Source organism: Notothenia rossii (genome assembly GCF_949606895.1).
Source record: "Notothenia rossii genome assembly, chromosome: 5".
NCBI classification, from domain to species: domain Eukaryota; kingdom Metazoa; phylum Chordata; class Actinopteri; order Perciformes; family Nototheniidae; genus Notothenia; species Notothenia rossii.
The window spans coordinates 60,988,239-61,263,858 of NC_136903.1; the positions used below are offsets into that span (position 1 = coordinate 60,988,239).

Consider the following 275,620-nt stretch of genomic DNA (forward strand, 5'->3'; position numbering starts at 1 on the left):
GAATAATGCGTATTGAACTGGTTTCATTAATTAGTGAGTTTATTTAACACTAGAACCGCCAATCGGGTCAATTTGTGTGCAATGTAACTTTTTTTCAATAACATATTAATGTCTCCCAGTCCGTGACTTTTCCTGAAAGTGTGTTATGTAGCACCCTATGTTGTTAAAAATTGCATTCTAATAGCGGGATTTGAAGGGTTTAGGTAGGCCTATACAAAAACCTGTGGCGGTTCTAGTGTTAAGGTAATTAGGTACAGTAGAAGCCCTTTTTTATCAGTAACGAATTTAGCAGTTGAACATAAACGTCAACTAACTGAGGGTCACTTGCAATGACAGCGTTGTGTCTAACTGTAAGCTTGTCACTCAGAGTAACCTACTGTTAATTTAGCTGCTGGAGAAGAAAGATCAAGGGGGGAGGGGGGGAGAGAGCTGTGGTTGATGGGCCATTAGTTGTGTAAATACACAGCTGAGAGCTGCCGTTTCATTCAGACTGTTTAAAAAACTGTAACAACGGACTATTTTTCTTAGCGGATGCATGTCAATTTAAATCAATATATACAACTATTTTTTAATCAATACAACTATTTTTTAAATCAATAAAAACATTTTCTAAATCCATAAAAGCATTTAAATTAATATTGGGAGTCATGTCGTTACTTTGTTGAGAATGTGGCCGTGTAATAAGCGGGATAATTTGCAGCGACTTGTTCCTTATGGGGAAAATAACACCCGTCATGTGTGTGTAGAGGTGTGTGTGGTTAAAACACTTTCATGAAGTGAAGGAATTTCCTTCTATAAAACAGCTGTGGGCAGCAGTGAGTGTCACGGACATGAATTCATAGATCAAGGCAGACTGGTGCACACAGTCTCCTGTCCGGCCAGGCGACACGCCCGTTCTAAGCCGTGTCCCTCACTCACATCCCAAGCATCCCCGAAAAGTGTATTATGTTGTTACATCTCAGATTTTATGTTTCAGTTTAACTTGTGCTCTATGTTCAGTGATGCAAACTTGTCACCTTTCGGCGAAATTCGCCGTTTTGAATCCAAAATAAGTCGTTTGTGTGATTCATGTAGATCTGCAATACAAATATTTTTGGGGTATGGAGGGGGCTGGGACCCGGAGTAATCTGCGGCCGTGAGCTGTTATGTGCCATCATGACACGCATGGTGTTCTTTTTTTATATATTATAATGAAGTACGAGCTGTGTGTTCGAGTCTTCCTGCCTGTCGGCTCTGCTCATGGATGTATAATAAGGCTCTGCTGCTCCGAGATGATGGTCTAGCTTCAGCAGCTACATTACCTACGGGTGCGTTCGTTAATATTAACTGTGCGTCCGGAGTCACTGTGGCACAGACTGGACCGCTGGTGAACAGCTGTTAGAACGGGCCGTTCAGGTGTTCAGAGCAGAGCTCCCTGTCGGAGCGGCAGAGCGTGATGTGAACTGAAACGTTTTTATGTGGCAATATTATTTAAGGAATCGTTGAGCTAGCTAGCTAGCTAGCATACATTGTCACTATCTGCTAACGTTAGCTTTAGCCTTCTATTTCTAATATTTTTTTTCATAGGCTATAAACAGAGGTGGTATAAGTTTATATGTATTGTAGGCCTACTTGAGTAAAAGTAGAAGTAGCCTACTCAGATCTTGTAGCTTGAGTAAAAGTAGAAGTACTCAGGTCTTGTACTTGAGTAAAAGTAGAAGTAGTCAGATCTTGTACTTGAGTAAAAGTAGAAGCACACAGATCTTGTACTAGAGTAAAAGTAGAAGTACTCAAATCTTGTATTTGAGTAAAAGTAGAAGCACACAGATCTTGTACTTGAGTAAAAGTAATAGTCCCAGAGTGTAGGAATACTCTGTGGTTGATGGGCCATTAGTTGTGTAAATACACAGCTGAGAGCTGCCGTTTCATTCAGACTGTTTAAAAAACGGTAACAACGGACTATTTTTCTTAGCGGATGCATGTCAATTTAAATCAATAGGCCTACATACAACTATTTTTTAAATCAATACATTTTTTTTCTAAATCCATAAAAGCATTTCAATTAATATTGGGAGTCATGTCGTTACTTTGTTGAGAATGTGGCCATGTAATAAGCGGGATAATTTGCAGCGACTTGTTCCTTATGGGGAAAATAACACCCTTCATCCAGATGAGGATCCCTCCGCTACACTTTGGGATCCTGATCGACCGACGAAGCTCCATTAAAATATACATATTTTTGGTGAATTACTGAGTTTAGGCACGTTAATAACGTTTTAATGAAGTTGAATACAGTATATTCATATGTGTCAGTGATTTCATGTCAATTCGGCGAACATAAACATAAATGATCGTGGTGAAAATGATGATTAAATTAGGATTAAAAATCGAGAGCCGGGCTGCATTTCCTCCCGTTCGTTTTTTTCAAATAACACAATTATTTTGTTAAATAACAACATGGTGATGTTTTGTAAATGATTACATGTCTCTTATTTAGCACAGTAGTATGATATCCGTGACATATGGATCTTAACAAAGCTCCGCTGTACATCCAGCATACTGTATCTCACTTTATTTCAAATGAGCTCCAGTGTGGAACCCCACTGCACCCCCTGGTGGATCAATGATCCATTGCAGCTGGCTTCATTATAATTACATTTATCTATCACGGGGGCGGTCTCAAGTCAAGCTGGAGGTTTTCCCTTGAGCGAGGGCAGATCACGTACCAATCACGGCCCTCGCGTTTCAAACTGTCTGAAATGAATCGCTACATCTGTATGCAAACAGAAGCATCAATCTCATTACGCCAATCCTGATTGGCTGGTGATCTTGACGTCTACGTCAGGGAATCCACCCACCCTTTAAGTAGCTTGCGCTACGTCGCAGTGTCATTCAAACACCTCTTCTCGCTTCAGAGCACATCTCGAATATCAGTAGCCGGGCTAGCTTAACGGTCCACAGACTGAACCCAAGCTAATATTCGGTCGACGGGCACTTGCCGGTTACTTTTTTGCTATGCAGAAGAATTTAACAAATATTAACACACCAGTTAATATTGTAATCTGCCCCGCCGTTTTTTCTTTCGAAATAACAGTCAGGTTTGATTTTTTTCTTCAAACAGTAACATACCTGTTGCTAGTTTATCCCTCCGCGCCGACACCACGGCGAGCGAGGACGGACTCTTCTCTCCCTCACACCAGAGGAGACGGAGATAAGAAAGATATTAACACACCAGTTAATATTTTTTAAAGAAAAATCTACCCCGTCGTTTTTTCCTTTCGGAATAACGATAAGGTTGGATTTTTTTCAGTAACATACCTGTTGATAGCTTGTCCCTCCGCGCCGACACCCTGGCAAACGAGCATGGACCCTTCTCTCTCACACCAGAGGAGTCGGAGGCTCGGAGGCTCGGCTCTGCGGCTGCGGGTTTAAGATCTCGGGCACGGACTCACACCAGGTCTGCTCGTCCTGCCTTGGGCTGGAACACGCCCAGGAAGCTATCGATACCCCCGGTTCATGCGGGCATTGTGCCCGCTTCACCATCAAGAGCGGAGATTGAGCCCCGCGCAGTGTAAGGCTGGGGCTCAACAACGGCGGTAGCCGCGGAATCGGAGCCCCGCGCCGTGTCAGGCTGGGGCCCAGTGGCGGCAAGAGCCGCGAGAGCGGAGCCCCGCGCTGTGTCAAGCTGGGGCTCCCAACTGGACCTCACCGTGGTTCCACCCGCGGAGGATGTCCTAGAGCTGGATTATATGGAGGAGGATGAAGAGGATGCCTCTGAGTTCCTCTTATCGGACTCGGATGAGCACGAAGATGACATCTTCGTTTCATCTGCCCAGGCTGCCAAGCCGGAGGCGATGTCCGCTCCCCCGGGCGAAAGCACACCAGCTTCGCCCTGCCTCAGTATGGACTTGCAGGCCGTGTGCCAACGCGCTGCGTCCAGGCTGGACATCCCCTGGCCTGAAGTGGCCAAGGAGACCTCCAGATCTCGCTATGAGGGGAAGAACTTGCCCCAAGCAGCGAGGATGAAGAGGCAGCTTCTCCTTGTCTTTCCAGAGATGCTGGACGAGGTGTCGGTCTCGTGGAGAGACCGCCCTTTCAGCAACAAGGCCCCAATCCAGGGTGCCTCCTCTTTGTACTGTGACGGCATGGCACAGGAGAGAGCCAGGTGGCTTAACCCGAAGAACCTTCCAGACCGGGAAAAAGAGGACGTCTTGGACATGCCTATTGTTCCCGAGGGCATTTTTGGCTCCGCTCTAGCTTCGATGCAGCAGCGGTGTGAATCCAAAAAGAAGGAGGATGAGCCTCTCCAGCTTTGTCTTCCCTGAAGGGTCCAGCCGCCGTCTTCAACGGCCCCGCGGCAGTCCTTCGCTCAGGCTGCCTCACGTCCTGCCCGTTTCAAGATCCCGAAACAGCAGGCCCGCCCCGGGTCTCCAGCCCAGACATGAGGCGAGGACGAGCTGGCCAAGAAAGTCCCGGTTTCGGCAGCAGCCGCTCAGGCACAGCTGGTCCAGACTTTCAGCCACCAGACAAAGAAGAAGAAAAGGGTGGCCTGACAGCCTCCTCTCCTCTCCTTGATAAAAGAGCTGGAAGTTCCCTGTTCTCCAGCTCCAGAACACGTTCCAGTGTTAGATGCTCATGTGTTTCCGGGGTGCAACCATGCCCCCATCTTCCCGCCGCCTCGAGGGAAATGGACTTAACATCAAAGACAGCAAGCTCCGCTGCTCGTTTAAGTCACACAAACACATGTCATCACTATTGTTTCTTAATAAATCATTTTCCACTGTCGTTTCCAGGCTTAAAGCCAAGGGCGCAGTCAATAAAAATGAAAAGAAAAACAATAAAAACAATAAACAGTCTGACGTCTACCCCCCTTCTAAGAGTGGCTGATGCCTCTCTCAGAAGGCGGACGATGGAAGGGGCTGTGAAGGCATCACCGCCACGCGCATGCGCAGTGTCGACCGGGGTTGTCAACCTGGGTTACCACCATGTTCAGACACTAGAGGGCCCCATAACACAACAAATAAAGACACAGAGGGCAGACGACAGGGATGTGACATCTCCACTCACTTTGAGAAGCGAAAAGTGGGGGATGCTCACAGATTCTGCTTGGGTTTTCAAGACAATAGCACGGGTTTACAGACTCCAATTCGCTGTCACCCCCCCTCACTTTTCGGGCATTCTGCATTCGCAAGCCCGGGGAGAGTCGGCTCATATTCTGGAGCAAGAGATTCTCTCGCTACTAGAAAAGAAGGCTATATCTATAATACAATCCGAACAGAGTCAGAGCGGCTTTTATTCCAAGTATTTCCTCGTTCCGTGCGTAATGGCACTGCGCCACTGGCTGCACCCGACTTTTCTAGTACGGGGCATGCCTATGGGTGCTGTCCTATCGCGGAAGGTGGTCACCACAGACGCATGTCTGACGGGCTGGGGGGGTATATACGAAGGTCGACCTGTGAGGGGTCTCTGGAGCAGAGACCTCCAACGGTCACACATAAATTATCTGGAGCTTTTAGCAGTGTTCCTCACCCTGAAACGCTTTCTGCCTTTTCTCAGAGGACTTCATGTCCTCGTGAGGACAGACAACACGACCACAATATCGTATATAAACCTCCAAGGGGGTTTGCTTTCTCTTCAGTTACACATGCTGGCACGCAAACTGATCTTATGGAGCTGCGGACGTCTCCTCTCTCTGAGAGCGACGCACGTACCAGGAGTGATGAACCTCGGGGCAGATCTGCTGTCCAGAGGTGCACCACTATATGCAGACTGGACTCTACATCCAATAATTGTGAGTCAGCCATGGGTGCGTTACGGCCGGGCCGCGGTGGATCTGTTCGCATCAAAAGAAAACGCTCAATGTCAGCTGTTCTTTGCAATGCGCGATTTAAACGCACCGTTAGGCGTGGACGCGCTCGCGCACGTTTGGCCTCCGGTCCTTCTGTACACATTCCCACCCCTGGCTCTGATACCTCCAACTATGGCCAAAGTGAGAGAACAACGCCACACACTGATCCTAATAGCTCCACACTGGCCTGCAATGTACTGGCTGGCAGAGATATATCAGCTGCTGTGCGGGCAGCCGTGGCAGCTCCCGCTACGCAGGGACATACTGTCTCAGGCGGGGGGGACGATTTTTCACCCAAACCCAGAGCGCTTGGCACTATGGGCCTGGCCCATGAGTGGTATAACCTGAATACAGTGGGACTCCCTCAGAAGGTGATAAACACTATTCAGAGGGCAAGAGCTTCCTCCACCAGGTCCCTCTATGACTGTAAGTGGAGGGTGTTTCAGGAGTGGTGCCTTCAAAAGGGACACATCTCTTTTCAATGTCCTGTCGGGGTGATTCTATCATTTCTACAGGACCTGATTGATAAACAAAGAGCTTTCTCTTCGATCAAAGTGTACCTGGCTGCTATTGCAGCATGCCATGTGGGCTTTGAGGGAAAGACGGCTAGCCACCATCCCTTGGTCTGCCGTTTTATGAAAGGGGCTCGCAGGCTCCTCCCTGTTTCCAGGTCATTGGTGCCCTTATGGGACTTGGCAGTGGTTTTAGATGGGCTAACTCGACCTCCATTTGAACCCCTGGAAGAAGCTGACATGAAACACCTGTCACTGAAGACAGTGTTGTTACTGGCTCTGGCATCTGCCAAGCGAGTCAGTGACATTCATGCGCTCTCTGTACATCCTTCATTCACTCAGTTTGCCCCGGGGCAAACGAGAGTGTTGCTGAAGCCCAACCCTGCCTTTGTACCTAAGGTGGTTGGCTCATGTACCCCCATTGACATTGAGGCATTTCCTCTGCCACATTTCCTCTGAGGAACAGCGGCCGAATTTGCTGTGCCCAGTCCGTGCTTTACGCACTTATATGGACAGGTCAAAAGAGTTTCGATGCAATGACCAACTCTTTGTATCCTGGGCTAACCCTCATAAGGGCAAGCCCGTTACCAGGCAACGGCTCTCCCACTGGATTGTGGAAGCGATTGCTCTGGCTTATACGAGTCAGGGTTTGCAGGCACCAACGGGCCTGCGTGCTCATTCTACTCGTGGACTGGCTACATCCTGGGCTTTGTTCAAGGATGTTTCCATCCAAGACATTTGTGCAGCAGCGGGCTGGTCCTCACCGCTCACTTTTGTCCGCTTTTAGAGGCTAGATGTCTCTGCTCCAAGTGTGGCCCGCGCAGTGCTGGGCCGCGTGTTGAGACAGGTTTCTACCTGTTAAGTTCTGGTTGTTTTGGTGATTTTCGAGATAAGTATGTCTAGCAATACGGGAGTCTCAATATCCAATAGGGAGACATTGAACGGAGTGTTATGAATGAGAACTACAGGTTACTTACGTAACCCCAGTTCTCAGAGTAACATGAAGTGAGATGTCTCACCAGACGGCCCTTCTTGCTAAGGCGAAGCTAGAAGAGGTGCTTATTTTGAATGACGCTGCGACGTAACGCAAGCTACTTAAAGGGTGGGTGGATTCCCTGACGTAGACGTCAAGATGACCAGGATCAGGATTGGCGTAATGAGATTGATGCTTCTGTTTGCATACGCGTTGAGGCGCATCCCATAGTGAAACATCGAACGGAGTGTTACTCTGAGAACTGGGGTTACGTAAGTAACCTATAGTTTTTTGGTCATCTGTTGTTTTCCTTTCAAATTTGGGTTTTCTTGACCTTTGTGCTGACCCCCACCAGATCCATTGGCCCTTCAGCATTGAAGTCTTGGATTGGCCAGACTAATACATTTCTGATGTTAAATAAATGAAAACCTTTCACAGTTAAGAATTAGATATTAATTATTAATGCTGTAAATTACCTTTAATATGTTTAACTATATTTAAAATGTGTTAACTTTTTATAGAAGTGATTATGGTTTTATGCCAATATTTGACTATGGTAAAGTTTCGTTTTGCACTTTTATTTTGGTAGTAATAAGATCGGGACTCTTATTTTGAAGGAACTTTTACCGGAAGTGAATGGACAACGGAGCAGAATGTTTCGCCTCCGAAGACTTTACGCATTTCCTCTTTGCTTTTCGTTCGGGTTTACCTTACGCTTTATCAGTTGCAGCTCCGCTGTCACAAGGACAGATACAGGAAAACATTCCTGCCCACTGCAATAACTCTGTACAATAAATCACCTCTGGCTGGAAGAGAACTCGGTCCATGTACGTTTTGTCAGTTAGATTTTTCGTTTAAACCAAAAGCCAAAACACGAAAATACCAGCCTTTTTCCGTTTTTTCGTTTTTGATTTAAAACGAAAAAACGGAAAACCAAAGCCAATTTCCCGTTTGTGTTGTCTGAATCAAAAGACGGATAACGAGAAAACCTAAGAAAAAAAAGTCTGTACGTTTTGTTAGTTTGATTTTTCGTTTGAACCAAAAAAAAGAAAATACCAGCCTTTTTTCGTTTTAAATCAAAAACGAAAAAACGGGAAATCAAAGCCGTTTTCTGAATAAAAAAACTGATAAAAAGAAGACCTAATTAAAAAAACGGTCCGGTTTTGGTTTTTGATAACAACTTCTTTCAATTTTCCGTTTTGGGGAATGAAGAAAAAAAGTCAGGTGGACCGGAAGTTAAAGAACATATTTCAAAATACAGTAAAAGACACGAGGCTATAATGGCAATGCTGTAAAAGTTCAATCCTGGAACCCAGAAGTCTGACGACCCTTGGCCTCCCTGCTTCCGGCACCTATGCTGACAAGGATACCTTTATTTCTGCATTCACATGCAGATATGCGTTTATAGAGAATACACGTAATCTTTGCATAACTTTATTTAGCTTACTTCTGGTTTGTACTGGTTGAAGAACCAGCACCTTACCGTGGTAGAGAGGTTTGTGTGCCCTGATGAACCTGGGGGCTGTGTTGTCTGGAACCTTATGTTCCTGGTAGGGTCTCCCATGGCAAATTGGTCTCAGGCAAGGGGCCAGACTAAGATTGGTTCACAAGACCTCATGAAAGACGACACACGAAGTGAGGATACCCGGCCCGGAGGAAGCCCGGGGTCCCCTTCTGGAGCCAGGCCCAGAAGGAGGACTCGTCGGCGAGCGTCTGGTGGCCGGGCTTGCCACGGAGCCCGGCCGGGCACAGCCCGAAAAGGCGACGTGGGCAACACCTCTGCTTCTCCGTCCCGCGGGCCCACCACCTACGGGAAACAGCGATGGGGTCGGGTGCGCTGCCAGAAGGGTGGCAGTGAAGGCAGAGGGTCTCGACGGACCAGACCCGGGCGACAGAAGCTGGCTTTGGGGACGTGGAACGTCACCTCTCTGGGGGGGAAGGAGTCGGAGCTTGTGCGGGAGGTGGAGCGTTACCAGTTGGATCTGGTTGGGCTCACCTCTACGCACAGCGTCGGCTCTGGAACCTTACTTCTGGATAGGTGTTGGACTCTATTCTTCTCCGGAGTTTCTCAATGTGTGAGGCGCCGGGCGGGTGTGGGGATACTCACAAGTCCCCGGTTGGGTGCTTCGTTGTTGGAGTCTACCCCAGTGGACGAGAGGGTTGCCTCCCTACGCCTGCGGGTTATGGGGGGGGAAACTCTGACTGTTGTGTCTGCTTATGCACCCAACAGCAGTTCGGAGTATACGGCCTTCTTGGAGACCCTGGAAAGAGTCCTGTATGGGGCTCCTGAAGGGGACTCTTTAATCTTGCTGGGAGACTTCAACGCACATGTGGGCAATGATGGAGACACTTGAAGGGGAGTGATTGGGAGGAACGGCCCCCCTGATCTGAACCGGAGTGGTGGTTTGTTACTGGACTTCTGTGCTAGTCATGGATTGGCCATAACAAACACCATGTTCGAACATAAGGATGCTCATAAGTGTACGTGGTACCAGAGCACCCTAGGCAGAAGGTCCATGATCGATTTCGTTATCGTATCATCGGACCTGAGGCCGTATGTTTTGGACACTCGGGTAAAGAGAGGGGCGGAGTTGTCAACTGATCACCATCTGGTGGTGAGTTGGGTCGAGTGGCGGGGGAAGCCTCTGGATAGACATGGTAAGCCCAAACGTGTAGTTCGGGTGAACTGGGAACGTCTGGAGGAGGCCCAAGTTCAGGAGGCCTTCAACTCACACCTCCGGCGGACCTTTTGGGCATTCCTGTGGAGGCTGCCTGTTTCTACACGGACCACTATTGCGGTAAGCATGTTGTAACTTCCGGTTGTTGTTGTCATCTCCGGGTATCCCGTGTGCCTGTTCTGTTGCTGATAGCTTATTATCTTAACTTAATCGATCGTTTTAAAACTCTTGATCACGGCAACTGCCTGACGTTGTAATCACACGTTACTACAGCTTAAGCACTCACAAACTCTCCTTCTCTTAGCGACTGTAACTCCACAGTTGCCTACACTCTTTTCGGGTTTGCTAACGGTAGCTACTTTAGCTTGATAGCTAGCCATGGCTCTTTCCCCACCCTCGGGTGCTATTTCCTGCTCTAACTGTCTCATGTTTGGTTACTCCCCTACCTCCTTTACTGGTACCGATACATGTGTTAAATGTAGTATAGTTGTTAGGTTGGAGGCGGGAATCATAGCCATAGAAGCCCGGCTCCGCATCTTAGAAAATAACTCAGCTACAGTAACGCCCATGTTAGCCGGTGCGGACCGGCAAAAGGTAGCAACTCTTAGCCGTCCCCCGGCAACTCCCGAGCAGCAGGGAGAATGGGTGACTGTTCAGAAGGGGCATAACGTGAAACCCGCAGGTCCCCACCAACCCGTTCACGTATCTAACAGATATTCCCCACTCAGCGAGACACCCGCTGAGAAGCCAACTCTGGTTATTGGTAGCTCTATTATGAGACACGTGAATTTAGAGACCGAAGCGTCCACAGTCACATGCATTCCGGGGGCCAGAGCGGGCGACGTTGAGGCGCATCTTAGACTGCTGGCTAAAAATAAACGTAAATACAGTAGGATTGTTATTCACGTCGGTGGTAATGATGTTCGTTTACGCCAATCAGAATGCACCAAACTTAATGTGGCGTCGGTGTGTAGTTATGCTAAAACAATGTCGGACACCGTAATCTTCTCTGGTCCCCTCCCCAATCTGATCAATGATGACATGTATAGCCGCATGTCATCATTTCAGCGCTGGTTGTCTTGGTGGTGCCCAGCAAACAATGTGGGCTTCGTGAATAATTGGACAGCCTTCTGGGGAAAACCTGGTCTGATTAAGAGAGACGGCATTCATCCTACTTTGGAAGGTGCGAATCTCATTTCGGCAAACATTTCAGGGCTCTGTGGACTTAATCCATGACAAACTGGAGTTGAGACCAGGAGGCAGAGTCGCAGTCTTACACGCTTCTCTGCGCTCTCTCCTAGGCAGTCATCCATAGGAATTCCGACCCCAATAAAATACCCAATATTAACGGTGTGTGTGTCTGCCCAAGGACAATTTAAGGTAAAACCTAATAGAGGTGTCATACATAATAACCTAATAAAAGTAAATGTAACAACTACTACAGTGCAACAAAACAGGAAGATTAAATGTGGTCTCTTAAACATAAGATCTCTAGCATCTAAAGCAATACTGGTAAATGATTTAATATCAGATTATAATATTGATATATGCTGTCTCACTGAAACTTGGTTGAGACATGAAGAATATGTCAGCATAAATGAGGTCACTCCACCCAGCCATATCAATACTCATATTGCAGAGGCACGGGCCGAGGAGGTGGAGTTGCAGCAATCTTTGACTCAAGTTTACTTATCAATACTAAACAAAAATTAAATTATACCTCCTTTGAAAGCCTCATTTTCAGTCTTACGCATCCGACCTGGAAAACTTTGCAGCCAATTTTATTTGTTACAGTGTACCGTGCACCAGGTCCTTATTCAGAATTCTTATCAGAATTCTCTGAGTTTTTATCAGCTTTGGTTCTTAAAACAGATAAAGTAATTATCGTAGGTGACTTTAATATTCATGTTGACAATGATAAAAATAGCCTTACTGTTGCATTTAACTCTATATTAGATTATGTTGGTTTCTTTCAGAGTGTAAATAAACCAACCCACTGCTATAATCACACTCTTGACCTTGTTCTGACTTATGGTATTGAAATTGAGCAACTATTAGTCGAACCGCATAATCCTGCTTTATCCGACCATTTCTTAGTAACTTTTGAAGTACTGTTACTAGACTACAAAGCATTAATCAAAAGCTCCTGCAGCAGAAACCTATCTGTTAGTGCTATAGCCAAATTTAAGGAAGAGATTCCACCAATACTTAACTCGATAGCATGTCTGCATGTAGGGGAGGAAACTTATACAAAATGTACACCACCCCAAATTGATCATGTTGTTGATAGTGCTACAGATGCGCTGCGAATAAAATTAGACTCTGTTGCTCCTTTGAAAAAGAAGAAAATAAAACAACATAGATTAGCTCCATGGCATAATGCCGAAACCTGCAAAATAAAGCAAAAGTCGAGACAACTTGAAAGGATATGGCGTTCCACTAAACTTGAAGAATCTCGTTTAATTTGGCATATTACTCTCAATGAATATAAGAAAGCACTGCGTAAAGCGAGAGCAGCCTACTACTCTTCATTAATAGATGAGAATAAGAATAATGCAAGATTTCTTTTCAGCACTGTAGCCAGGCTGACAGAGAGCCACAGCTCGACTGAGCCTTCTATTCCCATAGCACTCAGTAGTAATGATTTTATGTGCTTTTTTAACGATACAATTGTTACTCTTAGAAACAAAATCAATGACCTCTTGCCTTTGACCAGTATAGTGTTATCAACAGCTCCAGGAAACGTAACTTCTAATATTACACTAGATAGTAAACTAGAATGCTTTTCAGCCATAACCCTTGAACAATTAAATTCAATGATTCTCTCTTCTAAACCATCAACGTGTATCTTAGACCCAATTCCAACTAAGCTGTTAAAAGAAGTTTTTCCATTAATTAGCACTTCTTTATTAAATATTATGAATCTGTCTTTATTATCAGGCTATGTTCCACAATCATTCAAAGTAGCAGTGATAAAAACGCTTCTTAAAAAGCACAACCTCGATCCAGAGGTTTTAGCCAACTATGGACCTATTTCTAATCTTCCGTTCCTTTCAAAAATTCTTGAGAAAGCAGTCGCAAAACAACTGTGTGATTACTTAAAAAACTATGATTTATTTGAAGATTTTCAGTCTGGCTTTAGAACACAACATAGCACAGAGACAGCTCTGGTTAAAGTCACAAATGACATTCTAATAGCCTCTGACAAGGGACTTGTCTCTATTCTTGTCTTGCTCGATCTTAGTGCTGCATTTGATACTATCGACCATGATATCCTATTGCAAAGACTAGAGCACTTAGTTGGCATACAGGGAACTGCTTTAGGCTGGTTTAGGTCCTATCTACCTGAACGCTCTCAGTTTGTACGTGTCAACGATGAATCTTCCATGCAAACCAAAGTTAGCCATGGAGTGCCACAGGGCTCAGTGCTTGGACCTATTTTGTTCACACTATATATGCTTCCGTTAGGCAATATTATAAGGAATCATTCTGTAAACTTTCATTGTTATGCGGATGATACTCAACTATATTTATCAATCAAGCCTGATGAAATTAATCATCTAAATAAAATTCAAGACTGCCTCAAGGACTTAAAAACGTGGATGACCTTACATTTTTTGATGTTAAACATGACCAAAACTGAAGTTATTGTACTTGGCCCGAAGAATCTACGAAACAAATTATCTAAAGATATATTAACTATGGATGGCATTAATTTGGCCTCCAGTGAGACTGTAAGGAATCTTGGTGTTATATTTGATCAGGATTTATCCTTTAACACCCACATAAAATCAATTTCAAGGACCGCCCACTTCCATCTACGTAACATTGCAAAAATCAAGCATATCTTGCCTCAAAACGATGCAGAGAAACTAGTCAATGCATTTGTTACTTCAAGGCTGGATTATTGTAACTCCTTATTATCAGGGTGTACCAAGAAGTCAGTCAAGTCGCTTCAGCTGATTCAAAATGCTGCAACTCGTGTACTAACCAGAGTTAGGAAAAGGGACCACATTACTTCTGGCTGCCTTACACTGGCTCCCTATAGAACACAGGATAGAATTTAAAATTCTTCTTCTCGCCTACAAAGCCCTTAATGGGCAGGCGTCATCTTACCTTAAAGAACTCATTATACCCTATTGTCCTACTAGGGCATTGCGTTCCAAGAATGCAGGGTTGTTGGTTGTTCCTAGAGTCTCTAAAAGTACAATGGGAGCCAGAGCCTTTTCTTATCAAGCTCCACTTTTGTGGAATCAGCTTCCAGTTTGTGTTCGGACGGCAGACACCTTATCCGTTTTTAAGAGTGCGCTTAGGACCTTCCTTTTTGATAAAGCTTATAGTTAGGGCTGATTAGATTCAGCCCCTAGTTTTGCTGATATAGGCTTAGTTTGTCGGGGGACATCTTACATCTTCCTTCTCTCTGTCTATACCTGTGTACTCTCATGTTCCGATTAACTCAGCTTCCCCAAATTTCTTTCTTTTTGGTGTCTATATACGCCGGGATCCGGAGTCATGGATGATCCTGCGGTCCTGTGTCATGGATCGCGAGTCCTGGATCTTGAGTCGTGGCTGTGGTCCTGGATCATAAGTCCTGGATGGATATCCTCGTGGATTCATCTTCCTATTATACACACATGCATTTCCAAACATTTGGACTACCTATGTTGCAAATGTATTATCTTTTCAATTTACACACGGTATCTATTGCACGTCTGTCCGTCCTGGGAGAGGGATCCCTCCTCTGTTGCTCTCCCTGAGGTTTCTCCCATTTTTCCCTTTAAACTGTGGGTTTTCTCTGGAAGTTTTTCCTTGTACGATGTGAGGGTCTAAGGACAGAGGGTGTCGTATTGTCATACTGATATTCTGTACAAACTGTGAAATCCACTGAGACAAATGTAACATTTGTGATATTGGGCTATATAAATAAAAATTGATTGATTGATTGATTGATTGATTGATTGACAGATGATGGACTTTTTTTTTTGTTGAAGATATGTTTTCTTTAATCTGGGTGCGTTCCCACCTGCCTTGTATAGTCCGGTTGAATCGAACCCTGGTGAGTTTAGCCGCTTGGTGCGGTTCATTTGGGTCGGTGTGAACCATGGTGTGAACACAATCCGTGACCTCTTAAGTGAATTAAACAACCGGACTCTGGTCCGCTAAAATAGGTGGTCTCGGAGTATGGGCTCAGAACAGTCTCATAATACACACATGCACACAGAAGGATTCACACTTGTATTTCATGATCCGCAAAAGGATTCACACTTGTATTTCATGATCCGCAAAAGGATTCACACTTGTATTTCCAGATCCACACTTCTGTTTTTCAATGCACACACAAATGTGTTCCGTTTCATATACATGTAAATAAAATCCAAACACAGAAAAAAGTTTTACATATGTATTTTTGATCCACACATACTTGTTTTCCGTTTAAAACCTCTGAACCTGCAAACACAAACCGCTTTCTGTGCACGGATCGCTGTACATTCGTGTGTGGGTTTTTTGAGACTCCCCTGACGGTCAGCCGATTCGTACTTGTACGTTTTTTGTAACTTGTAACTATAGCCAATCAGATGTCTCCTCAATTCTAAGCCAATCACATGAGCGCGCCCCCACGAGGGGTAGATTTCTTGCGTTCACGACATAGCGCTTCATGTCGGCCGCATTTTGCGCAGTCCGGAGCTGACAGGTCAATGGAGCCTGCCTGCAGGCACTAATCTCAGGACACCTCCACTCTCAGTACATTGCCACTTTCCGAGCAGGAAATGCTTGTGTGTACACAAAATCGGCAGGCAAAACCGTTTAAAATGTGTGTTTCCTGTATGGCGAATACAGCTGCTTTATTTATGTCTGTATGAAGTTGTTGTGAGTGTGGAGGGAGCAGCTACAGGTTAGCTTATCCTAATCGATCAGTGCATTACAAAGCCAGTGCTAGACAGTGAACTGCCAACGGGGGGAGCCCCGTCGGTCATTATCGGCCGATATTCACTCTTAATAGTTTGATCGGTGCTCTCTATAAAGGCCGATCAGGAGAGCTGGATCTGATCGATATGGACATAAACGCGAGTGAAGTATAACCGGACGCGAGAGAGAGATCAGATCAGCTGCTGAGTCTGACGGAGACACGCAGCTCTGCATGATCACCTGAAGTAGTCACATCTCTAGACATATGAAAAAGATAAACAAAAAAATATAAAGGCAAGTTAAGCTTCATTCTCATCAATGTTAATAAAAAGCTAGGAAAGGGAGTCAGTCTTGGACCGGCTTTCACAAACCCAGACAGGAAACCAAAAACAACCATCATTTTAGCATAGCTTGGTAGGCCTGTTAGTTCCTGTACCATCTCATCATTGCCTTTGAAGGCTTCTTCATTGAAAGACAGCACATTAACTTTGTCCTTAAGACAATTAACCTCAGCTCTTAATCGTGCACACTCGTTTGTCAATGCCTTGACTGTAGCTTGGCAGGCTGCATTTGAGCATGGTTCCACAATACCTGAGCTAAGAATGGCTTGAGAGTAATTGTGGTAATCTTTCACACATTCTGACTGTTCAACTAAGGTGATGTCACGCCCAGTGGCATCACTGGTGCTGGAAGGTGCCACAGTTTCATGGTCACTATCAGGAACCAACGTCTCAGTCCATTTCCTTTTCATCTGCTGAGTATGCTCAAATCTGCTGGTGGCATAGATGCTTCTCTGCCGCTGTCCAGCTGACGTGTGTGCAAACAGGCTGGGGATGTAGTCAGGGCTCATGGGGTTGTCATTTTTCCTTCCTAAGCAGACAGACGCAAACATGGTAGAATATTAATGTGTGTATAGGCCTCCTAATAAGATAATGTCAGGGGTTGAAGAAGCATTACGATCCTTAACTTAAGAAAAAGTAGAAATAATACATGTACTATAAATAACTAATGCAGTCCTTTCAAAGCTGGGAATATTTTTGATAGTGCTAAGTTACCATTACACTGCTAATGGTAATTATTATTCGGCAACTGAATTATCTATGTTGAAGTATTTTGAAAACGTTTTTCTGACAAAAGAAGCTAAAAGATAACAATAAGCGAAGAGCTTACCGGAAACAAAGTGTTGACTGCACAATCTGGAGTTAAACGTCGGCTGCCAGTGGTCCCTTCTGATGGCGGCCAGCCATTTATTACGACGGTCTAAGCAAGCGGCAAACTCTGGGGAAGAGCCGGGACGCCAATAGGGAAATGCTACACACTGCAGTTCATATATTGGCCGATAGGCGATGGCTGCAGAAAGGAGCAATTTCCATAGACCCCCATGTTAAATTGCCCAATTTTACAGAAAAAAACATGTTTCTACCCCTGGTTCCATACATTTTATTATCGATATAGTGAGATTCCACCTTCATGATTATGGATCTGTGAGTGAATTGTTTTCTAACACAACCTTTTTATTTATATTAGGTCTTAAAGTTTTTGCATAAATTAGGGCGTGGTCACATTGAGTGATGGCTCTGTCAAGTGACTGCTGCTGTTAGCTTCTTGTCTCTCTGCTAGCTGCTCCGTGAAGCTACAGGCACTCTGCCTGTTCAGCTCATCCAGGAAACACAACTTGAAGCCGGCCGTGGTTGTTTGTTCTTCATGCTTATATATCGGGCTATTGTGACTCGCTCTGCGGTTAAATCAGACGGTGCATGAATGCGGTTTTGCGGTAAGTGAAATTCGAGTGCTTTATTTATGTGTTAATGATTTTAATCTACATAATGAATGTTAAGGCTTGGGTTAGTGTGTAAGCGAGTGGTAGCTACATCGGTGCTAACGATGCTAATCGTAGCCTCCAAGTTAAAATCATAGACTGTTGTTGGGGCAGAATCTCTGCTCCGCGCCGTTCTTATATGAGCGGGTTCTCAAAAGAAGGAAAAATTCAAAGCAGCCAGGATAAGGGTTAAACAATAATCTGCTTTAATGGTGCAAACATACAAATACATCACCGAATCACGAAGCACTCTGCAGAGTAGTCCGGGCTCAGGTTCTACCACCGTGTGAGACACGTCTCAGGAACGGCAAGTCAAAAACAAGAGCCCCGATCTTCAAAATGATCACAACATTTATACACAGAGTTCCCTTCTGAGCGAGCTAGACAGTGAGTTGGCAGTGTTCCATTGGTCGGTTTCACTTCTGGGCGGGACCCCAAGTAGTAAGTCCACAGTTGTTGATTCCATGTTGCTTCTGTGCGTGTGTGTGTGTGTGTGTGTGTGTGTGTGTGTGTGTGTGTGTGTGTGTGTGTGTGTGTGTGTGTGTGTGTGTGTGTGTGTGTGTGTTTCTGTCCCTCTGCCCTTAGGCAGATCCCCCAATCAATGATTCAGAGTCAACTCAATGTAAATCTCTCCCCCAGCGGGTTAGAAAATAAAACAGCTGAGTGTCTATATGGTCAGGAATGCTGAAACATGTGAATGTTAAACCCATTAATGGTAACAGTCTTCCTATTCTTCATTACTTCAGTTCTCAGTTAATAGGCAAAACAAAAAACTTTTCTTAACCACTATAGATTCATCTTTTATCTTCTTGCTTATTCTATTCTTTTCAAATTGTTTATCTAAGTTGTGTGTTACAAGCATGGTTAGATTTGTAACAGAATACAAAACTAACTGTATCCAGCGCTATATATTTAAAACAAGTAATCTGACTACAGTTAATGAATATATTTTTGGAACACTTAAAGGAATTATTACAAAATGTAATCTTCATTATTACTAAAGCTGAAACCTAAATAAATCATCACGGAACATTTTTCTGTCCTTATTACTTAATTGTTTCAATAAAAACTAAAAGCATTGTGAAAACTCCCATTTTTGAGAACATCTCTCAACACTCTTATTCCATCTAAGCACGAATGTTTATGACAAACTCGTCCTATTAATTCCAAACGGTCTTTAATGGTATCGATTGTGAACTTTCTTAATATTAATTGTAAATGCAACGTATGTTCTCCCCAGAACAAAGATAGGATAGTTGCATTTGAAACTGGTTAATAGCAATTTTCTGTTAACCTAGATAAGCCTGTTGTTCTCATATCTAGTAAATATATTCGTATCTTATGTTACTCATAAAACAATATGACATTTTCCAGAATAGTAGTAACTCTATATAACCTGTACTCTCTCTACTCTTTCAAACCGTCTCATTTCTCCTGTCTTTCTGTCTCACTGCGCCTTGCAGCTGCCTCCGCTCCAGCCCCTCACAAATCACCCCTTTGTGAAACTGTGTGAGATGGCTGGAGCAAAACCTCGTGCAGGACCTCTGTCATGCTTAAACATTAACAGATTCCCTCTGACAAATTTACAAAAACCTTCTTTTTACTTTCTACTCCTTCTTCATAAACTAAAAAACACCATTGTGGTGGATCGTTCACGTTTTCAGTTTCCTATCTACTTTAAACAACCATCAAATGAAGCTCAGCGCAAGTTCAGGCAGGAAGACCTATCACTTCGTATTGCGCGTCATGGCAATACTCGCTCCCTTCACTAAAGGATAGGGAGCGCCACTCCCCACTCCTCAGCTAACCTATCACTTCCCTCCATTCACAAGCCTAATCATCGCACCTGTTAATCCCTCTATATATGCTCTCCCCTTTTCCATCAGCTGTCTTCCAGGTGTCAACGCGCAAGCAGCAGCAGGGCTTCGTCCCAGCTCCGGGTATTAATCCATCAGCTCCGCAGTCTTGCGGATTGAGCTACAGGGGGCGTTCCCCAGTTGGCTAGCGGTTCTAGCCGGCCACCCCGCAAACCCGGATGCGGAAGAAAAAGACAAGGATACTGAGCTCCACGGAAGTTCCTCCGGCTTAATGGAAATGGGCTACTTCAGGCAAACAATTGACACACGCCTTCAGTCTCTCGAGAGGGCATCACTGGCATCAGGGCCGCTCAAATGCGGCGCTTCCGGCCTTCACGCGGAACGGGCCCTCATCCCTTGCGAAGCTTCACCCACTTCCGGCTTCAACCACAACCCCTCTTGCAGGCAGGCAGGGCTCAAGCTACATCTAATCGAAGCTACTTCTCCTCCCGGCTCAGTAGCAGTACTGGTCTCTAAGTGCGTCTTAGGTGGCAAGCAGGTAGTGATGGCGAGATGAAGCCTTACGAAGCTTTGAAGCTTTCCAGCAATTGGTTCGCAAAGGGTTCATGTCATGAGGCTTCATCATGGGCTTCATTTGAACATAAACCCCTGTTGGTCAAAGCGTGTAAAACAGGCAAATTGGAAATCTCAACAGTTGCGCTCTATCTCATACCGAGTTCCCAATGAGTAAAGCCTTAGAATAACTCTAAACAACGGACATAAAATCCTATTTTCATGTTAACAATATTGTTTTCATTCCAGTTGAACGATTGTGATTGAAAAGCCTATAGGAGGCTGGTAAACATTGCAAAGAGGGATTCGTATTCCTTAATATTATTCATAAACTTAACCACGTTGTAGCCTGAGAAGGCTAAACCATATCAGGAATACATTTATTAACTGCATTATCTCATTTAGCTGTAGCTTCTATAAGCAAACCCTGCGGTCGTGGGTCGGCTGCTTTCCAGCGAGCCACAGCCCACACGCTGAATCTACCCCCAAAAAAAACACTGGATATATCTTATCTGCATTTATTCATTTATTTATTCATGTTTTATTCCTACATTTATTTATGCTTGTATCTATTTATACTTATGACATTTTCCGACCTCTATATAAGTGAGGGTCTGAGCTCTTTTAATTCCATCATGTCACCAGCGGACCCGGGTACAGGAGGGGTAATATGGTTTTGTTATACATCCATGGGTATTATGAGCGTTGTGGCTCAACGGTTCAAATGAATCGCTTCCCGAAGCAGTCACGTGGTATCGACAGGCAGCGAGGTTCGCTTGTCATCGATGACGTCACTGGCCCAAAATGATACAAGCCTCGATACATGCTTCACAAAAAGATTGGGGATTACTCGACACACGCTCCGAAGCCTCGGCGCAATACGTAACATCACTACTAGCAGGTTCAGCGCACAGCAGGCTCGCCTCCTTTCCCTGTGCCTCACCGCTAAAACAGGTAAGAAAAGAGAAGAAAGAAAAGAGAGAAAGGAAAGAAGGAGAAAAGAAGAAGAAAGAGAAAAGCAAAAGAAGAGAAGAACGAAGAAGAAGAGAGAGAAAGAGAAGAAGAAAAAGGAGAGAGGAAAAAAGAGAGAATATCGTTGCTTTAGTTTAGGGTTAAGGTGAGTTCCAGGCAGTGTCGGGTGTAACGCGTTACAGCATGGAGTTATGCAGTTCGGGTAACTACTACCCGTCACAATGCTCAGTAAGTACCGCAGTTTCAAGCTTCACACAGCCACGGATGCTGCCCATCCGTGGTTTTTGGGGGTTTCTTTCAGGGAGAAAGAGATGTTCATGTAAGTTGATAGAAGACAGTCTAATCACCCAACCACCACATCAGCATCTACGTCTCACCGTGGCGTAATTAAACTGCTAATTAAGCTAGTCCTATACCAGGGCTCGATAGTAATGGTTGCCATTGGCAACCATTTGGAAATGTCAACCACTTCTTGGACTTTGGTTGCCATCAGTGGCAGCCAGTTTTTAACATAAGAAATAAGGACAGCAAACGTGCACCCCAAAATAGATAAATGTTCATATTCGTTTTTAAGAGTGATATTTAATTGTTGTGACCAGTCGGAACCTGATACTTAAATTGCACGTGCATTGGCGTGATTACAGAGCCAGAAGCGATGCACGTTTACTCGCGTGCGCGGTGCGCCGTGTGTTTGTTTTACAACAAAATGGCGAAGCAAAAATAAGTTGCTTGACTGTGATAAAAGTTCAGCCAACACCTCAACTTCTCCAATGAATGTTCAAAGTGATTCAACTGATGGAGCGTAAGGTAAAACCCTAACGAAAAACAAAGAGGAATGTTTTCTATTCACTTCCGGTAAAAGTTCCTTCAAAATAAGAGTCCCGATCTTATTACTACAAAATAAAAGTGCAAAACGAAACTTTACCATAGAAAATGGTTGCATTAAATTATAATCACTCTATAAAAAGGTAACACATTTTAAATATAGTTAGACATATTAAAGGTAATTTACAGCATCAATAATTAATATCAAATGTTTAACTATGAATGGTTTTCATTTATTTAACATGAGAAATGTATTAGTCTGGCCAATCCAAGACTTCATGCTGAAGGGCCAATTGGTCTATGGTGGGGGTCAGCACAAAGGTCAAGAAAACCCACATTTGAAAGGGAGACAACGGATGATCAAGAAACTGGTGACTTGCTCAATTCATTTGTGAGGGATCTATGAAGACAGGACAACAGCAGCACTACTGGTATTTTGTATACCAGCAATTGAGGGTGGACAAGTTTACTACCACTTAGGTTCAAATAAGTGCGTTAATTACTTATTGTAAAGCATTTGAACATTCTCGTGTCACATGTTCATTATTAAGTGGATGTATAACTGTATAGCATCTTAATTATTTAAAATATAAGGTATCAAAAAGGGCAACCGTATTTTCAGTTGGCAACCACCGGATGCCTGGTTGCCAGCCTGGCAACCACTTTTAAAAGTTAGCGTTGAGCCCTGCCTATATCATGGGTCATGTCTCAGCATTTACCTAAGCAAATATTATTTCATGCTGCTCATATTGCACTCATATATTTGGTTCATGCTCACATGGCTTATGTTAAGCAGGGTATGATATTCATGCATCATTGTACTCAATCTAACAGCCGCATTACATTGTCTACATCTCCCTCTTCGCCGGGCATCGGCTCGTGCCGGCTATCCAAGATCTCTCCAGTTTACCTCTGGTAAACATGCATATAACTGGTGGTGGTGTCTTAAGAGCATTTCAGGGCTCGTTCAGGATAGGTGCAGCAAACCTGCCGCAATCAAGGTAATTGTTCCTCTTCCCTACAACAACCGCTTTTCATCCTACATTCGTCCGAACGCCAGTGCCGTGCTGGCTATCCAAAGGTCTCTCCAACCTTCAAATTGGTACGTATCCATATAACTGGTGGTGGTTCTTAGCATGTCAGCACGTATATTCGCCCCGCGGCTCATGTTTATCCTTGCATGTCTAACCCTGTACGTCCAGGTTGTAACCTTCGGGTCTGTATAAAATGTGTCCCTGCGAAGTCAGGTTGCCCTGTACGTCCGGGATGCCCCGTACGTCCAGGATGCCCCGTTCGTCCGGGATGCCCCGTATGTCCGGGATGCCCCGTATGTCCGGGAAGCCCCGTATGTCCGGGATGCCCCGTATGTCCGGGATGCCCCGTACGTCCGGGATGCCCCGTACGTCCGGGATGCCCCGTACGTCCGGGATGCCCTGTACGTCCGGGAAGCCCTGTACGTCCAGGGAGGATGCCTAAATCCCCACATGTACTAACCTCTCTTTTCATCCATAGATTTCCACTGCATCCCACAAGGTAAGATTTCATCACGTTCAGTACTTCATACCTTCACTTCTTTTGGGGGTTCATCGGAAACGGTTCTTCCCTTCCCGAATGACATCCTACAAAACCTGGGCCTAATCGCCAAACACCATTTCATTAACTTGTTATAAACTGTCATCATTATGTTTCATTTATATAATGTGACCCGATAATAAACATGTATTCCATACATCACGTCTCTCCTGATTGAAATGAAGCTCAGCGCAAGTTGAGGCAGGAAGACCTATCACTTCGTATTGCGCGTCATGGCAATACTCGCTCCCTTCACTAAAGGATAGGGAGCGCCACTCCCCACTCCTCAGCTAACCTATCACTTCCCTCCATTCACAAGCCTAATCATCGCACCTGTTAATCCCTCTATATATGCTCTCCCCTTTTCCATCAGCTGTCTTCCAGGTGTCAACGCGCAACCCTCCTCCCCCCCCTTCGCCTCCTGCTTCCAACTCAGGGCCAAGCTCAACCTTCTCCCTTCCAACCGGACCTAACCACTTATCACCACCACCAGTGTCTAGACCCAGGGGGGTTCATCGGAAACGGTTCTTCCCTTCCCGAATGACATCCTACAAAACCTGGGCCTAATCGCCAAACACCATTTCATTAACTTGTTATAAACTGTCATCATTATGTTTCATTTATATAATGTGACCCGATAATAAACATGTATTCCATACATCACGTCTCTCCTGATTGAACTGAGAGTAACTGTATATGATAACAACTCCTAAATAACCTCACAATATATATTTCTTCCAATGAGTTCGTTATTTCATGTCTAACAAATTCTCCTCTTTCCATGTCGTATTCTAGATGGAAACATCCACCTATCATATTTAATTTGAATAAAACCTTAACTTTAATGTACTTCATATACTCAGTAAATCTCTTTTTACTTTCCCCTAAGGTTACTGTATGTAATATAATTTTCCTTGAAGTATAATTAAGTACAATCCTTAGTTAATGACAAATACCATGAAATTCACAACGCAATGCAACGGTATCAATCAGTTCTCAAAGACTATGTTTAATTAGCAGCAAATCATTGTTTCTTATTTATTTCAATATATCTACCACTTCAAATCACACCTTGATCTGTTAATTTTCTACGTATTTCACTCCAACTTCAGATCACTAGAGAAAAAAGCAAGTAGACACACTCCGGGCTGCTGCTGCTGCTCTCGAGAGGAAAAAGGGGGGCTTTCTTCAACAATTAACACTTCTGCTATCCTTTTATTCAATTGTTCTGCTTAAACCCACTGTTCTCGTAAGCTCTTAACTCACGCTCCTCTCGTTCAAATTCTCCCTTCATTATGACTTTGTATCTATTGATCTGACTTACTGTCTTTGTTACCAGTACATATTCACAGACTTCGTATCTATTGATCTGACTTATACTGTCTTTGTTACCAGTAAATATTCACAGACTTCGTATTGATCTGACTTACTGTCTTTGTTACCAGTAAATATTCACAGACTTCGTATCTATTGATCTGACTTACTGTCTTTGTTACCAGTAAATATTCACAGAAAAAATACCCCGTACAGTCTATTCAGCTTTTATTGTCCGATGTTTATTCCAACAAGTTTAGCGAGCCTCTCAGCGCGCTTCAACACCGTCTTTCAACGATGTGACGCTGACATGGAGTCGTAACCCAGGCTTACAGAACTCTTTATCGTGACGTTTGGCTTTATAGATTCAACCCCCACAGAACAAAGGATTAATGAGGTCCGGTCACTTCAAAATTGCTTTTTGAAGGTTGCGTTACTCTCCTTTGGATTTCCTTATAACTCAACTTCGATTCCTATGAACCTAAGAATTATTATTCAGATTTGTTCCGGATGCCGTCTGAAAACGGGCACTGAACATGCCCCAACGAGTCTTCAGCCGTCTCCTTTCTGAAAAAAGTACGGGGCCTTTCACCTTCGTCTTACATACCTCGTTGATTCACTTTTATGTTATATAACTTTCCTACCTATCTAAAATATGTATTTGTATATTCCACCGCAACAACTATGACACCGGAATATGTCTCTGACAACTCTAAAATTTAGTTTAGCCAATTACAGACCTTCGATAGAAACAGGCTTGTCTGCTCACCTTTCAATTGTAGGATCCTCGTTTTAGTTGTCAGAGATTATTCTAGGCCTCTTCTCCGGACAATTCGTCCGCTGGCTGCTGATTTTCCTCTCAAAAACCCTACTCATGACGTCACCACGTCATGACGTCGGGGAAACACCATTTGTTGGGGCAGAATCTCTGCTCCGCGCCGTTCTTATATGAGCGGGATCTCAAAAGAAGGAAAAATTCAAAGCAGCCAGGATAAGGGTTAAACAATCATCTGCTTTAATGGCAAAATCATACAAATACTTCACCTAATCACGAAGCACTCTGCAGAGTACTCCGGGCTCAGGTTCTACCACCGTGTGAGACACGTCTCAGGAACGGCCAGTCAAAAACAAGAGCCCCGATCTTCAAAATGATCACAACATTTATACACAGAGTTCCCTTCTGAGCGAGCTAGACAGTGAGTTGGCAGTGTTCCATTGGTCGGTTTCACTTCTGGGCGGGACCCCAAGTAGTAAGTCCACAGTTGTTGATTCCATGTTGCTTCTGTGCGCGTGTGTGTGTGTTTCTGTCCCTCTGCCCTTAGGCAGATCCCCCAATCAATGATTCGGAGTCATGACAGAGGACTCTTTGACAGGACACATACTCATTCCCCCTAAACATCTTCAACACACACATCCTATCATGTATCTTTAACAGAAGTTAATTGTTCTTATCGCTTAATGGCTTCCCTGAACTTCCCTTCACCCCAAAGTCAACTTACTAGGAATGAATACATTTTATTGATAAGCTCAAAAGGACCTTTATCTCATTTACTGCTGGGTGACCCAAGTCTCAAGGCCTGCAGGATGTGTAGGAGATAAACATTAATTCTACAAGACTTGAACTGCCTTGTATCTGAGGCACATCTCCCTTTGGGCTAATCAATACGGGTTTTAGCAATTAGCAGAGGAAGCTAGAGACTCAGGGCCCCTTCCTTGCTGGGAACTGCAAAGCAGATGTCAAAGGTCATAAAACCACCCTTTTGACTACACATGAAAAGTGGAAGAAAAGACTATTGCTTTAATTTATTATTACTAAGTAGTGGGACATTGTTTCAGGAATATATGAAAAGCCTCTCTATTATTTAAACAGTAAAAACATACTTTCAAATTTAACACCCACGAATATATAAGGTGACATTAAAATGAATATACCAGATTGAACTTTCCTGCCATAACACGTTACTTTAATACTTCAAATAATTCAAATAATACTTCACTGTATATATAACGGTTAAAACAAAATAGAGAAGTGTTAAGCGTAAAGTGGGATAATACTCTTGAACAAACAGCTTCTGTTTGAGGTTGATAAAATAAGGTCATCCTTGTAACTTAGAGAGATATTTTATTATGTAGGTAGGAACTGTATGCATCGCTAAGGTTAATTTAAATTGGCTATGCTCAAGTATGTAGACAAGCTAATGTCGAAGTAGTAGTGTATGTGAAATCAACATCACAATAAGATGTGTGTATATTACAATTATGAATGTCAAATTTCAAGATTATTACTTAGATATTACAATATGGTTGGTTGAGCTGGAGTTCATTATTGAGCTTACACGTTAACATCACAGTCATCTGAAGAACGAACCCAAACCTTGTTGTTTTTATTAATTGCATTACCAAATGGGTATCAAATAAACAGTAAGCATTGGTAACACAACTTCCAAAGTTACAGTAAAATAAAAAGGACCCTGACTCGGACAATACACAATCCAACATGTTCAACAGAAGAGAATCAGTTATATTGTTTGTACACATGGTACTATATATCTGTTTGTTTAAGGTGTCCAGGTGATGAAGACAGGCTGGACCAGAGAGTGAGAGACAGAACTGGACTCCTCACAGCAGTGAACTTCAGCTCAGGTACAAATACTCTTTTTTTTATACTGTACAAAGAATCAAGAAAGATATTGGTTTAAATGAATGAAGTATTGACTTTAATACACTGATATACATTCCATTAAACAATACTAGATCACCTACACACCAGTGAAGTTGAGGGATTTTTTCTGTGCAAAAAGTTACATTTAGATGTTAACAAGCAATATGATTTTGTCAGCTTTCTAATGTAATGTATTAAAGGCAAAGATATTTAACACATAGTGAGAACTGCTACTATATATCTCTGAATATTGTTTAAAAAAGTGGTAAAAGTTATTCTTTCAGTGAGACAACAGAGCAAGCTTCTACAGTTGCAGTACATTTTGATAACAGTTACATTTTATTTTGATAATAACATATATTTCAATGTTGATGAACTTCATACTGTTCATTCATAATCTGATTGTCTTTGTAGCTCACTGTTGAAATAAAAAAAAAACATTACAATTACAAAATAATTATATCTACAGCCCCTAAACACACAAACACACCGCTTTCATAAATAACACACTTGTTCTGCAATAATATGTTTTATGTTTCCTGTAATCTTTGTTAGGAAAGGACATGCCTGAAAGACACAACATTTTCTCCTTCTCTGTGGGTCAAGAAGAACATCCAAGAGGAAAATTAAAAGCTGATGCTATGAGATTTTAAGACCAGTACACTAAGAAACTACTTTTATTGTAAAAACAGTCAGCTGATCGAATGCACCTATTTCCACATCTACACTCCATCAGCTAATTATTTCTATTTGCCTCGCTTTATGAGCTTCACATCACTTTTGCCTTGTACCGCAGAGTTTGCAACGTCACAAATAAGTGGGGCCAATCTTCAGTCAGATGTGAATGTGTAATCTAACATTTTCAGTAAGAATAATGGACAAAAGGAGTGCAAATACAAATACAATTTATTTAAATGTGAACCAAAAGTTAATCAAACATGTTTTAAATAAAAAGCACATATGGACAGAAGGTGTAAACCAATTAAATGTATAAGTAAACACATTTAGTCAAATAAAGTGACAGGCCTGTGCAGTTGGTATCAGCTTTGCCCATTGCCCAGCATGGGCTCCTCCATCAGACCTGGACCTCCTCGCAGAGGAAAGACCCTCAGTCCTCTCCAAACCAACAGACAGGACGTCCATCACACGGAGGTTTCTCCCTGAAGTCTCTGCATTTTTCTGGACACCACGCTGTCTCAATCCGTGCACACTGAATATGTGCTTTAGACAATAAGAAACATAAAGTTGACTGTTGAGTTGCTCAATTTTTTTAGATTGTCAATACTATTACTGTATAACTAATATATCAGGTTAAGAGGCACATTCAAATAAAGATTGGTCTTTAAATACATGTTGTTTTTGAATTGTTTGTCAAGGATCTAGAACTGGTACTTAGTTTTAATGATACAGTCTGGTTATTATGCTGTTTGGAGGAGGCCTCACAGGTAAGAACACTAACAAGCTACCATCACATGTACCTTAGCTTGACTTAAATGTATTAAACGTATAATTAAGTGGTATCAAAATATAAATAACTAATGTCATGCAAACATATTAATATTGAAGGATTATTTGAATTATTTGAAGGATTAAAGTAGCGTGTTATGGCAGGAAAGTTAAATCTGGTATATTCATTTTAATGTCACCTTATATATATTCATGTGTGTTAAATTTGAAGGGACAAAGTATCTTTTTCCTCCCCCAATATATTGAGGTGAAGTCCTTGTGTATAGAGAGAGAGGTGAGAAGGGGACACCCTTATTTGGGAATAGGGCCAGACGCTGGAATGTTCCCCTCGTAAAAGAAGGGGGTGCTTACACAGGCTTGAAGCAGATGTGTGTGTGTGTGTTTTCATTGCAGTAAATAGATCTGCTACATGATTACTTTTCAACTATACCTCTGTTCTTATTCTTTCATGTGTGGGTACTAAATGGCTACAAACATTGTGGAGAAATTAGCTTAAACATCTTTTATTACTCTATATGAAATGGAAGCAGTTTTTATGACAGGGACGAGAGAGGTGGGGGAGGGACACATTCCGAAGAGGTTCAGCAGGTCAATTGTCAGGGGAATCGACTTGTTTTCAATAGAGGTGTGTGGTTAGTTACTTTGTGTTAATAATAGCAGTATGTGTAAAGGAAGCTGGAAATATACAATGTGAAACCTTTTATTTGAAGTAAAGATGTGAACAATAGCTCAAACAAATGGAGGGGCTATAGGTAAGCCTGTGAGAAGTTTGACTATTTGAAAAGCATCTCTAATACTGCTTAAGAGCATAGGTAATGTGTTCCTCGTTGTTATTGATATGAAAGTAATTAACATGTATTACGTATATTTAGCCAACTATAACAACTATATCTTAAAACATACTTTTAACTTGTGTGTGGCAGTCAGGAGGCGGGAAGATGGACTCAGGGACAAAGGGCCATAAAGGAGATGTGTGTGTGCTGGCTACAAGCTGCTGTGTCGCACTGATTGGGTGCGACAGGCCATGTGTTGGTCTCTGCCAATAAGATGACCTCTGGGGGAAAGCACGTACACACCTCCTCCTGTGTTTTAGTATGAAAGCCTGTGTTTTCCTTTGGTTCGCGCTCTTGTTTTTCACCGGCCGTTCCTGAGACCTGTCTCACACGGGGGGTAGAACCTGAGCCCGGAGTACTCTGCAGAGTGCTTCGTGATTAGGAGATTGGGTGATGTATTTGTATTGTTACCTTGTATCATTAAAGCCGGATTATTGTTTCACTTGCATTCTGGTGTTTCTTAATCCCTCCTTTTTAACGAATTTACCCAGTTTAGCAAACGACACGCGGAGACGAGGTTGGTTTTCAACATCCTCCAAATCTCCAACAATATTTGCTTGATTCCAGTGTTGAATTTAGTACAATTGCATACAAACGTTAAGGGATTTTAAGATTCTGAAGTATTATGCTAAAAACTCAATAACTTAGATTATTATTTATAGTTTTGCTGAATAGTTTCATGTCCGCTTACCTTAGAAATGTAAAATGCCATGGCAGTGTGCAGATGGGGAGCATGTTAGCTTAGCTTAATAGCTTCAGCTAGCTCTGGAACTTTCAGCTCGGTGGCAGCAGGTCCCGCCTCGGCTCCGCCTCTTTGCCCTTATTTGGAGAAGGCGGGAGTTGAACTCTGACGTCACTGTCGAGCCGTTAGTGGCCGACTCCGCCTTATAAGGGCTTCTCTGCAACTCTGCAGAATCCTATGGGTGACGTCACGGACCCTACGTCCATTTATATATACAGTCTATAGGCGCTTTCACACCGCAGTACTTTTCCCACAAAGGTTCATGAGAACTTAGTTCATCAGAACTCTTTAGTTCGCGTTCACACCGGAATCAGTTCCTGGGGGAAGGATTAGGCAAATGAGCCGCTGACGTCACTTCTTCTTCTTCTGCTTTGGGTTTACTGGCAGGCCGCAAACAACTTCACGCCGTATACTGCTACCCCAAGTCCCCGGCCGGAAGTCCCCGGAGCTGCTGGGACTCCCAGCTGCTTCTACTGAAGCCTTCCGAGTAAATCGCCAGAACGCTCACACCTCCTCCTCACTCCACCGCTCCCATGTTTTCTTTTGTGTTGGAATAAGTTAGTCTCTCTGTGTTTCTGCGCTGGGCTAATGCTAATGCTAATAATGCTAATGCGAGGATAATAAAATGGCGGCTTCACAAAACCTTTTGGGAGTTTTACGGTGCGTGGTTTGCATTCCGCCCAGCCAATCAGACATAGGACCCTTTTTCTCCCACGAAAGTCCGTGCTCTCTAGCAGGGACGGAAAAGGGGGTAAAAAAGGTCCTGATGAACTCATTTTAGTTCCGGCTCTTTTTGGTGTGAACGCGACATTTTGGAACTATATCAGAACTAAAGTGGGAAAAGTACTGCGGTGTGAACGCGCCTTATGGGTCTAAGTCAGGGGTGCCCAACCTTTTTTGAACCGAGAGCTACTTTTAAAGTTGCCAGTCTGCCGAGATCTACCAGTCCAAATAGAGAGGCATAGCCATTACTGACAGCCTACTACCGGGTAAATACACACTTCTACTTGTATAAAACTGAGCTTTGTACGATTAATACTTCATAAAATACTGCAGATCCTTTATCTTACCTCTTTCTAATCTACACACATACAAGTATTTAACTGAAGTCACAACAGTGTTGTTGATACAGAGTTGGAGTTTATCCACACGTCACATACTACAGTGGGTAATGTTTTCAAGAAACATTGAACAGTGCTGCCACATATGACACAGGAAAAAAAGAAAAGACTCTGAACCCTTTCTTTGCCATTATATAAAAATAGTGTTGCTACAAAAGTATAAATTAGGCTTACTAATAAGACAACTCAGATCTGAAGCTACACAGGAATCTGCTGCCAAAGTGCAATAAAAAAGACAAAATTAACAGAATCAAACACTTTTTGTTGTTGCATTTTAGTAGAGTATAAAAACAAATGCGTTTAAAATAGGATGCAAGCAACACTAGTTTCTTAACCTGAATTGAGACTATAATCAATTTAAACAGAACAGATCTTAATGTTTGCATTCTTATACCATTTTGTACAATAATTATAATGAATAAGTTCAAACAAACTAAAACTTACAGCTGATTAATAACGGTATCTAACTTGAGTTTTTATTATATCAAAAACCTGTTGAAATGCTACTATTATTTTTACTGTCCCCCAAAAGCGCATCGGCAGCCTCCAGGAATTCTTCCTTCACAACTTCGCCGTCTTTGAAAGACTTCATGTGTTTCTCAAGAACGACACGATGAGATGCTATGGTAGCAGCCTTGCTCTTGTTGTTGGGCCTGGTGAAAATGGGCTGCTGTGCATTTAGCTGTCCTTTCAGGTCCCTCCCCTTTTGGGAGCGTAGGGCAGAATTAGAAGGGAATTCCGTCTCGAAGCATTTGTGCACTGTTTTGAAATGCCGCTCCTAAATTACCCTTCTTCGATAAAGCCACACTCACATTGCAAATGAGACAGATGGACTTTGAATTGGAATAGATAAAAAAATAATCATCCTCGGAGTGAAAATTATATATTTTGGGCTTTTTTGCTTCTGCCATAATTGCGGTCTTGTGTGTACGGACTGCCACTCCTGTTGACACCCACAATGTTAGCGAACTAGTGCCCATTTCCCACCAGCCGCGCCCCGACACATGGGGTCACGCCGGCCAATCACAAAACTTTGATGCGTTCAAGTGCATTATTTTGGCACAGGAAGATTAGGTTACAGGACATTAAAGATAAAACAGAATATTGTTGTTCTATTTTTAGACACAACTCACGATCGACAAGGTTGGGCACCCCTGGTCTAAGTCTTTGGGGATCGATACAAACTGCAGTCCGGGGTTCCTCTGGCGACCGTCACAGCCCACAGCACAACAACTCCCAGGCATATACACAAACTTTATTATTCATGATGTATCTTCGTCTGCTGCTTCCTCCGTGTTCTCTGTTGTTGTAATGACTTGCTGTGACTGGACACAAAAATGGCGGCGCTAGAACACAGTGATATCACGTGGTACCCATGAATTTGCTGCCCTAGGCAAGTCTTTAGCTGGAGATTTAAAAAGACAAACATTTTAATGTAAAATGCTTCAATCTGGTTTATTTTATTTGTGTTGTTCATTTATATTGGTGAGCGTGCAGGTCCTCTACAACCGGTCTTAAAGCCTCCCCCCGTATATGTTACCTATACATTTTTATTTTTAGTCATACATATTTGACTAATCAGTCCCCTTTTCAACTGATTTTTTTTAACTGTCCTATAGTATGAATTGGAATGATTTCACGTCAGATTTTTTACAACTATATTAAATAGATAGACGTGTCCCTTGGAAATACTTGTTTACTTTAATGGTGACCAAAAGGTTTGAGATCCACTGAGATAACTTAGACTAAATGTAACTATCTAAACACTCAGTCCTTTACCTCACTGAGCTGTAGTTATCAGAGTCTCTCAGTCTGAAAGGAGAGAGCTCTATGTCCACCTTCCTGTAGAAAAAGCTTCTTATAATGTATCTGTTAGCGCAGCTACCTAGCAGCACCAGATGCTAACAACAATTCCTGTAACCAGTGCACTCTCTCTCTCTTTCTCCTGCTCTCCTACTGCCTATACCACAGTCCAGTAATCAGGGCCTTTCCGGGGACATCAATCTCTGACCTACTATTTAGAATATCAATTTATCAATATCTGTGTGCAAACATACATATATTTTATCCATAACAAAATTAATTTAAAAAATGCGACTGTGATGTGCCAGTTCTGAATTGGTCATTTAATTTTTCCAAAGCTCAATCTTCTTTTTCTTTATTATTGTGTCACGATTGGCATTCCATACATCATGACAGCACAGTGTCCTTGGAAGTCTTTTTATTTTTTTCCGCTCTGGAAGTTTCCCCCGCCTCCTTCTCCTCTGACCCGCTGTGATTGGCCCTTTGTTATTGCAAATCCCTCCCAACACGTAACCTGCAGTTCTGATTGGCCGAAACCTCCTGACCTACGTAGAGTCCCCGCCTTGTCTGCGACAGAGGACAGGTTCAACATGGCGGCTTCAGTGAGATGCTTTCTCCGCTCAGGAAAGGTATGAAATAACTACCAAAATACTGTTCTATGTGTTTTAATGATGTGTGACAGTAACGGCGTCTCTTTGTTTTCTCTTCTCCAGAATGCCGTGTCGGCTCTGGGACAGCGAGGGTTCCATAAAAGCGCTCCGGCCGCCGTACAGGTCAGTGTTAGCAGCTAGCATGCTAACTGTAGCTACAGCTAATACTCCAGCTGTTGTCAGGTTTTATTTGTTTTAAAGGCACAATTGTAATGACAAACTACAGTTGTCATTGTTAGTGGTAGCAAGTCGGACCATGTTCCACCTCTTCCTACTATAAATGTAATGGTTTCTGCCGTTGTCCGGTCACTGAGCAGAGATGTCACATCATGTCAAACAAAAATAGCTTTCATCTTGAATTCATCATCAATACGCAATATTTGGAATATATCCATCTAAATGATATTGTGTTGTACGACATTTTATTATAGTATATAATGCTGTTTTCCTATTCGATTGTCGTGTATTTACGATCCTATGTCATATTGCTGTACTATGCTATATGTTATAATATATCGCTACTTATGCCACACAGCACATCATACAGACTTTGACCTTGCGATGTTTTAATCCATATGCTCTTGAATATTCTAAATATATTTTTACTATATTCTTATACACTACTCATTTATTTATTTTACTCCCTCTGTTTATCTTAATTTGTGTCATTATGCTGCAGGAGCAACAAATACATTTATTTTATGGTGATCAATAAAGGTAAAGGTATACAAATTGTATACACATAGAATGGAATATGTGTTGCTGTAGTGGTTAAAAATACAAAATTGGAAGTAACTACTTCTACTTTTCTTACTTTGATTGCATTTCCTTAGAATTTTCTTTTCAGAGGGTTTAAATGCATCTTCTAGACTAGAAGAATAAATATTGCTGAAAACTGAAAAACAGCGTAGGCCTCATTTACTTGATGGCTTGGCATTTGAGAGACACGAGAATAAACGCTGTCCTCTGGCTTACGGTGTTGTTGTTGTTTCATCTAATTTCAGATGATGGTCCGTGATGCGCTTAACCAGGCGATGGACGAGGAGCTGGAGAGGGACGAACGGGTGTTCCTGTTGGGTGAGGAGGTGGCGCAGTACGATGGAGCCTACAAGGTAATTGATGCAGGAATCAGAGGATGAGTTTTATAAAGCAGGGCTTGTGCAGAATGTTAAAAGTTTGAAACGTTATTTTTACCATAATCTGGTGTTTCATCCACTCAGTCAATCGAAAACAAAAAATATTTTAATATTTGAAAATTCAAATGTTGTTACAGGTTGTTGTTATGTCCATCATTTTTGATTAATAATACAATTTTACTCACTTAGTAATTGTAAGGGTAATACTATGTGTTTGTGTGCGTGTGTGTAGGTGAGCAGGGGTTTGTGGAAGAAGTACGGAGACAAACGTATCATCGACACTCCGATCACAGAGGTGAGACTCTTTAACATTTGCCCTTCACAAATGTTCTCCTTTGTGCACTAAATGGAATCAGCTCTTGGAGTCATTTAAACAGTCCTTCCTAAAGACATTTCTTCGCTGGCTGACATCCCTCTCTCTCTCTCTATTGCAGATGGGGTTTGCCGGCATTGCAGTAGGAGCTGCTTTTGTGAGTTTCCTTTTTGTTTTTATCCATGGAAAGACTTCACTTAACATACACAACTCTCTGACAGTACAATAGCATTATTCCACTAGGTGTATTTATAACAATTTTAACTTAACTTTGAATGGTCTCTCACAACTACTTTACGTCTTGTTTTGTGTGAATCACACAACTCCGAAATCTGGTTATTGCCTATTGGGTCTAGCAAAGGAAGACCTGCTCCCACAGTGCTGGGCTCCGGCTCCACATATTATCATTTTGGTGAGGCAATTAAAGTAACATTTCTTTACTCCAATCACAACCGTCTTGTGAGGCGCAGCATGCAGTGACTTTGCCCTTGCAAAAATAAATAATGGAGGTAGAAGAAGTGGAAGAGGTTGGCTGGTTTTATCCAGCACTGTACATCCTGTTGTCAAGTAAATTGTCTTTTTTGAAGGGATCATTCAGACTTCATGAAGTGGGGATGTGTGTGGTACTTATATTGTAGCCTTTATTTATCCAGGTGAAATCCCATTGAGATCAACGATCTCTTTTCCAAGGGAGACCTGCACTCCGACTATACAGTATATAGTCGGAGTTTGACCTAGAGTATTCTAAGCACCAGCACAGAAGTAAATACATGTACTGCTGTGGATGGAGGCAGCAGCAAATACATCTAAGCTACCTGGATAAATCAACATCAGTTTAAATGTATGTCATATTTAGATTTTCTTTTTTACTGCGTTAACGTTAAGGGAACTGAAGCCATTATCAGTTAACCATCAAATTCACCAGACTGTTTTGACAAAAGAAATCAACAAAATAATTCAGATGCTGTATAGAGTAGTTCAGATTCACCACACAGTGTAGACCTGATCCTGTAGTATATCATTGTATGATCACAGCAAGATATACATTATCATAAAACAAATCAAATGCAAAATATGATACATTGTTACATTTGAAATATTTTACATTTGAATGAAGGTCGACAACAACATCATGCCTGATTATCTTCAGGAACTCTAACAATTACTACTTTTCTTTACTCTTTAACTAATATTCAACCTCTATCCCCTGCAGGCTGGCCTGAGACCGATCTGTGAGTTCATGACCTTCAACTTCTCTATGCAAGCCATCGACCAGGTCATCAACTCTGCAGCCAAGACGTACTACATGTCAGCCGGGCAGCAGTCGGTGCCCATCGTGTTCAGAGGCCCCAACGGAGCGTCCGCCGGCGTCGCTGCGCAGCACTCGCAGTGCTTCGCTGCATGGTGCGTTCACTTACACCCAGTACTGAAATGCAAAAAAGGACATTTTCTTAAGTATTGTTCTTCAGTACTATTTTGACTTGCCCTTCACTTGTGTTCTTTTTATCTCTACTCCACTCAAATTCATACAACGCTATTGCACTTTTACTCCACAACTCTACCTGCAACTACGATTTTACACTCATAGTTGCAAGGTACTTTTTTACAAATGACAGCAAATGATATGCTTAATAACATGATGATGTACTGTAATACTTATGTACGCAGTATTTTTCAAGTATTAACAATAATCGAAACATGACAAACTACAAGATTAAAATACTCTTTAATGTATTAGTTGGTGATAAATACAGAAAATACTTTCTCTATAAAGGGAACTTTTCATTCTGATACTTGTACATTTCAATGATAACATGTCTCTACTTCCACTTAATTATCATTTTGAATTCAGGACTTCTCATTGAGTATTTTTAGACTCTAGCATTTTGACTTTTACATAAGTAAGGAATTTGAGCACTTTTTCCACAACTGCTTGCACCTGATACTATTTTCGTTTGGCTTTTAATACTGTGTCCGTAGTTATTTATAGCTTTACTAAAACCTTCTAATACCTATTGTATCATTGTTAATACATTTTACTCACCCCCAAATTAATTGCTGAAAAACATGGGGAAAGAACTCTAGCAGTCAAATTTATGGAAAGGTGAATGTAATTCCCAAAGGATTATTTATCTTTTGCCGGTAGTAGAAGCATTTTAAGTAACAGTAGGCGTTCTGGGTCAGTATTTTTAAATATGAAAGCTTCTGTTGGGGTTTTTAAATCAATATATTTTTTTTCATGACATCTCCCCAAATAATCCTCATAACAGTTCCACTATTTAAATTAAATAAATGTATTATTTTCTTATCAAACTAACTTTTTTAAAAGTATATAACTAGTACCAGTGTGTTGGTGTATATTTGTTATTTCTATAACGTTATTAATATCCCCGGGTCAACACAAAGGACGCATGAATCTAAACGAAGCATCCATCACTGGAATCTAAATCTGTAAATACTCTTATACTAATATTCATTTTGTAGCCATGTCCTTTACTGTAACCGTCCAGAAATACCAGCTTTAAACCGAATCAATTGACAATAAAAAAAAAACGTGCAGAGCGTTCAAACTTGTATTCAGCCATAAAATGTGTCGATTAAGAATGAATCTTCAAACTTGTAGTCAGTGTGGTTGTTTTGATCATCTTGCAGGTATGGCCACTGTCCCGGTCTGAAGGTCGTGAGTCCCTGGAGCGCAGAAGATGCTAAAGGCCTCCTGAAGTCTGCCATCAGAGACAACAACCCTGGTGAGACAACAGAGAGAATCACCACTAATTTGAAGTAATGGGGGTTCATGTTTGTTTACTGAAGTAAGTGTGTGTGTGTGTGTGTGTGTGTGTGTGTGTGTGTGTGTGTGTGTGTGTGTGTGTGTGTGTGTGTGTGTGTGTGTGTGTGTGTGTGTGTGTGTGTGTGTGTGTGTGTGTGTGTGTGTGTGTGTGTTGCAGTTGTGTTCTTGGAGAACGAGCTGATGTACGGCGTTCCCTTCGAGATGTCAGAGGAGTCGCAGTCCAAAGATTTCACCATTCCTTTCGGCAAGGCCAAGGTCGAGAGACAAGGTGAGACTCGATGTTAAACCAAACTGGCAACCTCACTGTGATGAATCATCATAATGGCTCATCATGACAAATATCTCCAGCATGTAGATCAATATCGACCTCTTTGTTTTGTGTTTTAGTATCTTGTACGGTGACCTTGAGAGCCTTGAAATCATTATCATTATTATACTTTATTAGGATCACGATAAGGTATTCTTTCTGGGGACGACACACATACAGTAGAACACACTTTAGCCAAATAAACATCCTTACAACCAATAAACCGCTCACTTCAAAAAATGTAAATATACTGATTTATAAAACATAATTATAAGTAAGTTCGATGCGAGCTGGTCGTGAGAGATCTGTCGGAAAGAGCTGTGTTTCTAAATCCTCTTTTTTTTCTCCTCCTTCCTGTGTTTCAGGCACTAGTATCACTCTGGTCACTCACTCTCGGTATGTCAGTCACTGCCTGGACGCTGCTGCTGTCCTCGCCAAGGAGGGAATCGACTGTGAGGTAGAAGAAAGAGACACATCTGATGTTACCTGACTCCGGTGAGCTTTTGCGCAGCGGCCTGATAACTACTTCCTGTCTGTCTGTGTGTCAGGTGATCAACCTGCGGTCAATCCGCCCTCTGGATGTGGAGTGTATCGAGACCAGCGTGATGAAGACCAACCACCTAGTGACGGTGGAGGGAGGCTGGCCTCAGTTTGGGGTCGGGGCCGAGATCTGCGCCAGGGTCATGGAAGGTAATGGATGGATCGATAGATGAAATGTATTTATCCCAAATTGAGAAAATTAAATTAAAACAGCACGGCAGGATTTCAGGCATTGCATATGATTTCAAAATAGAAATAATATGTATAAATATGAACACTAGAAAGATGTATGTATACACAGTATAAAATACAAAGAAGTAAGCTGGATTACTGTTGAATCGATCGAACTACAACAACTAAAATATACATACATAGTATCATAAGACGATATCATTATACATTTGACAAGTGTCCAACGTAGTAGCTTTCCTTTTAATATTTTAAATGCAATCAGTATGATTTTATTACATACACATATTCACAGCTGTTGCACTTCATTGGACCCATTTAAAGATTGAGTATGTTAGGTGTCTCATAATTTAAAACTAAATTGTAAAAGGATCGAAGTCGAAAGCAGGCTTAGCGATTCCCCATAATCTTTTTTCCACTTAACTGTTAAGCTAACAACACGAAATAGTGTGGGCAGCTTTTGGTTTCCTACTGTTGAAAGTACTTTTTTCAGTTAAATGATGCTGAAAACAGTCTCCCTTTAAACGCTATTACTTAACTTAAAATCCTAAAGCGCCCTCCGCTGATGATGTGAAATATCAACAGTGAGTGTGGAGAACATTTAAGGGCAAAGGATAATATAACATATTTTAACCTCCTATGTGTGTTTTTAAGGTCCCGCCTTCAACTTCCTGGACTCTCCGGCCACCAGGGTGACGGGCGTCGACATCCCCATGCCGTACGCCAAAATCCTGGAGGACAACAGTCTGCCGCAGATCAAAGACATCATATTCTCTGTCAAAAAGACCCTCAATGTCTGAAACACACACACAAGACAAACCCACCTGAACCCTCTATGTCTTGTTCACACAGACGATGGAAACATCGCCTGGTAAAACGTTTGAACCATGTGTAAATATAGCCAAACGGTCCCCTTTTAAAAACGCTCCAGATTGTAATGTTTTTTTCGCCAGGTGTTGGTCAATGAAGCGCACAATTCTCTTTCTGCAGCTGCAGCAGCGGACACACAGGGTCGATCAAATATTCGTCTGTTAGTCGCTCACACATTTGACAGAACTCTGTGTGGCACTGGCTGCTCTCTCCACTTCTCCTTCAAAATAAAAGTTGCTATATCCTGTAGGGTTTCTGTGTTTCTAAGGAAGTTTGGTAACAACAACACTGCTGAATTTGATCCTGCAAGCTTTCAAAATGTAGACTTGCAGACTGATGAAAACTTCCTTCTCTTGTAGTTCTGTTGTTATTAAACTCCATTATATTTCTAACTACCAAAAAATGTCATATTCAGTCTATTAACTGAACTTCCTCACACTGACTCGAGTTTGTCTCTAAAGAATCAAAGTGCAGAAAGAGAATAGTAGAGAATATTTATTGTAGCTGCAGCAGCTCTGTGGATGTTTTTGTTGCTGTAAATGAATCTGTTACAGAAATAAAAACCTTTCAACCCTTCATGCTGCTTCATTCTTTCTGGTTTTCATGCATTCATCTTTAGATTGCATAAAGCGTTTTAGAGCAGTAGTTTTATTTTTAGCAACGTACAATTGTTCAAAAATCTATTGTATTAACTAGGCAACATTTATTATAACTGACAGATAGTATGATGTCAATTACAGAAAATAAGACTCAAAAGGGAAATAAACTATTTTTTTCTAGAAACCGCACAAGAGTTTGGTGTTGGGAATATCTGAAGTTGTTTCCCTGATAACTAAAGATCTAAAAAAAATAAGTGGATAAAAAATACATGCAGAGCTGCCAACATTGTGTTATAGAAAGTAGTAGCATGCCGAGCGGAGGAAGGCAATTTTTTTTCCGGCGGGGGGTCCGAGGTCCGCCGAAGCCCCCAGAATGCCCCCTTATTTCATTTTTACTTTACTTATTTCTATTTATCTTTTGTATTCAACTGTTTCTATTTTACTGTAAATTGTATGTATATATAGTTCCCTATTCCTTTTCCTATCACCCTGCTGCTATAACATGTGCAATTCCCTTACAGGATTAATAAAAGTTATCTTATCTTATCTTATCAGAAGCCAGAGACTTTACATGCTCTGAGATGCAATCTAGGTCATATTAGGACATGTTTTTCTGCAAAGTAAATTTTTTGTGTATAATTTCTCCTTTTCCCTGTACTGTTGCACACAATTAAACACCAACATACACAAAAAAATATTTTTATTAACCGAACAGAATTCATCATGAAACAATACTGAACAATAACACATGAAAAACCTGTACACAGCCTTTTTTAGAACAGAGTTCAACTCAAGGGAACCTTTGGCTGTGACATGACCATCTGATCAACCTCTCACTTTAGATGGTCATAGGTTGCTGACTTGGCCTTGGCAAGAGTTGTCTTGGAGTACGCCTGCTTGTAGCAGACAGACCCCTTTGCCACCATGAATTGTTTGTGGGTAATGAGGTTACTCAGGGTCTCCATTCCCATACTAGGTCTGAACTCCGTTCTGTTTTTTGTGACAAGACTGAAGATGCGTTCGCAGTCTGCATTGGAATGGAAGATGCAGAGGATAGCCAGCATTACCTTGCAGAGTAAAGGGTACTTGAGATGGCCATTTCCATCCTTCAGCTGACTCATCAGGTGCCACTGTGTGTCTGGTCTGTCACAGCTGGTGATGCTTTCTGGCAGAGCATCGGTTTGGTAGGTCATGAATTGACCCTCAAGCTTGTCCATCTCCTCAGCATTCATCTTCAAGCAGGGGAATCTGCCTGTGAAGTACCTCACAGAATTGAACTCTGCGCTGTCCCGTGCAGACATGTCAGCCACAGAAGCATTCCGTAACACTGGGTCATCATAGGGAAACTTCTTCACCATGTACTCAACAGCCTTCATGTAGAATGCCCGCACAGCGCTGAAGACCTGGGCCAGCTGCAGCTCCTCAAGCTCAGGGTGATCTGCTATGAAGTCTCTGGTGTTTTGCCCAATGAACAAGGTCTCATTGCTCTTCTGGTTGCTTGGTTCCCTAAATGGTACCTGGTGAACCTTAGCAGCTGCATTAATCACCTGAGGCTTCACAAATCGGTTCAAGAGATTCTTCAGCTGTGTGGTCAAAGTCCTGTGTAGTACTTGTATGCAGGGTTTGTCTAGCTGCAGCAGAGTGTTGGCCTCATCAAATATCGGCAGGACCGCACTCAGAAAGTAGCAGTAAAGATGGAATGTTGGGTCCTGCAGATGTTGACATGCCCTCTGCACTCTCTGTTGTGCCCCTGTCTTGGGCTGAGTGGGTGCAGTGCTAGATGTCTTGGGCTGAGTGGGTGCAGTGCTAGATGTCTTGGGCTGAGTGGGTGCAGTGCTAGATGTCTTGGGCTGAGTGGGTGCAGTGCTAGATGTCTTGGGCTGAGTGGGTGCAGTGCTAGATGTCTTGGGCCGAGTGGGTGCAGCGCTAGATGTGTTGGGCTTTGCCGTTGCAGTCTTGGGCTGTGTGGTTGCAGCTGCTGGTGTTTTCTTTCCCTGACTGAATTTGGCTAGGTTTTGTTGGCGAAAGAGATAGCCTGCCAAATCAAACTGAGAATTGTCCTTGCTGCCGTTACTGTGGGTTGATGTGTCCTTGCTAACACTGTGGGTGGACTTGTCCTTGCTGCTGCTCTGCGTGGACTTGTCCTTGCTAACACTGTGAGTGGTCTTGTCCTTGCTGCTGCTCTGCGTGGTCTTGTCCTTGCTGCTGCTCTGCGTGGATTTGTTCTTGCTGCTGTGCCCAGACTGTTCTGACTCAAAGTATTGCAGCAATGCAGGCCACTGCTGCAACAACCTGGCGATGCATTTATCTAAAGAGAGCCACCTCGTACTTACATGTTTAACAATCTTTCTCATTTCCACTCCACACAGATCCTGAAATTTCTTCAGTCCCTGTTTCCTCTTGCTGGATTTGTCTAGGTAGAAGTATATGTCCACCAGCAGCTCTTCAATGGACACTGGAAGCTGAGCAGCAGCTTTTTCTGCAGCTAGATGAATTAGATGGCACGGGCATCCCAGCACATATACTGCACTGTTTTTTTTGTTGATGTAGCCTGCCGTGCCAGCTTTGAGTCCCTGCATCACCATGGCATTATCTGCCCCAAAACTCATGCAGTTGTCCCAGGATATGCTACGTTTCTCAAGTTCATTGTCAATGAGTTTGAATATGTTCTGCCCAGTAGATGCCTCATGACACTCTGGCAAAGATAGCAGTACTGTCAGAACACGCCCAAGTCCTCGATCAAAGTACTTCACAACAAGAGGATACAGCTTACAGTCTCCATAGTCAGTGCTCCCATCCGTGGCTAGGGAGTATGGAGCTGTCCTCATTGCCTCCGTGATCACAGACGCATCCTCCTTGGCAAGGGCTCCAACAATGGCGCTGCTCTTTGTGCGACCAGACCCATACTTTCCTGCAATTGCAATCACAAAAATATTGAATTGTATTATCATGATTATACTCTAGATTACACAGAATTGCAGAATTACAATCATGATATTAATCCTCTGTAGAGTAAGTTGGCCTAGGCTATTTTTTTTTCACCTTTACATAAAATGAAAAATGTTTATCAGAATGATACAGTATCAGTATAAATTAGCAATCATTAATTTGCAAGATTTAAATCAGATTATCAACCAGGGCAGTACTGTAACTGTTTTATATAGGCTAGTCTGTACAGATTGTAGAGTGTATTGTGACAGTATACAGATATAAATCTATGCCTATGAATGCTTGAGATGAATTGAGGCTATTTGTCATTTGAGCCTTACCAGCGATTTTCGAGTCCGGAAACATCTTTTTCACCAGTGGCCCGATGTGGTCGGCCACCGCGATCGGGATGTTGTGTTCCACCAGAAAGTCCACAGCGAGCACTTCGGCATTTATGACACTGGTGTCACTGTCAACCGTAAAGAAGCCCGCGATGGGCCTTGTAGCTTCCACTGCCGCCTTGTATGACGTGTGTTTAGCAGTCCTGGTGTGCTTTTCAACGTCGTGTCGGCCCCCATGCCTCACGCTAAAATCTGCCTTACACAACATACAGTAAGCGTGGAAGTCGTCCAGCTTCGACCGGGTGATGGTCGGCCATTCTGCGTTATATTCTAGCTTGAAGCGCTGTTCAGAAATTCGCCGCTTTTTCGGCGGAGGACAAGTACGTTCACCATCCATTTTTGATAGACTTCAACTGACAGCTCGCTCCGCGATTTCGCGGGCATAGTGTATTCACGAATTATCATTGGTCCATTAGAAATTAAGATAATAAAAACACAACACATATGTTAAATTATATAATGAAATAAAACAGATATTAATATTTTCTACTTATCTGTGCTATAAATGTAATTTTTGTATGATTCCAATTATCTTAAATAATTTTATAACCAAAATAGCTGAATTTGCTCGTGACCTGTTCAAACCAGTCTATGGTTCAAACAGAGAGGAGACAAGCGGGGTAAGGCAGCAAAGAGCGGCGCCTCACGTCAGATTGAGCAATCCCTCACAAACTGGATTAAACGCATGCCTTTTTCTCTCATTGTCTGTGAAATGTTTGTAGACACTCGTATTATGTCCTTTCTATCCATTGAGTAGGTAATGTATTTTAGGTAGGCCTATGTGTTGTAGTCTTGCTGATCTGACATAAACCCGCGGTGAAAAAGCAGAGGGGAGGCAAACAGTAGGCTATCTCTGTCTCAATGAGGAGGGCGTGCGAAAGCCTGGACACTAGACTCCATTAATCACTTCACGTCCCGATTTACTGAGATCATTGCTTGAGCTAAAATGCTTGTTTCATACGACGGGACAGAAGATAACTCGATCGACCAGTCACAGTGTGATTGTCTATGTTAGACGGCACGCGCCGTTGAATTTAAGAGAAAGGCTAGCGGAGCTAGTGAGAAATTAGCACCTCCTGTATAATGCCTCCCTGCTCTGTAACAAAGATGCTAGTGAGGAAATATCCCCTCCTGTATAATGCCTCCCTGCTCTGTTACAAAGATGCTTGATGGTTTTACCCCGATATATATATGTAACAGTATGTAACCATAATGATTTACCCCGATGAATCTGCCGCAGGTGTTTTAATGTTTAATTACCATATGTAAGGGTTCGTGCACAGAGGGGATTGTCGGGAAAGAGATGGCTGTTTGAGGAAGCTCCCATTTATTAACATTTCAACAAACAAGTTGCATATTTGCATAACGTATTCAAGTGTTAGCATTTATTGCAATAGTAGCTACAGAACATGTACTGTGCTGTGTAAACTGTACTGTATCACATAGTGTTTCAGACACACAAACTTTTCAACTTTCAAAATTAAACGGTGCGCTCCCAGCGCACGTACCGGCAGTGATCTAGAGCAGCGGTTTTCAACCAGTGGTACGGGGACAAACTGTCTCGCTCTCGTAATGTCTGTCTGTCTTGCTCTCGTTCTGTCTCTCGTACCACTCTCGGTTCCACTTTTACTTTTGCGCGCTACCTGTCTCACTCTTTTCCGACCTCCAGCTTTTCCTGCTGGAACCCGCCGCTTAAAGGTGGGGGTCCGCGGACCGGCCATAGAGCCCATAGAGTTAAAGGTGTTGGCCGTTAGCTGTAAAAATCCATAGATTAGCCGCACCGTTACATAAGCCGCAGCGTCGAAAAATGGGAAAAAAGGCGCGGCTTATAGTCCAAAAAGTACGGGTATGTTTTAATATACTCTATTGACTTCACATATTTTTCACATAGGCCTATCTGACTCTGAAAGCCAGCTACGAACCTCACCGCACGGCACTGGTCTACATGAATAGAATTCTTCATCAACAGCGGGAGCCAAAACAGCATAGCATCCTGGTAACAGTAGTGAGGGCATTACAAAAAAGAAGTACAGCCGATCCTATTGGCTCTTTGCCAACGCAAGGGACGAATCATAAAACGGCTTATATGTGAGCTTTAGTGCTGGTTGGATGTCAACACATGCACGAGGCTGCCAGCTCACCGATTCATTTTTCGATTTGTTAGGTAATGCGTAGGATATTCAAGTCAAGCGTAGCGGCGTAATTAGGGCCTGGAAATCGTATCTGCTACGCCAAAATCGTGTATGTTGGCAGCTCTGTACATGTTACACTAACGTATTAACTGCTGCAGAAACCCTCCTCTCTACTCTCTCATCCTCTCTGGACTCTCTGTCGTCTCACATCTCGGCAGGCTCGTCAGTCCCCTCCTGCTCCCTGGCTAAATGACGCACTGCGTGCTAATAGAACCATCCTTCGGGCAGCAGAGCGGAAACGGTGGGAATCCAAGCACCATGACGACCTCCTAACCTATCAGGCTCTCCTCTCCTCTTTCTCTGGTTCAATCTCTCAGGCAAAAAGCACTTTCTTTCAAGATAAGATCCAATGTTCCTATTCCAATCCCCAAAAACTATTTTCTATCTCCTCGAACCCCCCAGAGCCCCTTCCCCCTCCTCCCTTCTTCCAAGCGACTTTGTTAACTACTTTGAAAAAGAGGTTGATGATATTCGCTCTTCTTTTACCGCCCTACCACCTGTCCTCTGGACCCAATCCCCTCAAAAAACCTTCTTCAGACTATCGCTCCTGATATTCCGATATAGTCCGATGTTATAAACTACAGGCCTGTCTGTCTCTCTCCTCCCGTTCCTGTCTAAAACACTTGAACACGCTGTCTTTAAACAACTCTCCTGTTATCTCCATCAGAACAACCTTCTGGATCCGCACCAGTCTGGTTTCAAGGCAGGTCACTCAACAGAAACTGCTCTGCTTGCTATTCACTGAGGAACTGCACACTGCTAAAGCAGCCTCCCTCTCCTCTGTCATCATCCTTCTGGACCTGTCTGCTGCATTCGACACGGACACGGTGAACCATCAGATCCTCCTTCGCACTCTCCACGAACTTGGAGTTTCAGGCTCTGCACTTTCCCTCCTCACCTCATACCTCAAGACCGCACCTACAGGGTAACTTGGAGAGGGTCCGACCCTTGTCAATTATCAACAGGGGTCCCTCAGGGCTCTGTCCTCGGTCCCCTCCTCTTCTCTCTGTACACAAACTCGCTCGGATCTGTCATTAGCTCACATGGTTTTTCATACCACTGCTACGCTGACGACTCCCAATTAATTCTGTCCTTTCCCCGCTCAGAGACCCAGGTCGTCGCACGCATCTCTGCTTGTCTAACTGACATCTCTCAGTGGATGTCTGCTCACCACCTCAAGCTCAAGACGGAACTGCTTTTTCTTCCGGGAAAAGATTGTCCTACTCTTGACCTAACAATCAACATCGGCCCCTCTGTTGTTTCCCCGACTCAGACTGCAAGGAATCTGGGTGTGACCCTAGATAACAAACTGCCCTTCACTGCAAACATCACTACAACAACCCGCTGCTGCAGATACACTCTTTACAACATCAGGAGGATATGTCCCCTCCTGACGCAGAAAGCAGCGCTGGTTCTGGTCCAGGCTCCCGTAATTTCACGCCTAGACTACTTCAACTCCCTCCTGGCTGGTCTACCTGTATGTGCCATCCGACCTCTGCCGCTGATTACATTACCTTTCCCTTGTTAGACGCTTTTATCCAAAGCGACTTACATACATGCAGTACTGTGGGCAATCCCCACAAGAGCAATTTGGGGTGAAGTGTCTTGCCCAGGGACACAACGACATGCCGACTGCAGTGGGACTCGAACTTGCTATCCTCTGATTCAGAGATCAGCGCACTAACCCACTGAGCCACAGCTACTCCAGAATGCAGCAGCTCGCCTGGTCTTCAACCTTCCTAAATTCTCCCACACCACACCGCTCCTCCGCTCCCTTCACTGGCTTCCAATAACGGCTAGAATCCACTTCAAGACACTGGTGCTTGCGTACCATGCTGCGAATGGATCTGGCCCTTCCTACATCCAGGACATGGTTAAACCATACACCCCAGCACGTGCACTCCGTTCTGCATCAGCCAAACGGCAAAACAGGTTGGATTGCAATCCTGGCTCCAAAATGGTGGAATGAGCTCCACATGGACATCAGGACAGCAGATAGCTTACACATCTTCCGGCGCAGACTAAAAACTCATCTCTTTCGACTCCACTTCGAGCAATACAATGAAAAAAATATATTTGAAAGAACATATTCAGTTTTCAGAGAAGTCATTTTAATATCAGCTTCTTCTGTCCCTCTCCACCCTGAATGCTCCATGGTTCTTCCTCTTTAATGTGCAGGGGGAGAAGTATGTTGAGAATTATGAAATTACGACTGGGCGATATAAAAAAAATTCTAATATCATCATATTTTGGTCCAAATACACAAGTTATTGAGCCGTTTCCGCTCTACATCCTGAACTCCTCCCTTCGATGCAATGCACTTCCGTTTTGGCGGACTGGGTTTGTTTTGCTAGCTAGCTCCGTTGTGCCGACAAAGCACTGATATCGCAGAGACAAAGAGGATATAACAATTACAACATGAAGAAAAGTGGTTCGGGAACTACGTGTGCGGTAGTTGGTTGCAATCACTCGAGAAAGCACCTGAACGAGTGGTTAGATAGAGAGTGCTACGACCACAAACCAGCAGCCAGCACCCAGCCATGTTGTTCATTAAATACAGATAAACACAACAAATACTGCATGCATTGTATTTTTTAATATTATATATGAATATTTTCATAGTGATGTAATTGTGTGGGCTGCTTTTATATTTTAATTTGTAATACCTGTTAGGATTAAACATGTGATCTTTCTTGTTGAAGCCATTTCTTTAGTTTCCTCTAAACAATTAATTAATTCAGTGTTATTTATGTACAGTATGAGCTTAATATGAATGATGAACTGTGTTAAAAGAAATTGTAGCACTCTAAGGAACATATGAAATGCAATAATGCAATAACAGTGCAATAATGAAATTAAATTACATCAAACTTTATTTTCACTCAAACAGTACAGGCACATATGATATATTGCACAGCATAAAGAGATCATGTAAATTGTGCATTATGTAAACAACAGACAACTGTTGGCTCCTGTGGGCATGACCTAAATAAGGCAGTTTATTTTGGTTTTAAAATGCTGAGATATTTACTGCAGAACTGTAACCTTCCCTCAACAAAATCGTCAACAATTTTCGGGAGCATGTGGGCAAAGTAGAATGTGCGCAGTCTTATGATATGCCTTCAGACTGTCCATTGCTTTTCCATCTATTGCCATGGATTGAACGAAGTAGGAGCAAATTTTGCTGTACGTTATGCTGGGCCACGTCGTCATGTTATCCTCCCAGTTTTGCACTGAATTCGGGTGGGGGAGAGTAACGCCATCTCCAGTCAAAGAAGTAGAATCGTGTTCCCAAGCTAGCATCACTGTTAGCATCGAAATCGCTGTGTTTACACCAGTGCCCGTCTGACTGTTTACACCGGTTTACACCGACAGACGCTGTGCAAAAGACTTCCGGCGGAAATGAAGTGCATTTGTGTAGGGTTATGGCGCTACCCGTGGTTTGGCGCGTAAACTTGTCTATACCTTGCTATCGATATTGTGAGGATGTTGCATACGTGTGTGTATATTGTCTAGGCCTGGGCAATATATCAAAACTATATTTATGTGACTAAATCATTTCTTAGATTATGGATATCAGAATATCCTATAGTGTTGTCTCCTGGTTTTAAAGGCTGCATTATTAAATGTATGTCATTCTCTGAATTGATCAGACTATTTGTCATGACCCTAGTTTTTAGTTTAACTGTTTCCTTTTTTATTTTGAAGTTTTCCCAGTCTGTGTCATGTCTGTTTTTACTTTCTATGTTTTCCCGCCTGTTAGGATTGTCCTTTTCTGGCCTCATAAATTCCACCTTGTTTCCCATTAGTCCTGAAACCACCTGACCTCCCGTGTTCCTGCACTATTCCTGCTTTTCTGTTTAGTCATTGTTGAATGCTTGCATGTTGTGTACCGTAAATTCTGTTCTGTTTCTCTTGCCTGGAAACTAATGAATTATGTTAAAAGCTCTCGTTCCCTGCACAGCCATGCATTCAGGTCCACCTTGCTTCCCTTCACGTGACAGAAGACTTTATCCAAGATATGAAAACAGCAGATGATCATTGAGGACTTTCCGGGCTATACTGTATATACTGGCTATACTGGGCTTCTTAAAGGAACAGGAGTAGAAGTGAAAAGTAGAAATACAATGAAAGTAGGCTACTCAAGGTACAAGTAAATCTAGATTATATATGTACTGTAGGGGAGAAGGGGGTAAGTTGAGCCGGTGGGTAAATTGAACCACCACCTGTAACCAGGCAACGCCTTATAGTTGTAATCAAGTGACCTATAATTATGCAAGCTCCTCCCATTTCTCATTGCCTGTGAAAGAGAGATGCTCATTGTGGTCTGGTAAGTAAACATTTTTACAAAAAAACGTTTTTTGCTTGTCAAATTTAATTTTCTAGATGTCGGCTGTCATGTAAAAAAAAAAGTATCCAGGTTTAAACACATATATTGTATATGTTGATGTGTTGGCAGCATATTAAACCATGTGAATCATTAAGCTAAAGATGACTCTGAATTGTAATGCTAGGCTATTTTTTCTAAAATGGTGGCTATGGGGTAAACTGAACCATGGGCCTTGGGGTAAATTGAGCCAGTTTTTCAATGGAGAAGTGAATGAAAGTAGGCCAAGTTGATAATAAGAGCTCATTGTAGGCTACATTTAAAGTTGAATTTACCCTGTGTTTGATTGGTAAGATGTATGCAATTGTATCACCATTTGTATGATTACTTTTCCTTTTAACATGTTAAAAGAAAATCTATCAATTCAATCGAAATGTATATAAAAATTATTTGAAAAACTAAGCTTGTATTTGGTTTGTTATTTATTGTTTATAGTTACCTTTAAGATGTGTTGTAGGCAGTGTCGGTAACTAATAGCGTTACTAGTTACCTATTACCATTAAGGCCCCGGCCCCACGAGGACGCATACGGCTAAACGCATAGGATTAACGCAAACGCAAAAAAGCTTCTGTCCACACCAGGGGCCGTATTCACAAAGCATTTTATCTTACCGCTAGGAGTGCTCCTAACTCGCGCTAAAACATTTTACGTAGGAGTTTTTTCTTAAAAGTTATTCACAAAGCCGCTGAGACCTACTCATACTAAGGATACATCACTAAGAGTGAACTAAGAGTGACGCGCCGTTGCTATGGATTACGTTGATTCTCGTGCATGAGTTTAGAAGCGGTCAGTACGGTGATTGATTGTTCAGAGCAGGCGGTCTCGGTGAAACTCATCCGCAACATCCCACAAACGAGCCCACTAAATCACCGAAAAACAAGGAAATAGCCTAGGCTAGAAATGTATTCCTATCAAATAGGAATACACGCATGATGACAAGTTTGTGCAGACCACGATAATGACGTTGTATATGCACGTTAAAGAGAGAGAGCAAACAATAAAATACGTAAATTGCATTAAATCAAGGAGGCAATTAAAAGCACCCTGCAAACTATTATCCAATGAGCATATTTCCAGCACTTAAACACTTTCAATAACAGCCCATACCGCCGTTCAAGTCCCCCTATCATGATGAATGAAAGTGAAGACAAAGTTAAACGCAAGTGACACCCAACTGGTACATGGTGCCTCTCAAAAAGCTGCCTCAGACCGCTCTCCATTAAAATACGCGAATCATGGGTAGATCCAGGCCACTTTGCAACAACATCAAGAATGTTAAAAGTTGCATCAAACACAATCTGCGTGTTGATGGAATGTACTTTCTTTCCATTGACGAACACGTCCTCATCTTTTGATGGCGCAATTATTTTTATGTGCGTCCCGTCAATAGCATAGTTGGCTTTGATCCTGTGTAGTTGTTGATTGTCCAAAGGAAACCGGATAAACTGTTGAATGATATGTGGTCTAGAGAGCGCGTTGATGGTTTGGTTTATGGCACGGCTGACTGATGGTTGCGATATTCCTAAATCGTCGGCATTGCAAAGTTGCATTTTCCCTGTTGCTAAATATCGTAGTGTTGCCAAACATTTTATTTCCGGACTAATCGGGTTATTGCTGTTAGTCGGGGATGTTATTGCATCCCGCACTAATTCCACAACAAGTTTCATACCCTCACGATTTAGCCTATATCTCTTGATCAATTCACAGTCTTCCATTGTCTCCAAAACATTTCGTCTAGCAGCCATTTTCAGATTCTTTGTGAATAGGTCTTACTGAGTTAGGAGTCCTCTCGAGGACTTTTAAGCTCTCCTAAACTTAGGTGCTACTTTTAGGCCTAAAATACTTTGTGAATTGCTCTTAGTGAATAAAATTAGGAGTCCTAAATGTAAGACTGACACGCCCATTATGTTTAGGAGTTTCTCCTAAATTCGCCAGTTAGAAGCTACTTTTAGCCCTAAGATCCTTTGTGAATACGGCCCCAGGGGCGGATCTAGAAAAATATTCATGGGGTGGCAAGAGGGTGGCAGGAGAATTTGAGGGGTGGCATCCCCTGGCAGAAGTATATGCTGATTTAATCGCAGTCATATCAATCAATGTTAACTTGGAAAGCCACAATATTTATTTTAACTGAATAACATTTGGTGACATTATTGTGGCACATCACTAAAGCCTTAAATATAAATAAATAAGGTGGCAGACTTAATTTAATGAATTTTAACTGAACAATAACTGAATGAGTTGTTTTCACTCTTCGACCAGCAGGAGTACCAATGTATGCAGACTGCTGCAATAAGTACATTAATTAACTGTCTCATCGATGTTTGTCTGAATGAATATGATACTATTAACAGGGGTGCACATAACTGGTACGCAGGTACGCATGAGCGGCAACAATCCGACATGCGTACCGTCTCTTGTGTCACAAAGCGCATTTGCGTACCGACGTACTTGTGAAGCTTTTCCAGAAGGCGGTTAGATCACCGGACGACAGAGTCGGTCTCCGTGTGCACAGACAGAGCTGCTGTTAACGTTGGTCTGTACAACGGAATTGTGCCAAAACTACGCCAACCGGCTGTGGAGGGAGACTCCCCCCCTTCACTGGAGAACTGCGCTAAAACAGCTGATCACAACGGTCACACTCTGTGGTCACAGAGTACTAGCCCCCCCGTCCCCGTCGACTTTCCTGAAGTACTCCACAACCACCGCCCCCCCCCCCCCCCCCCCGTTGACGTTCGTGATACAGAGGGCTTCATCAAATAACTTTGAGTGGAGCCAGAAGTTGGAGTACCAAACACTGACTCCAGGTACTCATCTGAGTACCTCACTGAGAAAGTTATGAGCACCCCTGACTATTAACAATCATATTATTCCTATCAGCTGTCAATCACTGTTATCATTCACATATTCAGTGTTATTATTAAATAAACTATATTTGTTGGAGGAGTTAATGATGAATGTTCCTCAAGATGCTTGCTCACCCTCCTTAGTAAGTAATTACTATCATATATCAAAAGATTCAAAGGAACAGTTCAGCGCCCCACAACTTCATTGCAAACAGTTACAACCTGGACTTTACATCAGAAAGAACAAACATTAAAGAAGCGACTAACTGCATCAGTTAGGGTTAAAATAAAAAACGTGTATTCAGCTAAAACATATACATCGCTGCAGTAAGTTATTATCCAGTGGAAAGCCCTTACCTACTGGCCTAGTTCAATCAAAGTGGTTACTTTTTTTTTGCAGGGCAGTGACGTTTTATTTGACTTTCTCAGGACTTAAAACTGTTTTTTGGGGGCAGACCCCCGCAAAGAAAAACATATATGAACACACGTAAAGTCATCATCTTAACAGTTTGTTATGCTCATTGAGTCATCCGTGAGCAGAGCATCACATTGCCATGCCTATAACAGCTGAATGTGGCGATTACCATCTTGTTCAGCAAAACGCCTCACAAACTTATTAAGATTTAAAGCTATGGTGCGTTTTGATTCAATGCTGAGTACAGCCTGAAGAACATAGAGGATAAAAAAATAATAATGTCACAACAGGACTTAGAAAAGCTTGTCCATGCTTTTATCTTTAATAGACTCGACTACTGCAATATAGTGTATTCACAGGGCTGACACAAAAATCCATCAGAAAACTGCAGCTGATTCAGAACGCTGCTGCACGTGTCCTCAATTACATTAAAAGAGTGGATCACATCAGTCCGGTTCTGAAATCTTTACATTGGCTTCGAGTCGGCCAAATAATTGATTTTAAAGTACTATTGCTAGTTTTTAAATCATTACATGGTTTAGGACCAAAGTATATTGTTGAACTCCTACATAATTACGAGCCATCAAGGTGCCTCAGGTCTTCTGGGACGCGTCTGCTATCGGTTCCGAAAGTAAAAACAAAACATGGAGAGGCAGCATTTAGCTATTATGCCCCGACAATCTGGAACAAACTACCCAAATCATGCACGTCCGCAGAAACGCTTACTATTTTTCAAACCGAGACTAAAAACATATCTCTTTGGCTGCTTTTCATTGAGCTGCTCATATTCACACTACAGTATGCCTTTTAAACATGTATTGTATACCTGTGGTGTTTATTTGTATTATTTTATTATCTTTGCTTTGTAATGCCTGTTGTAAAATTCCATTATATAGGCCAATGGGTTTTTACTGTATGTATTCCTAAAAAGTATTTTCAATTGTTTTGAAAAGCACTTTGAATTGTCGCGTACAGAAAAGTGCTATATAAATAAACTTGCCTTGCCTTGCCTTACAGCCAAACTTGACAGGCTCTTCTCTGTCATTGTAGACCGCAAATACCTCATTCCTTCCGTCTACTTGGATCCAAAATGCTTCTGGTTTTGCGCTGTCCCCCGTTCAAATGAAATCGCCGCCAATCATATTTCCAGGCTCGTGCCAGGGCCAGGGGAGGGGTTACAAGGCTCGCGTCTTGTGCTGCATTCACTTGCACTCGGACATCAGAGATTTTCTCTCATAAATGTCCGATGAGCCACAACTTTTCTTTCAAAACGAAGCTGCCAACTGGGGTGTCAGCCATACTTGTCAACCCTCCCGATTTTGGCGGGAGACTCCCGATTTCATTGCCCTCTCCCGGTTTCCTCCCGGGGTCATATTTCTCCCACATTTCTCCCGATTTCTGACAAAATCATATTTACTCAGGACTGTTTCCGCTCGGACTTTAATACAGCTACACCATTGTTTGGTTTCCATGGTAACATGTCTCTTTAGTAGCGCGCGCAACTCAAAGTCTGAGAGAGTGAGGAAGATAGTCACAAAAAACAGAACAAGAATCGACAACTACTCTACTCTCTGCTCACTCCTTTCCTGTAAAATAGGTCCAGCCCACACATATGCTCCATCCAGGATGGTGCTACAGGCCGCAAGGCATTGCACTTAGAACTACAATAAGCATGTTAATGTTAATCGAACAGCTCCGGCGATCCACTAGCACCCACCCCCCCCCCCCCCATTTTGCAATGCTCCCGATTTCTGAGGTCTGAAGGTTGGCAAGTATGGTGGCAGCCGCCACCCCGTGCCACCCCGTAGAACCGCCACTGGTCCAAATGCAATATTCACCGGATGGTGTCTGTCCACACAACCCAGTCTCACGGCATTTCGTGTTCACCAACACGATTTTTAATCTATTGATTCGTGTTCACCAACACTATTTTCCCCTTTTTTTCGTGTTGCACAGCACGATTTTAAAAGCAATGTATTTCTATTGGTAGTCTCACGACATTACGTGTTATAGGAAGACCGGAAGCTGTGTGGTTCATAAAAGCATGTTCTTACTCAATATCAAGCCACAATTATTGCTTTTATTTTAAATCGTATAATTTCAGACTTTTGTTGCCGTCTGTGAGGAAAATAAATGGGGCTGAGAGCCTCAGGATACTGAAATCTGTATATATGTAAATCTTTTTTTCCTTCTAATTTGTTATTCTTTTCAAAATAACACACTGTTATTTACTCACCAATAACACACAATTATCCTTGTTTTTATTTATTTGTTTAATTCCATAATCTCTGGTTTTTTTGGCGTCCGTCAGGAACTGAATTTCAAAATAAAAATAACCGGAAACAGATGTACGCATTTCGAGTTCAGGATGGCCGAAGACACTACACTACCCATAATACCCAGCTATCGTTTAGGACTACAGTCCCCGTGATTAATCTTCAAGCTCTGGGATTGGATGTTGGAATGGCAGTGCGCCAAGGTTACGCCGAGCGTCAAACAACTGTTTGAAATGGAACGAAACCACGGCAGACTATCCAAAACTGGAATCGAACGCCCCCCCAGGACTACACATGCTATGGGACGTCTCTACTGAACGTTTTCGTTTTCCCCACAATTAGAAGTTGCCAGTATTAAACACATTGGTGTTATCAAATGTAAAACATATAATTAATAAATGGGTGAAAATCGCTTGTGTCCATAATGCGCAGCATTAATATATACCCACATGACAGCTCATTGTTACTTTGTAATTCTACTCCACTACAATTCAGAGGTTAACCTGGTATTTTTACTCCACTACATTTATTTGAGTTACTTTGCAGATTCTGATTAATGATGTGAAATATAAACAACCCTTAAAGCAATCTTTAGTTACACCTGAGTAAAATTCAGGGAAGGTGATTGTCAAGTGCCAACAATCAGGAGAGATATTTGATAGTTGGTGCTTGAGAAGACTAAACATTTATCTGCAATTGACATGAATGGAAACGAGTAATAAAGTATATTCATTACTCGTTATTCTCTACTAATAGTTCATTAAAGACTGTATAATGGCTATTTTGCACATCCCTTTCAAGATTTCAAGATTTTCAAAGGTTTATTGACATATCATAATACACAACTGTGTATGAAATGAATGAAAGACTTGGGTCACAGGTTCCTCAACAGCACATTACAAGACATCTATCAATATGTGTGTACCACCATGGTAACACCACCATTAAACTGTAGTATTCTGCACATTTCTTATACTATCTACATACATAAGAGTATAATTCATATGTATGATATCAGTTAAAATAAGTGCTTCAACATAGTCAACATTGCAGGAAAGCAATATATTAGACGTTAAGTAGTTTGTCAGGCTTAATATTTATCTGTAGATACCCCCAAAGCTTTTTTCTTATTTAAAAGAAGACCTTAATCTAAAGTATTATTTAATGTTTGAATAAATGTTAATTCGTTTTTCTGTTTTGCACATCCTCATATTAATATCTTTGTACATCCAGCACTAAACTGTTTTATTGTAGAGATCACTTACAGTATCTTCTTGATTTTTTATATTCTATATTTCTATCACAGACCTTCTACTTTCCCCCGATGAAAGTATGTACTCTTAATATTTTTTTTAATCAAATATAACACATAAAAACAATAATTCAATAACATGCTTTAACCACTAGGCGGTGCACACAGCCATAATAACTTTTTATTATTAGTGTAGGACACTTATGTATGTACAACATCTGAAGATGTGTAGTTTTATTCATGCTTTCACATAATTTTACAGCATATTGCTATACTATTTCAGACTCAGTATTTACATTCTTATATTCAAAGAAAATCAGTAATATCTTAAAAAACTACAAGTCCTTTTATATCAGCTGTGCACCGTTATGGTGTAAATATAACCTATCTACCAATTGGATCAAATGTAAAAGTCAGCCGAATTAGTGTTGATACTGCAAGGAGACGAATTGTGTGAAGAAAAATGTAAGATGTTGTTTAATTGTTGATATATATATATATGATCCACGTCAAGTCTTCAGTTTCGGCGGCATTTCTTCCAGTTTTTCCAAAGGTCTTCTCATCAGGGCTCTATAAATAAAGAACTACGGCAGATCTGTTATATTTAATGCAGCCGAACCGTGTATTACAATGCCGTTATGTGATGACTTTCAAAGAGAAAAGCAAGAACACACGGAATTAAGTATTATTTTATTCTTTTAAAATGTTTTCCGGATTTCATATCATATAAACACCAAATCCCAGCATGCACTGCGGCTAAAACATCCAATCGGCGAGCTTAAACCATAGCTGAGGATCTTGGGTAATCGCTCGAAATGCATACGTCTGTTTCCGGTTATTTTTATTTTGAAATTCAGTTCCTGACGGACGCCAAAAAAGTCAGAGATTATGGATTTAAACAAATAAATAAAAACAAGGATAATTGTGTGTTATTGGTGAGTAAATAACAGTGTGTTATTTTGAAAAGAATAACAACTTAGAAGGAAAAAAAGTTTTTCAAATATACAGATTTCAGTATCCTGAGGCTCTCAGCCCCATTTATTTTCCTCACAGACGGCAACAAAAGTCAGAAATTATACAATTTAAAAAAAAAGCAATAATTGTGGCTTGATATTGAGTAAGAACATGCTTTTATGAACCACACAGCTTCCGGTCTTCCTATAACACGTAATGTCGTGAGACTAGCAATAGAAATACATTGCTTTTAAAATCGTGCTGTGCAACACGACAAAAAGGGGGAAATCGTGTTGGTGAACACGAATCAATAGATTAAAAATCGTGTTGGTGAACACGAAATGCCATGAGACTGGGTTGGTCCACACGGGACAGCTCCGTTTAGCTCCAACCGCTGGAGAAGCTGCTGTCCATATGCAGGAACCAGCCTGTACGTGGCGCTGTAACTTCCTCCACAAAAGCAGCGAAGAAGCATGGCTGTCATGGTCACCCTTCTGTTTATTCTCCGCGGTGGCATGGGTGGGGGCCGAGGGAACCGGGCAGTTTTTCGCCAGTCAACGTGTATTAAAGTTTAAATCTTCAAAATTATAAAAGTGCAGGTCAAAGGTCTTCTTTGCTATTTATTGAGCTTTAAAACAAATGAATAACGACTCTATATAATAATAAAATACATGGAGCCTCTCTTTTTCCTCTTCTGACAGCGTCAGTGTCTGTCTCATGCCGCAGCTGATCCAGTAATGTGAGTGACCCGACAGTAAAAATAATCATATTTATAACTAGTTTAGGTAGTTTGTTTGAGAGGTAATTAAAATAGCTAAGGGTGATGATCTGACTTGAAGTGTGTGTTTTGCTCCGTTCACCGCTGCATCACAGCGGGAGGAGCTGCAGGGTGAGCAGAGCTGCGTGTCTCCGTCCTGTCAGATTAGACTTCCCTCGCGTTTATGTCCATATCGAGGGGAAGATAAATAATCTGAATTCAGTGTGCAGTTTACTTTGCCGCGGGGGTGAGCAGCAGGGGTTGGGAACACTTGTTTTCACACACACACACACACACACACACACACACACACACACACACACACACACACACACACACACACACACACACACACACACACACACACACACACACACACACACACACACACACACACACACACACACACACACACACACACACACACACACACACACACACACACACACACACACACACACACACACACACACACACACACACACACACACACACACACACACACACACACACACACACACACACACACACACACACACACACACACACACACACACACACACACACACACCAGCGAGAGCAGCAGCGCGATAAAGCGATAAAGGACGCAAAAAATATTACGGTAAAATGTAAACTGTGTGCTGGACAGAAAGCATTGTCCACATCGAAAAACAGCAATGCCAATCTCCTGAAGCACAAGTAATGTACATGGGGCTATAAAACTAGTCGCCAAAGACCCCACCGTTTCAACCACCGGCAGTGACCCAAATGGAGAAACACCATCTAAACAGCCAAAAAACGATTTTTTAAAATCGCCACATGTCACCCAGTCCACTAAATAGATTGATTGTCAGGTATGTTGTTGAGGACATGCTGCCCATCGCAATGGTCGAGTCTGTTGCCTTCAGAGAACTAGTCAGCAAAATACCAGTGAAAGCATTTCATTTTCAATTTTATTGTTACTATTTTTAAAGTAACTTGTTACAAGTTACTTTTTAAAAGTAATTTGCCCAACACTGGTTGTAGGCAGGGGCGCCGACAGGGATTTTGGGCCCCATGAAAATATATCACATTGGGCCCCACCACCAGGCACAGGCCACTTTGTTACCTTATAAATGACCTCGAGGGCCGTACCAAATGGTCTAGTGGTCCGTATACGGCCCGGGGGCCGGAGGTTCCCCACCGCTGCTTTAATATAATAACATTAGTATTAATATCATAACCAAAGTGTCGGTGATTAACATTTAATTTACCTAATACAGACTGATCACTGAACGCTTCAAACTTTCCATCATCCAAATAGACTAAAAGCAGTTTTTTGTTTTATATAGATCATTGGCTATGTGGGAAAATACTGTGTTTGAAATGTATAATTAAAATTAGATGTTAGCATTTTGTTTTGATATATATATATATATATATATATATATATATATATATATATTGTCTTCCAGTCTCCCTTCAAATATGTTAAGTGGCATGTCATTCAACACAATGCTGCTCACCTCCTTCAGTTGGGAGAAAAGCTGGTTCCGGTTCAGCATTATGGGGGGACAGGGCTGCTGAGCTTAGAGATGGATCTGTTGGTCCTGGCACCAGGGGGAAGGACAACTGATTTAGTATGAATAGGCGCTAAAAATGTGCCTGCATTTATTAAAGGTAGGTAGGTAAGAATGGAAAAAACCAGCTCGAGTGCGCTAGAATCTGAAAGTTCACAACTAAAAAAAATCTGCCCCTTCCTTCAGACTTCCTTACAGAGCCCCTCCTCCAAGACACACAAACGTGCACATGACCAATGAGGGCACGAGATACGTTTGTGCACAGGTGGAAGGCTGACAGGCAGGTAGGCCATCCAGTTATTTTAGCCGGGCCGGCTCAGATGATTGGTCGTGCTTTTTACAGTACTACGGCTTCCACAGATGAAATGTTTGTATGTATTTATTTTCAAAGCATTTAATATATTCATTGCTATCGGGATGTTAAGAGCATTCCATGACATATAACAAAAAGTGTTTCTGAAGTGAATTACCTACCCTACCTTTAAATGTCAGCTAAAAGAGCAGTGAAATGAAAAACCTCTGAATTTTCTGTAAATATATTAACAGTAGTCTACTTAATGTCAGCTTAGTAAAAACAAAACATTAGCTAACAGAATAATTTCCACCACTCATGGACCACAGCTTTTCTTGTGAAAAACTGGGTGACATACTGTCGCCCTTAAGTCCCTCTCTCTTGTCTTTCTCTCCTTTCTCTTCTTTTCTTAGAGCCTGACTTTTTGAGTCGTTGAGACATGGTACAACACAAGTGTAGGCTAAGTACTAGCATCCCTCCTCACATGTTTTCACTCTCTACAAGTGCCGGTGCTGCACCGCGTTTGGAGGCAGGAACAAACCATTGCACGTAAATAGAAGGGGGTGTACAGAGGCTTTGGATAATTAACTTTTGGAAGAAAATAAGTTAAATTAATCGTACATTTAGTGAGTACTTTATCAATATAACGTTCTATTAATGTTAATTATTGAGGATTGATGAAAGGTTACTTACATTTTTTTCCCTTAAAGAGCATCTTGCAGGTTTTTATTTTTTCTACATTTATGCTTAAACTTGCTTGAAAATTACAATTAAAAAAGTGAATGCAGGATTTGATATGTTTTACGAGACATAAGGGCAGGAATTCAGAGGGAAAGGAGCAATTTTGAGCTCTGCTCTTAAAACGGCTTTTTTTTAAGGTCATACGTCAAACGCGTCATATTACATCAAACAGGGGACACATCTCCGCTCTCTGACCGCGGGTATAGTAGAGTTGCGTTGAGTAGAGCGGTTGTGTTTTAAGGAGCTGGTATTTTTCGGTAGTTTTACATTGTATTTCACCATTTGTAATCATGGTGCAGTATTGTGTTTGTGCAGGTTGCACAAATATCAGCCTGTCAGGACATCGAGTCCACAGTAAAAAGGACCGGAGCTAGCGTTCGTTCCTGGGTGCGTTGTGCATCCACCTCCCTGCAGCACATACCGTATTACTTCTCTCTCCCCCCCCTTCGCTGCTCTCTCTCTCTCTCCCCTCGGGTACACGGCACCGTAAGACATAGTGTGGAGTTGCATTAGGTAACGCTGTGGTGACTGTACTGCTCCAGCCGTCTCCTTTGTGTTTGTTTGTTTTCCCCTGTCTGTGTTGTTTGTGTGTGCGTGGTGGCTGTCACTCCTGGCTCCCGGCTCAACCTCCACTCACCTGCTGCAATCAGCTGTGCACCCTCCCCGACTACACACCTGCTTTCCATCAAGCCATTTACAACGACATATCAACGGAGGCTCCACAACCTTTCTTCGCCAGATCGTCAAGTATCAGCCGTATCTCGCGTCTCTCCTCCGGTACACAGCACCGTAGTGTGGAGTTGCATTAGGTAACGCGAGATACGGCTGATACTTGCGCATTAGTTTCTGTTATGGATCAGTATCAACAGTCCTGCCAGTAACGTTACTATATTATCAATGCTACTTTAGTTATAGCCTGATATATGATAGCTAACTTTACAATGTTGTGATGTGACGTTAGCTAACATTCTGTAGCTAACGCAGGTCACTCACCAAGATAGCTGCCCAGTTCTCCACTGGTTCTCCTCACACCACAGCTCAATTTCTCTCCGATGGCCGTTATTTCTTCTAATCCTTGGCTGCTCCCGGTCTCTTGGATGCCTAGCAGGCTCATAATTATAAGGTTGTGGTCCGTCATATGCATTCGAATATTCATGTTCAACTTCTTCTGTGTCTCCTGTGTCGAAACTAGCATTGGGATCCATGTTTATTAATAGACAAGTTTACGCGCCAAAACACGGGTAGCGCCATGACACTACACAAATGCACTTCATTTCCGCCGGAAGTCTTTTGCACAGCGTCTGTCGGTGTAAACCGATGTAAACAGTCAGACGGGCACTGGTGTAAACACAGCGATTTCGATGCTAACAGTGATGCTAGCTTGGGAACACGATTCTACTTCTTTGACTGGAGATGGCGTTACTCTCCCCCACCCGAATTCAGTGCAAAACTGGGAGGATAACATGACGACGTGGCCCAGCATAAAACCAAAATAAACTGCCTTATTTAGGTCATGCCCACAGGAGCCAACAGTTGTCTGTTGTTTACATAATGCACAATTTACATGATCTCTTTATGCTGTGCAATATATCATATGTGCCTGTACTGTTTGAGTGAAAATAAAGTTTGATGTAATTTAATTTCATTATTGCACTGTTATTGCATTATTGCATTTCATATGTTCCTTAGAGTGCTACAATTTCTTTTAACACAGTTCATCATTCATATTAAGCTCATACTGTACATAAATAACACTGAATGAATTAATTGTTGAGAGGAAACTAAAGAAATGGCTTCAACAAGAAAGATCACATGTTTAATCCTAACAGGTATTACAAATTAAAATATAAAAGCAGCCCACACAATTACATCACTATGAAAATATTCATATATAATATTAAAAAATACAATGCATGCAGTATTTGTTGTGTTTATCTGTATTTAATGAACAACATGGCTGGGTGCTGGTTTGTGGTCGTAGCACTCTCTATCTAACCACTCGTTCAGGTGCTTTCTCGAGTGATTGCAACCAACTACCGCGCACGTAGTTCCCGAACCACTTTTCTTCATGTTGTAATTGTTATATCCTCTTTGTCTCTGCGATATCAGTGCTTTGTCGGCACAACGGAGCTAGCTAGCAAAACAAACCCAGTCCGCCAAAACGGAAGTGCATTGCATCGAAGGGAGGAGTTCAGGATGTAGAGCGGAAACGGCTCAATAACTTGTGTATACGTTACACCGGCCGCTCTCCCCCTTGTGTCCCCCGTGTTACGTCACACGCGGGAGGTCACGTGCCGAGGCTTTTTTATGCGGAAGTGAACATTTCTTACAAAAACGACGCCAGATGTCACTGTAGTGTATATTTCTGTATATTTTTTTGAAAATCTAGTGTATTCATCATTTTCCTACACATTTATTCACAGGTGTCTTTAACCTGGAAGTTGCTCTTTAATGTTCTAAACATTTTGGGGCCCCCGTCAGTCACGGGCCCTTAGAATCGTCCTAACTTTTCACCTCCTTACGGCGCCCCTGGTTGTAGGTTGCCCAGGTTTGAACAGTGGTTCAACTTACCCCTACACTGGGGCAAGTTGAGCAACAAGACTTTTTTCTTTTAAGAAGTAATATTTTCATTGCCCTTGATCAAATATGAATTATTATCATAGCCATTGATAGGAGACATCCTGAATTATAGGTGTGTGCTTTAATTTTTACTATATCATTTCTCCTTGCTTAAAGGACAGCATAATTAAAAAATGGCTCAACTTACCCCACTCTCCCCTATACGATCAGTCTAGTATTAATATGTTTACTAAAGTAAAGGAATTTCATATTTAAAGTGATAATAGAGAAATATACCTGCTCTGTGTATCTGGATATAAACAGCGTAAAGGAGCGCTCCGTTGTCACTGGTTTTCACCTTTTTTTAGTCGAGAAAGATCCTCCTCGTACTCGGCTATCGTTTGTCAAACTGTTATTTCTTCGTCAGCAGCAGCCCCTCAACATTGGGGCTTTATTCAATTTCAATTAATGGCTAGAACTCGTCCTGCATAAAGATGACATTTCAGAGGCTCAACAAAAATAAAATACTGCTTAATACTAAATAATTAGGTAAAATCAATTTAGATAAGATATACTTAATTGATCCCAAATTAGCATTTTGTTATAACAGTAACAATTTACATTTTAACAAAAGATATACATACTGTATCTATAGAGTACACAATATAAAATACACAATATTAAAACAAACAGAATAAGTTAAAAAACACTGTAGAAGACTAACCTGCTACTACTAAACAAATACACACACAGGATAAATACATCATTATACATATAATTATTCAACTTCAGGACTTTGACATTTATTTTGCTTCCATTTCACACACACAATACTACACTGGAAACTGACACACCTCTTATTGAATTGTAGTCTATTATATCAATATTTGTATGTTAATTAAGCAATTTTCCCTAGGAAATATTTACTAAAAATATTAGAAATATAACATCAATAGTAATTTAAAAAACAATAACATTATTTGTTCAATAAAAGCTGCAAATCTGCAGCAATAATTCAGTAACAAAAAGAGACAAGACAAGCGTTTATCATTTTTATTGACAAACTTACAGTCCTGCATCAGACTCGCTGAACATCATACCCAGTCAGAAAACACATTCATCAGTCCTCTTCGACTCAAACATAACAAATAAATGGTTTTTAGAAGCTATAAGAAACTCAAAAACCAAACCATTTGTTTTAAATCAAACTATAAAACGGTAGTGATTTACAGAAACTTCAACTCAATCAGATTCTAACCAGGAGAGAAATGTCCAGCTGCGCTTTTTTGCTTTATGGTGGAATTATTCACTGAACTCCACAGAAAACTTACATTTTACTTTATTGTATGGGTCCCTTAATGAGTTACTATATAATAAGGTATTAATCATATGAAAATAACGCAATCATTTGAAATTCCCCAGTTTCCGCTTTAACTTTAACCTTATTACATAGAACTTTCTTTAAAATGATGACAAAATCAAAGACCATGAAATAAAGTTTAAAAGGAAAATGTTCGTTTTTTTATCCTGACTAACGTCCAAACTTTAAGTTAAAGAAAAAAATATTAGGAGAAAATGAATATTCTTTGATTTCTTACCATGATTTCGAACTCGTTGTGTGCTCATGTAATAATCGATTTTCCAACAGCATTCTGTTGAACATCAAAATAATCTTTTGTCTGAGAATCAAACATATGGACAAGTCTGTTTTTATAGTAATGTAATGTTAATATTGTCAATGAACAGTATTTGTAACCCTCACATGACCGGCTGTAACGTAGGACTGCAACAAATTGTTCTCTTATCGACAACAGGAAAATAATAGCCACCTTTTTTGATCAGAAGTTGAGCAGTTTCATGGAGAAATGTCAGGAAATGCTGTTTTTTCTCAAAAATTCAGATTTTCTATGTTTTATGTCATATAAAGTCAAATGTGATTTGAAATTAAAAAAAGATATACATTTAACGACCACGGACTAAAAAATTCACTTATCTAGAAACCACCAGCAGAATACATTTTTAATAAAAAGTAATCTCGTTGCAGCCTTTGTAATCATACAACTACCTTTGATTGTGAGAAATAAGGAACATGATGTGAAGCCTGAGCGTGCTTCAAACAAGAAACTGAAGCCATGATTCTGTTCTGATGGGTTTATACCGTTTAACAAACGCATAGCTTGATCCTATACACAGAAACAGCCTGCCAGTTCAGAATATTGACAGGTGACAAACAGACTTCTGCTGCGGGTCGGTAATCTGCAGCATACCGGTCAGACAGTAAAACATTCAGAGATATGTTGGTGGCTGGTGGCTTTCTTTCAAGGCTTGTTAGGGGTTGCTCAGCTCACCTGAAGAAAAAATGTGGGGCTTATTCTTCGCATCATGCGCTCTAAATGAACCATTCTTTCCCGGAGGAGTTTTACCAAAGGTTAAATAAAAAAACTGGCATTTTTGTACTAAATATTATGGAAATACTCACGTACACCTTTTTCAAGAAAGTCAGCCTCTTATTAGTAGTGTAATATGTTGTTGAGTGTGAAGTTAACAGACAATTTAAAGAACTTCTAATATCTTAAAATAATCTAAACTTTGTTCTCAAAATGTAACTATGTTTTCTTTGAGCTTTCTTTGACTTCATTATCTCAATATTGAAGTTTTTAATCAGAGCTGCAACGAATTATCGATCAACAGGGAAAAAAAGGCAACTTTACATGGCAGAACATGTTTTTTTCAGCTTCTCAAATATGGATATCTCTCTTTATTTTATTTTAAAGTCAATATCTGTGGATTCTAGGCTGACAGAACAAGATATTTAAAGTGTATGATAATGATTGATTGAATTGTCTAGAGCAATAATTGTTAGTTGCAGCCCTATGATCGATTTTGAATTGTGAGGCTGTTTCTTCTGAAATGACTAAATCCTCTTGTAACATGCCTTTTTAAAATTGTTCCCCAGTGGACCTAGTACTCCATCATATGTCCCGACGTTTAGGGCCAAACTGGGTAGCTATGTCCAGAAACCTTTCTAAGATTTGAAAATGTACTGTTTTAGTATATTAGGAGACAAAGTAAACAAAATGTTAGAGAGGAAATGTATTTCAGTTGGCTACCATCATGGAACAAATAAGAACGTTTGTGGATTTTCAGATCCAGCCAACCCAAGACTTTAAACCGGCAGCAGGAACTCTTGTGATTAATCAGCTGTGGCTCTGTTATTGTTAGACCTTTTTTCAGTGGAGCAGTTTTGTGTTTCAGGGGCTTTTCTGAGATCAAATTAACTCCTTTCTGCCTTAAATTGATTTAACGTCAAAATAACAATATAAAGTAAAGTCTCGCTAGTTTCCATCCACAGTTTCTGCCCTCTTTCAATTCCCAGAATCCCTTTCAACACCCCCCGGAGAAGAGGGAGGGACTTTTCTGTCCTGCTCTCTGATTAGAGTTGGGGTCTATTTAGTTCTTGGGCGGAGCCTGCAGAGTCTCAGGGAGCTGATAGGTCGGATCGTCCGACCTCTGAGTGTCCCTTCAGCAGGCCGAGCCTCACCACCACCACCCGCCTCTTCTTCTGCTCCGACTCTTCATCATCCGACTCTTCCTCCGTGTCCCTGTCTTTCCCTCTTCGTTTCCCCCTCTCCTTCCTCTTCTCCTCCTTTCTCTGCTTCTTCGCCTTCTTCTTCCTCCGCTTCTTTTCCATCTCTACCTTTTCCTCCACTGCTTGCTCCTCCTCCTCTTCATCCTCTTGGAGTCCCACTTGCACTTCTTCAACTTCCACCTCCTCCACTGCCATCTCCATTTCTTCCTCCTCTTCTTCTTCTTCTTCTTCCTCCTCGTCGTCTTCTTCCTCATTCTCTTCCTCCTCCTCCTCCTCCTCCTCGATGTCATCTTCCTCCTCCTCATCCATCATATGTTCTCCCTTCATCTGCTCTAGTTTCATCTTCATCCTCTGTCGTCCGTTCTGTGTCGGCTGACAGGACCACAACACAAAGTTAAAAAAAGAACTCTAGTACTTCCCAACAAAAAAAGCTTAAACAAATAATCTTTATGCAACCTTTTAAGTTAAAATAGTTAAAAATAAAGTTATATTTATCAGGGTTTCCTTTAGCCGGTAATTACTGGTTTTTAGCTGGTAGAATTTATTAAATTTATTATTATTAAAAAACGGTAAATTCAAAACCTGCCGGTCAAAATGTCCGGTAATAATTAGGGATGCTCCGATCGATCGGCCGGTATTCTCTCGTAATAGTTTGATCGGTGCTCTCTATAAAGGCCGATCAGGAGAGCTGGATCTGATCGATATGGACATAAACGCGGGTGAAGTGTAACCAGACGCGAGAGAGAGGTCTGATCACCTGCAGCTCCGCCGCTGTGACGGACCGGTGAGCAGAACACACACCTCAAGATAGACCTAACAGTACAAACTTAACTATTTGATCTACCAGTGGAACTAGCTAAACTAGTTATAAATATGTTTATTCTTCACTGTCAGGTCACTCATTACTGGATCGGCGAGCTGCATGAGTCTGATACAGAAGAGGGAGAGAGGAAAAGAGAGGCTCCGTTTATTTCTCCGTTGTTAATATCCAAAGTTAATGTAAACTTTTGAATAATGTACTATATCTACTATAAGTAGTTTGTTTGAATGTAATAATGATGTTGTTTGTGGAAGCGCATCACTTATTGAATGAATCTGAACTTTTCCATCTGTTATGATTATAAAGTGAAGCAATATAAAAAGGAGCCCCATTAACTGAGTTTTAAACATCAGCATATCCGTTCATAGTCCGGTAATTACCTGCTAACTAGGGGTGTAACGGTATACGTATTCGTACCGAAATTATTCGGTACGGGCCCTTCGGTTCGGTACACGACACGTGTGTACCGAAGTGTACCGAAAGAATATAACGTTAAACGTAAAATATTGAGAACGTGAACAACTTCTTGGAAGTAATCTCAGGTGCTGCGTCGCAGCATTCAGAGTAATTTGCTCACATTGAGTTCAACGCGTCATAGAGCGACCAAGTCATTTCATTGGACGAGAGGCATATTATGAGAGCTGGTCACAGGGATGCGTTCAAATGTAGTCAGTAATTTGAGGAACTGTCGAAATGGCGAACGCAGATAAAGTTGAGCTCGAAAACTTCCAGCATCATTGAAGTCTCCGGTTTGGGAACATTTTGGTTTCGCAGTTACGTACAAGGATGACGGACAAAGACAGGTGGACCGAACCAACAGGGGCGGCGCCAGGGGGTAGCTTGGAGTTGCTATAGCAACTCCAACAATTGGCCTAGCAACGGCTTAGCAACCCCATTGTTTTGTTATGAAAATGTATCTATATTTATACATATTCTCGTGAGATCTATCAGGGGTCGTTGTAATGCTGCGTTCACACCGGACGCGATGCGAACATTCGCTTCGCTCTAAACGCTCGAGTTTCACCGCGGCTGCCAGCTGTGTTTACTCGCATCATTCAAACAAGACGCGCTGGCTCGGGAGCTACAACTACAACAAAAAAACTGTATAAAACAGTATTTTGGTTGTGCTTACCTTGCAAAATAATGTTATAAGTGTCAAAGGAATGTTTTTAATGTAAATATTAAGGATAATATTGTAGCGTGTCCAAGTTAATAGTTATTTCAGTTATCAGATGTGCACAGTTTTAGTATTTGTAAAGTTATTTAGGCAATATTGTTGGTGGGAGTTAGGGAGAGACCGCCCCTTCCAGGTGTGTGTGTGCGTTTTCCGGTGTGTGTGGAGGGAGTACGAGACGGTAGGAGTTGTGTTCGAGTGTGGGGAAAAGTCATGATGAGTGTTATACTATTGATTGGTTCTGTAAGGCGTGGCTGTGGCCGTCAATACCAGAAAATAAAGAGAACGTTTTCGACATTGAAGGCTCGAGTGATCTGTGATCTTGAATAGCGGTGAACGCTACAATATGAACAGGCTCGTGCTTGGCCCACTGGTATTGTTTGTTTATTTATTTTGAAAATGAACTAGCAACGCCGTGCTGTCATATAGCAACTGCTAAGCTACTGCAGCAAAAAAATCCTGGCTCCGCCCATGCGAACCAAAGCTGTTTGTCGGCATTGTTCAACTAAAATTGGTTACGCGGCTGGCAATACATCAAACTTGCACACTCATTTGAAAAGGCATCATCCGAACGTGAATATCACCGGTACCAAAAGAAAAAAGACTGAAGTGCAAACCCAACTCCCGCTAGCATTAAGCCTCCACCACTCGCAAAAAAAGTTCAGACCGAGCCAAAGCTATTACAAACGCCAAATATCCTTATGTTGCCATGTTAGCAAAGCGCTACCTGGCTTTATCGGCTACCTCTGTCCCTAGCGAGAGGGTGTTCTCCACAGCAGATCTGCCCTTTCGGCAAGCGAAATGTGGACAAGGTAATTTTTATTAAAAAAAACTTTAAAATACAATGACAAGCAAGTCATAATGTCAAACTGGCTGCTTAGGTACTACAGGGTTCTTACACCTTTTCCAAATTCAAATTCAAGCACTTTTTAAGGTGCATTTTCAAGGTGCATTTTCCAGCTTTTCAAGCATCTTACAGCTGTTGTAAATTACATATTTATATACACATACTCAAATGATTATTTCCCTACCTCACATTAAATCAGATGTTCTTTATGCTATAAACAACCAAATGTGTGTTTCGTGATAGCCTTCTACACGAGGATGAAAAATTAAAGAAAAGAAAACTAAGTTTAATATTTCCAAATTAGTGATCTGTACGTAGACTGGGCCTCCCATATAACCTGGCTGAGCCAATATAAAACAATCAGATAAATAACTTTTCAATACATTATTGATTACTATTTTTGAGGTACTTTTAGGTTGGCAGTAAACATAAGTCAGAGGTAAATGGTGTACTTTTGCTCCACTACATGTATTTAATACCTTTAGTTACTTCACAGATGTGGATGAATGATGTGAAATATGATCAAGTGTTAAATCAGACTTTAGTTCGACCTGGAGTAAATCCACAAGCTACCCTGCAGTATTCAAAGTCATTCAAACTAGCTGCACCTTTACCAGCTTTGAGAACACTTTCATGATCAATCATTATAAAACATATCATATATATTATTCCGAAATGGATCAATCTGCACAATGACTACTGTTACTGTCGCTACTTTCACTATATTTTGATGAGAATACTTTTCTACTTTTACTTGAGGAACATTTTGAATGCAGGACTTTTACTGTGACAGAGTATTCCTACACTCTGGTACTTCTACTTTTACTAAGTATAAGATCTGAGTACTTATCATTTCACTACAAGATCTGAGTACTTGTACTTTTACTCAAGTACAATATCTGAGTACTTATTCCACCTCTGGTAGCGTATTAGCCTGAATTGTAGCCACAAAATCCAGCAGAGCTGCATAAAAATAGACTCACAATGGTAACAAGTCGAAAATAATATTTAAAAATGTGTACAATGATTTGTAGGTAATTTTGACTACTCAAGACACCTGACTTATACATCTTCAAAGGAAGACTGTTCATTCTACAATTACATGGGATTAAAGCAAAATGTAGTTTTACTTGTATAATACTTCAATTTTATATAAAAGACAGTTTGTTTTCATCTGTTTTCAAATAAACAAAGTATTGGCTTTCACAATATTAAACTTGTTTCGGCAAATTCAGATGATAAATACAACTTTGAAGCTTGTAACGGCATAATTACAAGCAGAGAACGGACTGATGTAACATCACAGCAAGCATAACAACAGCCGATGTTTCTTGTAAGTGTTTCCCCGGTACACAAATGCAAAAATACACAAACACACTCGCGAGCTTCCCCCAGACCAGTAATGCAAACGAAAATGTGTCTTCGGGTCAATGTGACTGATTTCGATAGAGCAAGTCACATTTGGTTTAGGCAAGAAACATACTACCAGTAGAAATACATTGCTTTGCTCTGTGTCGAATCAATAGATTATAATTCGTGACTATAACACGAAATGCTGTGAGTGCTTCATCCTCTGAACACCACACGATGGCGACTGTAACGCACATAACATAGGTACGCTTTTCTGAAATGATTGTCCCCTGCAATTATTATTATCCCTCAATCGAGTTCACTATTCAGCTCGCTAACGTTAGCTTAAACAAACGTAACATGCAACGTTAGTCTAATCTAAAATGCTCTACTGCGGCGTACCTTTCATGTGGCTCGTCAGCGCAGACTCTCGCATCGTTATTTTTGCAAACTTTGAAGGAGGCTACTCGTGGGCTTGACCCTTGTCTTAGCCATGGCTTGTATTTGTCTTCTGCTAGCCAACGCTCGTTGAAACTGCAACCTCCTGGCATACTGTCTGTCATCTATCACTCTCATCAGAATGCCCAGGTCACACGTAACAGTGTTTCCCCTATATACAAATAGTGGCGGCGCAGCGCCGCTGCTGAAATATGAGCGCCGTTAATAATATATATATATTTTTTTTTAAACTTTTTTTTCTTTTCTTAAAATAATAATAAGTGGGGCCCTTTTTCATTTTTGATTGTTTGTTATGTGGATTTGTAGTATTTGTGTTACTGTATGGTGTAAGGTGTATTTTTGCTAAATCTTGAGACATTGCCATCGTATGTACTAGGCAGGGCCAATTTCTGGCATAGGCGACACAGGCGGTCGCCTAGGGCGCCAGATCTGGGGGGCGCTGCGCTGGTAGCTCTGGGAGGGAGGGAAAAAAAGCTGTTTATGTAGAAGCGAAGCAATTATTTTCTTTTAATCTAAAAAGCGAACTATTCAGTCAGACAGCAATTTATTGTAAAAGTAAAGCATTTACATTTTCAAGCACTTTATCTCAATTTCAAGCACCATTCCAAAAATTCAAGCACTTTCCCAACCTTGAAAACACCACGTCAAATTTCAAGCATTTTCAAGGATTTCAAGCACCCGTACGAACCCTGGTACTAGTACAGTACAGTTCAAATACAGATTATTTCAGTGCATCGAAATGCTGCACCTTAATGTTTATTTTATTTTGTATTTATTTGAGTGAATACATTATTCACAGTTTAATAACCCAACATTTTTTTTTGTGATCATTTTTTCTGCTGTACCGAAAACGTACCGAACCGTGACCTAAAAACCGAGATACGTACCGAACCTAAATGTTTGTGAACCGTTACACTCCTACTGCTAACGGAAACTCAGCTACACAATTCTTATTATTGTTATTGAAACATGACCGGTAAGTTTCGAATTTGTCCGGTAAAATGAATTATTTACGGACACTTGACTGGCAAGAAAAACATCCTAGCGGAAACCCTGATATATATATAGATATATTCTATTTTTTTTATAATTAGGGAGAATCTAATTTTTTCCAAAGTTATCATGGATTGCTTTTCAGCCTAACAGGGATATGATTATTGGTCTGGGTCACACAGCTCTAGCTTGTACCTGAAAGTCTGCTCTGATTGGTCAACTGCTTAGAGATATCCTGCCCCTTAGCCTATTAAGTACAATCGGTTGGAGCACTCCCGCTGAAACTCCCTCTGGAGGGAACTTTGGGTTTTATGTCTTTGCAGACCATTTACATACAAAAAACCTACATAGCACACTACAGGAAAAGGAAAACCCCAATAAGCGCAATAAGGCCCCTTTAATATTAGTGTTGTCTTCTTGCTCCCTTATTTATGTTTTCATTGAGACATTTATATTGTGCAAACATATAAATGTCTGGCTGCGAGAAGAGTTTGTGTTAAAATCGTATTAATACTCACCGACTTCTTGCCGTTTCGGAGCCTGTGCAGCAGTAACCTGACGGTGTCTTTGTTCTGACATAGTCCCATCGTGTTCAGGGCGTCAAGAGCGGAGCCGGAGCAGCCCTGCAGGCGGAGCTCGGCCCCCAGAGCGGCCTGCAGGAAGTTGTTCTTCCAGATGTTCCTGGTGAAGAGCGGGAGGGAGAGCGCCACCACGGTCCGTCGCTCCAGCAGCGTCTGGGCCTGTTCCTCTGACATCTGGCTGTCACACAAGCAAACAGGACAAGTGTTCATCAGATCACTGACCAAACAATGAGACTTTTAACAAAGACATTTTTATTGTTATGAACCAGCAGGATTTCTAAACTCTTTGGTCCAGTGTGTGTGTGTGTGTGTGTGTGTGTGTGTGTGTGTGTGTGTGTGTGTGTGTGTGTGTGTGTGTGTGTGTGTGTGTGTGTGTGTGTGTGTGTGTGTGTGTGTGTGTGTGTGTGTGTGTGTGTGTGTGTGTGTGTGTGTGTGTGTGTGTGTGTGTGTGTGTCCGTGTGTCCTCTCAGACTTACTTGCTGCTCTTGGAGAGGCTGTTGATGTCGGGGAACAGTGAGGTCAGGCAGGCGGTGACGAGGGGAGCCTTTTCCTGGGCCCAGGTCAGACAACGCCGCCAGGGGAAGCATGACAGCGGCTTCCTGCTCGTCACTTTTTGATGGAAAGGATTATCCGTCTGCCGTGTCAGCGCCTTCATCTGCACCGCCACCAGGAAACACACCAGGACATGTGACATGAAAGTTAGAGATGCACAATTTGCAAAGCCTGACCTGCTGATTACAATGTTCTATCTCTTTATAAGAAGTATAATTGTAAGTATGTGCAATCATTATAGTAAAGATTCTTTAATGGAAAAGTTAATTACATTTTATGTTCATAATAAAACATGGATTAGCATTTTTCCCTCACTAAGTTAAAAGACCTTCTTGTTTTCAAAACCTTGTTTTGGCCATGATGTGTGTGTGTGTGTGTGTGTGTGTGTAGGCCTGTCGCGATAATCGATAAATTGACTTATCGTACGATAAATAAAAATGGACTCGATAACTTTTCTGAGCTCGATAAATTGCCGTTTACATGCGTGTTTGTTTACATAAGGATGTGACCAGCATTTTAGCTAGGAGCGCTTTGGCTGCCAGACGAGCTGTGGCTGCCGTCCATGCGCGCTGTGAGGGGCGGGGCTGACACACAGCCAGGTCAGTACACTCTGTGTGCACGTACAGCAGCGTAGCAGCCAAATTAATAATATAGCGACAAGCGGGAGACAATGTGTGACTTACTCGCGGGGAATTTAAAGTGAAATGGAATTGGTTACAAAACCTACACATCTCGATTCTCCGGTGTGGAAGTATTTTGGATTCAAGCCAAATCAACGAGGCCAACCTACGGACTTGAATGAGCCGGGCGGTGTGTCGCATTTCTTAAAAAAAGGTAGCGACAAAAGCAGGCAATACCACGCATTTTAAACTACACCTAAAACACAACCACTCCATTCCGTTTTCCCAGCTGGTAGCAAACACGGCAGCTGGAGATGGAGAGCCCCCACCTTCCCGACAGTTTACAATCAAAGATGCATTTGCCCGGCAATGCAAACATGTTGGTGTTCCTTGCTCGAAAACTTCGAAAAACAGATTTGGATATGGCCTGTTGAGGCATCTGGGCCTTTGTATGGACAGTGGACTGTACACATGACTGTTGTTTTAAGGAGATTTTTTTTGCTTGTGAGACAATGTGTGCTCATATTGATTTATTTATATATATATATTTATATATATTTATCTATCCATCTATATAGAGATGGATAGATAGATGGATTGAGAGCTCTGTTTTCCAGCCTGAGTCTATTTAATTTATTGTTTTGGTTGTGTGTGATTTAATTAATTTATTATAATTTAATTAATTTGTTTCATTTATTATATATCATTTATATATTTTAATATTATTTCACATTTCATTTGCAATGTTGAATGTTCAATAAAAAATTCTGTTTGAAAGGATGTACTAGAATTATTATGATATATTATCAGTATGTCAGTGGTCTAAAATGGTCTTACAATGGTGCCGACAATATTATCGTTTATCGCAATAATTTCCAGGAACATTTATCGTCCAACAAAATTATTTATCGTGACAGGCCTATGTGTGTGTGTGTGTGTGTGTGTGTGTCACTGTGATTCAAGTGCATGTGCCGCTGTGTGCAGCAATGCCATCATCAGCGTGTATAAATTGAAGCAAATTGACAAATCCAAAGAATGACTAGGGTCTGTATCTGCGCCTCCCTTATAACAAACATTGGTGAAATGTTTCTTTTGGAGACCTATAGCAGAATGTGTTTGTTATAATAGACGGTTTTAGTAGCTGCTCTCCTCACCTCCTCTTTCAGCTGTTTGCTCCAGAAATCCATCATTGGCTTTCGGGCACCTTTGGCTGACCAGAGCATTTTGAAGGCAGCCTTGTAGCAGGACTTGCTCACCAGCAGCGCCGCTTTGCTCTTCTTCCCCATCCTGCGGCCTTTCTTCTTCTTGTCCCTCACCTCTGACTGCAGTCACCATCACCAAGGAGAAACAAAGAAAACATCAAAGATTCATACAGCATCTCTCAATTGTGTGGAACACGACCATATCCATGATGGTTAACATATCATAGCCCACAGACCAAGGGTCACAATGGGTCCTGCTTGTTTTACAGCTGATAGAGCGACTGGGAGTTGCAGGATGAAACACGCCAGGTACAACAAATATGTTACATTTCTGAATGTTGCGTACTAGATAGCAAGTTATCTAGCTATTTTTTGTGAGTGCAATACAAAATTAGAAGGTCAGCCGTTTCACCCACACTAAGGGGTCCAACGACGAACTGCAATCAAATGTATCTTTTAAATGTTAAACTTCAAATGTGTTATTAATGGCATAATTCACACAATAACATTATGTGTCTGTTGATGTTGACTGCCATACACATTTTAAGGGGGGACATCCGAAGTGAGAGGGGCTTCGCCTGAATACATTGCAGAATGTATGATGGGAGATACCGCTCTTATCCGTATGTATCCCACACCTGTTTTGTCTGAGGCGGCTTCACCCACAGAGTCCGCTTCCCACTCTGTCTGCGTTTACAGCTGCTCCTGATGACCTGGGCGCAGGTCTCACACAGGAAGGACTTTTCGTGCACAGAGGTGCCCGGGAATGCCCACTGCACCGTCTCCGGGGTGGAGAAGGTGTACACCGCCCTCCGGTTGAAGCTGCGGCCCTGCCGTTCGAACTCAGAGTGGCAGGCCGAGCAGTTGTTGTCCTCGGGCCGCCTGGGTCTACGGCGACCGACTCGCAGAGCGGGCGAGGCCGTAGCAGCCAGTAGACATGGGTCTGTCTTATGGGATATCTCGTCGGTGTTCGCTGGAGGAAACGCCTCCACATCGTTTCCACCGGGGCAGTCCACCTCCGCACCAACAGCCGGTTCAGGAAGCTCCACCAGCTGGGTATGCTGCCCCAAGGAGCTGGGCTCAGGTTCGGCCGCTGTCGTGAAGCTCTCTGCACTGACAGCCTCGTTAGCAGCTGGTGCACCTGAGGAGGACGCTTCCGTAGAAGTTAGGTTACCGTCCGCGGAGTCGTGGGCATAGTCATGCTCGTTTGTCTCGGATGAGGGAACAGTCTCATCTCCGTTCACTGCGTTGGTTTCGCTGTTTTCACTCGCCATGATGAAAAGAAACCCTCTGGTTTGATTCAATACCATAGGTCAATACGCAGGAAGAGAAACTCTGTCTGCCGTCATCGCTGTTCGCAGCAGGCCAACGGTTACTTGCTAACCCTGGAGCACGCCAGAACAACCACCAGGACGTGCAGGCAGATCTTTCAGAGTAAAGTCTCTTGAACCGTCAGGTCGACATGAACTGCAAAGGGAGGTTTATTCTACCAAGCTTTGCGGACAAAATATAGACCGTTTTAAACTATGAAGAGCTGCAGATCAGTTGGAAAACAGAAGCTGTGACCAACAGGATGTAGCCGTTGATAAACATTGAACTAGTTTCCGTGTTTCTGTTGACCGACACGACGATGGCGACCCCGTGTGGTGGGAGGCCTGTACTACAAGTGATAGAATCACAGATGACTGGAACTTTGTAAATCTTTCAATATACGCACTGACCAAAAGAAGCAATTCACATAAAATAAAAATGTGCAAGTAAAATCATTGCATGCACACTTTAACTTTATTAAATAACACAAATATTGATATAAATATATACAGACTAAATAAAGGAGAATTTCTCAGTGTACAAAATATTTTGAAAAAACTGTAGTATAGAATAAAGTATCAATGGGTCTATTATATATATACATTTTTTTTTTATAGATAAACAAGATAGATAACCTTTTATTTAATCAGGGACACGTATCTAGATTTACGCTTTCTTTCACCATGGTGCCTTGAAGATAGCCAAACCCAATGATGCGTTATACAATTAAAAAAGAGTGATAGGGCTACATTAATATACGACACAAGCACAGGAAGAGAAATAAAAACATATAACAAGCATATAAATTAAGGAAAACACGAGTACTGATAATATTGAACACCGTTTAATTGGAGTTCTGGGCTTTAATATTTTTTCATTATTCTTATTTAATGCAGTTCTGTAACTTATTCCACCTGTAAGTCCATTTTCCCCTTGCAGAATTCATAGACAAGGTGTCTAATCGTAATACTTAAGGGGCGGTTCTAGGGGGGGCAGGGGAGGCCAGTGCCCCCCTAAAACTGATTTTGGACCACCCTGGGCCCCCCTGAAAATAAAAATAAAAAGTTTATGATTAAACGATTTACTGGCTGAAGTAATAGGCGTAACTAACGCTGTTTGTCTTTCTAGTCGGACCCATTAGAGCAGGGGTCTCCAACACGTTGATCGCGAGCTACCGGTAGCTCGCAAGCCCTCAATAAGTAGCTCGCCAAGCAAATCCAAAATGTAAAACATACACACAGAAAAAAGGAAATGGGAGTCACGTGATCAGCTGGACAAGATTGCAGCATAGGTTAAACTTGCTCAACCCAGTGATGCTAATTCTGTAAATATATACCGTTGAGACAATTTAAAAAATATATATTTTAGCCTCTATGAGTGTTTGATCGAAGGCAATGTCTAAATTGAGCAAAAAGTCGCCGCCTAAAAAGGGTCCCGAGACGAGGGGGAAGCCTGACATGGAGGCGTTAGCCGACACGGTGCTTGAGAAGCAACGAGGCTATCTGGATTTGCGCTTCGACCAACTCCAACAGATGGGGAAGGAGACGGAGGGGAAATTGACTTCTATCCAAACGGTCTTGATGGTACTGAGTGAAAGCATCGGCACCGTTAAGGCAGAGATGGGCAAAATACGGTTGGATGTGGTGAAAAATGTGGGTATGCTAGCCACCCACGAGGATACGCCGGACATGATGCAACTCAAGCTAGCGGACATGGAGGACCGGAGCAGAAGATGCAACGTCCTTATAACTGGGCTAGCAGAAGGACTTGAAGGGTCTAACGCCATACAATTTCTGACAGACTCGCTTCCAAAGTGGTTCCCCTCCTTAGGTAATCTAAAGGGCGAGTTAATGCGAGCTCATCGTATCTACAGCGACGACAGGAAGAAGCAGGTGGGCGCTACCCACACTTTGATTTTCAAAGTTCTCCGTTATACCACCCGCCAAGACATGCTCCGTGCCGCAAAGAAAGCCCCACTCACGATTGATGGACGGAGGATTCACTTCTCCCCTGACTACAGCAGCTACACTGTTAAACGTCGTCAGGCTTTCTCCCAGGCAATGGATACCGCCCGTCCCAAAGGGGTGGAATTTTTCCTCCTTTACCCCGCTACACTGAAAGTCAAGGGAGCTGGTCAAGTTACTGTAAGACATTTCATTCCCCGGGACATGCTGAAGACTTCATCTTCTCCCTACCAGGAGTGCAGGATGTACCAACCGGCGGGGACGGGGACCCGGGACCTGGGCGCTCGTCTGACGGCGAATTGCGGTCTTTTGGAACCTGTTGGACTATATACTGTAGCGTCGCTGTTTTAGACTAAATGCAGACTGCTTTGCGTAGTCTAGGATCTCTTACAGAGTTTTGGATTATTTCTGCAGGCTTCTTTTTATTTGTTTCTGTCTGACGCTGGACTCATCTGGGGACGGATAGTTGTTTATCATTGTTTGGCTGATCAGACTAACTTGCGAGCCTAATGCTTGATTTTTGGATCCCACACCACGTAATAGACTCTGGACTTTGATACAAACACAGCCGGCTTCTTTGCTTTTTGTTTTGATCTATATCACGACGGATCCGCTGTGCATGCCGGATGTGAATGGACAATGGCCGGTAAGATGTGCGTTGGTTATCGGAACAGTGTATGCTATGATGTTACCTATTTACATTTGTTGCTCTCTTTTCTTCTAATAACTAAGCTCATTGTTGCCTTAGGTTATTTCATTTAGTCTGTTAACAACAGTTTAGTAAGCTTTAAGTACTGGGTTGAAGGGTAGGCTAGGTATAATCCTTTTGCAGCCCCATATCCCATCAGGTCACGGATCAATTTAGGAATATCCGTTTAATGTACTGTTTAGTTATTTTAAGTATCGTCTTTAATCTTTATTTTTCTGTATCATCTTGTTTTTGTTACCGGGGAAATGTATGGGGGATTGTCTTGTTTTTGTCTTTGTCCAGTTATGGGAAACTTTTAATTCTGCCTATGCCCCAAATACATTTGATAAGGATTTTGATGATACCTTAACTCAAAAAATGCTAGAATTAACCGAGTATGCTATCATGGTGGGAGCGGACATGAACGCAGTATGGAATTCAAATGAACGGTCAAGTTTAACAGCCTCTAGAGATCAGGAGTCGGCTACTGCTGCGCTGAAGTCTTGGGCTGGGAGTTTGGGACTAGTGGACATGTGGCGAGCTTTTAACCAACAGGTTAAAGATTATTCATTTTTCTCAGCCAGACACAAATCTTTTTCTAGGATAGATTATCTTTTTACCTCTCCACAACTTTTCCAGAAAGTCGATAATGTAATGTTGCTTCCTATTGCCCTCTCAAACCACTTTGTTGTGCGACTCTGGGCAATTTATCCAAGCGCGCCTCTAGATGGCGCCTCAATTCCACTTTACTAGGAAATGGAAAATATAAAGAACAACTCCTGACACAATTGGAAGAATTTTTTGACTTAAATATAGGTTCAGTTGAGGACCCAAGAATATTATGGAATGCATTCAAAGGCTTTCTAAGAAGCAATACCATATTGTTCTCTTCAAATGTATGTAAGGAAAGATCCGCCAGTTTACAGGCTTTGGAAGCGGAATTTGCTAGTCTTGACTTCATTTTGCAGAATAATTACTCTAAACAAACGGCATCTAAACGTAAACTTGTCAAAAAGGAAATAAATGATATCTTGAAACAACGATCAGAATTTCTAATACATAGGGTTAGGCAGCGCTATTACTTCCACGGGTCTCGGCCCAGTCACCTCTTGGCTTAAAAAATCAGGTCTAGTGAGCACTTTGCAGATATTCCCTCCATTAAATCTTTGAATGGTAATGTCACAACTGAGCCAAAGCAAATAAATGAGGCTTTTCAAACCTTTTATTCCAATTTATATAAGTCAGAGTGTTACGACTGGGGCACACAAAACTGATAGGACCCAAATGCATGACTCCATACAAAAGATGGTTCAATAAAAAGGTTTTTACTGAGGTGTTAAACAAGATAAGCCATTCACAGGGTTCAAAAACGATCTGGCACTGAGCACAGGGAACACACAGAATATATACAAAAGCAAGGGACTCCACAGCTGCAAACAATAAGGGCGGGGCAGATATTCAGGTCAGTGGGCAAACAGGCAAGGTAGGAGTCGAACTACCTGAAATGAGAAGGGAAATGACAAAGTAAAACAGGAAATGGCAGACACGGAATTTGACAATAAAGACTCACAGAGAAATAATACTAACAGATCTGCCGAGACACAACAGTACCCCCCCCCTCTACGGCCGACTCCAGACGGCCCAGGTTCCTGTGGATTAAGTCTGAAAAAGTCCTTTATCAGCTTCTGATCCACAACAAAACTTGCTGGTACCCATGACCGATGTTCTGGACCGTAACCTTTCCAGTCCACAATAAACTGTCTGCCGCGTCCTCTCTTCCTGACTGCTAGCAGTTTCTTGACGTTGTATATCAGACCGCCGTCTAACATCCGGGGGGGGAGGAGGGGGCTTGGATAGAGGAACCAAACGACTCCCCCGAACCGGTTTGATTTTGGCCACATGAAAGGTAGGGTGGACTCTCAAGGACCTGGGCAGGCGCAGGCAAACAGCCACCGGGTTAATGACTTTAGTTATGGAAAATGGAACCACAAACCTCGGAGCCAGCTTCCTGGAGGCCACACATAGGGGTAGGTCTCTTGTAGATAACCAGACCTTCTGCCCGGGTCTGTAGGCAGGTGCCGGACGACGATGTCGATCTGCTGCCCTCTTCATGCGAGCAGCACTCTTCAGGAGAACCTGGCAAGCTCCTGCCCAGACTCTGCGACACCGCCTCACCAGGGCATGTGCTGACGGTACAGTCACTTCCTTCTCTACCTCTGGGAAAAGAGGAGGCTGGTAACCATAGGCGCAGTGAAAAGGGGAGAGACCCGTGGCAGATGTGGGTTGGGTGTTGTGGGCATACTCCACCCATATCTTCAAACTTCAAACACATCAACCCGGACACCTTGACCTTGGACCTCCATCATCTCGCCTCTGCAACCCATTCATCAGCAAATGAATCGGTGGACTACTACAACCAATCCTTGAGCAGGCTCCTTGACATTCACGCCCCAATAAAATCAAGAACAGTCACATTCTCACGCTCAGCTCCATGGTTCACCAGCGAGCTGCGGAAAATGAAGGCTGCTGGGCGTGTCCTGGAACGGCGGCTCAAGACCTCAGGGCTCACGGTTCGTAAAATGGCCTACAGGGAACACCAAAAGGCCTACACTAAGTCCCTCAGAGACGCTCAGTCCAACTTCTACTCAAACATCATCAATAACAGTCCCGGCAACTCAAAACAGCTTTTCTCAACCATAAATCACTTCCTAAAACCTCAACCCCCCTCAAACAGAGCCATCACTGCAGAACAGTGCAACAACTTCATGGTCTTCTTCAAATCCAAAGTTGACACTATCCGTTCCTCCCTCTCCGGCCCCCCCACTCCATCTGCTCCAACTGCCATGCCACAGTCTGGGGCCTCCCAGCCTCTCTGCTGCTTTTCTCCCACCACGCAGCAAGAGGTTGAGGACACCATCCGCCGGATGAAGCCTTCCACATGCACCCTGGACCCCTTTCCCACAGCCCTGGTCAAATGACACATCCAAGCCATAAGCCCCCTGATCACCAAAGCAATAAACCATTCTCTACAGTCCGGTCACGTTCCATCAGCTCTAAAAACGGCCATTATCACTCCCCTCCTCAAAAAACCTACCTTAGACCCGGACGTTCTCGCAAATTACAGGCCCATCTCTAACCTACCATTCCTCTCCAAAGTGTTGGAAAAAATAGTCGCCACCCAACTGCAACACCACCTCAACAACAACAACACAAAATTCCAGTCTGGTTTCCGCTCCGCTCACAGTACTGAAACAGCACTGGTCAGGGTCACCAACGACATCCTCACTGCTTCTGACAATGGCTCCCCCTCCCTCCTCATCCTCCTGGACCTCACTGCAGCTTTTGACACTGTTGATCACACCATCCTCCTCAATCGTCTCCACTCCACCATCGGACTCTGTGACACCTCCCTGGACTGGTTCCGGTCCTACCTGACCGGAAGGACTGAGTGTGTCTCCATGGGAGGTGCTCATTCCCCCACCCAACCTGTCACTTGTGGTGTACCCCAAGGATCCGTGCTTGGCCCCACCCTATTCACCCTGTATATGCTCCCCCTCGGCTGTGTCATCAGCAGGCATGGACTATCATTCCATTGCTATGCTGATGACAAACAGCTCTACATAAAAATGGACCCCCCCTGTCCCCCCCGCTCTGCAGTCCCACTGTCATCCCCGTCACCATCACCTTCATCCACAATCACCATCTGCCTGGAGGAGATAAAGGCGTGGATGAAACAAAACTTTCTACAACTCAACAGCTCCAAAACCGAGGCCATTCTCATCGGCACCCCACACCAAGTTAAATCATCCCCAATAACAAGCATCACCTTCTCCGACCAGGACCTTCCCCTCTCATCAGTTGTCACCAACCTGGGCGTCAAAATTGACCCCTGCCTCAACTATGAGACCCACATCAAACACCTCTGCAAAACATCCTTCTTCCACCTTAGAAATATAGCTAAACTCCACCCCACCCTCACTCTTCCTGACGCCGAAAAGTTGGTCCACGCCTTTGTCTCCTCCAGGTTGGACTACTGTAATGCACTTCTCGTCGGGATCCCTAGCAAGAGCCTTCAAAAGCTCCAATACGTACAGAACAGCGCTGCTAGGATCCTGACGAGAGTGCGCAAATACGAGAACATCACCCCCATTCTCAAATCACTGCACTGGCTTCCCATCACCTCCCGGACAGAATTCAAAATCACCCTGTTAACACACCAGTGTATCCACGGAAATGCCCCCATACCTCAAGGAATTGATTGAACCACAAACCGCCACCCGCAGCCTCCGCTCGGGAAATACTAACAAGCTGAAGGAACGGCACACCAACCTCCGCACTATGGGAGATCGAGCTTCCTGTGCAGCTGCCCCCCGGCTGTGGAACTCACTCCCAGACCATCTCAGAGCTCCTCAACCTGTGAACACTTTTAAGAGAGCACTAAAAACCTACCATTTTAACAAAGCATTTGGTTAGCTTTTTAAGCCGGTTTTAATAACCCTCCCTCTCCTTTTTAAAACTTGTTTTTAAACTTGTTTTTTAACCTGTTTATACAGTTTGACTCTTGCAAATGGTTTTCTTTATCTTTTTTTATTATGTACTGTAGCACTTTGAGGTTTGTTTCAAATGTAAAGTGCAATACAAATAAAATTTATTATTATTATTATATCAGCTGCTTGCTCCAAGTTGTGGGATTCTGGGACACCAGACACCGTAAACACGTCTCCAGTTCCTGGTTGATCCTTTCTGATTGACCATTAGCCTGTGGGTGATAACCAGATGTGAGGCTTGGGGTGGCTCCTATCAAACTGCAGAACTCCTTCCAAAACTGGGAAACAAACTGCGGCCCACGGTCTGGCACCACGTCTCGAGGAAATCCATGCAAACCTGAAAACATGAGACAAAAGCGCTTCTGCTGTCTCTTTAGCAGAGGGAGATTTGGGCATGGGGATAAAGTGAATCATTTTAGTAAATCTGTCCACAACAGTGCAGATGGTGGTGTTACCTGCAGAGGGCGGCAGTCCAGTTACAAAATCCAGCGAGATATCAGACCATGGGCGGCTGGGAACGGACAAAGGTTGCAGTAGACCCAGAGGAGACTGTGTAGAGGTCTTATTCCGAGCACAGTTAGTGCAGGCTACCACATACTCAGTAACCTCCTTCTCCATTTTAGGCCACCAAAACCTCTGTTTTATCATGTACATAGTCCGTTTGATGCCTGGATGACATGTTATTACACATGTGTGAGCCCAGTGAATCACGTCAGAGCGGACAGAGGAGGGAACAAAGAGACAGTTAGGGGGCCACCACTGGGTACGGTTTTTCCCTCTAAAGCTTGATTTACCTTGGCCTCAATTGGCCAGGCCATGTCACCCCTCCTATCACCTGAGTGGGCGGTAGAATAGACTCTGTCCCCTTGGAAAGAGCTTCTGTGTCAAAAAGCCTGGATAACGCGTCTGGTTTGGCGTTCTGTGAGCCAAGGCGGTAGGAGAGAATGAAGTTAAACCTATTGAAGAATAAGGTCCATCGTGCCTGTCTGGAGTTTAACCTCTTAGCCTTGCGTATGGAGCTTACTGTCTTTCTCTGCCCTCTCAGAGAGGACCGCCCCGATGCCCTCGTTGGAGGCATCCACCTCCACCGTGAACTGCCGTTGGGAATCCGGGATGGTAAGTATTGGAGCTTTCGTGAACACTTTCTTTAGCTTCTGGAAAGCTTGGTCTGCCTGTGGGGTCCACACAAACTGAACAGAAGGAGAGGTGAGTACATGCATAGGTGCGGCAATAGCACTAAAATTCCTAACAAACTTCCTGTAGAAGTTAGCAAATCCAAGGAACTGTTGGACTTTTTTCCTGGAAGAGGGTGTGGGCCAATCAGCCACAGCGCTCACTTTAGCAGGATCCATCATTATTTGGTCAGGACCCAGGATGAAACCCAGAAATGCAGTGGAACTGACGTGGAACTCACATTTTTCTGCCTTAACATAAAGTTGATTGTCCAACAACTTTTTTATTACTTGGCGAACATGTGAAACGTGTGAATCTTCATCTTGGGAAAAAAATCAAAATATCATCAAGATAGACAAAAACAAAATTATTCAAAAACTCCCTCAACACATCATTTATGAGGGCCTGAAAAACGGTAGGTGCGTTTGTTAAACCAAAAGGCATTACCAGGTATTCATAATGTCCACTTGGAGTGTTGAAACCAGTCTTCCACTCGTCCCCCTCCCATATCCTTACCAAGTGGTAAGCGTTACGTAGGTCCAGTTTTGAAAAAACTTTAGCACCTTTCAACAGTTCAAACGCTGAGGTGATAAGTGGGAGGGGGTACCTGTTCTTGATAGTTATGTCATTTAGGGGGCTGTAGTCGATGCAGGGTCTCAGGGATCCATCTTTCTTCTCAACAAAGACAAAAAACCAGCTCCGGCGGGAGATGACGAGGGAAGAATGAGACCCGTTTTGAGAGAGCCGTCTATGTACTCTCTCATAGACTCTCTCTCTGGAGCTGAGAGAGAGTACAGTCTTCCCTTGGGCAAGGGGGACCCAGGCAGGAGATCGATGGCGCAGTCATAGGTGCGATGAGGAGGAAGGGATGTCGCTTTAGTTTTATTGAACACCTCCTTGAGATCTCGGTAGCAGCTGGGCACGTTTGAAAGGTCACGGAAGTCTGAGTCTTGATTATTTTTATCTTCCCTGTCATTGTCTATAATGGGCTCTGTTATAATTTCAGCAGTTTTGCCCCTGAAACACGAATGAGAGCATTCGCTTCCCCACCCCAAAACTTTACCAGTCTGCCAATCAATGTGAGGGTTATGTTTGCACAACCAGGGATAGCCCAGAATTACTGCATGCTGTGCAGAATCAAACAGATGAAAAGTCATATGCTCCGTGTGTTCATGATCAATGGTTATTTTAAGAGGCATAGTTTTATGAGTTACTTTGCACATGAGAGTACCGTCCAGAGCGCTAGCTTCAAGTGTCTTTGTCAATGGCACGGAGGCAATTTTCAAACGTTTAGCTAACCCCCAGTCAATAAGATTAGCGTCAGCCCCTGAATCTACAAGTACTTTCAATGCTATGCTGTGCTCATTATTACTAACTTCCACCTGGGTCATGGATCGTGAAGGGAAATTTGCGGTTGTCAATCGGCTCACCAGCACCCTCCGTCTTACTGGTGAGCCCCGTCTTTTAACGGGCAGGCTCTCAGGAAATGTCCCTGCTTCCCACAGTAGAAACATAAACGCTCCCGGAGACGCCGCTGCTTTTCCTCGGGAGACAGCCTGGCCCTTCCGAGCAGCATGGGTTCCTCTTCTGTGTTCCACAAAGCAGGTTTCACGGTCGAGGAGGGATTGTGGGTCTGAAATCCGGGTCGTAGTGGAGATCGTGCAGGAGGTGACGCTTTCCTGGCTCACTCCTTCCGTCGCTCTTGCAGCCGAGTGTCTGTGCGTATAGCAAAGGTGATCATACTGTCCAAATCCGGCGGAAGATCAAGAGGAATAAGAAGATCCCGCACACAGTCACTGAGTCCGCTGAAAAACATGTCATATAGTGCGTCTTCATTCCATCCACTGTCTGTGGCCAAAGTACGAAAATCAATGGCGTAGTCAGACACACTCTGATTCTGCTTGGAGATCTGTGTCAGGGCTCTGGCGGCTTCTCTCCCCAGTGTGGTTCGGTCAAAGATCTTCTTTAAAGTCTCAGTGAATAGTTGGAGAGAATTACACACCGGAGACCTCCGTGCCCACTCCGCCGTAGCCTAGGCTTCTGCTCTTCCCGTGAGGTGGGACACAATGAACGCCACCTTGGCTAGATCACTGGGAAAGGCAGCAGGCTGGCAGGTAAAATGTAGGTCACACTGCGTTAGGAAAGGACTGCAGTTACCAGACTCGCCCGAAAACTTCGCAGGAGGAGCAAGACGAATCATGGAAGCTGGCATGGAAACAACAGCTGTAGGCTCTGGGGCTGGGGCAGCCACGTTGGAAGGAGCGGCGGGCACACTATCCAACCGTGTGAGTACATTGTGGAGCTGTTCAGCCAGGTGATTAATTTGCGTTGTAACTGCGCCACGAAACTCACTCTGGTTGTTAGTCAGGGTCATTACTCCCTGGTTTATCAATCAATCAATGTTTATTTATATAGCCCAATATCACAAATGTTACATTTGTCTCAGTGGACTTCACAGTTTGTACAGAATATCAGTATGACAATACGACACCCTCTGTCCTTAGACCCTCACATCGTACAAGGAAAAACTTCCAGAGAAAACCCAGTTTAAAGGGAAAAATGGGAGAAACCTCAGGGAGAGCAACAGAGGAGGGATCCCTCTCCCAGGACGGACAGACGTGCAATAGATGCCGTGTGTAAATTGAAAAGATAATACATTTGCAACATAGGTAGTCCAAATGTTTGGAAAATGCATGTGTGTTGTTGGAGATTTGGAGGATGTTGCAAACCAACCTCGTCTCCGCGTGTCGTTTGACAAGCTAGGTGAATTCGGGAAAAGGGAGGGATTAAGAAACACCAGAATGCAAGTGAAACAATAATCCGGCTTTAATGATATACAGTAACGATACAAAATACAAATACAAAGAAATCACGAAGCACTCTGCAGAGTACTCCGGGCTCAGGTTCTACCACGTGTGAGACAGGTCTCAGGAACGGCCGGTGAAAAACAAGAGCGCGAACCAAAGGAAAACACAGTCTTTCATACTAAAACACAGGAGGAGGAGGTGTACGTGCTTTCCCCCAGAGGTCATCTTATTGGCAGAGACCAACACATGGCCTGTCGCACCCAATCAGTGCGACACAGCAGCTTGTAGCCAGCACACACACATCTCCTTTATGGCCCTTGGTCCCTGAGTCCATCTTCCCGCCTCCTGACTGCCACACACAAGTTAAAAGTATGTTTTAAGATATAGTTGTTATAGTTGGCTAAATATACGTAATACATGTTAATTACTTTCATATCAATAACAACGAGGAACACATTACCTATGCTCTTAAGCAGTATTAGAGATGCTTTTCAAATAGTCAAACTTCTCACAGGCTTACCTATAGCCCCTCCATTTGTTTGAGCTATTGTTCACATCTTTACTTCAAATAAAAGGTTTCATATTGTATATTTCCAGCTTCCTTTACACATACTGCTATTATTAACACAAAGTAACTAACCACACACCTCTATTGAAAACAAGTCGATTCCCCTGACAATTGACCTGCTGAACCTCTTCGGAATGTGTCCCTCCCCCACCTCTCTCGTCCCTGTCATAAAAACTGCTTCCATTTCATATAGAGTAATAAAAGATGTTTAAGCTAATTTCTCCACAATGTTTGTAGCCATTTAGTACCCACACATGAAAGAATAAGAACAGAGGTATAGTTGACCAGTAATCATGTAGCAGATCTATTTACTGCAATGAAAACACACACACACACACATCTGCTTCAAGCCTGTGTAAGCACCCCCTTCTTTTACGAGGGGAACATTCCAGCGTCTGGCACTATTCCCAAATATGGTGTCCCCTTCTCACCTCTCTCTCCATACACAAGGACTTCACCTCAATATATTGGGGGAGGGAAAAGATACTTTGTCCTTTCTAATTTAACACACATGAATATAAATAAGGTGGCATTAAAAGGAATATACCAGATTTAACTTTCCTGTCATACCACGTTACTTTAATACTTCAAATAATTCAAATAATCCTTCAATTCCCCCTTTTTGGTCTCGCATTAACGAGACCAACACACATAAGACATTTGAAACAAAACTACTGTCCTTCTTTAATACTGTGTCTGTCCCCCTTCATTAAACCTTTGAGAACAGAAAACAACCTCCAATGACAGTGAAGAAACTATCAGAGTGAGAGCCTGAGTGCCAGACGGCAGCATCCTTGCGTGTTGTTGAATCATCAGGGCCCCCCCTCAGCGGAATACGCCAACAAGGGCAGCTGATAGGGAGGGGGAGATGCGGCCTTTCCTTCAAAGGTGGAACTGATGAATCTGATCAGAGAGAAGTAGACTCCTCTGCTGCCTCGAGAAGTCCCCCAGCCCGCTGACGCCTCCTTCCAAGTCGTCTGCTGTAGGGATGTCCGCGTTGACGATAGCCAGGTCCATCCTGATGTCCTCCAAGGTCCTAGCCGGAGTGTTCCTCGCCACACACTGGCTCCAGTAGTACCAGATGTCCCCCTTTGCTCCTCGGCGGACGGCATGAGATGTCCTCTGGGTCACTCTGTAGAGGCCGGAGAACCTGGGGTTGAGTCACGTAGGCCTGACGAACTCCGCTGTGTCGGCCTCCTGCTCCTCGGGTCCCCCTTTTGGCGTCAGCAACCTGTGTGGAGAAATCTGATACCCACCCCTCAAGTCTACGCTCAGTGCTTCTGGGGTGTTTGACCCACCGCTGGTAGGCCGCTTCAGAATTCTAATACTTGGCCTGTGTCAACAAAATAAACCCCAACATCTTCAGGTGAACTAAATAACATATCTCAATAGCTCTGAATTCCTGACAAGCATCTGTGTTATTATAAATGAAATCTTTGAGATCCCATTTAAAATCTAAATATAATATGAACTGCTAACGTCTCTGGTAATGGAACACACTAATGTTATGGATTAAAAACAACTAAAATCATGATACTGACAAAGTGAATAATTTCCAGGCGAGACTGCTTCTACCTGTCACTGCTTGGATATTATCAAGCTGAAAAATGAATACAGAAATCCAACATACTGTCATCAAATGTCTTTCTATTATGACTTTAAATTAAATGTACATCCCCATAATGATCTAAACAGTCTATGGCTTTTACTTCTTTACCAGGCTAGTTACAAGATGTTGTCTAAATTAAATTCTATCTCATTACATTACTATGTTTTAACTTAGCTGTAATATGTTCTTTCTACACTTCAAACCTCAGTTACTTTAATACCTGTTGAAATATTACCAAATTGTTTTCATTATCACAGGTCAACTTCTCATTCTCATTCTGGAATTACCTCTCTCAGTAGCCCCTTGGCCACTGATTCTGCATCTGTGTTACCTGTTATAACTCAATCAATATTAGAAACATGTCAACATTAATCAAACATTATCTTATCCCCAGATATGGAGCAGGTTAAATCTAAAACTGTCAATCAATGGTCAGATTGAACATCTGAGTTGGGGCGGCAGGTTTCTTCCAGTCCCTAAATGAAAATATCCCACACTCCCCCTTTTTACACATGTAAACATGTGTTAAAATCCTGTATGGGAAGAAAACCTTCAGGTAACCAGTGGTTATAAGAAAATACCAAACATCATTCACAAAAGTATATCCATCATCTTTCACAGTAAACACTCCAGGGAAAATAAGTGTTCATTTCCAGCTGGCAGTCCTAAAAGAAACAGAATCTTTAGATTTTAGTTTGAGTTTTACATTTGCAAACCGCCAACTCCTGTGGGAATTAGAAACGGGTCACATGTGCATTTTTCCAAATGCGTGGAATTGTAGGAAACCTGTGTTTCCCATGGAGCTCCAAAATAATGTATTAGTCCAAAGACATGCTCGGTTAGTTATTGTTTTAGAATCATGCAGTTACACTGATCACATGCAGAAATTCATTCACACCCACACTGTCAGGTTGTAAAGTCAAGTTTGGTCAGCCCCAGAGTCAGTCATTGATAGTGCTTTTCTCAAGTCACACTGTCAGTCAGGGTCAAAGGTCATTTGGTCTCAGTTTCATTGGCCATGTGTCGTGCCCTGCAGAGACTTTGATATTTCAGCATAGGCCAGTATCCTTTGTCTACAAAAATCAGTCATATATGGAGCGCCATCATTTATCAATTCATGATTACCACCTTAAGTCAGATATCTCTAACTTGTCATCGGGACGGCTGCTTCCCACATTTCCCGCAACTTGGTACAAAACTCACTTCATAATAGTACTACTACTACTGCAATTTATTTACAACTAAGTAGTATTAAAATGTCTAAGAAATCTAATTCAGAAACTTGTGTACATAACTATTATCTTAAGTCAAAACATTACTAGGATCTGTGTAGCTCTGCATTTCATAGCTCATTATACTCATTTATCTTCAATTCCGGTCTACTTAAAAACAATGTTAAACTCTTTAGCAGTGTGTGGAACCTTGGGTGTCCGAACATGCAACCATCACCCTTTACTCTATCAAGGATTAAAAACAGTTTCCATCCTAAAGCCCTCCTATGGTAATAACTATGCCACAATGGTGAAATCAATATTGTAACAAATGAAATCACTGCTTTATTCACACATGAATAAAAATCTCTTGAAGAATGATTTATTAATATGATGGAAAGATTGAAGAATATGGTTCTACACTGTGCTACTCCAAACAGCCCCTGCTTAAAGTGTAGTGCATATTTCCCTCATGTCTCCCCCTTTAACCCTCAGTGTGTTTTTAGGATGATTTTCTCATTTTACATTAATAGTTTCCTCTTTACTGCTATTTTGAATTTACCAATCGATTAATTCATGGTTAATACCTCTTTTTATCTTTACTTATTTATCAAGTCAATTCAAGTTCTTTAAATGTGGTGTCTTCTATGTGCGTTTTGTGAATAAGTGTGTTTATGTGTAAACTCACTCATTCCCGTTCTCCTTTTCTCCTCCCCTGGTTGTCTCAAGCCGTGACCCCGACCTCCTCACTTCAAATCGACTATGCCAACTCCTCTGATTCTGTCTTCTCTTCAGTCCATCAGCTCTTGAATCCATCCGCTGTAACTGTTTTAGGCAGCCTTTGGCCCAGTCACATCTGCAGCCCACATCATGCCACTGTTCTTGCACTGCTTTGCATTCCATCTCTCCTTTACAGTCTCTCTGCTGCTTCATGGAGGGCGGATTCTGCTCTCATGTCCCCCACTCTGCTCCTGTGCCAAATCTCGTGGCTCAGCTTCATGCCCTGTCTGAGGGACTGATGAGAGTATTTCTGTATGTCAGCAAGCGGTTTGGTTCTGGATGCCTCAGGTGGAGACGGTTCAGCTCCGGTTCTCTGTCTGTTTGATGGAGAAGGAGGAGCCTCCTTTTGGGTTGGGTCTTTTGTCTGCTTGGAGGGACGGGGTCGTAGCCTTTCTAACTCAGAGGGGGAGTCCAGGTCCCGGGACGCATTATCCATAAGAAGTCTAGCACACTGAGATTGAATCAATCCAACCCTTTCCACTCTGTCTCTTTCTAATCATACTATCTGTCTTAGTTGCTAAATGCCATCTAAACAACACCATTAATGTCTACTAATGATATTACAAAAACTCCCTCTATAAATTGTTTCATCCATTGTTACATATCTACCCAACCTGAGTCTTTCAGGAAACCATTTTCTTCCATAAATTGAAATACCTGTTTCAAGCATTACATATTTCACACACTACGAAAGAACATCTCCATACTTTCTCCAATATTTTAAATCCCACTGTTACTTAGAACAATAGTAAACCTGCAGAGCACACTGATCAGATCACAGTAATATACTTTGACTCAAGTGTAGGCCCATGTCTACTTTCCATTTTACTTATTACTTTTGGTGAATATTTATTTATATTTTCTAAATACCTTGTCTATGATGTGCAAAAAGTTAGAGTATAAAAATGTGTTTTTCTTAATGTATTTACACTCCACGGATTCTTGAGTTTACTCATCTCCTAGTGTTGTCGTTCCTAAAAATGTTAGCAAACACAAAACTCCCACTACAACATTTATAGATAAATTGATCTAGCAAAATGAACTCTTTTCTAATTCAAAATGTGACAAAAGAACAATGATTTGTCTTTCACAAGATGGTGGTCTAACAGAATGACTCTTGACCTCATGGGGTCAAATAGATTTAGCCATGAGGCGGCTGACTTTAAAATGAACTGGGACAAAGAAACCACATGCATGTGGGTACATTATAGTCTAGAAATATAACACAAAACAACACTACTTAAAAATAATAACAATTCAAATGACTTCTGGTGAAAAGCATGAAGAACAAAACAACTTAATCTACTCTCAATGTTCATGTACACCATCACTGCGTATTTAATCAGTAGTTACCGGTTGTATCCTTAATCAAACTATTTCACCATCTTCACTTATTTTAGGTTACTCATTCAACAATATGACATTCTCCCGAATAGTAGTTAACTTTATATAACCTGTACTCTCTCTATACTTCTTCCAATGAGTTCGTTATTTCATGTCTAACAAATGTTCCTCTTTCCATGTCGTATTCTAGATGGAAAAATCCACCTATCATATTTAATTTGAATAAAACCTTAACTTTAATGTACTTCATATTCTCAGTAAATCTCTTTTTACTTTCCCCTAAGGTTACTGTAGGTAACTTAATTTTCCTTGAAGTATACTTAAGTACAATCCTTAGTTAATGACAAATACTATGAAATTCACAACGCAATGCAACGGTATCAATCAGTTGTCAAAGACTATATTTAAATAACAGCAAATCATTGTTTATTAATTTCAATATATCTACCACTTCAAATCACACCTTGATCTGTTAATTTTCTATGTATTTCGCTCCAACTTCAGATCACTAGAGAAAAAAGCAAGCAGACACACTCCGGGCTGCTGCTGCTGCTCTCGAGAGGAAAAAGGGTGGGGGGAACTCTCACAGACAAATACTGACACCCCCTTCTCTCTCCCCCGCTGTAGCTCTCAGCCTCTACTTTGGAAAAGGGGGGCTTCTTTCAACAATTAACACTTCTGCTATCCTTTTATTCAATTTTTTTTTTGCTTGAACCCACTGTCCTCGTAAGCTCTCAACTCACGCTCCTCTCGTTAAAATGTTCCCTTCATTATGACTTCGTATCTATTCATCTGACTTAGGCTGTTTCTGTTACCAGTCAATATTCACAGACTTCATATCTATTGATCTGACTTACTGTCCTTGTTACCAGTAAATATTCACAGACTTCATATCTATTGATCTGACTTACTGTCCTTGTTACCAGTAAATATTCACAGATTCAACCCCCACAGAACAAAGGATTAATGAGGTCCGGTCACTTCAAAATTGCTTTTTGAAGGTTGCGTTACTCTCCTTTGGATTTCACTTATAACTCAACTTCGATTCCTATGAACCTAAGAATTGTTATTCAGATTCGTCTCCTGGATGCCGTCTGAAAACGGTCACTGGACGTCCCCCAACGAGTCTTCAGCCGTCTCCTTTCTGAAAAAAGTACGGGGCCTTTCACCTTCGTCTTACATACCTCGTTGATTCACTTTTATGTTATATAACTTTCCTACCTATCTAAAATATGTATTTGTACATTCCACCGCAACAACTATGACACCGGAATATGTCTCTGACAACTCTAAAATTTAGTTTAGCCAATTACAGACCTTCGATAGAAACAGGCTTGTCTGCTCACCTTTCAATTGAAGGATCCTCGTTTTAGTTGTCAGAGATTATTCTAGGCCTCTTCTCCGGACCATTCGTCCGCTTGCCGCTGGTGGTCTCTTCCCCGAAAACACCCCACTCAGACACGTCGGGTCACCACTTGTTGGAGATTTGGAGGATGTTGCAAACCAACCTCGTCTCCGCGTGTCGTTTGACAAGCTAGGTAAATTCGGGAAAAGGGAGGGATTAAGAAACACCAGAATGCAAGTGAAACAATAATCCGGCTTTAATGATATACAGTAACGATACAAAATACAAATACAAAGAAATCACGAAGCACTCTGCAGAGTACTCCGGGCTCAGGTTCTACCACGTGTGAGACAGGTCTCAGGAACGGCCGGTGAAAAACAAGAGCGCGAACCAAAGGAAAACACAGTCTTTCATACTAAAACACAGGAGGAGGAGGTGTACGTGCTTTCCCCCAGAGGTCATCTTATTGGCAGAGACCAACACATGGCCTGTCGCACCCAATCAGTGTGACACAGCAGCTTGTAGCCAGCACACACACATCTCCTTTATGGCCCTTGGTCCCTGAGTCCATCTTCCCGCCTCCTGACTGCCACACACAAGTTAAAAGTATGTTTTAAGATATAGTTGTTATAGTTGGCTAAATATACGTAATACATGTTAATTACTTTCATATCAATAACAACGAGGAAAACATTACCTATGCTCTTAAGCAGTATTAGAGATGCTTTTCAAATAGTCAAACTTCTCACAGGCTTACCTATAGCCCCTCCATTTGTTTGAGCTATTGTTCACATCTTTACTTCAAATAAAAGGTTTCATATTGTATATTTCCAGCTTTCTTTACACATACTGCTATTATTAACACAAAGTAACTAACCACACACCTCGATTGAAAACAAGTCAATTCCCCTGACAATTGACCTGCTGAACCTCTTCGGAATGTGTCCCTCCCCCACCTCTCTCGTCCCTGTCATAAAAACTGCTTCCATTTCATATAGAGTAATAAAAGATGTTTAAGCTAATTTCTCCACAATGTTTGTAGCCATTTAGTACCCACACATGAAAGAATAAGAACAGAGGTATAGTTGACCAGTAATCATGTAGCAGATCTATTTACTGCAATGAAAACACACACACACACACACATCTGCTTCAAGCCTGTGTAAGCACCCCCTTCTTTTACGAGGGGAACATTCCAGCGTCTGGCACTATTCCCAAATATGGTGTCCCCTTCTCACCTCTCTCTCCATACACAAGGACTTCACCTCAATATATTGGGGGAGGGAAAAGATACTTTGTCCTTTCTAATTTAACACACATGAATATAAATAAGGTGGCATTAAAAGGAATATACCAGATTTAACTTTCCTGTCATACCACGTTACTTTAATACTTCAAATAATTCAAATAATCCTTCAGTGTATAATAGGAAGATGAATCCATGAGTATATCCATCCAGGACTTATGATCCAGGACCACAGCCACGACTCAAGATCCCGGACTCGCAATCCATGACACAGGACCGCAGGATCATCCATGACTCCGGATCCCGGCGTATATAGACACCAAAAAGAAAGACATTTGGGGAAGCTGGGTTAATCGGAACATGAGAGTACACAGGTATAGACAGAGAGAAGGAAGAAGTAGGATGTCCCCCGACAAACTAAGCCTATATCAGCAAAACTAGGGGCTGAATCTAATCAGCCCTAACTATAAGCTTTATCAAAAAGGAAGGTCTTAAGCGCACTCTTAAAAACGGATAGGGTGTCTGCCGTCCGAACACAAACTGGAAGCTGATTCCACAAAAGTGGAGCTTGATAAGAAAAGGCTCTATGTCCTTCATTTCTTCCTCCTGCTGCCGCAGACGTTGAGCCTGAGAGCAAAGCGCTGCCCTCAGGGTTTGCGAGTCGGCTGAGTCCATTTGTTGGCCAGATCGTAATGTTACGACTGGGGCACACAAAACTGATAGGACCCAAATGCACGACTCCAGACAAAAGATGATTCAATAAAAAGGTTTTTACTGAGGTGTTAAACAAGGTAAGCCATTCACAGGGTTCAAAAACGATCTGGCACTGAGCACAGGGAACACACAGAATATATACAAAAGCAAGGGACTCCACAGGTGCAAACAATAAGGGCGGGGCAGATAATCAGGTCAGTGGGCAAACAGTGGGCAAACAGGCAAGGTAGGAGTCGAACTACCTGAAATGAGAAGGGAAATGACAAAGTAAAACAGGAAATGGCAGACACGGAATTTGACAATAAAGACTCACAGAGAAATAATACTAACAGATCTGCCGAGACACAACACAGAGGTTCAGTTGGACAAGAATAGATGTGACGACTTTCTCGGTCAGTTAGACTTACCACAGCTTGCAGTCACTGATTCCACCCATCTTGATGATCCCATTTCCTTAGAGGAATTAAAAGATGCAGTACGCAACATGCAACAAAACAAATCTCCAGGTTTAGATGGGATACCTCCCGAATTTTATATAGCATTTTGGGATAAACTGGGTCCATTACTTTTGGATATGATAATGTATTCGATAGATAAAGGCAGTTTTTTGAGGGACGTGAACATAGCCTTGATTTCCTTGCTCTTAAAGAAGGATAAGGACCCGACAGATTGTGCTAGTTACAGGCTACTAAGTTTATTCAATTTGGATCTAAAAATATTTGCAAAAGTGCTTGCCAGGCGCATTCAGGATTATATGCCAACTTTAGTTAACTGTGATCAGACAGGGTTTATAAAGTCAAGGCTAGCTGCTGATAATGTTAGACATCTTCTCCATATAATAGATTCTTCAGTAGACAAAAAAGACCCGGCAGCGGTGCTGTCTCTTAATGCAATGAAAGCCTTTGACAGACTGGAGTGGTCCTTTCTGTGGTCTGTGCTGGAGAAAATGGGTTTTGGTAATGGCTTTATACATATGGTTAAGGTGCTGTACTCTAATCCCTCAGCTCTGGTGCTCACTGGGCAATTATCCCCCTCGTTATTCCCTGTTTCTAGATCTTCCCGTCAGGGATGTCCACTGAGCCCAGCACTTTTTGCACTCTCCCTTGAACCTCTAGCCCAAATGATACGCCAATCCCCTATTATACATCCGATTTCTGTTTGTGACATTTACCATCAGGTGGCGCTATACGCAGATGATATTCTGGTTTCAGTTGGGAGGGTGTTTGGTCAAGCATAAAAGAAGCTTCTCGGAATCCCGATCACCAACAGATCCACTTTAACTATGTCCACAGAACATATCTTACCCCGCGTAAACTTCACTGCAGCAAAATGATAGACGATCCCTCATGTAGTTTATGCACTATGAAGGCCCCTGGCACGTTTATGCACATGATGTGGGACTGTCCCCCAGTTGCTCTATTCTGGACTAAAGTGGCTTCTGGCATGTCACGTGTGCTCTCAGTGACAGTGCCGGTGACTGCACCCGCCCTACTATTGAATGATCTGTCAATATCACCAAGCCTAAGATGCGCATCTTACTAGCTGGCCTAACAGCTGCAAAAATGATGGTTGCGGTTCAATGGAAGCCTCCTAATTCCCTCACCTTCAGACAATGGGTCCTTGCATCTCTGGATGTTGTTTATCTAGAGTTGTCAACTGAAATAAATAGGACAAATTAAACTATAAATATAAACAATTGGCGCTCTGCAGTCGATTCCTTCAAAGATCTTTTAGAATGATTTCTCCCTTTCCATAATCCACAGCCTTTTCAATTGCGACCTTTGCGTTTCCCTGTGTGTGTGTGTGTGTGTGTGTGTGTGTGTGTGTGTGTGTGTGTGTGTGTGTGTGTGTGTGTGTGTGTGTGTGTGTGTGTGTGTGTGTGTGTGGCTGTCATCAAGCTGATGTTCCACTGAACATCAGGCACTACACCAAAGTGAAAAATGAGCTATCGGAAGCTGATGGCTTAGTCATACGAGGAAAACAGGATTGTGGTTCCGGGGTCACTGAGAGCAGACATTTTGCAGAAATACATGAGGGACACCAGGGGCTCTCAAGATGCAGAGAAAAGGGGGAATGCATCCGTTTGGTGACCGGGCTCTCTATAGACATTAAGAATATTGTCAGCAAGAGCTGCCAGGAGCAGAAGCGGGCTCAACAAAAGGAGCCGCTTATTTCCACACCACTGCCTGATCTGATCGTCCGTGGAAAAGAATCGCTCTCGACCTTTACGAACATAACAAGCACCACTACCTTGTGATTTCAGACTACTATTCACGGTATCTGGAAATACTACAACTACCACCTACGACCAGTGCCGTAGTCATCCAGAGACTGAAAACAACCGTTGCTAGGTTCGGAATTCCTGAAGAGGTGGTGAGTGACAATGGTCCCCAATTCTCCAGTGCAGAATTCCGGGAGCTGGCATGGCGGTTGGACTTCAGACACATCACGTCTAGTCCTCACCATCATAATGTAAAACATCTGATGCTTAATCTACCTGCAGATAAGAACTATAAAACCCAAACCGTTTTAAAAGTTATCTTGGGATTTGATGCAATATTAACAAGACTTTAATGCAGAAACAGGGACAATATCATTATGCATTTTTAAATGCAGCTTTTACTATGAAGCCTGATTACCTGGGATCAAAGCGTGGGGTAATGAGAGGAGTGGCTCCCATCATCAGAGAATAATCCATATTCCTTGCAGGAGGGACAATTGGCTTCCTGCTCGATCTGAAACCAGATCGAGACAATTTAGTACGACATAATTGCCAACCAGATGTGCAAGAGGTTAAAGAAATAAGGGCTGGACCATTTGTGAAAATAATCTCAGAGAGGTTTTTTGAGACCAATATTGCTATTCAGTATAAAAGAAGTTCAGATAATCGGTATTATTCACTATACACAAGTATTAAATAATTCTATAGTTTGACCAACACATCAGAGATGATGAACATATACATTTGTTTAAAATATTTTACGAAACAATTTGGGGGGAAATTAAAAAAGGGAAAAAAATGTAGTTCTTTACAAAGCACTGTATTTTTAAATGATATTGATCATTTTCCCCTAAAAGAGATTAAGAACCACTTTACCGTCTGACCGTCAGGGCCTTTGCTCTCTTTGATGTGGTTGGAGGTTTCCTTGTTGCTTTCGCCTGAATTAGGAACAAGCCGTTAAACACCAGTGACCGAACATTGCACACAAAGGACATTCCATAGTAACCACCCACTCTCCATATTTATATCAATGATGTACTCAAACACTCAGCTGGGTTTTCCTCTTTTTATGCTTGCTTAAATCAAAATCATCCATTACCTTCCGTGTTGTGCCCGAGGTGTTTTCATCTTCCGAAGTGGATTTAGTTGGTCTCTTTGTTGCTGTGGGTTGAAGACCAAATAGCTTTTACTTTAGCACTTTTACTTTCACACTTTTAATTTCACTTTAGCACTTTTACTTTCACTTCAGCACTTTTACTTTGCAGCGAGCTGTTTGGCAGGATTGCAATCCAACGTGTTTTGCCGTTTGGTTGATGCAGAGCGGAGTGCACGTGCTGGGGTGTACAGTTTAACCATGATGGGATGTAGGAAGGGCCAGATCCATTCGCAGCATGGTACGCAAGTACCATTAGGCGCTTTCACACCGCAGTACTTTTCCCACAAAGGTTCATGAGAACTTAGTTCATCAGAACTCTTTAGTTCTGATTAACTAAGTACAGATCGCGTTCACACCGGAATAAGTCCCTGGGGGTGGATTAGGCAAATGAAGCCGCTGACGTCACTTCCTCTTCTTCTTCTGCTTTGGGTTTACTGGCAGGCCGCAAACAACTTCACTGCGTATACTGCCGCCCAAAAATCCCCGGCCGGAAGTCTGGGGACCGGTTTCAGTAGAAGCTGCTGGGACTCCCAGCAGCTTCTACTGAAGCCTTCCGAGTAATTCGCCAGAACGCCGACACCTCTCCTCATCTCCACCGCTCCCATGTTTTATTTTGTGTTGCCATAAGTTAGTCTCTCTGCGTTTCTGCGCTGGGCTAATGCTAATGCTAATAATGCTAATGCGAGGATAATAAAATGGTGGCTTCACAACACTTTTTTTGAGTTTTACGGGGCGTGGTTTGCAATCCGCCCAGCCAATCAGAAATATAGCTCTTTTCTCACAAGAGAGCAGCAAGAGAGTCCCTGCTCTCTAACAGGGACGGAAAAGGGGGTAAAAAGGTTAGCATGAACTCATTTTAATTCCGGCTCTTTTTGGTGTGAACGCGACATTTCGGAAATACATTGAAACTAAAGTGGGAAAAGTACTGCGGTGTGAACGCGGCAATAGTCTTGAAGTGGATTCTAGCAGTTACCGGAAGCCAGTGAAGGGAGCGGAGGAGCAGCGGGGTGTGGGAAAATTCAGGAAGGTTGAAGACCAGACGAGCTGCTTCATTCTGGATGAGCTGCAGAGGTTGGATGGCACATGCAGGTAGACCAGCCAGGAGGGCTCTCTAACCCCTTAACGCCTATTGTCGCGAATTCGCCTCAAACCGCTTCTATTAAAAATGCAGCCGAGATCGTGCATGTGTTCCCCCAATGCCGGTTCATGTCTCTTCGATACGGACCTAGGAACGTTTTGCAAAGCACTTGTTTCTAGTAGGACCGGTCAAAGTGGGAGCTACATCCGGTCGACGAAGGCGGGCATATCCGGTTAGACGCTAATGAGTGGAGAAGGCAAATACGAATAGATACGTTCCTATTTGAGGTAAGTTATTGAAAAAAAAATATGTTTGCTGTTTATTGTTTGTTTGTGCAGCTAACGAAGCAGAATAGAATAGTTTTGACAGATATTTCGGAAGTTATTTGAAGTTTTTCTGTGTGTCGCGAATTCGCTACATTCGGCCATATTGTCTACATTGGTTACAATCGGCTTCATATTGGCTACATTCGGCCGTATCTAAACAATACTATATTTAGCGGTAGTCATACACAATTTCTATAGGAAATACAATTCTAGTAACTTTCTATAATCCTTATAAAGTTACAATGTTGAATATAAATGCAATTTTTGCCCTTTATTTTTGCTCAGGAGAAAAAATGAACACATCCATGTTTTATGGAAAACGAACTCCTGGAGTACAAACCAGGGTTCCACCATCAGATAGTGAGGACAGTTGTCTGAGTGAGAGTGGAGACAGTGATGAGGATGAGGATTATAGACCCGCACCAGGTGATGAGAATAGTAGTAATAATGTTATAATATCAGTGTTTCCCATTCATTGCGAGACTGGCAGAAAAGTCAGTGGGAAAACGCTGAATATTGTTATAATATTGTGCAGCTTTTTGTTGTTAGCCAAATATTTGTGGATGTCACAATGAGTAGCCTACATGTTTTGTATTATGTAAATAACGATGTCTGCATTCAATAGTGGCTTTTTTTTTTTTCATTTTGCTTGACCTCAAAGTATGGAAAGCTGTTTTCAAAGAACTTTTCTGTCTTACAACTGTACTCATAAATCATAAATAAAAATGTCTGCTCTTTTCAATAGTGACCTTTTTTTTTTTACACCAGGTGACGAAAGCAGCATCAGCAGCAGCAGTGATGACAGTGGCAGCACTGATGGAGACTCTGATGCGGTCCATAGCACCAGTTCTGCAGCTACTGCTGCGAGAGCAGCTGCTACCACAGCAGCTGCTACAAAACAAAAAAGACAGAGGGTTCTTTGGAAGACAGCAAGAAGACAGAAAGAAGTCCCAGTTTGGCAAGACGCTCTTCCTGAGGCCGATGCAGTCAGACTGCCCATCCAATACTTCAGAGACTTTTTTGACACAGAGCTTCTAGACAGTATTGTGGAACAACAAACAAAATGTCATGTCATGACAGTGTCAACATGACACCAAACAACGAGGATCGAATTTTCAAAATCAGGCCACTGATTGATGCACTTCTTCCAAAATTCCAGGCTCTCCCGCAAGATCAAATGCTCTGTGTCGATGAGCAAATGGTGCCTTTCAAAGGCAAATCAAGTCTCAAGCAATATATCCCCAGCAAGCCACACAAATGGGGATATAAAATATTTGTGCTTTGTGACACAAAGGGGCTGGTGCATTCCTTTGACATCTTTGCAGGGAAATCTGACCCTCCACCAAACGGGCCAGACATTGGGGCAAGCGGAAACATCGTGCTAAAGCTTGCACAAGTCATTCAGGGTGCACTCAATCACCTGCTATATTTTGACAACTGGTTTTCCTCATTGCAGTTGTTTGTAGCTCTGGCAAACAACGGGATACCTGCCCTTGGCACAGTGCGGCAAAATCGACTCCAAGGCTGCACTTTCAGTGCGGACGGAGAAATGAAGAAGGGCAGAGGGACATTCGAGGAGAAACAGGCTGTTGTGGAAAATGTGGAAGTTAGAGCTGTGAAATGGTTTGACAACAGAGGGGTGATTGTTGCCAGCACTTTTGCCAGTGCCCAGCCTGTTTCCACTGTGGAAAGATGGGACAGAAAGCAAAAGAAGAGAATGACTGTGGAATGCCCAAACATCATTAGCCTGTACAACAAGTTCATGGGTGGCGTTGATGCTCTTGATGCACTTATTGCCTATTATCGCATCCACATTAGGTCAAAGAAGTACTACCATAGGTTCTTTTTTCACTTTGTGGATATGGCCATTGTCAACAGCTGGCTGTTGTATCGGCGTGATTCTGAATCCCTGAATATCCCGAAGAAGAAGCAGAGGGATCTGCTGTCCTTCAGAACATCAGTTGCACAAGCTCTCTGCATGCAGGGCAAGGACTTGTCCAAGAAGAAGAGGGGACGCCCTTCATCAGATCTGGAAAGAGAGTTTGAGAGGAAAAGACACAGAGGCCCAGCCAAGGCCATACCAGCACAGGAAGTCCGCGCAGATGCTGTGGGTCACTGGCCAGTGGTTGAAAGTTCACGACAGCGCTGCAAACTCCCAAACTGTAGGGGACAGACTGTGATCAAGTGTTCGAAGTGCAATGTTCACTTGTGCCTGAACAAAAATAACAACTGCTTCAGAGATTTCCATCAGTGAGACACCTTAGCTGTTTTGTTCTTGTTATTGTTATTGTTTTCATTGTTATAATGAATGGTGAATGATGTCATGAGTTTTTGAATGTCTGTTTGACATGTCATGACAGCTTCATGATTAAGACAGCTTTGTTCACTCTAAGTGTTTTCTCGTTCTCTCTCTCACTCACACACACACACACACACACACACACTCTCTCTATTACAAACAGTTCTACACGCTGTTTTTTTATTGTGGTTTTGTTGTCATTGTCATGAGTTTTGCATGTCTGTTGATATATTGTCATGAAATGAATACTATTTATATTTAAATTATTTGTTGGCATCAATTAAATGAATTACATGCCTGATATGGGAAATGTGTTTTAATTACTATTTTATCCATTAATGCCTGTTGTCGCTAATTTGCATCATACCCCAAATTACTATTTTATCCATTAATGCCTGTTGTCGCTAATTTGCATCATACCCAAAATTATATCTATTCTATGTGCTAAATTCAAATTAATAATCTCCACTTATTTTAGCATCTGCTTGAAAGCAAAAACACATAAAATAATTTTTTTTACATAATTGCATATAAATTCAGGCGTCAAGGGGCTAATAGTTCCAGCAGTTTTACCCCTGAAACACAAATGAGTGCAGTCGCTTCCCCACCCCAAAACTTTATCAGTCCGCCAATCAATGTGAGGGTTTTGTTTACACAACCAGGGATAGCCCAGAATTACTGCATGTTGTGCAGAATCAAACAGATGGAAGGTCATATGCTCTGTGTGTTCATGATCAATAGTTATTTTAAGAGGCATGGTTCTATGAGTCACTTTAAACATGAGAGTACCGTCAAGAGCGCTTGTGTGTCATACAGAGCCATCAGTGGGTTGATATACCTACAGTATTAGTAATTACATGGTTAACATGATTTGCATTTAGTACAGCTCATGTTCAGAGTGTGGTGAGAATTGTCTGTTTTTTCTGATAAGGAATGGTTGGTTTATTGTTTGATAAATGTAGTGTTATCTAGCAGTATGTAGTGTCTAACTCCGACCAGCAGAGGGCGAGTTCGCTACACTGTGTTCGGGGACAAAGAGAAGTCTTGCGTGAATACATTCAGAGAACGTAAACACACACTTGAGTGAAGTCACGTGTGTGTATGTGGCGAACTGTGATAATAAGATACATATTTTTGCTCTTTGCAGGTAAGAATGGAGAGTTGGAATTGTGTAATTGATGGGGGAATATGTTATGTGTGAGTTTATGATCCCGGTTGGATTTTATGTAGTAGTGTTTATGAACGTTACTTGTTCAGCAACTGCGTACTGAAAATGGCTAGCCAGTAGTTAGCACTGGTGGCCTAGTTAGCTTGAGCGAGCGTGAGGCGGGAGAGTAGAACAATGAGCCGGTCTAAAGAGCCCGGACTGCTCGTGTATAGTTAATAGATAAATAAATAAATAAGTTAAAAGAGATACATAATTGATATTGAATGTACAAGATGAAACTGGTTTGGAATAGCAATGCAATAGACATGATTATTGTTTGGATGTTGATGCAAATGTTCATTATGTTTCTGTGTTAGTATAGTGAATACATTCAGAGAACGTAAACACACACTTGAGTGAAGTCACGGTGTGTGTATGTGGCGAACTGTGATAATAAGATACATATTTTTGCTCTTTGCAGAACAAAATAAAAGACTTTGAAATTAAATGTGTAGTGGAGGGCCACTTCACTCTGTACCACCATGGGCGCGGGAAGGGGGGTGCTGAGGGCGCTGCAGCACCCCCTAGCGGCAGGCAGGGGGTGCGGAGCTCCCCTGTCTGAATTATTATTTGACGGTTATTGCTGCTCCCGCTGTGCATAATCTGTGTAATATGTAGCCAATAAATTCCACATTGTTGGTAAAATAATATTTTGGCCTGCCCCGAATGTTTTTTCTGTAGCCCCGGACAATTCTACCTCAATAATATAATACATTAACGGTGCTTTACATGAACCTCATCAAGACACTAGAAAGGACGGCAGGAATGTAATTTCCCGTGTTCAGTGAATGCAACAGAGGCAAGACACCAGACCAATCAGAGAGTTGCATGGAAATAAAAGTGTGCTTGTGTCATTCAAGCTCGCGGCTCTGTGTGTGTGCGGAAATAGCGCATTTAGTGTGTGTGAGAGAGGGGGAGAGAGAGGGGGACCGGTGCCAGCAGCAGGGACCGTGTTGTTAGCATCTGGTTAGCTAGCTGCACTAACGGGAATACGGAGCCGTTTGTTCCACAACAAGCTGGAGGAGAGCTCTCCTCTCAGACTGAGAGGCTCAGGTGAGCTAAAGGACTCTCTGAGTGTTTCGATAGTTAACTTTAGTCTAAGTTATCTCAGTGGGTCTCAAACGGTTTGGTCAAAAATTATTCAAAAGATTATTTCCGCGGCACACCTTCATATGATCATTATAGTTATAAAAAAAATAAGAGAATAAAGGAAAAACAGTTATGAAATACTATATGGCAGTAAAACAAGAATACAGTTTGAAGAGAGTGATTTGTAAAATATCCATAAAGAAAAAGAACATCTGCTTACAGTTGTGTTTCATCTGGGTGTTAAGAGATGTATCCATAGATCTCTTAATGTTGCTCTCAAAGTGCACCAGATTGATGCTTTTAACATCAATATTTTAAAAAAATCTTCCCAGGGGAGCATCCCCCCGGACCCCCCTAGAGGAGGTGAGGTCCACTCCCCACTCGTAAAAAATAGCACTTTACCCCTGCCTATATGCCGTGAGCTGATTATCGAGCCTTCATTGTAACAGCCGCGGGTTTACTGTGTGTTTGCGTGTGGGGAGTTTTTTTGTGCGTGCTCTATAGTGCCCGTAATAGTGTTCACTGGAGTCCAGCACCTCAGCACCCCCACTCAAAATACCTTCCCGCGCCTCTGTGTACCACGCTACATATTTTGGTAGCAGAGGATGGTTAGATTCAGCCCCACGCCCAGCCGCATAGAAGCATAGATGGACAAGCAGAGGAGGACCATGGAGGAAGCAAGGGACGAAGTAAGCAGGATACTGCTGACGCTGGAGGAGAGGGAGCTAATTTCCCTGTGTGAGCATCTAAAGTGTAACGCATCTGTTGGGGGGGGTTTGCCAGCAAAACAAGACGCACCCTCAAAAGGTTGGTGGAGACGACGTTAGATGAAATAGAGGAGGATGAAGAGTCCGCAGAGTCGTATCAGCAGTATCTGCAGCATGTGCTGTCCTACCTGGCCTCTCTGAAGCCGACACCGGGGGAAACTGAGGCTGAGATTGTAATTCAGGACACAAGTGAGTTAGAGAAGTTGAAAATGCAGTACCAGAAGTTACAGCAGCAGATGGAAGAGGAAATCGGGGCGTTGGAGGAAAAGATCAAGCGGAAGACACAAACAGCAGGAGGAGACACTGCGCCTGCCAGCGTGACCGCAAAGGTAGAGGACACAAGGACTGCCACCACAGCACCAATCAGACTGCCCGCGGTGACACTGAGGCGGGAGTTCCCGATAATTGGACAGATTGGTGAAGCGGGGCAAAAGGACAAATTGTCCTACACAAGCCTCATCAACCAAATCGAGTCTGGACAGCGGAAAGGACATGGAGAAGTGGAGATCATTGAAGCAGTCAAACGTGCTGTGAGCCCAGGTCTTCATCTGCGGGAGATGTTGGAAATAAAGCGAGAGCTGACGCTGCACACCCTCAAGACCATACTCAAGGGTCACTACAAAGTTGACTCCTTCGTCCGACCTACTGCATCGCCTGATGAACATGACACAAGGTCCAAAGGAGTCAGTGCAGAATTTCTTATTCAGAGCAATAGAACTGAAAGAGAAGCTAATGAGAAAAGCCAGTGATGATGATGCAGGTGAGGAAGGTGAGCAGTTTAGCCCAGCGCTAATTCAGAAAAAATTCCTCCGCTCCATAGAGACTGGTCTTTACAGTGATGCGGTTAAGTTCCAGTTCAAGCCATATCTCAGTGACCGTACTGTCACAGATGAGGTGTTAATTGAGCGAATCAGTGAGGTTGCAAACTTAGAACAAGAAAGACAAATAAAATTGAGAAAGTCAGTCATAAACAAGCCCCCAAAAGTCAGTGAAGTGCAGGCGGAGGTGTATCCACCTGACGCCTCAGCGGCAGCAGTTGACAGTGTTACTCACCGTGAAGCAGGGGGGAAGAGTAAGAAAAGTCAGGGACCCAAGACAGAGACAGACCCAATAGGAGCGCTCAGGGCAGAGGTTCTAGAAATTAAAAAGTTGATGTTACAGACAGTGGAGGCCACACAAGCTAGACCGACAGAGAAAACGTTCACACCCAGCCGTAGCCGCTCCAGGGGTTGTAGGGCGTGTCAGGAAGCTCAGATAGGTGACTCCTGCAGACATTGCTTTAAGTGTGGGCAAGAGGGGCATCTCTCCAGAGGATGTCGACGGGCCAGAGAGCAGCAGGGAAACGAGACCGGGCTGCCGAGCCGGGACCCTCGGTAGCCCGTGAATCATCCAGTCTCAACATGCAGCAACCTGTCCCCCCTCCCGCACCGCCTCAAATCTCATCAGTCAACTACCTCCCACCACGACGCAAGGAAAAAATCATGAAGTTGATTGCGAAGAGACACATTGTCCACTGCACACTGGATACGGTTCCAGTAGTAGCATTATGGGACTCAGGCGCGCAGGCGACAATCATTAATGAAGAATGGAGAAAGGTGCACTTACCACACAGCACGGTGCGACCTCTCAGTGAATTGTTAGGCTCAGACATTTTGTTGGGAGTGGCAGCCAACCAGACTGAGATTCCTTTCATGGGCTGGGTGGAGGTAGAGTTTAGACTAGGGAAAGAAACCGCCAGGACAAAGCCACTTCTAGTACCTATTTTAGTGTCAAGTGACCCACACGTAGCAGCGGAGCCCATAATTGGCTACAACGTGATAGAGGAAATAACAGGAGAGGATAGTCAGACAACAAAGACAGAGACCATCCATACTGTGTGTCAAGCCTTCCAGATAACAGTCAAGACAGCACAAGCATTGCTTCAGCTTATCCATGCCCCTATTAGTGAGGAAGATGTAGGAATTGTACACACAGGAAAAAGAACAATCACTCTGGGCGCTAATCAGATCACCACAGTGTATGCTAATGTCAACACCGGGGCTCAGTATCATGGCCAAGACCTGCTTCTAGTCCCAAGTGAAGAGCCGACATTGCCAGAGGGGGTGGTGATAGAGGAGGGTCTAGTCAGGGTCCCCAGAAAAAGGTCAGGTTATGTACCAGTCCCCATCGCCAACACAAACAAGAACAGTGTAACCCTGACTCAACGCACTGTTGTTGGTTACCTGCAAACAGTCAAAACCGCCTATGCGGCCAGTGTTGAGCAGATAACCGGAGGAGAAGGATTAAAATGACCAACAACTGCATCAGCCCCAGATGACAACTCAAAAAAACATAAACCCGCCTGGTGGGACCCTCCGGTCGACCTTAGTCACTTAAACGAGGAGCAAAAGAGGATCACAAAACAGCTGCTGAGAGAGGAGTGTCACGCGTTCGCATACGACGATGACGACATCGGCTCAATCCCCTCACTGAAACTCCACATCACGCTGCACGACACTACCCCAGTAAGAAAAACTTATATGGCAGTCCCAAAGCCACTACACCAGGAGGTGAAAGAGTATATCCAGGATTTATTGAATCGGGGCTGGATTACTCCTTCACGCTCTCCGTACGCCTCACCGGTCGTGTGCGTACGGAAGAAGGATGGGACTTTAAGACTTTGTTGTGACAACAGAGAACTGAACAAAAAGTCAGTTCCTGATCGCCACCCAGGATCCAAGACATGCTGGACTCCCTCACTGGCAGCTCCTGGTTCTCTGTACTGGACCAGGGGAAGGCCTATCACCAGGGGTTCCTGGACAAGGAGAGCCAGCCCCTGACAGCTTTCATAACCCCCTGGGGTCTGTACCAGTGGGTCCGAGTCCCGTTCGGGTTGAGTGCGGCGCCCGCAGATTTCCAGAGGAACATGGAAGATTGTTTGCGTGGCTTGAGAGATGAAATGTGTCACCCGTATCTGGACGACAATCTGGTCCATAGCTCCAGCTTTGAGGACCACATTGAGCACCTGAGAACTGTGTTACAGAGATATCAGGGGCACAGGGTTAAACTCAGCCCCCGCAAGTGTGAGGTGTTGAAGAGGACGGTGAGATTTCTGGGACGGATGGTGTCTGGACAGGGCTACATTATGGACCCATCTGAGGTGGCTCCAGTCCAAGCCTTAAAGGAGAAAGCGCCTACAATAGTGAGAGAGCTGAGAAGAGTAATGGGATTCCTTTCATACTACCGAACATACATCCCAAACTTCTCCAGAACAGACGCATCCCAGGAGGGATTGGGAGCAGTACTGTATCAGAGACAGAATGGTAAGATGGTAGTTATAGGCTATGGTTCCAGGACTCTAACACCACCGGAAAAGAACTATTACATGCACTCGGGAAAATTTGAGTTTTTAGCTCTAAAATGGGCAATATGTGAACGGTTTCGGGATTATCTTTATCATGCCCCACATTTTGTAGTATATACAGATAAAGATCCCTTAACCTATATCCTCTCGACAGCTAAGCTTAATGCTACAGGTCACAGGTTGGTGGGGGAGATGTCCGAGTTTGACTTTTCCATTAAGTATAGGCCGGGAAAGAGTAACACAGATGCGGATGGCCTATCCCGCATGCCATTAGACATTAATGCGTTCATGACAGTGTACAGAGGAGGTGGGTCAGGAGGTGTTCAGTGCAGCAGTGCAGGGATTCAGTGTGCAGGGAGACACCCCCTCGGTCTGGGTAGCAACAGTCCCCATAGAGACACTAGACTTAGTGAAAGATGCGAGTGCACACCCTCGATCCAAGTCCCTGACACCAAAACAGATACGAGACAGTCAGGAGAGAGATCCTGTCATAAGCCAAGTTCTGCATTATAAGAGGGACAATCAGCACCCGTCCAGGAGAGCTCGGAAAGCAGAACCGGCGGACGTCAGTGTATTAATGAGACAGTGGGCAAAGTTGAATATCAATGAGGAGGGAATTCTCTATAGGAAAGTAGGAGATAAACAACAGCTTATCCTCCCAAAAGAGCATCGTCAAACAGTATTCCACGAGCTTCATAGAGAAATGGGACCCCTCGGGGTCGAGAGAACTTTCAACCTGATCCAAGATCGATTCTATTGGGCTCGTATGTACTCTAACATAGAACAGTTTGTCACCCAAGAGTGTGAGTGTCTCAAGGCAAAGCAACCTCACAAAGCAACCAGGGCTCCCATGACAACCATTGTCACAACACGTCCAGCTGAGCTAGTATGCATTGACTTTTTACACTTAGAGACATGCAAACAGGGGTTTGAGTACATTCTCATTGTGATCGATCATTTCACTGGTTTCGCACAAGCCTACGCAACGAAAAACAAATCTGCTAAAACTGTTGTTGACAAGCTATTCAATGAGTTTGCACTCCGCGTTGGATTTGCAGAGAGAATTCACCACGACATGGGGAGAGAGTTTGACAACCAGTTGATGGACCAACTACAGGAGAGCTGTGACGTGTGGGGGTCCCACACAACATGTTACCACCCCCAAGGCAACGGGAAGTGTGAACGGTTCAATAGAACTATCTTATCAATGCTCGGTGCCCTCACAAGTGAACAGAAGGCTGATTGGAAGAGCTCATTGGCTAAACTGGTGCACGCGTAAAACTGCACCCGCAGTGGGGTAACAGGGTTCTCTCCCTACTACTTGCTCTACGGAAGGTCACCTCGTTTGCCAGTAGACCTGCTTTTCAACCTATAGCCAAGAGAGGCAAAAGAGACTTACACTGAATATGTACAGAACTGGCAAATCCGAATGCGACAAGCCTATGAGATCGCATCCAAAACAGCGGCCCGGGAAGCTCTACGGGGCAAGAAAGGCTATGACAAAAGAGCACATGGAGCCGACCTGCAACCTGGTGGACGGGTGCTCATGCTTAACCTGTCAGAGAGGGGCGGCCCTGGTAAACTGCGGTCCTACTGGGAAACTAAAGTGCATGTGGTGGTGAAAAGAAGGAGCATTGACAGCCCGGTGTATGAAGTAGCACCAGAGGGAGGAGGTAAGAGTCGCGTATTGCACAGGAACCTCCTAATCCCATGTGACAGTCTGCCCTTGGGGAAACCGGAACCCGCCCCTGCAAAACAAGAGAGGAAAATACAGACACGGACAAGAACAAGACAACACCAAACCGGCGAACCAGAGGAAGATTCAGACAGCGAAAGCAGTGATGAAGTTGAGCTGGTGTGCCGTTTCCCTTACGACCAAGAACTAAGTCAGAGAGCTGCAGAGTTGAATCCAGCTGCAGATTTGAATCCAGAGGCAGAGCCATTTGCACCAGCTCTGACGATGCAAGACGGAGCTCCAGATCTGGAAAATGCAACGGTTGCTCAAGAGGAGACAGAGACTGACAACAGAGGCATCACAGCTGATGGAGATGGTGAGAACGGAACGGCAGAGCCTGGGAAAAGTCTACAAGAGTCATCAGAGGAAGATGATCCTGACCCTCCGCCAGTGACCAGCTACCCGCAGCGACAAAGGCACCGTCCCCGAAAGCTGACCTGCAACCCTTTGGGTGAGCCGACGTGGGAGGAAGCGGGGGCCGAGAGTCTGCACGTCGTGAGTATGTCACCAGCCTGCAACCCACCGGTCATGTGGCGACCGTGGGCATCACTAGACGTTGAGGTAATGGGTTGAACTCACATTACCCTAGTTCGGAGAAAATGGACTCTGAAAAGTAGAATGGTGAAATTATATGGACTGTGAAGAAGAGACAATTCCGGAAAAACATATTGCACTGGTACTGTACAAAACAAGAGACTGGTAACAGACTAAAAGAACTGAGGCCGATATGAGTTCTGTTACATTTGAGAGTTGATCTGATTGGGATCAAGAGTACAGTAACTGATGTTTAGTGGTATAGATCTAAATGGGTCAGATACTTGGATAAATGGGTACTAATTGAATTGAATGTCAAGTACCACTTTAAAATAAGTAATACCATGTTTTCAGTTTGGAAATTCAATGTGTGAAAAGGTACACTTTGGGTATCTGAAATGTCCGGAGACATTTATTATTGGGGGGGAAAGTGTGGAATACAGAGCCATCAGTGGGTTGATATACCTACAGTATTAGTAATTAAATGGTTAAAATGATTTGCATTTAGTACAGCTCATGTTCAGAGTGTGGTGAGAATTGTCTGTGTGTTTTCTGATAAGGAATGGTTGGTTTATTGTTTGATAAATGTAGTGTTATCTAGCAGCAGTGGTGTAGTCTACGTGATACGCTGGTATACGCCGTATACCCACTAGAAAATGCCAGTGATTTCCGTATGCCCTCTTAAAAATGAGCGATGATACGTAACATCATTTTGTGACTTCGCTTTCACGCTTTCGCCCCCTTCTGTGTTAATACTTTTGGACGTCTGGGGCTTCCGTCGCCTTTGGCCTGTTGCTAAGCAACAGCAACACACTTTGTTCGGCTCTGACAAACCCCACGTTTCTCTAACGTTATCAGAATTTGATCCTTCCATCATTCAAGTTCGCGGAGCGCTAAACAGGAAGCAAACATGAAACGAAAACAGACGACAATATTTTAATGTTTTCCGAAGTTTTCCCCTATTACCAGTACAGAAGAAGAGCCAGGTCAGGCGGCTGTCCTAAAGGTGACAGAGAACGAGTCCGGCGCTACCGCAAATTTACCCAGTAAGTGAAATTAGCATGGTTATGATTAACGTAACAGTAGCTAACTAGCTAACTTGCTAGCTAATTTGATCAACGTTAGTGTGGTGGATCAATGGAAGAGAAAGGGAGCGAGATAGTGAGTGTGTGTGTGTGTGTGTGTGTGTGTGTGTGTGTGTGTGTGTGTGTGTGTGTGTGTGTGTGTGTGTGTGTGTGCGCAGTCATAAACAGAACACAATGTTTATATTATCTCCTTGTTTCGGACACAGATGAGAGCTCCTGGCCAGCCTTGTGGACTGAAAGTTAGGCTATGGAATTTAAGAACAGGCATCCTTGGTTGGGGTGGAGGGACAGAAAGTTAGGGAAATGTCAGCACACATGCAAAGGAAAGCTGACCTAAACAACAGAAATTCAAAAAGTCAATGACTATGCAAATGAGAGTTAATTCATGGTCATGTTAAAAGTGCATTTAAAACATTTGCACCATTACATTACTATATGTTAGTTATCAGTAGTTGTCAAATAATTAGCTATTGAAAAAGTGGAACATTTTTCTCCTTTTATCTGCTTTTCATGCATTTCTTAGCCATAATGTAAATATTGTAAGCAGTTTATTAAATACTTTTGAGTAAATCTTGGCTCTTTTCTGCAGTTGTTATTGGTAAAAACTTGTATTATGCTAATTAGTCATGGTTTTGTTTATTTCCTTTGCAGCGCTAAAAATCAGTAGGTGTCCTCACAGAACAACGAGTGTCTATGTCTGAGGAGTGGGTCAACATCTTTGGCCTCTTTGAGAAACAAGATTAGACGACATGAGACGTCCAGAGCACACAAAATAGCCCAGGAGCTCACGGAGAAGGGTGGACAGGATTTAGTTGGACATTTGGTGAGAGCTGTGTCAGAGACTGTGTTTGCAGTAGGCCATATTGAGATTGATAAAAATGTCGATTAATTGTTCAACCCTAGAAGATAAGTGGGCTTTTTCCATCATTGTTCATTCTTTTATTTTTTTATTGTTAATTTCACTGGCAGTTAAAAGTCACATAAAAATGCTTATAATACATTGACATGTTGATAACACATAACCAGTCTCAAGACTAGTCTATGCATTAGTAAGTGTGATGGTGTTCATGAGGTGTTGCTTCGAGACAGATGTCGCTCCGCGATGCGTCGCTCTAGGATGGATGAATACAATTATTAAAGTATACCCACTACAAAAAAGTAGACTACACCACTGTCTAGCAGTATATAGTGTCTAACTCCGACCAGCAGAGGGCGAGTTCGCTACACTGTGTTCGGGGACAAAGAGAAGTCTCGAGTGAATACATTCAGAGAACGTAAACACACACTTGAGTGAAGTCACGGTGTGTGTATGTGGCAAACTGTGATAATAAGATACATATTTTTGCTCTTTGCAGGTAAGAACGGAGAGTTGGAATTGTGTAATTGATGGGTGAATATGTTATGTGTGAGTTTATGATCCCGGTTGGATTTTATGTAGAAGTGTTTATGAACGTTACTTGTTCAGCAACTGCGTACTGAAAATGGCTAGCCAGTAGTTAGCACTGGTGGCCTAGTTAGCTTGAGCGATCGTGAGACGGGAGAGTAGAACAATGAGCCGGTCTAAAGAGCCCGGACTGCTCGTGTATAGTTAATAGATAAATAAATAAATAAGTTAAAAGAGATACATAATTGATATTGAATGTACAAGATGAAACTGGTTTGGAATAGCAATGCAATAGACATGATTATTGTTTGGATGTTGATGCAAATGTTCATTATGTTTCTGTGTTAGTATAGTGAATACATTCAGAGAACCTAAACACACACTTGAGTGAAGTCACGGTGTGTGTATGTGGCGAACTTTGATAATAAGATAATATTTTTGCTCTTTGCAGAACAAAATAAAAGACTTTCAAATGAAATGTGTAGTGGAGGGTTACTTCACTCTGTACCACGCTACACTAGCTTCAAGTGTCTGAGTTAATGGCACGGAGGCAATTTTCAAACATTTAGCTAACCCCCAGTCCATTAGATTAGAGCAGTGGTTCTCAAAGTGGGGGGCGCGCCCCCCCTGGTGGGCGCAGAGGCATGCCAGGGGGGGCGCGAGAGACCAGGAGGAAAAATGGTTATAAAAAAAGATAAAAATAAAATAAAAATCATAATTTGAAAAATTATTGATTCGAAAATAATATGATGCAGTACAGTACTATTACGTCTGGGTCTCTGTTTCATTAAAGCTCGGCTCTGTGTGTGTGTGTGGAACGAGCCATTTTGTGTGCGCGCGTGAGAGAGAGAGAGCGCACCGGTACTGGAGATCGTTGTTGTTAGCTTCTGGTGCTAGCGAGCTACGCTAACGGATATAAGGAGTTTTTTCAACAACAAAGTGGAGGAGAGTCCTCTCCTGTCAGACTGAGAGCTAAAGGACTCTCTCAGTGTTATCTCAGTGGGTCTCAAATGTTTTGGTCACCATTAATGTAAATAATTATTTCCGAGGCACACGTTTATATGATCATTATAGTTATAAAAAAATAAGAGAATAAATGAAAAACAGGTATGAAATACTATATGACAGTAAAACAAGAATAAAGTTTAAAAGGGTGATTTGTAAAATATCCATCAAGAAAAAGTAAATCTGTTTACATTTCTGTTTCATATGGGTGTTGAGAGATGTATCCATAGATCTCTTCCTTTCGCTCTCAAAGTGCACCAGATTGATGCTTTTAACTTCAATATTTAAAAATAAATCTTCCCGGGGAAGCTTGCCCCCGGACCCCCCTATGTGACGTCCACACATCACCTATAAAAATAGCACTTTATCCCTGCTTACACCTATATGCCGTGAGCTGAATATTGAGCCTTCATTGTAACAGTCGCGGGTACGTTGTGTATTTGCGTGGGGATTGTTGCAGTAGAAAATTCCACTGTAGCGACCGGTACATTAATGGGAAACCCTAAATGTTTGAGCACCCTCTATGAAACGTCAAGCTACCCCACAGCACCCCCAAAACAAATCTCTGGCGCCGCCACTGAGCCTGATTATTCGTTTTGGGGGGGCCCGACTTTTTTTTTTCTCCAAAGGGGGGGCCTGACAGAAAAAGTTTGAGAACCACTGGATTAGAGTCAGCCCCTGAATCTAGAAGTATTTTCAAATCTATGCTGTGCTCACTATTACTAACCTCAGCCTGGGTCATGGAACGTGACGGGAAATCTGCGGTTGTCAGTCGGCTCACCAGCACCCTCCGTTTTACTGGTGAGCCCCGTCTTTTAACGGGCAGGCTCTCAGGAAATGTCCCTGCTTCCCGCAGTAGAAACATAAATGCTCCCGGAGACGCCGCTGCGTTTCCTCGGGAGACAGCCTGGCCCTTCAGAGCTGCATGGGTTCCTCTTCTGTGTTCCACAAAGCAGGTTTCACGTGGAGGAGGGATAGTGGGTCCGAAATCCGGGTCGTCGTGGAGATCGTGCAGGAGGTGACGCTTTCCTGGCTTTCTCCCTCCGTCGCTCTTGCAGCCGAGTGTCTGTGCGTATAGCCAAGGCGATCATACTGTCCAAATCCGGCAGCAGATCAAGAGGAACAAGAAGATCCCGCACACAGTCACTGAGTCCGCTGAAAAACATGTCATATAGTGCGTCTTCATTCCATCCACTGTCCGTGGTCAAAGTGCGAAAATCAATGGCGTAGTCAGCTACACTCTGATTCTGCTGGGAGATCTGTGTCAGGGCTCTGGCAGCTTCTCTCCCCGGTGTGGTTTGGTCAAAGATTTTTTTTATAGTCTCAGTGAATAGTTGTAGTGATTTACACACCGGAGACTTCCGTGCCCACTCCGCCGTAGCCCAGGCTTCCGCTCTTCCCGTGAGGTGGGAAACAATGAACGCCACCTTGGCTAGATCACTGGGAAAGGCAGCAGGCTGGCAGGTAAAATGTAGGTCACACTGCGTTAGGAAAGAACTGCAATTACCAGACTCGCCTGAAAACTTTGCATGAGGAGCAAGACGAATCATGGAAGCTGGCATGGGAAAATCAGCTGTAGTCTCTGGGGTTGGGGTAGCCACGGCGGGAGGAGCGGCGGGCACATTATCCAAACGTGTAAGTACATTTTGGAGCTGTTCAGCCAGGTGATTGATTTGCATCGTAACTGCGCCACGAAACTCACTCTGGCTGTTAGTCAGGGTCATCACTCCCTGGTTTAAGGCCTTCATGTCCTCCTCCTGTTGCTGCAGGCGTTGAGCCTGAGAGCCGAGTGCTGCTCTCAGGGTTTGAGAGTCGGCTGAGTCCATTTGTTGGCCAGATCTTAATGTTACGACTGGAGCACACAAAAACTGATAGGACCCAAATGCACGACTCCAGACAAAAGATGATTCAAAAAAGGTTTTTACTGTGGTGATAAACAAGGTAATCCATTCACAAGGTTAAAAAACGATCTGGCACTGAGCACAGGGAACACACAGAATATACAGGACTGTCTCAGAAAATTAGAATATTGTGATAAAGTTCTTTATTTTCTGTAATGCAATTAAAAAAACAAAAATGTCATACATTCTGGATTCATTACAAATCAACTGAAATATTGCAAGCCTTTTATTATTTTAATATTGCTGATTATGGCATACAGCTTAAGAAAACTCAAAAATCCTATCTCAAAAAATTAGAATAGTTCCTCAGACCAAGTAAAAAAAAGAAGATTTATAACAGCAAAACACAATCAAACATTTGAAAATGTCCATTAATGCACTCAGTACTTGGTTGGGAATCCTTTTGCACGGATTACTGCATCAATGCGGCGTGGCATGGAGGCAATCAGCCTGTGGCATTGCTGAGGTGTTATGGATGCCCAGGATGCTTCAATAGCGGCCTTTAGCTCATTAGCATTGTTGGGTCTGGTGTCTTTCAGCTTCTTCTTCACAATACCCCACATATTCTCTATGGGGTTCAGGTCAGGGGAATTTGCAGGCCAATCGAGGACAGTAATGCCATGGTCAGTACACCAGTTACTGGTGGTTTTGGCACTGTGGGCAGGTGCCAGATCATGCTGGAAAATGAATTCCTCATCTCCATAGAGCTTTTCAGCAGACGGAAGCATGTAGTGCTCTAAAATCTCTTGGTACACAGCTGCATTTACTCTGGGCTTGATGAAACACAGTGGACCAACACCAGCAGCTGACATGGCTCCCCAAACCATCGCTGACTGTGGGAACTTCACACTGGATTTCAAGCAACTTGGATTTTGCTCCTCTCCAGCCTTTCTCCAGACTCTGGCGCCTTGACTTCCAAATGAAATACAAAACTTGCTTTCGTCTGAAAAGAGGACTTTGGACCACTGTGCAACTGTCCAGTGCTTCTTTTCCTTAGCCCAAGTCAGACGCCTCTTCCGTTGTCTTGAGTTCAGAAGTGGCTTGACCATGGGAATACGGCTATTGTAGCCCATTTCCCGGACACGTCTGTGAACAGTGACTTTTGATACCTGGACTCCAGCTTCAGTCCACTGTCTTTGAAGCTCCCCCAAATTCTGGAAGCGACTCTTCTTCACAATGCTGTTAAGGCTGCGGTCATCTCTCTTGGTTGTGCAGCGTTTCCTGCCACATTTCCCCCTTCCAACAGACTTTTTGTGGATGTGCTTTGAAACTGCACTCTGTGAACAGCTTGCTCTTTGAGAAATTTCTTTTTGTGTCTTACCCTCCTGATGGAGGGTGTCAATGACGGTCCTCTGGACAGCAGTCAGATCAGCAGTCTTCCCCATACTTGTGATTTAGTTTACTGAACCAAGCTGAGTGTTTTTCAAGGCTCAGGAAACCCTTGCAGGTGTTTCGAGTTAATTAGACGATTCAAGTGATTCGTTGAACACCCTACTAGTATACTTTTTCATGATATTCTAATATTTAGAGATAGGATATTTGAGTTTTCTTAAGCTGTATGCCATAATCAGCAATATTAAAATAATAAAAGGCTTGCAATATTTCAGTTGATTTGTAATGAATCCAGAATGTATGACATTTTTGTTTTTTTAATTGCATTACAGAAAATAAAGAACTTTATCACAATATTCTAATTTTCTGAGACAGTCCTGTATACAAGAGACTCAACAGGTGCAAACAATAAGGGCGGGGCAGGTAATCAGGTCAGTGAACAAACTGACAAGGTAGGAGTCGAACTACCTGAAATAAGAAAGGAAATAACAAAGTAAAACAGGAAATGGCAGACACGGACTTGACAATATAAACTAACAGAGAAATAATATTAACAAATCTGACGAGACACAACATACTTTCACTTTAGCACTGTTACTTTCAATTTAGCACTTTTACTTTCACTTCAACACTTTTACTTTCACTTTAGCACTTTTACTTTCACTTTAGCACTTTTACTTTCACTTCAACACTTTTACTTTTGCACTTTTACTTTCACTTCAACACTTTTACTTTAGCACTTTTACTTTAGCACTTTTATTTTCACTTTAGCACTTTTACTACACAGTAACTGCAGTATAAGTACATGCTGTCTCTGAACTGTAGTATAAGTACACAGTACACAGTAACATGCTCTCACCTGGTTCATCCCCGTTAACATGGCTCTGAACTGTAGTATAAGTACACAGTAACTGCAGTATAATTACATGCTCTCACCTGGTTAATTCCTGCGTTAACAAACAGCAGGCTCGGGTCCCCGCGCGGCCTCACCAGGGCGGATGGGACCAGCTGGTGTCCGCGAGATAAAATAGGTAAACTGGGAGCTATGTTCGGAGGAGAGCTCCCCACCGTCAGGGACGTACGCGGAAACTACTTCATCGACCGTGACGGCCCGCTGTTTCTGTGAGTTAATGTTTGTGTGAATTAGCCTGTCACTGTGGCGTAATTTTATATTTTTTAACTGTAAAATCTGCAGGTAGCTCATCAAATGAATCATATTTTCACTTTCAGTATTAATAATCCAAACGTGCTATGTATTAGGCAAACCATGTTACGATCGTGGTAACAAACCATCCATCATCAATAAGTTATTAAAGGTCTCCTATTATACTATTTGTAGGCATATATTATAGGTCTCAGATATATTGAAAACATGTCTATGAAGTGTTTTGCTCAAAATACCAAATAGATCACCCATTCTAGCCATGCCTCATACCCCTCTATTTCAGCCCTGTTAGAGAAGTGCTGATTCTGGGTCAGCAGCTTTAAATGTTGCAGAGCTGCTGCTGGCCACGCCCCTTTGGAGCATGTATGAGCTCTCCTCTGTGAATAGAGAGGTTTCTACTCAGCAGATACTCAGCTAAACGCTGCCGTGATTAAGCGCCATATTATGTTCCAAACCACATCAAGGATTATTTCTGAAATAGTATGGAGCTCAAATGCTTTTTCTCTCACAGTCTTACCACAAGGTAAGTACCTTTTTATTTCCAGCTTCTTAACAAGATTCTCTCCAGTACAGGTTAGTGTTAGCGATGCCAGCTAATGTAAACACAGACAATATTACTTCCAAACAGTGGTGGCGCCAGAGTATTTTTGTTAGGTAATCTATGGTAGAGCTAACCCATACAGTGGTGGGGCTCAAGTCAGTATTTGCAATGTAATTACATACACGCTATATCGCCCCCCTTGACAGTGAAACGTCACGCTTGAGGTTTAGATTATTTCCCTGTCTCAATCCAAATTGAACTGTATGAAATAAAAAGGCACATTTGTCTTGTAGTAAATAAAGGAGTTGACATGCTGAAAACCCAACCCCTGCAGGGGGGTCTCGGGGATTCTCCCCCAGGAGATTTTTTGAAATACTATACACACTCTGGTACTCTCTTGAGAAGAAAAATAAATACGTCGATTACTACACATTTAAAAAAATGAATGCCATTTTAGTTTTTTGTTACTTTGTTCTGAAAGCTGAACCTGCTGCTCCTCACAGAGATAAGAGGGAAGAGGCTGTGTGAATTACTTTACATTGTGGATAAGGGCGGATAGCCCCCATTGTTCTGTGTGTCAAAATGAAAGACAGCCAACACACCTATCAATCATCAAACCGTGGGGTCTTATTTCATTACATGTTGATTTCTCTCAACACGTAATGTTGTAATGTTGTATCGATGTATATATAGATCATGGATGTATAATAACATATAGATGTATTACAGCAACAGTATTCTCCGTCGGGGCTTCCTGCAACAACACCACGCCGTTATCTTGATTCTGATTGGCCAGAAGACATTATCAAAGATGTTCTATTGAGAAGACGATCACTACGTGACAAAAGTTTTCAAAACCGTTTCTAGTCTTCGGTATTTCTAGACAAGTGGCTACTGAAATCAATCTTACTAACTGCTGTCTGTGCAATTTGCTCCGCGCGAGTTGGCGGACTTTATTTGGCTTACTTTAACATCATTTTTCATGGTGGGGCTAAGCCATTTCTTGGTATGGCTGTAGCCTACCCCAGCCATACCCTGGCGCCACCACTGCTTCCAAAATACGTCACACATTGTTTCTGATACAGCGACGTTTCTGATAGGGTCATGGACGTAAAGCCAGCCCACATTTTAGTAATGCCATGACCGCAGCAAATCTGGATCAGCTCCGTTGTACCCCCGTTTTTAGAGATGTGGGTAAGGAGGAAAAGAGAAAGGGTTGTATTTTTGGAGTCTCCTTACCCACCGGGGGCACATATTTAAGTATAAAAGACATCAAAAAGTGCATTTTGCATAAAGGGGATCTTTAAGGAATTCACTCTGAATTGAATAATCCTCAATTTATTCCTCCCATTTTAAAAGAAAACCTGTGTGCTGTCAGCTGTTGTCTGACAAACAATAATGGAAACAAATAGAATTGATTTAAAAAGTAAATCAAAACATTAATTTACCTTAACAACTGACAACTGACCAAAGTAAAGTTACACAAAGTTTAAGAATTATTATACTGTATACATGTGTATGTGCGTGAAATTGATAGGACATTTAAAGGGTTACATTTGATTTACCCAAAGTCTTTGATGTTTTTTGTAGCTCCTTATCTTCTTTATAATTTCTTTGATTTCCAGAGCATCCGGCATGCTGAGCTTTTGCCAGTCTACTCCTGGGGAAGGAAGAGATCTTAAACTACAGAGTCCAGTAATAAAATAGTCAAATCACTACTCTGAATTGGACCATATTTTACTAAATGAATATCATGCTGTATTGGAAAATACATTAAACTAGTGACTGAGACAATAAACTTGCTAGGAAAATGTTTTCTTAGGTAATAATTTAAGTAAGAAGTAGGCTCATTTTTCTCATAGACTTCTATGCAACTAGACTTATTATTGGAACCACTGGCGTAGCCCCCTGCTGGCCATTAGGGAAAATTAATTAATTTAGTCACTTATTAGTAATAGCATTTTTCATGACTCACAGAAGCTTCAGACATTCACCAGTAGGGTATTTATTGACATTCGTTATGTCATAGAACAAAATTGGAAAATCTCATAAGCTTTATTTTAGGCTTCTAACCACAAACACATTATAGTAATTTCCGAGTTTAAGGACTCTGCTGCATTACTCTCTAATTAGACCCGGAAGTTTCCGCTTGCTCTAGAGCCGTACAGCAGCTCTCCCTCCAGCTCAGCATTCTGCACATATCCCGTACGTTTCTGCTGTTTCAGCTATATCCTCAACTTCCTGCGGACGTCAGAGCTGACGCTGCCGTGCGACTTCAAGGAGACTGAGCTGCTCAGGAAGGAGGCTGACTTCTATCAGATCGAGCCCCTGATTCAGTGCCTGAGAGACCCCAAACCCCTGCTTCCCTATCCCATAGACCCCTACGAGGAGGTGGTGGAGCTGTCCAGCACCAGAAAGCTGTCAAAGTATTCCAACCCGGTCGCAGTCTTAATCACGCAGCTCACCATCACCACCAACGTCAGTGGGAACAGGCGGGTTCGTGTTGATGTAGGAAGATATATCACCGCATCATCTTATTTTTCATGAGACCCTCCTTTCTTCTTCTTTAAAATGTTTTATCTCTTTGATATGGTTGGCTTAATAAAAATGGACATCTCTTCCCCTCTGTTGAAATGTTTTAATTGACTATGTTTGCACTCATATATATAGCTAACAGTACTTCCTGTATTTTTATCTTGTCAATAGATACTTGATTTGATTGATTGTTGATTTTCCCAAAATACAGTAGGCCTACTGTTTTCGAATATGTGTTTATATAGCAAAAGAAAAAACGGAATAATATTTTCTAAGCTAGTTTGTTTGTACAGTATCTCGCTATATAAAAGTTGGAGTAGAGTATTTTTGAATGTTTGCACTTCAAGAAAATACAAATATATTTAGTTTATTTTCAGTTATTATTGAACTTTCATGGCTCAAGTGGTATGCAAATAGTTATTATTGCCGTTTTTGCTTAAAAGAATAGCATTAATAATAATAGTTTAAATAATAAAATCCTATGGTAATGATATCTGATATTTCCTTGCATAACTGACATAGTTAAAAAATACTGCATAACAATATTTCAAAGAAAATAAATATGTATTTGAACATAAGTCAAAAGGAGTAAAGTATATCCCTCTTTTATTTTTAGGCCCATGCAATGTTAGAGTCCATCTCGTGCAGTTTCACAAAGTGGAACAAACACATGATGGATACGAGAGACTACCATGTGTCCTTCACCTTCGGACCATGTGACCACCAACAGGAAGTCATCCTGCGTGTCCACCTGCTCGACTTCATCTCCAAAGCTGTAAGAGGCTTATATAGTTTCTTTAACATGTGTCCTGTTAGAAAAGTCAGGTCAACTTTAACTACTGACATTGACACCAATAAATTGGATCAAAGCTAATCTGCCACCTTTTTTTTTAATTTAGTGGTCAAGATTATAGCTTCTGAAAAACAAGAAGGCTTACACCATAGCATTTTCTTAAATAATGGCTAATTGATAAGTGCAGTGATATGACTCAGTTTGCCTGTCTCAATATTTTCCAGGGTTTCACAATACGCAACACATATGTTCATCACATGAGTGAACAGGCTAATGAGAACACAGTTGAACATCACTGGACGTTCTGCAGAAGAGCTTGCCAAGTCGAATACTGACAGATGAACTGATGGATGAACTCAATGTATGGAGAAAAATTAAGACTCAAAGACTGTGTTGGCTTTGTTGTTATGTCGTGGATCCGATGTAACACTCACAACATTAAAGTATGAGACAAAGAGGACACATTAAAAACACAGACTGGTTGAAGTTAAATATTATATTGCTGTACAGCAGTATAAGAGACAAATTACCTTGCCCCACACCAGTCAAGAGCCTAATAGCATGCGGTACATTTTAATTGTTTCAATGTTAAAGGTAGGATAGGTAATTCACTTCAGAAACACTTTTTTTATATTCCACGGAATGCTCTTAACATCCCGATAGCAATGAATACATGAAATGCTTTGACAATAAATACATACAAAAAAATTCATCTGTGGAAGCCGTGGCGCTGTAAAAAGCACGACCATTTATTTTAGCTGACCTGGCTAAAATAACTGGATGGGTTACCTGCCTGTCAGCCTTCCATCTCGTGCAAAAACTTATCTCGTGGCCTCATTGGTCATGTGTGCGTTTGTGTGTGTTGGAGGAGGGGCTCTGTAAGGAAGTCTGAAGGAAGGGGCTGATTTTTTTCAGCTGCGTACTTTCAAATTCTAGCGCACTCGAGCTGGTTTCTCCATTCTTACCTACCCTACCTTTAAGCTTTGCGTCGGGCTCCATGATCAACCTCTTGGGGTGACCACCACATGCCTACCCTACTTTTATTATTTAGAATCGTAAATCTAATCGCCAGAAGCAAAATGCTAATGTTATGCTATAAATGAACTACAGCCGAGGACAGCAGAGTCGCACGACTTCAACGTCACGCCAACTTAAGATCGATATTAAAAAATACAGATTAAAAATTGTACAAGTTGAAGCGTTTGTTTTAACAGTTTGCAAGAGCGCAGGTACAAACAGGGGCAAACAAACTTAGCGGGAGTGTTTACGTGTTCGGCGTAATGACGTACAACGTCCACTACTTCTGTAGTCCTATTCAGCCACTTGTTAACAACCATCGTTTTTCAGACACGTAAACTCTTCAAAAATCACCAGTGGGGTCACTGCAGATGTATTTAATGTGGTAGAACAAAACGGGATCCGTCTCTTAAATTTGTGTCAAACACAGACCTTATTTCGAGCTATTTTCCAAAATTCTATGGAGAAATCCCATTGACTCCGAGACGAGGGAACCGGTAGTGGTAAAATGCTAACTCACTTCCGGGTTTTAGGACTCGTCACTGCACCACTCTATTCCTTAAACTGACTTTTGACCAATCAGATCTGATTATTCAACTAACCGTGTAATAAACTATTATATATATCTGTAATTTTAAGGTTAAATTATGTCTACATACTTTTGCCAACATAAATCTGGTAAGTTAGAATGATCAGAAATCCGTGGTACCTCCATGACAGACCCGGCGCCAGGCCCTCCCATTTGACATTCCTGCCATCCCCCAATAAGCATGTTTTGTATTATTTATAAAAATTTAAAAAATATATATATTTATTTTTGTAATTATAAATAAACTGTGAACTTACGAGCTACGATGTATGTGATGTCAGATAGTAATATAAGAGTAATACATGAAAAACAGGTATGAAATACTATATGACAGTAAAACAATGAAAAGGGGAGTTGTTAGAAATTGCATGTGTGTAACCCTCCTGTCCATAAGAGGCACTGTGTAGGGAACCAGGTAGAAGTTCCTCACAGGCTATACACAAGTTATTGAGCCGTTTCCGCTCTACATCCTGAACTCCTCCCTTCGATGCAATGCACTTCCGTTTTGGCGGACTGGGTTTGTTTTGCTAGCTAGCTCCGTTGTGCCGACAAAGCACTGATATCGCAGAGACAAAGAGGATATAACAATTACAACATGAAGAAAAGTGGTTCGGGAACTACGTGTGCGGTAGTTGGTTGCAATCACTCGAGAAAGCACCTGAACGAGTGGTTAGATAGAGAGTGCTACGACCACAAACCAGCACCCAGCACCCAGCCATGTTGTTCATTAAATACAGATAAACACAACAAATACTGCATGCATTGTATTTTTTAATATTATATATGAATATTTTCATAGTGATGTAATTGTGTGGGCTGCTTTTATATTTTAATTTGTAATACCTGTTAGGATTAAACATGTGATCTTTCTTGTTGAAGCCATTTCTTTAGTTTCCTCTAAACAATTAATTAATTCAGTGTTATTTATGTACAGTATGAGCTTAATATGAATGATGAACTGTGTTAAAAGAAATTGTAGCACTCTAAGGAACATATGAAATGCAATAATGCAATAACAGTGCAATAATGAAATTAAATTACATCAAACTTTATTTTCACTCAAACAGTACAGGCACATATGATATATTGCACAGCATAAAGAGATCATGTAAATTGTGCATTATGTAAACAACAGACAACTGTTGGCTCCTGTGGGCATGACCTAAATAAGGCAGTTTATTTTGGTTTTAAAATGCTGAGATATTTACTGCAGAACTGTAACCTTCCCTCAACAAAATCGTCAACAATTTTCAGGAGCATGTGGGCAAAGTAGAATGTGCGCAGCCTTATGATATGCCCCTGGACAAAGTCTTGGTCGTAGGGTACTTCGATTTCTAGGTGCTCAGTTTTGTTCCAGATCACCAACTTGGAGTGCTGAAGCCCTGTGCAGTGCATCCCAATTTGTACCTGCATATAGTAGCCTTTTGGACCATTGCAGGCAATATGGTAATCTATCCTATTTCCGTTTGCCACAGTTGTGATTTCACAGTTCTTTGTTGCCAAAAATTCTGCAAGTGACTTGTTTCCCAACACAGGTGATTTGATCTCCAACAGAATGTCTTAGTTTATCACTCCATCGGGAGATGCTGCAAGCCACGGATCCTTGTCGCACACCACTAAGCCTTTGGTTTCAATGCTGTTGCCCAGAGTTTCTAAATAGTCCCTTGCAAGTTCCTCCCCCTCCGCTCCTTGACGGGTTGCAGCATTGCCACGGAAGGATGGGTGTAAGTGTTCTGACAAAAACTTGTCGGGCGCCGTGGTTGAGCGAATGGGCACCTTTCTAGCTGTGCTCGCTGTGATGCGCACTCTCCGTGCATAATGCCAGACCTGTTCTTTGCTCTGTGCTTTTGTAACCTTCTCGATCTCCTCAAGCCGGGCTGTGGACATGTTAATGTACTTATCATAGAAGGTTCTGCATTTTACACAAGCCAGTGGTATGTGGTGCTCATCATGGGTTAGGAGATGGAGGTGTGGACATGGTGTTGGCTCGGTGATGGAAGAGGTATCAGCATTAAAGCAGAACTGCAGGAGGCTATTCCCAGGGCAATTGAAAAGTTCTGCCATTGGTGAGGCAAGTGTGTTCTTCCTCCACTCTTCATGAGTCCTAAAGAGTGTCACCTCCTGTGCCGGTTCTGGAGTGGTAGAGGATGGCTGTGAAGTTGGTGGCGGCTGGTAGAGATCCTTCCTGTTGTGTCGTTTGAAGCGCACATACTTCATCTTCCTCTGACCAGCATTTCTTTTAGACCCAGCATTCCACTGGTTCTGTCTGTCTGTGCAGGCAAGCCCGGTTTTCCCCTGTCTCACAGCATTTTCTACCTAGAGAGATAGAGTAAAAACAGTGCATAGATATTATAATGGGTTCACTGCAAACATGTCATATGATATAATACATCATGGCATACACACACTTTGCACTCTAGCCAAGTAGCCTATGATGTAGTTCGGATACCAACAACAAAAGACATAGGCCTAGGCTACAATGGTCAAATAATCTAGTTACCTTCCACAGGATCGCAGCTGAGTGGGAACAAGATCTCCCTGGTCCAGCAACACACGTACATCCCGCAGTTTTGACTTCTCCAGCTTCAGTTACCAGCACCCAAGCATTATGCCACGCATTGTTCAAACACTGGCTAGGCTCTACCTTTGCTTTTAGATAAACAAAACGATCATGTTTGTATGACATGACACAACCAACTTTGTTGCTGTGCAAATATTGATATGCCTCGGAGGCCTTCAGACTGTCCATTGCTTTTCCATCTATTGCCATGGATTGAACGAAGTAGGAGCAAATTTTGCTGTACGTTATGCTGGGCCACGTCGTCATGTTATCCTCCCAGTTTTGCACTGAATTCGGGTGGGGGAGAGTAACGCCATCTCCAGTCAAAGAAGTAGAATCGTGTTCCCAAGCTAGCATCACTATTAGCATCGAAATCGCTGTGTTTACACCAGTGCCCGTCTGACTGTTTACACCGGTTTACACCGACAGACGCTGTGCAAAAGACTTCCGGCGGAAATGAAGTGCATTTGTGTAGGGTTATGGCGCTACCCGTGGTTTGTCGCGTAAACTTGTCTATAAATAGAGGCCTGGATGAGGACTTCCTCCTCTTTGTCCTCAAACACCCACACCAGGATTGAGTGTTTGGAAGCTGTTCGCCATGCCTTTTGATTTAACAATGTAAGTAGAATCCTCTTTGTAATTTCGATGTTTGCACTTAAGTAACCTCAATGGTATTGAACACATTTGTTGTTCAATGTAGTAATGAATATAATTTAGTTCCTATTTAATATAATTATGGCAGACGTATTTGTTAACTTTAATGTGCAAGTAATATAAGTATTATTTTAACGTGCAAATGCTGTAATCAGTATGTTTCACCTTTTCTACTATAAGGATTGGCAACAGCTACCATCCCACCAACTGAATACCCTGATAAATAAAACAAAGAAATGTAAACTCCTGTCTCCTGGTGGTTTGTGGCTCCAGTCTGAACATTCATCTCGAACAAATGGTCCTTCGAGCCGGAGACTGAGCCACACTCCACACAGTGACCAAATTACTGATTCCGGGACTGATGGCAAGCAGACAAATGGATGAACCCAACAATGGAGGTCAGGCCCTTTCTACTGACAGTGATGCAAATTAGTCGCTTTTCGGCGCCTCCCGCTTTTTTAACGCTGATTTGGGTGACTTGTGTCATTCGTGGAGAACCGAAGAGTTTTCGTTTTGGGGTGGGGGGGGGTCCGTCCGTCCGTCCGGGACAACTTCTCACTTCAAAAAAGAAGTCTAGATCGCAAAATAATTGAACAAGCGAGTACCTGTTTTCTCTGGACAAGGACAGGTTCATTGAACACAACACGAGCGTAACGTGTCTTCACGTGGTTATGTCTAGTCTGAGTAACGGAGACGGAGAGCACCGGAACGCTGCTTCAGCTCTTCAAATATTGCAGTACCCATAAGGAGCCGTCCACATGCCGCAGTGTTTGCGAGGCTGTGTCTTTAGTTGTAAGCACAGTGGCGATCTGTTGTTATTGGCATCTGGTTAGCTAGCTATGCTAATGAATTTAAAGAGCTTTTCTACAACCAGGTGGAAGAGAGCTCTCTCCTGAGAGGCTCAAATAACCTCAGCTCAGTGAGGTTAAGGCACACCTTGATATGATCATTATAGTTATTAATGAGACATTAGAGACTAAATTATTAACAGGTATAAAATACTATATGACGGTAACAAAAAAGTTCTTAAAAATAACAAGAATAGAGTTTGAAAGGGGAGTGATATGTAAAATATCTAAAAAGAAAAATTTGCTCAAAGTTCTGTTTCATATGGGTGTTGAGAAATGTATCCATAGATCTCCTAATGTTGCTCTCAAAGTGCACCAGATTGATGCTTTTAACTTCAATATTTAAAAAAAATCTTCCCGGGGGAGCATGCCCCCGGACCCCCCTAGAGGAGGTTAGGTCCCCCCAACTTAAAGAGCCTGTGACACGAACCCAACAACTGTTGTGCAATGAAATAGTGGGCTACTAGTAATCTCGAACCGTCAGTTTAAAAAAGAAAAAGCGATACCGTTCCGATAAATATCAATAATTTCGAACATCGCGGGAAAATTCCTTCGACTCATTTTGAGGTTTTGGGGGAAGCCGGAAGTGACGTCAATGCGGGAACGCTTCACTGTGCGGCGAGAGAGCCAAACACGGACAAAGTGTGTTGTCATGCGTAGAAATGGTGAATTACTGAGTTTAGGCACGTTAATAACGTTTTAATGAAGTTGACTACAGTATATTCATATTTGTCAGTGCTTTCATGTCAATTCGGCAAACATAAATGATCGTGGTGAAGATGATGATTAAATTAGGATTAAAAATCGGTAGTGAGAGCTGCTGAATTTCCTCCCGTCGGATGTGATATAAAAACAAATCGATTATTTTTGTAAACTCAAGTGGATGAAACTACATTTATTAGTGCTTTCATGTCAATTCGGCGAACATATGACACATTAAATGATCGTGAGGATGATGATGTAAAAATCTTTTGTTTGAGCCGGTCTGCATTTCCTGATGAGAAAACAAACCTTAGCTTTTTGTAGTTGCAGTCAGTGGTGTAGTGGGCGTTGGACGCGGGGGTACGCCGTACCCCCACTTATTTGAAGCATGATTTCTTTTTTAAATAGTCTAATGCATCTAAAATTATTGCCAGTGTTATCAGTTGCAAGTGTGTATTTGTTGTAATAATGACGAAAACATAATAGGCAGATTTCACAGTAATCATAATAAAAACGTAGCTCAAGCATTTATGCAACTTGATTTGAAGCGTGTGTGTGTGAGGGGCAGAACTGTGTGTGTAGGGTGACCAGGTGTCCCGCACTGTGCGGGACTGCACACACAGCATTTTTATTATTTGTCCCGCGTCCCACACATTGAGACTATGTCCCGCATTTGAGTGATAGTCGCGCAGAAAGGCCGGATCGGTTCGCTGACAGCCGGCACCGCCCTTTATTATTATATTGTCTAAACGGCATCATGTAAGTTGCGCTGACAGGCGACACAGAGGTCCCCAAGCCCCCCCCCCCCGTTGACAGTTCACGAGCTCGTCCATAGTGTCTCCCGTCCACCCAGTTAAACATCCCCACTACACCACTGGTTGTAGTAGTACACCAACATGGATTAAACGTGTGTTTTTTTTTACCACAATGTTGGGGAAATTAATGGATAAAATGCACGGATTATTATTATTATTATTATTATTATTATTATTATTATTATTATTCCCACTCCGATCGGGACACTAGGTCCACCGTTTCCCCGCAGCGAGGCTCCCCCCATTGACAGTTTACCTGGGCTGGGCTGGGTGCAGTGGCGTAGGCTACTGGCCATCGGGACGAATCCCGATGGGCCGGTACCGAAGTGGGCCGGTCGGATAAGTCACTAGCACATCCCCCACTCCCCCCGTTGACAATTTACTAGTTGTACCGAAGTGGGCCGGTCGAGAGTCCCGGGCTGATTTTTAGTCCCAGTCCACCACTGGCTACATGACCGTATGATCGCCCATATTTACGCACCTAATTCCTAAACTTCTAACAGATACAAAATAAACCGATCCTTCAGCCTCATAGCTCTCAGACACGTTCAAAATTAAACTGTCATCGCTGTCTGAGCTTGCTGCTGTGTGCGCCATCGTGCGTTTACATGCAGATGCTGGGATCCTGAACGGTGCAGCTGGAGCGCTGTGCCCGCATTGACATCACACATAATTTGGCGGGACTTGAAGAATCCCCGAGAAGATCCAGGAAATGGTTAACATTGAAGGGCAGATTAATGGTTATCAAAGTACAAATATCCAAAATCAGTTCAGTAACGGTTTTCAAAGGGACAATATTTACTCAAATTGATGGGTTTGGATGATGGGGGGAAATCGTGTCACAGGCTCTTTAAATCATGTTCACATGGATACTAAATACATTTGCACACATCTTGTGTCCATATCTTTCTGTTTTGGTGGTCATGCCACAACCGTGCACGTGAATGCATGCGCGACAGCGCGAGTCATGGTGAGATATCTGGATTAAGAGGTTGTTCTTTGAACAGCTTGAAAGAAAGGCCAAATGAATGGGTTGGGATTTTAGTTTTTTTAAGCAGAGGTTGAGTTCAATAATTTGTACGGCCCTCGGAGGATGTTGTACAAATTTAAAGGAAAAAGGTTCCCCACCCCGGCTGTAAATAATAATAAAAACCCTTGATTTATAACTTAACATCTGTCTCCTATTGATCTGAGTATATTATAAAGAATAGCCAGTTAATTGAAGGATTATAGCACAGGCCTTGGTCAGATAGTATATTACGCAGTTTTTTTCCTGCTTTGAATAGTTCTCTTTTTTCACCATACCTGTGTTTGCATCACTGTACTGAGAACATGGATGGATCCGAAGGTGTCCCAGACTTAACCCAGCTCTACTTACAAGCGGGCCCGTCTCAAACATCACCTCCTAGGCCATGCATACCTGCTCATCAACCATAGCCTAGCCTTTCACCTGAACCCTTATTGCCCACCCCTCATCTCATTCTGCCATCAGTATCCCTGGAAGTATTAGCCAAAGCCCCGACAAAGCCAATTAGCCATCGTGACCTAGGGGCTAGACCCAAAAGAGATGGACGGCCCCCTGATTACTATGGTTTGCCAAGGCACAAGGCAGCATCCCAAGTATCTCATAGTTTAAGCAAGTCGGCATCAAGTTTCCCTACAGGCTCTGATACAAGTCGACATTCAAGAGGCAGCCGCCACGCTCCTAATTTGAGTGATCTCCAAGCCAGTATTCTCCAGAAAAAGGGAAGAAAAGACGAGCTGGAGGAGCAGGGTTTTTGTGAGTGCGCGAGCGGTAACGTGGAATGTTGTCGTTAGCATCTGGTTAGCTAGCTATGTTAACGGATATAAAGAGCTGTTTCTACACCAAGGTGGAGGAGAGTCCTCTCCTGTCAGACTGAGAGGATCTTATAACGTCAGCGGTAAGGACTCTCTCAGTGTTTAGATAGTTAACTTTAGTGTAGGTTAACTTATCTCAGTGGGTCTCAAACGGTTTGGTCACCATTTATCTAAACAAGAATTTGCGAGGAATACCTTTATATGATCATTATAGTTATTAGAGAATAAGAGAATACATTAAAAACGGATATGAAATACTATAGGACAGTAACACAAGAATACAGTTCAAAAGGAGAGTGATTATTAAAATATCCATAAAGAAAAAGTAAATGTGTACAGTTCTGTTTCATATGGATGCTGAGAGATGTAGGCTATCCATAGATCTCTTCATTTGAGCTTTCACTCCCCCCAAGAAGCAAAGTCCCTCATCGATAAATGAGACCTCTGTTCTTAAATGGTGGTTTCGACATAAGACAGTGGGCTAGCAATGAATCATCCGTTATAAAATATCTCCCTACGGAGTCCAAATCCAAGACTAACGAGTTGTGGCTCTCAGAGGGTGGAGACCCTAAAGAGCCTACATTGGGCCTTCAATGGAACTGCCTCAAAGACACACTGGGATATAAAAACAGAACAATAACTTACCACCAACCAACAATGAGAACTATCTACAAGGTCTTGGCATCTCAATATGACCCCTTAGGGCTTAGGCTATATGATCCCTTTCACTACCCGTGCAAAGATACTGGTGCAGGATCTATGGAAGCAGGATAGAGGATGGGATAATTTCATTAAGACAGAGAGCCTATTGAGGAAATGGCAATCATGGGAGTTGGAACTGCAAAATCTCGCTAGCGGCTAACATGCATCACGCTGTTCAGACGTCTCCCTGACTTTTCCAGCGCCACGTTGACACACCCCCCTCTCCGGCGGAGTCATCCAAGGCCACTGTTTCCACGCCTGCCCTCTCTCTCTCTGGCGCCACCCAACGACCGGAGGCTTCTATACCAGTGCAGCGTCCCATTTGTGTTCAGCAAAAACACGTGGGTTTGCTATCCTGGCTCCAAAATGGTGGAATGAGCTCCTAATTGAAATCAGGACAGCAGATAGCTTGCACATCTTCCGGGGGAGACTGAAAACTCATCTCTTTCGACTCCACTTCAATCGATAGAATTACGAACAAAGCACTTACGTATATACTAATAAAGGGCTGGCTTATCTGAAACAAGTTGAGTAGCACTTGAAATGTTTTAGCTCTATGAAACCCTACTTATATGATTCTGTTTTCTTCAAGTTCGTATCTTGTTGGTCGAACGCACTGCAATGCAAGTATGGGATTAGTTTTGTATCATAAAGATAAAGCATCACTTTCTCAGAATAAAGCAAAACTATGAGTTTAAAAGAAAAAAAACTGAGTCAAGCAAAATAAAATACATTTAAAAAATAAAACTACAAGTTGCAAACAAATCATTTGTGTAATCATGTAAACTATAAGTCTTTTTTCTTTGTTTTAACATAGGTTTTTGCTTGCAGTTGTTTCTTCTTTCTCAATGATCAGACTTTTGCTCTCGCTGCAGCACTCTCTTTTGCACTCCCTCATTTTTTGTTTGAGATTCTGACACAAACCTCCCAGGTGGGTGGGACTTTCAGGGGTGCGCCCCCATTGGCTACTCAGTTTTTGAGTGACAGCCCAGTCCTCCAGCGATTGTACAGTGCAGACAGCTGCGGTGCGGTGCGGTGGCTGCCTGAGCGTGGATAGATGAGAGTAACAAATGCGTCACTTCCGGGCAAAAATAACGTCTCCGCCCACTTTTGGGGGAAAACAATGCTGTCAGTTGAACGACGGTCAATACAAATTCTGAAGTTTTTGCCAATCCGATCAGAAATGTAAGAAAACCGGAGATTTTTGGATCTTCAAAGAGCCCGATTCCAATGGCCAGACAGGCTAACAATTGCATTAATATATGGTTAAATATAACAGTAGGCTATCGATTTTCATAGATGAGAGTAACATCTACGTCAATTTACGGCCCCGCCCACTTTTGGGGGAAACAACGGCTGTCATTTGAATGGCGATCGAGCCTGAAGCCACAGAGATCTTCTGTTACTGTCCTTTCTTCTTAGAAGAAGTACAGGAACACGTAACTCTGTATTTGTTTTAATGTTTGAGGTGCAATAAACGACACAGCAGCTTTTTGGCATGATAAAACTATTATGTTCCGCCTTACTCATGAGAACAGCTGGAGAAATTACAGCCTCGCATACTGATTTTAATTTAGCAATATATCAAGACCGATTGTCGATTACCAATGATCGAATGTAATTGTTTGCCTGACTGGCCATCGTAATCGAGCTCTCTGAAGATCCAAAAATCCACGGTTTTCCCAAAAAATATATCCGATGGGCAAAAACTTCAGAATTTGTATTGACCGTCATTCAAATGACAGCGTTGTATTCCCCCAAAAGTGGGCGGGGCCGTAATTTTTGCCCGGAAGTGAAGTAGGTGTTACTCTCATCTATAGAACACCTCCAGAAGAACCAGCATTTCAATTATTATAATACTACAAGTGAAAATATATGTAAGTACTGATCATTTGTGTTGTTTGTGCTATACGGTCTGTTTCTTTATTGTGGTAAGTGAGAAGTAAAGCTGTGCTATGAAAGTTAGCTTTTGCTACCTTTAGATCCATAACAATGCAAGCTAAGTAGCCTAACAGTTAGCTACATAGCTAGCAGTGAGTGAGCGTTCAGACACCGGCGCACACACTCAAATGGACTCGTGTGCCTGACTCTACCAACAGGCTTTCATGATTCTGTTTAGATATATATATATATATATATAAGCCATGATAGCTTATTTTATTAACACGCTAATTTGATATGAAAATCAATGGAGGCTGAATTAACTTTGTAGGAAAACCTACCGTCCATAACCGCCCGTGAGCTGTGTTTTATTTGTTAAATCCATATTTTTCATTTCCTAAAACATTTATTTTTCTCTCATATTAACAGTCTGGATCATTGAGACAGCGTGGCGTCCAGAGTCTTATCCCGTTTTCCCACTTCCTCTGAGGGGACAGCTCGGAGGGGGGGCATGAAGAAAGAACTGCACCAGCTTCATCCACGCTGGCGTTACTGTTATCACTGTCTCAGTGTCATTTCATTTGACCAAATGTCTTTACATATACATTTAATAGATTGTATTATTATCCACCTTTTTGTTTTATGTCCTTTTATTTAAAACATTCTTTGAGACTTCATCTTCTGGTTAACATTTCAATAAATGTAATTTGTATAATCACTCTTTTGTCTTTATTCTACATGAAAATGTTAGAGATTCCATTCAAATCTGTTGATTATTCATATCTCCCTCAGGCTAGGAATAGTATGTCGAGTTTTTAATGCTAAATGTATATCATTTTCTCCCAGAATATAGAATGAAACAACACAGTTTGTATCCATTGTGTGTGAATGCTTCAGCTCTTCAGACCAACATAGTAGGATGTGAGCGTTTTCCTAATAGTGTTGGTATGCAGCCTAGGTCTGGTCTGTTTAATAAAGCAAATCTGCCACTTTTATATTGTAGAATTTGTTAAATTAAAGCAGTCTTTAATTGTTTGTCCTAAACAAAGCGATATGCTTTTTAAATGTAACAGTATACAGTTTATATTGTTTATCACCTTTAGCTTGAAAATAAATAGATGTGTTTTTTTATCTATAAATAAATAGACAGACACTTTATCAATCCAATATTGGGAAATTATTTAACAGCAGCAGTGTGTTCAGGTATTAAAATATTTAAAGTTGGAATAAAGTATAAACTACAAAACACAAGTCTAATGCACAGCAATCCATAAGATAAGTCCGATATGTTCATGAAAACTCCCCAGGAGACACCAACACTAACGTGTCCGAGTGGACTCCAGATTTGGCTGCATGAGTTGCACTGTATGATCTTTGGTGTAGTGGACTGTCACTCAAAAACTGAGTAGCCAATGGGGACACACCCCTGAAAGTCCCGCCCACCTGGGATGTTTGTGTCAAAATCTCAAACAAAAAATGAGGGAGCGCAAACGAGAAAGCTGCAGCGAGAGCAAAAGTCTGATCATTGAGAAACAAGAAACAAGAACTGCAAACAAAAACCTATGTTAAAACAAAGAAAAAATACTTATAGTTTACATGATTACACAAATGATTTGTTTGTAACTTATAGTTTTATTTTTGAAATTTTAGCTTGACTCCGTTTTATTTTCTTTTAAACTCATACTTTTGCTTTATTCTGAGAAAGTGTTGCTTTATCTTTATGATACAAAACTAATCCCATTTGCAAGCAGACTATGTATGGAAACTTTGTTTCTTTTGAATATGTGGCCTTTCAGTTGAAATGCTCCTTTCGAGCTCTTTTCCTAAACATCTACAGACCACCCAAATACTGTGCAAGCTTTTTTGATGATTTTACCGAGTTGTTGTCTATAATGTGTATTGACTTTGACCGTTTAATCATTGTTGGCGATTTTAATATCCATGTTGACAATCCCCAGAACAGAGGGGCTAAAGAACTGTTTTGTGTTATCGACAATTTTGGACTGACTCAGCATGTGAAGGGTCCGACGCACAATAAGGGGCACACCATGGACTTAATTGAATCAAAGGGTCTGAACATTTCTAAGCTTGTGGTGGCTGATCTTGCGCTCTCCGACCATTCCTGTGTTTTCTTTGAGAGCTCTATTACCGTCCATACAACTGTTAAGAAAAAGGTAACCACTAGACGTCACTTAACTGAAAATGCAGAGGAAATGTTTGCCCAGATTTTTACTCCCTCAGTTGCCCATGCTAACTTCTCAGTAAATGCGCTAGTTGATCATTTTAATTCTAAAATAACAAATGTCATGGATGCCATTGCTCCCATTAAAATAAAGGAAGTATCTGGCAACAAAAAATGTCTCCATGGAGAAAAGCCATGACTGTGAGAACAGCAAAAACTGAGTGCAGAAAAGCTGAACGCAGGTGGAGAAAAACAAATCTCCAGGTTCACTTGGAAATATATAAAGAGAAACTCTGCGTCTATAATCAGGAAATAAAAAAGGCACGACAGTCTTTCTTTTCTGACATCATTACCAAAAAAAACTAAAAACTTGCGTGCCTTGTTTGCCACCGTCAACAGACTAACAAACCCCCCAGTGTCGATAGCCTCAGAATTTCTATCCACCAGGGCCTGCAATGATTTTGCCTCCTTCTTCACTGACAAAATCATGCAAATTAGACAGGCAGTCAGTGCCTCTGCATCAGGTACAGCAAATGTACTGTCCCTGTGTTCACCTAAAGCCAATTCAGACACGAGGCCGTTTCTCAATCTCGAGGAAACTGGCTTCCAAACCAATATTTCAAGGATGCTACGTCATCGAGTGCCGCCGAAGGACTGTTCCAATCTCCAGCATACTCCACTGAGGCTGCGTCCTTGGTTTGGGGGTAATTTCGAGGCTGCACATGGGTAGACTTCGTGTCCTTAAGATCCCCACAATGCTTTGCGCATGGACCAATTTCCCCAAATCTGTGGCGGAAAATGTAAGGCGGGGCCTCTCATATGACGCACACCTGCACACTTGCTAGCCTGTTCCACTCTTTGTTTTCCGAATGCCAGGAAGGATTCTTGCCTAGCTTCTGAAGCAAGTGACTCGGAAGACATGTGCTACCATGCAAGCATCCTCGCGATTGAGAAACGGCCCATGTCACAATTCCGTCTGATAAATGCTAAAGACCTGGAAGACATTATCCAACATCTGAAATCCTCCTCCTGTAGCCTTGACATCATCCCAACAGGATTTTTCAAAACTGTTTTTCATTGCTTGGCCTCAGATATACTACACATAGTAAACAAGTCTCTTCAATCAGGTGTATTTCCACAGGCCCTGAAAACTGCAATAATTAAACCGTTCCTAAAAAAGCATAACCTAGACAAAACCATAATGAATAATTACAAGCCAATATCAAACCTTCCCTTTTTAAGCAAATTGATTGAAAAAGCAGTTTTTCAACAGTTGAGTAATGTCATGTTTTTAACTGACGGTTTTGATGTGTTTCAGTCAGGCTTTCGACCTAACCACAGCACTGAGACCTCACTTGTTAAGGTCTTAAATGACATCCATTTGAACACAGACAGTGGTAGAATATCAGTGTTAGTATTATTAGATCTCAGCGCTGCCTTTGATACTGTTGACCACAACATATTGTTAGACCGTCTTGAAAACTGGGTGGGAGTTTCAGCAACAGCTTTAAACTGGTTTAGCTCCTATTGAAGGACAGAACAAATGTAGTCTCAATAGGCAATTACAAAACAACCCTGATAAATAATGTATGTCGTGCGGGGTTCCTCAAGGCTCCATCTTAGGACCTTTGCTTTTTAATATTTATATGCTACCTCCGGCTGAAATTATTAAAAAGAGCAATCTAAGCTATCACATATGCAGACGACACCCAGATTTATTTTTAAATTACACCGGGACTACTCTCCGATTAGAACACTGAGCAAGTGCATTGAGCACATCACTGACTGGATGACTCAGAACTTCCTCCAATTAAACAAACAAAAACCTGAGATCATTGTTTTTGGAGCAAAGAAGGACCGATTAAAAGTAATCACAGAGCTTCAGTCGGCAGACTACAAAGTAACTCACAACGCAAGAAATCTGGGTGTAGTGATGGACTCAGACCTGAATTTTAACAGTCACATTACAACAGTTATTAGGTTTGCATACTAGCACCTGAAGAATATATACAGGATTTAGAAAAACTTGTCCATGCTTTTATTTTCAGTAGACTCGACTACTGCAATAGTTTATTCGCAGGGCTCACTAAAAAATATCAGAAAGCTGCAGCTGATTCAGAACGCTGCTGCTCGAGTACTCACTGACACTAGAAAAGTGGATCACATCACTCCGGTTCTGAGATCATTACATTGGCTTCCAGTCTGCCAAAGAATTGATTTTAAAATACCACTGCTAGTTTTTAAATCACTAAATGGCTTAGGACCGAGGTATATAGACGACCTGCTCCATCACTATGAAGCATCCAGTCTCAGGTCTTCTGGGTCGGTTCTACTCTCTGTTCCGAGAGTAACCACTAAACATGGAAAAGCAGCTTTTAGTTATTATGCCCCAACAATTTGGAACAAACTGCCTAAATCATGCACGTCCGCCGAAACACTTCTTGTTTTTAAATCCCGACTAAAAACGCACCTATTTGCCGCTGCTTTTAATTGAGCTCCTCATACTCACACTACAGTATGCCTTTTTAGTCATGTATTCTGTACCTGCTGCTGTGTTTATTTATTTAATTTATTTAATTACCTTTGCTTATTATGCTTGTTTTTAAATGCCTTTTAATAATGTATTTATGCTGTATTTGCTCTTAAATGTCTTTTGCTTTTAATCTGTAAAGCACTTTGAATCGCAACATGCTGAAAAGTGCTATATAAATAAAATTGCCTTGCCTTGCCTATGCTCAAGTATGTAGACAAGCTAATGTCAAAGTAGTGTATGTGAAATTAACCTCACAATAAGATGTGTGTTTATTACAATTATTAATGTCATATTTCAAGATGATTACTTAGATATTAGAATATGGTTGGTTGAGCTGGAGTTCATTATTGAGCTTACACGATAACGTCACAGTCATCTGAAGAACGAACCCAAACCTTGTTGTTTTTATTAATTGCATTACCAAATCGGTATCAAATAAACAGTAAGCATTGGTAACACAACTTCCAAAGTTACAGTAAAATAAAAAGGACCCTGACTCGGACACTACACAATCCAACATGTTCAACATAAGAGAATCAGTTATATTGTTTGTACACATGGTACTTTACATATATATCTTAAGGTATCCAGGTGATGCACAAAGGCTGGACCAGAGAGTGAGAGACAGAACTGGACTCCTCACAGCAGTGAACTTCAGCACAGGTACAAATACTATTTTTTCATACTGTACAAAGAATCAAGAAAGATATTGGTTTAAATAAATGAAATATTGACTTTAATGCACTGATATACATTCCATTAAACAATACTAAATACTAGATCACCTACACATCAGTGAAGTTGAGGGTTTTTTCCATGCAAAAGGTTACATTTAGATGTTAACAAGCAATATGATTTTGTCAGCTTTCTAATTTTATGTATTGAAGGCAAAGATATTTAACACAGAGTGAGAACTGCTACTATTTATCTCTCAATGTTGTCTGTAAAAACGTGGTAAAAGTTATTCTTTCAGTGAGACAACAGAGCAAGCTTCTACAGTTGCACTACGTTTTAATAACAGTTAAATATTATTTTGATAATAAAATATATTTCAATGTTGATGAACTTCATACTGTTCATTCATAATCTCATTGTCTTTGTAGCTCACTGTTAAAATACAAATTACAATTTCAAAATAATTATATCTACAGCCCCTAAACACACAAACACACCACTTTCATAAATAACACACTTGTTCTGCAATAATATGTTTTATGTTTCCTGTAATTTTTGTTAGGAAAGGACATGCCTGAAAGACACGATATTTTCTCCTTCTCTGAGGGTCAAGAACAACATCCAAGAGGACCATTAAAAGCTGATGTTATGAGATTTTAAGACCAGTACCGAAACTACTTTTATTGTGAAAACACAGTCAGCTGATCGAATGCACCTATTTCTACATCTACATTCCATCAGCTGATTATTTCTATTTGCCTCACTTTATGAGCTTCACATAACTTGTGCCTTGTACCGCAGAGTTTGCAACGTCACAAATAAATGGGGCCAATCTTCAGTCTGATGTGAATGTGTAATTTAACACTTTCAGTCAGAATAATGGACAAAAGGAGTGCAAATACAAATACAATCTATTGAAATGTGAACCAAAAGTTAATCAAACATGTTTTAAATAAAAAGCACATATGGACAGAAGTTGTAAACCTATTAAATGTATAAGTAAACACATTTAGTCAAATAAAGTGACAGGCCTGTGCAGTTGGTATCAGCTATGCCCATTGCCCAGCATGGGCTCCTCCATCAGGCCTGGTCCTCCTCGCTGAGGAAAGTCCCTCAGTCCTCTCCAAACCAACAGACAGGACGTCCATCACACGGAGGTTTCTCCCTGAAGTCTCTTTAGCTCTGGACACCAGGCTGTCTCAATCCATCCGCACTGAATATGAGAGGGGGAAAATGAAAATAATAAATGCTTTAGACAATAAGAAATATAAAGTTGACTGTTGAGTTGCTCAGTTTTTTTAGATTGTCAATACTATTACTGTATAACTAATATCTCAGGTTAAGAGGCACCTTCAAATAAAGATTGGTCTTTAAATACATTTTGTCTTTTGAATTGTTTGTCTAAAGTCAAGGATCTAGAACTGGTACTTAGTTTTAATGATACAGTCTGGTTATTATGCTGTTTGGAGGAGGCCTCACAGGTAAGAGTACTAACTAGCTAACATCACATGTACCTTAGCTTGACTTAAATGTATTAAACGTATAATTAAGTGATGGCAAAATATAAATAACTAATGTCATGCAAACATATTAATATTTGCTTGGTTCCAGTGTTGAATTTAGCACAATTGCATACAAACGTTAAGGGATTTAAGTATTATGCTAAAAACTCAATAACTTAGATTATTATTTATAGTTTTGCTGAATAGTTTCATGTCCGCTTACCTTAGAAACGTAAAATGCGACAGCAGTGTGCAGATGGGGAGCATGTTAGCTTAGCTTGGTAGCTTCAGCTAGCTCTGGAACTTCCAGCTAGGTGGCAGGAGGTCCCGCCTCGGCTCTGCCTCTTTGCCCTTATAGAGAGGTGAAGTCCCTCCCCTTCCGGTGGACCTCCATGGGACCTTATTTCGGAAAAATTATGTATTGAAGTCAATGGAGAGAGAAAGCTGTGCATGGCATTCATCGGCGTCGCGAGACCCTTTTCACGGGGGCACGTGCCCCCCTGTAGATCTGAGGTGCCCCGGTATGCCTGGGTCACTGATTTTTTAATTAATTTATTAATTTATTCAGGGTTCGAAATGGCGACACGCCCGCACGCCCGGGTCTAGTAACTTTCCTATCGGACTAGTAACTCTATGCACTTGCCTGCCCGTGTGTCTGGTAACTTTATAACCCCTTTGCACGGAGCGTCTTTTACAAGCATTGTGGCCGTCAATGCGAACTCAATTTTGCTACTGTAAACCTCTCTTGCACAGCATAAGACTAGTCCTATTCAGCACACGCTGCTTTCATTTGTTTATTCGAATGTTTTTTGTCCCTTCTGATAACCCGTAGTGTTGATGCGTGTTTTGCCTTGGTAGTTCAGGATACCATGAAATAAAGCTTGCGGTCAATCTGGTAAGCAACGTAATTTTACGATGAACATAATCTTAGTTTTAGAAGTGAAGGTCAGACAGGAGTAGGCTATATATTTTAATGAGTTTGCCTGGAAGCTAATCGTATAGGCTACACTGTTAAATGTTATGTGATTTGTATAAATAGCACTTTTTAATAATTTATAAAACATAATAGACTAGGCTAAATGGATGGAGATGTGAATAGCAGTGACATGCGCTGAGGTTCGTGGCTGGTGAGGCACTGACAGTTTCAGTGTCAGATTTAGAAATATATAAACCCAAGTATCTTAAATCACGAAATCTATTATTGAGGTGAAACATTTTCAAAGAAATGTGGCTTTGAACGTGAGTAGTCGATGGAGTTATCCTAACCGTCTTTTGAAACATACCTTTTAGCTCCGGCGTTGGTTTCCCATTATTTATCACTTCACGATTTGATTGATTTGATAGTATTCTGTATTTTAGTATTTAGTATCTTGTAAATGGACATCAGAAAGTTATTCGCTCGGAGCAGGGATAAAGCAGCAAGGAGAAATGAGAGAGGTAAGCTAGGTAACAAGGCAACCCAAACCACTTTTAGGTAACAACCCACAAGTTGAGTTCACCACTGGTCACTAGCCTAACAGTTACATATCTGTCCAGACAAAGAGGAGCAGCAGAGTGTCGGAGGAGGTGAAGGAGAGAGGGATGTTGATGAGCACGAGCAGAGGTGATATGGCTATTAATTTAATATTAATTAGGAATAACTGCAAACAGGTTATACACAAGTAACCTTACATCTGCATATGTAAAAATGTAGATAATGAAAATGCAGACATTAGACTGTAATATGTTCATGTTGTTTCAAGACTCAGTGCAGCAGAGTGCAGAGGAGGAGAGGAGGAGATTGAAGGGACACAGGAAGGGATGACACTGAGAGATGACACTGACAGGTGAGAGTGAGACTCAGCTGACAATGTAGTTAGCTACTGTAAATGTCCCTACTTATAGATGTGATGAATGTTATTTGAACTTTTAATGGTTATCTGAGGTAACTATTGAGCATATGATTTTTTTGTACGTTGCACCAGACAGGAGAGTCAGAGGGCAGAAGAGATTGAGCTGGTTGAGGCAGGGGAAAGGCAGAGAGAGAAGGAAGGACAACAAGAGACAGACAGGCCGGAGAGATCACACCCCAGAGATGAGACTGAGAAAACAGTTGCCACAGTGGCAGAGAACATTAGACTGGGGGCAAGAGAAAAAAGCAGTGTCCACAATCTTGAGGGACATACAAGTGATCTTGGGGGAAAGGAGTCTGGCCCAAACCAAGTTAAGTTGTCAAAATATCCCCAGCACAACTTTGGTGCAAAGAATCGATCATTTAACGCCAACTGGTTTGAAAGCTTTACATGGCTGGAATATTCCAAGGCTAAAGATGCAGCGTTTTGTTTTCCCTGTAGAATATTTGGGAAACATTTGAAGAATGACACCTTTGTAAACACTGGCTTTCAAAATTGGAAAAAAGCTCTGGATGTCTATAGAGAGCATGAGAAATCACCAGCACATAAGGCAAGCATGCAGTCTTGGTGTAGTTATAAAGCCAGTGAGGCTCATGGCAGTGTTGTCGACCATTTGGATTCTGCCAGTGAGCATGAAATAAAAGAGAGACGGGAGTACCTCAGCCGGGTTGTGGCTGTTACCAAGTTTTTGGGAAAACAAAATATCCCATTCCGTGGCCATGATGAGGGCATGTCCAGCGACAACCAGGGGAACTTTCTGGAATGCATGAACCTCTTGAAAGAGTTCGACCCTTTCCTTCAGACATATTCAGCACCATCACACACTACATACTTGTCACCTTCATCACAAAATGAAGTAATTCAGTGCTGTGCCCAGGAGATAACAAAAGCTATCAGTAAAGACATTAAGGAGGCTGGAATGTTTTCAGTGATGGCTGACGAAGCAAGAGATGGCAGCACTGAGCAGCTAGCTGTGTGTGTCCGATATGTTGCTGGGGGGAGTGTGCAAGAACATTTACTAGCTATGGTAGATTTGAAGGGTTTTGACGCGGAGTCCATTACAACTGCCATTGAACAACAGCTAAGGTTGAATGGCATAGACCATGTGAAGGTGGTTGCACAGGCTTATGATGGCGCCTCAGTCATGAGTGGGGCTGTTGGAGGGGGCCAAGCAAAGTTCCGAGAGAACCATCCCATGGCCATTTATGTGCACTGCTATGCACATCAATTGAATTTAGTGCTCTGTTCCACATGTCTGGCCATACCAGAGGCCAGGAAGTTATTTGACCTCCTGCAGAATGTCTATACATTCTTTTCTGGCTCCCTTGTGAACCATGACAAGTTTAAGGAGGCTCAGAAACAGCTTGGCTTACAAGCTTCTGAGCTTGTACAGCTGTCCAAGACCCGATGGTCTTGCCAGCTGAGGTCTATCAACGCTATGATAGAGAATTTCCCAGCAGTTCTCACGTGCCTGTCCAATATCAGCAACCCTACGGCTGTGGGTCTGCATGCCAACCTTGCAAGGTTCTCCACAGTTTATCTATTGATGATGTTCAAGACTTTTTTGTCTGTGACAGAAAGTCTACACAAATACCTACAAAGTGAAACTGTGGACCTGGCAAAAGCTGAGGAGTTCAAATGCGCTGTGTGCGCCACTCTACAAGAAATGCGCACTGATGACAAAGCAGCTGAGGTTTATGACCGCGCAAAGGCCTTGTGCGAAACACACCAAATCCCTGAGTCATGTGCTGTACCAAGACAAAGGCAGAAGCAGAGACGCATGGAGGAGTATGTAGTCGAGTCTAGTTGTGGGGCAGCGAGTGACCTAGGGAATGCCGAGAAGTTGAGAACTGCAGTGTATCTACCTTGCCTTGACAGGATGGTTGCTGAGATGGAGCAGCGTTTTTCATCTCTCAACAGCACAGTTCTAAAAGGTGTTCAGGCCTGTAATCCAGGATCTAGCAACTTTCTCTGTGAGGAGGACCTCAGAGGTCTGGCAGATCATTATAATGTGGATCTAAAGCAAGAGGAAGTGCTGGTGGCTAAAAACTATCTGGCCAGAAAGCAGGAAAGCCTTCCAATCACTGACATGCAATGTCTTTTCAGTTTGCTGGATCATGTCATGTTCCCAACATTGACACAGGTCATTCAGATATCTCTGACCATTCCAGTGTCCAGCTGCACTTGTGAACGTACATTCAGCGTTCTGAGACGCCTCCACACGTGGTTAAGAAGCACAATGGGGCAAGACAGACTCCACCATCTTGCCATCATGTCTGTTGAGAGAGGAGCACTCTCCAAGTTAAGCCACTGTCAATTGATTGATAGCTTTGCAAAACTGAAACCGAGACGTTACAGTTTACTTTAAAAAAAATGAACATAGACCTCTCCCATCTCTCTGACCATGTACACACCTCATAGGATAGTCACCATCACACCATCATAGGATGGGGGGTTCTCTTTCAGTTTTCAGTTTTCAAGTCCATGTTTGCTGACAGATATTTCATGAAGATTCATTGTGCCTCTTTTGCCTTCATCAGTTAGTGATTTAGAGATACTGTATACAGTTAAGTTCACAAGTAGGCCAATTCAATTCAGTTTGGTTCAGGTAGGCTAGATATTTAATGATGCAGAAAATAACAATCTGATTGTACTATTTATTTATGACACTTTATTATAATAAATAAGTGCAAAAAAATGTTTGCTCGCGTGCTTGCATTAATTATCTGTGCCCATGCTTTTTTCAAAGAAATAACTGCAAAACATTTTTTTTTTCTGTGCCCCTGTTGTGCCCCTGTATAGTATTGGGTCAGCTGACGCCCCTGTTCTGGACGTGTTTCATTGTGGTGATAGTGAAGGTAGTCAATCGTTTTGTTGACAAGACAGTAGTGACGGCCATCTTGGTGACGTCTGTGTTGTTGTGCGAGACCAGAGTTCTTTGAGCGTTTCACACAAAAAAATGTGTTACTTCACAGTTTTACGACCCTTTTTTTTTTTTTGACTGCCAAAATTATCTTTTAAATTGACAAACATCATACGTGTAATTCGTGGCACAATTCAAACGGGATCAAAAGATAATCTTTCTCTCTCCATTGACTTCAATGCATATGTTTTCCGAAAATAAGGTCCCATGGAGGTCCACCGGAAGGGGAGGGACTTCGCCACTCTATAGAGGCCTGGATGAGGACTTCCTCCTCTTTGTCCTCAAACACCCACTCCAGGATTGAGTGTTTGGTAGCTGTTCGCTATGTGTCTTTTGATTTTAAGAAGAATCCTCTTTTGTAATTTGGATGTTTGCACTTGAGTAACCTCAATGGTATTGAACACATTTGTTGTTCAATGTAGTAATGAATATAATTGAGTTCCAATTGAATATAATTGCGGCAGACATGTTTGTTAACTTTAATGTGCAAGTAATATAAGTATTATTTTAACTTGCAAATGCTGCAATCAGTTTGTTTCACCTTTTCTACTAGAAGCATTGGCAACAGCTACCATCCCAACAACGGAATACCCTGATAAATAAAACAAAGACATTTAAACTCCTGTCTCCTGGTGGTTTGTGACTCCAATCGGAACATTCATCTCAGGCCCGGTTCCAGAACAAAATGACTCAGGGTGCATCTGAGATTAGAGAGGGTGCAGTGGTAAAGTGCTATTTTTATAAGTGGGGAGTGGACCTAACACCCTCTAGGGGGGTCCTCACTTCCTCTAGGGGGGTCCGGGGGCATGCTCCCCCAGGAAGATTTTGTTTTAAATATTGAAGTTAAAAGCATCAATCTGGTGCACTTTGAGAGCAAAATGAAGAGATCTATGGATACATCTTTCAACACCCATATGAAACAGAACTGTAAACCGATTTACTTTTTCTTTTTGGATATTTTACAAATCACTCCCCTTTTAAGACCGAAATGTCTACATGCATAGCAGAAGATGGCATCTTTTTTACATGAATATTCCAGCCAATCTCTGTTTTTAAACCATGAGCTGCAAAATTAGCGCCTTACCCCACTATACAGGCGAGTTGGGTACTTTTTAAAATATACTTGGGCAGGTTCTGTTTTGCCGAGGTCCTCTGGCACTTGCGCGCCGCCGAGGGGTGGCGGTGTTTGGGGCAACGAACACGGCTGCGGCTGTTCCGCCTCCGTGGGCGAGACGGGCGAGGCGGGCGAGGCAGGCAAAGCCGGCGAGTTGGGCGGGAGGACTGTCCACGACAGTGGCCACGGGTAACGTAATATCCCCATGATCTGAACTGTTATTACCTGCATTAGATGCAGTGTTACTGGCGATAAGGGCTGGTTGTTTTAACCATTTTCTGATGTCCATCATTGACTGCTGTGTAAGCACTTTGCAAATGCCGAACGCGCAGCGGCACAGGTCACGCGCACCTGACATAATAACGTTACTTACCGTTTAAATTGACCAAATAAATGCAGCAGACAATGTTATTTAACCACAACTACAATTTATTTTATTTCAACTATATTCTTCTTCTTCTTCTTCTTCTTCTTATTACTACTATTATTATTATCGATATCATATATGTCATATTTTTCACTTCATTTATTGAATTTTTTTTCACTTTTCAAATGAGGGTGCAAAACGACTCAACTGAGGGTGCAATGCACCCTAATGCACCCCGTAGAAACGGGCCTGATTCATCTCCAACAGGAGTGATTTGTCAAATATCCATAAAGAAATAGAAAATCGGTTTACAGTTCTGTTTCATATGGGTGTTGAGAGGTATCCATAGATCTCTTAATTTTGCACTCAAAGTGCACCAGATTGATGCTTTTAACTTCAATATTTAAAAAAAGATATCTTCCCGGGGGAACATTCCCCCGGACTCCCCTAGAGGAGGTGAGGACCCCCCTGGAGGAGCTTAGGTCCACCCCCCACTTAAAAAAAGTAGCACTTTACCCCTGCTGACATCTATATGCCGCGAGCTGATTATCGAGCCTTCATTGTAACAGTCGCGGATACACTGTGTATGTGAGGAGTGTTGCAGTAGAAAATTCCACTGTGGCGCCGAGACATTAATGAGAAACCCTACATGACTGAGCTACCTCTATGAAACGTCAAGCACCCCCAAAAGAAAATCTCTGGCACCGCCACTGGCCGCGGCACATGACGGTGTTGTGTGCCCTCCCATATGCCCTCTCTGTAGATTTGCTCTAGCGCCGGGTCTGCTCCATGACCATGAATTTGTATTAATTGCAAATAAATACAAATGATGTATAGAATTTTTGTAATTTTTCTTTCACATTCTCAGTTCTTCTATTGTCCACCAATATAAATGGGGCCAATTTTAAACCGAATTAAAGGAGAAGTTGATGTTTCTTTTATTGTCTCTGTCAAACTTGAGAAATGTAAACGTTCGGTACAACAACATGAAACCACATAAAACACATCAGTAAGTACCCCTATAGGAACTTCTGAAAAAAAGGTGGCCGCTAACAAATAGCTAAATGTGACTACCAAATGGATTAAAGCCAAACATTAGTCAGCCTATTATAACTATTTTTTTGTGAATGCCATCACTTACACGTTTTACTAAAGTTAATTATTCCTTAACTGTGTGAATATCAAATGTTAGCAGAATTAAAGGAGATGTAAAATTACATTAGACCACGTCCAATTTTGAAACAGGAAGTGTCTGCACACCATTGACACCACTTGAAATGCCTCAACTTTAACTAAAGAGCATCTTTGGTTAAGCTTACAAATACAAAGGCATTAAAATGTTTTTTCTTACAGGGTGACGCGACACCCCCACATCAGCACACTCAATTTGATTGGGAATCATCCGGGATCCCAACACAGACGTAGAATTGTGGAATTTTGTAGTGTAAACAAGTTATATGCTGCATTTGCCAGTTAAACACAAAGTGCACTTTAATTTGTCAGAAAAGAGAGTAAAAACCATGAAATAAAACTCCCTACTTCCCCAAATGTTTTCAAAATATTAATTTCAAAGACTGCCTCATGATGTGCATACTGTATCTCTGAAGCCCAAATAATAAAAATGGTATCAACAGTTATCAACTGTATCCAGTGACAAAAGAAGCATGTTCTGCTTTCAAAAACACTTCCATGAGGAGAAAAACACAGCTGTTTAAAAAACGATGCAAATAAAAAACACAAATGTGACAAAACACGTGCAAATGAAGAATTATCTTCAAAAACTTGACAACACATGCTCAGCATTTAGAAAACATTCATCAGCTTGATGAAACATGCGCACCATTTATCAATAACGCTGTGTAAACTAAACACTATGAATACTAAACTTTGGAGAAAAAAAAACGGGGACACTTAAGCGGTTGTTGACGTTCGTGATCATAAAATTGGCCAACTGTCACTTTAACTGACAACGTATCTAAAATGTTTTATTGGCTTGTAGGTTATTAAGAATGTGATCGTATGATCCTTTTTGATATAATTGGACATCTGCTGTAAGCTAGCTACCACTAAAACACTTACTGTCCCCGTTCCGTTGTGTTTTGAGCTTTTTGCAGCGTTTAGTACTGGCAGCTTTGTTTATGGAGCGCTTTTAGTATATTAACTACATTAAAGTTAACCTTGATCGCAACACTGTTGTTGAGTATACAGTATACTTTGAACTGCATCATTTCATACACGCTGAAATTCCTTTTAGTTGATCTATATATTGCGTATTAATCATTTGAATCTACAAAGCAACCTAAGTAGGCCTAGTAATGAATGTTATATAAAATAAGTAAATAGTGCAACATTTGCCTTTCAAATGTTGTGGAGTAAAGGTATAAGAAGCGTAAAATAATCTACATACAAATACAAAACAATTACAAATGTATGTATTTACTTTCTATTACTGGTAATAATACAGGAAACTGGGTTGCTTGGTTTGTTGCATATGCGAAATAGTTTTTGTCACAAACAACAAAATGGACATAAGCCCCGCCCTGTCATGACGTCACGTATTACGTTCGGTTTCTAGGACCCAATGTGTACTTTCAAAATAACTGTGATATGGAAAAAACGAATTACCATTATTGTTTTGGATTTTTTGTGGATTTTATTTCAGATATAATTGTGTCTCAGTTAAACAATAAAAAAAGATTCAGTCACTTGTGTCCGTTCCCCACCCCCACCTCTCGACGGGGTTAACAGAGCCCGCCCCCCTCGCTTCTCTCCCCGGCTGCCTCCGCCTCTCTTTCCTGGTCTATCATCCACACCGCTGTTGTTGCAGCCATTTTACCGTGGAGAGTCGGCACAGCAGAGACCGGAGGATGCCGAAACAGCGCTGTTAAAAGGTAATTCCGCTTTTTTATTGATCACTTTCATTAACATAGGTATCCTTCATGTTTCCGATCCCGTATATAAGACGGATAATGTCCCGCGAGTTGAGGGGCAGCGGCCAGAGGGGTGAGGGAGCCTCCACAACTAGCTGCCCAGACACAGGAAAGATTGCAGGGAGAGTGTTTGGTGAGCAAGGGTTGTCGCTGCCAGTTCACAAGTCCTTGTGAAAAATGGCGACGTCTTTTATCAAAAACACTAAAGAGCTTCTTCCATTTCAAGTGTTCTGGTGTGTATTCAACTTGAGTGTTATTGGCGCGTGTAGGGGGCGCTCTAGAGTAAACTACGTAGGTTCGCGCTATTATTTCAGCTAGCCCTATTATTGGCTAGTCTGTTAACTATTTAGTGTTTTTATATATATTTTTCAAAATGCAGTGACACTAAAATATAGCATTTTATGTGCGTTAGCTTTGTTGACCTGTAATCTCAAATGTCTTTTTGAGTAAACAAAGAGCCAGGGTAAAATAAGGTAGAGGAGCTCATTGTGACCAGTTGGCTAGCTAGCTAATCTGAGTAGGGTGACCAGGTGTCAGAAAGCCAAAAGTGGGACAATGTGGGACGCGTAAACTGTCAAGGGTGGGGGTGGGGGGGGGGGGGTAGAGAAACTGGACGCTTGTGAACTGTCAACGGGGGGGGGGGGGGGGTACACTATGGACCTCTGTCAGCGCAACTTACATGATGCCGTTTAAAACATATAATAATAAATCAGATTTTAGAAAAGCGTTTTAGCTAATCGAAATGAAATATGCAGGACATCGTCTCAATTTGCGTGACGCACCAAAAGTCGTGAAAACGCTGTGCAGTCCAGCGCAAAGCGGGACATCTGGTCACTCTAAGCCTGAGGTGTAAAATGGTAGTTCAGTGAAGTTAAATGCGAAACAAGTTTTGTGTGTTCCAGGACAGCCTGCATGTGATGCAAAGTGTATTTGGGCACTTTATTACCCGGGCAAGTTTGACCATGGGATCGTTTGCGTTTATTTGCATTGCATCACTCAGCTGAATTCATCTGATGTTGGCTACTAGAATGTTTTAGATCATATTGCAGAAAACAGGTCAAAAGGACACATCACATGACGCTGATTTGTAAAAAAATGCTTTTTGTTAGGGTTTGTCCGTAAGACCTCTTTAACCAGTTAACCCCGAGAGGACCCTAATCCGGGTTTGGCGGGTAGTTTTTTCACAAAACTGTGTCTCAGGGCTTCTTAATATTTATAAACCTATTCAGGGGTGGAATTATATTATCACTGGCCCCACCATTGTAACCACTGGCCCGGAGCCTTCGTCCAAAAAAAATCGACTTATAATGAAGAAAATTAACACATTTGTTGCAATAGTAATTTATGCACTAACTACATTACTACTTGTACTGCAACATTGAATCATCAGTTCTTCCTCATTTTCCTCAATTGTTCATATTTGGTTTATTAAAATAATGATATTGTGGCCATTGTTAAAAAATGTCTGTTATAGTATTATTATTTGTATAATGCAGTTTCTGCCTTCCTGTCATTAGGAGTTAGAAATGTAATGGCTATGTAATAGATTAGATTAGAACCTTCATTCTCTTAAACTGCTGGGACATTTCCCTATAGCCAATACCTTTTTATATTTTCTACTCTTCACTTACTTGTCAGCATAGGTCGGCATTGATGTACAGAGCCGACAGAAGACCTTGTTTATATTGGCATCATATTGGGAGGTGCAATGACGCGTCCTAAAATCAGGAAGTAAGCCGCTGGTTCCCTCGACAAAAAGCACTGGGATTTCTCCACAGGGTTTTGGAAAATAGCTGGAAATAAGGTCTGTGGAAAAAAAACCTGTTTGATAAATGCACGTTTTCTTCAGCCGGATAATATCCACATGTCTACCCTACTTTTATAATTTTCGAATCATAAATCTAATCGATAGATTATAAAAGGGTTTTAGGACGCCAACTCCTTCGATCAAGCTGGCTTAAACATTCTCTCCCTCTTCTTCTCATACTCCCTGTGACTCTCCTTTAACTCCTCCGGTGACTTTCTTTTATTTGAAGATTGTTTTTTGCCCAGCGCTTGGCCTGTTACCGCTGGTATTAAAAACATTAATGGCGAATGGTTAGGTGGCGCGATAGTCTGTATTGAAGGAGCGCGCTCCCGCTCACGGGAGCCTGCTCGCGCTGCGCTCCCGCTCACGGGACCCTGCCCCCGCTGCGCTCCGCAGCAAACAGCTGTTTGCTTTTCACCCAACAACGACAACCGACTCACAAAACGCTATGTTGTAGCGTTGATAAACGAAACAATTTAACTAAATTGCAAGTCAAAATACCAATACCACAGGACAATTCTTTTTTTTAAAGCAATATTTTTAGTGGCCCGAGCGGGCAAGTGGAAAGTACGTTATGCTGGCCCGGGGTGTCTAAAAAGTGCTTCCGGGCCAGCGGGCCATTTATAATGTCGAGCCCTGCTATTAATGTGTCATATTCACTTAACGGTTAGAAACTCAGCTAACTGGAGATATGAACCATTTTTACCGAAACAAAGCATAAGTCTCACAAGAAGCGTCTAAATGAGGCCTGAGCAAAAAACTGCTAACACAGTTAGCACAGAACTCACGGTATAAATACCCTTATTACTTATCGTAACTGCACATCCAATCCAGCGATTAGCAAGCTGAGATTCGACAAATATCAGTATCATCTCAACCTGCCCTGAGCCTGTTTTTCAGGTCTCAGGCTCGAAAATGACATTCCCAGAACAAATGACTATATCTTCACTTATAAAAGAGGTAAATTAATAATCTTTTTCCTCAAAGCAATGATAAGCCTGTGAGTTGGATGTAAAAAAGTCAGAATCAATATAGATTTTTATTTTAAAGTGGACCTATCATACTATATTTGAAAAATATATTGTAGGGCCATACCTATATAAAATGTCTGTGAAGTTTTTTTTTCGAAATACCAAACAGATCATGCATTTTAGTCATGCCTCATTTCGCTCTATTTGCTCTTTTCCAGCCCTGTTTTTTCAAGGGCTGATTCTGTGACGTAGCTTTAATGCAAATGAGCTGCAGCTGACCACGCCCCCCTGCAGGAGAAGGGAGCGTGCTCTGAGATCAGCTGCTGGGCTCTCAGAAGAGGGGGAGGAAAAGAGAGGCTCCGTCCTCCGTGTATTATTCTTATATTATTATTATATAGAGTCGTTAGTCATTTGTTTTAAGGCTCAATAAATAACAAAGAAGACCTTTCACCGGTACTTTTCAAATTTTGTCCGGAAGATTTAAACTTTAATGGACATGTTGACCGGCGAAAAAAAATCTAACTGAAACTCTGCCGCACGGTCCCCTCGTTCCTTGGAAGAGGCGGAGAGCTGGGTGTTTGTCATCTGCTGGTGGCAAACGCTTGCCTCAGGGAGGGAGAAAAAGTGTTCACAGCGGAGAATAAAGCAGAGAATAAACAAAAGGGCAACCATGCACAGGAAGTCTTCGCTGCTTTTGTGGCAGACTACAGCACCACTTACAGGCCTGGCATATGTACTACAGTGTCTCCAGTGCTTTCAAGCGGTCTTTCATTCCCCTGATAGGTGGAGAGTTGCCCATATAGGCGGAGCACCCCTTTTCTGACGTCAGAAAAATCCAAATCTGTATCAGCTCCGTTGCAGCCCCGTTTTTAGAGATTTGGGTATGGAAGAAAAGAGAGAGGGTTGTGTTTTCTGACACTTGGTGAGTTCCCTGACACACCGGGGACACATATTCATGTATAAAAGACGTACAAAAGTGCATTTTGCATGATAGGTCCCCTTTAAAGTAAATTCAGATTGAACATAGTAAAAAAAAAAAAAATTGTAGTGTCCGTCCAAAAAAACAAACATTACTTATAGTGAAAACCACCCTTGAATAATGGGATTGTAGACTAAAAGCTTTAGGAATCCAAACTATAACATATAAGTACCCTGTATCAAGGTTGATGCAAAATAAGAGACATTTGACCTTTTTTAGAGAAGTTTAGCAACCAAAAAAAACCCACTTCTGGGGTCATTTGGTTGGATTTGCCATATCTCTGGCCCCCCTTGGTCGATTTTGAGGATTGACACCTCCACCATTAGAGCAAATAGAATCGAGGGAAAGTTCCTAAATCCATCTAAACATTTCCATTGAGGATTGAGAGTGATGCACATGCTGTTTGCCCAAAACCGGAAGCTGGGTTGTAGCTCTAATAGCAGCTAATATGAAATCTCATTCTTTGACAAAAATGGAATGATGGATTATCAGTATCATTTCAAACCTTCAGCAGCGTTTTTCTCGTTTTAATGCTGTTGAACACAACTTTTGATCAGAAACAGCAAAAGGTAAGACATATTTGCAGATTTTCCTCCGTAAAGCTACGTCGTGTGTTGTCTGGGTTTGCTTCCCCTGCTAAGAGTTTTGATCGCAGTGATGATACTTATATTTCTAGAATCTGTGGAATCTCAGCTAGTTGATATCTTGTTTATGCAGATCCGATAAGTAATAAAGTATTTGTACTAGGGTTGCTCAATTAATCGTATTTTAATCGCAATTACGATTTTGGCTTGCAACGATTATGAAAAGAACATCATCGAAATAAAACTTTTTTTTTTCTTTTGGTTTTTCAGTTGAATTATACTTAAAGTTCAGGGTAATGAACTGTTAAAAACATACTGTTCACTTTTTGTTTTTCAATAAATGAATGTTTTCAAAGTAAATGGATAATCGTTTTTAATAATCGTGGTATCAATTATTGACCCAAATAATCGAGATTATGATTTTTGCCACAATCAAGCAGCCCTAATTTATACCGTGAGTTCTGTGCTAAGTGCATCAGCATTTTTTCGCTCAGGGCTCATTTAGACGCTTCTTGTGAGACTTGTAGGGATGGGTACCGAGAACCGGTACTAAGTCAATACCGGTACCTGATTAGACGGTATCGGTATACCGTTAAGCCGCTGGACAAACGGTGCTGCTATCGGTATATGTGTTACGTCTACTTCCTTAGTTTAACTTTAAACCATTTTGGTTGGTTGGGAACCCTCATCCCGTGTGATTTATCCGGTTTGAGACCCCTCTGATTGGCCACTGTAAATGCCACTCGTCATCTCTCTCAACAGCGCTCTTATTATTGTTGTGAGACTCCCGCAGGCATGGCGGACAGAGCGAAGCATTTTTAGTGGCAATAGTGCAAGGTCAGGGCTCGACATTAAGGACTGCCCGGGGCCATCTAGTATTTAGCTCGGGCAATGAAGCCTCACCTGCTGGTTGCCCGATCGGGCAATCTATTAAGCCAGTATCATGCAGCTCGCGGATCCAGTAATGAGTGACCCGACAGTGAAACTAAACATATCTATAACTAGTTTAGGTAGTTTGAGAGGTCATTAAAATAGCTACGTGTGATATTCTAACCTGAAGTGTGTGTTTTGTTCCGCTCACCGCTGCATGTGATCATGCAGAGCTGCGTGTTGACTCGTCAGCAGCAGCTGATCTCTCTCTCCTGTCAGATTAGACTTCACTCGCGTTTATGTCCATATCGATCAGATCCAGCTAGTTCTAGCTAATGATATGACTACCTGCTTATTAAAAGACACCTAAACAATAAGTGTCGCTATGCAACTGGGTGAGGCCGCAAAGTATAGCGCAGCATTATGCATTTGTTTACATGCCCACCGGAACCCCAAGGCATTACCAACAGATCAACGCACAATCAACCCATACAGGACATCTCTTTCTCCACATTACGTGTTAGACATTATAATTGACTATTCTTGTCTGTCACATACTCTTCTTGTCTGTCACATAAGTGGCGCAACTGAAGCGGTATTGCGCTAAAGAGAAATTATTTTGACCGAAGAGATTTAGATTTGCCGGCTAACGGGAACTCTGACGTCACCATTTTGTGTGCTTCGCGGATGCGCTCGGCTCCTCAAGACTGCTGCTCGGGTCTGCTCGGTCAGCTTCCGGATGAGGAGGCATTCGTTCGACCAACTTACAGTAGATAACATTACAAATATTTTTAACAGGGGCCATAATAGTGTAAATAATGTTTGTTTTGGCAGTTATAACTGGATGTAATGTTTTCTACTTTTTTCCATCTGGGAAGGCATATGCCTTCATCAGATGGAAAGTGTCTTGACCAACAACTTAAGTATTTCTTATAGCTATGCAGGGCATGCAAGCGAGCAAACACAAACAAACAATTGAAATGAAGAATAAAATTGAAATTGTACAATATAATATTGTGGTGGTTCATCTTATAATTCAGTTTAGAGAATGCACCAGACAGCATCTACAGTAAGACCTGCAAAAATCTAAATGTTCTAGGGGGAGGCCCCCCCAAACCCTTCGTGCCATTTCGTCCACGCACATTTTTCAGGGCAATCTCTATTGGGCTCAGGGCCATCTGTAAATTAGCTTTGATAGCCCACAGGGCCATCTCCCAAAATCCTTAATGTCATGCACTGAAGGTGCAATCTATGTACTCAATTAGTTGCTTGTAAAGGTGGTAACACAAGCAACTTAATGAAGCAGTGCTAGTGCTAGCGGGCTTCAGCCGCGCCGTGTGTAAATGTGACCTGAGCGAAGGCTCGCAGGCAGGTTAGCTGCTGCGCACGGGTAATATGTTTTGTTTACCTGAGTGCAGTCTTGCAGGCACATCGCCTTGTCTTTTTTTAGTTTATTAACACTGACGGTGTATTAATGTGAGCTCCCACACCTATAATAATTTGGCCTTTCATTGAATGCTTTATAAACCAGTTAAACTTACATATGTCATTGTGAATTGGAAAACTGCATTTAAATGTTGTTAAAGGTCAACGTTTCAATGTATGGTTCAGCAATTGTTGGTCATTTACTAGGAATTGACATATTTTAAGCTCAAATACGTTGCTCTATGTTTAAACTTTCAAACACATTTTGACGTGTTTCAGTTCAGCACATTATTTATTTTCTGATGATTTAAAAGTACAATCCAGAATAATACACGTACTCGCCTTTATCTTTTTGCCATCTTAGCCTTTTGACCAATTTCTTCATATCACAGTTTTGCATGATGTCACTGTCGGACAATGTTTTAAGGATCTCTTGTCGAGCTAGGTTGTCAGTTTGAAATGTCTGGATGAAGATGTAAATGATTTACAAATGTTAAAAAATGTTTTATAAAAAGGCCTCTTTTCATCCTCTGTCTGAGGGAAAACCCCAAAAAGCATGATAGGGTGAGCCAGGCCCCTTTAAATTATTTTATTTATTTGTGTCTGCTTCTGAGAAGCTAATGTATAAGTTATACAGTTATTTCTGCAATTACAATACAATTGCTATTTAATCTTCACATCTTGTATTCATGTCTATAATTTTGAGCACCAAATTATTGAAAAGTATCGATAAGAGTATCAAAAAATACAGATACCGATAAGCAGTACCGGTATCGATAAAATCCTAACGATACCCATCGCTAGAGACTTGTGTTTGTTTTGGTAAAAATGGTTCGTATCGTCAGTTACGCAGCTCCCGCCTTCACTCGTCTGAATCGAACGAGGAAGAGCACAGTGATCCCTCCCACCGGAACCCCTAGGCATTACTAACGGATCAACGCACAATCAACCCATACAGGAGGATACATCTCTTTCTCCACATTAAATGTTAGACATTAGAACTGACTATTCTTGTCTGTCACATACATTGGGGCAAAAAAGTATTTAGTCAGCCACCAATTGTTCATGTTCTCCCACTTAAAAAGATAAGAGATGAGTGTAATTTTCATCCTAGGTATTCCTCAACTATGAGAGACAAAATGAGAAAAATAATCCAGAAAATCATATTGTCTGAATTTTAAAGAATTTATTTGCAAATTATGGTGGAATATTTGGTCAATAACAAAAGTTCATCCAAATACTTTGTTATACACCCTTTTTTGGCAATGACAGAGTTCAAATGTTTTCTGTAAGTCTTCACAAGGTTTTCACACACTGTTGCTGGTATTTTGGCCCATTCCTCCATGCAGATCTCCTCTAGAGCAGTGATGTTTTGGGGCTGTCGCTGAGCAACACAGACTTTCAACTCCCTCCAAAGATTTTCTATGGGGTTGAGACCTGGAGACTGGCTAGGCCACTCCAGGACCTTGAAATGCTTCTTACGAAGCCACTCCTTCGTTGCCCGGGCGGGGTATTTGGGATCATTGTCATGCTGCAAGACCCAGCCACGTTTCATCTTCAATGCCCTTGCTGATGGAAGGAGGTTGTCACTCAAAATCTCACGATACATGGCCCCATTCATTCTTTCCTTTACACGGATCAGTCGTCCTGGTCCCTTTGCAGAAAAACAGCCCCAAAGCATGATGTTTCCACCCCCATGTTTCACAGTAGGTATGGTGTTCTTTGGATGCAACTCAGCATTCTTTCTCCTCCAAACACGTCTAGTTGAGTTTTTACCAAAAAGTTATATTTTGGTTTCATCTGACCATATGAAATTCTCCCAATCCTCTTCTGGATCATCTAAATGCTCTCTAGCAAACTTGAGACAGGCCTGGACATGTACTGGCTTAAGCAGGGGGACACGTCTGGCACTGCAGGATTTGAGTCCCTGGCGGCGTAGTGTGTTACTGATGGTAGCCTTTGTTACTTTGGTCCCAGCTCTCTGCAGGTCATTGACTAGGTCCCCCCGTGTGGTTCTGGGATTTTTGCTCCCCATTCTTGTGATCATTTTGACCCCACGGCGTGAGATCTTGCATGGAGCCCCAGATCGAGGGAGATTATCAGTGGTCTTGTATGTCTTCCATTTTCTAATAATTGCTCCCACAGTTGATTTCTTCACACCAAGCTGCTTACCTATTGCAGATTCAGTCTTCCCAGCCTGGTTCAGGTCTACAGTTTTTTTGCTGTTGCCCTTTGATAGCTCTTTGGTCTTGGCCATAGTGGAGTTTGGAGTGTGAATGTTTGAGGTTGTGGACAGGTGTCTTTTATACTGATAACAAGTTCAAACAGGTGCCATTAATACAGTTAACAAGTGGAGGACAGAGGAGGCTCTTAAAGAAGAAGTTACAGGTCTGTGAGAGCCAGAAATCTTGTTTGTTTGGAGTTGACCAAATACTTATTTTCCACCATAATGTGCAAATAAATTCTTTAAAAATCAGACAGTGATTTTATGGATTTCTTTTTTTTCTCATTTTGTCTCTCATAGTTGAGGTATACCTAGGATGAAAATTACAGGCCTCTCATATTTTTAAGTGGGAGAACTTGCACAATTGGTGGCTGACTAAATACTTTTTTTCCCCACTGTAAGTGGCGCAAATGATGCAGTATTGCGCTCAGGGCAAATTATTTTGACCGATTAGATTTGCCGGTAGGGATGGGTACCGAGAACCGGTATTAAACGGGCCCCGGGGCTGAATTATTAAAGACAGTGGTACCGTTAAGCTCCGACGTTATCGGTCTTTTTATCGGTACTGGAGACATTTAAAAAATATGTCATATGTATTATTGCTACACAAACATTATATTGCAGTTTTAGTGTCGCCAACTCCGTTTCTAATATGCAAAAATACTGCACAATGTGTATATGATTATTTGTTGTATTTTTGATCTTTCCAATCCAGACGAGAGATCTCTCTCCCCCGCCTGCTTGCAACGGGGCGGGGCAGCTTACACACACACACAGCTGCTATGCAGAAACACAAACACACACGGAGGAGATGGCGGAGAGAACGCTCTCCGAGGTGTGGTTAAACTCTACCCGTCTCGATGTGGACAATGCTCGTTACCAAAAGTGCAATAAGAGTTTAGCATGTAAGGTCGGCAACACGAGCAATTTGTCGAAACATTTAGCTAAAGTGCACCACATCCAGACGGAGAAATGCACCGGGTTCGACTATCTTTCTAGTAGCTCTGTAGCCCCATCCACCAGTAAGGTTTCCACGTCAGGTATATTATGTATGCTAGCAGCAACACACAGAGTTAACTCAATGATACAAACATGGGTTAATGATTAGAGGTAACTGAGTTATTTATTTTGTTAAAATTTCAGCTATTCGGTTTACAATTCCGTCATCAGATTATTTGATACGATTTGTTAAAACATTTTTGTTTCTTTTGATGTAAAATATTATGCATTTGATTTAAATAAAAAGCAATGTTAATTTTGTTCACAATTTGTTTTGTTAGTTTACCTTATTTTTTTCTCCACAAGCACCGATAAGAGTACCATTAAAAGACCGGATCGATAAGCGGTATCGATAAAAGTAGTAGTACCGTTAAAACCTTAACGATACCCATCCCTATTTGCCGGTCTTCAGCATATTTTACCGGTCATAGTCCGGTAATTACTGGCTAACGGAAACTCTGGCACGAGTAGGGTTTGGAACCGAAACTCGCTTCCAAATAAGAACCGAATTCAAACCACCCAGTAGTGGGTAGTCATGTGGTTTTGTTTATCGGTTCCTGAAAGAGGGATACCATTCTTTATTGTGTATCTGCAAGGGCGTACGTTGTATCTATCTGCTAGGGACCTGTTCACTTAATAATTACAGTTCTCCCATGAGTAATTCCACAAATAAGAATTCATGAATTTGTTTAAAGTATTGAGTATTTGAGCTTTCTTGGGTGCTACATACTTTCATTCAGCATGTCTGATGATGTTTAAAATATATATATATATATATCGCAAAACATTTTTTGTAATCAAAACATTTAACTCTTACTATTTTGGAATCAATAGGAACCAGAATCGATAAGCAGAAATTTTAACCTGAACCCACATTACTACTGTCAATTTATAAAGATGTGTTCACACATGACGCAAAGTATATTTATCACGCGTCACATTACATGTATAGTCAATCTAAAGACATAGATGGCGCCAGAATAACTTGCTGTCTTCCCGGACCAAGCTGCTAAAGCATTAATAAAGGGATTTCAGTGTTGTAGTCAAGTCACCAATTCACGAGTCCAAGTCACTCTCGAGTCACCACTCTTCAAGTCCAAGTCAACCTAGGGAGAGTCGTAGTCGAGTCAGTCACCCAAGGAGTGTCCGAGTCGAGTCCGAGTCATCATTACCTGTGTTAGAGTCCAACAGTGGCGGCGCCAGAGATTTTCTCTAGGGGGTGCTGTGGGGTAGCTTGACGTTTCATAGAGGGTGCTCAAACATTAAGGGTTTCCCATTAATGCACCAGCGCTATAGTTGAATTTTCTACTGCAACATTCCCCACACACACACAGTGTACCCACCAGAGTTCGCGTTACAATATTTTTTCGCCGGTCAACATGTCCGTTAAAGTTTAAATCTTCCGGACTAAATTAGAAAAGTGCTGGTCAAAGGTCTTCTTTGTTATTGAGCTTTAAAACAAATTGATATGATTCGATATTAAACAAACTAATTATAGTAGATTAACTACATTATTCTAAAGTGAACAGTAACTTACAATAACACGGGAATAATAAACGGAGCGCTCTCTCCCTCTCCTGACAGCCCGTCAGTATCATGCAGCTCGTGGATCAGTAATGAGTGACCCGACGGTAAAACTAAACATATCTATAACTAGTTACGGTAGTTTGAGAGGTAATTAAAATAGCTACGTTTGATATTCCAACCTGAAGTGTGTGTTTTGTTTCCCTCACCGCTGCATGTGATCATGCAGAGCTGCGTGTCGACTCGTCAGCAGCAGTTGATCTCTCTCTCGTCAGATTAGACTTCACTCGCGTTTATGTCCATATCGATCAGATCTAGCTAATGATAGGACTACTTGCTTATTAAAAGAAACCTAAACAATAAGTGTCGCTATGCAACCGAGTGAGGCCACAAAGTATAGCGCAGCATTATGCATTTGTTTACATGCCCACCGGAACCCCGAGGCATTACCAACAGATCAACGCACAATCAACCCATACAGGACATCTCTTTCTCCATATTAAGTGTTCGACACTAGAATTGACTATTCTTGTCTGTCACATACTCTTTTGTCTGTCATATAAGTGGCGCAAGTTGCGCAACTGATGTGGTATTGCGCTAAACGGAAATGATTTTGAACCGACACTTTGACCGGAGAGATTTAGATTTGCCGGTCTTCAGCGTATTTTACCGGTCGTCGTCCGGTAATTAGTGGCTAACGGGAACTCTGGTACCCGCGACTGTTACAATGAAGGCTCGGTAATCAGCTCACGGCATATAGGTGTAAGCAGGGATAAATCACTCCCCTTTTAAAACAAACCGTTTGAGACCCACTGAGATAACTAGACTAAAGTTAACTATCTAAACACTGAGAGTCCTTTACTTCACCTGAGTTGAAGTTATCTGAGACTCTCAGTCTGACAGGAGGAGAGAGTTCTCCCTCCACCTTGTTGTTGAAAAAGCTCCTTATATCCGTTAGCACCAGATGCTAAACACAACGATCTCCGGTAGATACCCACCGGTGCGCGAGTGCTCTCTCTCGCTCGCTTGCGCACGCACACAAAATGGGTCGTCCCACACACACGCAGAGCTTGAATGAAACACAGAGACCCAGAAGTAAGCTACTTGTACTCACGAGGCCTATTATGTGCAGAATCTCTCTCGCTTTCAGTTGGTTTTGATTGAGTGTCCACACGTGGACATTTAAGGACTAAAAAACGATCCATTTGTCACTTTGCTGTTAGCAAATAATTTGGGGCTCCAGCTAACAGGAAGTCACTCAAGTGTCACAAAGTAATTTAGCCTATGGGTAGGTCAAAAATCGAATGGGTATTGCTCATTGGCCTAATCATATCACCTGTGTTGGCTTAATGGTTTTGGTCAAACATTTGTTTGTTTCACATTTGCATTGATGAAATCAATAATTTTTCTGATTTAATTTAATAAAAATAATAATAATTTTTCGAAAAAAACAAAACATATTTCTTGGGCGGGCTTAGGGGGTGCTTTGGCAATCCTGGGGGGTGCTTCAGATAAGGGCACAAGCTCTTACGTTGGTAATGATTGTATAAAAGCAAGAGTGTGCAGGAAACGGATACCATCAGTTAGAGAGTCTGACCATAATTCAGGCGCGGACGCTACAATTATTATAGTGAATGTTTAAATTATATCAATAAAGATTAAGCCCCAGAAAGCACATGGCTACTTAGCATGCAAAATGACGACATTCTGCATGTTAAAGAGCAACTTCCAGGTTAAAGATACCTGTGAATAAATGTGTAGGAAATGATGAATACACTAGATTAAAAAAAATATATACAGAAATATACACTACAGTAACATCTGGCGTCGTTTTTGTAAGAAATGTTCACTTCCGCATGAAAAAGCCTCGGCACGTGACCTCCCGCGTGTGACGTAACATGGGGGAAACAAGGGGGAGAGGGGCCGGTGTAACGTATTAATAAACATGGATCCCAATGCTAGTTTCGACACAGAAGAAGTTGAACATGAATATTCGAATGCATATGACGGACCACAACCTTATAATTATGAGCCTGCTAGGCTTCCAAGAGACCAGGAGCAGCCAAGGATTAGAAGAAATAACGGCCATCGGAGAGAAATTGAGCTCTGGTGTGAGGAGAACCAGTGGAAAACTGGGCAGCTATCTTGGTGAGTGACCCGCATTAGCTACAGAATGTTAGCTAACGTCACATCACAACATTGTGAAGTTAGCTATCATATATCAGGCTATAACTAAAGTAGCATTGATAATATAGTAACGTTACTGGGAGGACTGTTGATACTGATCCATAACAGAAACTAATGCGCAAGTATCAGCCGTATCTCGCGTTACCTTATGCAACTCCACACTACGGTGCTGTGTACCGGAGGGGAGACGCGAGATACGGCTGATACTTGACGATCTGGCGGAGAAAGGTTGTGGAGCCTCTGTTGATATGCCGTTGTAAATGGCTTGATGGAAAGCAGGTGTGTAGTCGGGGAGGGTGCACAGCTGATTGCAGCAGGTGAGTGGAGGTTGAGCCGGGAGCCAGGAGTGACAACCACCACGCACACACAAACAACACAGACAGGGGGAAACAAACAAACACAAAGGAGACGGCTGGAGCAGTACAGCCACCACAGCATTACCTAATGCAACTCCACACTACGTCTTACGGTGCCGTGTACCGGAGGGGAGAGAGAGAGAGCAGCAAAGGGGGGGAGGAGAGAGAGATGTAATACGGTTTCCTGATAAAGCTGTGGAGAATATGTGCTGCAGGAAGGTGGATGCACAACCCACCCATGAACGAACGCTAGCTCCGGTCCTTTTCCCGTGAGGGAAACTGTGGACTCGATGTCCTGACAGGCTGGTATTTGTGCAACCTGCACAAACACAATACTGCACCATGATTACAAATGGTGAAGTACAATGCAAAACTACCAAAAAATAACAGCTCACTAAAACACAACCGCTCAACTCAACGCAACTACTAACTATACCCGCGGTCAGAGAGCGGAGATGTTTACCCTTTGTGATGTAATATGACACGTTTGACGTATGACCTTAACTTTTTTAATTTTAATTTTCAAGCAAGTTTAAGCATAAATGTAGAAAAAAAACAAAAAACCCTGCAAGATGCTCTTTAAGTAGCCATGTGCTTTCGTGTTATCGGCTGAATCTTTATTTATTGATTAGATCACGTTACTCTGATGATAGTGTTCAAGACAGCCTATATGTCTGAACTCGACCCTTAGAGTAATGTGTTACGGAGCCTTCTCTTCAATCTTTTTTCCACATAACGAGTATTTTGCGCTGCTCTTTCCCAATGTGGAAGCAGAATGTGTGAAAGCATACAGCACGATGCGGGGTGGGTCTGAGACATCTTTAGACTGGAATAGCGGGGCCCAGTAAGTGAACTCGCCTCACAGGTGCACACGCCAGGATAGAGGACATCAGACTCCAGAGAAAACTTGCTCGAGACAGAGTCCAAGTCGGAGCGTCAATGTACAAGTCGAGTCCGAGTCATCACGGGGGGGGGAAATTCACGAGTCCGAGTCATTGCGGTAGGAAAATTCACGAGGTCGAGTCCGAGTCATCCTGGGGAGAAAAATTCACGAGTCCAAGTCATCAGTGCGCGAGTCCGAGTCAAGTCACGGGTCCCGAAAATCGGCACTCGAGTACTTCATCTCTGATCAGTACCTTGTGACTTCCTAGAGAAAATAATTACAGCTCTCACTGAATGGTGTGTGTCTCCAGATAATGTTATGAGCCCAAACACAACTCATCCGGACATATCTGGGAGTTCCACACTATGTACAATGCAGCAAAGGTGTTCATTTCAGCCATGGCCCAAAAATGCCGTATCTTGGTTGATTTCCTCAATGGAAAACACAAATGATGCCACGCACCATAAAGTGGTTAAGTCTTTGTACAGCACTGAGCTGGGCTAAACCTATATATTAGATTATCTATTTGAATTCTTAGGCCATAGTTTAAAAATAATTAGCTAGAAATGTCCTTGAAAAGTATCATTACAAAACAGTATTATCCTTCGTCTTTCTGCAGATAAGCAGTCTTTCTGTATCTGTTGCAGAAGCAAAGATATTTTGTGAGTTGCTGCCTCTGATTAATGGGCCTGTTATTGTGCATGTTCAACTGCAGAGTCGCCATAGATCTTCTTGGCCTTAGTCTTTATGCAGGCCACGCTGCCTTATGCGCTATGCTTATCTGTAAAAGTATTAAATTAATAACTTATGTTTTTGGGGGGTTCCACTGAGCCGTTTGTTACCTGATTAGATACGATCTCATTCCTTCCCTGCAGTTTTAATTAAAGGTAAACAGAACATGTTATTATGTCATGTGTGTGTTAGAAAATTATAAAAACGGCCATTACATATAGCTGCTGACCGATGCTGTGGCCATGTAGCTGCAGACTTGTATGTGTCACTGTATATAGTATGTATTTACTTGTGTTACTAGTTCTTACATATTTGACATTGTGTGTCTCAAATCGGACAATGCTGTTGGGCACTCGCCAAAAAGATGCCGTTGTGTTTCTATGGAAAGAGCTTTAATCAACATCAAACACCGCTCAAACTGTCGCTGAGCACTGCGCTCAAAAATCCAAATGATTTAAACTTTGACCTTGTTTAATGCTGAGCATTCGACGCGCAAACAAACAGATAATAGCTGTATAGGGGTGCAAGCTTGCAATAGAGGTAACCATAGACCAGGGGTCGGCAACCTTTTTGATATGAAGAAAAAAAATGTTATCAGCGTGCCGACGATCGTGAATTATCAACGGGGGCGTGGGAGGAGCTTCGCTGCGGGGAAGCAGTGTGTGGACCTGTAAGTAGGGATCGACCGATATGGCTTTTTCAAGGCCGATACCGATTATTAGTAATCAAGGAGACCGATAACCGATATTTGGAACCGATATACATGTGCAATAAAATCAGAAAATCTTGGTCTCAAAATGTAGAATAACACAACTTCTTTGAAATGCCTTTTTATGTTTAATGAACTTTTCAACATCTTAAAACTGGTTTCCTCTCTGTGACCCTGAGTAAAGTAAATGAAGTTAAAATAAAAACTACTAAAACTTGTTCTGAACTTCTGATATTTGAGTCTCACTCATTTAGTAGTCCCAATTCAGGAGCACCAGATTGTGGTGCAGAAAGCATAGTTGCTGCAAGGCTCCACTAGCAGCCGTCACAGTCCCAGTCGTCCCAGCGCGTCACAGTTTCTCCGCTGCAAGACGCTACCCGCCCCCCCCCCCGGTCCCTTTGTAACTGGGAAACTGATAGAACTGATCATAAGATCGTGGTGTTTTTGCAACTTCAGCATAGGGGATTGGGATGTTTATTGAACTTCGGCTTTCAACTGATTTACCTTCTAAACACCGTTCACTGCTGCTGCTTGCCTCTGTCTGTGTCTGCGTCTGCGTTCTTCGCACCTGCCTGTAATCTGAGAAGGTCCCGCCTCTCTGGCTGGCTGCAGACCGGAAAATCTTCAGTGTTGATTGACACTTCACAGAGCTCAACACTAACTTTTAAAAGTGGTTGCCAGGCTGGTAACCAGGCATCAGCTTTTGGTTGCCAAAACTGAAAATACGGTTGCCATTTTTAGTCACCTTATATTTTAAATAATTAATATACTATACAGTTATACATCAACTTAATAATGAAAATGTGACACAAAAGAATGTTCAAACGCTTTACAATAAGTAATTAACACAATTATTTGAAACTAAAGTGGTAGGAAACTTGTGATTATATTTGTATGCCATTTTGTTCCAATGGTAAAGTTTCATTTAGCACTTTTTATTTTGGTAGTAACAAGATCGGGACTCTTATTTTGAAGGAACTTTTACTGGAAGTGAATAGACAACAGAGCAGAATGTACATAACATAATATATATTTCGCCTCCCAAGACTTTACACATTTCCTCTTTGCTTTTCGTTCGGGTTCAACTTACGCTTTATCAGTTGAATCACTTTGAACATTCGTTTGAGATGTTGACGGGTTGGCCAAACTTTTTACCCCACAGTCAAACAACTTTGCTTCCCCATTTTTTGTAAAACAAACACACGGCGCACGCGAGTAAACGTGCATCGCTTTCTGGCTCCTCAATCAATCAATCAATCAATCAATGTTTATTTATATAGCCCAATATCACAAATGTTACATTTGTCTCAGTGGACTTCACAGTTTGTACAGAATATCAGTATGACAATACAACACCCTCTGTCCTTAGACCCTCACATCGTACAAGGAAAAACTTCCAGCGAAAACCCACAGTTTAAAGGGAAAAATGGGAGAAACCTCAGGGAGAGCAACAGAGGAGGGATCCCTCTCCCAGGACGGACAGACGTGCAATAGATGCCGTCTATAAATTGAAAAGATAATACATTTGCAACATAGGTAGTCCAAATGTTTGGAAATGCATGTGTGTATAATAGGAAGATGAAGCCACGAGTATATCCATCCAGGACTTATGATCCAGGACCACAGCCACGACTCAAGATCCAGGACTCGCAATCCATGACACAGGACCTCATGATCATCCATGACTCCGGATCCCGGCGTATATAGACACCAAAAAGAAAGAAATTTGGGGAAGCTGGGTTAATCGGAACATGAGAGTACACAGGTATAGACAGAGAGAAGAAAGATCACACCAATGCACGTGCAACTTAAGTATCAGGTTCCGACTGGTCACAACAATAATTAAATATCACTCTTAATACAACAAATAATTAACATTTATCTCTTTTGGGGTGCACATTTAGCTGTTTGCTGTCCTTATTTCTTCATGTTAAAAAGAGGTTGCCACTGATGGCAACCAAAGGCCAAGAAGTGGTTGACATTTTTTCTGAATGGTTGCCAATGGCAACCTGGCAACCGTTACTGTTGAGCCCTGCTTCAGTAATAGCCTATCAGATAGCGTTGTGGGCGGGACATTGCTCGTGAACAGTGGTGACTGCAGCCAGTGAAACGGCCGCATCAGAGCCAAAGTTGTATCGGCAATTTGGTTAAAAAAGGCCGATAAGTAAAAAGTCTGTAAAATGCGGAATATGGCCTCGATAATCGGTCGACCCCTACCTGTAAGCGCAACACATTTAAATAATTGGTTTAAACGGCATAATAATAAGGACGATCGTCCGTTCTGTGATTCTCCAGAACACACATGTTATGATATTAGGGTCATGCAGAGTGAGACGAGATCGCTGTCCTTTTTAAAAGGGAGAGAGAGGGGTGTGGCGTGTGTGTGTGGATGGTAGAGCGAGAGTGAGCGTATGTTTCTGGAAGTGAAACGAGGCAGCAGAAAAACAGAGGTCTGTGATGTATTTTGTGAAACAGAAGAACAACTAAATAAATGCAACGGCCTCCCAAGAAGAGCTCGCCTCTCTCCAGTCATTTAAGCTAAAGTGGGAACCTGAAGCTTGTTGCTTCTGCGCTGGGAGACGACAGAGAGCCATCTCCCCTGTTTCCTCGACTACTTTCTGGGAGCCGACAGGAAAGTTCAACGCACAGATGGCCAGTCCGCCCCTTTGTAGCATATTATTTCGATGAGATCGCCACAGGGCTTTCAACTAAAGACACAGCCACACAAAAACTGCGGCATTTGTACAGCTCCTTATGGGTACTGCAATTTGTGAAGTGCTTTCCTCTGTGGTGAAACGATCAGCACTGCACCACGGAGGAAAGCAGCAGAATGTCGCCTGGAGTTAAAGAGAGCGGGGCTGCGTTCCGTGCATGGCTTCCTTCTGCAGGTAACGGGGAGATGCGCCCTGGCGGCGGTCTCGTTCAGGATCCGAAAATAATTTTTTTATATTTTGCACACTTATTCCACTAGTGTGCCACTGGTTACGGTGCCGCGTGCCAGGGGTTGCCGACCCCTGCCATAGACAATTAAACCAACTAGATAACTAAAAAAAAGCAGATCGCACTTATGCACTCAAAATAGCATTTGCAAGTGCCGAAGTATGAAAATTGTGACAGTCTTTTCTACCAGGAAGCTATTTAGCTTCCCTGGGATCCCTGGTTAATTTATGGGAGATTTCAGATAGATTTTAGTTTTTTTTTTTGGTCTTCTTTACAAATCTATTGATGGCTTTCTGGTATTTTGCCACATGAGAATGGATTAGTTCCATTTAACTCTATACATTTGAAAAAATACACTATTGCAAGGCTCACTAACTTCCCTGAAACATTTGAGCATTGCAGTTTATGTGAAATGTTACTCAAAGAGGAGTATATAGTTGGCCGCCGTATAGCTCAGTTGGTAGAGCTGTATGTACTGGGACTAGGTCCCCATGTGGAGGACCAGGGTTAGAATTGGCCTGGGACCATTTGACGCCTGTCGTCCCCCGTTTCCCTCTTTCATAGCTGTTACTCCAATAAAGGCCCTGGTTGTCCGATTTTTTTTTGTTGTCTTTTTGCTTTGGATCTTCGCTGACATTTTATGCAGATTGGTTCTCTTGTGAATTTGTTGTCAGTGGGACAGTATATTTGGGGCCACACGGAAGACTGAACCAGATATTGTAGTCTTGGTTCCAGAATAAATACACCCCTAGTCTATTGTCCTATTTTGGTGCTTCACTTTTTTTTCAAATAATATTTGGCAATTGTCATTTTCTTAATTTCCAAATATGAGCTAAGGGCGTTATCTCTTCTGTCCCAAAGGCACTGTTTGCCATGGTAGCTAAAGAGGCTTGTTTAGATAAAGTGTATGAAGTGAGAGATGGTCCCACTGGTAACAAGCCAGCTGGGGTCGTTCTCTCAGCAGATTTGGACCTTTTCTTTTTCTTTCTGTTTTCTGGCTTTGTAAGGTGTCTGATTACACTGCTGCTGACATTCACCTAGCTTCTCCCAGAGCCCTAATCTAGCAATTAAAAAAAATCCCCAGCCTTTGTGTTCACAGCTGCAGTACACGTTCATGTTTTAAGAAAATAAATCATGTGACGCGTATCATTAACATCTTGCAGTGAACTCAGAGGCAGAACACACTTCAGTTTCTTGATCAAGTTTAACATGTTCTAAGTCAGGTCAAGGTCACAGCAGTGGAACCATACATTGTTTGCATATGAACAGGTAAGGCTCTCAGAATAAATGCAACAACAAATGGATTAGTGCGAGTTTTGTTGCTCGTACATGTCGTCTCTGGAGGACCGTGTATGCATTTGTTTCCCTATAGAAGCAGATAAAACTGATAAGATGTGTGTCTAAAGAGAGGCATCTACGTTTCTTAAATTCCAAACAATGCATACAGACTTGTTAAGCTCAAACTGGTCAGCTATGGTTGTTCTGAGTTTAAGGTAACCAAACCAAAGGTGTCACCTTTCTATTGTTCAATGTTAAAGCGCAATGGCAATGCTCCAACTAGGCCCGTCACGATAATTAATTTTGTTGGACGATACATTTTCCCGGAAATTATTGCGATAAACGATAATATTGTCGGCACCATTGTAAGACCATTTTAGACCACTGACATAATGATGATATATAATTCAAGTACATCCTTTCAAACAGAACTTTTGTATTGAACATTCAACATTGCAAATGAAATGTGAAATAATATTCAAATATATTAATTATATATAATAAATAAACAAATAAATTATATTATTAAATGTTTATTAAATCACACACAACCAAAACAATAAATTAAATAGACTCAGGCTAGAAAACAGAGCTCTCTCTCTCTCTCTCTCTCTCTCTCTCTCTCTCTCTCTCTCTCTCTCTCTCTCCAGGGTTCGTACGGTCATTGAAAACCTAGAAAAGTCATGGAAATTCAAAATGCAAATTCCAGGCCCTGGAAAAGTTATGGAAAACAATATTTTTCCCAAAGCTTTGGAAAAGTCATGAAATGTTACTACAGTTGCGTCAAATATAATTTACATTTTATCTAATCAACGAAATAATCTGCGGTCGCGAGCTGTTATGTGCCATCATGACGCGCATGGTGTTATTTTTGAATATATGAAGCGCGAGCTGTGTGCTCGAGTCTTCCTGCCTGTCGGGCCGGCTGAACTCTGCTTCTCCGGGATGAGTGTCAGCTACATTATCTACGGTGCGTTCGTTAACTGTGCGGAGTCACTGTGGCACAGACTGCATCGCTGGTGAACAGCTGTTAGAACGGGCCGTTCAGAGCAGAGCGGCAGAGCGTGATGTGAACTGAACAGTTTTTCTGTCGCAATATCATTTTAAGGAATCGTTGCGCTAGCTACCTAGCATACATTGTCACTATCTGCTAACGTTAGCTTTAGCCTTTGTTTTCGAATAGTTTTTTTCATAGGCTATAAACAGAGGTGGTATAGGTATAGATATTGTACTAGAGTACAAGTAGAAGTACTTAGATCTTGTACTTGAGTAAAAGTAGAAGTACTCAGATCTTGTACTTTAGTAGGAGTACTCAGATCTTGTACTTAATAAAAGTAGAAATACTCCGATCTTGTACTTGAGTAAAAGTAGAAGTACTCAGATCTTGTACTTGAGTAAAAGTTGAAGTACCAGAGGAATACTCTATCACAGTAATGGCACATTTACACTGCAGGCCTCGCTCGGCCTCGCTCGGTTTGGTTAGGCCTTATTAGGCCCGGCTCACTTTAATGCTGCGCTCACATTACAGTTTAGGAACTGGGGTAGTATCTATAGTAACGCAGCTCTTCATATCTGTTCAGAAACTAGACAAAAGTTAAACAAGTACAAACCACAGACTGCCTGTGTCATGGCGAATACAGTCGCTGGTTTATTTATGTCTGTATAGGCCGTTGTTGTGAGTGTGGACGGTCGGAGCATATATAACGTTAGCTTAGCCAAGCTCCATTTAGAAAACACGCATTTTAAAAGGTTTTTCGCCTGCCGTCTGTCTGCAGACTTGTCAAAACATTAATTCATGTTTTTCACTAACCGGTATCAGTATGTTGTTACTTCGGCATCATTTTGAAACGTGTATTACAATTAAATCACGGTAAAATATGTTCACCTTGTTGTAGATGTAGCCCCCTTGACAGCGATTCTCTCTCTAGTTTAGCAAACTCAGCCCGACTCAGCCCTGTTTGTTGGCCTCGATAGAACCACGATTTAGTCGGGCCAGAAAAAAGGTGAAAAAGTAGCCCCGGGCCGGAACTAGGCCAAGTGTAAGCGCAACCAAAAACAGGCCCTGCACGGCTCGGCACGCTTAAAGCGAGCTCCGCGCTGTAGTGTGAATGCGCCATAAAAGTCCTGCATTCAAAATGTTCCTCAAGTAAAAGTAGAAAAGTATTATCATCAAAATATAGTTAAAGTAGCGACAGTAAAAGTAGTCATTATGCAGATTGGTTCATTTCAGAATAATATACAGTATATGATATGTTTTATAATGATTGATCATTAAAGTGTTCTCAAAGCTGGTAAAGGTGCAGCTAGTTTGAATGACTTTGTATACTGCAGGGTAGCTTGTGAATTTACTCCATGTGGAACTAAAGTCTGATTTACAAGGTTCCCGCAGGGTCTTAAAAAGTCTTACATTTGATAATCTGAATTTAAGGCCTTAAAAAGGTCTTTAAATATGACCAAACAAATAAGAAAGGTCTTAAATATGATTTAGAAGGTCTTAAAAATGATCGGATTTGAAAGGTACTTCTGTGTTGCGATAAATAAATGTGTTTTGGGGGAAATGTCCGGGCTGCAAAGTAACCAGTACGGTAATAGCCTTTCAGTTACCCCCAACAATTTGTATTGAATTAAATCAACATGGAACCAGTAATCACTAACTTTGTTTCCCCCGGCCCCTTATCGGAGAACACCCAGCTAGTAACCTAGCAACCAAGCTTCAGCTAGCGGCAGTCAGAAACTCATGTATCTTCGAATCTACTTACAAATTAATATGGGGAAGTGTCAGTTCAACCGTATTTGGTTGGAAAACATATAATTTAGTGCTTGGTTGAAACCAGTGGAAGGAACATGTTTGAAGCTCGCTGCACCTTTTGCAAAATAAATTAGCGTTTGTTTTGCTAGTGCAGCGTTGGCTAGTGCAGCAGCTCCCGCAACAAGACCGGGGGACCTCCGGGCGACGTTTGGGTCTACGTCAACCCTAAAAGTTGAGGTGCTGTAGACGCTAAATACCGTAGCTAAACTAAAGATGAGATTTGTTTGTTTGTGCAATGCCGAGATCTCATGACCATTATTCTATTTATTTGTTCTCTAGTCGAATCTCAGGTTTAACATGAATTATAACGATCTGTTAGCATTGACAAGATGTGCTATTCACACGGCACACCTGATGGCGGGTGTTATAAAAGATATTCCATAATCGGTTTTCTTCATATTTTTAATGTATTTTTCATTGTTTGTTCAGTACTAAAAGGTCCAAGAAGTCCCACAATTGAATTTTATATTAATTTGAAATCATTGAAATGTTAACTATATCGTAAAGCGCTTCATGGGAGTAATTGTGGGATGATACTAGGCTTGGACGGTATTACGGTATACCAGGGTATTTCGAAATACCGTCGGTATGATTTTCAATACCGTGACGTCACAGACTGTGCGCCAAATCACAGATGCGTTTCATTCTATTACACTGACACAGAGTTTTGACAGGGATGACATTGGTTGTAATGCACAGCACGCGCCAGCAGAGGGCAGGGGAGGGCAGTCCGTCTTTCCCGCTCTCAGAGCTCAACACAGAGCTGAGCTGAGCAAGATGGCGGCAGAATTTGCCGGCCCCGAACTCGGACAACTAGTAAAAAAGAAAAATGCCTCTGCGCCTGTTTGGGACTATTTTGGGTTTACTCGTCGCCAGTGACTTCATCCAGCACAACGAGAGACAGAGGCACTTCTTTGGGAATGTTTAAGACGGGGTGAGTGAGTGTTGACATTTTGTAATCCTATGCAACTGGTTGATGGTTTTGTAGTCGAGGTCGGACGGTTTTAAAAACGAAAGCATTTACGTGCTAAACATTCACACGAGTAATCCAATGAATCAAATGGAAATAAGGTTTTTAACACATGCACGGAATAATATTGCCAAACTAGTTAGTGAATATAGCAAACTTTATTCAATAAGTCAAGTATTTACTCCCGGAAAATGTTTATGTATGATGATATATTGTTAACTTAGCTCACTATGGAAATAACGTCGGACATCTACAAACGCGTCCTGTATCCGATCTCAAAATGTGCCATTTGCACAATGTGTCATGTATGCAGCCCTTGTTTTGCACTCGTGCGCACGTCGCGGCACTTTGCGAGCGTCTACCGGCTCGGGCTGCATAATATACCGTTCGAAACATCTATTTGCCGCCGAACGCCACCTCACTCAAGTCGACCCAAGTCATACCGTCAGTGGCGGCTGGTGGAAAATATTTTTGGTGGGGCTGTTGATATAGTGAGTAAAACATTTTTTTTTTGGGAGAAATTACCCCTTAAATTGGGACTGATACCGTCATATACCGTATACCACGGTATGATGTCAGCAAGGTATGACGGTATGAAAAAAATTATCCCGCCAATGCCTAGATGATACATTTTCAAAGTATCACGATATGTATCGGTTGAGTATCGGTATCGTTCATCGGTATCGTAAAAAAGGCAACGATATGCATCCCTACCCTACACCCTACCCCTCCGTTTGCGCGTTCACGCGGAGGGTCCGCCATATTGAGGGCTGTTCCAAAGCAAGGAGTGTGGAGCGGTGTGGAGGGGGAGTGGGCTATCAAGCCCTCAAACAGCGAGCATGCATCGGTGCTGACTTGAGACCGGTCTCTACCTGACCGGAGTCACGCTTTGTGTGTGTCCGTCAGGAAACACGCTGTGAACAAACAGTTCCAGCAAACATCCACTGATAAACTACGATGTTAACAACCTCATGATAACCTCATGTTTTTAACTTAGGATCATACTTGTGTTTAGTCTAGAAAAAGGTAACTGTGTGCATTTTATTATAAAGTTGTGTATATTTACAGACCGCTGCAAAAACTAAGAAGCTTATAAACATCAGGTTTAAAACTAAAAGAGTTTTACAAAAAAGTAACACAATGAAAGATGTTTGGAGTTTTATTTGAGTTATTCATTTACATTTTTTGTCAAAGAGATGCTGATTTGAAACCGTTGTTACATACAATTACGGCATTTCCTGTTTTTTTTAAAGGGCCGTTGCCGGCCCTTTAAAAAAAATATAGTTTAAGCGCTGACGGCCGACAGAGGGCGACAGCGGCTGCTAATGCAGTTGTGTGGTTCTTATCTGTCAAATAATCACACACGAAGAAGAAAAAAGACCAGCCACACGAAGAGAAGGGATTAGACGCCGCGGCAGACAGGGAGAATGAAAAAACATGGATACAAATCAAAGAAAACGAAAAGAAAAAGGTGGGGCCGAGAAGGCAAGAGAAAATAAGGTGAAGTCACTCGTAGGTGAAGCATAAATGTCCCAAATTGACAGACCTTTTTGGCTGCAGCGCTGCTACAAGCACTATCAGCAGCAGCTTAGAACCATATTGTGCTTAGAACAAGTGCAAGATGATGAAGAGAATGATGAGGGCGCAAGTTCAGATATACAGCCAGCCCCCTGCGTTCATGATGAGGGACAGAGTTGAGCTGCTTGAAGAACCATCTCAACTGGCACACGTGCAGGGCAAGAGGGGGGTGAGAATTATCCCTTGAACTCAGTGGCGTTTTCTCCTGGAGGCCAAGGGAAGCCAGGTTTCCCCTGTTTCTTTGGATTGTAGTTATAATTTTAATAAATAAAAACACTTTGTTTAGTTTCAGTAATTATTTTGCCGGCCCATTTCTCCCCCATTCTCATTGAGTATGTTACAAAGAGTGAAACAGCGCCCCTCTAGATGTTATGGTGAAACAGTAGATTGCACTCTGTTGCGAGAGGAGGCTTGCCGAAATTGGTTTCCCTTGGTGGAAAAAAAATTGAGGGATTGACCAATCAGATGAGGCTCACGTCCTGCCTCACAATCCGATCAAATCGCATCAACTTCAGTTCGTAACTGTCATCACCGCCCTTAAAAAGTAGCAAGCAAATGCAATTATGGAGGGTGGAGATTTGGAGTATTTCATAAAAAAATAATTTTACTAAACTTCCGCTACAGCAGCAACTAAAAATGAAATCTGATGACAGGCCAATGCCCAAACTGGAGCTGTGTACAGAGAGGAAAAAAGGGGCGAATCGGATGTAAAATTTTAAATAATAAACAGCGAATTTCTAACATAAGACATTTCATGTGGCCGGACTGGGTCAGTTTCCAGAGCTGAATTTTAGTCCCAGTCCGCCCCTGGTCGAGGGAGTGGTTTGGGATTGGGCCTAATAGTTAGACCTAACACACTTAGCCAATTTATCTACCTCTGGAACAAGCTAAACTTGTTATACATATATTTATTCTTCACTGTCGGGTAGGGATGGATATCGAGAACCGCTACTAAGTCAATACCGTTAAGCCGCTGGACAAACAGTGCTGCTATCTGTATATGTGTTACGTCTACTTCCTTAGTTCAACTTTAAACCATTCTGGTTGGTTGGGAACCCTCATCTCGTGTGATGTATCCGGTTTGAGACCCCTCTGATTGGCCACTGTAAATGCCACTTGTCATCTCTCTCAACAGCGCTCTTATTATTGTTGTTGGACTCCCGCAGGCATGGCGGACCAAGCGAAGCGATCGAAGGTCTGGGTGCACTTTAAAAAATGTAGTGGCGATTAGGGGTGCAACAACTAATCGACTTAATCGATTACCAAATTAGTTGCCAACTAATTCAGTCGTCGATTTGTTGGTGACGTCATCACGTGTGTTTTACGCGCCGTTAAGCTCCAATGTTATTGGTCTTTATATCGGTACTGGAGACATTTAAAAGATATATGTCGTGTATTATTGCTACAAAAACATTATATTGCAGTCTTAGTGTCGCCAAATTGTTTCTAATATGCAAAAAGGTAAACATATGCGTCTATGATGTATTTTTGATCAGACGAGATCTCCCTCTCTGTGTGCGAGGGGGCGGGGCAGTTTACACACATGCGCCTGCTACATGCAGCAACACACTGCGGAGATGGCGGAGAGAACGCGCTCCGAGGTGTGGTTAAACTTTACCCGTCTCGATGTGGACAATGCTCGTTGCCAAAAGTGCAATAAGAGTTTAGCATGTAAGGGCGGTAACACAAGCAATTTGTCTAAACATTTAGCAAAAGTGCACCACATTCAGACGGAGAAATGCACTGGGTTCGACTGTCTTTCTAGTAGCTCTGTAGCCCCGTCCACGAGTAACGTTTCCACGTCAGGTGTTATGTATGCTAGCAGCAACACCTGGACTTAACTCAATGATACAAACATGGGTTAATGATTAGAGGTAACCGAGTTATTTATTTTGTTCAAGTTTCAGCTATTCTGTTTACAGTTCTGTTATCACACTTAATACGATTTGTTAAAACACTGTTGTTTCTTTTGATGTGAAATATTATTTATTTTATTTAAATAAAAAGCAATGTTAATTTTGTTCAAAATGTGTTTAATTAATTTAATAATATATGTATTTTTGAATCAAGTATTCATCTTTATTGTCTTCATTGTTAGTTTCCACATGCCTAAAACAACCTCAAGCTAAATCTAAAAGTTGATGGCTAAATAAGAGCGTTTGAGAAATTGTGCAAGGCATACAGTAATAGTCCGAATAGTCGATTAATCGTTTCATTAATCGATAGATTAATCGATTATCAAATTAGTCGTTTGTTGCAGCCCTAGTGGCGATAGTGCAAGGTGCAATCTATGTACTCAATCAGTTGCAACACAAGCAACTTAATGAAGCATTTGCAAACAAGACACTCATTGAATCTAAAACGATGCAGCGTATTTGACAGCCTAAACAATGTGGCTGCTAACGATACTGCTAGTGCTAATAGTGCTAGCGGCCTTCAGCCGCGCCGTTTGTAAATGTGACCTGAGCGAAGGCTCGCAGGCAGGTTAGCTGCTGCGCACGGGTAATATGTTTTGTTTACCTGAGTGAAGTTTTGGCACATCGCCACATTTCAGGCACATCGCCTTGTCTTTTTTTTTTTTATTAACACTCACAGTGTATTAATGTGAGCTCCCACACCTATAATAATTTGGTCTTTCATTGAATGCTTTATAAACCAGTTAAACTCACAGATGTCATTGTGAATTGGAAAACTACATTTAAATGTTGTTAAAGGTCAACGTTTCAATGTATGGTTCAGCAATTGTTGGTCGTTTACTAGGAATTTACATATTTTAAGCTCAAATACTTTGTTCAATGGTTAAACCTTCAGACACATTTTGACGTGTTTCAGTTCAGCACATCATTTATTTTGTGATGATTTAAAAGTACAATCCAGAATAATATACATACTCGCCTTTATCTTTTTGCCATCTTACCAATTTCTTCCTATCACAGTTTTGCATGATGTCACTGTAGGACAATGTTTTAAGGATCTCTTGTCGAGCTAGGTTGTCAGTTTGAAATGTCTGGATGAAGATGTAACTGATTTACAAATGTTAAAAAAAAAAAAAATATGCCTCTTTTCATCCTCTGTCCGAGGGAAAACCCCAAAAAGCATGATAGGGCGAGCCAGGCCCCTTTAAGTTATTTTATTTATTTTTGTCTGCTTCTGAGAAGCTAATGTATAAGTTATACAGTTATTTCTGCAAGAAAATTACAATGAAATGACTGTTTAATCTTCACATCTTGTATTCCTGTCTATAATTTTGAGCACCAAATTATTGAAAAAGAATCGAAAAATACCGATAAGCAGTATCGGAATCGATAAAATCCTAACGATACCCATCCCTACTGTCGGGTCAGTCATTACTGGATCAGTGAGAGAGAGAGAGAGAGATCCCGCTCATTTCTCCCGTGTTATTATCCAAAGTTAATGTAAACTTGAATATTGTACTTCATTTGAATGTAATAATTAGGTTGGTTGTTGTTTGTGGAAGCGCCCAGGGGACCTTTTCCCCCTGGGCTAGCCAAGCCTGGGAGAATGCAGGGTAGGAAGCCCTTTCTATACTGTAGAAAAAAACAAAGAACTTCTTGATGTTCCTTTTTGTGATTCTGTTTAACTAAAAACTTCTTGTATTTCCTCCAGGAATAGACACATGGCTGACGCGGCGCGAGGTCCCGCCGTTGGCAGGCCATTGGCATTTGCCAATGAAGAACGGAGGGCGGTTCATTCCTGGACCCGGATCTCTTCAGCGGGGCAGAATGTCCTATTGGATGCTCTGAAGATCCTCAGTCCGATGTCCCGTGACCTCTCAAGCAGTGAGGAGCTGGTAACCTTCCTGCAGGAGCTGGCTGAGGAGGGCCATAAGCCCACAGTGCTTCGTAGCAAGGATGTATACAGCTACCGCTCCAGCACAAATCAACCGCTGACTCAAGACATGCTGAAACCATCCAACCGAAATATGAGACCAACCGCCAAGAGACGAGGAAGAAAGGCTGTGGCCAAGAAGAGCGAGGTGCACCCGTCATGGAACATCTCCGACATCCCCAAGATTCAAGGGGTTCGTCCTCCAGATCTTCGAGTAGACCATCGGGCCATCATCGGTAGCAGGACACCTAGTCGAACTGTAGAAATATCACAAGAGCTGCAGTTGCGACCCTGTCTCAGACTGACCAACATTGAGGGCCTGACTCGCTTTCATACAGCCAGACTCCAGATACACACTTCCTGGGACTCATCATCTGAGGCTCCCTCTGTTGGTTTTTTACAGCAACAGTCCCTTCCAGCGCTTTCAGGAATACCTTTGCAGCCTTCTCAGAATGGTGGTGGGGCGCCCACCAAAGCTGTGGCCTTGTTCAGCCAGAAGAGCCTGTCCTGCCCAATCCGATTGGATGGCGCCCTTATTGGAGATTCTGCACCGGTCTTCTATACAAACGGACGTGCATTCCCAGAGACTCACACAGCGATGACCAGCAATGGCTGGAGGAGCGATGGCCTTCAGCGAAATGGTCGTGGCCCCAAGGAACTAAACCATCCGACCCGTCAGAGAAACGGTTGGAAGAACAAAAACAGTTTGAGATGGAAAGTGATAAAGGTGGATGAATCTCGCTCTGTGGCTGATGCCCGCCGAAAAGCACAGAAGCTCTTACAGGTCAATCTATCTCCTGTGATTCAAATCCAACCACTCAACCATTTGCTAAGAGACTTCAGATACCAGATTAAATGACAATTTACCCCAAATCAACACACATTGTTTCCTTTAACAGATGTTGGTGTTTTACATCATTAGCCTGTACCTGGCTGAGCCTCAGTGTTCATAGCAGACGTCTTACATACGCTTTCATTATCTCTGCTGAGTTTTTGGAGGTAGAGAAGTCGGTCTGACTCTAGTCCTGGTTCCTGACGGGGACACTTTACAAAGCATTTGAAGTTGGGTAAAGATTTGGGATTTGATAACTGGGAAGTTACTGTTGGTCGAATGCTGGTACATATTTACGGTCTACTTTAGTTTACACTAACCTCCTTCAACCAACCATCATTCTGCTTTGAGTTGACCACCTGCGCTCCAATGTTGTCAATTATTTTTGGGATGCAGCATCCACTGTGACTCTTAAGTCAAAAGTTAATTCTGCCCTTTTTAAAAGGGTATTGGGTGCTAAAAGTTGTTTTGAAGAGTATTTATGACTAATTTCATGTAAAGTGCCGTTTGTTGGAAAACCTTTTTTACTTGTAGCGCTCCAAACAGTGCTGTCAATATTCTATTGACTGCCAGGATGAACTGGTGTATGAGGAGAGCGAGACATTTCTTCAGATGAGCAGATGTGCTGGTTGGTTGGTTGTTCACAGCAAAGCAAATAATTTAAAGGAGGGGGAAATAAAGAGAAGTGTTTAGTTTGTCTTCCTTTTTTGTATTGTTGGTGTTTCCACTGGAAATAAGGAGGCTCTGACAACGAGTACAGCAGGGAGTCAAACCTGTGGCCCATACAGAGATACCTGAATGATTTGTTTGAACTTCACTCCTTCACAAAGTGTTCCTTCTTGGTTAAGTATTTTAAACTGTTGGGTGATTTGATGTCTTACAGTAACAACACATGACTATGGAATATGGAAAAGGACTTTGGCCTCATTAAACATTTGAATGACCAAATGTATCTTCAAATCTTAATCAAAATATTGAATGTTTAAGAATTCTTTAATTACATAATTGTTCTCCTTATTCGGCTGGATCTCTCAATTATTTTTTAAAAACGAGTACAAATTATTTATTTACAAATATTTTTCTCTCAAAATTCCATGGTATGACCAAGCCCCCTTCCATATTTCTTATTGCATTATCTGAATACATTTCTGTACTTTTAAGGCAACTCAATTTGGAGCCTAGATGTAAGACATTTGTTTGGCCAAATAAAAAACTTGTGTGGTGTTATTCGTTAACTTGAGCTACACTTTTGTTTCCTGAGCATTTAAATTTGAAACTGCAGCATCAGAGAAGTGTAATCTCCCATCATAACTCATCCCTGTGTGAGTCGGTGGTGAGAACACCCACACTGGTTTTCTCTACAGGTGCTAACTTCGAAACATTGGTGCTGAGTTAAATGACAGGCACAAGAATGTCATCATGTTTTTGTAGTTAAAATTGGAGCAATTGGGAGCACTGACTTCCTGTGAGGTATTCATTATGGGGCTGATGGTGCTGCTGCCTTCTGCAGGTTGGGACAAGCATGCCAAACCATTAACTTTTATGTCAACATTTGTGAAAAACTCCTGTGAAGTCCCCTAAAAATATGTCTTAGCAATGTTGTAATTCTTAGTCCACTTACTAGCTTTGTCTCTGACATTTTGCTGATATCAAGACCATTTAATCTGAATGAAAGCCCTGGAAAAAGCCAGTAAGGACACATGGATTTAGGATTTGTAATGTCAGTTTTTGTTTCTTTCCAAAAAGAGAAGATACATTATAAAAAATATATGTATTTGCTTAAACCACCAAATCTTCAAGTACATGTACCAGGTCAGTTAATTTGGACTGTTGCAAAAAAAAAAAAAATCAGATTTGAATAGGAAATCTTAGCTTGCTGGTGTGAAGTTCATGCATTATTCACAAATTGGCAATCTGCCCTTCTGTTTAGCTGTTCTGGTAAATATTACGTTCTGGAAGAGTCACTCGTTTCCCCCCACAGATCTATCTGTACGAGTCATGTTCATTCCCACTGACAATTCCCTTCTTTCTGTTAGTCTTGTTTGTGCAACACTTAATATTGTATTTCCTACATGCTCTTTGAAAACTGTTTTTATTCAATAAAATCGATCTGAAAAGAAACATTGTTGTCTTTTCCCCCCCATCTACAACATTGTTCATAACTGGCCTATCCTTCAGTTTCAAATGTATTTAATTTAATAAATGTAATTCAGTCAGACAACTCACGTGTTTCTTTGACATGTTTATTAGAAGCAGCATATAGTTTGAGTTTGGCATCTAGGCTCGGGCCTCATCACTCCACAGATGTACACAGAACATTGAGTGATGATTAGATAACTATCCCCCGAGCCTACAGGTGGATGCTGGGGCGGTGGCGGAGCAGGCGAGCAGCAGCAGCATGAACACAGCATCAGGAACATGAATGCAGCAAAAGCAAGTGAACACAGCAGTGGCAGCAGCAGCATAGCGAGGCAGGAAGACCTGGCAGCTTAAATAGAGCGGCAAGTTAAGGAGAATGTGTTTGGTTGGTTGTAAGAGGGACGATGTGCGTCACGTGTTAATGTATCATTGGTGCTCGAGTTGACTGCCTGAACTAGCTCGCAGGCTTCACCCCATTTCTTTTTTCTTAAAAGTTTAGCCAAGTTATCTGCAATAGTTCCTTGCTAACCCTAATCTTGAGGAAACATAATAAATGTGTCTTTTGTAGCACAACTTTTTTTATTATGTGTTTACTAAAACAATGTAATAGACATAATTTGAGTTCTTTAAATAGCTTACCAGCCTTTGACAAATTGACTCTCAATGCATATCCGATATAAATACAACATTGGACAAACCTATTTTGATTGGATCTTAGGGCTTTATTAAGATTAACTTTGTTAAAATGCAATACATTTTTCATTGAAAAAGCTCAATTCATTTATATAGCTTCCATGTAATGTGAATCAATAGCTTCAACTTAATGCATCATATGGCTTTCATATCAGTGTTGTTGAAAAGTCTCATCTCTCCAATAGCATATTTTTTTGACTCAAGGATTTCAAATCAATGCATTATTGCAATACTACAAGGCGGACAAGTCTCTTTTATTGGGTTTTAGTGTTTTTTTTCGTATTTCATATTATTCCTTGAAATGAGGCAGATTGTTCTGTAAACAGGACGATATAGGACACATTATTAAATCTTAGTTCACCTTCTACTTTATATGAAGATTTGAAACTTTTTATTAAAGTCTAGATTTCTTTTAATATCTTCCATTTAATATGACCCATTGACTCCAAGTCAATGCAGCATTGTATTACTACATTGGAGTAAGACACACCAACTTTTTTATATGAATATAGTTTATTAAAAAGCTATTTATAGCTTCCATGTCATGTGACCAAGTCTTAATGCGGAGTCACGACTCCTCATTCATTTAGTAATGTATTACAACACCGGACAGGACGTACACTCTTCTTTTTGTTGGATTGTTTGACCATGTAAACAATATTCATTTTAAATAGTAAGTGGACTGAAATAAAAGCTGCTATGGTGTCAGAGCCGTGCTCCGGGCTCAGCCTGCTGGCATCATCTGTCTGCTGTGGGAGGTGGAGCAGGTGGAGAACCAGATATCAAAGCCAAAGAGGAAATAAGTGACATTCAGTGTGGATGGGGAGCAGCTCCTGGTTGAGCCAATCAGGATGCTCAGCTGGCGGATTTCAGCCTTTGATTCAGGGTTGTTAGTTCATTTTAATGAGACAGAGACACATTAAGAAGAAATGTCAAAAAGTCCATGATGTCATGTACATTTTCCACAACAAAGACAAATAAACAGCTGTGAAAAATCTTTCAAAAGTGTGTACAAGCATCAAAATATCCATGTTCACCTCTCTCCCTCGCCCATTGACCACTTGAATTTTCAAAATGGCAACCGTTTTTCAAGAGGGCTGTCATTTCAAGCTGAATAAACTTTATTTGACCACATCATGGACATTTTGGCAAAACCACACACACACATTGGCATCACAATGGACAACAGTGAACACTATTACGGGCACTATAGAGCACGCGAGCACAAACACACACACTACAAAGATGTAAAATATTACTTTACCAACAATGTGGAATTTATTGGCTACATATTACACAGATTATGCACGGCTGCAGCAGCAATAACCATAAAATAATAATTCAAATACCACAAACATGATATTGACCAGTATACAGATTATGCCAACACACTCTCACTCCCTAAACGTCCAGGAGCGACGCTTGGTCAGGGACCCCGTGGCGTGCAGGTGGGACGCGCCGAGGCTCCTTCAGCTTCATAAACGGACGCAAAGAGCTCTCAACTGATTGCAATGTATTCCCATCGGCGGCGGTATTTGACGCTTAGGGAAGCACCGCACCCGTTTATGTAGGCAGCTCTTAAAGGCAATGTGAGCGTCCATTCCAATTGGATAACGGAGTATTGTACGCCCGGAAGTAAGTATTCTCCTTACTGTCGATTGATTTGACAGTGATATCTCCACTACTCATCAACTAAAAACCACCAGATTACCTTTGTTAATTAAACGACATTGATAGGTTTAAATTGTGTACAATGCTTTTGTGTCTTTCCCCTTCAATTCTGAGAAACAACTTTTCTCTGAAATGTGGAGCGCCAAAGAGACTACACTACCCACAATCCCCAGCTATTGTTGTGACGACGCCTGTCCGTTTTGCGAGAAACCCCGTGATTAATCTTCAAGCTCTGGGGTTGGATGTAGGAGTGGCAGTGCGCCAAGGTTACGCCGAGCGTCAAGCTCTTTGAAATGGAACGAAACCACCGCAGACTATTCAAAACTGGACTCGAACGCCCCTCGAGAACTACACATGCTGGCTATTGTGTTCAGCAACATGTTCTCTAGCACGTATCTACTGGGAATTGTAGTTTTAAAAGACGTTTTCCCCAAAATTAGAAGTTGCCAGTATTAAACTGTGTACAGCCCTGGAGGTTTATGCGATAGGAAACAAATTGGTGTCTACAAATTTAAAACATGTAATTACTAAATGGGTGAAAATCGCTTGTATCCATAATGGGCAGCATTGTACCCACATGACAGCTCATTGTTACTTTGTAATTCTACTCCACTACAATTCAGAGGATAACCTGGTAACCTCCACTACATTTATTTTAGTTACTTTGCAGATTCTGATTAATGGTGTGAATAATAAACAACCCTTAAATCAGACTTTAGTTAAACCTGAGTAAAATTCAAGGACAGGTGATTGTCAAGTGCCAACAATCAGGAGAGATATTTGATTGTTGGTGCTTGAGAAGACTAAACATTTATCTGCAGATCTCTATAAAGTATATTCATTACTCGTTATTCTCTAATAATAGTTCATTAAAAACTGTATATAATTGCTATTTTGCACATCCCTTTCAAGATTTCCTAAGGTTCATTGACATAATCATATACACAACTACGTTGTAGTTATGTATATGAATGAAACACTTGGGTCACAGTTTCCTCAACTATGCATTACAAGACATCTATCAATATGTGTGTGTACCTCCACCATTAAACTGTCAAATTCTGCACATTTCTTATACTATCTACATACATAAGAGTATAATTAATGTGTATAATATCAGTTAAAATAAGTGCTTCAACACAGTTAACATTGCAGGAAGGCAATATATTAGACGTTAAGTTGTCAGGCTTAATATTTATCTGTAGATAGATACCTGCAAAGCTTTTTTCTTATTTGAAAGAAGATCTTAACCTAAAGTATTATTTAATGTGTTAATAAAGGTTAATTAGATTGTCTGTTTTGCACCTCCTCCTATCAATATCTTTGTACGTCGTGCACTAAACTGTTTTATTGTAGAGATCACTTACAGTATCTTCTTGATTTTTTATATTCTATATTTCTATCATTGACATTCTACTTTCCCCCTATGGAAGTATGGAGTATGTACTCTTAATCTTTTTTTCATCAAATAACATTATTCAACAAAAATAACATTATTCAACAAAAATAATTAAATAACGTGCTTTAACCACTAGACGATGCACACAAGGTACACACAGCATACTAATAATGACTTTGTATTATTAGTGTAGGACACTTATATATGTATAACATCTTAAGATGTGTAGTTTACTAGTTTTATTCATGTTTTTACATAATTGTACAGAATATTGCCATACTATTTCTCATGTTTTACTTCTACACATTAATATCTGATTTGTAAAACATCACAGGCAGAAAGCTATATCCGTAATTTAATGGTAAACTATTGAAATTGTGATTCCATAGATGTGTCTCCCATCACCCAAATCCCCTGACTATTCTCTCAACTCTGTATTTACATTCTTATATTCAAAGAAAATCAGTAATATCTTTAAAAACGTTCATCCAATCAGTGAGCTGAGGATCTTTTATACGTCTGTTTCCGGTATTGTTCCTGTAATGAGAGTTCACATTTATTCTACATTGAAGGGGTGGAATTGACTACACATCTTCAGGAACATAATTTGCTTCAGATATAACTCATAGCAAATAAAGTATAAAAATACAAGTATTCAAAAGATAAAACACTGGCATGTAATTTACGTTAGTGTGAGGAAGCGTACACACTCCCTCACTAACATGTTGGTCTTAACTATTTGTTTGTTAAGAAAGGTAGTACATGTTTTTTCAGAGTTGTCTTTATTTCAGTTAAAGTTATAAAAACAGTTTACATAGACAAACTAATAAAATGCATCTAAATTAATTTGTCAGTCTGTAAAATACACAAGCACCAAGTAATCACCATTTCCTTTGTTCAGACCTGGAGACCATCTTGTCCCAGTGCTCGAAGGGGGAGCACGCCTCCAAAGTACTCCTTATATGTGCCGTATGAGTAGGCGGAGTCTTGGACGCGATTGGTCAGGAAATTTATGATTTTATGAGTGTCAATTAGGTTAAAAACTATCCGTTTTAAGCAGACCTTGTTGTTTTTGAAGGTATAATCTTTATGTTGATGCTATAATGAATTTACTTAAGCCTTTAGGGTTTTATTAAATGTAGACAACAGTGTTTAATTTTGTATTTAACCCTTCACTCCCCTTTCAGAACCATGACCTGATTGGCCAGGTTGGAGTGGGAAGCCGGGCAGTCTCCTATAAATGTGGTTGGGAAGAGAGGGGAAGGGGCATTTTGTGTTTGTTCCTTGCTGGTGATGAATGCAGCACCAGACATGCAGTTTGTGTTTCTGGGGAATAATGATGAAGGCTAAGAATAAAACGCCTGTTTATTTTTTGCAAGAAAACCCTCTCTCCACGTATCGTTCTTTCACCTGCACCTCACATCGTAACAGTTAGAATAAATAGAATGGTTTTGAATAATAGATGAGAGCAGCGCCATATAGAGAGAAGAGTTGCGACAACGGAGCTCCAAAATGCTTGATCGTCACGTGGTTCAGGGAGACTCAATAGTTCCCCGGAAGTTCGTGGCGGGCCATTTGAATCACGATTTGAATGCATTAATACCAGGATAGAAATGCAATTTTTGGTAATTAGTGGTGAATGAAGGTTTTGATTTGCAATATTTATACAACATATCGATATGTGTATGTAGTTACATCAATGTTTTTTTTGTTTTTTTAAAGTTACATTTGCTAATATTTGAGGATTAAAATAAAATAAGAAATACTTTATTTATACCAATTGGGGAAATGTTTACGCTGCAGCAGCAAAAGACAAGGCATTGTACATTAGACAGTTAAAAGACGATAATTAAACAATCGAAAATGTAAACATCTTAAATAGAAATAAAATAGCATTACAAAAAGTAGAAAAACATACATAGTGTGAACAGCTATCTTACCTGTTAACATATACATGTTAGGCTAACATTGCCTTGTTTAAAGAGCCGGTTGTTTATTGCTTTGAATTCTTTAAAACAAATATTATCTTCTTAAACCTGTATGGTAGTCAGGAGCATCACATCCTAATGTGTATTGATATATTTAGAGGGAGGGGATGGGAAGGAATCCTTCAAAATTCAGGTTAGATACATTTTTTACCATTTCTTTAATTCATGGTGGTTTCAGTAATGCCCTGGTAATTGAGGACACAAGTAATCTAAAGTACTAATGTAATCTTTATGACTTTCAGAAAGGACAGGAGACCCACAGGTGCCTATCAATGATTGTCAACTGAGTTAAAGCACTAGCAGCAGCATGATGTTGATGTTAAATGTGTTGTTTTAGGAACATCCATTGTAAATAAATGGAATTCAATAAATATTGAATAGCATATCAGGCAGTTTGTCTGTGCCTTTTCCTCTGTGTTGTCCTGGCATATCGTCTCCCCCATGGTTTGCTGTGCTGCCTGGGGATGCTCCAAGCGCTCAGAGAAAGAAGTACACGTGTAAAGTTTCCCCACTGACACAGAGAGGAGGAAAGAATAGCTGGCTCAAGTCAACAGGAGCAATTTAACTATCACAAAAGACAACAACAGCAACAACATATGTGAGGTAATCATATTTTTCACAAAACGAAGACCACACCATTTGGAAGCTTAACGTCAGTTTAATCAAAAATAAGGAACAGGGAGAGGCTTGCAAAACTCTGGGAGTTGAGACTCAGGCTCAGGGTGAGGGTCTCATTGCAGGTCTTCAGGCTCCATTGAATCCCCCTGGGGTTCTTGTGCTGAGAGAGGGAGACAGGAGAAAGGGTTAAATACATCTAGCAACCTATAGGATGGGAAATTGCTGACTCTCACTTAAGTCCCTCTCCCTTTGCCATCAATCCAAAATCAGCTGAGCTGCAACATAATACAGACAGGTAATAATCAACAGAAACACAAGGACATTATATGGCTCTGCTAAAAACACTCACCCATAAGTTACGTTTTTGTTTACTGTTTGGAAGTCTCAAATATGCACTCTAAATCCATATCAATAGCGATGTATCACACAAATAGCTCTCTTCCTTATTATTGTGTAACGTGAACTATATTATACTAGCTTGAACTCTAAAATGGATATCCTCATTTCACCATCACCACCCACTACAATCACACGCCCCAATGTTATATTTAACTAATATTTAACTCCCTCCACCCCGGATAAAAGCACGTTAAGAAGCCCCTTTTCTCTAATTCCACAACGTTGGGTTGAAATAACATTAGGAGAACGGATTAATAGGCTGTTCGTGGTTAACGTGTGTTGCTAACTTTATCCGTAATCCTAGCCTAATCTGTCTGTAAACGTTCCCTAAATATATTGATTTAGGGATAATCCACTAACATCCTTTAATACACATGTTAATTTGACTCAGATGTGATGATAATATCCGCAATATAAATCTTTAAACGTCTTCTTACTACGGAGCCCTGGAGGGTTAATTGAGAGAAAAATAAATAAAACGTGGCCACGTTATCACTTTCTCGTTCGCACAAGTTAATAAAGCGTGCGCACGAGTTAATAAAGCGTGCGCACGAGTTAATAAAGCTTGGCCTCGTTTTATTTAAATTGAGGGATTCCTGTCCGTGACTCACAGTATCTGCTGCCCACAGCTGTTTTATAGAAGGAAAACCTCCATCACTTTATGAAATCTCTGCGGCACCAGTGACCTGTACTACGAAGCAGCATTTGCTATTTACACTATTCATTCATGAAGTATGACGCTGCGCTGTCAGCACGCGTCTCCATGTTTGTGATTGGTCAAATGTTGCTAACCCCGTCCCTTTCACGTGAACGCGCTCTCAGCCGGTCAGAGAAACCCTGGTTGATTTACTGAGTTGATAACCAGCTTCGTAGGACCGCTTATCGACATCGCGTTTGTTAGGGTTAGTTAAGCCGGGTCAATTGAATATATCCAGGGTCTGTTGAACTGGCTCCGTCGTACATGGCACTGGAGGCAGTAACGTGTAACTCAGCAGAATCTAAGAAGAGCAGCACCAGCTGCAAAGAGCTGTGCCTTTTACTGTTTACTTCACTGCGTTTCCCTTCATTAGAACAGCTGAATAGAGATCGAGGCTGCTACGTCTAACCACACACACCTCTACACACATCGAACTACCAGAGTATTCCCCCTCGTTTTATGAAGGAGATGTCCTGTCACCGGGGCGCATGATCTGTGTGTGTGTGTGTGTGTGTGTGTGTGTATGTGTGTGTGTGTGTGTGTGCGTGCGTGTGTATGTGTGTGTATGTGTGTGTGCGTGCGTGCGTGCGTGCGTGCGTGCGTGCGTGTGTGTGTGTGTGTGTGTGTGTGTGTGTGGGTGCTCAGCTCCGCTCTGTGTGCGTGTTCGGTGTGTTTGTGTGTGTCCGCCACCACCGGCATTTGTTTTCAAATTACCACGAACAGTCATTTACACAAATCTGGTTCTCCATAGTTATGTGTATTCCCAAGTGAAATAAATTCGTTTAATCTTAATCTCGATGTGATAGTCCTGCCGGAGTGCACCGGAATGAACGATACTATCATAAACAAATGCCGCCCCCCCTCACACACACACACACGCGCACACACAAAACGAGGCCACGCTTTATTAACTTGTGCGCACGCTTTAGTAACTCGTGCGCACACTTTATTAACTCATGCGCACGAGTTACTAAAGCGTGCGCACGAGAAGGTATCTCGTGCGAACGACAAAGTAAAACGTGGCCACGTTTTATTTATTTTTCTCTCTATGAACCCTCCAGGGCTCTGTTATCTTACCTTTAAAAGTTCAACACGAACGGTCTATTATGCTGCAACTCTACTGCGCTGCTAGCCGCAGATACCCCCGCAAATCAGCGGCAAGCTAACTTCCGGGGAACTATTGAGAGCTCCAAGATCCGCCATTGCTGTAAAAAAACTGGTCCATTGGAGTGAACGGAGATGTCGTAACTCTTTTATCTATATGGCACTGGATGAGAGTAAAATCTACGCCACGTTGCAGCCCCGCCCACTTTTGGGGAAACCAACGCTGTCATTTGAATGGCGATCAAGCCTGAAGCCACAGAGATCTTAGGCTTGTTTGCGACGAGTTGCGGCTCGCCTCGAAAGTAGACGAGAATAGCCGATCGCAGCTGGGGGAGGTCTCAAAAAGCTCGCCTGAAGTCGGACAGCTCGGGTTGCGTTCCGATAATCCAAAAATCAGCTCCTAAATTTGAACCCTATCTCATATTCCTTGACCTCTGAGTGAAACGTCACGGGGTTAAGGGATAGTGGATAGGAGAATTCAAAAGGACTTAGGAGAAGAGACTGCGGTACTTTAGAGAATCCGAATGCACTTTCACTATCCGACGTGTTTATGATGCGCCAGCGGACGTCATTGTGTGCGTCTGCTGCTGTGGTGAAACTATGGAAACTACAGTGTTCTATACAACGAACTACATAGATGTTTAATAAGAACGAGGGACTACTGTAAACTCGAGACTGCACCGTGCTCTGATGCTGTTGTTTTATGCTTTATGAACGTGGACAACAGAGAAACATATTCTTCATGATATATATATATTGTGAGTTTGGAATAAATATGCACTTTATGAAAATTATTAGTTGTTAGTAGTTAGTAGTTAGTTAGTAAAAAACAGTAAGGTTAATACTGGATGTTTGTTACACATGGATATGTTTTCTGTAATACTTGTAACATAATTATTCTCCAGTTTATGCATTTGAGTGACTTGCAGTTAATGCTCGACATGACAGTTTAAAGGGCTACTACGCTACTTTCAAGTTTTTAGAAGAGTAGCATTTAATATTGTGGAAAAATGTTTTTAAGGCAAAGTTCAAGAAGTCAGAAGATTGATCTTTGTAATCTTATCCATTCATCCTATGCAGTTCACCTGTTAATAAATATTTTTAAATGATTTGGCTTTGTTAATAAATTATTTCCCTTATATCTTTTACTATCTTATATATAGAGGTTCGAAAAGGGTAAAATTGCCAATTTAGAAATACAGAACGATGTAGGTTAGAGTTATCCTAAAAATAAGCTCATATTTGAATTCCCCATAAAAAAACAAATCATTCAGTAAAAACAAGGCCCCACTGATCATCTATTCTCTGAGACGATTCCAGGGATGCCTGACTTGAGTTTCTAGCACCAGGGAAAGTGGTGAAAATTCAGGAAACTCCCCTGAGTATTTTATTAAATATCTGAACTTTGGAGAGGAGTTGGGACACACACGACACATCAAATCACATCTACAGATCAAATACCCCAATTTGTTTTCTGTGAAACGGAAAAGGATTTTAAATTGTTTTTGTTACTTTCATTGCAGTGTCTTAAATGTAATTTAGGTTAACTTCCTGTTTGAAGTTGTTGCTATGGAAACAACATGATGGAGAAAAAAGTAATATCTTCTACATATAATAACAGACAAAGTAAAGAATGAAGTGTAGGCTATGCCTGTTTGAAGTTGTTGCTATGGAAACGAGATGACGGAGAAAAAAGTAATATCTTCTACATATAATAACGGAAAAAGTAAAGAATTAAGTGTAGGCTATGTTTAAATGTTCGGAATTTGACCGTGTATGATGGCCCTCTTGAGTTGCCGTACAATATGACGGATATGATGGATGACGGATGCGACGGAAATACACCCGAGCAGATACCCGAGCAGATCTGGGGCCCTTCTCACTTCTCTTATTTTTCATTTCCTCGCTCCTCGGTCTCGGTCTCACCGGAAGTTGATTTGTCTGCGTCATCTTAAGTAGCGTCCCAATGGCGTTATTTTTGCCGGAGGACCGAGGATCGAGGAGCGAGGAGCGAGGAGCGAGGAGCGAGGAGCGATAATGGAGGAGCGATAACCGAGGAACCATCAGACCATCCTCCGATGAAATCCTCAGACACTCGCCCCGCCCCTTACTGTGTATCGCTCACTGATTGGACGATACAGCGCATGCACTCATCTGATGCTTCTTGACATGAGAGCAGTTTCTCAGCGGAGTGAAGAAAATACATGAACCTCACGGGACTCACTCCTCAGTTTATACCGTGTTTTGTTTCAATTCATGTATCATTTAGTTACAAATATGTGATATATCTGAACAACAAAGTGGTCAAAAATCATTTTATTCATTTTTGGAAACATTTTCATGATCGCTTTTTTTGTTTCACATTTTCATTTATTGTCATTTCCATTCAGTCAGTCATTAAGTGCTATTTAAAATTTTAATTTGCTGCGTATACAAACAAACAAAGTTTGCAATCCAATGAATGTTAATCTAACTGGGTTTCGATAGATAACATATCTCTTTTTCTTCTCTGAATTATTTTTATTTATTTTGTGCACTCTAATCAATATTAATCATATTGTTCGTTTATACATTTTAAGAATGGCGTTTACCTTTTTTGAGAATTGGTTCTTATTTTATTTTTTTGGGTCTACAACAGATGATACAAATGTTTGTGTCAGTAAATGTGTATCCGCTGTGCAGCATTATCACAAACGGACGCCGCTTCACGTGACGCTCCGGTGGAAAGGACGTCCCATTGCTCTTAAAACTAATTTCTCTGCTTCTCGTGGTTTCCTTGCATCTCTCCATGCTTCCCTGGTGGGAGGGACTTGTCGCAGGGAAACAAAGCAAGTGAGGGACGCAAGGAATCCATTTAACCGAAGTGAGAAGGGCCCATGGTACCTACACCGGCTAGATCTAAGAACCAAATACGTCACGCTTACATTGGAGGAGGTCAAGATTTTCCTGTTGTTTTGTATTATTGCAGCTATCGGATGGAATCAATACATGGGCTACATGTGGCCATCACAAGTAAAATCATAACGAAAACTACGCCTTTAAAATATGCGTTTAGAAAACGGCTTATGCCACAATATGATAGCAACAAGTAGTCAAGATAGTCTGATTAGCTTCGGTTGCTATGCTAACATCACCTGTAGAATGCCGAAGATACACTTTCATAACCGCGTTGTGATGCCAAACAGCGTCAATTCAGACTGAAACACATTCACTGATGGGGATGGGGGATATGCATCAGCTGCTTGTGTGACAGTCCGACAGTGAATAGCCTACTTTACAGCGGCCGCTGCCACGAGTTAACAGCGGTCATGTCGCTGAACCACATTAATAAACAATGCACCACGGCACTCTGGAGAAAGGTATAAGGTTGGAGAATTAGTTCTTTAATTTAATCTGGCTACGTATGATTAAAAACTACCCGACGCATTCCTTTATTGATGTTGTTGTTACGGCTGCTATTTCTGTCTGCTCATTAATCTGCCTGTGAGTGTTTTCAGCTGTGTGCGTGTGTGTGTGATATGTAAATGAGCTTTGTGGTTGCCCTGACGTCATTGGCTGTCTTTTCCTGGTCCGCCTCTGAAGAGGGGGATTGGATCGACGACAGCCAATCGCAGCGCACAGCCGGCGCACACCTTCTGGGGAGGAGTACAAAGCAGTGTTGTAGTCTACGTGATACGCTGGTATATGCCGTATACCCACTAGAAAATGCCAGTGATTTCCGTATGCCCTCTTAAAAATGAGCGATGATACGTAACAACATCATTTTGTGACTTCGCTTTCACGCTTTCGCCCCCTTCTGTGTTAATAATTTTGGACGTCTGGGGCTTCCGTCGCCTTTGGCCTGTTGCTAAGCAACAGCAACACACTTTGTTCGGCTCTGACAAACCCCACGTTTCTCTAACGTTATCAGAATTTGATCCTTCCATCATTCAAGTTTGCGGAGCGCTAAACAGGAAGCAAACATGAAACGAAAACAGACGAAAATATTTTAATGTTTTCCGAAGTTTTCCCCTATTACCACTACAGAAGAAGAGCCAGGTCAGGCGGCTGTCCTAAAGGTGACAGAGAACGAGCCCGGCGCTACCGCAAATTTACCCGGTAAGTGGAATTAGCATGGTTATCATTAACGTAACAGTAGCTGGAATGTAAGAACAGGCATCCTTGGTTAGAGTGGAGGGACAGAAAGTTAGGTAAATGTCAGCACACATGCAAAGGAAAGCTGATCTAAACAACAGAAATTCATAAAGTCAATGACTATGCAAATGAGAGTTAATTCATGGTCATGTTAAAAGTGCATTTAAAACATTTGCACCATTATATTACTATATGTTAGTTATCAGTAGTTGTCAAATAATTAGCTATTGAAAAAGTGGAACATTTTTCTCCTTTTATCTGCTTTTCATGCATTTGTTAGCCATGATGTAAATATTGTAAGCAGTTTATTAAATACTTTTGAGTAAATCTTGGCTCTTTTCTGCAGATATTATTGGTAAAAACTTGTATTATGCTAATTAGTCATGGTTTTGTTTATTTCCAGGTTGTGCTCTTTGCAGCGCTACAAAATCAACAGGTGTCCTCACAGAACAACGAGTGTCTATGTCTGAGGAGTGGGTGCACTTTAAGATCCAGTCCTCAGATTCAAGCAGATCAACATCTCTGGCCTCTTTGAGAAACAAGATTAGACGACATGAGACGTCCAGAGCACACAAAATAGCCCAGGAGCTCACGGAGAAGGGTGGATAGGATTTAGTTGGAAATTTGGTGAGAGCTGTGTCAGAGACAGTGTTTGCAGTAGGCCATATTGAGATTTTGATAAAAATGTCGATTAATTGTTCAACCCTAGAAGATAAGTGGGCTTTTTCCATCATTGTTCATTCTTTTATTTTTTTATTGTTAATGTCTCTGGCAGTTAAAAGTCACATAAAAATGCTTATAATACATTGACATGTTGATAACACATAACCAGTCTCAAGACTAGTCTATGCATTAGTAAGTGTGATGGTGTTCATGAGGTGTTGCTTCGAGACAGGATGAATACAATTATTACAGTATACCCACTACAAAAAAGTAGACCACACCACTGGTACAAAGGCCGCGGACGGTCACTCCTCTGGAGGCTCTGTTGAGGAACAGACGCCTCTCGCTATTTGCGCGTCGTTCTGTGTTTAACTTGTGTGGACCTTGTATTAGAAGTATTGTTATGATTAGATGTGCTTAGATTAGTTTGATTAGATATGCTTAGATTAGTTTAGTATTGTTAGACTGTTGTCCTAGCTGTGTTTTCTTACAGCCTTCCTTTCCTAGTTGTACCACTTTTACAGTGAGGTTTTCTTTCCTTTATTTAGTGTGTGAGTATTTAGTTTCCCTCTAGCCTATGCACTTATACTCACTGTTTAGAGTCCTCCCTTAGTTTGGTTGCCCATTTAAACTTGCGCCCTTGTGGCCACTTTTGTTTGTTATGTAAACCGGTGTTTGTGGCAATTTGTTTGTTTCAGGCTACTTGCCTGCCATTTTGTTTACCAGCTGTTTAAAATAAACGCTTATAATTATACCAATAGAGAGGCGAAGTCCCTCCCCTTCCGGGAGCCTCCATGGGACCCCGGAAGCGGAAAATTATACATTGAAGTCAATGGAGAGAGAAAAGTTATCTTTTGATCCCGTTTGAATTGTGCCACGAATGACACATATGATGTTTGTCAATCTTAAACAATAATTTCCATGTAAAAAAAGTCACAGTTTGTCGTAAAACTGTTGAAATATAAGACTATGAAAAATACGCAACTAGAAAGACTACAAATCCCAAATGCATTCTGGGTCGCGTAAGTGATGTCATAGGCGATAATGCTCCAAGACTGGTTGCGACTCGCAAAGCAAAGAAGAAAACTGATTTATTCCCTCCAATAAATATAAGAGATTGCTCCAATAAATTCACTTTTACAAGATGCCTGTGTGCTTTGTACCAGGTTGTAATCACAAAAGAGATCATACCACTTGCTCGTTCTATTGCTTCCCGTCTTATGAAAGGACCAGGAGTCGTTGGAACAAACATATCAGGTAATATACATGTTTTGCATGGAACATAGTCAAGTTAGCTACCTAGCTAGTAGCGAGCATGTTAGTTAGCATTACATTACTTAGCCTTGTCATTTGTATTAGCCTTAACATGAAGTAAACCAAAATGTTAAAAAGTAAGAGTAGTCATGATGGTAAGTATTTTGTGAAACATTTGAAGAGTAGCCTATCGCCCCCTCCACCAGGTGCTAAGGGGGCGGGAGGTAGGCTAACGCCACATTAGCATATTTTCTACTTAATGCTATCTGCACAAATGGTTAACATTGAACATTAAAAGATCAGGCAGTTCAGGGAGAGTCGAAGGAAGGAAGGCAGGCAGCTTTGCATGACATTCTTCTGGACGTGTTTCATTGTGATGATAGTGAGAGTGAGTCAATCTGTTTGTTGGAAAGACAGTAGTTGAGTGATTACTGAGAGAAAATTATTAAAATAGATAATTATTCATTGTTGTTACTTTAAAGTGTTGTTACTGACCTTTTTCTCTTTTATTTTCTTTACCTCACCTGTAACTGCTGAGACCCTGAGGAACATGCACACTGGACTGACCTGCTCTGGCAACCTGATTTCCACTGTACGTAATAGTATTTGGTTATGGTATATTATTTATATACATCAAAGGCACAATGCACCCCCCAGAGACACACATGTATTGAGTGTGATATTTTGCATTGGTCATGTGAAATCATCTTTACATACTAGAAAACTGTAGGAGCGGCAACTTGTTTTGAAATTGAATTTGTAATATCCGATAAAGTTGATCTGTTTTCTTTATTCTTCTCTCTTCCCAGCTCCATCCATCACCATTCTCTGTTCCTGCAGGTAGGCCTGTCGCGATAATCGATAAATTGACTTATCGTACGATAAATAAAAATGGACTCGATAACTTTTCTGAGCTCGATAAATTGCCATTTACATAAAGATGTGACCATCTGTGGCTGTGGCTGCCAGGCGTGCTGTGAGGGGCGGGGCTGACACACAGCCAGGTCAGGACACTTCGCGTGCACGTGCAGCAGCGTAGCAGCCAAATTAATAATATAGCGACAAGCGGGAGACAACGTGTGACTTACTCGCGGGGAATTTAAAGTGAAATGGAATTGGTTACAAAACCTAACGACACATCTCGATTCTCCGGTGTGGCAGTATTTTGGATTCAAACCAAATGAACGAGGCGAACCTACGGACTTGAATGAGCCGGGCGGTGTGTCGCATTGGTTTAAAAAAGGTAGCGACAAAAGCAGGCAATACCACGCATTTTAAACCACCTAAAACACAACCACCCCATTCCGTTTTTCCAGCTGGGAGCAAACAGGGCAGCTGGAGATGGAGAGCCCCCGCCCGACAATGCAAACTTGTTGGTGTTCCTTGCTCGAAAACTTAGAAAAACAGATTTGGATATGGCCTGTTGAGACATCTGGGTCTTTGACAGTGGACTGTACACTTGACTGTTGTTTTAAGGAGTTTTTTTTTGCTTTTGAGATAATGTGTGCTCATATTTATTTATTTATTTATTTATTTATTTATTTATTTATTTATTTATTTATTTATTTACATATATATATATATATATATATATATATATATAAATGAATGAGAGAGCTCTGTTTTCCAGCCTGACTCTATTTAATTTATTGTTTTGGTTGTGTTTGATTTCATTAATTTATTATAATTTAATTAATTTGTTTTATTTATTAATTTATATATTTTAATATTATTTCACATTTCATTTGCAATGTTGAATGTTCAATAAAAAGTTATGTTTGAAAGGATGTACTTGAATTATTATTATATATTATCATTATGTCCAGTGCTTGAATTGGGCCGGTACTCACCGGTACGCAGTACCGGCACTTCTGATTTTTACCCATGTGGTACCGGCACTTCTTACTGAGTACCGGCAAGGTGGCGGTACTCAGTAAAATGCCGGTACTCAGCCGCCGGCAATATACGTATATATTGTAAACGCAACGCAGCGCAAATGTGGGTCTGACTCTGCCTCACAGAGGGTGACTGGCTGTCTACATGACGTGGCCTGCCGACATTGCCACTTTCATACAGATCATACTAATGCCCTCGATTGGTCTCTGTGTGTCATTCAAGCTCGGGAGGGTGTGTGTTGGTGTATGTGTGGCGCGAGCGAGCGAGAAAGCGCGCACACCGGTTACGTGTATTGTTGTTAGCATCTGGTGCTAGCTAGCTGCGCTAACGGATATAAGGAGCTGTTTCAACAACAAGGTGGAGGGAGAGTCCTTTGCTGTCAGACTGAGAGGCTAATAACTACAGCTCTGGTGAGGTAAATTACTCTCTGAGTCTTTAGATAGTTAACTTAGTTTAAGTTATCTCAGTGGGTCTCAAACGGTTCGGTCACCATTTATGTAAACACATATTTCCATTTGAGGGGCTAGTGATTAGTAAAATATGCATGAATAATACAAACAAAATGTTAACTAGGTGAAAAAAGGTAAGATAAACTTGTTGAGAGCCAAAACTAGTCTTTGCTGTTGCCTCAAAGAGGAGCAGGGGGGAGAGGAGGGAGACAGGAGAGGCCGATTCAGGAGCCCAGACACACTCACAACTATAAATGAACCAAAAACAAATAAATAAACAACTTTCAATGTTTTCTCATATTGAATATTGTATGTTATTGCTTATGGCCATGTACTTATGATTTTATGGTTATTTAAATGTATACATTTTTGTTTCATATGGGTGTAGTCTCTTTATTTCCCCCTCAAAATGCACCAGATTGATGCATTTAACTCCAACATTCAAAAACAAATCTTACCGGGGGAGCATGCCCCCGGACCCCCCTATAGGATTTGAGTCCCGGCCCCACTGTTCCCAAATAGATTTGCAATTTTTTTTAAATAGTAACCCATCTCCATATGTTTCTTTTTGGGTAGTAGATTTAAACTAGAGGGCTATCACTTTGTGCAGCAACGCTATTGACAAATAAATCCAGCAAAATGACACAAAAAACTGGTAGTGACCTCAGGGACGAGGAGTCATTTAACCAGCCAGTAGGAGTCAAGCTTTACTTTCTTTTATATCCATAAAGAAAAAGTAAATCTGTTTAAAGTTGTTTCATTATGGATGTTGAGAGGTATCCATATATCTCTTCATTTTGCTCTCAAAGTGCACCAGATTGATGCATCTAACTTCAATATTTTAAAAAAAAAATGTTCCCGGGGGAGCATGCCTCAGGACCCCCCTAGACTAGAGGGTGTCAGGTCCACTCCCCACTTATAAAAATAGCACTTTACCACTGCACCCACATTTTGTTTAAGTACAGTGAGCCTTTCTAAAATATACAGTAAAGAGACAAACCCACCAGCATTATAGGATATACTATGACTTTGTGCCAAATACTTGTTGCTGATTTAGAGTACTGGCACCTTTTTTATTCCAATTCAAGCACTGATTATGTCTAAAATGGTCTTAAAACGGTGCCGACAATATTATCGTTTATCGCAATAATTTCCAGAAAAATCTATCGTCCAACACAATTTAATTATCGTGACAGGCCTACCTGCAGGTCCTGCTTGCTAATCAATATTCATATTTTTTTACACAATTACAAATAAAGTCAATGTATTGTATGAAATGAAGTTGTGCTTCATTCTGAGTCAATAATAAATGCATTCTGCCTTCAACTGCAAAATTATTGTGGACTGCACCGACATCCATGTAGCTGCCCCCCAGTAAGATGAACCAAGCAAAGCTGACACTCAACATACAGCTGTGCTCTTAAGTTTACATGAAGAATTTGTGAAATATTGGTAATAACAGGTTTAAATGGTTATTAGTAATTAATCATATTTTTGTCTCATTGTAGATGAGCAGACAGGGAGCCAGACGAGAAAAGCAGAATATGCGGCTGCCATTTTCCACATGGAAAAGAGAAAGGGCCGAGTGTATTTGAGTGGACAAAAGAGAAAACCCAAATACGAAAAATAAAATTATACAATTTACAGATATTTATACAAATATATATATATCCTATATACACCATGTATAATGATGGTGTATGATGTAGAACAGGGGTGCCCACACTTTTTTGGCTGGTGAGCTACTTTTGAAATGACCAGCTAACTGTTAGCTCTACCAACCAAAAATAAAATCCCAAATTGCAAGGGTTGCTGAATAACACGTTTTATTTTTACATGGGATAACTACGATAGGGCTGCAACAAACGACTAATTTGATTATCGATTAATCTATAGATTAATGAAACGATTAATCGACTATTCGGACTACTGCTGTGTGCCTTGCACAATTTCTCAAACGCTCTTATTTAGCCATCAACTTTTAGATTTAGTTTGAGGTTGTTTTAGGCATGTGGAAACTAACAATGAAGACAATAAAGATGAATACTTGATTCAAAAATACATATATTATTAAATTAACTGAACAAATTGTGAACAAAATTAACATTGCTTTTTATTTGAATTAAATAAATAATATTTCACATCAAAAGAAACAACAATGTTTTAACAAATCGTATTAAATAATGTGATGACAGAACTGTAAACAGAATAGCTGAAACTTTAACAAAATAAATAACTCAGTTACTAAGTCTAATCATTAACCCATGTTTGTATAATGTAGTTAACTCCGTGTGTTGCTGCTAGCATACATAACACCTGACGTGGAAACGTTACTCGTGGATGGGGCTACAGAGCTACGAGAAAGACAGTCGAACCCGGTGCATTCCTCCGTCTGAATGTGGTGCACTTTTGCTAAATGTTTAGACAAATTGCTCGTGTTACCGCCCTTACATGCTAAACACTTTTGGTGACGAGCATTGTCCACCTCAAGACGGGTAACATGTAACCACACCTTGGAGCGCTTCTCTCCACCATCTCCTCCGTGTGTTGCTGCATGTAGCAGCTGCGTGTGTGTAAACTGCCCCGCCCCCTTGCAAACAGACGGGGGAGAGAGAGATCTCTTCTGGATTGGAAAGATAGAAAATACACCGACCATAGACGCATTTGTTTGTCTTTTTGCATGTTAGAAACGAGTTGGCGACACTAAGACAAAGAGATAATGTTTGTGTAGCAATAATACATGACCTTTCTCTTTCTCAACTCGCTACTCGGAGGGAAGTCGCTGTCATATGCCTTGTGAACACTCCGATAATGCCTCTCCACGTTACCTTTCTTTGGCAGAGCGACGCTTGCTTTACAAATAAGGCAAATAACCTTTGAATGTGACATCACAAAAAAAGATTCTCCCTCCCATTCTGTGTGGAAGTGGTATGTCTTTAGCTTTTTGCTCGTTCCCGCACTCATTTTGTTGTTTGTCTCTCCCGGCACTTGACTGATTTTGTATCGCTTTGCATTCTGGGTTAACAGACTGGAAAGCAATAGGTCGCTTTTTCTGTCAATCAAGTAAACTCCTGAATTAAGTGGCAGGGAGGCCAAGGGAGGAGGAATCAAAAGCTGTTTTGTCTATTTTAACGGAGCTGGATTTTTTTTTTTATGAATGACTCGCGATCTACCAGCATTGCCCCCGCTCGACCGGTCGACCGCGGTCGACGTATTGGGCACCTCTGATGTAGAAGGAAGTGTGGTAGATAACAAGTAAATATAGAGTTACATACAGATCCATGTTACAGCAAAAGATGGAATAACTAAGAAGCATGCAGTATAATAATAATTACACGCAACAATTAAATAACTGCTCAGCATCTCCACCACAATCCCAATCTGCTGTGTCCTGTTTTCCTCCCCTCTGCATAACACCCCATCACACATACGAAACACAACGCAGAGTTTGAGGGTGTTAAGAGTATGTTTATTTAAATGTCCTCCTCTCTACTGGCCAACACAGGGAGCATATCCTGGGTGTAGAATTGTTCCAGGAGGAGGAGATTTCCATGCCATGCAGGGTCTTTGGGGATGGGGATGATGATCGCCTCCTTCGTGGTCCACAGTAGCAGAGACTCCGGTCTGTGATGTGCAGCTGTTATATAATATACAATACATTTTTGAAAAACATTTGATCAACATAAAAGGATTTGGTCAGGATCTAGAGTCAGTGTGTAGTTTATTAATTAATCAATGCTCTCTACATTAGGAAAACACATACCAGTGTACCAGAGGGAGTCACACACAGCTGTGCCTAGATAACCAAACAAATTGACAACAGGGATGCAAACTCATCAGGTATGAAAAAGGTGACAAGGATCCGAGCCCCCCGACCCCACAGAATATCGGCTTTAAAATTAGGAATAACAGAGGATTTTAGCAGTCAGAACAACTAAAGCAGCATTGTTAATAATAATAGAAACGCCATAATAATAATAATAATAAATGGGATTTATATAGCGCTTTTCTAGACCCAAAGACGCTTTACAATATGAGTCAGGTCGACAAGCAAAACAAGAACAAAAACACAAACAAAAACAAAACAAAAACAGAAAAGCAGTCAGGAGGATGTTGGTTCAGAGGGGGGAGGGGCGGGTTTAAGGATAAGCAGAGTTGAAGAGGTGGGTTTTGAGACGGGACTGGAACAGGGTGAGGGAATCAGACTCACGGAGGTCTTGGGGGAGGGAGTTCCAGAGCTTCGGGGCTGCCACAGAGAAGGCTCTGTCCCCGAAGCTCCGGAGTTTGGCCTTGGGGATTGAGAGCAAACCGGCTGAGGTGGATCTGAGGGACTGGGGTGGTTGGTAGAGGATGAGGAGGTCAGTGAGGTAGGGGGGGGCCAGATGGTGGAGGGCTTTATAGGTGAGGACCAGGAGTTTGTAGTGAATGCGGTGTGAGACGGGAAGCCAGTGGAGTTCTTTGAGGACCGGGGTGATGTGATGCCATGATTTGGTGTGGGTGAGGAGTCTGGCGGCTGCGTTCTGGACACGCTGGAGTCTGTTGAGGGATCTTGTGCTGATGCCGAAGAGGAGTGAGTTGCAATAGTCAAGGCGGGAGGAGATGAAGGCGTGAATGAGTCGCTCAGCTGCGGGGCCGGTGAGAGAGGGACGGAGTTTGGCGATATTGCGGAGGTGGAAAAATTAGGTTTTTACAACTTGGCGGATGTGGGGGTCGAGGGAGAGGGTGAGGTCGAATATCACGCCAAGGTTGCGTGCCTGGGTGGAGGGGGAAACAGGGGTGCCATCGATGGTGAGTGTCAGGTTGGGGGTTTTGCTGAGGGTGGATTTGGAGCCGATGAGGAGGAGTTCAGTTTTATTACTGTTGAGTTTGAGGAAGTTGTGTTGCATCCAGGATTTTATTGCAGTCAGACAGGATTCGATGTGTGTGAGAGGGGGGTTGTGGGGGGATTTGGTGCTGAGGTAGATCTGTGTGTCGTCAGCATAGCAGTGAAAGTCCAGGTTGTGATGGCGGAGAATCTGACCAAGGGGGAGGATGTAGATGATGAAGAGGAGGGGGCCGAGTACTGAACCTTGGGTGACTGAAGCTGTGGTTGAGGAGTGATTGTTGAGGGAGATGAAGTGGTATCTGTCGGAGAGGTAGGACTGGAGCCACCTGAGTGCAGTACCTTCGATACCGATATCCCGGAGTCGGGTAAGCAGGATGGTGTGGCTCACGGTATCGAAGGCTGCACTCAGGTCAAGGAGGATGAGGATGTTGAGGGAACCGGTGTCAGCAGAGGTGAGGAGGGAATTGAGGACTTTGATGAGTGCCGTTTCTGTGCTGTGGTGAGGACGAAAACCAGACTGAAGGGGTTCAAAAAGGTCATTTTTTTGGAGATGGCGGTGGAGTTGTTTGGAGATGATGCGTTCTATTGTTTTAGAGAGAAAGGGGAGGTTGGAGATGGGGCGGTAATTACTGAGGGAGGAGGGATCCAGACCGGGTTTCTTGAGGATGGGAGTGACAGCAGCAGTTTTGAAGGCAGAGGGAACGGTTCCTTGGGACAGGGAGGAGTTGAAAAGGTTGACAATGTAGGGGCAAAGGACGGGGAGGCAGGACTTCAGAAGAGGGGTGGGTAGAGGGTCAAGCGAGCAGGTTGTGGGTTTGGAGGAGCTGATCAGTTGGAGTATTTCAGGGGGGGTAACCAGAGTGAACTGGGAGAGAATGCCGTGGGGAGGAGGGCTCGGGAGGTCAAGGGAGATGGAGGGAGGAATTGTGGCGGGGGATGTTGGGGGAGATGTTTTTGTGACAGATGCAGCGGATAGGGAGTGATTAATGGCAGTGATTTTGTCAGAGAAAAACTGGAGGAATTAACTGCATGTGGAAGTGGAGGAAGAGAGGGTGTCAGCACGGGGTTTGAGGAGCTTGTTGACGGTGGAGAAGAGGGTCCTGGGGTTACGGGAGGGGTCGATGAAGATGGTGGAGAGGTAAGCAGATTTTGCGGCATTGAGGGCGTCTCTGTAGGTAGTGAGATGGAGTTTGTAGGAATCATGGTGAACTGTGAGGGATGATTTCATGGTTAGGCGTTCAAGCTGGCGGCCGGTTTGCTTCAGTTTACGGAGTGCAGGGGTGAACCAGGGTGAGGAGGTTTTAAAAGTGACATTTTTCCTTTTGAGGGGGGCCAAGCTATTGAGGGAGGCGAGTAGGGTTGAATTAAGGTGGTTGAGTTGATCATCGGGTGAGCTGAGGTTCGAGTCCAGGGGGAGAGTAGAGGATAGCAGGTCGGAGAGGTGCTGGGGATCAACAGAGCGTAAATTACGGAAAGTGATGTTCCTGGATGGGGGGGGGGCGGCGGACGGGGGAGGCGGTGGTGAACTGTATGAGTTTGTGGTCAGAGAGGGGAAAGGGCCAGGGGTGGGGGTCGAGTACTGTGAGGTTGGTGGAGCAGACAAGGTCAAGGATGTGTCCTTTATCGTGGGTGGGGAAGGTGACATGTTGTGTAAATGAGAAATTGTCCAGAAGGGAGGAAAATTCAGAAGCGTGTTTGCAGGTGGTGGAGTCCATGTGGATGTTAAGGTCGCCGAGGAGTAACAGACGTGGGGAGAGGGATGAAGCAATGGTTAGGAGTTCAGTGAGATCAGAGAGGAAGGAGGGGTGTGGTTTAGGGGGGCGGTAAATGAGGATAACTGTCAGTGAGGGAGGGGTTTTGAAGGCGAGAAATTCGAAGGATGGTACTGAGGGGAGGGTGAGTTCTGTAGTCCGGATGTTCTGGTTGTAGATGACAGCCAGCCCACCACCACGGCGTGAGGGGCGGGGTTTAGTGATGTAATTAAAACCAGGGGGGGATGTTTGATTAAGCGAGAAGAAGTCATTGGGTTGTTGCCAGGTTTCAGTGAGCAGAAGGAAGTCAATGGATTTGTCCAGGATGAGTTTGTGAAGGATGTGGGCTTTATTGTTGAGTGACCGTATATTTAGAAGGGCAAAATTGGTCAAGTGGGGGGTTGTAGGGGTGGTGGCAGGCTGGAGAGGTATGAGGTTGTCTAGGTTAGCAGCGTGGGGGTGGGCATGAGAGGGGGGGCAGTGGAGCAGAGGAGGGGGGCTTGATGGTGGGGAGAAATGGCTTGTTATATGTGTTGGGAGGCGAAGGGGAGTGGGATCCGCTCCAGGTATTCCGTGCAGCTGGGAGTGTAGGTGAGCGGGGGAGAGTGTAAGAGAAGCAGTAGGAGTTGCGTTCTGATGACGCGTCAGGTGTGCAACAGTGCGTTGCGTGGAGCAGATGGATGCAATGGATTGTCCGTGCTGAAGGTAAACAAAACTGCGGCGGGTGCTTCGGTGAATGTAGCGGGGTCGACGAAGGAGTCCAAGATGTCTGATGACTGAGATGGAAGACGGAGTGGAGGAGTTGGTCAATGACAGCAGCTGTGAGATGGAGTATTTCAGCATGATGACAGGCGAAATGGCTGGGAGCAGTGTGATGGCAGCGATAGCAGCGATAGCAGCTAGCAGCAGAAAGCAGCAGATAGCAGCTAGCGGGCTAGCTAGATTCACAGAGGTGGAGGATTGTTGTGGAGACGAGGAAGATCCACGACATGGCAGGAGGATGTGAGCAGCGGGACGGGACAGATGCACCCCAGAGATGAAGGCAGGAGGCAGAGAGAGTCCACGGTTGTTGCGTGGGACGGAGACAGACAGTAGGCGATGTAGCAGATAGCAATAGCCACCCGGCACGTTGATGGCTACGTGAGGGCAGCCGGCTACAGCCAGCAACGGAGGCAGAAGTCCAAAATAAGTTTTAAAAAAAAATGTTTTAAAACAATGTGCATTGCATTAAAGATGTGTAAATGCAGGGCAGTGGTCCAATTCGAAAGATTGAAGAACGAATGGTAGTTGAGGGTTATAGAGGGTGACAGAGGCGGAGAAGCGGCGAACAGTCAACGCCAGCGTCCTCTCCAGCAGCGGGAAAAAAGAGTCATAGAGTCACATCTAATAGAAATATATAAAAAGCATTTATTTTAATTGTGAAGCAGTCAGTTTATAATTTTGGCAGCACTGTTGAGCATTTTGAAAATGTATTTTCATGCCTCTGCCACTACAGGCATCGAAAAAATCTTTCAACGCTTCGCCCATTCACTTGAATGGGGTGACGTAGAAGATTTTTAATCTTCGCCGAACTGCATTGTGGGGAGCATGGCATGGCTTTGCAAGCATCACGAGCATCTATCGGCATCAAAAGTTGAACAATGTTCAACTTTTGAGGCTCGATGCTTGGCATCAGCCAATCAAATCCCATTTATGCAAATCCCGCCAGTGCAAGCGCAGCCAATCAAACCGCGTGCTGGGAGAGCCAGACCGCAGTTCATTTCCTCATATTCCAAACGAGATATTACGGTAGCAAATCACCCGGTTCTTTACGACCAGAACTATTTACCGGGATACAAACCGGAGGAACCAGGCATGGAGGGAGGTGGCAGAGACACCGGGTGAAACTGGTAGGTTTTTCGCCTGTTTAGAGAGTTTATATCCAGTTTACTTCGTTTTAACATTGCTATTGCTTTGTATGTCGGGGGCGGGAGATTCATGTGATTGGTTGTTGGTCGCGTTGCTCGCAAAAGATCGCCAAGCTTCAGACACGCCCAGCTTCAAGATCTTTTTATGCCTGTAGTGTAGACGGGCCGTAAGTCTTTCTATCTTTATAGCCACTGGTGTAAAGTAACTAAGTTCATCAACTCAACAAGTACTATAATTGGGCACAATTTTGAGATACTTGTACTTTACTTAAGTATTTCAATGTTTTGCTACTTTGTTCTTCTACTCCACTACAGTTCAGAGGTAAATGGTGTACTTTTACTCCACTACATGTATTTAATACCTTTAGTTACTTTACAGATGTGGATGAATGATGTGAAATATAATCAAGTGTTAAGTCAGACTTTAGTTCCACCTGGAGTAAATCCACAAGCTACCCTTTGGAATGCAGGACTTTTACTGTAAAAGAGTATTCCTACACTCTGGTACTTCTACTTTTACTCACGTACAAGATCTGAGTACTTCTACTTTTACTCAAGTAGAGTACACGATCTGAGTAGGCTACTTCTACTTTTACTCAAGTACAATAACTGAGTACTTCTACTTTTAATCAAGTACAAGATACTTATAACACCTCTGTTTATAGCCTATGAAAAAAACGCGTATTGTGCGAGACCAGAGACCTGTAGTTCACTGAGCGGTTTCACACAAAAAAAATTGTAACTTCACAGTTTTACGACACATTTTAATTTTTTTGACTTGCAAAATGTTCTTTTAATTTGACAAACATCATATGTGTCATTCGTGGCACAATTCAAACGGGATCGAAAGATGACTTTTCTCTCTCCATTGACGTCAATGTAGATGGGCGGGACTTCGCCTCTCTATTCCAATCTGGTTGTGTTGCTTCCCTCTGATTCCCCTAGCTCAGAAGGGAACGTAATACATGGGGGCTCGTCCGGGATATTAACTACTTTCCACGGGTTATAAGTGGTTGTGTACAGCTAAAAACAATTTGGTAAGGTTGTGTGCAGTTTAGCTGAGTATGGCAACTTTTGATTTGGAGTCGTTTTTGGTCTGTCCTTCGCATGAGCAGGTAGTTCAGTGTCGTAGAGACGACTTATATGAGATAGCGAAACATTTCGGTCTCCCAGTGGCAAAACAATTATTAAAAAAAGAGTTAAAGGCTCTGGTGGTGGATGAGTTGGTGGAAAGGGGTTTTCTGGTGCTGCCTGCACAAGCTGAGCTCACTGTTCCTAATGTCCTTGCTAAAGGAGAGGGTAGTGACAGCGAGGGGAGTGAGCGGTGTAAAGCACCGTCCGCGCCGCCTCACTATATAGTCCACCGTCTCCTGGTAGTCTAGATTCCCGGGAAGGGAGTAGACTCAAAGTCCGTCTCGCACGGCTTCAGTTAGAGGCAAAAGACAGGGAGCAAGACAGGCAGTATCAGTTTCAGTTGGAGGTAAAGAAAATCGAGGCAGATAAGGAAGTCCAGATCCGGATACGTCAGCTGGAGCTAGACTCCCAACTGCGCGCATCCGGTGCTTTTGACTCTGCCGGAAGAAACTTGCCATCTCCACCTCCTCCATCCGCCTTTGACGTGAGTAACAATATTTTGTTAGTGCCAACATTCCGTGAGACTGAGGTGGATGCCTATTTTAGCGCATTCGAGCGCATTGCTACAGCGCTGCAGTGGCCGGCTGAAGTTTGGGCGCTGATGGTAACGTGCAAATTATTTGGAAAAGCTCAGGGAGCAGTTGCAGCTCTTACGTTGGAGGACAGTCTAGATTACGCCTTGGTGAAAGTTGCCATCCTCAGAGTATACAAACTCGTTCCTGAAGCTTACCGGCAAAAGTTTAGACACCATAGGAAGGGTCTTAATCAAACTCATGCCGAGTTCGCCAGGGAAAAGGAAATGTTTTTTGCTAAATGGGTTACGTCATGTAAAGCGGAGGATTATTCTGCTCTGAGTGAATTGATCATGTTGGAGGAGTTTAAGAAGAGTTTGCCGGATCGCATTGCTGAGTACGTAAATGAACAAAAGGTAAACTCTCTCTCTGCTGCTGCTGTGTTAGCCGATGAGTATGTGCTGACTCATAAATCTGTGTTTTCCCCGGTCCTCTACTGAGAGATCGCACCGTGTGTCAGCCGCACCATTTACTCAGCCAGCAAATGTGTGTAACGTGAACAGAGAAGAGAGGGAGTGTTTTTACTGTCACCAACCTGGACATGCCATCGCCAACTGTGCAGCGCTGAAGCGTAAGGAACAGCGGCAGAAAATGTCCCCACCAAACGGTATTGGCCTGATCACCCATACCCGTGCACAGGCGAGTAAAAGTGTTCCTGATGTCTCATTATCTGAGTCTGTGATTGTGCCTGTGCTTTCAGATGAAGCTGTGTCCGGGGAGAAGCCAGGAATTGTGGCTCCCCCTCCTCCTCGTGAGGATGTCGCGAGATCGGCACAACACGCCGGCTCAGACAAGCTGCTAGACTTCTCGACGCTCCCGGTAACCCGAGAGCGTCAGCTCGTGTATCGGATCTTAGTGTTAGTGTTGGCTCTACAACATGTTAAGATTGATGTTGGACCCGGCCTTTGGCCAATTGTGATGTGTACATGTTACGATATTCTGCCCTGCCCTGGCGTAACCAAGCACAATCAGCGTCTCCTGCAATGGGCTCTGGTTATGCGGGACTACCACAATAGACACCCGTCATTAAAGGGCTCAGATAATGTGTTGGCCGATGCTTTGTCCAGGTTGAGTTTGTGATGTTAGTGTGTCAGGTTGAGTTGTTAGTGTGTTAGGTTGAGTTTGTGATGTTAGAATGTGTGTTCTTAGGAGTTTGTTAGTGTGTTTAGTTCACAAAACCTGTGGGTTTGTGTTTAAGGGGGGGAGTGTTACGGCTGCTATTTTTGTCTGCTCATTAATCTGCCTGAGTGTTTTCAGCTGTGTGCGTGTGTGTGATATGTAAATGAGCTGTGTGGTTGCCCTGACGTCATTGGCTGTCATCTCCTGGTCCGCCTCTGAAGAGGGTGATTGGATCGACGATAGCCAATCGCAGCGCACAGCCGGCGCACACCTGCTGGGGAGGAGTACAAAGGCCGCCGACTGTCATCACTCTGGAGGCTCTGTTGAGGAACAGACGCCTCTCGCTATTTTCTCGTCGTTCTGTGTTTAACTTGTGGGGACCTTGTATTAGAAGTATTGTTGTGATTAGATGTGCTTAGATTAGTTTAGTATTGTTTGACTATTGTCCTAGCTGTGTTTTCTTACAGCCTTCCTTTCCTAGTTGTACCACTTTTACAGTGAGTTTTTCTTTCCTTTATTTAGTGTGTGAGTATTTAGTTTCCCTGTAGCCTATGCGCTTAGACTCACTGTTTAGAGTGCTCCCTTAGTTTGGTTGCCCATTTAAACTTGCGCCCTTGTGGCCACCTTTGTTTGTTATGTAAACCGGTGTTTGTGGCAATTTGTTTGTTTCAGGCTGCTTGCCTACCTTTTGTTTACCAGCTGTTTAAAATAAACCGCTTATAATTATACCAATTCCAATCTGGTTGTGTTGCTTCCCTCTGATTCCCCTAGCTCAGAAGGGAACGTAATATGAGCGGTGTTGCAGAGAAAATCAGCAAAGTAAAACGCTGTGTGGGTCATAAGAAGGCATGTAAATGGTTACGTCATGATGCAAACGATTACGCAATGACGCAATAATTCACCTTTGAACCTGCATCTGTAACAATGAGTGGAACAAAGAAAAGAAAAGTCGACATTGATTGCAGAGTGTTTAATGAGGAGTGGACAGCTGAAACTTTTTTCACTGATCTGCTACTGGCCCGGCCCGACTGACACATTTTAAAACTCATAGTGGCCCCCGAGCAAAAAAGTTTGCCCACCCCTGCACTAGCAAGACGTTGATAGCAATTGCGCAGTTCTGCGCAAGTCTCGCTTGTCTCAAACAAGCCTCTTCTACTGTCCTTTCTTCTTCGAGCAAGTATAGAAACACGTAACTGTGTTGTAACGACAGTAACACGTAACGACACGTAACGACATAGCAGGTGTTTGGCATGTTAAAACTCTTATTTTCTGCCTCGCTCATTAAATGGCGAAATTACAGCCTCGCCTACTGATTTGAATTCAACCATATATCGAGCCTGATTCTTGATTTCAAATGTGTGCTCTAAAATTATATTTATAAATGACTATTATCATTATTATAAGCAAGACAATACATGGCAAAGATATGAAGAAAATAAACGTATTTAAGATACGTTCATAACAAACGTAACGTGGGAGAAAATACGTTTCTAGCTAAACGTAATTGAGAATGTGTCACACTCCTAGGTTTATGTCACGGTTTTAGTGTTGTCTGTCTGGTTGTTTTGTAAGTCTGTTCATTCGGTGTTTTGTCTTCCTCCTTGTGTTTTGTCTGGCCCTCCTCCCTGTCGTTAGTTTCCCTGGTGTGTCTGATTGTCTCATTGTGTTCACCTGCTGCCCTTGTGTTTCTCCCTCCCCTGCCCAGCTGTGTCTTGTCCTGTGATTACTAGGGGTGCACCGAATGGGAAATTCTTGGCCGAAACCGATACCGAAAATAGGAAACAGTTGGCCGAAAACCGAAAGCCGAAAGGCCAAAAATGATTAATAGAAATATATATAATGTATACAGTTTTTACCAATGTTGTTCAGCTACCTGATTGTGGAAAAAGACATGATTATGGCAAAACTTAACTTAAATAATAATTACTATTATGGGTCCATAAAACATTTATTCAGCACTTTTGAATGCATACAGTACATTAATTCCAAGTAAAGTGCATTTTCTTTTCTCTGTAGGATAACTACAACAAAGTAAATTCAGAACAAAGCCAAGGTGCTTTAAAACTGCATAAACATCTAGGCCAGTAGGCCTACAACAAAATAGTGTAAATAAAGACTGTAACAGCCAGGCCTTCAACAACAACAAATGCACCTATAAGTGCATGCATACAAATGTGCAAACTGGATAAATCCACATGAATGTAACTATTTACAAATGAAATTACAATTCAATTGCATAAGCAAAGTAGTAAACATTGTATAAAGATACATAAAGTGAAAACTGGATACAAAATCCACAATCAATTACAAATTAAATTACAATTTCTAGAATCTGCAAATAAGGTGGTCTGTCCTCATGAGCAATGTAAACAACATTGTATCATTTAGATACCGAAAGTACAATATATTGAACACTATGCTGCTGTCATTTCCCCCTAATGATAACCTGAGATGGTGAATTATAACTCACAATGAAAATTGTTCAGGAAAGTGGGTATAGAGTAGACATGTAGAACTAGATAAGCTTATGATAAGCCAGCCTGGTCTACTTATTAAGGAAAAGTGGGAGGTTATTTTTAATGAACAGTAGCTTCTCTGCTTTATCAGCCATAAGTCTGTTCCTCTTCTCATCAAGCACATGAGAGGCAGCGCTGAACAGTCTCGCTGTCAATGCTTGTGATTTGATCTTACTCCGCATATTTGTCCGGGTGTTTTGATTTCAAGTGGTGGAGTAATCCCGAAGTGGTGAAAGTCTTTGCAGTTACACCCCCTCGAGAAATGTCAGCTGAACACGTTTTACAAATCGCAATCTGCGCCTCTTTCTCTGATATTTTTAAATATCTCCAAGCGCCAGACATGTTGGCTGTGAGCCAGCCGCGAGCATGGTCGCGCGCCGTGCTTGTCGCCGCCTTTTGATTACGTCATCACAACAACACGTTAGCTTACCAACGTAACCCTGTTCCCTGACATTCAGTGATATTTTTTCGGTGCTAAAACCCTTTCGGGCGAAAGCCGAAACGGCCTTTTTAACCATTTTCGGCCGATAATTTTCGGCGGCCGAATATTCGGTGCATCCCTAGTGATTACCCTTCTTTGTATTTATTCTAGTCTTCCCCTGTGTTCCATGTCGGTTCATTGTTTCCCCTCCATGTTATTCCACGGTCTGTGTTCCTTGTGCTGCTCGTTTTTTTTTAGATATTTTGGATACTGCCTTTTTTGCCACAGCTTTTATTATTTAATAAAGCTCGCTTTTCGTTAAATTCTGCATTTGAGTCCTACCTGCTCCACCCAATCGTAACAGAATGAACCGACCAAATTTGGGTACTCTCTGGAGTACATTTTTTACACCTGGAAGAACGCCTCATCTAGACGGGGTAAAGAGGCTGCTTTGAAGGAGGCACGCTGGGAGGTTGCTCGCTAGCCCTGGCTCAGGAGCTTGTTGCCTGAGTGGCTACAAACTTTTACAAGTAGCCCTGAAGACTTGTCACAAGCTTCTAACCCTTTCCTGGGATCTGACTACTGTCCTGTTGGAGGTCCACGGAGTCTCCAAAAAGCCTCTAGGACACTCAGGGCCAGGATTCCAGCACGTGCTCCAACAGCCATGATCCCGGCTTCAGTTCCGGTTTCCACAGCCATGGATCCATGCACCAGTACCGGCCCGCAGAGCTATATTTTCCTGCTCGATTATGGTCCACACAGCCATGATCCAGGCCTCTGTTCCGGTTCCAGCGGCTCCAGCTCCAGCCTCAGACCTTTTCTCAGGAACCCGTCTGGCGTTTGGAGGTCCACGGAGCCTCCAAAAGGTCTCTGGAAGATGCAAGGCCAGGATTCCAGCCCGTACTCCAGTGGCTCCGGCTCCAGTGCCGGTCCCAGCAGCCATGGTTCCGGTCCCAGTTCTGGACCCAGCAGCCATGGTTCCAGCCTCAGTCCTGGCCCCAGCAGCCATGGTTCCGGCCCCAGCAGTCATGGTCCCAACTTCAGCTTCGGCTCCAGTGCTGGCTCTCCGGCCGACGCCAGCTCCCCGTGTCCTGTCGGCGTACCCGCCGACTCCAGCACCTCGTGTCCTGTCGGCGTACCGACCGTCTCAAGTCACCTCTCCAGTTCCCTCTCGAGCTGGTTCGCAAAAGAAGGAACTCAAAGCATCAGGATAAGGGTTAAACAATAATCTGTTTTAATGGTAAAATACAACAATACAAAATACAGAGTACCCTGTAACAGAGCACTCCGGGCTGAATTCTACCACTGTGTGACAATACGTACCACGACAGCCAGTCAGAAAACAGCACCGTGTATTAAGAATATCATATTATTTATACACCCAAGTGGGGAGGAGTTGTGTCGGTTGCTCCTCCATAGGGGTCCTCTTATTGGGAGATGCAAAAACGATAGACCTGTCCTGTCGCAGTGAATCAGCGCGAGCCAGCCGAGGAGACCCGGAAACAAGAGTCTCTTAAGTTTGAGGTAAAGCAGACACACTGGGTGTCCGGCACGGACCATCTCCGAATAACAAGATCGTTATCTTGTGCCTCGTACGAACTTCTCCCAATAACAAGTTTGTTATCTTACATCTTGCAGCCGGACCACACACACACACACACACACACACACACACACACACACACACACATATTTTGCACTGTCTTCCTTCTCTCCGCCCCTCCCCCATCAGCTTAACACTCACACAGTCTCACATACTCTTGGCATCTTTTAAGATATGTTTACGATATCGTTGTTTATAATTGGCTAATACATGTAAATTACCTTAATATCAATAATAACGAGGAAAACATTACCTCTGCTCTCAAGCAGTAAAATAGTAGAACTTTACATAAACATATATAGAGAACGCACACTCATTTTATCCTGCAGCATTCCAGAGATTTGAGCTGTGTCCAAATAAGGATACCCCCTCGCTCACATCTTATTCCAAATACAAAGGTTTCACTTCTCATATTTCCAGCTTCTTGTTACACAGACTGCTATTTATTTGATACAAAGTAATTAAACACACACATATATTTAAGCAAACTCAATGTCTGGACACTGTGAACACAGGTTACTTTAGTTCCCTCTCAAGTCACCTCTCAAGTACCCTCTCGAGACTCCTCTCGAGTCCCCTCTCAAGTCACCTCTTATGTCTCCTCTCAAGTCACCTCTCGAGTTCCCTCTCGAGTCCCCTCTCAAACCCTCTCTCTAGCCCTCTCTCGAGTCTCCTCTCAAGTTCCCTCTCGAGTTCCATCTCAAGTCCCCTCTCCAGTCCCTACTCGAGTCCCTTCTCTTGTCCCTACTCAAGTCCCCACTCAAGTGCCGTTGGAGGTTCCGCTGGGGGTCCTGCTAACTCCATGTCCTGTCCCGTTGGGGGTCCCGCCGACTACTCTTCTGCCGGGGGTCCTGCCAACCCTATGTCCTGTGCCGTTGGAGGCCCCGCCGACTACTCTCCTGCCAGGGGTCCTGCCAACCCTATGTCCTGTTCCGTTGGAGGTCCCGCTGAGAGTCCTGCCAATCCCATGTCTTGTTCCGTTGGAGGTCCCGCCGTCACCTGCCTCGCCAGGGGTCCTGCCAACTCCTGGTCCTCTTCAGTGGGGGATCCTGCCGAAGCCTGTCCCACCGGCTTTCAAACTTCCTTTATATCCTCCTTTAGCTTCGGAGCCGCTGGACCTCCCTTACCGAAAGGAGAGGAGAAAATGCTGCCCCAATGCCTTGCAGCCGCAGCATTTTCCGTCACACAACAGTCGGCCGTTCACGGAAACAAACGATTATGGCGGAGAAGTTATATCATGAAAGTTACGGTGCTTATTAAGCATTTTAAAACGTATGTGGTAACTTGCCAAAGTGCTTTGTTTTGAACGTTCATCAGTATTATAATCAAAAAGAGAAATATGAACGTTAGTTTTTACTGAAATTGTCAAATAAAGTCAACATTTCACTGAGCTGTGTGGGGTTTGTTCAACTTTTAAAAGATGTTTGAATGGTGATATACACAGTGATAGATGTTAAGGACAAACGTTTATAAAATACATTTGTATTTATTTTAAGATATTTTCATACAATCATACGTATTGGGATCATTTGTATTAATGTGGACCGGAGGGAGAGGGTGACGAGCATACATTTCAATTTCCTTTTTTACTTCAACTACAACTTTGTTCATGAAGAATATGTTTCTCTGTTGTCGACGTTCATAAAGCATAAAACAACAGCATCAGAGCACGGTGCAGAGTCTCTAGATGAGTTTACAGTAGTCCCTCGTTCTTATTAAACATCCATGTAGTCCGTTGTATAGAACACTGTAGTTTCCATAGTTTCACCACAGCAGCAGACGCACACATTGACGTCCGCTGGCGCATCATAAACACGTCGGATAGTGAAAGTGCATTCGGATTCTCTAAAGTACCGCAGTCTCTTCTCCTAAGTCCTTTTGAATTCTCCTATCCACTATCCCTTAACCCTGTGACGTTTCACTCAGAGGTCAAGGAATAGGAGATAGGGTTAGAATTAAATGTTTGGATTATCGGAACGCAACTCATGTCTCCCTTGTGTATTGTCTGGTCCCTCTCTGTGTGTTTTTCCTCCCTGTCGTTAGTTTACCTGGTGTGTCTAATTGTCTGATTGTGTTCACCTTTTGCCCTTGTGTTTCTCCTCCCCTGCCCGGCTGTTTCTCGTCTCGTGATTACCCCTCCCTGTATTTAGTCTTGTATCTTCCTGTGGGTCCAGCTTGCTTCACTCATCGTAACAGAGACGCATGTCCAGGGGCGGCGGGTACTGTAGGCTAGGGAACGCTAAGCCTTCCCAAATATTTGTGTCACTGCATCCTGGTAAAATAAAAATATAATGTATAATGTTTGTGTCTTTGACATTAGCGCTGCTATGCAGCCACCTGTGGCCTGTACTACGAAGCCAGTTCAACATACCCTGGATATGTTTGAGTTATCTTAACTAACCCTAACAAACGAGATCTCGCTAAGCGGTCCTACGACGCTGGTTATCAACTCGGTAAATCAAGCCAGGGTTTCTCTCTCCAGCTGAGAGCGCGTTCACGTGAAAGGGGCGGGGTTAGCTACATTTGACCAATCACAAACAGGGACAAGTGTACTGAAAGCGCAGCGTCATACTTCATTAATGAAAAGTAAACTAATATTAGCTAAATGAATTTTAAACATCCATGACTGAAACATAAAATCCAGGATACAAGCCACATCACCTGCAAGGAGAATATAGAACAACTGGTTAAAAAATAAATAAACTACCGAGTGTTTGAAAGCGTACAACAGTTTTATGATATCACTGCCCCATCTAAGACACGAGTGGATCTGACTTTAATTACATTTGAGTTGAGTGTTTCGTCAACTTAATGTGTTGCTTAAAATAATACGTCTGCATACAGTATGTGACAATGTAAGTGTTGCACGGCTAGATACGGCTCGAGAAGCTGACTGACAAGGAAATATTGTGATATTATATGATCGATGATCTGATTGATGATGTGATATCAGTGTGATATGAATGATAAGTATGACACGTCAGCGTCTTCTCTGCATACGGCAGTTTAAACTGTATTTCCTTTATCCTGTAATATGACTTGATAGATTTAAACTCCGCACACTGAGCTCTGATTGGTCAGCAGGTGCTGCTTTCACTGAGTTGATCTCTTTTCTATAGATTCCGGAGGCGGGCAGCGTCAGGTAAAAAAAAGTTATTTAGCCTTCCCAAACCTGAGCCTCACGCGCCGCCTCCGGCGTAAAATCTTCAATAAACATGGCATCATCTTCAATAACATTACTATTTACAGGGGCGTAGCTGGAAATTTAGGGCCCCATGAAAGAATCTATTTGTGGGCCCCCAATCCATGCGAGTGCGCGTTAGAAATCTTTTTTTTGGCCATTTATTTATTGATGAAAATGCATAATATGGTTTTTACCTATACATTGATCAGCAGTTCAGCACCTGAACTGTTGGTGGGTGAGCCTAGTAAAGGATGTCGCATTGCGTTCATCTTCAATGAATGGACCAATGCAATAGTCTACCAAAGAACCTTGAGTCGCACTAGCTAGGCATATTTTCCCCTATTCTTGTGACAATGTTTTCTGATACTCAACATACAAAAGCTGTTACTTGTCCTGTCTCTCTGTAATCCCATCGCCAACACAAATAGTCTACTCAAGCACACTATTAGGTTGACAGACACTTACATTTTGATGTGCTCTGTAGTATACAATCGTTCCCTGCTTGGATATACCTTTTACGAAGCAGATTTTGAACTGTCGCGGGCAGAGCACTAGCTTTTTTGCTGTAGCAGCCGGGTTGCTGCCTTTCTCAGCAGAGTGCTAAAGCCCTACCTGTTACACGTGCAAGTAATTCGAGGAGGCGCGAGTGACAAGTGTTGAGCTATTGGTGGGGACAATTCAGGATTCTTGGATACTGGTGGGGTCATGACCTTGCGTCCACCCCCTAAACGACACGATGAAACCCAACTTCGAAAACCCTGTAGAAGTTAATGAACTGTAATGGACTGCAAGAAATCAATATGCACTGACTATCAACTTTATCTTCTGTCTATTTAATTGAAAATTACACCCAATACAGGAATGAACAAACACAAAATCTCAACATTCTTGACTTATTGAATTAAGATTTGAACAACACAAGGACAAAAGTATAAATTAACTGAAGATTTGAACACAATTATAAAACAATAAACTCTCAGGACATGAACACACTTACAGCAAACAATGAAAAATGTAGTGCTAGAGGACTATGCATCAGATAGTAATTGTTCGCAATGTGGGCTGTAGCCGGTCAGCTTACTATAGGGCAACATCCCACAATCCTGTCATAGACTGGATTTTTATCCCTAAATCCAGAACGCCAATCGCCGGACATTCTTGGTGGCAAAATCTTTTATGAGCTCTTTGAAATCAAGTGACAGAGCCAGCTTGCCTTCAATCGATAACATTGCAAGGCTGTTCAACCTCTCTTGCGACATGGTAGATCTTAAATAGCTCTTGATAAGTTTCAACTTACTAAATGATCTTTCACCACCAGCTACGGTAACTGGGAGCGTCAAGAAAATTCTGAGGGCAATGCAAACGTCTCCAAAAATGCTCTGGAGTTCCATCTTGTATATTGCATTCAGTAGATCAAGAGAGCGACTATCAGTGGGGAAAGTGGCAAAAAATATTTTATTGAGATGCCTTATCTCACTCTCAAACTGATCTGTGAGATCCTGTGAGTATTTCTCCCTCAGTGGCTGACACACAGAAGCCATGACACTGTCACTCAACTTCCCAATTTTAAGTATGGCAGCAAATTCTTCAACAATATTTGCTGTTGTTTGGAACCGAGTGTCCAAGTAACTTATGATCTGGTCCATGGCAGTGAAAAACACAGTGTTACGAAATGTTGTTTCTGGCCTATCCTCCTGACCTGTTCCTTCAGCAGTTTCATCATGAAACCTCTTCCTCCTCCTCTCACGGCAAAGTTCTTTTTTGAAATGAGGTGGAACCTCCATTTCCTTAGCTACCATTGATGCCTCAGACAGAATAGCATCCCATCCATTTCTGAGAGTCTGCATCTTATCTCTTAGTGCAGCAACATTACCTGCCTCCACCTCTATTGAGATTTTCCCTGACTGGAGTACCACATTTCTGTCATCAATAGATTGAAATACTTTCACCCAAATGGTGAGAAGGACATCAAATGACATGAGGTAGTTCCTCAGACCAACAGCTTCAGATCTGGCCTCACCTGTGAGACTGCATGAGCTCGGTATGGTAGCAAGGGCTTCAATGACACCAGGTAGGTGCTTTGCTACAGGTTTCACAGCATCAATTCTCGCACTCCAGCGAGTGTCAGATAGCCTATGTACAGAGCAACCTGTTTTCTTTTTGTATATAGACCAACGAGATGGACTGGCACTTACAAATGTGTAGAGGCGGTTAATGTAACCAAAAAAGTTGGACACTTCAGGGCTCGATTCTGCAGCATGCACACCTACCATATTCAACGTGTGGGAGGCACAAGGTGAGAAAGTAACAAGATTATTATTTTTCAGTATTTGGGCTTGGACTCCCTTGATTTTCCCTGACATAATCGCCCCATTATCATACCCTTGCCCCCTGCAATCACTAATGTCTATCCCTAGATCCAGAAGCACACTCTCCATCATGCCTGCTATTTCACATCCTGTTTTTCCGTTGAAATCTTTGAATTCAATAAATCTTTAAGTGATCTCCCATTCGCTTGTGTCTTCATTATAATGTACATATCTTATGAGCACAAAATGTTGCTCGGTACGGGAAATGTTAGGCGTTGCATCACGAATGATTCCATATAGTATATGCCGGCATCCTCCCTTTCCGTCAGAATGGTTTTTAAAACCTTTCCCCCACACAATTCAATAAACTCGTTCTGGATGTCTGGGCTCAGATAATGAGTTAGCTGGCTTCCTTTTTTGGATGTCCTGATTTTGTCTAAGTGGTCTTTCAAGAGTGGATCATATCGTGACAAAAATTCTAGCGTACCTACAAAATGTCCATTGTGGACATCGCCCAAAGCATGCGTTTTACCTCGGAAAGCTACATTCCTCATTGCCAAGTGCAGAGTGACATCAAGGAGTCTCTGCAAGATAGCTTTGTTTTTCTCAATTTCAGACTGTAGCTCTCTCTGCAACTGATAATCAACGCCACATGCAGTCATAACCGAAGGTGTTTCCATCGCAAATAACAGTCCCTGTGATTCCTACTTGTTTCATGGCTTGGGAATTTATCATACATGCGACGCCACTCGACGTCACACATCTTGTATCCCTGGTCACTACTCAAAGCACTAAGAGAGGGTATTTTTTGCTCCTTGGAGAAAAGAAAAGATGGTATGCAGAACAGTGCATTTGCACTTTCACTGTGAATCAACCAGTCCCTTTTCACTTTTCCCCTACCCTTATCTGCTTTGGTGTATTTCAAGTAATCTGGAAATCTCTTTCCCTTTGAATCATGTGGAAATTCTTGATCTGTTTCTCGCATTGCTAATTTCTTTACAATAGTTGCCCTGTCCTTGTCACTCATCCTAGCTGGGAACAACCCTGGGTCAAGTGATAGCAGATCTTCTACCTCAGACACCACTACAGGTGGCTCAGTATCTGTGGCATCCTGTGTCGGAGCCTCACTTTGTCCCTGACATTGACTGTCCATAGCTGCTTCCTCCTCATCTGTGCTGCTTTCATGGTCCTCGACCTCTTCTTGTACTGGTACTTCTGCCTCTTAACCTCTGCTCTCCTCGTTGGCTGCCTTGCTCGAGGGCCCTGGAGTATCCATAGTGTACATAATTTATAAAATGCCCTATAATAGTAATAACACAGTACAGCTCGAGCTATCTCTTAATTGTTATAATAATAATAATAATAATAATAATAATAATAATAATAATAATAATAATAATAATAATAATCATTTGTATAGATATTTTCCAATTGCTCAAATCCAGCTATAGCTACTGTAACAACCTAAATGTAATGTGCCAGTGGTCAATGGTATTGCAATAACTGGAAAAACTAGAGTAACTAAATGTGAATATTACCTAACGTTGTATTCAATGCATGGTAAGCATATTTAAAATCTGTTTGTTAACCCCAAGCCCTGCTGCTTTACCTCCCTCTCCTTCAATTGGGAGCTGGCCTGAGGGAAGGGGTACTGATCCTGAAGCCGCATCTGTGCATTAGAGCAGATGTGATTAGCATGTAACATTATACAGGTTAGGTTAGCTAGCCATAGCAAAAGGGCATAGCTGCTGGATACAAATTCACTGGGCTCATCTAGACTCATCTTATTTTTGATAGCAACAGGTAGCTAACGTCAGCCACAAAATGTTGGCCAAGCTGTTATGGGCTTCAAAACAAGTTCTGTGAATAAATACCTTTCTTGTGAAAATACTTGGTGACTAGCTGTCGACCTCTTTTATTATTTTCCTCTTGCTGACGTTTTTTCTTTCGTTTCTGAGCTCCTGATTCATGAGCAGTAGAGGACATTTTCCTGTCAGTCTGTTCAAGCTGCAAGCTGCTGGTGCGCTGCTGTGCCGCCTAGTTATAGTTTAAAGTGGGGGTGCAAGATTAGTAACTGGCAGGCAAGGGGTGGTTTGGAGTGGGTCAGGCACGACCACCTCCATGGCAGAATTTTTTATTTAATGAACACCTGTACGTGCAATTTCCTGCAATATAGAGCACAGACCTGTCTCAAAATCCTATGGGATCCTAAAGGATTCCTATAGGGTTCCAAAAAACGTATAGAGATTCCTATATAGCATTTTTTGACTAGGGATGTTATCCTACACTTTAAGCTGTCTGCTATCCCATTACCTGTAACTCTTGGGTCTCTTTCTCACTTCCTCTGCCTCCTCCCTGAGTCTGCACAATCACCACATCATTCTACATTAAGGAGAGCAATACACGTATGAGTACACTGAACCGGTTTGAATACACAATCTTTATGCTACTCTGTAAAGAAAGGGAGAGAGGGGGGAATATATTATCTAAGTATTTGTGTCTTAATTTGTTATGTTATCCTACACTTTAAGCTGACTGATATTTCCATTACCTGTAACTCTTGTGTCTCTTTCTCTCCTTCTCTGCCTCCTCCCTGAGTCTGCACTGTCACCACCACATCATTCTACACAGGAGAGCAATACACGTATGAATACACTGAACTGGGTTGAATACATGATTTTCTTTATTCTTATTTTATTATCATTATCATTATTTTCTTTCCAATGAAATGAAATCAGAAAATAAGTGGTATACAGATGTAGCACTCCAGATAGGACTCACATGGGTGTGTCCCAGTCAAAAGCCCAGCGGATCCCAGTGGCTGGGGGTGTTGCCAAATTGCTAGAGGGCGTTGCCAAATTTCCCCATTTGTTCAATTACAGGATTTAACCATGAGATGGCGCTTCATTCACAAATACACAAAGACAACTGGGTGTTGTAGAACTTATTCTGTTTGCAATGTTTGCAGCTCTGCAGTTGTGTTTGCTGAATACTGTAGTATTTAATCACTTATTTGTTATGGTTTTCACAGGCTACTAGAATGAAAAACATCAATATTTTAGATCAAATAAAGTATATAGTTTGCTTTATGCAGTATATTTTTTGTAATATTGTTGGGGTGTTTTTACACAGTACAGTAGATTGAAGTAAATCAATTTATACATTAAGATAAGATAAGATAAGATGGACCTTTATTAATCCCCGTGGGGAAATTCAGTAGTTCAAACAGCAACAGGGTAAGAGTGAAAAACAGGATAGCACAGATTCACACAGATTAATAAAATCAAAAATAAAATGAGCCATAAAAATAATAATAATAATGAGAAACTATGAAATAAGAAATGAATAAAACTAAAATATAATTATCATATCATATATTATAATGTATTGTATTATTAAGTAATATCATACATTAACCCCATTATAGCAGATGCCACATTGAATGGATGAACACATTTATGCATCAATAATTACAACAGAGTATTTCTAAATACAAGTTGTAAAAATACAATATGTATTTAATATGAATAACATAATGATCAATTTCAGATGATAATACTTTTCAGGGTTAGGTCCGGTCTGACAGCGCTTAGCTCTCTGCTGAAGATCACTGCTGCTCTAAACAAAATCAAAAATCCTACATCCAAACAGAATAAATATAATTAATTATTATTAACACGTTAAGTCTTGTTCATGTTTTTCACTTTTATTAAATGTTTGATATTTCCGGCACAGACCCTTTCATACCGGTGTCGGTACCAGATGTGTTCGGGGTACCATATGTGTTCGGGGGCCGTCTCTTACCAATGACGTCACGCATTGTACGCATTGTGATTGGCTGTACGGTAATTTACCTCGGGGGCAAATCACATCTACAGATCATGACGAACCGAATTGAATTATTCCTATGCTCCTAGCGTGTGAAAATGTTTGTGAAAAACATGTTAAAAAAACATGAAAACGGAGCAATGGCTGTACGCCATTGGCTGTACGGCAACTCAAGAGGACCATCATACACGGTCAAATTCCGAACATTTAAACATAGCCTACACTTCATTCTTTACTTTGTCCGTTATTATATGTAGAAGATGAACTACCTCTCTGAAAGGTCCCAATCTGTTCATTTTGATGGGCTGTCTTCTGAGTGGTTAAACATCACTAAAGATTTTCTGACTTCTGACTGCTTTGGATATATAATTACACCACAATAAGGTTTTACTATCACAGTGCACTGAGATTTGTGACAAACTGTAAAGCACTTACGCATCACTGTACACTGTAAACCAAGGCGGTTTTGCCATCACTTACTGTACTGAGGCTCAGTCACTGGTACATTTTCATTTAGAAAAGCCATGTTGGATAAAGTACCATCTTATATCTGCTCCCTGATCTCTCGGCAAATTGAAAGTACTTATTGCCTGAGATCTCATGCTGTGGTTTTATTAAATGTGCCAAGTGCTAGGACTGTCTTAGGGAAGAAAGCTTTTAGATGTGCAGCTCCACTAACTTGGAACAGTCTGCAAAAAGAATGTAAAATTACCAAGCTGGTAACACTACATGTTTTTAAAGCTCGGTTGGATGCTCCACAGTCAGATGCTGTTGGTACCTGTACATGTGGATAGATATGTAAATTGTAATCCCTGTATTTTTTGCTGTATGATGTCCTTTTGTTGTTCTGTTGTTTATGTTTTTATGTCTTCATGTGGAACCTACTGCTGCAGGTCTCCCTTGAAAAATAGATCATTGATCTCAATGGGATTTTACCTGGATAAATAAAGGTTTTGAATTGAATGTCGAGCATTAACTGCAAGTCACTCAAATGCATAAACTGGAGAATAATTATGTTACAAGTGTTACAGAAAACATATCCAAGTGTAACAAACATCCAGTATTAACCTTACTGTTTTTTTACTAACAGTAACCAACTAATAATTTTCATGAAGTGCATATTTATTCCAAACTCATAATGCACAATGGTACACAGTATCCAAACTCTTTAGGCACTGGTCAGAGGCATTCATGTAAAGCAGATCAGAATCCAATACTGGTAAAAACGTTGCGGAGATCAAATGTTTTCTTGTCTGAAAGGAGAAACCTAATTTTAAAACAACATTTTCAGTGTGTGACTTGAAAGATAAGTTCTGATCAATAATAAAACCTAGATATGTGTATGTAGTGACCCTTTCAATGTCAATGTCAGTCCCTTGAACAGTACAAATGTTGGGGAGAAAAGAAGTTAACTTTTTGCGATTTGAGAATATCATGAGTTTGGAGTTGTCTGCATTTAATACTAACTTGAGTTGAGATAAATGGGATGGAATAACATCAAAGGCAGACTGGAGGAAATCAAGACTTGCTCTATAGAAGAGGATGAACAATAAATAACAGTATCATCTTCATAAAAATGGAAAGCAGCATTTGAAAGATTATTCGAGATTATTTACATACAGTATATGGTGAAATTATTGGTCCTAATATGGAACCTTGGCGCACACCCTTTCAAATCAAATCAATCAAATCAAGTTTTATTTATATAGCACATTTATAAACGATTTTTGGTCGAGCCAAAGTGCTGTACAAATAATAAAAAATACCCTACAGTAAAGACATTTTACAGCTAATACAACAGCAGTTTGTTCAGAATATCAGTATGAGAAGAAAACGACACCCTTTGTCCTTAGACCCTCACATCGTACAAGGAAAACTTCAAGAGAAAACCCACAGTTTAAAGGGAAAAATGGGAGAAACCTCGGGGAGAACAACAGAAGAGGGATCCCTCTCCCAGGACGGACAGACGTGCAATAGATGCCGTGTGTAAATCGAGGAGATAATACATTTGCAACATAGGTAGACCGAATGTTAGGAAATGCATGTGTCTATAATAATAGGATGAATCCACGAAGATGTCAACAATCCTGTGGGAGCCTTCAGGGAGGCAGCACGACGAGACCCAGGCAGGACCGCAGAGACAGGTTCAGCCACGACCCGAAGTCCACGACTTAATCCAGAACTCAGGATAGAGGATCCAGGATGCGGGACCACAGCAAGAGGATCAGCCTCGACTCAAGATCACATCAAGACACAAAAGAAGACAAATTTGGCTGGGTTAATCGGAACATGAGAATACACAGATTCAGACAGACAGAAGGAAGAACAAGTACTCCCTTTGGAGTGATTTTTTTTAAATATTGAAGTTAAATGCATCAATCTGGTGCACTTTGAGAGCAGAATGAAGAGATATATGGATACCTCTAAACATACATATGAAACAACTGTAAACAGATTTACTTTGTCTTTATGGATTCGATTGTGGACTTGATTGTGATTGCTGCACATTATCCCTTACTTAATAAATACTTTTTTTGATAATCTATTATATAGAAAAGTATATCATATTGATATATAATATATAATTTATTGATAATATATAATATAATCAAATATAACAATCAAAACGAAATAAGTAGTATTAAGTATTAGGGCTAAGAAAATATTGTACATGTGAAATAGTTGTATGTATTGATTTAAATTGACATGCATACGCTAAGAAAAATAGTCCGCTGTTACTGTTTGAACTAACGTACCAACGGCACTGAACATATTACATATTACCTACCATATTACGTTTTATACTTCTTACCTTCGATTTCTCTTGTTCTTCTCCTCATTCGTCTTTGTTTTTCTTCAAGTTTTATTGTATTTCTTCAAGTTTTTATCTTGTTGGTCGAATGCACTTAAGCGTCAGCTAAATACAATGTAATGTAATGATTAAAAAAAACCTCTATACTCTAGACAGCGTGGGTAAATTACCGTACAGCCAATCACAATGCGTGACGTCATTACGTCGTGACGTCGTGACGTCACTGGTAAGAGACGGACCCCGAACACATATGGTACCCCGAACACATCTGGTACCGACACCGGCAATGCGCGATAGAAACAACAGAAAGTGCGACAGTTAAAAGAGCCTTTGACAGCATCCGAACAACTGTTGTGCAATGAAATATTGGGCTGCTAGTCATCTCGAACCGTTAGTTTAAAAAAGAAGGTGCGATACCGTTCCGATAAATATCAATAATTTAGAACATTGCGGGGAAATTCCTTCGACTCATTTTGAAGTTTTGGGGGAAGCCGGAAGTGACGTCATGCGGGAACGCTTCACTGTGCGGCGAGAGAACCAAACACGGACAAAGTTTGTTATCATGCGTAGAAATGGTGAATTACTGAGTTTAGGCACGTTAATAACGTTTTAATTAAGTTGACTACAGTATATTCATATTTGTCAGTGCTTTCATGTCAATTCGGGGAACATAAACATAAATGATCGTGGTGAAGATGATAATTAAATTAGGATTAAAAATCGGTAGTGAGAGCTGCTGAATTTCCTCCCGCAGGATGTGATATAAAAACAAATCGATTATTTTTGTAGTTGTAAACTCAAGTGGATGAAACTACATTTATTAGTGCTTTCATGTCAATTCGGCGAAGATATGATTAAATGATCGTGAGGAAGATGATTTAAAAATCGTTTGTTTGAGCCGGTCTGCATTTCCTGATCAGAAAACAAACCGATGCTTTTTGTAGTTGTCGTACACCAACATGGATTAAACGTATGGTTTTTTTACCACAATGTTGGGGAAATTAATGGATAAAATGCATGGATTATTATTATTATTATTATTATTCCCACTCCGGTCGGGACACTAGGTTCACCGTTCCCCCAGCAGCGAGGCTCCCCCCGTTGACAGTTTACGTGGGCTGGGCTGGGTGCAGTGGCGGACTGGCCCTCTTGTCTGTCAAAATGCATCTTACGTTTCTAACTTGCAATATCATTATTTCCGCTCTCTTCACTCCAGAAGAGCGATCTCCCTGTGTCTCTCTGTGTGGGGGGGGCGGGGCCTAAAGGACATGCTGCAGCGAACACAAGCCTACAGACTGGGGGTTGGGAGATCACAAGAGGGGGAGGGGAGCTGTGGAATGTGAGCATCCCCATTGGGAGACTTCCTCCACACATTCCGATGGCCAATTAGCTTTATACAAAGAGTTTGCAACATGGGGGGTGGGGGCTTCTCAAAAGAGAAAATGCAGATATAATTCACTCTCTCTACTCGCTGGTATATCGAGCTGAGCGCTCATTGGTGGTTTGTACCCGCTGCTGATGAAACTCTCCATTGGCTCGGCAAAAGTTTGTTGTTGTTTTGTGTCAGTTTTACGTCGCCGCTTCCGTTCACATTTTTCATCATTGTTCCACAATGTTTATCATGAAATTAATATCCATATATTTTATACTATACTACATGCCAACCCTACCGATTTGGGCGGTAGTCTACCGCTTTTGACATGTTTCTACCGCCTACCGACTTAGCTGGCTTTCCCTACCGATTTTCAATCTTCCCAAACTATAACAAATAAAAATGACACTCCATAGACACTGGACTCGACTTTTGGTGGACATCGTTTGAAGCGTGATCGCATCATACAAACAGTAGTCCTCTGTGTTTCTGAAAGAGAAACAACGTGCAGACCGGGGGTAACGCTGCCTTTGAGTCCTGCAGGATTTCCCCGTTAATATCAGTGTCTCGAAAACACATGTTGGCGACTGAAAGACATCCAGTGTTCGGTCTTTTCCGGAAGCATCCTTCAGTGTCTCAACTGAAAGAGGACCACAAACACACACAAAATATAATGCAATTTTGAGATTTGGGGATATTTATCTCCCATTCTTTCACTTTTTCTGACATTTTCAACACCAAACATGTCGTTAATGTGTTTAGTGAACTACAACAATCTGAAAGCCTGTACATTATTTTATCAGTTTAAAAATGAAGGAAATGACTTTTTTAATTGAATATTTTCTGATTTATGGCGCAACGCAAAGATATTTAGCTCTGTGCAAACCTTTGACTCTAATATGTCAACAACATGAAACAAGAATATGAACCTGGCTTTATCCAATGTTCACACAAGAGTTCTACATCCTGACACATCCTTTATCTACACTGTCTCAACTGAAAGAGGACCAGAAACACATTAAAAATATAATAAAATGTGGAGACTTTGGGATATTTATCTCCCATTCTTTTACTTTTCGTGCATTTTACAGACCAGACATGTCGTTGATGTCACTGTTTACCAAACTACCACTTTTTCTGAAAAATGCATAAAATTATGCAATATATTTTAAATACATGGTTTATACATGTGATTACTGGGGTTCCATTTCTTCTGATTACCTAATTTGGGCGTGCACATTTGCCACGCGCAAACCTACCTCTTTTGGATTTGGAAAGGTTGGCATGTATGCTATACTTGCACTGCTTACCGTTTTCATACTTTATATATCTTAGCATATTCATACACACTGTTAATACTGCTCACAGGCTGCTGTGTATATCTAGTGTATTCATACCCCTCACTGTTTATTCATCATTCAATTAATTCTATATTTTATTCTGTAGATTGTGTACATTACTTTTCACTTTACTGCTTGTTGCACCGTTAGAAACTAAACTGCATTTCGTTGTCTCAGTACCTGTAATCTGTGCAATAACAATAAAGCAGGCATCTTTATTGTGGCCTCAACAATCAAGTTCTAAGTAGTGTAATATGAAATAAAAACAACTACACTCTTTTGGTAGTGTTGTGGTGCCGAGAGATGGGAGTCGGAGGCGGGGTATCAAAGGTACAAGCTAGTTCTATATCGTATAAGGCTTCGCCCTCTAAGGCTATCGCTATTGGGTAATCCCTCCTGCACGTGTGCAGCACTGACAGATTTAATCCACGCCCACCTATGACGTGGGCCCCACCTCCGGGCTCACTTCCGTATAAATAGGAAGTAGGCCCTACCATCTACTCCCACTTTTCTTCAACACTCCGTTGCAGAAGCATTGTCAGGCAAAAACAGTTCTGTTAAGAGCTACTTACCGAAAAGCAAGCATTCCTCCTAAAAAAAGCTTCTGTTTTCCAGTAAAATGGAGACTGGACAGGAAAGTCAAGGCTGTGTCAGGGATTGCCTCGTATGCGGAACGGGCTACATTATGAGTTTTGACATGCACTCACAGTGTGAGTCCTGCCTGGGATTAGAGCATGCAAACGCTGCTCTCAATCCCGGGGTGCCTTGCTCGCATTGTGCCCGTCTCCCGCTGGCCCTCAGACAGCAGAGAGCGGACGCTCTCGCTAATGCGGCCGCCGAGGACGATTGGCCCGTCCAGGAGGAGTACTCCGGGGACAAAGTCCTTGATTTCCTGGATCCGAGTGGAGGGCACGAGTCGGACGACTACGTCCCCTCCATTCAGGGATCACCGGGTGATTCCCCCATCATCTCTCCCCTGCGGACGGAGGAGACAGGTATGGGGCCCGGTGCAGGGCCGGTGTACGATCCAGGGATCCCTATCTCCGACGCCACGGCGTTGCCATCGATTGGCGGGATCCTCCTAGAACTTCCGGAGATTATATCTAAGGCGGCCGCCTGTAGAAATCTCCCCGTTCCCCTAGCTCAGGAGAGCTCACCGCCGGATGATATGTCCAGGGTGTTCTCCCGGGTGCACAGGGTTAGGAGTGACCCGATCTGGCCACGCTTCCCGGCCATAAGGAAGTACCAGGAGGGGGCAGCGAGGGACCCTGGAGCAATGAAAGCTCCGATAGGGACATACGTGCCCCTCACGAGAGTGGAGGGATTCACGGACGTGAATTTCCCGACCGTGCCTCCTCTAGAGCCGAACCTCACGGCATTCTTTGGGGCTAGGCAGGCCAGCACGGTTTCCGGACGGCGACCCATGTTGGCTGCCGCCAAAGATCGGTTTGTCGCCCGACAGACTGACCGCATGCATCAGTGTGCGTTCCAGGCGTCGGCGGCGGCAAACAATATAGCGTTGCTGTCAAACTCCATGGTGGAAATATCCGAGCAGTCTAAAACTATGTCCTCAGTGGAGGCTGAGGAGATAGGTAAGGCGGCTAGTACTGCACTTACCCTGTGCGCAGCAGTCGCAGTCTCGCAGGCGCGGATTGCGACATGGGCGACACAGGTTCACCGGTACCTCTGGCTACAGCAGGGGAATATACCGGAGGGTGCAGGAAAGGAGCTGCTGGAGGCTCCAGTCAGTCCGGACGGACTGTTTGGGCCACAGTTCCACACCATGGTGGAGTCTATGAAGTCTGCCGCGGAGCAGGCAGACGACATAAGGCATCACGCTAGCTACCTTCAGGACAAACGTCCTCAGCAACAGCAGCGACAGCAACGACAGCACCCGCAGCCCCCGCAACAGTCTCAGCGAGGGCAGCGCGGGCAACGGCGAGAACAGCAACGGCGTCAGAATTGCCCTTCGGCAGCTGCAGGGGCTCCGTCCCAGGTCTCCGCTCCTCCGCCACAGAGACAGGATCTGAAGGCGTCGAGTCGGAGGGGAAGGAAGAACCCCCGCTCCTGGTCTGCTCCTCCGAGAGAACCTCCGAGGAAACAGAACCGAAGATGACTCTTTGGGGGGGTTATGTGGGAAGAGAGGATTATTAATAAAAATGATTCAAATCTCAACAGTGTGTCTGTAGCAACTGTGTCTCACATGTCCCCCACACTAGTCAGGCCGGCTGCCATTAATCTATTGGTTAAAAGGCAGCGGGACTTGTTGCATATTCCATCTGTTTTTCCTTTTCGGATAATAGACAGAGGGACTCGCCGTTTGAGCCAGTTGTTTCTAATCTGTCGGTTAGACAAAAGCAAGGCTCGCTGTATAAGCCTGCGGTATTTAACCAGTCGGTTAAAAGACAGCAGGGCTTGACATTTAAATCGGCTGCTTCTATCCTTTCGGGTAACAAGCAGCGTGGTTTTTTCTCTGTTCCAGTTGTGCCTACACACAGTCGTATTAAGCCTAGTGCGGCTATTACGCACGATGTGAATAGCACTGCACACACCTCCACGAGTTGGAGCATAGACCCGCCTCAGGGTCCTGTTGATGAGTCTTCTCCTAAACAGAGACAGGTTGAGAGCCGGTGTGTGATGCAGCGTGTGGAGACCCCTTCAAAGCCCTTTAGGGCGGGGCCCCCCTTGGGTTGCTTCACGGGCAACGGCGGCAAGGGCTCTGGCATGGCTTGTCACCATGACTACCACAGCACAACAAAAACAGGTACGCCCGCTCTCAGAGCGGTGCTCAGAGTGGAGGGGGCTATAGTGGACGGATGGATGAGCAGGCTGATCAGCAGAGGGTACTCTCTGCAATTTGCCTTACCCCCCCCACCCCCTGCAGTTCGAGGGGATTCAGGAAACGCTCCTGTCATCCCAAGAACAGTGTCTTGCGCTCCAGTCAGAGCTGCGGAGACTCCTGTTAAAGAAAGCAATTTCCAGGGTTCCTCAGGGGAAAGAAAATCGGGGGTTTTTCTCCCGTTATTTTCTTATCCCGAAAAAGACCGGGGGGATGAGACCCATCCTAGATCTGTCAGCATTCAACAGGGTGATAATGAAAAGACCGTTTCATATGCTGACAATCAAACAGGTAATGGAGTGTGTTCACCAGGAAGACTGGTGCATCTCCATAGACCTGAAGGATGCTTACTTCCACATAATCATCATCCCAAAACACAGGGAATTCCTGCGTTTTTCATTCCAGGGAATAGCGTACCAGTTCAATCGACTGCCGTTCGTGTATTCTCTGGCTCCACACACTTTTTCAAAGTGTGTAGAGACGGCGCTGGAGCCGCTACGCAGAAGAGGGATGAGAGTGTTATTTTATCTGGACGACCTGCTATTGCTGGCCCGCTCCAGAGAGGAAGCTGCTTTACAGACGGTACAACTTGTATCTCACCTGTCAAGCCTGGGTTTCATAATCAATTGGGAGAAGAGCTGTCCTCTTCCCTCCCAGATTATCATATATCTGGGGGTGGAATTCAACTCAGCCCGCATGAGAGCACGACTCTCACAGCGGAGAGTGGAGGATCTGACAGCTCTCCTCGGGTTCATCACACCCGGCAGGGTGGTGACAGCCCTCTCCGTGATGCAGCTGTTGGGCATGATGTCAGCTGGTCATGTGGTGATTCCCCTGGGTCTCCTTCACATGAGGAGACTTCAGAGGTGGTTTATTCGCCTGCGCATCGACCCCGTGCGTCAGAAGAGACGCATGGTGTACATTCCTCTGTCAGTAGGTTTAGATCTGACCTACTGGAAAAATCCCCACGTCCTGTCAGTGGGGGTCCCCCTTGGCAGAGTGACGTCACACACCTCGGTGTTTACAGACGCATCGCTCTCAGGGTGGGGAGGAACATGCATGTCGCAGGCAGTGGGGGGACAGTGGCCGCCTCACATGCCCCTTCATATAAACGCACTGGAATTACTCGCCATATGGAGAGTAATCCGGCACTTCGCCCCGTTGCTGTGGAATCATCAGGTGTTGATTCGAACGGACAACAAGGCAGCGGCAGCATACATAAATCGTCAGGGAGGTGTACGATCAGCGCAGCTGCTGGACACAGCCAGGAGGCTGTTGTGCTGGGCGCGCACACAGTACACGCACTCTCTGTCAGAGCAGTATATATTCCCGGCGAGCTGAACAGAGGGGCAGACCTCATGTCCAGAGGAGGTCCTCGACAAGGGGACTGGAGCCTCCACCCCGAGCTGGTCTCCCAGGTATGGAGCAGGTTCGGAAGAGCGGAGGTGGATCTGTTCGCTGCACGCGGGAACGCGCAATGTGCTCTCTGGTTCTCCCTGAGAAGGCAGGATCACCCCCCTCTGGGGGTGGACGCGTTCGCGCACAGACCTTGGCCCAGGGTGTTACTGTACGCTTTCCCACCAGTCCCTCTGATCCCTCGGTTCCTGGACCGAGTGCAGGAGGAGCGGCTGATAGCGGTCTTAATAGCCCCGGAGCGCACAGGAGCGTCCTGGTTTCCATGCATACAGCGGATGCTGTCAGGGAGACCGTGGGAAATTCCGTGGCGGGGGGATGCTCTCTCCCAGGTGGAGGGAGCGATCAGCAGTCACCCAATGTTAGGCCAACGTTTGTGGGCATGGCCCCTGAGCGGGAACACTTAGAGAGGCTTGGCCTCTCTAAAGATGTTGTGAGTACTATTCAGGGGTCTAGGGCCGCGTCCACCAGGGCGTCTTACACAGCCAAATGGACAGCGTTCCAGCGTTGGCGTGTAGGGAAAGGCTTGGACCCCGTTACGTGTCCCCTGCCTCATGTGCTGTCATTCCTCCAGCTGTTGCTGGACAGGAATTTGGCCTATAGCACGATAAAAACATATGCCGCTGCCATTTCTTCATGCCACGTAGGTTTTGAGATCAGCACGGTGTTTAGTCACCCTCTGACAAAACGTTTTCTACGAGGAGTACAGAGACTCAGACCGGTGTCACGCGCTTTAGCGCCTCAATGGGATTTGGCTTTAGTGCTGCACGCACTGGGTAAAGCTCCCTTTAAACCATTAGATCAGGTTCCCCTGAAGTTTTTGTCAGCCAAAGTAGCTCTGCTCCTAGCTCTGACATCAGCTAAAAGGGTGAGTGACTTGTCTGCTCTCTCGGTGGCTCCGTCATGTCTCCAGATCCAAGGAGATGGCAGCTCAGCTGTATTGCGCCCGAACCCGGCGTTTATGCCAAAGGTGATCACAAGCTCTTTTAGATCAAGAGTGATAACCTTGAAGGGCTTCTTTCGCCCTCCTCACACATCGGAGGAAGAAGCCACTTTTCATGCGTGCGCGAGCTGGCATGATATTGCACGCACGGCTGCTTTACGCAAATCCCAGCGTCTGTTTGTACATTATAGAGAGCGCTCTTTATGGCAGCCTCTATCTACACAGCGCCTGTCACACCGGCTATGTGAGGCGGTGTCACAGGCGTATGTCTCCGCTGGGTTGGATCCCCCGGAGAACATTAAAGCGCACAGCACCAGGGGAGTTTCAACCTACGGCGTTGCACGGAGGAATGACAGTGGAAGACATTTGCACTGCTGCATCTTGGTCTTCACCCTGTTCTTTTATTCGTTTTTATTGGAGGGATGTCTCCCATTCCTCTCTGACACATTCAGTACTGAATAGCCTGTCAGAATGAGTAATGTCGGGGTTTTTAATTGCGTGCTCTCTCTCCTGCCTCTAGGTGCTTAGAGAGCTGCCCTTTTTCCCCTCTCTTGATCGTTTTATTTAAGGAGACTCGGTCTCTATCTTTTATAAACGACAGGTAGCCTAAGTAAGCCTACCCTCGTTCCCTGATGGAGAATATTCATTTTTAAAATGCTATATTCCCTGGGAATGTGATGCTCCATTTACGCAGGACGAAATGGACATGGGTTATTAACTGAGTAGGTGTGTTTTGTGCTTCTGGTAACGGACGGAACCAGTGGGGCGTAGACTACATCCTGATTCGCCCTTAACCCAATAGCAATAGCCTTAGAGGGCGAAGCCTTATGCGATATCGAACTGGGGTTACGTAATGTAACCCAGCTTCTATGAGTATAGGCGCAGCCCTCTAAGGGTCGGGCCCCACTGGCTCCGCGAATAGCTGAAGAAAAGCTGTTTGTGTGGGAGTAGATGGTAGGGCCTACTTCCTATTTATACGGAAGTGAGCCCGGAGGTGGGGCCCAGGTCATAGGTGGGCGTGGATTAAATCTGTCAGTGCTGCACACATGCAGGAGGGATTACCCAATAGCGATAGCCTTAGAGGGCTGCGCCTATACTCATAGAAGCTGGGTTACATTACGTAACCCCAGACTTTTATTTAGCATCTGAAAACCATTGTAAACAACTTCATGCCCGGGAAGCGAAGACCGGCGGAAACAGGAAGTCCGGTTCACTAAAATGTCCGTGCAGAACAATACCCCAACCCATAGATCCGTGTGTGAATAATGTCAATCACCACAGTGTACACATTAACAACAACTACACTATTTTGGCAGTGTAACAATTAAATAAGGACTACACTCTTTTGGCAGTAACAATTAGATAAATAATAAACGGTCAGACTGACACTGAAGACAAACAAACTATTTTCAGCAATCAATCTGTTTAGTTGACTCTGGGTGACATGTGGCGATTTTAAAAAATCGTTTTTTGGCTGTTTAGATGGTGTTGCTCCATCTGGGTCACTGCCGGTGGTTGAGACGGTGGGGTCTTTGGCGACTTCAGGAGATCGGCATTGCTGTTATTCGATGTGGACAATGCTTTCTGTCCTGCACACAGTTACATTTTAATATTTTGTGCGTCCTTTATCCCCACAAATTGAAAATAGTGGTTATATCTCCAAGTTGTAAATGCGCTGCTGCTCTCGCTGATACTTGCATCTGCCATAGTGTGGGCGTTGCCGTGTATGTGTGTGTGTTAGGCTTAGCAAGTGTTTGTGTGTCTGTGTATTTTCCCCATAAGGCAAGACCCGCCCAACTCTGTCTCTGATTGGCTTACCCTGAAATGTTACCCCGCGTTAACCAATCATCACTCCTCTCTGGTCACTTTCACTTTTCCATGGTACTGTGAGAGGACATCGCTGTATTCGCCTGTAAATTAAATCCGCAGGGAGATTCGGTTCAGTTGGATCACATCATGTAACGCAGTAACGCACCCATTTAAATCACAGTAACTATAACGGCGTTACTGAATGGGAATAGTTAACTAGTAACGTTATTAGTTACCGCAAAAAGTAGTTGTGTGCGTTAGTTTGTAACACGTTAGTCCCAACACTGGTAAACACACACCTGAGAGCCTGAGAGCTGCCGTTTCATTCAGACAGTTCAAAAAAACAAAACGGTCTGATTTTAACAACTCAATGTGTGATTGTTATAGCAGTAATATTAGACACTAATAATACAGTAAACTATTAACACTACATATTAATGTTTGCCCGTGGGATTAGGATTATCGGTAGTGAGAGCCGTGCTGCATTTTCCTCCGGTCGGATGTGATATAAAAACAAAGCGATTATTTTTGTTGTTGTAAACTCACGTGGATTAAACTACATGTATTAGTGCATTCATTTCAATTCGCAAACTTATGATACATTAAATGATCGTGAGGATGATGATTGAACATCGTTTGTTTGAGCCGGGCTGCATTTCCTGATGAATACACATAGCTATGGTTTTGTACTTACACCTACGTGAATTAAACAACATTATTTTGTTAAATAAAAAGATGGTGATGTTTTGTAAATGATTACATGTCTCTAATAGAGAACCGCAGTGACGCGTCGTAAAACCCGTGAGTAAACTTCTTCCGGTTCCTTCTTGAAAAACCAATGCAAATTCTCCATAGGATTTTGGAAAATAGCTCGAAATAAGGTCTGTGGTTGACACACATTTAAGAGAGGGATCACGTTTTGTTCAGCCGGATAATCTCCACATGTCAACCCTACTTTTATAATTTCTGGATCATAAATCTAGTCGCCAAAAGCGAAATGCTAACGTTATGCTATAAATGAACTACAAGCCAATACAGCAGCAGGGTCGCACGACTTCAACGTCACGCCAACTTAAGATCGTTTCAACTGACTTGCACTGAAACTGCACTTTGAACACTTTAAATTAAATATATTAACATTTTAAACTGTATACCCCGGTTATCTAGGCCCTTTTTGTTTTGTTTAATGGATACCAAGTTTATCTAGGCCCTTTTTGTTTTGTTTTATGTATACATGTCACACTGTGGGAAACGATATTTCTGGATGTATATATAACACATGTAGAATTTTTGACAATAAAGCTGAATTTGACTTTCACGTGCTTGCATATTTTAACAAAGCTTTTCATTTTAGCCACACTGAATTTAACTAGAAGTCATGGCTGTGTCAATTACCAGTCTGATATCGTTTTACAAAGATGACAAGGAGAGTGTAGACAGAGGAGAGAACCACTACAAGTCAGGACACGTAACAGTGCAGCCTAGATGAAGGTGTGCTTACCGGTGTTGTCAGGGCTAGCATGAGGGACAAGGTTTATAGTGTCGGTGAGTAGTGATAGCAAGAGTACCGTTAACCTAGAGTTCATTTATTCACATTAATTCCCATCAACAAATCCATTGTATGTGTCACATGAAATCTTTATTAGGCAAGGCAAGTTTATTTATATAGCACTTTTCAACACAAGGCAATTCAAAGTGCTTTACAAAAAATGAAAGACATTAAGAAAATAGCATTTAAAATCATTCATTAAAAAGAAAAGCTAATAAAATAAACATTAAAAGAAAAAATACATGGATAAAAGTTACAGTGCAGTCTAAGATATGAATAGTTCAATAAAAAGCAGCGACAAAAAGAAAAGTCTTCAGCCTGGATTTAAAAGTAGTAAGAGTTGCAGCGGACCTGCAGGTTTCTGGGAGTTTGTTCCAGATATTTGGAGCATAATAACTGAACGCTGCTTTACCATGTTTAGTTCTGACTCTGGGGACAGAAAGCTGACCAGTCCCTGAAGACCTGAGAGATCTGGATGGTTCATCATTTAGCAGGAGGTCAGAAATGCATTTTGGTCCTAAACCATTCAGTGCTTTATAAACAGCAGCAGTATTTTGAAATCTATTCTTTGACACACAGAAAGCCAGTGTAAAGACTTCAGAACTGGAGCGATGTGATCCACTTTCTTAGTGTTAGTGAGGTGTTCTGAATCAGCTGCAGCTTTCTAATATATTTTTTAGTGAGACCTGTGAAGACACCATTGCAGTAGTCCAGTCTACTGAAGATAAAAGCATGGACATGTTTTTCCAAATCCTGCTGTGACATTATTCTTTTAATCCTATATATGTTCTTTAGGTGATAGTCAGCTGATTTAGTAACTGTTTTAATGTGACTGTTGAAACCAATAACTAATTTAACCCGCTGACAAGAGAGCCCACCTCCGAAGATCGTGACTGGCTGAGGGACAGACTCGGAGGAACACTACAGCTTGGAAACACTTACTGTTCCTGAAATTATCAAATCTGTTGGGCCTCCGGGACCTGAGGAAATTGTGGCAAGCATGACATTGTCTGAAGAGCAACAGAGGGCAATTCAGGTGGCTACCACTGGTCAGCGAACCAACCCAAACTGGCATTTGTTCAGGAAAGGAAGGTTGACTGCCAGCAACTTTGGAGCTGTCCTGAGGTCAAAGTGTGTGACTGCTTCCCTTATTGCCAGGATGCTAGGGCAACAACAGGCCCTTGATGGTGTTTTGTCTGTACAGTGGGGGACTATGAACGAATGTGAGGGCGTCAAGGCATTCACCACTGCAACCCAGATGCAGGTCCATGAGTCAGATTTGTGGCTCTCCCTATCAGGAATGTTGGGGGCATCTCCAGATGGTCTGGTAGGGTCTTCCGCTGTGCTGGAGGTAAAGTGTCCCTACGGAGCCAGGGAAATGAAAATTAGTGAAGCATTGCAAATCAAGGGCTTCTGTGTCAGTAAGGAAGGAGAAACATTCAGCCTGCGTGAGGAACATCCTTACTGGCACCAAGTGCTAGTTTCATGGAAGTCACACCGTCACATATACTGTAAGAGTATTAAGACATACAGTACATAGGCTAAAACAAAACATCTAAAGATATAACCTTGCACTTTGATAAGTCTCGTGAACATTTTCTCTATTTGACATTTTTATCGATCAAAATTGAACTAAAGAAATAAATGGTAGATTAATCCATATTGAAAATAGGTGTCAGCTGCTACACTAATTATAATAGTTATATTTCTTAATTAATTAAGATATTACTGTATTGATCCCAAAATGGGAAATGTTTGTATTGCAGCAGCATAACAAGAAAAACAAAATATAAGTTATTATATACAAAAGTATGTGAGGGATGGAATATTAAATTGAATATAAATCTAAAATGTACATTTGATTTTACGTCCAAGAGAAGCTATGGAGCAGAGAGTTCTCTTCCAGCCAGAGGTGATTTGTTATTAGTTCAATATGTCAAACTGATTTCCCTGACTACAATCTTTAGTTACATGGTGAAACGTTATGCTGCTTGTACTAATTAGACTTATCATATAAGCCACGCAGGTTTTAATAGGATGTATTCATTATCTTTACTTATGTTGCGGTCTTTTCAGCAGCGTCATCTCTAAAACGGCGATACAGTCACTACCCATCATTTACATTTCACCGTGACATGGACAAAAATGTAACGTCAGCTTACCTCATGACACGAATCCAGACTCTCTTTTGGAAAACATTGGCCGGGAAACGATAGAACAAGCACGTTTCATGCGAAGATCTGTGGCTGCAACCCGGAGCAAAGCAACAAACCATTGCGTAGCTAACTATTAGCGCTAGCTTTAGCTAACGTTAGCTAACGAAACGAACTGCCGAGTAAAATTGGAAAACACTGGTAATTAATTATTCTATAATTTGTAAAACTACTGTGTTAAAAACGACAATTTCAAAAATACAGATTCTAATGGTCAGATATAGATATACAGATACTAAAGATAGGCAGGTAATTGCTTTCAAGCAGAACACAGGGGAAAACAAACTTAACGGGAGTGTTTACGTGTTCTGCGTAATGACGTACAACGGCCTCGACAATTTCTGTATTCCTATTCAGCCACTCGGTAACAACCATCGTTTTTCAGACACGTAAACTCTTAAAAAATCCCCAGTGGGATCACTGCTGATGTATTTAATGTCGTAGAACAAAACGTGACTTATCTCTTAAATTTGTGTCAACCACAGACCTTATTTCGAGCTATTTTCCAAAACCCTATGGAAAAAATGCATTGCTTTTTGAGGAAGGAACCGGAAGTGCTAAAAATGTTAACTTACTTCCTGGTTTTACGACGCGTCACTGCGGTTCTCTATTTAGCACAGCATATGATCTTATCCGTGACATATGGATCTTAACAATATCCGCTATATCAGACACCTGTAGATCTATCAGTTGTTTATTTCACATGAGTTCCAGTGTGGCAGTTTTTCACGGCTCCCCCTGGTGGATCCATGATCCATTGCAGCTGGTTTAATTAAAATTACATTTATTTATCAAGGGGGCGTATCAAGTCCTGCGGGGGGTTTTCCTTTTCAGCAGGGGCCCACCCCGTGCATATCACGGACCCGCACAGGTAGGCGTCTGAAATGAAACGCTACATCTGTATGATGGAATGCTTGAAGGAAAATGGACTTCGGAAATCAGTTTTTAATTTTTTATTTACTGTTCTGTAAAAGTCTTGTCGAATGTAATGTTTTATGTTTTGTGTGGACCCCAGGAAGACTAGTTGTTGTCATGCAACAGCTAATGGGGATCCTAATAAACTCAAACTCGAATGGGCTTCGATCTACCAGGTAGCTAGCTAGTCAAACACACACACTGTTTGATGTTACTAGCTAGCTAGCAAACGTCAGCTAACCGCTAGCTAACATAAAGAGTGACCGGTAATTCAATGCAGCGAAAATGAAGAGAAGGTGATGATTGTAAATGTGTTTTATTGTATTGAGTGGTAGAAGTAAAGACATGTCTAACATATTCTTTGTTTGAACAACTTACTGAAAAGGTCTGCCACCAATGACAGACTGGTCGCGGTGATTTAGACTCAACCTACCTGCATCAGGACTGCTGTAGGTGGGAGGCAGTTGATCAAACCATTGTGAGCGAAATGCCGGGGGGGGGGGGGGGGGGGGTCACAATCTTTGGAAACTTAAAAACTCGCTATTAAGTGTCTATAATCAGCACAAGTTCTTTCATTGCGTATTTTTAATTTGATTGAAATTACATACTTATGTTTTCAGTGATATATTGGGGGGGACATATCATATTTTTCATATGATCAAAAAGTGGGGGTGCAAAAGCACACGTTTGCTCCCCCAAGGTCAATTGTGGGGATGCACCTGCTCCGCTTGCTCCATTGCTCAGGCGCCCATACCATGCAATGAATGAAGGGAGGGGTGCTCATTCTGTCAAACAGAGTAACAAGCACCTGTTTGTTTCTTTTGTGACGTTTTTTTTTAATACAGGCAATTACACTTTTGAGTCATCTCCATTAACTCACTTTAGGATAATAATATAACCATATTAATAAAAAGATAATAATAGTGTTCTAGTGTTTGGTAGAAATATAATAGTAACGTTATTGAAGATTATACCATATTTATTGAAGATTTTACATTAGAAATATTCCCCAAAATTATTCAAAAGCACATTCTTCCAAACTCTCTGCTGTAGTATGAGCATCAGGAGACTATTGATGTGTGTGGTGAGTTTGGTAATAATATACTGTATAATAGTGAAGTGATTGAATAGTATTGTATTCTCTTTTTTCGGTGATGCACTTTGCAGACGGTCCCTGAGCACTCGTTTCTTCTCCGGCTGCGGAAAGAGACCAATTTAATAGGCTTGTTTGAGACAAGCGAGACCTGCGCAAACCTGCGCAATTTCGATCAACGTCTTGCTCGTGCGTTGAATGATGGTTAGTCCTTTTGTCCGACTTACTCTGGAGGCTCGCTCACATGAGACGTTGAAATCTCGCGGGACAAAGACACCCGCAGCCTTGAGAGCGAGGCGCCGCAGTTGCTCTCCACGGGCTGCGGAGGCGAAATGCTTGATGGGAAACGACTCGCTGGTATCTCGAGCTGAGCGCTCATTGGTGGTTTTTACCCCGTGCTGCTGATGAAGCTCTCCATTGGCTCGGCAAAAGTTTGTTGTTGTTTTGTGTCAGTTTTACGTCGCCACTTCCATTCAATTTTTCATCATTGTTCCACAATGTTTATCATCATGAAATTAATATCTATATATGTTATACTATACTTGCACTGCTTACCGTTTTCATACTTTATATATCTTAGCATATTCATACACACTGTTCATACTGCTCACAGGCTGCTGTGTATATCTAGTGTATTCATACCCCTCACTTTTTATTCATCATTCAATTCATTCTATATTTTATCCTGTAGATTGTGTACATTACTTTTCACTTTAATGCTTGTTGCACTCCTGGTTGGAAGCTAAACTGCATTTCGTTGTCTCAGTACCTGTAATATGTGCAATAACAATAAAGTTGAATCTAATCTTGAGCAGGAACAAATGTATTTGCTTAGTACATATCTGACATTAACGATTAAACACATGTGTGCATTCTTTATACATGCAAACTGAGTCAAGCCGACTCCGGAAGTGGCGGCATGCACCTTAAAGTGGTTTGCAATCCGCCAAAAAACCGAGAGAAGAAGAAGAAGGCGAAGAAGTAGAAGAAGAAGAAGAAGAAGCCGACTCGGAGCTGTCCGACTTCAGGCGAGCTTTTTGAGATCTCCCTCGGCTGCGATCGGCTATTCTCGTCTACTTTCGAGGCGAGCCGCAACGCGTCTCAAACAAGCCTAACGGCCCGTCTACACTACAGGCATCAAAAAATCTTGAAGCTGGGCGTATCGGAAGCTTGGCGATTTTTTGCGAGCAACGCGACCAACAACCAATCACATGAATCTCCCGCCCCCGACATACAAAGCAATAGCAATGTTAAAACGAAGTAAACTGGATATAAACTCTCCAAACAGGCGAAAAACCTGCCAGTTTCACCCACTGTCTCTGCCACCTCCCTCCATGCCTGGTTCCTCCGGTTTGTATCCCGCTAAATAGTTCTGCTCGTAAAGAACCGGGTGATTTGCTACCGTAATATCTCGTTTGGAATATGAGGAAATGAACTGCGGTCTGGCTCTCCGAGCTTGCACGCGGTTTGATTGGCTGCGCTTGCACTGGCGGGATTTGCATAAACGGGATTTGATTGGCTGATGCCAAGCATCGAGCCTCAAAAGTTGAACAATGTTTTTCTTGCCGATAGATGCTCGTGATGCCATGCTCCCCACAATGCAGTTCGGCGAAGATTAAAAATCTTCTACGTCACCCCATTCAAGTAAATGGGCGAAGCGTTGAAAGCATTTTTCGATGCCTGTAGTGTAGACGGGCCGTAATGTGTCCAGTTTAGAGGACAGCACGTATTGGCTTTTTTTGATCAACATGTGATTGTAGTTCTTTGTCAACCTTACCAAGCTACTTAGGAGACGTACTTTGTGTCTGAACAACGTTTTGTTCATGAGTTATTGATCCGTGAAATCTGAATCTGCCAATATCGTTCTAACTTTACTCAACTTCCACACCGAGGGAGAGGCCTGCCGATGCGGAGCCTGAAGAGGCTTCAACAACGGCCACAGCCGCCGGCGTAGTGACACCGTCTGTAGTAGTAGCAGAGTGATTTTATAGCAATTGATCGAATCCGCGCTGCTGCGCCAGTCAACAGAGCGTGCGTGCACTGTAAAATTACCATGATTTCACAATATTTAGCTGTAATATTTTACAATAAATTACTGTTTTACCACTATAGGCCCTGACTGCAGCACGCGGAATGGGGCGTGGTCAGATGTTGGCGGGGCTGGACGTCCGATGGGCGGGGTGTATGGATATCCTAATGAGACAAACAGCATCATCTGCTGGACAACTACAAGAAGTACAAATACAAATCTGTACTCGACTAAATATAATTTAAAAACTAAATATAAAAACTTCGTACTAATTAAATGCATGAATGTATTTAAATATACCTTTTTATACCACATGTGCAATGTGGTATAAAAAGTCATATTTTCTATATTAGTGTATTTAAGTTTATTATTTAATATTTGTTTTAATTGATTATTCATTTTGTCAGTTCTGTGCATACTCATATCTAGTCCATATATTTCAAATGATACATTGCACTGCATTTCATAGAATGATAGAAAAAGCATTTATTATTTACAACATTTATCATATAACAGAACAATCATTAAGATAACAGAACTGAAAAAGCAAATACAGTAAATATAAAAACCAAAACAAGTATATATATATTAAAAAAAAATCTATACAACAGTGAAAGGCTTTGCTGATGCAAACATTCAACCGCGCTCTTCAAAACAGGCATGAACCTTAAGGTTTTCTTTATCAATGCACTGCTCAAAAAACATGAAATAGTCAGACTCTAATTTGAACCTGAACATAAATGGGTCCATCCTGTCTTCCCAGCTATCTTCGTCCCTCAGGTTGCTGGCTTCACCAAGGTTATGGAGAGCTGCTTCTCTGTCCAGTGGGGCCATGGAAAGAATTTGTGGCAGGATGACTTTATCTCCCATTTTCTTTGCAGAGCACCACTGAGATGCCGCCATAGCACTACTTATAAAGGGGTGCTTCTCCTACAGGAAGAAGATAAATAGTTTATGCATTGCTACTACACTGTACATTTACTATTCTTATAGTGCTGCTGATTTGCAACAAGATGCTTTGAATGTGTAATTATGACGCACACAAACTTGCACATGCAACACTATCTAAATCAGTGGTACAAAATATTTTCAGCCATTTTCTACCAGTCGCTGCAGAAGAACAGAAGGAAGTGCTGTGAATTTCATGTAAGGTATAACAGATAGCATATCACATACTCCATCCTCCTCTTCAGAGCTGACAAGAATTTCTTCTGCAGCCATCTTTGCCAGTGGGTCCTTTTTCTGGAAGACATCAGATAAAAGGAATTACTACTGCATGGCAAAACAGTTGTACTTGCATCATGACACATTGCCCCCTTGAATAAGAGGTGGAAGCAACAAACTGTATGGCTGTGGAGCACATCCATGGAGATTTTAAGTAGTAAATTACAGTCTACATACCCATCCAAAGTCACTGCAGAATGCCATTTCCTTTACGACTTTACTTCTTTTGGGTGGGTCATCATGATTACTTACCCTGGGACTGTCTTCGCAGTCTTTTGGTTGATCTTCTGCCTTCGAATCTATCAGTGACAACAAGTGATATGGGAATTGTTAACAAACATAACTGGTTTATTGTTTAATTTAATTTTTTTTTTTTTTTTTGCCCTCATAAGACATAAAAGCAATACAATAAAAGATTCAAGATGACACATGCACAAAATGTGTCACGGTAAGAATACTTACGTCACGGGGAAGTTGTCAATGAGTAGCATGCACCACCATCTCCTTAAATGCTCCATGTCCAACTGTGCAAAAACAGATGCATATTAAAATGAAAAGGGAAAACCACAAGGACTGATCAAAGTGTATCTCTGTGGTCTAACTCACTGAAATCAAAAGCTGACTCCATCACAAAGTAGAGGGCATACTATTCAAGAGTAAAAAAAACATTACACACTAATTGCAAAACTGTAAAGAAAAGATTGATAAATTCATCAGATGAGCCATACCATGAGCACAAACACCCCACAGTTGATGGAGGTCCGTTGTCTTGGTATGCCTTATTTCATGAAGAAGGTGAGATTATATACATTATATACACATATACACACACACAGTGTAGGACTCCAGGAATCAAACTCAATTAGTGTGCATCATAATTACTAACTTGAATGTCGTTTGCACAGAATTCTCTCCAGGGTCCAGGGCCCAGGAGTTCAAAACTTTGAATCCCTATCTGATCAAATCAGAATTGGATTTTGGGGAGTTCAAAACCAAAAAACAGGATTAGGATCACTTGGATATCCGATCAGATCAGGAAATCCAATCAAAGCTTTAATCTGGATCAAATCTTCAAAATGGGTAGTTCAAACCGACAACACAGGATTGGGATCAGTTTGATCCCAAAAAACTGGATTATCCTGATCCCATCAGAGGCAGGGCCGTGGGAAGTAGGGGTGCTGAGGGTGCTGCAGCAACCCCTGGTGGAGGACAGGGGATCTGCACTTCCACAAGATATAATAAAAAAAAAACGAATTTTCAGCCTTGATGTAACAACATTCATAATTAAGTAAAGATAACACCCTTTTCCCCGGTTACATTTTCCATTTGCCCTGTACGATGGGCGCTGTGAGTGATGAAGTGGGGGATGTTGGCTTAGTAGGCGCCCGCAGCTCACAGCCAAAGTGAGAGAGATAGAGAGAGGGGATACCGCGGTACCGGCGGGGATTGTTGTTAGCTTCTGCTGCGCTAACGGATATAAGAAGCTGTTTCTACAATAATGTGGAGGGAGAGTAATCTCCTGTCAGACTGAGAGGCTCAGTGAGGTAAAGGACTCTGAGTGCTTAGATAGTTCACTTTAGTCGAAGTTATCTCAGCGGGTCTCAAACGTTTTGATCACAATTTATGTAAACAAATATTTCCAAGGCACACCTTTATAATTATTAGGATAAATAAAAACAGGTTTGAAATCATTCCAATGTATACTATAGGACAGTAAACCAAAAATATCGTTTAAAACTGGAGATATTTTAAAATACACATAAATAAATAAATGTTAACTTGTAAAATAAGATATGAATGAATAACACAAATAAAATAAGTTACATGTATTTGTTATTGGCTATGGTAGGTTATTGGAAATGTTCACATACCTGCTTATTTGATTGATAAAATGCAAACCGATCTTTTTCATATGGGTGTTTAGAGTTGTACCCCCTAGATCAGTCTCTAATTGGGCGCTCAAAGTGCAACAAATTGAAGCATTTTACCTTAAAATGTTAAAAAAATCTTCCCGGGGGGGTACCCCCGGACCCCCCTAGAGGATGTGAAGTCCACCCCTCCAATTAAAACATGTTATAATATATAATAAATTTGAAGCCTTGTTATATAAGCTGTCCAACATGTCAATATATTTCTCTTTTTGCAGTGTATTGGTCTTTTGTAGAGGTTTTTCATTGCCAGCTAAAATATTGCCTTATAGGGCAGCACATTGGTCAGAACCAGCCCTGGTGTCATCCCCACAGCACCCCCCATTTGAAACATGTTCCCACGGCTATGATCAGAGGGGTGGATTTCCAGTGGATTTCCAGAGCAAAATGTACTGTACAATTTATTTTAAAATATGTTTCAATTTAAATAAGATGGCAACGTTTGTTAACTGAAATAATACACAATTTTTAGCCTTCATGGGAAATACATTTTATTTTTTCCATTTTTGCTCACGTTTGTGGTGGCCTATTTTGTTTTCAACCAAAAGTTGATGATATAAATGTTTATGCTCATAAAAGTATCACAGCAAAGATTGTCAATCACAAATGTAATTTAGATTAAAGTAAAAATATCTTCAACAAAAAAAAAGTCCATCATCTGTCATCACCTTTCAAATTAAAAAATATAATTAGACATTATAGATGTCTCTGCAATGTGGTCTCTTGTCTTCCTTGTATTATTTTTCATGTCCACTAGATGGCGATCGGTAGGATTAAAGCACTGATATTCAGGATCTAGTCATCGTGAAAAATCGTAATCTGGATGAGGCTCATCCTATCCTGAATTGCTTTGAACTCCAGGGACAACATTTGGCCAACTTGTCTGATCCTGGATCACAAAAAATGGGATTTCAAAATCTGATAGGATCTGATTGAGATTAAAAGTTTTGAACTCCTGGGCCCAGGTGACACGAGCAGAGCAACTTGTCTAATGGCGGATAACACACAGCTGTTTAGACAAGGACATTCAAGAAAATTGAAAACTGGAACATATAACTGGTTGAATATTGTCAAACTGGTGGAACCACCAACTTTTGAACACTGCAGAACTGCAAAACCACCAACAGTGGAATAATGCCGAACAGGTTGGCCAAGAGCTTGATTTTAAGGAAACAAACAGAAAAGAAAGCTTATAAATGGGTGGTAACAGAACATTCCCATTTTAAATGTCTTATGCTCAGTTTCAGTCCAATCTTTTGTTCAATAACATGTCAGTTTATGCTTGAGGTCATCTTTTAAATGTAAAACTGAACACAGAGCCATAGACAAAAATAATACAAATATAAGAATAGAACCTTAAAACTGAACATAATTTCTGTGCTTAAAAACCTCAATGTTTCCATTTGGCTTTCATCACGGAAGCCAGTGCCATTTAGGAAATAAAAAAAAAAAGATCTCCCTTTCTTGTGGCTTCATTATCTACAAAATAGTTACCACAGCAAATAGAACACACAATTACAAAATTTGAGCTGAAATACTTATCTTAATTTTGAAATTACAGTAACAGTATAAGAAGATGTTATACTTTATTGATGAAATTAGTAATATTTTGTGTTTAGCTTGAAATACAGATAAGTAAATTCATATCACTGACACATATTGTCCAATGCCCTGGGCGCCACACAGGAACCAGAATCCACCGGAAATCGTCTGCTTTATCCTTGTGAGAGATGGTAAAATGAATAGTTTACATTCAGTGATTCTCATATGATTCCAGAAAATATAATAATGATAATACGCATAAGTACCGGGAGATGCTGTTCAGGATTCTGCAACATAGGTATAAACCAAGTGTGAACGACATAGCTGTTTGCCGAGAACACTTTGATGCCCTGTAAGACAGTTGTTATTTCAGTCCAGAAAAGATTATAAACAGAAGGGGATACATTTATATTGGAAAAGGTATGCAACTTCACTACCTGGTCATTGGCCAGCTTCTCTATGACCTTGAGGCAACTGTTTAGGATCTGTAAAAGAAGAGGAAAATGGCAACATTGCCTACATTTGTACTGATAAAATAACAACACTTTGTCTATGCATTATTTCCATACTTACCATCCCTTCAACATCCTTTGGTCGTCCCAAAGTCCAAAAGTCAGTGCGTGTAAGGATCTGGTTGTTTACATAGGCAAGGCGTTCATCTGGGCTTCCTCTGCTGTCCAATACCTGTGAAAGCTGACAGATAGACACATTTAGAAAATTATTTTTAAAATCCCCATGGTGTGTTCTAGATTCAAACAGTCTATTCACCATATTTTCCTGTGTTTGAGTCAGCTTCTGTCAGGACTGGTGGGTCTTTACTGTATGAAGAGTCAGTTGTGGGTTCGTCGTCTCTTTGCTTTGATGCCTCCGGGCCGCCCAGCTCCGGGCGCATTACCACCATCTACTGATGTGTAATGTGGACTCACAAGGCGGGGTCGGACATCCAACCCCGCCTTTTATCCGACCCCGCCCCATTCCGCGTTCCGCTACGAGGACCTTCTCCTTTACAGTCTTTACCTGTAATGTTCACAATATAACACTGTAATTTTGAATTTCACAGTTAAATCAATGCAGGCACAGTTAATTACTGTGAATGTACAGGATCAATGATTACCAGGATTTCACAACATGTTACTGTATTATTTCTCACTAAAATACTGTATTCAGACCATCCTCTGTGATAACACAACAAAATAAGTGATTTTCTTGCTTTTATCGCTCTTGCTTGGCTTCAAATACTAATTTCTTTCTTTGGTGCAGGTTTTACTTAAATTGCCTTAAAATAACGATGCAACATATACATATGTAAAATTGAAATTGTTGTCTTGGCTTATTGCTTTCAGGTGGGATTAATCCTGAGACGAAAGCCAAAAAGAGGCATGGCAATTTAAACCCCATGTCAGCACATTCTTCAGAAAAACTGTTGACTTCGAGTGGATGTCTGTGTAGACATTTGCTCCCCTCCTTGTTTTCTGTCTCCCTGGCTCCGCCTCTGCCCAGGTGCACCTGGTCTGCCCCTGGCTCCGCCCCTGCCTAGGTGCACCTGGTCTGCCCCTGGCTCCGCCTCTGCCCAGGTGCACCTGGTCTGCCCCTGGCTCCGCCCCTGCCCAGGTGCACCTGGTCTGACCTGGCTCCGCCTCTGCCCAGGTGCACCTGGTCTGCCCCTGGCTCCGCCTCTGCCCAGGTGTTCCAAATTCCACTCAGCTGTGTTATATAAAGAGAAGCTGGAGGAGAAGAATGTCCCGCCTATCCTAACGCCGGGAGACACTCTCCTTAGAATACCTCTTTCCCATTTTGAGCTGTAGGCCATATTTTTGCAGATGTGTTTATGTTTAGCCTGGAGGACCTGGTAGTCCAGTTTTCACGGCTTTATTTTGTTTCCCACAGGGTTTATAATTGATTTCTGGTTAGAGGGGGGGAGTTCTGGGTCCTAAGGTCTGTGGTGTGGCTGGCTCGGGTTCCCTCCTTCTGTTTGTTCCTTTTGGCCAGTACTCCAGCCTCTTTTTGTTTCCCGTTTCGCTTGTGTGAGCAAACAGCTGATTATCAATAAATGCTCGTTACCAAGTACCGGTTATTGCGTGTATTCTTTCATGTTGCGGGTCTCAGCAAGAGCCACTACCGCAGAGTTGAGGTTGGGGCCGTAACAACATTTCCAAGACACTGTGAAATGCACTTTGCACTTCAATAGAGTAATACAAAGTTAAAATGGGCATTTTCTTTGTTTTTCTTTATTTATTGAGCTGATTGAATTGTGTAGTTATGATAAAATCCCAGTCAAATTTACAATATATTATCGTATTATTTAGATTTGTATGTTTACAGTAAATTACTGGGTACTGTGTTGCATTACTTCTACAGTAGGCCTAATAATGTGAACATACAGGTAATTACTGTAACTTATGTACAGCAAGGTACCATCATACCACAACTCTGTACTGCTATATCACAGTAATTCCATGGGCATGGCAACTGTAAAGTCACAGTATGTAGTTGTACTTTTATTCTAATTTACTGTAAAATATATATAGTAAATTACTGTGGAATATTTACAGTCAATTACTGTGAAATATTTACAGCATATTACTGTGAAATACATGCAACTAGTAGCCAGTCATTTACTGTAATTTTACAGCCAAACATTTTACAGTGTGTGATATATTTAGTAGCAGGATGTGCACTGAAAAATAGGGCTCCCCCGAAAGCAAATGGGTAATTCTAACACTGCCCCAGATTAACAGCAGCATAAAAATAACCTGCCGATGCTCCATTGTGGAGGCTACGGTAGAAATCGCCGGGATTTGCGTTTTTACCCCCTTAATGTTTGACAAATTGTTGAACAGCATTTCCGTGCACATGACTTGTGTTTGAAGTTTATAGTCCGTATGAGTTTCGCCCATAGACTTTTCGCCCGTGTGAACGCAAACCAACCCTTACGCCTAGTACGCACCAGAGAAGCGGACTATTACTGAAGGTGTGAATACAACCTAAGACTTAAATAGGGATGAATTAGAATTTACACGATAAAAGATATTTGGTCTACATTTGGTCAAATGAGTCACATACCATCTTTGCAAATGGTATGAGTGATTGAATGATAACTTTTTTTGTTGTTCATTTAACCTTGTCATGCAATTGCCCAAGATTCTTTTTTTTGTTAAACCAGGTGTAGGCCTACTGTAAACTGGGTATTTCGCTTTCTTCTCCACATCAACCAGCTGTCATTCTTTAAAGGGGCCCTATTATGCTTTTGGGGGTTTTCCCTTTCCTGTACACTGAAAAACTGAAACATTGACTTTAATTAAATGTATTATGTCAACACTTTTCACATAACTGTATTGGGTTAGTTGAAAGCAATAATGTTGATTTGAACGTAATTTAAACTTTATATTGTTGCTTTTAACTAACCTAATAGAGTTATGTGTCCTCTGTTGACATAATAAATGTAACTAGAGAATACAATTCCTGAAGAAATTGCTATTGGGAATGCTTTATGCTGAAAAACTGACCCTAAACTGCTATGCTGAAATGTAATGTGTAAGAAGAAAGTGAATTTAGATTGAAATGATACATGAACACTGGGGGCTTGAATGTGTGATGAGAGAAGAAAAGAAAGTCAAAAGGCTTGGAAAAGCAGCAGAATATTTGAACTGCAAACTTTTTGAACTCACTCGATAGTGAATTATCTGTCGCCACGGCAACGGCCAGTGGCGGCCGGCCCATAGGGGCACTAGGGGCACCGCCCCCCCTCTTCCCACATGTTTGATTGTCATTACAAATTACAAATATATAAAAAAATATATTTAAAAAATATATGTATCTTTTTTATTTTTAATGAGCAAGGTAAATATTATATAGTTGGTATCAATAAAATGTATAATCTACAATAAAATCTCGTTTAAAATTGTGTTACGATGTCTAAAGTGACTGATAAATCACATGTTTCCTGCCCGGCCGCAGCTTGTATCATTACCCTCTCTCGTCTGGGCGGTAAGAAAGGAGCCCTCAGCCAGAGCAGCAGCAGCCAACACATTGCTGACTGTTGTTATCTGTAAACTATGCCGCCGAAACATAATTTCAGCAAATCAGCGTCGTCAGATCTGATGTTCACAGGGCGGCAATTTCAGCACCCGATGCAGTCTGTGAGTTGTTTAGACTCATAATCCAAGGTGACGCTACAGTATAGTTGATGAGGATGGCTGCGTCTGCAGGTTGAAACTCCGGGTACTAGTGGATCGCCAGAGCTGTAGATGAATATTGACATGCTTATTGTAGTTGTAAGTGCGATGCCTGCACCATGGAGCATATGTGTGGGCTGGACCTGTATTTTAGAGGAAAGGAGTGAGCAGAGAGTCGAGTTGTCGATTCTTGTTCAGTTTTCTGTGACTCCTCACCCTCTCAGACTTTGAGTTGCGCGCACTGCTAAAGAGACGCGCGACCATGGAAACCAAACAATGTTGTAGCTGTATTAAAGTCTGAGTGGAAACAGTCCTGAGTAAATCTGATTTTATCAGAAATCGTGAGAAATGCGGGAGAAATATGACCCCGGGAGGAAACCGGGAGAGGGCAATAAAATCGGGAGTCTCCTGCGAAAATCGGGATGGTTGGCAAGTATGACACCAACGCACGCACGCACGCACGCACGCACGCACACGCACGCACACACACACACACACACACACACACACACACACACACACACACACACACACACACATAATATCATATTTTTAAATGGGAATTAAATAATTTGAGTGTTCCCAAAGCACCTGTGTTCTGCAGTTTGTGTGGGCCTAGTTTATACTGTAGAAACTATGTCTAGGACAAGGTGTTTGGAAGTTTTGGGAGTGTCATAGCTAACCACACTGAAGATTATGGATTATCTCATATTTTTAAGCCTCAATTTGTCCTCCCCCCCCCCCCCCTAACATCACCAGAAGTCATAATTTAAGGGGTAATTTCTCAAAATGTTCTTCCGGGGGAGCGTCCCCCCGGACCCCCCTCATATGGTTTGGTCACCTTTCGATAGCCCCCGATATTTTACTGGCAACGGCATTTGATGACACCCCATAATACGCTTAGATGTGTTGATGGCTGCATTGTTACCAAACCTGTGAAGTTTTGGGCCATTTCGAGCATTTTCACTGAAGTTATGAGAAAACCGTGTTTCATGGTGAGCATTGTGTTGCCTTGGCAACGGTATTTGAAGAAATCTCAAAACTGTCCCGTAGATATCTTCACGGCTGGACTGTTAGCACACATGTGAAGTTTGAGCACTTTTTGAGCATTTTCATAGGAGTTATACATTACATTAGGAGGTTAAATTACTCTCTCTCTTCTCTTGATCACCCTCTCTCTTCTCTTGATCACCCTCTCTCTTCTCTTGATCACCCTCTCCATCTTCTATCGCCCTCTCTCTCTTCTCTCTCTCTTCTCTTGCTCGCCCTCTCTCTCTTCTCTTGATCGCCCTCTCTCTCTTCTCTTGATCACCCTCTCACTCTTCTATCACCCTCTCTGTCTTCTCTTGATTGCCCTCTCTCTCTTCTCTTGATCACCCTCTCTCTCTCCTCTTGATCGCCCTCTCTCTCTTCTCTTGATTGCCCTCTCTCTCCCCTCTTGATCGCCCTCTGTCTCTTCTCTTGATCTTCCATGGAAACGGCATATGATGACACCCCATAATTGACGTAGAGCTGTTGAAGGCAGGACCATTAACCATTATCTGAAGTCTGCTGCTCTGAGCATGTCAGTTGGAGTGATGACATCATCGTGTTCCATTACACAGGTGTTTATATTTGAGCTAACGAGGTGTGCAGAGATCAGAGGTTTCCATTGTTCTGAATGAGAGATAATCCTCTTATATGTGAACGTTTTATGGAAGAACCGTAACAGATATCTGTGAAATTTCAAAACGTGAAGCATGTCAAGGAAGTTGAGTATCTAAAGTGTAATTTTTGTGTACTTTCGGATTAATAATGTGGCCTTTTTATCAGTTTAACTAAAGGTGTGCGCACGGCTGCTACCGTGAGGAAATATCTGCCTGAAATTACAATGGGCTTTAATGGAGGCATGTTGAACGTTTTTGTCACTTCATGCCCTCAAGAGGCATTTTGTTTAATTATTTTTGGCTTAATCATTTGTCATTTTTTAAGCTGCGAGATGTTTTCCTATGTTTGTCATGAAAAATTATGTCTCAGGAATGTAGGGTTTGGGAATTATGGCAGTTTAAAAAAAATATATGAAGGCATGATGTTCCACCCTCTAGCTGTGACATCACGCACTCTAGTTAATGTTAAAATCTGAAGAAAAACTCTTTAACAAGGTCTGAACAATGTTTAATATCTCTAAAAGTAAGAATCAGATTTAAAAGTTGTTTTACACGAATAATGTCAGAAAGATGTGTAACATCTTAAAGTTGGAATGAGGTTTCTGGGTGAAAGTATGAAGTTGAATTCGCATGAAGATTTGTTGAAGTCTGAAGAATTGTTGAAGTCTGAAGAATTTCTCCATTGACTTCAATGGTTCAAAATGTGATGTATTATGGGATGTATCTCTGGAATTATGAAAGTTATGAATGAGAAAAGTAATAGCCATCGATTCCCGACCGAGCTAAACGTTTTGATGTTTGAACAGAGTTTCTGCGATGTTCAATGCGGGAGGAGAAGAGCGGCAAAATAAGTCGGCGGAATAATAATAATAAACTTTTCGTGCGTAGAATAACATATAGTTGGAATGCTGTATCAGCATTCCCACTAAATAAATCATGGATACACAGAGCGGTAATGACATTCGCATTCTCGTTTATTAAAAAATAAATCTAGCATTAGGCTACTGGAACGCCGGCCACATAAACACATACAGGCATGCGCATGCACACACATTGCGTAAAATCCAATTCCAATCCAATTGCAAAACTATCAAAAACAATAACTACCGAATAAACATTTAAACTGTAATTAATAATGAAATATACTATTACAGTCCAAATACCTTTGATGGTCACAGCAGGAGTCGACGGGGCTTAGTGTTGAACACTGAAATAATGTCCATTTTGTCAAGCTAGTTTACCAAAAGGCTACTGATTCCGGACAACAATGCATTGCGCATAGGCCTGTCGCGATAATCGATAAATTGACTTATCGTACGATAAATAAAAATGGACTCGATAACTTTTCTGAGCTCGATAAATTGCCGTTTACATGCGTGTTTGTTTACATAAGGATGTGACCAGCATTTTAGCTAGGAGCGCTTTGGCTGCCAGACGAGCTGTGGCTGCCGTCCATGCGCGCTGTGAGGGGCGGGGCTGACACACAGCCAGGTCAGTACACTCTGTGTGCACGTACAGCAGCGTAGCAGCCAAATTAATAATATAGCGACAAGCGGGAGACAATGTGTGACTTACTCGCGGGGAATTTAAAGTGAAATGGAATTGGTTACAAAACCTACACATCTCGATTCTCCGGTGTGGAAGTATTTTGGATTCAAGCCAAATCAACGAGGCCAACCTACGGACTTGAATGAGCCGGGCGGTGTGTCGCATTTCTTAAAAAAAGGTAGCGACAAAAGCAGGCAATACCACGCATTTTAAACTACACCTAAAACACAACCACTCCATTCCGTTTTCCCAGCTGGTAGCAAACACGGCAGCTGGAGATGGAGAGCCCCCACCTTCCCGACAGTTTACAATCAAAGATGCATTTGCCCGGCAATGCAAACATGTTGGTGTTCCTTGCTCGAAAACTTCGAAAAACAGATTTGGATATGGCCTGTTGAGGCATCTGGGCCTTTGTATGGACAGTGGACTGTACACATGACTGTTGTTTTAAGGAGATTTTTTTTGCTTGTGAGACAATGTGTGCTCATATTGATTTATTTATATATATATATTTATATATATTTATCTATCCATCTATATAGAGATGGATAGATAGATGGATTGAGAGCTCTGTTTTCCAGCCTGAGTCTATTTAATTTATTGTTTTGGTTGTGTGTGATTTAATTAATTTATTATAATTTAATTAATTTGTTTCATTTATTATATATCATTTATATATTTTAATATTATTTCACATTTCATTTGCAATGTTGAATGTTCAATAAAAAATTCTGTTTGAAAGGATGTACTAGAATTATTATGATATATTATCAGTATGTCAGTGGTCTAAAATGGTCTTACAATGGTGCCGACAATATTATCGTTTATCGCAATAATTTCCAGGAACATTTATCGTCCAACAAAATTATTTATCGTGACAGGCCTAATTGCGCATGCTCACTGGATGAAATCGGAGCGCCACTCTCGCCCGTGGATTGGCGGGAGTGAGTGGCACCTGCCATTCAAAATAAACCAACCCTAATATCTGAATTTGTAAAGAAGCAAGATACAATGTGCAATTTTTGAAAAATAAAAAAGTATTGAAAGTCAGACAATTTACAATATGCTACATTCACTGGCTGGTGTGACAGATTTTCCAGATAGTTGTTCAGCCTTTTGGCCCACCCATAGCTACGCGTATGCCCCAGGCCCTGCTGTCAAAATGTGGAATTGTCCCTTGGCAAGATACTGAACCCCAAAATGCTCCCGATGGTGTTGAATGTGTTTGGATGTAAGTCACTTGGGTAAAAGTGTTAGCTAACTGTAAAGCAATGGAATTTAATTCCACATTTTGGCAACTGCAACATATTGGTGTTAAAGCCAGGTGCTTTTCTCTTAGTGGCGCCTCCAGAAATGTTTCATAGGAGTGGCCAAATGGGGCCACTGAAAATCTTGGGGTGGCCCACCAAAACCAAGAATTGAATTGTTGTAAAAGTATAGACTAGATGAAAACAATGGCAAAGAGAATCACCTACTGATATACTTTGGTTTCTTATTTTACATTTTCTGATACTATTCATCTGAAGTGAATATAATACGGATAGTAAACATTTTACTTCAAACAACATTTAAAATAACCTTGTTTTGTGTGATGTATACATGTGTTGGTGATTTATTGTTTTGTTTTTTATATAGTTGTTCTTTCCTTTTTAAAAAGACAAATACAGCTTAATTTAAATAAGTTCCTTTATTGTAAGGCACATACAATACACATCAGCAACACGTTCTTCAGTTATATTATGTCTCTCGGTTATAAATTGTTTTAGACTTAACAAAGCTGTTTGTGTCACACTGGGATCAAAGATGATTGACATGACTTTATTAAATCAAGTTTTAAAACATGACTATTTTATTTCAACAGGACCCAAAAAGTCAAGGGGTATAAAAGGGTAAATACATACTGTGATTGAACACAAAAACACCATCTATTATTGACCTTTTATAGCAAATTCAAAACATTATAAATGATACAAAACACCACATTTTAGTATTAGACAGAAAATAGGTGACGAGACATATTTCTATTATTTTTAGATTATTCCACTGTGGTGAGAGAAATACATATAGCTTGTATTCCATTTGTTTTGAAAATGTATATTTATACTTTATAAACAAACTGGTTACCCTTTTTTTAAATTAGCAAATAGAACATTATGAAAACAAACTTGACTAATGGTCGGCTCATAACCTCAGAACACAGAAGAGGAAAAACTGCATAGATTCTCGTTTCATTTTAAAGGAGCTGCAGACCTAAAGCGTGTAGAAGACTTAAATGATTAAAAAGGTCACAATCACATTAATAAAACTGTATTTAGGTTTTAGTTTCACTTGAAAAAAGACAGAGTTCCACATGCAGATACTTTCTAGCATGTATGGCCATCTCCTCACTAGCCCTATGCTGCTGCTCCCCTGCCAGCTCTGTCTTTCCTTTACTCATCTTCTTCTTAAAATAAGAAGAGATGTCTGTTGACTTTCTCTTCATTTTCTGCAAATTGACATTACACACAGCAGTGATTAATAGTAGCCTACGCATTACACCAGCCCAGCATACCGACATCAGCTAACGTTAGCTTAGAAAGCTAAACTAACGCTAACTAGTGTGTTTACAGACGAATTATACCTGAAGTCAAGCCAGCCTTTACTGAGCCCCGAGCCTGTTTTCCAGGTCTTCCAGCGTTTTTCCCGTTTTAATGCCATTGAACACACATTTTGATCAGAATAGCAGCTAAAGGTAAGCATATCTCCGTTTTTTGCTACCTAAAGCTAACACACTAAAGCCTAAAGTGTTGTGGGGCTTAACAGGCAACGAACGTATACGACTTACCTTCTAGAAGTCTGGTGGATTTTTGTCAAGTCAGTAGAAAAGTCAGTAGAAAGAAACGTTTTGCTGCAACCTGCTGCTGTCTGTGCGAATCTCAGAGTGGTGCGCGCGAGTATCAGAGTGGTGCGCCGAGTATCAGAGTGTTACCATGGTAGCAGAGGGAGAGGGAGGGGCTGCAGTATGAGCGTTGGAAGCTCAAATCAAGCGACTCGCTGGCTGTGTATTTGTTATTAAATATCAGATAAACTACTACGCCTGCGTGACTGGCGAGGCGGTGTGCGTGGTGGGGGGCCAGTGGGGGGCCAACAAATATATTAGGGTGGCCATGGCCCCCCCTGGCCCCCCCTGCTGGCGCCACTGCCCTGTCTTAGGGGCTTCATCCGTTTTGATGGGGATGTTTGATCGGACAGGATGTCGGAGTTGAACCAACAAAACCGATTTTAATGAGGTCTGCAGCAGTTGAGTGAAGGGTGAGGGTCTGCAATTTTTTTCACCCCCCCCTTTCCCCCCACAGCGTCACTTCTCATGGAAAACATTTCCAAGCTGCTACGCTCTGCAGCCGCTCCGCTCCTTGTGTGGGGGAGGGAGCTCTGCAGGCAGAGACACAGCCGGAAGAGCAACCTCCACAACTCGCTCTCCATTTTGGAAAAGGTTACCTCGTCACTAATATCTCAATATTGTTTGAATGTTTAATTACGCTGCTTCATGTTCCTCGTGAGCTCTGACTTCTGCTGAAGAGCTAAACCAATAAAGCGTCTGTCGGCAGAGGGAGGAGGTCAGGGCTGTTTCTGTGCGTCTTGAATGTCCGCAGCAGAAAAGGAAAGCTATTTAAAGCTAAGGTCTACAGAGAGAGGAAGCAGTCAGGGTTTTTTAGTCTGAGCCAGTGGCAGACGCAGTGGAATAAAAACAATCTCTTTCTGTGTGGAGACTCAAACAGGAATATGAAGGAGAAGAAACAAACTGGCTCCTTCCGTCATAAAACAACATGGCTGCTTTTACACAGAAGTCAGTGTTTTAATAATTAGCTGGCTGCAAAAACAGAATTGTCAGACATGGGTGAGAAAAGAACAGACGTGGAGCCAATGACACATCAAATACTGCCAGAGTGAAAGTTGAAGCAAAAAAATCTGTTCTGTGACAATGACATGAAGGAAAAGGCAACAAAGGATCATGACTCGATGTTATTGTTTTATTGACGCCGCATCAGGATCAGATAATAACGCGTCTTTGGCATTAACAGATGTCTGTTGGAATTAAAAAAGTTTGTCCTTTTACTGCAATGCTGAGCATCATTAGTAATAAACACCATCGAAGATCCTAACCATAGGACTAAAATCAATGATTATTTTGACAATAAATTGACTTCTAAGAGCGGGGGGAAACAACCCCAAGGCAGTACAATGATAAAAATGAGAGTTTAATTATAGTAAAGATTACACGAAAAAAACGGTCAAATGCAAGGAGGAAGAAACCCGAATTTCACAAGGAACACAACGAGGGCACTCTCGAGAGGAAAAGGCGTTTGGAGTTATACAATGACCACACAGCGTCTAAATCCTCTGTTTTACGTGATATCGGACATAGAAGAAAGCGGTGGGAGGACCCCCGACAGCAGCGGGAGCCAAGAGAGGAGGAGCGAAGGAGAGATATAAGCAGTGAGAACCAACGTGTTCCGGTCTCTTTTCACCACTGCAATTTGGAGACAAACAGGTGTTTGTCCCCTCCACTACCTTCTTTTTATTTCATCACCACACTACTTAATTAAAGTAACCAATTTGACCCTTTTCAGAGACTCCATTGTCTCTTATCCTTTAAACTTCTTCCTGGACGCGAGAGAACCAACACAGATCAACAATACACAAAGATCAAGATTATGATAATTAATCGCTCTCTAGCCATGACTCTAGGGATTGCAGTGTTGGTGGGTCCATCACATTATTTCAGTGTGAAATATCTGAACAGCTATTGTCATGAATTTGTGTTAATGTTCTCTTGTCTGGCCATGAGGTCGACCTTTCTGTTTTTAGCAAAGTGTTGTAACAACAGTTGGAAGGTTTACCATGAGCTTTGGTATAGTTTTCTATTGTGAAATAGGGATGTCAAAACGTAGAATATCAGTTTTCGACAGCATTGACAGTGACATTTTATGAATGTCATTATCACGGTAAAAAACAAAACGATTATATATATTATAGTTATATAAGCACAGGTGGAGCCCTCTACTGGATTATATGGGTACTACTCTCATCAATGATATGCGAGCGTTCACACACTGAAGCTGTATCAATGTAGCCGGCCAATCGGGGCGAGCCTAGCTGAATGCGCGTGCAGGCCCACAGTTTATAAGGCGGCTACGCAGGCTGACTGTCATCCTACACCCTCTTCAGCGAGCGGCATAGGAAAGACATGGCCCCTAGGCCCGCCTGTGCTTATAGAACTAGGGTTACAATATGTAACCTATCGTTCTATTTCACACAGGCTCCGCCCCTTACTGGACTCTATGCAGTGATGCAAATTAGTCGCTTTTCGGCGCCTCCCGCTTTTTTAACGCTGCTTTGGGTGACTTGTGTAATTCGTGGAGAACCGAAGAGTTTTCGTTTTGGGGGGGGGGGGGGGGGCGTCCGTTAGTCCGTCCGACTGACGGAAAACTTCTTACTTCAAAAAAGAAGAAGAAATCTAGATCGCAAAATAATTAAACAAGCGAGTGCCTGTTTTTCCTGGCAAAGGACAGGTTCCTTGAACACAACACGAGCGTAACGTGTCTTCACGTGGTTATGTCTCGTCTGAAAGGAGTGTAGACTAGACTAGAGTGCTTACGGAGAGCACCGGAATGCCGCTCCGGCTCTTCAAATATTGCAGTACCCATAAGGAGCCGTACACATGCCGCAGTGTTTGCGTGGCTGTGTCTTTAGTTGTAAGCACAGTGGCGATCTGTTGGTATTAGCATCTGGTTAGCTAGCTATGCTAACGAATTTAAAGAGCTTTTCTACAACCAGGTGGAAGAGAGCTCTCTCCTGAGAGGCTCAAATAACCTCAGCTCAGTGAGGTTAAGGCACACCTTGATATGATCATTATAATTACTAATGAGACATTGGAGACTAAATGAAAAACAGGTATAAAATACTATATGACAGTAACAAAAAAGTTGTTAAAAATAACAAGAATAGAGTTTAAAAGAGGAGTGATTTGTAAAATATCCAAAAAGAAAAATCTGCTTACAGTTCGGTTTCATATGGGTGTTGAAAGATGTATCCATAGATCTCCTCATGTTGCTCTCAAAGTGTACCAGATTTATGCTTTTAACTCCAATATTTAAGAAAAAATCTTCCCGGGGGAGCATGCCCCCGTACCCCCCTAGAGAAGGTTAGGTCCCCCCCACTTAAATCATGTTCACATGGATACTAAATACATTGGCAAACATCTTGTGTCCATATCTTTCTGTTTTGGTGGTCATGCCACACCGTGCACATGCATGCATGTGCGAGTCATGGTAAGATATCTGGATTAAGAGGTTGCTTTTTCTTTGCACAGCATGAAAGAAAGGCGAAATGAATTGGCTGTGATTTTAGTTTTTTAAGCAGAGGTTGAGTTCAATAATTTGTACGGCCCTCGGAGGATGTTGTAAAAATTGAAAGGAAAAAGGTTTCCCACCCCTGCTGTAAATAATAATAAAAACCCTTGATTTATAACTTAACATCTCTGTCTCCTATTGATCTGAGTATATTATAAAGAATAGCCAGTTAATTGAAGCATTATAGCACAGGCCTTTGTCAGATGGTATATTACGCAGTTTTTTTCCTGCTTCCAATAGTTCTCTCTTTTTTTCATCATGTGTTTGCATCACTGTCTAAGAGTACGGTGGGTGGAACCCCGATGGATAAACGCCCTGTCGTCCTACAACATCAATCCGCCACACTGCCCCTGACCGGCCTTTTGTTAACAGCTACCGCACCCCAACTTATCATCATCCGGTTGCGACCGTGGAGAAGTCGGGCCACAGCTTACTTGGCTGGGTAGAGCTAAATTGGTCTGAATACGCCCATAGCTCCACCCAGCAGGTGCCAGCGCAAGTGACTAACACTGCGCACTACGTTTCCCAGGTCCCTAAGGAGCATGGGAGAACGTCCATAGGCAGGCGGGGAGAGCCCTCCAGCCCTGCATGGGGCTTACTGTGCACCATGTTTCCCGGGTCCCTTAGGAGCATGGGGAGAACTTATGTCCCCCACATTCACACACGCTTACCTCGTGTAGAATGTGCATGGACGATAGTGGGGAAGGCTCTCCTGGGTCCCGTGTCCCTAAGGAGCATGGGAAAACCTAAGTGCACTATGCCCAGGGGGGGTCAGATACCTGAGTCATTCTATAATTAGGGGTACATTTCACATCAACCAAAAAGTCAAGAAATTACTGTTTTTTTAAATAAATAATCTAGTTGTTTTCATAAAATACTCTCTCAACGTGCTAAATTCATCAACTGCCAAGCTTAAGCTTTGATGACTTTTAAAACATTTTAATGAAAATAAACATTCAATGCATTATTTTGTCAACTGTGTTACAGACAAATGATATGTCATATAAAACATGAATGAAGTACTACACATTTGATAAAACATTTGTTTGAAAGTTTTTAAGTCTATTCACTAGGGTTTTGGAGATGTTCTGTCTAACTGATCTGAAAATATGAAATTTAAACTTAATGATGGACATTCTGTGAGGTGCTATCATCAAGGATGAATCCTTTTTCGACTTAAATCCATGTTAAATTGACTTTAGAGTTATTCACCATCCTTATGTAAAACTTCCCTTTCTAGAGAAATACCCCATAATTTGTCTTACAAATAAACCAACATTTCAAATATTTATTACACAAAAAAACACACGGAACACAGTTGACAGACACAGTAACACAGTTGATGAAGTAACACAGGTGACAGGACGCATTAAGAGAACAACAGAAACCTTTCTTAAAGATAACATTTTTATTTTGATCACAAAAGTGATGAATTAAGAAGATTAAAAAACATCACAATACTTAAACTCATCTCATAGCTACTGTGAACATAGTTAAAAAAATTATTTAATACATCTTTTCACATCCCTAACTTCTGTCCTTAACTCAAGTAGAATCCAAACATCTTCAACTTTAACATATTCTACATTTAAAAAACATTTTTTTCCTTTTATTAATCTCATGCACAAAACATTTATAACTCATCCTCTTGTATTTCATTTTTATGTTTCGTGTTTCTTTTGTTTTAAGACAGTTCACATCGCTGAGATCTTTGACCATATGTCTCTGTCGATCTCCACATGTCGTGAGGTCACAGAAGTTGGTGGAGGAATAATTCTGATCATGTCCTCATGTAAATACCACAGAACATCCTCCCGCTTAGGCCAGAAAAAGCGATTGACTCCAATCCGGTGCATACATTTAACCTCAACATGACTTTCATTCACCTCTTGTATTATTCCAGGATAAATGTTGTCATCATAATTTAAGATACACCACTGGCCGATGATGTCTGTGTTTTGCCAATGTATTTGGGCCTCATGCAGACTCTCATCCTCCTGTGTGGGTGCTGTTGCCTGAGCCTCAAAGGTGAAGGTTTTCGTGTTGTAACACTGACACTCCAGGGTCTGTCTTGTTGAGCAAAGGCAGCTCACATCCCGGTAACTGATTCGTCCCGGGGTCACTGTTACCACTTGGTGAATGCGCATGGTTGATGGCACCACCGGGAGACGATCTGGCATGCTCTTTGTCGATTCATCTACTCTATCCTCACTGATAAAGAAGAGTTTGACTTTGGTCTGTGCATCCACCAGTGAGTTGAAGAAGAGCTCAGGGTTGGGGATATCTTTCCCATGGCTAACAAGCCTGTCAGCAGTCCTTTTGAGGAGGCCTCCAACTCCATCTGGAGCACCCTTACCATGGCTTGCCTCAAAAAAGTTCCAGGTGCCTGACTGGAAACCACACTTTTGCAGCTTAGTACAAAACAGATAGAAATTGCCTTTCTGTCTGTATTGTGTGCACGGCCCATCACTAAAGAAATGCACAACAGTCACTTTGGGATAGGAAGCCCTGACCAGGTTGAGTATTGGGGATAGGTGGGTCCATATGGCTGCAGGGCCTTTCTCCTTTGATGGACTGATTGTGCTAAAGCACACATGCTCTTCCACTCCACCAACATGTAGAACTCCAGTGTGGAGAGTTGCCTGCTGCTGGTTTGATGCAAAATGTACAGCTTGGATTTCAGAGGAGTACTTGCAGGCGTAATTTTCGGAGAAATCGACATGAATTAAGCATTCATGATCTGTCATGCTCCTCTTTAGTTCCCGGTAGTAGGTGAATTGCTGCTTTATGTTGAACTGGTGTCTTTTGAAGTGTGTAAGTTGGCGCTGGAAGAGCTCGAGTACATCCTGCAGAGTCTTTTCTGTCTTCTTTTTCATTGTCATTTTGACAGCCATTTTTTCTTTTTCACCTTCCTTGTTCTTCTTCTCTCTGAGAACAGTCTCCGTTTTCCACTGTGTGATAAAAACACTTGCTTGCAAATCTCCCTCACTTGCGACTGGAAAGTCTCTATCTTTGCAGTTAGGACATTCATTGTACATGCAGTCTTTTGACTTTGAGTCACAGCATATTGACTCTGCCATTCCCTCCAAGCAGGGGCGCCGGAAGCAGGGGGGCCAAGGGGCCATTGGCCCCCCCACTTTTATGGATCAATTCAAAAATATACGTGTATTTGTGTAAAAAAATATTTTTCCAGGGTTCGAGTTTTTTGTTTGATTTTAAATAAGCAAAGTCTTGGCTTTCAGAATATGAAACTTTTATTTCCAAAAACAAACGATAAATACAGTTTTGAAGCTTGTAAAGGGAAGAAGACAGGCACCTCGCTCTCACTCGGCTCCCCCTCAGCGCAGCAGCAGCAGCAGCTCCCCTCCCCCTCCCTCTCACTGAAATTATTAATGTAAACCGTATAGTAATCTAGATAACACGGCAGGGTCCGTGACAGTTTCATCTGATTTCAAATAAACAAAGTCTTGGCTTTCAGAATATTAAACTTGTTTCGGCAAATCCAGATGATAAATACAACTTTGAAAGCTTGTAACGGCATAATTACAAGAGGAGAACGGAGTCATTTAACGTCACAGGGCATAACAACAGCCGGTGTTTCTCGTCTGTGTGTTTAACACAGACACACTTGCGAGTTTACCCCAGACAAGTAATCCAAACTAAAATATTTTCCCTCCATAGCTACTCTGGTCATTTGCCCCGCTAATAATCAATCAGATCGATGGATTCCAGAGAAGAGGAAACTTTGAACGTCTTTTTCTCAAAATTATGACTCGGTGGCAATCATTATATAATGTGACATTTTGCTTAATATTTGGAGTACAACAACAATCCTGATATCATTAGAAAGCTAGGAATCTCCTCTTTCCAACAGTGTATACAACTCAAAATGTGTCTTTGGGTCAATGCGAGCAGTTCAAATATTGCACTAGGTAAAATAAAGCAGGCAAACATAACAGGAAGAATATGTACATTTTAATCCAATCAAAGAGGACTTTGTCACACCATTCAAATGTATCAAGTAGCCTACATTACAACCAATAAAAAAGCTGAGATTTGTTTATTTGTTACGTTGTTCTGTGTGTGGCAGCCGTTAACCTAGAAAGATAAACTTAGCTCGCAAACATGTCAGAAGAACCAGCGCATAAGAAAATGAAATACAGTCAAACTAAACTTAAATTCAACCACTTCAATGTCACATCCCTGACATCCACCACAACTCCGGAGCCTGGACCTTCAACTATAGAACCAGCGCAGCCAGATAAACCCAAAAGCAGCAGCTCTGCGGCCGCAGAGACTGTCAAAACCGCAGGCCTCGTTGAACCGAAACAGGCTGGTTCCGACTGCGTGGAGGCTTGTTGTCGCGACATCGAGACGGGTAAAGCTGCACAGCTAATTGTTGATAAAAAGGAGACCGCTAGATCGTTTGGACAAAGAGAAAGGTACTTTAATGCAGAATGGTACAAAAACCGAGAGTGGCTAATTCTTTGTAAAACCACTAAACGGGCCTTCTGTGAAATTTGCAGATTTGCTGCTGTCAAACGGCTGGTAACTTTCTCAAAATGTGGAGATGACAGTTTTGTAAATACCGGATGTAATAACTGGAAAAAGTGCCCAAGCCTCCTGGACAGCCACGAAAAGTCCAATGTTCACAGAGAGTGTGTTCAAAAAAAGTGTGCTTTCTTCAGTCAAACACCAATCAACATCCAGCTTGTCCAACAGGAGCGTATTGAGCAGGAAAAAAGAAGAGATGGGATGATGGAGCAGCTGCGCTGTCTGCAGTTTCTAACCCGACAGGGCCTAGCAATCAGGGGGCATGAGGATAAGGAGAGCAATTTCAAAAGGCTAGTAGAACTCGTAGCTGATAAAAACCCCACTCTGAGAAGCTTCATGCTCACCGGGAAATATGCATCACACGAGACAATCAATGAACTCATAAACCAAATGTATCGGGAATCTCTCACCACTTTATTAACAGAAATTAAAAACAATGCAGAACATTATGCAGTTATTGTGGATGAAACTCGCGATTGCTCCGGGCATGAACAATTGTCTCTGACTGTACGATGGGTATCAGCTGATTATGTTGTCCATGAAGACTTCATAGGAATGTATGACTGTCCTAAGACTGACGCATTATCAATAACGCTTACTATTAAGGACATGTTACTGAGATGCGGCCTGGACATTGGTGACATGAGAGGGCAAACCTACGATGGCGCATCTGTTCTACAGGGACAAATGTCAGGTGTGGCCAAACGTTTTAAAGACATCAATCCCAAAGCAATCTCAATGCATTGCACTAATCACAGCTTAAACCTCATACTCCAGGAAGCTGCTTCAAAGTGCAACATGGTACGTGGTGCCTTCAGTTTAGTTCACGACATACATGAGGTCATCAACAACTCACCAAAACGACTTGCCATCTTTAATACCATTAGGGATGCTGCAGCTGCTGCCTCTCCTACTGTCAGTGGCCTCACACCGCTCTGCCCCACTCGCTGGACAGCCAGAGGCAGTGCAATAAAATCCCTGCTTGCGAATTATGAAGCCGTCTACGACACGTTGGATGAAATAATCAGAATGGGGGGGAACACAGAAGCAAGCAAGAAGGCACCAGGGCTGCAGGCATTGATGACTCAATTTAGTGTGTTCTTCGGATTGAAAGTGTGTCTTACACTGTTTTCTTCTGCGGAAGAGGTGGCTCGGGTGCTCCAGTCCAAAGACCTCTCAGCAGAGACAGTTAAGTCAGCAGTGCAGATGCTCCAGACACACTACACAAACCTAAGGTCCACAGAGGCATTCCACAGCATCTTTGAAGAGGCCCAAAGAACGAACATGAGCGACCTGGTCCAGGCCCCGGCTCTTCCTCCAAGGCGGCGCGCTCCACGCCGTTATGATGATGCGGATGCGTCTCATCAGTGGGAAAATCCAGAGGACTACTTCAGGAGCCAGTTTTTTGAGGTAGTTGACCTGCTCACTTCTGAGCTGACTCGCAGGTTTAACCAACCCACTCTGCAGCTGCTGATGAGTATGGAGCAGGTACTCCTCACAGCAGTAAACAGTCCCCCTGGTTTCGGCAGCATCAACATCCCCCAAAATCTGGTCGACATGTACACAGGTGATATTGACATGGAACGGCTGTCCACCCAGTTGTCACTGTTTCCAGCAGTTTTGCAGGCACACAACAGTAGTTCCGCCGCTGAAAGACCCATCATGCAGGTGACAAAGGTGTCCACAATCACCGACATGCTGGCGGCACAGGGACGAGGCATGCAATCCCTCTTCAGTGAAGTGGATAAACTTCTACGGCTGTATTTGACTGTGCCAATGTCAAATGCAACAGCTGAGCGGAGCTTCTCCAGCCTCCGTCGGTTGAAGACGTTCCTCCGTTCAACAATGTCCGAGCGCCGCTTAAATCACCTTCTCCTCCTCCACATCCACAAAGATTTGACCGACGGCCTGGACCTCAAAAAAATGCTCCGGAGCTTCTGCTTTGCCAGTGAGCGAAGGGAGGTTTACTTCGGCAAAATCTAGGAAGATTGTGTAGATTTAGCCACGTGGAAATGTTCTTTAGCTTTAGCCTAATGTCGGACATTTGTTTGAAGGGTGCTCCGCCTCCACCCTCACCTGTGATTGGACATTTGAGTCATGTGATTTTGATTACATGACATCACAGCTTGTGTTAGGTGTTATTAACCAATAGTTTCATTGGAAGACCTATTTTATTATACAGTTAATATTACGCCCCAGCCAGGCCAGTTCGAGTGGCTCTTCGTCCTTTTCGTAACTGTATTACAACTATTGTTCATCGGTTGAATAAATAATTTATGTCAATTTCTTGAATTTCTTTAAATAAGTTTCATGAATTGCATTACCTCCATTACCACTCCGCCCTGGCGGAGGCACTGGCGGACTGATTACCACTGTAGATTTAGCATTTCTTTCACATACACACACACACACTTTTTGGCCCCCCCACTTCTGAAATGAATCCGGCGCCGCTGCCTCCAAGTCAGTTCTCCCAATGAGTCGGAGAGAATGTAGTTTCTCTGCAAGAAAACAAAGATTTTCATGTACCTTGCAAAGGCAGGTCTCTCTGTCTGCAATGGATGGCTGGACTACCCAGAAGGGCCGCATACGGCAGAACAAAGAATATGAGATCCCGCAGTTGGGGCTCTCAAGGAGGAATCTCCTGTGCAGGTTTCTCATGGTGTCGTTTAAGAACCTTTTCTGTTTTGTTTTCTTCCCTCTTGTTATTGTTTGGGATTTTCCAGCTGTGAGACGGCTATTCTCATCCCTTGTCATGAAGGACAGAACGTTGTTGCCCAGTTTATAGCATAAAGATCTATACTTCAACTTGTTGGGGATGGTGGATATCTCACTGTGGCTCTGTTGTTTTCTTGAAATTGATAGGGTCTCCTGGATTCTTTTTTTTAACTTGTATTTTTTCAAGATCCTTCCTGACACAAGAGCTGCAATTACCTGCCTAGTCTTTTTGTGTGTGGTAGAGGCATACTTTGTACTAATGTTGTCCACTAGGGCATGGTGGAAAACTAATGTTTTGTGCACTTCTGTAGGCACAGAAATCCTTCCTAACAAGCGCCTGGTTTTTGATCTGGGTGACTCTGACACTTGCTGTAGCCTTGTAAATCTTTTTCTATATTTGTCAGTTTTTCTCTTCTGTTGTTTGAGTAATTCATTCAAAGCTTGAACCTCCCTGTATAACTTGGACTCCCTTCTCTTGACTTTCTTCCTTCCAGCAATTCTCTGTCTGAAGTGATACACAAAGCAATGGATCATGTATTATATGCTTACTGAATGGAGTAATGATGACAAGCAGTTACTAGTGTCTTATCATGTATTATCATTTCATAATCAAATCTATTCTTAAACTTGTTTTCTGTGTTTCAATAAATCTTTACCTTGGCATGTCAGGCTGTGGAACATTTTCAGGACTCTGGGGTGGGGTAACCTGATTCTCTATCACTTTCTTTCTCTCTCTGCTCTGGTGTTGGGCTCTTCTCCAGTATGTTCGTTTCCTTCTCTTCTCCCTCTCACTTAAATCTTTTACTGTCTTCACCTTCCCTAGGTTTTTGTTGTCATGCCATGTCTCTCTGTGTTTCTGTAAGTATGCTGCCCGTCTCTGAGGATCAGAATTACGCCGTGCCCTGTACTGGCGCTGCTTCTCTGCAGCAGATAACTTCATCGCTCTAAAACACAAATAACTCGGTTTAAGGATCATGTCAAACCACTGAATATCAAAATCATCCATACCCTGTGAAGTTTCATTTCAACATTCAATATAAGCATAAACTATGACAATAAACTGCCAACATTGTCAACTGTGTTTATCCCTGTCAACCGTGTTACAGTTAATAGGTAACACAGTTGAGAGGTAACACAGTTGACATTTCCGCCATTTTAGCGTCTTGTGCTAACTGCAGACCTTCAACCGGTCACCACATTACCTTGATAAAATCATGTTTTTATGCACCCTCTCTGTATATTTGTAAATATAATATCTAAAGTAAGTTCACAAAAACATGTTGATAACACAGTTGATGATCAATTAACCCACTCTATGCGTACACTTTAATATTGATGAAATATTGAAGAGGAGAAGTACAAACTTGCCTCACTGTCTTCAGAATTCCCTCCAAAAAGGAAATGACATCACTTGATACTGTAAATATGACTTTGGAGCAAACCATTGATAATTTATAGGGGTGTTTTTAATGGGTAACACAGTTGACAGAGATTTCTTGGACACGCACAAAATGGGTGATTTTATGTACACAAATGAGCCAAATAGTTTTGAAAACACCTTGTTTATATTCTAATGATTATTTTAATTAAACAATAATGAAAATTATTTACAAAAATATGTATGTTATTGCTTAACTGAAGAGCAAACCCTGACATTTAGCAAATCGGACAGCACCAAAACAGCAAATTCCAGCACTGAATATGAATTTTCTGCTAAATACATTATGTGAT

General features: G+C 42.2%; 11 protein-coding genes and 3 long non-coding RNA genes across 23 annotated transcripts; 8 read left to right on the top strand and 6 right to left on the bottom strand.

The window, feature by feature from the left end:
* The first annotated feature begins 27,678 nt into the window (after positions 1-27,678).
* LOC307041148 lies at positions 27,679-30,178 on the top strand. The gene is made up of 2 exons (XR_013808710.1): positions 27,679-29,171; positions 29,451-30,178. It is a non-coding gene; the product is annotated as an uncharacterized lncRNA (long non-coding RNA).
* A 3,747-nt stretch (positions 30,179-33,925) lies between these two features.
* On the top strand, positions 33,926-40,765 carry pdhb (pyruvate dehydrogenase E1 subunit beta). The gene is made up of 11 exons (XM_079682934.1): positions 33,926-34,025; positions 34,110-34,169; positions 35,051-35,158; positions 35,415-35,477; positions 35,617-35,652; positions 36,709-36,899; positions 38,148-38,242; positions 38,441-38,551; positions 38,956-39,047; positions 39,139-39,280; positions 39,974-40,765. Exons 1-11 carry the CDS (start codon positions 33,987-33,989, stop codon positions 40,117-40,119), a joined length of 1,083 nt encoding a protein of 360 aa, XP_079539060.1. The 5' UTR covers positions 33,926-33,986; the 3' UTR covers positions 40,120-40,765.
* Positions 37,205-63,528, bottom strand: LOC307040266. The gene is made up of 2 exons (XR_013808473.1): positions 62,779-63,528; positions 37,205-38,239 (listed from the first exon to the last, which is right to left on the bottom strand). It is a non-coding gene; the product is annotated as an uncharacterized lncRNA (long non-coding RNA).
* Positions 41,472-46,682, bottom strand: LOC307040263 (uncharacterized protein). The gene is made up of 2 exons (XM_079682932.1): positions 44,058-46,682; positions 41,472-43,699 (listed from the first exon to the last, which is right to left on the bottom strand). The coding sequence occupies exons 1-2, from the start codon at positions 44,452-44,454 to the stop codon at positions 41,622-41,624; spliced, it is 2,475 nt and encodes an 824-aa protein (XP_079539058.1). The 5' UTR covers positions 44,455-46,682; the 3' UTR covers positions 41,472-41,621.
* Positions 63,529-65,383: 1,855 nt separating the features above from the next.
* Positions 65,384-78,135, bottom strand: LOC307040264 (uncharacterized protein). Its single transcript, XM_079682933.1, has 5 exons — positions 77,170-78,135; positions 76,484-76,651; positions 74,634-74,812; positions 74,095-74,335; positions 65,384-68,305 (listed from the first exon to the last, which is right to left on the bottom strand). Exons 1-5 carry the CDS (start codon positions 77,839-77,841, stop codon positions 67,823-67,825), a joined length of 1,743 nt encoding a protein of 580 aa, XP_079539059.1. The 5' UTR covers positions 77,842-78,135; the 3' UTR covers positions 65,384-67,822.
* A 656-nt stretch (positions 78,136-78,791) lies between these two features.
* LOC307040259 (uncharacterized protein) lies at positions 78,792-137,391 on the top strand. Of its 2 annotated transcripts, XM_079682925.1 has the most exons (3): positions 78,792-80,452; positions 86,087-86,157; positions 137,371-137,391. In XM_079682925.1, the coding sequence occupies exon 1, from the start codon at positions 79,237-79,239 to the stop codon at positions 80,155-80,157; it is 921 nt and encodes a 306-aa protein (XP_079539051.1). In that variant the 5' UTR covers positions 78,792-79,236; the 3' UTR covers positions 80,158-80,452; positions 86,087-86,157; positions 137,371-137,391. The 2 variants fall into 2 exon arrangements, with proteins under 2 accessions (XP_079539051.1, XP_079539050.1); XM_079682924.1 differs by lacking the exon at positions 137,371-137,391 and having other exon boundaries at positions 86,087-90,244.
* On the bottom strand, positions 91,731-144,207 carry LOC307040262 (borealin-like). 6 transcript variants are annotated; one of them, XM_079682929.1, is made up of 7 exons: positions 144,057-144,207; positions 143,363-143,544; positions 101,159-101,220; positions 100,936-100,997; positions 100,478-100,573; positions 98,246-98,291; positions 91,731-98,080 (listed from the first exon to the last, which is right to left on the bottom strand). In XM_079682929.1, exons 2-6 carry the CDS (start codon positions 143,388-143,390, stop codon positions 98,258-98,260), a joined length of 282 nt encoding a protein of 93 aa, XP_079539055.1. In that variant the 5' UTR covers positions 143,391-143,544; positions 144,057-144,207; the 3' UTR covers positions 91,731-98,080; positions 98,246-98,257. The 6 variants fall into 6 exon arrangements, 4 of the variants coding, with proteins under 4 accessions (XP_079539055.1, XP_079539054.1, XP_079539057.1 ...); XR_013808471.1 differs by having other exon boundaries at positions 91,731-95,677; positions 95,880-100,573; positions 144,057-144,202; XM_079682928.1 differs by having other exon boundaries at positions 91,731-98,291; positions 144,057-144,206.
* On the top strand, positions 101,164-157,469 carry LOC307040257 (piggyBac transposable element-derived protein 3-like). Its single transcript, XM_079682922.1, has 3 exons — positions 101,164-103,045; positions 103,388-107,787; positions 156,621-157,469. Exon 2 carries the CDS (start codon positions 103,683-103,685, stop codon positions 104,871-104,873), a length of 1,191 nt encoding a protein of 396 aa, XP_079539048.1. The 5' UTR covers positions 101,164-103,045; positions 103,388-103,682; the 3' UTR covers positions 104,874-107,787; positions 156,621-157,469.
* On the top strand, positions 121,241-125,669 carry kctd6a (potassium channel tetramerization domain containing 6a; the record flags this gene model as incomplete). The annotated part of the gene is made up of 4 exons (XM_079684511.1): positions 121,241-121,422; positions 124,232-124,514; positions 125,158-125,316; positions 125,559-125,669. Coding segments are annotated over 4 exons (735 nt in total), but the record flags the coding sequence as incomplete, so codon positions are not given.
* LOC307038756 (uncharacterized protein) lies at positions 128,202-137,139 on the bottom strand. Of its 2 annotated transcripts, none has more exons than XR_013808093.1 (2): positions 129,441-137,139; positions 128,202-129,252 (listed from the first exon to the last, which is right to left on the bottom strand). XR_013808093.1 is itself a non-coding variant. In XM_079680435.1 (2 exons), the coding sequence occupies exons 1-2, from the start codon at positions 129,867-129,869 to the stop codon at positions 128,501-128,503; spliced, it is 1,185 nt and encodes a 394-aa protein (XP_079536561.1). In that variant the 5' UTR covers positions 129,870-135,775; the 3' UTR covers positions 128,202-128,500. The 2 variants fall into 2 exon arrangements, 1 of the variants encoding a protein (XP_079536561.1); XM_079680435.1 differs by having other exon boundaries at positions 128,202-129,256; positions 129,441-135,775.
* On the top strand, positions 144,644-149,237 carry LOC307040260 (uncharacterized protein). The gene is made up of 5 exons (XM_079682926.1): positions 144,644-144,728; positions 145,193-145,270; positions 145,370-145,436; positions 145,576-145,659; positions 148,851-149,237. The coding sequence occupies exons 2-5, from the start codon at positions 145,210-145,212 to the stop codon at positions 149,008-149,010; spliced, it is 372 nt and encodes a 123-aa protein (XP_079539052.1). The 5' UTR covers positions 144,644-144,728; positions 145,193-145,209; the 3' UTR covers positions 149,011-149,237.
* Positions 152,860-185,451, top strand: ccdc71 (coiled-coil domain containing 71). The gene is made up of 2 exons (XM_079682923.1): positions 152,860-153,020; positions 182,512-185,451. Exon 2 carries the CDS (start codon positions 182,522-182,524, stop codon positions 183,590-183,592), a length of 1,071 nt encoding a protein of 356 aa, XP_079539049.1. The 5' UTR covers positions 152,860-153,020; positions 182,512-182,521; the 3' UTR covers positions 183,593-185,451.
* A 12,537-nt stretch (positions 185,452-197,988) lies between these two features.
* LOC307039723 (uncharacterized protein) lies at positions 197,989-214,703 on the top strand. Its single transcript, XM_079682063.1, has 4 exons — positions 197,989-198,371; positions 198,811-200,916; positions 201,134-201,164; positions 213,559-214,703. The coding sequence occupies exons 2-4, from the start codon at positions 200,875-200,877 to the stop codon at positions 213,936-213,938; spliced, it is 453 nt and encodes a 150-aa protein (XP_079538189.1). The 5' UTR covers positions 197,989-198,371; positions 198,811-200,874; the 3' UTR covers positions 213,939-214,703.
* Positions 214,704-248,567: 33,864 nt separating this feature from the next.
* LOC307040486 lies at positions 248,568-263,186 on the bottom strand. Of its 3 annotated transcripts, none has more exons than XR_013808514.1 (10): positions 263,053-263,186; positions 253,628-253,876; positions 253,433-253,552; positions 253,297-253,344; positions 253,126-253,209; positions 250,118-253,037; positions 249,996-250,035; positions 249,852-249,913; positions 249,342-249,688; positions 248,568-249,095 (listed from the first exon to the last, which is right to left on the bottom strand). It is a non-coding gene; the product is annotated as an uncharacterized lncRNA (long non-coding RNA). The 3 variants fall into 3 exon arrangements; XR_013808515.1 differs by lacking the exon at positions 263,053-263,186 and having other exon boundaries at positions 249,342-249,407; positions 249,642-249,688; positions 253,628-254,454; XR_013808516.1 differs by lacking the exon at positions 263,053-263,186 and having other exon boundaries at positions 253,628-254,452.
* Positions 263,187-275,620: the final 12,434 nt, after the last annotated feature.

What these genes read in the sequence shown, in the direction of transcription:
- pdhb (XM_079682934.1), top strand. Translation starts at nt 33,987, where the DNA reads ATGGCGGCTTCAGTGAGATGCTTTCTCCGCTCAGGAAAG. An exon ending in GCTTTCTCCGCTCAGGAAAG is followed by an intron (nt 34,026 to 34,109) that starts GTATGAAATAAC and finishes TCTCTTCTCCAG; the next exon opens with AATGCCGTGTCGGCTCTGGG. An exon ending in AGGAGGGAATCGACTGTGAG is followed by an intron (nt 39,048 to 39,138) that starts GTAGAAGAAAGA and finishes TCTGTGTGTCAG; the next exon opens with GTGATCAACCTGCGGTCAAT.
- LOC307040257 (XM_079682922.1), top strand. Translation starts at nt 103,683, where the DNA reads ATGTCATGTCATGACAGTGTCAACATGACACCAAACAACGAGGATCGA.
- LOC307039723 (XM_079682063.1), top strand. Translation starts at nt 200,875, where the DNA reads ATGCACACTGGACTGACCTGCTCTGGCAACCTGATTTCCACT. An exon ending in CTGGCAACCTGATTTCCACT is followed by an intron (nt 200,917 to 201,133) that starts GTACGTAATAGT and finishes CTCTCTTCCCAG; the next exon opens with CTCCATCCATCACCATTCTC. An exon ending in ACCATTCTCTGTTCCTGCAG is followed by an intron (nt 201,165 to 213,558) that starts GTAGGCCTGTCG and finishes CTGTGCTTTCAG; the next exon opens with ATGAAGCTGTGTCCGGGGAG.
- LOC307038756 (XM_079680435.1), bottom strand. Translation starts at nt 129,869, where the DNA reads ATGCTAATAGTGATGCTAGCTTGGGAACACGATTCTACTTCTTTGACT. An exon ending in CAGCTGCGATCCTGTGGAAG is followed by an intron (nt 129,257 to 129,440) that starts GTAACTAGATTA and finishes CTATCTCTCTAG; the next exon opens with GTAGAAAATGCTGTGAGACA.
- LOC307040259 (XM_079682925.1), top strand. Translation starts at nt 79,237, where the DNA reads ATGTCTAAATTGAGCAAAAAGTCGCCGCCTAAAAAGGGTCCCGAGACG.
- LOC307040264 (XM_079682933.1), bottom strand. Translation starts at nt 77,841, where the DNA reads ATGGTATTGAATCAAACCAGAGGGTTTCTTTTCATCATGGCGAGTGAA. An exon ending in AGCCGCCTCAGACAAAACAG is followed by an intron (nt 76,652 to 77,169) that starts GTGTGGGATACA and finishes TGGTGACTGCAG; the next exon opens with TCAGAGGTGAGGGACAAGAA. An exon ending in AGCCTCTCCAAGAGCAGCAA is followed by an intron (nt 74,336 to 74,633) that starts GTAAGTCTGAGA and finishes CTTGTGTGACAG; the next exon opens with CCAGATGTCAGAGGAACAGG.
- LOC307040262 (XM_079682929.1), bottom strand. Translation starts at nt 143,390, where the DNA reads ATGGGCATAGCTGATACCAACTGCACAG. An exon ending in AGCTGATACCAACTGCACAG is followed by an intron (nt 101,221 to 143,362) that starts GCCTGTCACTTT and finishes TTCAACCCACAG; the next exon opens with CAACAAAGAGACCAACTAAA. An exon ending in CCTCGGGCACAACACGGAAG is followed by an intron (nt 100,998 to 101,158) that starts GTAATGGATGAT and finishes TTCCTAATTCAG; the next exon opens with GCGAAAGCAACAAGGAAACC.
- ccdc71 (XM_079682923.1), top strand. Translation starts at nt 182,522, where the DNA reads ATGGCTGACGCGGCGCGAGGTCCCGCCGTTGGCAGGCCATTGGCATTT.
- LOC307040263 (XM_079682932.1), bottom strand. Translation starts at nt 44,454, where the DNA reads ATGGATGGTGAACGTACTTGTCCTCCGCCGAAAAAGCGGCGAATTTCT. An exon ending in TCCGGACTCGAAAATCGCTG is followed by an intron (nt 43,700 to 44,057) that starts GTAAGGCTCAAA and finishes TTGCAATTGCAG; the next exon opens with GAAAGTATGGGTCTGGTCGC.
- LOC307040260 (XM_079682926.1), top strand. Translation starts at nt 145,210, where the DNA reads ATGGACATCAGAAAGTTATTCGCTCGGAGCAGGGATAAAGCAGCAAGG. An exon ending in AGCAAGGAGAAATGAGAGAG is followed by an intron (nt 145,271 to 145,369) that starts GTAAGCTAGGTA and finishes ATATCTGTCCAG; the next exon opens with ACAAAGAGGAGCAGCAGAGT. An exon ending in GTTGATGAGCACGAGCAGAG is followed by an intron (nt 145,437 to 145,575) that starts GTGATATGGCTA and finishes TGTTGTTTCAAG; the next exon opens with ACTCAGTGCAGCAGAGTGCA.